Source organism: Odocoileus virginianus, unplaced genomic scaffold, assembly GCF_023699985.2.
Source record: "Odocoileus virginianus isolate 20LAN1187 ecotype Illinois unplaced genomic scaffold, Ovbor_1.2 Unplaced_Scaffold_1, whole genome shotgun sequence".
In the NCBI taxonomy this organism is placed as follows: domain Eukaryota; kingdom Metazoa; phylum Chordata; class Mammalia; order Artiodactyla; family Cervidae; genus Odocoileus; species Odocoileus virginianus.
The window spans coordinates 8,141,847-8,430,204 of NW_027224263.1; the positions used below are offsets into that span (position 1 = coordinate 8,141,847).

At 37.3% G+C, this 288,358-nt stretch overlaps 2 protein-coding genes and 3 non-coding genes across 10 annotated transcripts; 2 read left to right on the forward strand and 3 right to left on the reverse strand.

Moving 5' to 3' along the window:
• Nucleotides 1–15,141: 15,141 nt before the first annotated feature.
• Nucleotides 15,142–137,228, reverse strand: LRCH2 (leucine rich repeats and calponin homology domain containing 2). Of its 6 annotated transcripts, XM_070462237.1 has the most exons (22): nt 136,841–137,224; nt 104,127–104,271; nt 100,012–100,138; nt 95,582–95,687; nt 95,363–95,499; nt 85,888–86,021; nt 70,182–70,269; nt 69,741–69,852; nt 69,204–69,301; nt 69,049–69,107; nt 67,176–67,283; nt 63,204–63,281; nt 61,296–61,361; nt 47,395–47,443; nt 47,201–47,317; nt 38,937–38,981; nt 36,589–36,639; nt 34,285–34,342; nt 33,412–33,524; nt 33,106–33,243; nt 32,877–32,954; nt 15,142–18,212 (listed from the first exon to the last, which is right to left on the reverse strand). In XM_070462237.1, exons 1-22 carry the CDS (start codon nt 137,187–137,189, stop codon nt 18,093–18,095), a joined length of 2,376 nt encoding a protein of 791 aa, XP_070318338.1. In that variant the 5' UTR covers nt 137,190–137,224; the 3' UTR covers nt 15,142–18,092. The 6 variants fall into 6 exon arrangements, with proteins under 6 accessions (XP_070318338.1, XP_070318340.1, XP_070318339.1 ...); XM_070462239.1 differs by lacking the exon at nt 63,204–63,281; XM_070462238.1 differs by lacking the exon at nt 36,589–36,639 and having other exon boundaries at nt 136,841–137,223.
• Nucleotides 36,130–36,258, reverse strand: LOC139033305 (small nucleolar RNA SNORA35). Its single transcript, XR_011485918.1, has one exon. It is a non-coding gene; the product is annotated as a small nucleolar RNA SNORA35 (small nucleolar RNA).
• Nucleotides 137,229–189,524: 52,296 nt separating the features above from the next.
• On the forward strand, nt 189,525–240,147 carry LUZP4 (leucine zipper protein 4). The gene is made up of 8 exons (XM_070462181.1): nt 189,525–189,777; nt 204,655–204,786; nt 206,262–206,830; nt 225,646–226,127; nt 230,107–230,188; nt 233,097–233,149; nt 238,383–238,503; nt 239,659–240,147. The coding sequence occupies exons 1-8, from the start codon at nt 189,525–189,527 to the stop codon at nt 239,731–239,733; spliced, it is 1,767 nt and encodes a 588-aa protein (XP_070318282.1). The 3' UTR covers nt 239,734–240,147.
• Nucleotides 234,723–234,794, forward strand: TRNAC-ACA (transfer RNA cysteine (anticodon ACA)). The gene has a single exon. It is a non-coding gene; the product is annotated as a tRNA-Cys (tRNA).
• A 24,802-nt stretch (nt 240,148–264,949) lies between the features above and the next one.
• On the reverse strand, nt 264,950–265,022 carry TRNAG-UCC (transfer RNA glycine (anticodon UCC)). Its single transcript has one exon. It is a non-coding gene; the product is annotated as a tRNA-Gly (tRNA).
• Nucleotides 265,023–288,358: the final 23,336 nt, after the last annotated feature.

The following is a 288,358-nucleotide window of genomic DNA, read 5'->3' on the forward strand; positions in this document are numbered from 1 at the left end:
GAGGGAAGCAGATATGAAAGTGAGAAGTATGAATATTAGGAGCATGAAGTACACCCATATACAAATGGTGAAGCAAATTCCATTAAGATATAGGCACTCATTACTGAATCTAGAGAGAATTCCACTCTGTAACAGACTTTTAGTTCAGTTGCTCAGTGGTGTCCAACTCTTTGCAACCCTATGGACTGCAGCACACCAGGCTTCCCTGTCCATCACCAACTCCCAGAGCTTGCTCAAACTCATAGTCCATCAAGTCAGTAATGCCATCCAACCATCTCATCCTCTGTCATCCCCTTCACCTGTCTTCAGTCTCTTCCAGCATCAGGGTCTTTCCTAAAGAGTCAGTTCTTCACATCAGGTGGCCAAAGTATTAGAGCTTCAGGTTCAGCATCAGTCTTCCAATGAATATTCAGGACTGATCTCCTTTTAGCAAAATGCAAATACTTGTACTAAGGATAATTTTAGATGCATCCATTATTATCTTAGAGGAAACAGCTGTCAGCAAAGGGCAAGGCCCTATAGGGAGTAAAATCAAGCTAGACAGGAAGGGGATGAAAAAGCAAAAATAAGATAATGGAGGTGGGGAGAGAGTCTGAACAAGGAGAACAGAAGCTATGAAAGAAACATGTTTGTCTGCTTCATAAATTTGATTAGGTCCATCTCCAGACCTTCAAGTTTCCCTTTTTTTCCTGCAGATTTCTCATTCTATACTTCATTTCCTAATCACTGTTCTTTAATTCCTAATCCAGAGAGGATCAATCTAGTAGACTGGAAGATACAGAATCAGTGTGAAATTTCTCGGCACAAATAGAGGAAGTATACAAAATGAAAGCCAAATAATAAACAGGAAAATATGAAGTACAGGCAAACATGTATTATGGCTCTTTTTTCCTCATTAGAATGCTTTAATCTCAGTTTGTTTTCACACCTCAAGTAACATTCACAGTCAAAGTTATATTAGACAATCGTTAGACTAGAAAAAACTAGGACATAGTCCAGAGAAAGAACATTAAATTTATATCTGGGAAGACTGAGTTATAAACTCTGCCCATTACACAACATATCCTAAATTAAACAAAAAGGAAATTGGCAGTGAAACTTCCAAAGAAGGAACTTGCTTTAATGGGGAGTGGGGGGACACCCATGCCTTGAAACTCCTGAGCATTCTAGAAATCTTGAGGTTTTATTTAAAGTTTCATAAATCTACTATTCGCATTTTAAAATATTTTCAAAATTATCAACTTTTTAGAGCTTAAATATTTCTTATTCTACTTTCCTAGAAATATATGATAGACATTTGTATATATGTCATGACCTAAAAAATTCTAATAAAAATAGAGATCTTGTTACTAACGTCTTTTCTACCCTTGTTAAAATACTACATACATTATATTATTCTTGAAAGGCACAGATCATGACCATAATTAAGGAAATGTTCTTTAGAACACAAGTCTTTTTGGATGTTGTTTATTAGTGTGTAGCCAGCTGTGCATGCAGTTTCATGTCATAATGTTAGCTTATTTTCCTTGTTCATTAGTTTTTTCTTCTCTAGGGAATTTATTTTTAGTGTCTATTGAAATCAGAGAGTTCAGTGGAATTGGATATCATAAATAAAAACAGCTTTGTCAGAAAAACAAAGAAGTTCAAGGAAAAGGAAACACTTGATTTGTCTTGATTGGGGCTAATATAGCAAATCCTTAGCTTCTAAAGAACGAGAAACATTTTATCTGCTACTTAAGGTTCAATCTGTGGGTTGATTTTCTCATTTGACTGGGAAATTAAATGGTTCTAGTCACTTCATAAAGCGTTATCAATGAGTAGGTACACAAATCTTTTAAGAACAGGTCTTTCCTAGAATTTTAATTCAAGTTTGTTCAGATATGCCAATGTATAGCCCCAGGGAACAGTTGATTGATTCCTTCCTGGTTATCTTTTAAGTCAAAGGACATATCTTGCAGGCCTACTTGGAACCTGTGTTGTTCACATCACTCCAATTTACTCCCTGTGATCCAAATATGAATATGGAAAAAAAATGGAAGAAAAAAGCTTAGAAAGAGGAAAAAAATCAACAGAAATTACAATAGAAAACTAAAAGTAACTCAAATTCAATATATGTGGAACTTAACTGTAATGTTCCAGATCTGCTTTTCCTACTCCCTTCCTTATATTGGTAAGGGCATCACCATTAATATGATTCAAGTCAGAAAGCCTAGAATATACTTGACTTTCCCTCCAATGCCTATATGTAACTGCTCATCAACTTCTGTTGATTTCACCCTAAAATGTCTCTCATATTAGTCCCTTCCTCTCCTACCCACTGCCACTGAGCTAATCTGTGTCCTCAACATTTCTCACAAAAACCTGTCTCAGATTTCTTGTCAATCTTGTCTCCAAAGGCCCAATATGAATATTCCTTTGCTTAGAAATGTTCCTTAGCATCATTTCTTACAGAATCATGGGTAAATTCCTTAGCATGGAGTTCAGGGTTTTTTACTACCTATCCTAGTCTACCTTTCCAAACTTATCTCCCAGTCATTCATTTACATGCATCTTATATGCTAGCACTCAAGACCTTTTTTCTCACAGCTAAACCATATAATTTCAGGCCTCTACCTTTTTTCCCCTCATGCTTTTTCCCCCCATCACTTTCAGCCACTAATAAACCCTAACTCATCTTGAAAGACTTAATTTTCAAATATCACCTTTGCTCCACAGCTTTCTCTTATCTCCTCCACAGCCTCCGTCTCCACTCTCAGTTCAGTTCAGTTCAGTTCAGTTCAGACACTCAGTCATGTCCGACTCTTTGCGACCCCAGGAATCGCAGCATGCCAGGCCTCCCCGTCCATCACCAACTCCCGGAGTTTACTCAAACTCATGTCCATCGAGTTGGTGATGCCATCCAACCATCTCATCCCCTGTCATTCCCTTCTCCTCCTGCTCCTAATCCCTCCCAGCCTCAGGGTCTTTTCCAATGAGTCAACTCTTTGCATGAGGTGGCCAAAGTATTGTAGTTTCAGTTTCAGCTTCAGTCCTTCCAATGAACACCCAGGACTGATCTCCTTTAGAATGGACTGGTTGGATCTCCTTGCAGTCCAAGGGGCTCTCAAGAGTCTTCTCCAACAACACAGTTCAAAAGCATCAATTTCTCAGCGCTCAGTGTTCTTCACAGTCCAACTCTCACATCCATACATGACCACTGGAAAAACCATAGCCTTCTCTAGGCACACATAGATGATTGCTCCCTCATGTATGTTTCTATAAGCAATTCTCTTACAGTTCTTGTCAATTGATTATCATTTTTTGATTATTTGTATGTACCAATGATGGCTTATTGCCTGTTTTTCACATCCCTGCTTGGTATACATCACCATAGTCTATACCAAATGACCCTATTCACCCACAAGCTGTGGCTGATTAGACCAAAAAGGAAATAGTGCTTTACAATAGACAGGTCTGGTAGTCACACTAACCTAGTGGTCAAGCTTGACCTCAATAATAATGGAATGGCTTGACATGATATGCATCCTAATGTGATGCTGTGAGAATTATACACACTGCTCATGTTATCTTCTCACTAGATATGTTTCACCAGTGGCTCAGACGGTAAAGGAAGATCCCCTGGAGAAGGGAATGGCTACCTACTCCAGTATTCTTGCCTGGAGAATTCCCTGGACAGAGGAGCCTGGCGGGCTATAGTCCATAGCATTCACAAAGAGTCAGACACAACTGAGCGACTAACACACATCATCTTCTCGCTAGAGATGTTTCACCTGAAAGTAATCATAAGGAAAACTTCAAACACATCCAGAATGTAAGACATTCTGCAGAACATCTACTGGACTCTTCCATCCAGAATATCTGGACTCTTCAAAAGAATTAGTGAAATGAAAAAGAGGTAATAGGAGTCTCACATCTACTCTGAATCTTTAGAGCTATGAGTCGGACCCCTTAGAAATTCAAGTCAGAAAATAACTTCCTCCCTTGAATCCAAGACTCAAATCCTCTTAGAAGTGCAATGGACCTACAGCTGTTTGTCAACACCCACTAAAGGAAAAGTCAGGATTTCTTACAACTGTCAAGCAGCTTAATTCACACATCTGTCATTTCTGTATGAACCTAAGTTCATTCAGCTCTCTATTCACCTTCTACCTATTCTTTTCACCTGACTGAATCTACCACTGATCTCTATCTCTTACTTCTCCTTCAAAACCTTCAGAATATTTTAACTGTGCTACAACTAAAGCTTCTTCACTGACTGCAATTTCCTTCTCTAACTTTGATTTGAACAGGTTTATCTCTGGATAATATTTCTCCTGATAGTCAGGTAGAGGCTATTATTTCTCCCATATTCAATTTATCTCTGGGTAAGTGATGGGACCTTAGTCTCTGTCTTCCATAACTTCTACCCCATTTCAGTTGTGCACTTCCATGACAACCCTCTGGACCTTGCAGTCAGTCACCCAGAACTAATTATTTCTGAAATAAATTTGTCACTATACCATTTGAGAATATTTTCAGGATTCTCACCCCTACCAATATCAAGACATCAGTTCTTGAACCATCTCACAGACCCATCTACTTAATCCATATAAACCCTTTGTCTTTGCTTTTCTTTCCTATAAAATTTATATTCCATGTTCTAACACTTCAACCTTCTGTTAATTATCTTCAACTCCCACATTTTGTGGCACCAAACTCCCACTGCCTTCTGGCTTCCATTCTCTCTGGTGAGAAATCAGCTATAAATCTTATTAAGGTTCCTTTGTACATAATCAGTCATTTTTTACTTGCTGTTTTCAAGTTTCTCTTATTTTCTTTTAACACTTTGATCATGATTTGTCTTGGAGTGTATCTCTTTGAGTTTATCCTACTTGGGATTTGTTGAGCTTCTTGGATGGGTAGATTAATGTTTTCATCAAATTTGAGAAGTTTTATGTGTAAGTATGTTTGATGGTGTCCCACAGGTTTCTATTCTTTTTTTTTTTTTCATCTTTTTTTTTTTTGTTCCTCACACTGGATAATCTCAATTATCCTATCTTAAACACATCTGATTATTTCTTCCGCTAGCTCAAATCTGCTTTTGAGACTGACTCTAATGAACTACACTTTTCAACTGTGAAATTTCTATTTGGTTCTGCCTTATAAATTCTCTTTATTGATATTCTCTATTTGGTGAACATCATTTTCATACTTCTTTCAACTCTTGATACATGGTTTCCTTTGATTTTTTGAACATATTCTTTTTTCATTTATTTTTATTAGTTGGAGGCTAATTACTTTACAATTTGTAGTGGTTTTTGCCATACATTGACATGAATCAGCCATGGATTTACATGTGCTCCCCATCCTGATCCCCCCCTCCCACCTCCCTCCCCATCCCATCCCTCTGGGTCTTCCCAGTGCACCAGCCCTGAGCACTTGTCTCATGCATCCAACCTGGGCTGGTGATCTGTTTCACTCTTGATAGTATACTTGTTTCAATGCTATTCTCTCAGAACATCCCACCCTCGCCTTCTCCCACAGAGTCCCAAAGTCTGTTCTGTACATCTGTGCCCATTATACAGAGTGAAGTAAGCCAGAAAGATAAAGACCAATACAGTATACTAACACATATATATGGAGTTTAAAAAAGAGGGTAACGATATGCAAAACAGAAAAAGAGACATAGATGAACATATTTATAATTGCTTATTTGTATTCATTGACTAGTACTGGTATATCAAAATTCAGGGCTTCCTCAGTAGTTTCTACTGACTTCCTCAGTAGAAATTTCCCATTTCTTTGTGTGTCTTGTAATTTTTTGTTGTTGAAAATTGGATGTTTTAAATAATATAATGTGGCAACTCTGGAAATCAGATTTTCCTTCCCCAGGGTGTGTTGTTGATATTTGTTTAGTGTCTTCCCTTAACTAATTCTTCAGAGATTATATTCTTTGCCTTTTGTGGCCACTGAAGCCTCTGTTCAGATAGCTGAGTGGGCAGCTAATGACTGAATAGCAGTTACCTCAACCACCTCAAACTAGTAAGCCTCCTACCTTTTACTGAGGTAGGTTTGTTGACAAATGCCTTCAATACTGGCAGTTTACAATCCCATCTTAGCTTTTATTTCTGGCTTTTGCAGAACTTCAAGGTAAGCCAGATAAGAGATTAAGTCTTCTCAGTTCTTTCTTGGGTATGTGCTCAGACATGCACATATTTATGGCAATCTAGATCCCCAGGGATACATCAGACCTTTTCAAAGATCCTCATGGACATTTCATTCCCCAGATTTTTAAGTTTTTTGCCTGCTGCCTGTTTGTCCCATCTACTGATGCCCCCTGAAGAGACTGTGATGTCAAACAACTGCCTATAATTTTTTTTTTTTTTTTTTTAATGAAAAGTGTCCTAAGAATAGGCTTTGCTCATCAAGCAAGCCCAGAGTCAGGTCAAACAAAAGCCAGTTCTGATAACAAGGATTGCCTATAGAAATAGCAAAAGGTCAAATGTTCTGGGAATGAGGCTCTTTGGGGAGCTCCAAACCCATTCTGTCCCTTTTTATGTATGCAAGGCTGTAGTTATTCACAGCTCACATGGTCCTGAGACTATTGGTTTTCAAGGCTACCCCAGGGCTCACGAAAGGAGAATGGAAACAGGGCAAGTCAAAATTTCATAATGATTACTATTTTACTGAGATTCATTCATTTCTCTTAAATAAATGCTCCTTGGATTGTCACAAGGCTTTAGTAAATTTTCAGAGTTGTGAACAGAGTTAATTTTGACAAATTTTGCTGTTCTCATTTCTTCTATGAAGGAACTGATTTCCAGAGGTCCATACACTACCAATGTGGAAGGGCTTCTCTCATCATCCTTCTATCTTGATTGACTCTTTTTCTCAAACCATTCCTCCTTTTATTTTAAAATATTTTTTTCTTTAATCTTTTAGTTGCTACTATATTTTCTTGTACATGCTTAAAGTCCAAAGTTAAAAAAAAAAAATCTTACCTTATCCTGAAAAGATTAGCATCATAGAATAGTAACTCAACTTACACTTTCCTCTCAAGGTATGTTAAATATGGTCTGGTATTTTATCATATACAGTCTTTTTAGCCATCACTGTTATAATAGTCAATTTTTATTCTGATTTACCCATATGTTTAGCTTTACCCTTATTTATAACTTGTTCTTGAATCTCAGATGATCTCACATCATTTTCTCTCTGCCTAAAGTGCTTCCTTTAAATTTTTCATTAATGTGATTCTATGAGTGGTAAACAATCTTAGTTGCTGTTGTCGTTGAGTCAGTCAGTAATTTCTGACTCATTGGGACCCCATGGACTGCAGCATGCAGACTTTCCCGTCCTTCACCATCTCCCAGTTTGCTCAAACTCATGTCCATTGAGTTGGTGATGCCATCCAACCATCTCATCCTCTGTTGTCCCCTTCTCCTCCTGCCTTCAATCTTTCCCAGCATCAGGGTCTTTTCCAATGAATCAGCTCTTCACATCAGGTGGCCAAAGTATTGGAGCTTCAGCTTCAGCATCAGTCCTTCCAGTGAATATTCAGGGTTGATTTCCTTTATAAATAATTTGTCCTAGTTTTTAAAAACCAGTCTGACTATACAATTCTAGGTTGATAATGATTTTCTAATAGATACTGAGCATATTATTCTACCGTCTTCTAGCTTTCATTGTTGTTTTAGAGAAATAAGTAATCAGCATAATCACTGATAGTTTGTAGCTCATTTCTCTCTTAGTGCTTTGTCTTTTGCTTTTCCTCTGGCATTCTATATTTGTTTGTAAGTTTGGATATCTATTTATTTTGCTTGAGATTTGTTGGTCTCTTTAAGAATTATATTTTTTTTATTCCATTTTGGTAAATTTCAGGTTTCTTCTGTTCAAATATTCCCTCACCTGTTTTCTTTTACCTCTTCTTTTGGAAATTCCATTATAAAGATTAGACCTTCCCCCTTCTATCTTCCATGTGTAAATTTCTCTTTTCCTCACTTTGATGAATTCCAGGTAATTTCTTCTTCATTCTCTTTTCAGCTACCTCTGTGCTCCAAAATCTGTTCACTGAATTTTTTAAATCTAGTGATTATAACTTTATTTCTAGATCATTTTGATAGTTTTAAAAACATCTACTTGGTCTTTTTTATAGTCTTTGGTCCTTTATTCATACTGTCAATTTCCATATTTAATATTTCCAAACACTTTCAAAAATCTTTTATATTCTGTGCTCAGTAATTTCAACATCTAAAGTCTTTTCACTTCTTAGTCTATTTTCTATTATCTGTGCTGAACCCTTGTTTTCTTGTGGTTTGTTTTTGAAATTTGACTGTGAGTTTATATTCTATAGGACTCTGAGAATTTTTCATTGAAGATTCACTCCTCCAGAAGAGAAACTCTTTTGCTTTGTTCAGTTACCTGGAAACATTACCAACCTGAGTACATTTCAATTAAACTCTATGTGAGAGGCTTTTGGAATATACACAAAAAAATTGTGCAATAAGTTACAAGCCCATGCTGGAGATGGTTAATTTGAGGTTTTAAATACTTATGAGAGATATTTTTTTTTCTTTTCCACTTAATGTCAAAGTCAAGCAAGGCAAGTTTCCTTTTACTCCTTATTACACAACCTTTTGAAGTTTAAGCTTTATGCCACATTCTCCTTTTGGAATGCCAACTTTGAAAAATCTCAGATTTTATCTCTTATCCTCAAGTCCCATGCAACTGACAAAACAGAATTTTTTCAGAAAACATCAGGCTAATCTGTAGCTATTGTGCCTTATTATCGGCTCAGCAATGTCTTCAGCAATATATTTATTTTATTTTTGTAGTATGACCTCATAACTATTATTTTATACATACATACATAATATATATGTATATACATATATATATATATATATATATATATATATATATATAATCAAGCACTTTTAAGGAGGAGGATGGTTCTCGTGTTATTTCAGTTATAATAACACAAGAAAAAGACTCTTGATGTACTGTTCTAAACATCTACATCTCATTAAAATATGTGAACTGCACTGATACCAATATTCCAGACAAATTTTTAACTCTTATTTTTGCTTAATAAATATTTTTCATAAATAATTGAAATGAATTAAACTAAGCAAAAGTAGCTTTTCGTGGCATGTCCAAAATATGTGGAAACTAACTACAGGCACCCTGAAACTTTAGAAACACCTACTTACCATTATCTACATGATTTTTAAATCAATCATATCTGTATATCAAGCATTCCTCCACATTTTCATCATAACCAGGAGCCTAGAAACATACAGGTAAATAGATGGAAGTAAGTGAATGAGAATTTCAAAGTATTTTGGTCTAATTTGTCAGTCTGTCTGAGTTTGTTGAAGACTTGGCAGAAACTAAGCTGGTCCAAAATAGGGCTCATTACTAATAATACTGTTAACCAAAAATTGCATCTTCAGTGCTTTCAGGTTCCTGGGCAATGTACAGAGAGATTAGTAGTCAGCTTCCTGTGGCAGTTTATAGAGCAAATTTAATTTATTTTTATGGTTTTTCCTGGCAGGCAAGTCAGGGAAAGTCTTATTTTTAATGTATTTTATTCCTGAAGAAGTTATTTACAAAGCTGCTCATGATTATTTGTGATTAAGAAATGTACCTAGGTCCTTGCTACTCAAAGTCTGTTCCACAGGCTATCAGCAACAACCTCACATAAAAGCTTGTTATAAATGCAAAATCCCAGACTCTTCCCAGACTTACTTGATCGGTTCATTTTAACAAGATTTCCAGGTAATTTGTGTGCACATTAAAGCTGGAGAAGCACTGACCTAGGTGACTCTGATAGGTTTGTAACTGGCTGACAAATTACATTCACAGTGTTGATTGCTATCAATAGTGACCAGACTACCTCATTCATAAAATGCTGAACATCACAATGTATAAAGACTTACATGAAGACATAAATGGTGTATAAAATTTTAGACTGCAGAATCAAAACTCAAAAAAATATTTTGGAAAAGTTTGACAAATAACAAGATAAAATGTATTGAGAAGAAATGTAAAGGTTCAAAAACTAAACTGTACAAATACAAAAGAGGGGACTCTGGTTTAATAGTAGTTCATACATAAAATACCTAAACAAGACTTCCAAAGGTCCTGTCAATGATGGAAAACTAGCAAGATTACTAGCTTTTTTCCCCATTAATTTTCAAGAAACTATACATATAAACATAGACCCAAATAACTAATTTTAAGAAATCCCTGAAAACACCCTGTGAAGGTGTGACAGGGGGCTGAAGTCTGTGCAAAGGTTAGTTGGAGGCAGCAATGAGGGGAACACTTAGAAAAAGAAGAGGTTTATGTTTTGGTTTTGTCTCTAGTCTGCATCTCCTTGAAATACGCATTACACTACAGTAATGAGAGCAGGTGTACATAACCATAAGGCCAGCCAAATAAAATATGAGGTTTAAAAAAATCATTATAAAGAAATATTTATTCTATGAATACAAAGTTGAGTCAACATCAGAAAATCTGTTAATATAAATCTTTGCATAAATAGACTATTGCATTAAATTACAATTGATGCAAAAATATATTTGGTAAGGTTCAACATCTATTTATGATTATTTTTAAAAGTCATGAAAGCTGGGTACTAGATAAATGTTCAAAAACTTATAGAAAATATTATACTTAATGGAATAACATTAGTTATATTTCCATTAAAACCAAAATGAGTACAAAGCAGCCAGCTATCACTGCAGTTTAACATAGTATTGCAGGTCCTGGACAATGTTATAAAAAATACATAAAATATAAAGAAGTTTAGGGATTAGAAGGAAGACCCTAAAACTATCATTATTTGAAAATTATATGATCATTTGCATAGAAGAATGTGTAGAATTAGCAAATCATTAAAACTATGAAGAGTTAAGCAAGTCTTCCAGATACAAAATCAACAGCATTTTCCTATGCCAGCAACAATCAATCAATAGAATTTAAAATATACCATTCACAATTGCATCAAAATTAAAAAAAAAATCTTAGGCATTAACTTAATCAGGAAGGCCTAATGCCTTTACGGAGAAAATTATTAACTCTAATATAGGAAACAGTTGAGCTGAATAGAGATACATTCCATGCTCTTGAATGGGAAGACCTATTGTAAATATATCAATTGTCTCCACAATAATATTTAAATTCAATGTAATCTCAACCAAAATTTCAGCTGATTTTTAAAGAAAGTAAATAAATGTAATAAAAATGTACGCAGTGTAATAAAAGCCCACAAATTGCTATGCCAACCTTAAGAAAGATGAAGTCATAATAACATTTTTACTTTTTAAAAAACTGATCTTTTTGCAACAAATGCAGAACAAAGTACAGTTTATCCCTCTTCTTAAAGCCTTATCTCTCCAGGGTTATAATTTATCAATTTTCTAAATATTTCCAAATTTTCCTTTCTTCTCTCCTTTCTCTCTCCACCTCTCAAAAATGCTCTTTAAAAAACAGAAATGGCTTCCTTTTAACTATTACTTAACTGTCTATTTTCACAAAATTGAAGACTTAATAACTACATAAGAATTTTACAGAAAATAATGAAAAACTTTTGACTGTGAATATATAGATTGGAGCCATCGATGAACTATGCATGGGGCTTCCCTGGTGGTTCAGTGGTAAAAAATTCGCCTGACAACATAGGAGACACAGATTTGATCCCTGGGTTGGAAACATCCCCTGGAGAAGGAAATGGCAACCCACTTCAGTAATTTTGCCTGGAAAATTCCATGGACAGAGGAACCTGGCGGGGTTGCAAAATGTCAGACACGACTTAGCAACTAAACAACAACTGATATAAATCTTACCAACTAATTTTCAAATAACATCAAAAGTACCTAGAAACAAGTACAAAAAATAGTGAAAATTTTCCTGCTACTTTATAATTTGTTTTAAAAAATACTTTTGATTAACATTTTCATAGGCCAAAATTACCAGAGATTCTGAGTAATATTAATGATTTATCTGCAACAGGACCATAAACATAAAAGCATTATATTTAAGCTAATGTGAAATATTCTAAAACACAGAGAAAGATTTCAGAGTTAACTGCTTTAGAAATAAATTATTTTAAAAAATATAAAATTTATTGTACTGGCACAAAGACAGAAATATAGATCAATGGAACAGAATAGAAAGCCCAGAGATAAATCCACGAACCTATGGTCACCTTATCTTCGACAAAGGAGGCAAGGATACACAATGGAAAAAAGACAACCTCTTTGAACAAGTGGTGCTGGGAAAACTGGTCAACCACCTGTAAAAGAATGAAACTAGAACACTTTCTAACACCATACACAAAAATAAACTCAAAATGGATTAAAGATCTAAATGTAAGACCAGAAACTATAAAACTCCTAGAGGAGAACATAGGCAAAACACTCTCCGATATAAATCACAGCAGGATCCTCTATGACCCACATCGCAGAATATTAGAAACAAAAGCAAAAATAAACAAATGGGACCTAATGAAACTTAAAAGCTTTTGCACAATAAAGGAAACTATAAGCAAGGTGAAAAGACAGTCCTCAGATTGGGAGAAAATAATAGGAAATGAAGAAACACACAAAGGATTAAACTCAAAAATATACAAGCAACTCCTCCAGCTCAACTCCAGAAAAATGAATGACCCAATCAAAAAATGGGCCAAAGAACTAAACAGACATTTCTCCAAGGAAGACATACAGATGGCTAAAAGACACATGAAAAGATGCTCAACATCACTCAGTATCAGAGAAATGCAAATCAAAACCACAATGAGGTACCATTACACGCCAGTCAGGATGGCTGCTATCCAAAAGTCTACAAGCAATAAATGCTGGAGAGGGTGTGGAGAAAAGGGAACCCTCTTACACTGTTGGTGGGAATGCAAACTAGTACAGCCACTATGGAAAACAGTGTGGAGATTTCTTAAAAAACTGGAAATAGAACTGCCATATGACCCAGCAATCCCACTTCTGGGCATACACACTGAGGAAACCAGATCTGAAAGAGACACGTGCACCCCAATGTTCATCGCAGCACTGTTTATAATAGCCAGGTCATGGAAGCAACCTAGATGCCCATCAGCAGACGAATGGATGAGGAAGCTGTGGTACATATACACCATGGAATATTACTCAGCCATTAAAAAGAATTCATTTGAATCAGTTCTAATGAGATGGATGAAACTGGAGCCCATTATACAGAGTGAAGTAAGCCAGAAAGATAAAGACCATTACAGTATACTAACACATATATATGGAATTTAGAAAGATGGTAATGATAACCCTATATGCAAAACAGAAAAAGAGACACAGATGTATAGAACAGACTTTTGGACTCTGTAGGAGAAGGCGAGGGTGGGATGTTTCAAGAGAACAGCATCGAAACATGTATATTATCTAGGGTGAAATAGATCACCAGCCCAGGTTGGATGCATGAGACAAGTGCTCGGACCTGGTGCACTGGGAAGACCCAGAGGGATCGGGTGGAGAGGGAGGTGGGAGGGGGGATCGGGATGGGGAATACATGTAAATCCATGGCTGATTCATGTCAATGTATGACAAAAACCACTACAATATTGTAATTAGCCTCCAACTAATTTAAAAAAAAAAGAGTGTACTTCACCACCACAAAAAAAAATATATATATATATATATAAAATTTAATGAAATACATTGCTTTTTACATAGACTATTTTACAAATCTATGGAATGGATTTATCAATTTTCTCCATGAAAATGTAGCATATAATCATTCAAAATAAATATAACTATTTTTTAAAGAAATATGACTGTCAGAACCAACTAGCAGAAATGAATAGTCAATGACAAATGTAGTACTGAGAGGTATAGTTCAAAAATCAAACTTGCAAAAATATGAGCATGAAAAACAATTAAATTTTAGTAGGTGGTAACCTCATTGACATCAGTCTTACAAATGTTTTTGTGGATCTGACTCAAGGGAAACAAAAGTAAAAATAAACAAATGAGACTACATCAAACTAAAAAGCTTCCACACAACAAAGGAAATCATAATCAAAATAAAATGGCAACCTCCTGATGGGGGAAGATATTTGCAAATCACGTATCTGATAAAGGGTTAATATTCAAAATAAATAAAGAACTCATACAACTCAACAATAACAAAAAAAAACTGATTAAAAATATGCATAGGATCTAAATAGACATTTTTCCAAAGACATACAGATGGCCAACAAGTACATGAAAAGATGTTCAACATCACTAATTATTAGGGAAATGCAAATCAAAACCAAAATGAGATGTCACCTGTCTATAAGAATGGCTATTATCAAAAAGGCAAGAAATAATAAGTGTTGGCAAGGATGTGGAGAAAAGGGAACCCTTGTACACTGTTGGTGGTATAGTAAATTGATAGAGCTGCTATGGAAAACAGCAGAGAAATTCCTCAAAAAATTAAGACTAGAACTACCATATGACCCAGCTATTCCACTTCTGGGTATTTATCCAAAGGACACAAAACATTAATTTTAAAAAAATATATGCACCCTTATGTTAACTGTAGCATTATTTACAATAATCAAGATATGGAAATAACCTAAGCATCCACTGATGGATGAATAAAAATATGGTTTATATACACAACATAATCTACTCAGCCATAAAAAAGAATGAAATTCTGCCATTTACACAAGGATGGACCTTGAAGGTATTATGCCAAGTGAAATCTAAAAGAAAATAAAACAAAAACAAACTGATAAGATTTCAAGATCAGATTAGTAGTTTATCAGAGGGTAAGGGGGTGGGGGAAAGGCAATACAGCTGAAGCGGGTAAACTGTATAGTGATGGATGGTAACTAGCTTTGTGATGGTGATCACTTTGTAGTACATGTTTACATTTGAATTATAATGCTGTATACCTAAAGCTTATATAATGAAAAAGAATCATAGCCCTAGGGTATAATTTCAATTACTACTTTATAAATTATACAACATTACTTTGTATTTCTCTGAATTAGAAGTGACTGAGATATCTAAAGAAAGTTTTAGAAAATTCAACTTGCGAACTGAAAAATCTATTTTTTCCATGTATTTACACATGTACATAACACATTTCTTATTTATTTAGGTAGCTACTTGACGCATACTAAGGGAGCACAGTAAAAAAAACTTTATTTCTAACTTTGAATGACAGGAAGCGCAGAGAGTCCCGTACAGGATTAAGATGACATCATTTTGTAAAGATATCCAAAGAAACCATTTTTTTAAAAGAAAACATTGCCTACTAAAAATACCATGATGTACAGAAAATCTAGACTAAACTTACTTTGAATATCCTCTCAAAGTCTATTTTTCCATACTAGAGAACATAGACACAAGATATAAAATACCTATAGAAAATGGATGCTGTGATATTAAGAGAAGAGGTAGAAAGGGAAAAAAGAAATCTCAGACTTTAATTTTTTTGTTCAACTTTATACACAGTTTGCATTGGTAATATACATTTAGTGTTCCATTTATTTTTAAATGCATCAGAAAATCAATCATGATAGATCTGTGACCAATACAAACATTTCTGAATTAAAAAAATTCAGTTAGAAAAGTCAATAAACTAGCACTTCTGTAAAGATAATTATTAAACAAATGGTAATGTGTTTTTACTCCTAACATATCCAACATCACTTCTTTCTTGTGCCATATAGGAATAAAATTTAGCAGGAAGTAAGCTATCTACTGTATGTTTTAGGGCCTAATAAAATATTTTAGTTTGATTACTTAACACTCTTCAAATCACAATCCAATTCAAATAATGATAATCATTCCTTACTCAATAACTGGTGAAGTAAATATATAATAACCATAAAAACTATTTTGAATAAATTTTACACTTACTCAAAAACTACTAAAAGAAATACATCAGAGACTTAGTATAATGTTTGCTTGGGGACTATGCTGTGAAACTGCCAGAGAAGTGTTCCTTTTTGTCACTCAGTAAATAAAACTGCCATGGTATGGACCTCAGATAGACCCATCTTAAACGGAACTTTGCTTTGCAATAAAGAATGTTACAGAGGTTCTGGTGTATTTTCTCTTTAAAGTAATAATTAATTGACAATTAAGTGAAATGCAATAAGGAAATGGCCTATAATTTCACTAATATTTCAATGATACAAAACATGAAAATACTTGTAAAATAATTAACATCTAGATTAATTAACAAGAGGAATTCTACAGCATAACTATGAAAGCAGTATGAATGATTGCTGTAGCTTTTTAATGATCACTTTATTTGTAACACTGTCAAATTTTTACATTAAAAACTAATAACTAAGGTACATATTTGTAATTTCTTACTTTATTACCCAAGTTTTCACTAGAGAGATTTTTGTCAACAACTTTTTTTAGATCCAACTGAAAAATAACTAATTAGCTCAAATATTTAAAGTAATAAATTACCAATAATTTAATTTTTAAAACTTGTAGTCATAAAAAGCTTTAATTCTTTAAAAACTTTGATTTGACCCTTGGGGAATGTAAAGAACACATCTGTTTCCTAAAGCCAAAACTTAATTATATGGCTTCATGCCAACTGATCAAAAAAAGTAGAGTTGCTCTTAAACCAATCCTTATTATATCATTTGGCACAATAGTTTTTACCTTTTATATATATCATCAAAACACCCAGGCCAACATTTCTAATAAGTTGCATCCATATTAAGAGGTAACAAGTGCAAATAATCACATACTTAAGATATGATACTTGCTTGACTACTACAAAAGTAATTATAGTTAAGTTTTTCTATAGGAAACTGAGTTATTCATTACAATAATGTTTTTGAAAAATTCCTGCACTACTACCAATGTAAGTTTATCCATCCTTAAATTAAACAAGAACTTTATATAATAGTATGCTTATGAAAAGATTTATAGAGTGGTCTATATTATTTCATCATGTTAATTGAGGATCAGTTAAGATTTACAGGATCCACAAATGGACATATTTTCTAATAAAAACCTATTCCTCAACTGCTGCTCTCTGAATCTGAATATAACCAAAGGCAGCATACTGATGTAGTAATGTTTCTGAAAGTCAAGACATAAACCCAAACTTTGGCAGTTTTATCAAAATGTCCTTGATAATTAAATACTCTGCTAGTTCTCAAAAACCTTACTGCTTTGTGTAACATTTTCAATACAGAAATAAAATACTCTTCAAATAATACATTTCAAAAGATGATTAAGTTTTGCAAAATTAAATAGCATAAATTAAGCATATTAACATCGTTTTTCTGACAACATGAAATAACCAGTTTAAGAAAACTGCAATGGACTAAATAAACACAAATGTCACAATGTGAGGCACATTTATCCTCACATATTACTGAACTTACAAAATCTACTAAAATATTTTAAAATTCCATTAATACATTAAAAAAATTGCAAAAATGCTTAAGACTATATGAGAGTCATCAATTACACAGGCACTTCACATGTAAACAATCTACAGTACAACTGAAAATATTTTGGCACCAACCTATAATACTAAAAGAATTCAATATAAAGCCAGAGTTCTGTAATTTCTACTCACTTTTTTTTTCTATAAAACTAAGACCAAAGACTGAAGAAATTATGTATAAACTAGAATCACAAGTATATTAAATAACTCAAATATAGAATTAGTTTTAAATTGGTAAAAAAATGATTACCTTGTCCAGATGTTTACCAGTATGCTATGATAAAAAAATTAAATCTAATGTGATTATTAAATTGAAATCACATTTTAAACTTAGTATTAATCTGATTATTGAAAAATAATCAAGATTATTAGCTAACTTAGTAAAAAGAGAATTTGAATTTACCAAAAACTCTTAGTAAATTGAGTTTTTGTAAGAGTTTGTAACTCTTAGTAAATTGAATCTAAGTTTTCCCTCAAAAGAAGTTTGGGCAATTCAAAATTGAATTTTGATGTTTTAACATGATTTTTCTTAAATCTAAGGCTTAAATAATAAAATTATTTTTGACTAGACATCCTTATTCATAAATTTGAGATATCTGAAATCACTTCAAATAAATGAAACTAGACATTTAGGATTTTTAAATGTTACGTCAAGCCGTAGAAAGCTGAGATGCCTTGGTTGTAGGTAATTCAAGAAGAGCCTGAACTGTGACACCAACTTTCACAAGACCTCTTTCTTCCAAAATATGATGAGGCAAACAGAGTCTTTCCTGAAGAAAACAAAACAAATGATATTTAAACATTTGCTTTTTAATAGTACAGCAAAACCTCAGTAAGTCAGAACTGGGTTTTTAAATCATGCTTTTTATAAAACTCTAGGTAAAAATTATACAATTCTAATGAAATAAACTTTAAGATGTCTGCTTCAATAGATTTTTATGGTATAGAATTCTATTTTATGGGCTGTATTTTTATCTGAGGTTGATCTGATCTACACAATAAGAAAATCTTTTTAAGTGAGATGGTGGTGCTAGATGTTCCCTAAGCCCTTGTGCTAGAGCAGAAAGAGCACTATGTTTCCAGCCAAGAGATCTAAGGGCCATATGGAGTACTAAAGGTACTAAAATTCCCTGGGATACTGTTTTTTCATCCTGAAAATGGAACTGTGTGAGAAACAAATAGAAGAATCTATATATGGAAGCATTTTAAGCATTTTGTAACCTGTTCAGTCCTATACAAAACTAGCCACTCTGGTTCCTTCTACCAGTTCTTAGGTTCCATGGTCTGTGATGTGCATAGCACTTCAGTACTTTTTTTGTCGTAAGGTGACTTCCCTCCAGCTTCTAGTGATGTTGTGTTGCTTCTTAGTTTAAATAGTCTAGAATTTGATAAATAACAACTGTCTTCTCTTCTAAGTCATTATATATGTCATTTCTTCACAATTCTATGAGAAAGAGGGTTTAGAGATAACTTTGCATTAGGTTTCATTAGCCTTCAGTGATCCTCTTTTAACATTTTTAATGTTTCCAAGGGTTCTGTCTTCACCCTTTTCTCTTTCTGTACTGTATCCTCTCTTTGGTATTCTCAGTTCAGTTCAGTTCAGTTCAGTCACTCAGTTGTGTCCGACTCTTTGCGACCCCATGAATTGCAGCACGCCAGGCCTCCCTGTCCATCACCAACTCCCGGAGTTTCTCAAACCCTCATCAAAATCACAAGGATTTTAACTGAAGATTTGCATGAATGTGCACAGCATCAAATAAATTTGGTAGCATTTTTTAAAGAAATGATACAATCTACTGCTTCAGTTGGAACACCCACTCATCTCAGGAAAATAAGCTAGTAGTGGATATAGTAGGCAGCAAACAGACCATCTATAGGTCCCATATGGTCCATGATTTGTTTTAGTTGGCTAGCATAGTGTTTTACAAATCTGGAAACATTACTTTTTTTAATCCAGTGTTTCTTGAAACATTGGAAACTTTGGCAAGATAAGGCCCCTAACCCCAAAGAGTAACAACTATATCTTCCATCCTGATAATTTTCAAATCTTTATTTCCTGCCAAAATCTCTCTACTGAGCTCCAGATACAAACGTCAACTTGATACAGCCAAATGATGTCAACAGACATATCAAAATCAATATGTCCACAACAGAACTACTTCCTTACTAAATTAACTTTTCTGTCTGTATTCTATATCTCAGTCAGTAATACACTATTTAGTCTCTCTCAACATAAACCTGGGAATCATAATTGTCTTTCTTCCTTATTCCCATAATTCACTCATCACATACTACTGATACTATACCATTTATCAAAATAGTTCTCCAAACCTATCTTCTCACTCCATTTTCACTGCAACATTTATTGCCCTCCTAATATTTCGCTTGTTTATTCAAAAAATCACCAACATATATCAGAAACTAAAAAAAGTTTCAAATCAATGGCATCAGCTCTCACCTTAGAAACTAGAAAAAGCAGAGCAAATTAAACCAATGGTAAGCAGAAAGAAGGAAATAATGGAGATGAGAGAGGAAACCAATAAATTTAAAAACAGAAAATAATAGTGAAAAAAATCAATAAAACCAACATTAGTTCACTGAATTTTTTTTTTTAATTCACAAAATCCCTAGCTAGACTAATCAGGAAAAAGAGAGAAAAATACACGAATTACCAATATCAGGAATAAAAGAAGTGATGCCCCGAAGAGAGTCTACAAATACTAAAATGATAACAAAGGGGACATTACAAACAACATTATAGCAACAAGTTTGACAAACTAGATGAAAAGGACAAATTCTTTGAAAGACACCATATATCAAAGCTCATACAAGAAGAAATAGAAAATTAAATAGCCTTATATTTATTAAAGAAATTGTAGTTAAAATTTTTCCTAAAAAGAAAACCCCTGCCTAGATGGGTTCAAGGTTCAATAATGAATGTGACTAAATATTTAATGAATAAATAATATTAATTCTATCCATAATATTCAATAAAAGTGAAGAGCAGGGAATACTTCCTAACATGTTCCATGAGGTCAGCATTACCTTGACACCAAAACTAGACAAAAACTTTAAAAGAAAGAAAACTAACGAACAATAACCTTATTGATATAGATGCAAAAGGGCTAAACAAAATTTTAACAAATTGAATCCAACAACATAAAAATAGCAACAACAACAAAATCCATCATGACCAAGTGGAGTTTATCCCAGGAGTCCAGGTTTGAGTTAATACCTGAAAATCGACCAATGTAATTAACAATGCTGTGAAAGAAAAAAAAAGTTAACTCAGTAGATATAGAAAAAGCACTTGACAAAATTCAATATTCATTCCTAGTAAGAACTCTCAGCAAACTAAAATCATGTATCTCATAAGGAATTTGTATCCGGAATATATAAAGAAATAATAAAAGGTGACTAATGCAATTAACAAATAAGCACAGGATTTGAAAAGACATTTCTCCAAAGAATATATACAAATAGTTAACAGGCACACAAAAAGATGACCAACATCATTAGCCATTAAGGAAAAGCTAATCAAAACCACAATGAGACCACTTCAGACCTAGTAGGATGACTAGAATCAAAAAGGTAGACAATAATAATTGGTGAGGATGCAGAGAAATTAGAACCCACATACATTGCTTCTGTGAATGTAAACTGGAAAATAATTTAGCAGTTCTGCAAAAAGATAAACAGTTACCATATAACCCAGCATAGAGCAACCATTTAACCTACCATATAACCTTGTTAACTAAGAGAATTAAAACAAGCATTCAAACAAAAACATGCTCATGAATGTTCACAGTAGCATTATTCATAATAAACAATGAGTGGAAACAGCCCAAATATCCATCAACTGATGGATGGTGAACAAAATGTGGTACATACATACAATGGACTATTACTCAGCCCCCAAAAAATGAAGTACAGTCACACCTCAGAGATATTGAGACTCCAGTTCTAGACCACCAAAATAAAGCAAATATTACCATAAAGTAAGTCACATGAATTTTTGTTTCCTAATGTATATAAAAGTTATATTTATACTATACTGTAGTCTCTTAGTGTGCAATAACAGTACACCTTTTAAAAAAACTTAATTAAAAAATATCTTGTTACTAAAAAATACTAATCATCACCTGACAGTGCAGGGTTGTCACAAAACTTGAATTCATAAAAAATGCTGTATTTGTGATGCACAATAAAGTGAAGTGCAATAAACCTTTGTGTGTCTGTACTGCTTTATGCTACAACATGGATAATAAACCTTGAAAGCATTATGCTAAATGAAAGAAGCCACACACAGAAGACCCCATATCAAATGACATTATTAATATGTAATGTCAAGAATAGGCAAATTCATACAGATAAAAAAGGGGAGGGACTGCTAACAGCTAAGAGGTTTCTTTTGGGGTGATAAAAATATTCTACCCTTGTTAATAGTTTGCTCTCCAATTCTGTGACTATACTAAAAACCATTGAATTAAAGACTTTAAATGGGTGAATTTTATCATATATTAAATATTTTTTTAAAATAAAGACAATGTATGTGCCCAGGCCTAAAAAAAAGATAACTTCAATCCATACCTTTCAACATATATAAAAATTAACTAAAATTTGATTATAGACCTAAATGTAAAAATTAAGACAATAAAAATTCTAGAAATAAATATAGGAGAAAATCTTTGTGACCTTAAGTTATGTAAAGATTTCTTTGGTTTGACACCAAAAATACAATCACTTTTTTTTAAATGACAAATTTTATTACAAAAGATTTAAAATTTCTGCTCTTTGAAAGAGACTATGAGAAGGAAAAGACAAGGCAAAGACTGGGATACAGTATTTGTAAATCATATATTGTATCTGATAAAGGACTTGATCCACACATCTGATAAAGGACTTTATCTATAATTGATAAAGAAATCTCAAACTCAATAAGAAAGCAACTCAAAAGATAGACAAAAGATTGGAACAGACACTTATTAAAGTCATACAAATGGAAAATAAGACCTTGAAAAAATGATCAACATCATTAGTCTTCAGGAAAATGGAAACTAAAACCACACTGACAAACCGTACATACCTATTAAAATGAATAAATTAAAAAAAACACTGACCATACTGAATATTACTGAGGATGTGGAGGAACTGGAACTCTCCTATGCTGCTGACAGGAATGTAAAATGATATAACCACTTTGGAAAAGTTTTATACTCTTAATGTTAAGCATATACCTCCCATATGTTCTAGCTATTCCACTTTCATGTGCCTACACAAAATTAAAGAATGTATATATCCAAACACTGGTACATAAACGTTCATAACAGCCTTATTTATAGTAGCCCCTAAAACTGTAAACAATACAAATGGCCATCAACAAACGGGTCAATGGACTGACAAACTGTGATATATTCATATAATAAGATACTACACAACAATAAAAAGGAATGACTTATTTATACATGCAACAGTGATGAGTCTTAGAATAGCTACACTGAGCAAAAGAAGCCAGAAAAAAATTCATACATATTTTATCATTCCAGTTATATATAACTCCAGATGGAAAATGCAAACTAAACTGTAATAACAGAAAACAGCTTTTAGTGGTTGACTAGAGGATTGCAAAGGGATCAAGGAAACTTTTAGGGGTAATGGACATGTTCATTATCCTGACTATGGTAATGATTTCATGGTATATGCATATGTCAAAATTCATCAATGAATTTTATTGAACTTTATATGAACTTTATTATATGTCAATTATACTTCAATAAAACTGTTAAAAATACAAAAATATCCTAAAAAGTTAAATTTAAAAACTGACTATATATTATCATTTTCAAGTCAGGGAAAACCAAATTGAAGCTAAAAATAAAATCTCTTCTTTCGTTACCAATACCTAGAGAGTTTTGAAAATGAAAGCTGATGAGCCACCCTTATGGTGAGGATTGGTGAGTCACTAACTCTGCCACAGAACAAGCTGGAGAAAGAAGATGACAGCATGCTAAGTAGAACAGTTTTCATAAGACCTTTCCTGTCATTCTCCTTGCCTAATGCACAAAGAAAGTGTCAGGAGTAAGTTAGATTGTCTTTGATTTCATGTAATAGAACAGAAATAGAGAATATTCAAGTTAGAGGGTGGGTTCTGGACTTAGATCACTGGGGTTCATAGTTTGCCTCCACTGTTTACTAAAGGTAAAGTTTTAGTAAAAGTAAAGTTTAGCAAACTTGGACAAGTTTCCTAAGCTCTCTGTGCCTCAGTTTCCTCATCTGTAAAATGTCATTCATTTAATAAATGTTGACTGAAAACCTCTCATCAAAAAACTCTTAAAACAAAAACTGACAAAACAGGAAAATATATATAATGCAATAACATACTTGAAAAATTCCTAATTTTTCTACTTTCTCACTAAGAGATTAAGAGTATAAAAAGAAAGAACTAACATAAAAATGCTTAGGAATTAAAATTTCAAAACATCATGTCAAGCATAGATAAGAAGTAACTAGAGGAGAACTGCATATAGCTTCCAAATTAAACAGTAATTAAACTGATTCTCTCTCTATAAATTATATTTATTCACTTGCAGGAAGAGGTTACAGTAGAATTTGTAAACCAGATTATTATGACACTATTGCAAAGAGAACTTAATAATCACACTATGTAAGTGTATCAAAACAACACATGCTACACTTTAAACTTACAAAATGTTATGTCAATATCATCTCAATAAAATATACTTTAAAAAATAAAAGGAAAAAAAGTACAACTACATTGTGATCTGATAACAATTTCAAGTCCTCTCAACAGTCCATCATGTTGTTAAGTTTATAATGTTATCAAAAAAGCAATATTTTGATTTTTCATTTTCATTATATATTTATATTGCTTTGTTAATTTAATACTATTACAATTATTACATGAAACCTAAGCTAATTTCTACAAATGTCAGAAGAAGTTTATCCAGAGAGGTATTATCATAACATGTTACTAAGATTTCCAAATTGACATTTTGAATAAAGTTTTAAATGTTGTTCACACTGAATGAAAATCTTCCAATCAGAGTCTATTCTTAGATTAATGGAATCCAAATGTCCTCTATCAGGAAAAATAAGAGTAGCAACAGCATCACAATCAACTTGTCATATGACCAGTAACTTATGTTTATTCGATGATGTGCATGATTAGTAAATTTTTCTATATATGTAGCCATTGTATAATTACTTTAAAAGCAGCTTAAAGGTGGAGGAGCCAAGATGGTGGAGGAATAGGACGGGGAGACCACTTTCTCCCCTACAAATTCATCGAAAGAACATTTGAACGCTGAGCAAATTTCACGAAACAACTTCTGATCGCTAACAGGATATCAGGCGCCCAGAAAAGCAGCCCATTGTCTTCAAAGGGAGGTAGGACAAAATATAAAAGATAAAAAGGGAGACAAAAGAGCTACGGATGGTGACCCGTCCCGGGAAGGGAGTCTTAATAGAGGAAGTTTCCAATCACCAGGAAACCCTCGCACTGGCGGGACTGGGGGAAGTTTTCAGCAATCTAACTGGGAGGAAAAATTAAACAAGGCCCACAGATTACGTGCCTAAAAGCAACTCCCAGCAGAAAAGTACCCCAGACGCCCGCACCCGCCAGCAACAAGCGGGGGCGGAACGGAGAGGAGCGGGCGGCATTGCTTAGGGTAAGGACCGGCCCGAAGACCCTGAGAGCAATCGGAGGGAGCTTTTTTTAAACGGTGGGACAAAATTAACCGGCCGGAACACACTGCCTGTGGTTCGCGAAACAAAGGGACTGAGAAAGTCCAGAAAAGAGCCGGCCCGTCCCCGCTGGAGGCAGGAGGCAGGGGGAAGGGGAAAAGGGCAAACTCAGCCCCTGAGAAGCCACCCCCCCCCCCACATTGCAAACAGGCCCCCGGTTCCTATCTAAAGACTTCCTGAGACCCGACTGGCGGCGCGCGCTGGGGTCGCGGAGGGGAAAAGCGCGCCGTACCCGGAGAGAGTGCGCCCAAGCCTCTGGCTGCCTGGGCCGCTCAGGCCAGGAAAGGCACAAAACGCAGGCGCAACCGAATCCGCGCTTTTGTGGAGTACCTGAAAACTGGAACCGCACTCAACGCAGGGCCCGCTCCATATAGAGCAGCAGGGAGCCTGAGCAGTGTAGACGGGGAAAGCACTGACACCCGTGAGCGGGGCAAACCCAGTGTGGCCGGTGAGTGCTAGCCAACGGAGCGGTATCTTGTCTGCAGCGCCCTGCCCTCCCTGTAGCAGGACTAAACTGAACTAGCGAACCTAAATAAGAGATCACCTCCGCCCGCCTGTGTCAGGGCGGAAATTAGACACCGAAGAGAAGCCAAAATAAACAAAGGGAACCGCTTCAGAAAGGACCGGTGCAACAGATTAAAATCCCTGAAGGTAACACCGACTACACCGGAAGGGGCCTATAGATATCTAGAAGTGTAAGCTGGAAAGAGGAGCTATCTGAAATTGAACTGAACCTACACTGACCGCAACAACTCCAGAGGAATTCCTAGATATATATGTATTTTTTTTTTTTAATTTATAAAAAAAAATTTTTTTTTCTTTCAATTTTTTATTTTTTCTCTTTTATTTTCTTTTAAAATTCCCTATTACTGCCCCATTACTCCTCAACTTTCATTTTCATATATTTATATGATTTTTTTAATTAGGAAAAAAAAAATTTTTTTTTCTTTCCTTTTTTTTGAATTTTTTATTTTTTCTCTTTTATTTTCTTTTAAAATTCCCTATTACTCCACCATTGCTCCTCAACTTTCATTTTCATATACTTTTATGATTTTTTTAACTACGAAAAAAAAAGTTTTTTCTTCCCTTTTTTTTTTATTTTTTATTTTTTCTCTTTTATTTTCTTTTAAAATTCCCTATTACTCCCCCATTACTCCTCAACTTTCATTTTCATATATTTTTACGATTTTTTTAATTAGGAAAAAAAAATTTTTTTTTCTTTTTCTTGTTTTTCTCTTCTATTTCCTTTTAAAGTCCTCTAATACTCCTCTATTATTCCTTAATTTTCATTTTCATTTCACTATAACCTTGCCAAAAAAAAAAAAAAAAAAAGAGAGAGAGAGAGAGAAACCCTATTTTTAAACCAAACTTCATATACATTTCTAATTTTTTTGTGTGTTTTTGTTTTTGTTTTTAAATATTGTATTTCAAAGAGTCTAACCTCTACACTAGATTTTTAATCTTTGTTTTTCAGTATGTGATATAAATTTTGGACATTTAAGAATCCAATATTCAGTTCCCATTTCTATTCAGGAGTGTGGTGATTACTCTCCCACTTTTGACTCTCTGTTTTCTACCTCAGAACACCTCTATTTCCTCCTTTCCCCTTCTCTTCCCAATCCAATTCTGTGAATCTTTGTGGGTGTCTGGGCTACAGAGAACACTTTGGGAACAGATAACTGTGTAGATCTGTCTCTCTCCTCTTGAGTCCCCTTTTTCTCCTCCTGCTCACCTCTATCTCCTTCCTCCCTCTCCTATTCTTCATGTAACTCTGTGAATCTCTCTGGTTGTCTCTCACAGTGGAGAATCTTTTCACCATTAACCTAGAAGTTTTATTATCAGTGCTGTATAGTTGGAGAAGTCTTGAGACTATTGGAAGAATAAAACTGAAATCCAGAGGCAGGAGACTTAAGCCCAAAACGTGAGAAAACCAGAAAACTCCTGACTACACGGAACATTAAGGAATAAGAGACCATCCAAAAGCCTCCATGCCTACACTAAAACCAACCACCACCCAAGAGCCAATAAGCTCTAGTACAAGACATACCACACAAATTCTTTAGCAACGCAGGAACATAGACCTGAGTGTCGACATACAGGCTGTCCAAAGTCACACCTAACACAAAGACCCATCGCAAAACTCATTACTGGACACTCCACTGCACTCCAGAGAGAAGAAATCCAATTCTACGCACCAGAACGCTGACACAAGCTTCCCTAACCAGGAAACCTTGACAAACCAATCGTCCAACCCCACCCACTGGGTGAAACCTCCACAATAAAAAGGAACCACAGACCACAAGAATATAGAAAGCCCACTCCAGACACAGCAATCTAAACAAGATGAAAAGGCAGAGAAATACCCAACAGGTAAAGGAACATGGAAAAAGCCCACCAAGTCAAACAAAAGAGGAGGAAATAGGGAATCTACCTGAAAAAGAATTTAGAATAATGATAATAAAAATGATCCAAAATCTTGAAAACAAAATGGAGTTACAAATAAATAGCCTGGAGACAAAGATTGAGAAGATGCAAGAAAGGTTTAACAAGGACCTAGAAGAAATAAAAAAAAGTCAATTAAAAATTAATAATGAAATAAATGAGATCAAAAACACTCTGGAGGGAACCATGAGTAAAATAACAGAGACAGAAGATAGGATAAGTGAGTTAGAAGATAAAATGGTGGAAATAAATGAAGCAGAGAGGAAAAAAGAAAAAAGAATCAAAAGAAATGAGGACAACCTCAGGGACCTCTGGGACAATCTGAAACGCCCCAACATTCGAATCATAGGAGTCCCAGAAGAAGAAGACAAAAAGAAAGGCCATGAGAAGTTACTCGAGGAGATAATAGCTGAAAACTTCCCTAAAATGGAGAAGGAAGTAGCCACCCAAGTCCAAGAAACCCAGAGAGTCCCAAACAGGATAAACCCAAGGCGAAACACCCCAAGACACATATTAATCAAATTAACAAAGATCAAACACAAAGAACAAATATTAAAAGCAGCAAGGGAGAAACAACAAATAACACACAAAGGGATTCCCATAAAGGATAACAGCTGATCTATCAATAGAAACCCTTCAGGCCAGAAGGGAATGGCAGGACATACTTAAAGTAATGAAAGAGAAGAACCTACAACCTAGATTACTCTACCCAGCAAGGATCTCATTCAGATATGAAGGAGAACTCAAAAGCTTTACAGACAAGCAAAAGCTGAGAGAATTCAGCACCACCAAACCAGCTCTTCAACAAATACTAGAGGATCTTCTCTAGACAGGAAACACAGAAAGGTGGTGTAAACATGAACCCCGAACAACAAAATAAATGGCAACGGGACCATACCTATCAATAATTACCTTAAATGTAAATGGGTTGAATGCCCCAACCAAAAGACAAAGGCTGGCTGAATGGATACAAAAGCAAGACCCCTATATATGCTGTCTACAAGAGACCCACCTCAAAACAAGGGACACATACAGACTAAAAGTGAAGGGCTGGAAAAAAATATTCCACGCAAACGGAGACCAAAAGAAAGCAGGAGTCACAATACTCATATCAGATAAAATAGACTTTCAAATAAAGGCTGTGAAAAGAGACAAAGATGGACACTACATAATGATCAAAGGATCAATCCAAGAAGAAGATATAACAATTATAAATATATATGCACCCAACATAGGAGCACCGCAATATGTAAGGCAAACACTAACGAGTATGAAAGAGGAAATTAATAGCAACACAATAATAGTAGGAGACTTTAATACCCCACTCACAACTATGGATAGATCAACTAAACAGAAAATGAAGAAGGAAACACAAACTTTAAAGGACACAATGGACCAGCTAGACCTTATTGACATCTATAGGACATTTCACCCCAAAACAATCAACTTCACCTTTTTCTCAAGTGCACACGGAACCTTCTCCAGAATAGATCACATCCTGGGCCATAAATCTAGTCTTGGTAAATTCAAAAAAATTGAAATCATTCCAGTCATCTTTTCTGACCACAGTGCAATAAGATTAGATCTCAATTACAGGAAAAAAATTATTAAAAATTCAAACATATGGAGGCTAAACAACACGCTTCTGAATAACCAACAAATCATAGAAGAAATCAAAAAAGAAATCAAAACATGCATAGAAATGAATGTAAATGAAAACACAACAACCCAAAACCTATGGGACACTGTAAAAGCAGTGCTAAGGGGAAGATTCATAGCATTACAGGCTTACCTCAAGAAACAAGAAAAAAGTCAAATAAATAACCTAACTCTACACCTAAAGCAACTAGAGAAGGAAGAAATGAAGAACCCCAGGGTTAGTAGAAGGAAAGAAATCTTAAAAATTAGGGCAGAAATAAATGCAAAAGAAACTAAAGAGACCATAGCAAAAATCAACAAAGCTAAAAGCTGGTTTTTTGAAAAAATTAACAAAATTGACAAACCATTAGCAAGACTCAAGAAACAAAGGGAGAAGAACCAAATTAACAAAATTAGAAATGAAAATGGAGAGATCACAACAGACAACACTGAAATACAAAGGATCATAAGAGACTACTACCAGCAGCTCTATGCCAATAAAATGGACAACTTGGAAGAAATGGACAAGTTCTTAGAGAAGTATAACTTTCCAAAACTGAACCAGGAAGAAATAGAAGATCTTAACAAACCCATCACAAGCAAGGAAATCGAAACTGTAATCAGAAATTTTCCAGCAAACAAAAGCCCAGGACCAGATGGCTTCACAGCTGAATTCTACCAAAAATTTAGGGAAGAGCTAACACCTATCTTACTCAAACTCTTCCAGAAAATTGCAGAAGGTAAACTTCCAAACTCATTCTATGAGGCCACCATCACCCTAATTCCAAAACCAGACAAAGATGCCACAAAAAAAGAGAACTACAGGCCAATATCACTGATGAACACAGATGCAAAAATCCTTAACAAAATTCTAGCAAACAGAATCCAACAACATATTAAAAAAATCATACACCATGACCAAGTGGGCTTTATCCCAGGAATGCAAGGATTCTTTAATATCCGCAAATCAATCAATGTAATACACCACATTAACAAATTGAAAGATAAAAACCATATGATTATCTCAATAGATGCAGAAAAAGCCTTTGACAAAATTCAACATCCATTTATGATTAAAACTCTCCAGAAAGCAGGAATAGAAGGAACATACCTCAACATAATAAAAGCTATATATGACAAACCCATAGCAAGCATCACCCTCAATGGTGAAAAATTGAAACCATTTCCCCTGAAATCAGGAACAAGACAAGGGTGCCCACTCTCACCACTACTATTCAACATAGTTTTGGAAGTGTTGGCCACAGCAATCAGGGCAGAAGAAGAAGTAAAAGGAATCCAGATAGGAAAAGAAGAAGTGAAACTCTCTCTGTTTGCAGATGACATGATCCTCTACATAGAAAACCCTAAAGACTCCACCAGAAAATTACTAGAGCTAATCAATGAATACAGTAAAGTGGCAGGATATAAAATTAACACACAGAAATCTCTTGCATTCCTATACACTAACAATGAGAAAACAGAAAGAGAAACTAAGGAAACGATACCATTCACCATTGCAACAAAAAGAATAAAATACTTAGGAGTATATCTACCTAAAGAAACAAAAGACCTATACATAGAAAACTATAAAACACTGATGAAAGAAATCAAAGAGGACACAAACAGATGGAGAAATATACCGTGTTCATGGATTGGAAGAAGCAATATTGTCAAAATGGCTATACTACCCAAAGCAATCTATAGATTCAATGCAATCCCTATCAAACTACCAACAGTATTTTTCACAGAACTAGAACAAATAATTTCACAATTTGTATGGAAATACAAAAAACCTCGAATAGCCAAAGTAACCTTGAGAAAGAAGAATGGAACTGGAGGAATCAACCTGCCTGACTTCAGACTCTACTACAAAGCCACAGTCATCAAGACAGTATGGTACTGGCACAAAGACAGAAATATAGATCAATGGAACAGAATAGAAAGCCCAGAGATAAATCCACAAACCGTATGGTCACCTTATCTTCGACAAAGGAGGCAAGGATATACAATGGAAAAAAGACAACCTCTTTAACAAGTGGTGCTGGGAAAACTGGTCAACCACCTGTAAAAGAATGAAACTAGAACACTTTCTAACACCATACACAAAAATAAACTCAAAATGGATTAACGATCTAAATGTAAGACCAGAAACTATAAAACTCCTAGAGGAGAACATAGGCAAAACACTCTCCGACATAAATCACAGCAGGATCCTCTATGACCCACATCCCAGAATATTAGAAACAAAAGCAAAAATAAACAAATGGGACCTAATGAAACTTAAAAGCTTTTGCACAACAAAGGAAACTATAAGCAAGGTGAAAAGACAGCCCTCAGATTGGGAGAAAATAATAGCAAATGAAGCAACAGACAAAGGATTAATCTCAAAAATATACAAGCAACTCCTCCAGCTCAATTCCAGAAAAATAAATGACCCAATCAAAAAATGGGCCAAAGAAGTAAACAGACATTTCTCCAAGGAAGACATACAGATGGCAAAAAAACACATGAAAAGATGCTCAACATCACTCATTATCAGAGAAATGCAAATCAAAACCACAATGAGGTACCATTACACGCCAGTCAAGATGGCTGCTATCCAAAAGTCTACAAGCAATAAATGCTGGAGAGGGTGTGGAGAAAAGGGAACCCTCTTACACTGTTGGTGGGAATGCAAACTAGTACAGCCACTATGGAAAACAGTGTGGAGATTTCTTAAAAAGCTGGAAATAGATCTGCCATACGACCCAGCAATACCACTTCTAGGCATACACACTGAGGAAACCAGATCCGAAAGACACATGCACCCCAATGTTCATCGCAGCACTGTTTATAATAGCCAGGACATGGAAGCAACCTAGATGCCCATCAGCAGACGAATGGATGAGGAAGCTGTGGTACATATACACCATGGAATATTACTCAGCCATTAAAAAGAATTCATTTGAATCAGTTCTAATGAGATGAGTGAAACTGGAGCCCATTATACAGAGCGAAGTAAGCCAGAAAGATAAAGACCATTACAGTATACTAACACATATATATGGAATTTAGAAAGATGGTAACGATAACCCTATATGCAAAAAAAGAAAAAGAGACTCAGATGTATAGAACAGACTTGTGGACTCTGTGGGAGAAGGCGAGGGTGGGATGTTTCAAGAGAACAGCATCGAAACATGTATATCTAGGGTGAAACAGATCACCAGCCCAGGTTGGATGCATGAGACAAGTGCTCAGGCCTGGTGCACTGGGAAGACCCAGAGGGATGGGGTGGAGAGGGAGGTGGGAGGGGGGACTTGGATGGGGAATACATGTAAATCCATGGCTAATTCATTTCAATGTATGACAAAAACCACTGCAATGTTGTAAAGTAATTAGCCTCCAACTAATAAAAATAAATGGAAAAAAAAAGCAGCTTAAAAATCATTCATTAGACAGCTGTTACATATAAAGCTGGAATTCAATAGAAGGCGAAAAGGAAGGTATTCATTTTCATGTTCAGAAAGCACTATTCATGCCTACTATGAAAAAGCCAGTTTGCACGTAATAAATTCATATTTAAATGATTGTTTTGTTAGAAAAATAATTACCTGTGAGACACCCAACTTTTTACAAGCATCGAGAAAATTTTCTACATTTCTTCGACATTTCGCCATGCTAAGTTTAGGCTGCAAAGTAAGAAAAATAGTATATTTTCAGGTATATTTGTACAAACTTATAAAAACTCAAAATTATATTTATTGAAGTATATTATTTAAAGATTGTTTCAAGCAGTTCTATCTTCCTTTAGAGAACTAACAAACTGTAGCCAAAACTTACCACTGCTGGTGATGGCACATGAATACTAGCTACAGAGCGTGGCCTTATATGATTGGCTAAATGGCAAAGAACAACCCCATCCATCAGTGCAGCTCCTATGTCATCAGGCAAAATTACTTTTAACCTGGATTCAAGATTCTATAAAAGAAATGGGTATAAATCACATTCCATTTAAATATATATATATATAACTAATCATCACATAATCTAAAATTTTAAAGAGTACTGAAAATAAAATATCCTTTTTTAGTTTTCCAAGTTAAACCCATTTCTATAAAGCAGACCTGAAAGGTCAATGTGACTTACATTGCGAAGCTGTCGTATTTGCTCTCGCTCTTCCCGTAGATGTTCCATCTTTCTTCTCATTGTAAAACCTGGATCTGCTGCCCCATATTCCTGGCGAGATGAGCGGCTGAAAGCTATAAAAACAGAAATTGCCTAGCTTATTACAAAGCTAATCGGAAGGATCAACCATCGGCAGGGAAAGAGGCATGATACAAAGAACTAGAACAAAATGACATAAAACACTTTCCTTATTAATGAATTCTAAATATTTTTTACAGAATATAATTGAAACTTACTTATCTGCATAATTGAAAGCAACAGGGAAGACAAGTGTAACAACTGCTACCACCTATACATGTTCTTACTTAAACATATGTTATTAGAAACATGATCCAGGTTAAGAATTATTATTGAACACAAATCAGCCTTTATTATCTTTAAAGAAAAAGGAAATTATTTTTGAAGGTCAATACAGTTATTCAGGAATAAAAACTATAATTCAATACCTTGCCAAGTAACATGGATCCATTTTCTTTTGGGCTTGCCAAATGCGAAAAGATCCCTTTTTAAAACCACAATATAATGGAGTGCTATAATTTCAAACAGTGTTTGGTCTGCTGGCAGAGTGGTCATTCTAATAGCAGTCACAGTAGAGTAGAAATAAGACTGCAGTATATCTAAGGCAAAAAGCTGAGGTTTCAGGAGCTTGAAGGTAAAGAGGAAGAAAGAAATGGGGAACGGGAATTGGAAAGACAAATAAGGTTAAGAGAAAATTACTTTTAGGAGAGGGGAAAGAATCTATGTGTACTTAAAACTAAGGAATCAATCCCATTTAAGCTGAGAAACTAGTTTTGTATATAACCAATAGATTGTATTTTCAGAATATATATTTACCTGATCTAGGCTTCAAGCCAAAGGGACCATGTGAAAAAACATCAGTTCTATCATACTCCTAAAAACAAAAAAAAAAATAAAACCTTTTTTCTTTCAAAATAATCAAAGTAGTTACATCCATTCCAATTTTGAGAAGTATTTATTTTTTTCCATAATTAGTGGGGTAGAGAAAGGTAAATTGCAGTTTAATTCAAATAGATAATGTTTCATTTTTAAAAGGTCTACAAATATTTGCTAATTAACTTCTCTCTTAGTATAAGGGAAATGAAAGTTATTAAAGTGAATCAAATAAACATATACTCTTTTTTTGAATGAAGAACCAGATTAAAGTCTCCTGCAAAATGGAAAAAAGTTTCAATGAAAAGGTAAGTGAAATTAGTGACACTTACTCACTATCTACTATGGACTTGACCCTTAGTGGATAATCTGAGGCAAATATACACATTCAAACTAATAGTGGCTGCAGAGTGATAGATAATAAAGCATTATTTCTTCTATCTGAATTCACATTATTTCAAAGTGCTTTCAAACAGTAGTGCACTGTGTAAAGAAACATGGTATATTTAAAAAATCTGAACTTAGAGTCAGAAATTAGACTAAGTTTTAAGCAAAACATTTAATTTTTCTGTAACTATCCTTTCACCTTTAAAATAGGATGCTGTAAAAATTAACTGAGATAACTAAAAGAAAGCACTTTGCAAATTATAAAATGGAAAGATAATGCAATTTTAATAGCATCTTATTTAATCTGTACAACTGTGAAGTTGTTAGAGTTTGGGCTTCAGTCAGTCCTCTACCATTTACTGACTGAAGTCTTTAGAAAAACTTATCACTCTTGAGCTGTAAAAGGATGAGGATAATATCCAGATCGTGGGACTGCTCTCCAGTTTAAATGTATAGGCAAGCACTTTGTTAATAGTAAAGCACTATACTAATTGTTTTTACCATTTTCCTTTCACAGATGAAACTGAAACAATCAGCATTCCGGTGACTCTCTTAATTTTCTGATTAACATGGGATAAGCAGTTCAAGTTGAACGTCAGTTGAGCTACCCAAATACATGCTCGCCACCTATTCATCCACAAGCCTGTTTGTCTTGATTATTTCAGTTAAAGTATTATGAATTTCCAGACAAAAATTTAATTTATCCAAATGTAAGGAAAATGTGTTATAGAAGCAATATAATTTATTTGAGAAGATTGGCACTGATCCTCTTCTCATTGAGCATAGCTCATAAAATCAGAAAAAATCTAAGTAAATAAGTCATCACCTACATTTGTTATAACTGACTGTAAAAGAAAGGATTTACAAAAGCATGTTACAAAGACTAATTTTAGAATATCCCAATTTAAACTGTTTTGAAAAAGAATGTAAACCAGTTTACCTGCCATATATAAGTAGTTTAGAAACATGTTTATAAAACTAACATCTAAGTCCATCTTAAAGTTTTATAATGCAACTCACCCAAAACAATACACAAACAATTCTGGCTTTTAAAAAAACTAACACCACCTATATAAAATGAAATACTGTCTAATTAACCAAAATTATATTGTGATTTTGGATCATTCAAACATTTAGACAAAGTCCTGAATTCACCAAATAAATAAAAAATCATCTATTTACTAATGCCAGTACACTTTTAGAATACTAAGTAATCTGAAGTAGAAGAGCTATTGTTTAGAATTTTTAAAATTTATCTCATAACATATTAAAAGCAACAGGTTTAACTAAATTAGAAGAGTCATTCAAACCAAAAGAATATTTGGTTGAGATCTCAGAAACTCTTAACTTTCATCTACCCCTTCTCCCCATGCCCCCTCCTTAGGTCTAAGATGCTAGGAAAAGTGTACCCTCTTGTCGATAGGAACAACCCACTACAGGGATGTTTCTCGTGGAAAAAGGAAGTTTTTCTTGCATTGCTTTCAGACCTAATTGGTTATGAGAAAAACCAAAGGCCATTGCACAATGCTGAATGAAGTATTTTTTTCAAATTTAAAATCTGAAAGCTACTCTTGTCATTTATTTCAAAATATGGATGAATTATAAAACATAAAAAATTTATAAAGTGAAATATTTCATGTGATCTATAGGCATTTTTCAATAATTTAAGTGATATTCATTATGAATATTTGTACCAAAATATGGTGTTCTTAGAAGTTTTTGTAGGCTAGTTTTGTACAAATTAACCTACTATGGATTTTTAAATATGGGTGAAAAAACTACATTCAAAAAAGAAAGATGAGGTTAGAGAGAATAGACAAAGAAAACCTATGTAAACACATTTAAAAACAGAACTTGTACCTCAGATGATACTGGCGATTGTGGTGACATATTAGCATTATCACTGCCTTGCTAAAATATAAAAATAAAAACATGAAACATGCAATTAAAATATGAATGATGATTCAGACATGTAAAAGGAAAACTGAAACTACTAAAGGAAGGATCTGGAAAATACCATCCACCACCTTGCCAAAGTGTGGTCTGTAGACCAGTAGCATCAGCATCCTCTGGGAGCTTGTTTGAAATGCAGAATCTCAGGCCCCACCCAAGACCTACTGAATCAGAATCTGTATTTCAGTAAAATCCCCAGGTGATTCATTAGCAATTTAAAGTTTTATAAGTAGTATACACTTACATCAAATATTTTCTTACAAGTTTATTTCCTTTAAATGTCACAAATGAAAAACCTTTCTATATTTCTTAGAAAATAGCCACATTTTAAGATTAATTCCTGATAAGAAATGGCAGCAATATGTTCCAGTGTGAGACAGACACAGGGACGCATGCAAAAATTCCATCACCCCAATAATAACATTTACCTGGAAAATTACGTTTATCTAACATAAGCTTAGAAATGACAAAGAATTGAACTGAATAAAATACTACTAAATGGTTCATGTTTTTTCTTAATGACTACTATTAAACAAATACAAAAATCTTAAAATTTAACCTTGAATATACACACAACATAGAGTATACATTCATCATCAACAAATGATTACTGACTGTATACTATATGTCAGACACTGGTGCTAGACCGGGGGAATATTGAAACTTAGTAAAATATCATCCACTCAAGGATCTCTTAGTCTAGGGGTAAAATAGATTCATTTACAGAAGCAATACAAACGTCTCAGTACAATAATAGAGCATGCATGACATATTATTAGACACAGATAAGGGACACTTGGGGAAATGGTGGTGCTGATAAGTAAAGTTTCCTGAGAAACTAAAAAACTGAGTAGATGTTTAACAATATTCCAAGATGAGAGGACAACAAGGACAAAGGCACAAAAACAATAAATATAAGGATGAATGCAGAAAACCTTGTGCTGTGCTGTGCTTAGTAGGAAACCTTGTAGTTTTGTAATTTTGAAGAGTATGGTGAAAGGAAGGTAAATCATGAATTGAGGCTGATGTGGGAAGCTGAAGCTTGATTAAGAAGAACCCTGAATTTACCTTCTAAGTGATGAGGAGACAAAGGTTTCTAAGCAAGGGAATGGCCTGATCATATTTGTGTCCTTTGAAACAATCATTGGCAGCAGAGAGGAAAATGGATTGGAGAAAAGGAGAAGATCAAGTATGCTATTGCAGTAGTACAGGCCAGAAATGATAAGGGCTTGTGCCAGAGCAGAAATGCAGGTGGGGAATGTATTCAAAATATTTCTGTATCCAAAAAAAAGAGAGTAGGTTTTGGTAACTGATTAGTTATTGAAGCTGCTGCTGCTAAGTCGCTTCAGTCGTGTCCGACTCTGTGCAACCCCATAGACAGCAACCCACCAGGCTCCCCCGTCCCTCAGATTCTCCAGGCAAGAACACTGGAGTGGGTTGCCATTTCCTTCTCCAATGCATGAAAGTGAAAAGTGAAAATGAAGTCGCTCAGTCGTGTCCGACTCTTCACGACCCCATGGACTGCAGCCTACCAGGCTCCTCCATCCATGGGATTTTCCAGGCAAGAGTACTGGAGTGGGGTGCCATTACCTTTTTCAAGATGTTGAAGCATGCAGGACCAAAGTGGATTAAACATAAAAAGGAACAAAGAAAGCATGCAAGCTGAACCTTTAACCTACAGTACAACACACACTTTTTGGGTGATTCCATATCTTAAAATTAAAGGAGTTTTCAGAAGTCCTGCCAAGTATTCAACATCAAATTAATTACCAATCTGTCCAAACAAAAATACATAGTTACTTAAGTATTTATGGTGATGAGACTGTATCATTTTAAAAATGCCAGGCTGTTGTATAAGTTAAAATGATGAGGTAGAAAAATTTACAGTAATGCTCAAACTGTAGAAATCTAATTTTCAATGTTAAAATAGTATACAGAGTTGTGAAAAGAGATTAATAAGTTTCAAAGGAAAAATCTCAATTGACCACCACGCTGATTTAAGAAGATAAAATATGCAAGAATTTTAATTACAGTTTTAATATGAGTGCTAATAAAATTCTAAGACCAAACTACTAGGAACATGTGGAAATTATATAATCAAATTAATAACAGTCTAATCATGCTAATTTTTTATTATTGGAGAAAACCCATGCATTAAATCAATAACAAGATAGATTATATTTTACTCTGATTGAGCCAATTACATATGAAAATAAATGTTTTAAATAATTGCTAATATTACCCTCTTTTCTCACCTCATTGTTTTCATTGCCACTTGAACTCTTCCTTGATGATTTATACTGAAAAATATTTAAAGCACATACTTTATTTTTCCTTGGACATGAATTCTCTAACTAGTAAATTATATATGAGGTTTACTCACATTTTGATACTTTTAAATTATCTAAATTATATGTAAAATGTAAACTGCATGTAAATATCTCTAGATTAAACTGTTTAATTTCATAACCATTTTAAACAGTCCTACTACTTACTAATAGTTAACGCAAATAGTACTTTCTATATGCAAGGCATTGTTCTAAGTACACACATCAAGTAACATTTATTTCCTAAACCAATCTATTTCCCATTCATTCAGGTTTGCTGAGTCTTTTCTTAAATCCTCCTTTTTCTTAATCCACTATACACAAAACATCAGGTCAGTTCTTTCTGAAAAGTCTCTCAGACTTCTGAATTCTCTCAACTATTAAACTATTAGTTTAATAGGCTTTATTACCTCATGCTTAGTCTGCAATCTCATTCAAAATGTCATTCATTTTTAAGAAACCTACTGATTTTAGGTTAAGAAATACTATATCACATGTATATATTGACTATACAATAATAGTAATAGTGATAATAGCTAACACTTATACTAGTGCTTACTATTAATATATACTTGGCACTGACTGAAGTGTGTTATACGTATGGACCCACCCACTTAATCTTAACAACTCTGAGGTAAATACTATTACCTCCATTTTATACAAGGAAGAGAGGTAATATGCTTAATATCACAAATGCTGGAATGTAAAAAAGTGCTTTTACTAGGATCAATAATCAAGGAAATACAGTTTTGACAACCACTAAAGTTCTGATTCCTCGATCACAGAAATTTTCCTGCAAATAGAGGTAGATTGACCTTTTTCAAAACACTAACTCTTCTATTGAAAAAAAAACTAACTTTCCAATTATGTCCAAATTTCTCTGCTGGCAATCAAGGTTCTATTTAATATCCCCCTTTACTTATGCAGCATCATCTTCCATAACTCTTGGAAAAACAGATAACCTACCTGGTAACTCAACCACAAACTGGAGGATGAACAGCATCAAGGATTATAAATATAAGACCTAAATTCCTCTACTGTCTCTCCTGTGGCTTACAAAAACTATCAGTAACTACCAAGGTGTTCTTTGCAGCCAATCCCAGACAAAGCCTCAATACACTTTCAACCCAATGTTCCAGATAGCCATCGAACAGCACTGGCATGTGTGAATAAACCTATTTTCCACCCTTCAGCATGATGTCACTGATGGCACTTGTTCTATTTCAATAAAAGAGTGACACTTGGCGAGTGAACACCAGGACCCCAAGATAGCATCAGTCATACTATTGAAGAAGAAGAAACTCATGGACATCAAAACAGGGGAACTTCCCAAGCTTGTTACTGCTGAAGGATTTCACCTCTAAAGGCACTGTTGAAGAGTTTCAAAAAGGTTACTACAAGCATTACAAGCATGTCACTGGAGTTTCTATGCTTACGTGCTTTTCAGTTACTGCCTTTCTTAAAAGGAACTCAAACATGAGCATTTATGCAAGTACCCACTGAAGAGCACACAGACTGCATTCCTGACCATGACTACCTTTGCCCAACAGCCCTGATCATTGCTGAATCCTTTCATATTTTAATTGGGAATTAATATCTGATAAAAGATGACTAGTAGAAAAACAAACTAAAAATAAAACAATGACAATTTAGTAAATAATAAGCTAATTAAGTCTGGAGAAATACATACAGAAATCTGTATGCAGGTCAAGAAGCAACAGTTAGAACTGGACATGGAACAACAGCAACTGGTTCCAAATCAGGAAAGGAGTACATCAAGGCTGTATATTGTCACCCTGCTTATTTAACTTATATGCAGAGTACATCATACAAAATGCCAGGCTGGATGAAGCACAAGCTGGAATCAAGATTGCCAGGAGAAATATCAATAACCTCAGATATGCAGATGACACCACCCTTATGGCAGAAAGTGAAGAAGAACTAAAGAGTCTCTTGATGAAAGTGAAAAAGTTGGCTTAAAACTCAACATTCAGAAAACTAAGATCATGGCACCTGGTCCCATCACTTCATGGCAAATAGATGGGGAAACAATGGAAACAGTGACAGACTTTATTTTCTTGGGCTCCAAAATCACTGCAGATGGTGACTGCAGCCATGAAATTAAAAGATGCTTGTTCCTTGGAAGAAAAGCTATGACCAACCTAGACAGCATATTAAAAAGCAGAGACATTACTTTGCCAACAAAAGTCTGTCTAGTCAAAGCTATGGTTTTTCCAGTAGTCATGTATGGATGTGAGAGTTGGATCATAAAGAAAGCTGAGCACTGAAGAATTGATGTTTTTGAACTGTGGTGTTGGAGAAGACTCTTGAGAGCCCCTTGGATGGCAAGGAGATCCAACCAGTCAATCCTAAAGGAAATCAGTGCTGAATATTCATTGGAAGGACTGATGCTGAAGCTGAAACTCCAATACTTTGGCCACTGATGCAAAGAACTGACTCACTGAAAAAGACCCTGATGCTGGGAAAGATTGAAGGCAGAAGGAGAAGGGGACAACAGAGGATGAGATGGTTGGATGGCATCACTGACTCGATGGACATGAGTTTGAGTAAGCTCCGGGAGTTGGTGATGGACAGAGGAGTCTGGCGGGCTATAGTCTGTGGGGTTGCAAAGAGTCAGACACGACTGAACGAATAACACACACACACACACACACACACAAGCTAATTAAGTATACACTATGTGGCAAGTACTGTTTTAAGCACTTTACATTATTCATTAAATAATTCATTATTCATTAAATAATTCAGTAGTTATAATAATCCTGTGAAGGAAGATACCAATAGAGTCATTTGAAGATAAAAAAAAGAAGCTCAGCAAGATTAGGTAATTTACCAAATTTTACCAAATTTACCAGTCACTCAATTAGTAAGATATTTAAGTGAGCACTGGAACCAAAGTGGTTTGATTTCTGAGGACAAGGCTCTTAACCACTATGCTATACTCTCATCCCTAAATCCTAAATGATTAGTAGAGATTTTTCAGGAATAAGAAAATGAGCATGCTCAGAAGAAGGAGAGCACAAAGAAAAAAAGTTCAGTCTAGGAAAAAGTCAAAGAGTTGCTAATGAGACTATGTCAGGTAATAGCACTTAGGTAAAGATGGACATGATGTTTGCTTCCTTTTTTTTGGACATGATGCTTTTTAAAAGTCCAAATTTTGTTATTGATAATGGGGAGCCAATAAAGAATTTTAAGCCAGGGATTTCTCTACAAACTGTTAAACGTGAGAAAGCAGAACCATTAAGAAGTTATTATTAACACAACTGCCCATAAAAGAAAGAATATGGGTTCCAACACAAGCAAGGGCAGTAGCTATGGAGAAGAGGTAATGAACTGGAGAAACATGTATAGTTAGCATTCTGGTGAACAAGTAGGTGAGGAGAAAGAGCAAGTTCAAGGAGGACTGAGGTACACAGCTTAGAAAACTGGGTGGGTAATACTGCTATTAACTAAAATAAAGAATAGAGAGGAGGAGCAAGTTCCATGGTGGTGGATTGAGACAGGGAGACACGATGAATTTGAAACACATGGTATCCAATCAATTAGAAACACACATACAGAGACAAGTGAAAAAAAAGGTACGAGATGTAAATTTAGACCCAGGAGAATATGAGACATCTGAAATCATAAGAGCTTCAGAGAGAGTAAGGAAAGAGGATGAGACCCTAAGAGCAAGTAGGAGAAAAATCAGAAGAAAAGTTAGCCAGGAGTATCAAAAAGAAAAAAGAATCAGGGAAGGAAAATGAGGAAGAAACCAAGCAAGGGGTTTTGAGAAGAAAGATGTCTCATCACTGTGAAACGCTGCACTGAATTTTGTTTGCTGTTAGTAGATATGTTACACTCCAGTGAGGCTATTTCAGAGAAGGCAATGGCAACCCACTCCAGTACTCTTGCCTGGAAGATCCCATGGACGGAGGAGCCTGATGGGCTGCAGTCCATGGGGTTGCTAAGAGTTGGACACGACTGAGCGACTTCACTTTCACTTTTCATTTTCATGCATTGGAGAAGGAAATGGCAACCCACTCCAGTGTTCTTGCTTGGAGAATCCCAGGGATGGGCGAGCCTGGTGGGCTGCCGTCTATGGGGCTGCACAGGGCCGGATATGACTGAAGTGACTTAGCAGCAGCAGTGAGACTATTTTAATGGAGAAATGGAAGTAAAAGCTGCATTGCATTGAGTTAAGTGAAGTGAAAGTCACTCAGTCATGTCCGACTCTTTGACCCCCATGGACTGTAGCCTGCCAGGCTCCTCTGTCCATGGAATTCTCCAGGCAAGAATACTGAAGTGGGTTGCCATTCCCTTCTCCAGGGGATCTTCCCAACCCAGGGATCGAACCCAGGTCTCCTGCACTGCAGGCAGATTCTTTATCATCTGAGCCACCAGGGAAGTCCAAGAATACTGGAGTGGGTAGCCTATCCCTTCTCCCAGGGATCTTCCCGACCCAGGGATCAAACCGGGGTCTTCTGCATTGCAGGTGGATTCTTTACCAGCTGAGCTACCAGGAAAGCCCACAGTGAGTTAAGGAGTGATCAAAAACTACAGATCTAGAAAAGCCAAGTTTGGTCCCAGAAGAAAGCAAAGAAACAAGGCAACAGCTGAAAAGGGAATCAGGGATAATGGTAGAGGTCTGAGCATATTTATAAGATGGAAGGTAAAGAGACAGGACATAGAAGAGTAAGCAGATAATTGATAAAGCAAAGAAACAGAGGATGATGCAGTCAAAAACTCGATGAGACTTGCATTATTGTTACTCAATTACTATTCTAATTTAAAATATCCATTATACACAAAAACTTAGAAAGATACTTGTTTTGCATTACTGTACATATTTAAAGATCCTAAAACCCAAATCTGAATATATACATAGATTTAAAATATTCTGTAAGTCCAAATTCTTACTAATTCACCTCAGCTGTCCTCAATTAATATTAGTTTGAAAAACTGAAGTTTCATTAATTCTAAATTAAAATACTATGCAATAAAGGCCTATTTAAGAAACACAAAGATCAGTTCGTTCATCTCTGAAGCTCATATTAACTTCACAGGAAAGACAGTATTTGTGCACAAACTGACTCAGAACAAATCAACTCATTTCACAAGCTCAGCTGGCTTCCCTATTCTGTTATACAGCTAAACACAGTCAGAGAAAATACACGAAAATATTTTCCTTCAGGTTAAGCCTAATTAAAGTATCATACTATATTTACAAAATTAAATAGGTATTCTAAGAGTCATAATGCTTTATCACAAAAGTAATCATATACATTTGAGGATAAATATATATATATGGCATTTAAATAAATAAAATAATCTTTAAAACTAATTTAGCACAGTTATCTAGTGTTTTTAACTTTATTTAGAAAAGAATCATCAAATGCATTTAGAAATTTGTATTGTCATTCCTACAAGAAATGAAAGCAACTAATTTACATTGAACATTATCAACAAAAGGTTAGATTTTCATACTTTGTTTATATACTAATAAATTTCTCTAAGATTTTTTTTAAAGTAATGTATTTTCTGGAATACCTTTACTTTGAGAAACGCGGTGATTTATTTCAGCAACAATGACATTAAATTTTATTTACTAGAATAGTAGTCTAAACAAGGGTGGCCAAGAGTCTAAAAGAGTTAACATAACTCTCCTACAATGATATACTTACTCATATAGTTTGACCTAAATTATCTTCTTACTCACATCATCTGGCCAATTATGTTGAAACATTTTTTTAATTTTGTTTCAGGGGCTTACCTGAAAAACATACCTCCCCAAACCAGTCCTAGCAACTAAGAAACCAGAGAGCTAGAGTTTATACACACACACACATTTTCAATAAATCTCCTAAATAACAGCACCATGAATAATTTACCATGGGACACAAACAAATACTGTGGTTCAGTCATTTATATGTGCTGGGGTAAAGTTACACAAAAGTTCTATGTTTCATTACAAAGCAAAGTTAAAGGAGCCATCACTGAGTGAGCTTAGTGATAATTTGATATGTATCTCTAGAGTAGTATACATTAACTGTATATCCAAATTAAATTCAATATTGTATCTTATGAATAAGCCTTTTGACTCCTGAGGGGTAAGTGATTAAAAGATATTTTCTTTTTGAAAGAAAGATACTTCACAGAAATTGATGATATTTTAATCATGAAAACATTGGCAAATCTGAATAACACTTTGGACTTCACTTAGTAGTATCTCAATTTTACAGTTTTTTTAACATCTTAGGAAAAAATTGTTGACATTCAATTTTTTACAGTGTCCTAACACTGACATCTTCTGACTATTGAGGAGAACTACATATCTGCTTAAAACATTTCCCAGTTGAAGCTTATCTTTGCACCTATTTATTAACTATAGTAAAAATTCACATTTGTTGAATGATGATTATGGACTCTTCAAATATTATCTCATTTGATCCCTTAGCAACTTATAAAATGGTAACATTATGGAAGGTATATTTAAGCCATAGAAAACAAAATATTAAACAACAAATTATTCTAATTAAATCAAACAACTATTTTTTAAGGTTCACTGAGGCTTCTATTAAGATTTTTATTGAGAGTTTTATTTTAGTTACAATAAATTAAAAAAAACCAAAAGTGTTCATTTGGTATTAGGCTATCCACAGTAGATCAACAGGCAGCACAGCATAGGCTCTGGGTTCAATGAACTCAGACGTTTATTACCCTAAGTGACCTGGAGCATATTACTTAGCCTCTCTGTGCCTTAATTTGCCCATCTATAAAGTAAACATGGTAATAAACGTACTTACTCATAGGGTTGTTATAAAGATTAAATGAATTGATATTTGTAAAGTAAGTACTTAGAACAGTGCCTGGCACTTACTAACTGTCATATATAAGTATTTTGACAAACAGAATCTGTATGCTTTTACTATACTAATAGATCAAATAAAAATCAAATCTTTTATTAGTTAAAAATATTAAAATTTATACCACATCATCAGTTATTCATTAAGTTTTATCTGTTAACAAATTTCCTTTAGTGCCTTTGTTCAAATTCCATAAACAAAAAGAGGGAATTTTAAATTAATAAATGCCAGAATGTAAATATAACTGCAGATTTGTAAAGGGTATTGACCAGGGTTCTAACTAGAATGTCTTTCCCCTTTTATTTTTCTTTCTTCATTTCTTTTATTTCTTCATTATCTCTCATATTGACCAGGTAACATGAGGCTCATTAAAAGGATCCAGTAATTATTTGTTGATGACGTAAACTTACACAGACTAAGACATATAACATTTTTGTTTGGGGCATATACTACTACTTCCAAATATATGTTACACATCCACAAAAAGAAAACTGATCAATGTGCATAGAGATCCACTTTCATCAAACTGATAACAGCATGAAATAAGAACTATGTACTTATATATGTATTTATTATTAGACAAAATTAGGTTTAGGGAAACAGAAAAAGTCCACAAAGACAACAAAATTTGCTGAATAGAGCAGGAACTTCTTTTCACTGTTCATTTGAATCAGAAATTCCAATAACAAATTCAAGAGTACTCCAATTCTAATGACTGGTCACTACAAATATAGCAGACCTGAATCACAAATAGACAAAAAATATTATAATGTTTAGGAAGGTGTACACAATGAAATTTCATTAAAATTCTGCTAACTAGAAATTTGAGATAATTCAGATGGCCCGAGCCTTTAATTGAGCCAAGACAAACACCATCCTAAGAAATATATTAAGGTAATAAGAAAATGGGGGAGAAGCTTTTTAGAATTATGTAAATAGCATTTATTTATACTGAAACAGTTAAATGCTAATTGTGAAAATTTGTCAACTCTTTATTGAAACAAACTCAAAGACCTTTTTGGGGCAATTCTTTTAAAACATTATTACATATTGCTACAACAAGCAGTGTAGTAAACATTCATACTTCTTGTAAAGTATCTGGCAAATCACAATTCACACTGATCTACTCTTAATTATTTTGAATTGTTGAAATTTTATGGAAATAACTGGATCATATAATTATCCCACATACATGTAGGAAATCAAGATAAAATAACACATCTTCTATATTTAGCTAGAGAGTTATATTCTGTCATACTAATGTAAAAAAATGGATAAAATCAAAACTAATAATTACAAAGTACATTTTATAACTGAATAAAGTACCTTGAAATATTCTTTTCTAATTTGTTTGCTCCGCCTCCTTTCTTCACTCTGCCAGATTATAGGGTGAGATTCTGGCCATTGCTGCTCATCTGTTTGATCCTTTTGATTTTCTAAGGTCTGTAACAAGATAATTTCTTTTAACGAAATAAATGAGAAAAAAAATTAGATATAACAGCAATTTAATTTCTTCTTACCTGCCATATGAGGGGTGATAAGGGTGAATTAACTTCATCTGCTGAGACACTAAAAAATTAAAAATGTCTTAATACTTAAAATATTTAGAATTACTCTTATTATACATTATTAACATTATAAAGTTATCATTTTTTTCTTTTTACCAGAAATCTTAAGAATTTACCCATGCCTATGCTTTGAACTAATAACATAAAACTTTTACAAAACATATTCAATTCCAAATAACTTATGATCCTTTGAAAAACATCAAAATGCATTTATTATTTAATAACACCCTACACATTGAGCTACTCTAAGGACTTTTGAACCCAAAAGAAATGTAGTATCTAGTCAAAAAATATTATAGATATTTATTATATTAATTCATTACCAAAGACTAAAAAAAATACAATTACTTTAGACGATCTGCTTGAAACTTCAAGTGACCTAACATAATTGAAGTTCCAAAATAATATATGCTATGTGATAGGAAAGATAAAGATAAATTAAGACTTCAAATTTTCAAATTTCATGAAAACAATAAACACACAAATTTGAGAAGCACAATGAACTTCAAGCAAAAAAAAATGAATACTACAATAAGATACATCACAATTAAATTTAAAACAAATGATAAAAATAAAATGTAAAAAGCAGACAGAGAAAAAAATACACATTAGGTTCAGGGAACTGACAAGAGAGTTCTCACAGGAAACAGCACAATCCAGAAGACAAGGGAAAAACCTCTTTAAGGTACCAAAAGAAAACAAAATTATCAAATGAGAATTTTATACTAGCAAAGATATCTTTCAAAAATGAAAGTGAGGGAGGAGCCAAGATGGCGGAGGAATAGGACGGGGAGACCACTTTCTCCCCTACAAATTCATCGCAAGAACATTTGAACGCTGAGCAAATTTCACGAAACAACTTCTGATCGCTAAGAGGACATCAGGCGCCCAGAAAAGCAGCCCATTGTCTTCGAAGGGAGGTAGGACAAAATATAAAAGATAAAAAGGGAGACAAAAGAGCTACAGACGGTGACCCGTCCCGGGAAGGGAGTCTTAATAGAGGAAGTTTCCAATCACCAGGAAACCCTCGCACTGGCGGGACTGGGGGAAGTTTTCAGCAATCTAACTGGGAGGAAAAATTAAATAAGGCCCACAGATTACATGCCTAAAAGCAACTCCCAGCAGAAAAGTACCCCAGACGCCTGCACCCGCCAGCAACAAGCGGGGGCAGAACGGAGAGGAGCGGGCGGCATTGCTTAGGGTAAGGACCGGCCCAAAGACCCTGAGAGCAATCGGAGGGAGCTTTCTTTAAACGGTGGGACAAAATTAACCAGCCGGAACACACTGCCTGCAGTTCGCAAAACAAAGGGACTGAGAAAGTCCAGAAAAGAGCCGGCCCGTCCCCGCTGGAGGTAGGAGGCAGGGGGGAGGGGAAAAGGGCAAACTCAGCCCCTGAGAAGCCACCCCCTCCCACACTGCAAACAGGCCCCCGGTTCCTATCTAAAGACTTAATGAGACCCGACTGGCGGTGCGCGCTGGGGTCGCAGAGGAGAAAAACACGCCGTACCCGGAGACTGCGCCCAAGCCTCTGGCTGCCTGGGCCGCTCGACGCGGAGGGAAAAGGCGCGCCACATCCGTGGAGAGTGTGCCCAAGCCTCTGGCTGCCTGGGCTGCTCGACGTGGAGGGAAAAGGCGCGCTGCACCCTGGCTGCCCGAACCGCTCAGGCCGGGAAAGGCACAAAACGCAGGCGCAACCGAATCCGCGCTTTTGTGGAGTACCCGAAAACTGCAACCGCACTCAACGCAGGGCCCGCTCCATATAGAGCAGCCGGGAGCCTGAGCAGTGTAGACGGGGAAAGCACTGACACCCGTGAGCGGGGCAAACCCAGGGTGGCCGGTGAGTGCTAGCCACACGGAGCGGTATCTGTCTGCAGCGCCCCGCCCTCCCCGTAGCAGGACTAAACTGAACTAGCGAACCTAAATAAGAGATTACCTCCGCCCGCCTGTGTCAGGGCGGAAATTAGAGACCGAAGAGAAACCAAAATAAACAAAGGGAACCGCTTCAGAAAGGACCGGTGCAACAGATTAAAATCCCTGAAGGCAACACCGACTACACCGGAAGGAGCCTATAGATATCTAGAAGTGTAAGAAGGAAAGAGGAGCTATCTGAAATTGAACTGAACCTACACTGACCGAAACAACTCCAGAGGAATTCCTAGATATATATGTATCTTTTTTTTAATTTATTAAAAAAAATTTTTTCTTTTTTTTTATTTTTTCTCTTTTATTTTCTTTTAAAATTCCCTATTACTCCCCCATTACTCCTCAACTTTCATTTTCATATATTTATATGATTTTTTTAATTAGGAAAAAAAAATTTTTTTTTCTTCTTTCCTTTTTTTTTATTTTTTCTCTTTTATTTTCTTTTAAAACTCCCTATTACTCCCCCATTACTCCTCATCTTTCATTTTCATATATTTTTACGTTTTTTTTTAATTAGAAAAAAATTTTTTTTCTTTCCTTTTATTTTTTATTCTCTTATTTTCTTTTAAAACTCCCTATTACTCCCCCATTACTCCTCATCTTTCATTTTCATATATTTTTACGTTTTTTTTTTATTAGGAAAAAAAATTTTCTTTACTTTTTTTTTAAATTTTTTATTTTTTCTCTTTTATTTTCTTTTAAAATTCCCTATTACTCCCCCATTACTCCTCATCTTTCATTTTCATATATTTTTACTTTCTTTTAATTAGGAAAAAAATTTTTTTTCTTTTTCTTGTTTTTCTCTTCTATTTCCTTTTAAAGTCCTCTAATACTCCTCTATTATTCCTTAATTTTCATTTTCATTTCACTATAACCTTGCCAAAAAACAAAAAAGAGAGAGAGAGAGAAACCCTATTTTTAAACCAAACTTCATATACATTTCTAAATTTTTTTGTGTGTTTTTGTTTTTGTTTTTAAATATTGTATTTCAATGAGTCTAACCTCTACACTAGATTTTTAATCTTTGTTTTTCAGTATGTGATATAAATTTTGGACACTTAAGAATCCAATATTCAGTTCCCATTTCTATTCAGGAGTGTGGTGATTACTCTCCCACTTTTGACTCTCTGTTTTCTACCTCAGAACACCTCTATTTCCTCCTTTCCCCTTCTCTTCCCAATCCAATTCTGTGAATCTTTGTGGGTGTCTGGGCTACAGAGAACACTTTGGGAACAGATAACTGTGTAGATCTGTCTCTCTCCTCTTGAGTCCCCTTTTTCTCCTCCTGCTCACCTCTATCTCCTTCCTCCCTCTCCTATTCTTCATGTAACTCTGTGAATCTCTCTGGTTGTCTCTCACAGTGGAGAATCTTTTCACCATTAACCTAGATAGTTTTATTATCAGTGCTGTATAGTTGGAGAAGTCTTGAGACTATTGGAAGAATAAAACTGAAATCCAGAGGCAGGAGACTTAAGCCCAAAACGTGAGAAAACCAGAAAACTCCTGACTACACGGAACATTAAGGAATAAGAGACCATCCAAAAGCCTCCATGCCTACACTAAAACCAACCACCACCCAAGAGCCAGTAAACTCTAGTACAAGACATACCACGCAAATTCTTTAGCAACGCAGGAACATAGACCTGAGTGTCAACACACAGGCTGTCCAAAGTCACACCTAACACAAAGACCCATCGCAAAACTCATTACTGGACACTCCACTGCACTCCAGAGAGAAGAAATCCAATTCCACGCACCAGAACGCTGACACAAGCTTCCCTAACCAGGAAACCTTGACAAACCAATCGTCCAACCCCACCCACTGGGTGAAACCTCCACAATAAAAAGGAACCACAGACCACAAGAATATAGAAAGCCCACTCCAGACACAGCAACCTAAACAAGATGAAAAGGCAGAGAAATACCCAACAGGTAAAGGAACATGGAAAAAGCCCACCAAGTCAAACAAAAGAGGAGGAAATAGGGAATCTACCTGAAAAAGAATTTAGAATAATGATAATAAAAATGATCCAAAATCTTGAAAACAAAATGGAGTTAAAAATAAATAGCCTGGAGACAAAGATTGAGAAGATGCAAGAAAGGTTTAACAAGGACCTAGAAGAAATAAAAAAAAGTCAATTAAAAATTAATGAAATAAATGAGATCAAAAACACTCTGGAGGGAACCATGAGTAGAATAACAGAGACAGAAGATAGGATAAGTGAGTTAGAAGATAAAATGGTGGAAATAAATGAAGCAGAGAGGAAAAAAGAAAAAAAGAATCAAAAGAAATGAGGACAACCTCAGGGACCTCTGGGACAATGTGAAATGCCCCAACATTCGAATCATAGGAGTTCCAGAAGAAGAAGACAAAAAGAAAGGCCATGAGAAGTTACTCGAGGAGATAATAGCTAAAAACTTCCCTAAACTGGGGAAAGAAGTAGCCACCCAAGTCCAGGAAACCCAGAGAGTCCCAAACAGGATAAACCCAAGGCGAAACACCCCAAGACACATATTAATCAAATTAACAAAGATCAAACACAAAGAACAAATATTAAAAGCAGCAAGGGAGAAACAACAAATAACACACAAAGGGATTCCCATAAGGATAACAGCTGATCTATCAATAGAAACCCTTCAGGCCAGAAGGGAATGGCAGGACATACTTAAAGTAATGAAAGAGAAGAACCTACAACCTAGATTACTCTACCCAGCAAGGATCTCATTCAGATATGAAGGAGAACTCAAAAGCTTTACAGACAAGCAAAAGCTGAGAGAATTCAGCACCACCAAACCAGCTCTTCAACAAATACTAAAGGATCTTCTCTAGACAGGAAACACAGAAAGGTGGTATAAACGTGAACCCCAAACAACAAAATAAATGGCAACGGGACCATACCTATCAATAATTACCTTAAATGTAAATGGGTTGAATGCCCCAACCAAAAGACAAAGGCTGGCTGAATGGATACAAAAGCAAGACCCCTATATATGCTGTCTACAAGGGACCCACCTCAAAGCAAGGGACACATACAGACTAAAAGTGAAGGGCTGGAAAAAAATATTCCACGCAAACGGAGACCAAAAGAAAGCAGGAGTCGCAATACTCATATCAGATAAAATAGACTTTCAAATAAAGGCTGTGAAAAGAGACAAAGATGGACACTACATAATGATCAAAGGATCAATCCAAGAAGAAGATATAACAATTATATATGCACCCAACATAGGAGCACCGCAATATGTAAGGCAAACACTAACGAGTATGAAAGAGGAAATTAATAGCAACACAATAATAGTAGGAGACTTTAATACCCCACTCACAACTATGGATAGATCAACTAAACAGAAAATGAACAAGGAAACACAAACTTTAAAGGACACAATGGACCAGCTAGACCTTATTGACATCTATAGGACATTTCACCCCAAAACAATCAACTTCACCTTTTTCTCAAGTGCACACGGAACCTTCTCCAGAATAGATCACATCCTGGGCCATAAATCTAGTCTTGGTAAATTCAAAAAAATTGAAATCATTCCAGTCATCTTTTCTGACCACAGTGCAGTAAGATTAGATCTCAATTACAGGAAAAAAATTATTAAAAATTCAAACATATGGAGGCTAAACAACACGCTTCTGAATAACCAACAAATCATAGAAGAAATCAAAAAAGAAATCAAAACATGCATAGAAATGAATGTAAATGAAAACACAACAACCCAAAACCTATGGGACACTGTAAAAGCAGTGCTAAGGGGAAGGTTCATAGCATTACTCAAGAAACAAGAAAAAAGTCAAATAAATACCCTAACTCTACACCTAAAGCAACTAGAGAAGGAAGAAATGAAGAACCCCAGGGTTAGTAGAAGGAAAGAAATCTTAAAAAGTTAGGGCAGAAATAAATGCAAAAGAAACTAAAGAGACCATAGCAAAAATCAACAAAGCTAAAAGCTGGTTTTTTGAAAAAATTAACAAAATTGACAAACCATTAGCAAGACTCATTAAGAAACAAAGGGAGAAGAACCAAATTAACAAAATTAGAAATGAAAATGGAGAGATCACAACAGACAACACTGAAATACAAAGGATCATAAGAGACTACTACCAGCAGCTCTATGCCAATAAAATGGACAACTTGGAAGAAATGGACAAGTTCTTAGAGAAGTATAACTTTCCAAAACTGAACCAGGAAGAAATAGAAGATCTTAACAAACCCATCACAAGCAAGGAAATCGAAACTGTCATCAGAAATTTTCCAGCAAACAAAAGCCCAGGACCAGATGGCTTCACAGCTGAATTCTACCAAAAATTCAGGCAAGAGCTAACACCTATCTTACTCAAACTCTTCCAGAAAACTGCAGAAGAAGGTAAACTTCCAAACTCATTCTATGAGGCCACCATCACCCTAATTCCAAAACCAGACAAAGATGCCACAAAAAAAGAAAACTACAGGCCAATATCACTGATGAACACAGATGCAAAAATCCTTAACAAAATTCTAGCAAACAGAATCCAGCAACATATTAAAAAAAATCATACACCATGACCAAGTGGGCTTTATCCCAGGAATGCAAAGATTCTTTAATATCCACAAATCAATCAATGTAATACACCACATTAACAAATTGAAAGATAAAAACCATATGATTATCTCAATAGATGCAGAAAAAGCCTTTGACAAAATTCAACATCCATTTATGATTAAAACTCTCCAGAAAGCAGGAATAGAAGGAACATACCTCAACATAATAAAAGCTATATATGACAAACCCACAGCAAGCATCACCCTCAATGGTGAAAAATTGAAACCATTTCCCCTGAAATCAGGAACAAGACAAGGGTGCCCACTCTCACCACTACTATTCAACATAGTTTTGGAAGTGTTGGCCACAGCAATCAGGGCAGAAGAAGAAGTAAAAGGAATCCAGATAGGAAAAGAAGAAGTGAAACTCTCTCTGTTTGCAGATGACATGATCCTCTACATGTCCTTTAGAAAACCCTAAAGACTCCACCAGAAAATTACTAGAGCTAATCAATGAATACAGTAAAGTGGCAGGATATAAAATTAACACACAGAAATCTCTTGCATTCCTATACACTAACAATGAGAAAACAGAAAGAGAAACTAAGGAAACGATACCATTCACCATTGCAACAAAAAGAATAAAATACTTAGGAGTATATCTACCTAAAGAAACAAAAGACCTATACATAGAAAACTATAAAACACTGATGAAAGAAATCAAAGAGGACACAAACAGATGGAGAAATATACCGTGTTCATGGATTGGAAGAAGCAATATTGTCAAAATGGCTATACTACCCAAAGCAATCTATAGATTCAATGCAATCCCTATCAAACTACCAACGGTATTTTTCACAGAACTAGAACAAATAATTTCACAATTTGTATGGAAATACAAAAAACCTCGAATAGCCAAAGTAACCTTGAGAAAGAAGAATGGAACTGGAGGAATCAACCTGCCTGACTTCAGACTCTACTACAAAGCCACAGTCATCAAGACAGTATGGTACTGGCACAAAGACAGAAATATAGATCAATGGAACAGAATAGAAAGCCCAGAGATAAATCCACAAACCTATGGTCACCTTATCTTCGACAAAGGAGGCAAGGATATACAATGGAAAAAAGACAACCTCTTTAACAAGTGGTGCTGGGAAAACTGGTCAACCACCTGTAAAAGAATGAAACTAGAACACTTTCTAACACCATACACAAAAATAAACTCAAAATGGATTAAAGATCTAAATGTAAGACCAGAAACTATAAAACTCCTAGAGGAGAACATAGGCAAAACACTCTCCGACATAAATCACAGCAGGATCCTCTATGACCCACATCCCAGAATTTCAGAAACAAAAGCAAAAAATAAACAAATGGGACCTAATGAAACTTAAAAGCTTTTGCACAACAAAGGAAACTATAAGCAAGGTGAAAAGACAGCCCTCAGATTGGGAGAAAATAATAGCAAATGAAGCAACAGACAAAGGATTAATCTCAAAAATATACAAGCAACTCCTGCAGCTCAATTCCAGAAAAATAAATGATCCAATCAAAAAGTGGGCCAAAGAACTAAACAGACATTTTTCCAAGGAAGACATACGGATGGCTAAAAAACACATGAAAAGATGCTCAACATCACTCATTATCAGAGAAATGCAAATCAAAACCACAATGAGGTACCATTACACGCCAGTCAGGATGGCTGCTATCCAAAAGTCTACAAGGAATAAATGCTGGAGAGGGTGTGGAGAAAAGGGAACCCTCTTACACTGTTGGTGGGAATGCAAACTAGTACAGCCGCTATGGAAAACAGTGTGGAGATTTCTTAAAAAACTGGAAATAGAACTGCCATATGACCCAGCAATACCACTTCTAGGCATACACACTGAGGAAACCAGATCCGAAAGAGACACGTGCACCCCAATGTTCATCGCAGCACTGTTTATAATTGCCAGGACATGGAAGCAACCTAGATGCCCATCAGCAGACGAATGGATGAGGAAGCTGTGGTACATATACACCATGGAATATTACTCAGCCATTAAAAAGAATTCATTTGAATCAGTTCTAATGAGATGAGTGAAACTGGAGCCCATTATACAGAGCGAAGTAAGCCAGAAAGATAAAGACCATTACAGTATACTAACACATATATATGGAATTTAGAAAGATGGTAACGATAACCCTATATGCAAAAAAAGAAAAAGAGACTCAGATATATAGAACAGACTTGTGGACTCTGTGGGAGAAGGCGAGGGTGGGATGTTTCAAGAGAACAGCATTGAAACATGTATATCTAGGGTGAAACAGATCACCAGCCCAGGTTGGATGCATGAGACAAGTGCTCAGGCCTGGTGCACTGGGAAGACCCAGAGGGATGGGGTGGAGAGGGAGGTGGGAGGGGGGACCGGGATGGGGAATACATGTAAATCCATGGCTAATTCATTTCAATGTATGACAAAAACCACTGCAATGTTGTAAAGTAATTAGACTCCAACTAATAAAAATAAATGGAAAAGATTAAAAAAAATGAAAGTGAAATACTTTTTTTTGGCCACACCACATGGCTTATGGGATCTTAATTCCCTGCCCAGGGGTTGAACCCAGCACCACAGCAGTGAAAGCACCAAGTTCTAACTACCGGGCAACCAGGGAATTGGCAAGACTTTTTTAAACATTACAGAAACTGAAGGATTCAACATCAGCAGACCAGCAGTAAAAGTAATGTGAAAATAGTTCTTTCAGATAGAAGGAAAATGATATACACGGAAATACAGAGCTACACAAAGGAACTAAGGCTACTGGAGATGGTAACTAATGGGGTAAAGATAGAAGACATTATTCTGATTATTTAAATCTCTTTAAAGAAACAATTGACTATTTAAAGCAGGAATAATAACAATATGTAATATGTTAACACAGATGTAAAACGTATGGCAACAATACTGCAAAGGCCAGAAGGGAAAAAATAGAACTATACTCTTGTTCTTATCCAATATACATAATGGCATAATAGTACTTAAAGGTAGACTGTGATAAATTAAATATACTTTAAACCCTAAAACAATCACTAACATAACAACTAATTATGTCTAATAAGCCCACAATGGAGATAAATAGGAATTTTAAAATATAATTCAAAAGACAGGAGAAAAAGAGGAAAGATATCTAAAAATAATGCATAAGACAAAAAGTAAACACCTAATAATACAGTAGACTTAAATCCATTAATACCAGTAGTTTCAATTAAATATTAAAAATCTTAACGTTGCAATTAAAAGTCAGATTGTCAGATTTGATAGAAAAGAAAGATACTACCATATGCTAACAACAAGAAACTGCCTTTCTCCATAAAGACACAAATAGGTTAAATATAAAAGGAAGAAGAAAGATATATCAAGTAAACACTAAAAAAGAAACTAAACTAGAAGAAAGCTGAGGTGACTATATAATATCAGGGAAGTATACCTCAGAGCAAAGAATATAAACAGGGGACTTCCCTGGCAGTCCAATGGTTAAGAGTCTGCACCTCTTGAAGGGGGCATGGGTTTAGTCCCTCATTGAGGAACTAAGACCCTGTACACCACACACAAAAAAGCCACCCTAACCAGGAATATTTAAAAAGTCATTTTATAATGACAAAGATTTAAATCCAACAAAAGGACATTATAATCCTAAACATTTATGTATTTAATAACAGCTTTAGAATATATGAAGGAAAAATGAAAAAACTTTAAAGAGAAAGACAAATCCACAGTATTGGAAATTTCAAATAGTCTCCTCTTACTAATTGATAAAAACAACACTGTAATGCACCCAAGTGGTGGTGGGGCGGTGAAGACAAACAATGAACAAATAAAGAAGTCTGAGATATAAATAATGAAGTACTGAGAATGTCAGATGGTAAAAAAGTATACATTTACAATGTCAGACAGTACTAAGTTCTGTGGAGAAAAGTAAAGCAGGGTATGCGAAAAGGGAAGAAGGAATGGGGAAGGGATGCTGTTTTATCTAAGTTGTCCAGGGAATATCTTGCTGAAGAAATGAAAGTTGAGCAGAAACATAAACACAAGGGAATAAGCCATAACGTTTTCTGAGAAGAAATCATTCCAATCGAGGCAAAAGCTTTGAGGGGGTGGGAAACTTGGTGTATTGAGTCAACAAGGAGGCCAGTATAACTAGAGAAGACCTAACAAGCAGGAAGAACAAGGCAAGAGGAACGCAGTAGGGAGCCAAATAATGCAGAGGTTCACAAGTCCTTAAAGGACCCTAGTTTTTATTCTGAATGAAATGGGAGATCATTAGAAAATTCTGAAGAACGACATGATGTAACTTACATTTTAAAAATACCAATCTGATTCTTCTTCTTCTTCTTTTTTTTTATTGAAAACAGACTAGAGAAAAGCAAGGGTGGAAAGGAGACTTAGTAGAAGGCTGCTATAACTGAAGTAAGCAATTTCTAGGGCTGGGGTGGTAGGTGTGGAGGTGGTAAGATATGATCAGATTCTGAGCATATTTTGAAGGTAGAGTCAACAGGATTTGCTAAAGGATTAGTTATGGGATGTGAAAGAAAGTGACAAGTTACAGATGACTCTGAGGTCTTTGAGCTGAGCAAGTATTAATAGAAGGATGGAGTTAACATTTTCTGAAATGGGGACAATGCAAGAAGAGTTAAGTTTTGAGGAACAGAGAGAATGATTAAAAGTACAATTTGGGAAGGTTAAGTCTCATATGCATCATACATCCTAGCAGAGCTGTTGAGTACGTAACAGGCAATACAACTCTGCTGTGTGTGTGTGTGTGTATGTATATACATACATATGTACACAGAAATACACATGCACATGCAAATGTTCATACATATATATAGAAAACTGGTTTAAAGGGGAAAATATCAAAATATTAAGACTTGTCATCTCTGGGGAGTAGGATAATAGATGATTTTTTTTCTTTATGATAAAATTTTCCGATTTTTAAACAATAAAACTACATTATTCTTATAAACAGAAAAAAAACTAAAATTTTGTTTTGTGTTTAAAGAAGAAATTAGATGACTGTTCTGAAAATGAGAAAAGTGAAAGTAAGAGTTCTGTAAAGAAAAGGCCAAGATTGAATATCACCATTTTGAAGTTTGGGTAATTGGGGCTTTCTCAAGAGAATGTTAGGAACCTGGTGAGGAAGCTTAAGATAGAAATGAAAGAAACTGACAATATATGGCAAAAACTACTACAATATTGTAGTAATTAGCCTCCAATGAAAATAAATTTAAAAAAGAAAGAAACTGAGAAGGAAGGTAATAACAGAAATTTCAAGGACAAAAAACATGTAAGATAAAGAATCAGTATTCACAAAGGGAGAGAGCGGGTTAAATCCAGTTTAATGCAGGAGATACAGGAGATGAGGGTTCAACCCCTGGGTCAGGAAGATCCCCTGGAAGAGGAAATGGCAATCCATTCCAGTATTCTTGCCTGGAGAATCCCATGGACAGAGGAGCCTGGTGGGCTACAATCCATGGGGTCACAAAGAGCTGGACATGACTGAGTGACTGAGCACACACATGCACACAAATGAAATTTGAGACAGAATGTTTCTAGACTTGGGTATAAAAAGTTATCTTATGCTTGAACTGAATTCTAAAAGCCTAAGTGAAAAACGGAAGAAGAAGGGGCAATCTCAGTAGAAACATCAGGACATAGAACACAGAGATGTGAAATCATGTTGGAATAAAGGAAGGAGTACTATGGTTCCTAGCTGTAAAAGGTGCCAGTGCAAGAGTACACAGGCTGAGGCTTTCAAGCTAGGCAGAAACTCACTTCAACCTTGTGGGTTAAGCCAAACATTTTAAGCTTTATCCTAAAAGTTAGAAAAAGAAGATTAATAACTTGGAAACACATAGTCAGGCCTGTACTTTAGAACCATCACTCTTATACCATTAGCACAGAAAACAAATTTAAAGGTAGGCCAAACTTGAGAAACGAGGTATGGCTGCAAACTGTTGCAGTAGTCCAGGTAGAAAAGACAGGGCCTGAGCCAACATAACTGCAACAGGAATGGAGAGGTTGAGACAGATGCAAATAATGTTAAGAAGCTAAAGTTTTCTGTGACTGACTGGATTGGGAAGAATGTGTAAGAGAAAGCAATTTCCAATGATTCCAAAGTTGACTATACACACAGTGGCACATTCACTCAAGGTGCACTATACAGGAGACAAAATAGATTTGGGAAAAGTAAGTCCAGTTTGGATTGTAAGGTAGTTTGGAAAAGACATCAATGAAAGGTATGCATCTGGAGAAAGCGAGCTGTTCTTATTTCCATATATTAAAAGTTGGGGTTCTAAAGTCAGACATCCTGGCTTTAAATTCTCACTATATCATTTACTAGCGTGTGACCCTGAATAGCTATGGTAATTTCTGAGCCTTAGTTTCTCACCTATAAAATGAGGATATAATAGCAACAACTTCATAAGTTATTATGAGGATTAGATGAGATCATACAGCTAAAGCACTAAGAATAGTATACATACAACAACCATTCAACAAACGTTAATTCTCTCTGTGTGTTATTTGTACCCACAGCCTAGCCTTTGACTTTTATATTCCCATAGGAATAACTCAGAAGTTGAGTTTGGTGCAAATTTTCAAACCACCAAAAAGAATAAATAGAAACTTTCAAGGCCTTCCAGTTCTCTGGAATTCATATACCTGGATTTAGACTATGCATTCATATAGAAGAATTGAATAAAACCTAATTAAAAAGAAATTAAAAAGTGAACTATAACATAGAGAACAAATACAATCAATGATAAACACATTATTCCTGACCATAATAGTAATAAAATAAATGTCTGCTAAATGGATAAACATTGAGAGCAAGAGGAGAAGAAGGTGAGAGGATGAGGTGGTTGGATGGCATCATCAACACAATGGACATGAGTCTGAGCAAACTCAGGAAGATAGTGAAGGACAGGAAAGCCTGGTGTACTGCAGTTCATAGCATTGTAAAGAGTTGGACATGACTTAGCGACTGAACAACAACAAATGGATAAATGATTCTGTCATCAAAACAAAATGCAGGTGAGAGCACAAATAGTTTAAATCAGCATTCTTGCATTTGTTTACATCAAAAGTAAATTTAACTTGTGTTGTATAATACATTAAAAAAAACATTTAAAAGCCATATTCTTTAAATTATCTCATATTAAATTGATATCAATTATTCTATTAACTTGTGTTGTATAATACATTAAAAAATGTTTAAAAAGCCATATTTCTTCTTTAAATTATCTCATTATATTAAATTGATATCAATTATTCTATTAAAGCCTACATAAAGGAACATTACTGTCAAAGGATCAGCTCTCATTATATAATATTAACCATAAGAACTAAGATATTTTTATACCTCTTTTCGCATTCCATAGTTTGTTTTGGCTTGTTTCTTATGACATAAGTTGAATGATTAAGAATCCTAGAAGTAAATCAGCACATTAATTCCATAATATATTAAAGAGAATAGTGTATATACATGATATAAAAATGTCGATAATAAACTGCATCTGGTCCATGAAGATCTTTGCTAGAAAACAATATTTAAATATTATTTAGATCAGATGCCCATATAAGCTCACTGGCTATTATGAAGGAATGAAGCTCACCAATTCTTCCATGCATTTTCTTTTATAAACCCTTTCTCGAGGCTTGGATATTTTCCAGCCATGTTATTTTCCTGTGCATATCTAACTTTTAGCTGAGACAGGAGATAAAGAGATGCAGACTGTGTATGTATCATCATAACTGATTTCATTTCTCCCAGCATAGCAAATGATAGGGCCATGTCAATATAATAAACAATCATTTTGCCAAATAATAAACCTTAATTCCAAATGCAAAGCCAGTGCTAAAGTTCAATTCTTTAAAAAAATCCACAAGTCTATAAAACTTTTAATAACAGAATGAAACAATATATTTGAAGAAAATCAAAAAAAGAAAGAAAAATAAAGTGATAAACCATTACATGAGAGAACCATTTGTTCATAATTTTATATAATTCTAAGTATTGATCTCAAAGTCAAAAGCAATGAATAATAAACTATCTTTAATATAAGTAACTAATATATTTGAGTTCTTAATATTTATCTATTTACTACAGGTATAAATGTTAATTTTCAATTTTAAAGTTTAGTTTTATAAGGAGTAGAATATCTACCTTTTATTCAAAATAATATAATCAGATGTCAACTACCAAAAGAATACACAGGAGAATTTCAAATTAAAGATACATATTGACTATTAAAATATATAATGAAATAAATATAAGTTGGTAATTCCAGAAAGATGGTTTCATAAAGAAACCAATTTCCATTACCCCAGTTTTTCTCACTAGCTAAGATCTAGTAGAGCCTCAACAGGAGGAAGCTACAGTGAGAGGCAAACAACAAGTATCACACACAAAGCAGTGTAGCTTTGCACCAAGTAATTTCTAGATTACTGACACCTTTATTCTTTGTGTCGACAGGCACTAAAATTGTATTGAATCCCCAAATGCAGAGGAATTTAGATAATAAAATATCTAAGAACATCAGGAAAAAATACATCATTAAAGAGTAATTATTTAAAAAGGAAGTGAATCCTAAGAATTCTCTTCACATGGAAAAATATTTTTCCTGTTTCTTTAGTTTTGTGTATGAGATGATGGATGTTCACCAAACTGCTTATGATAATGATTTCATGATTTATGGAAGTCAAATCATTATACTGAACACCTTATACAAGACTGTATGTTAATGATATCTCGATAAAACTGAAAGAGTAAAAAATTGATTTAAAAAGGAGATGTATCCGTTTTAGCACTGCAAAGTATCCTGGGGGAGGGGGAGGGTCAGAATTATTCCTTTGGAAGGGGGCATCAAACTACAATGCCCTCCACTGCAGTAAATTCGGAATTCTCCCCAAACTACACACACTAGTGTTGTGACTATTGATGTGCATGTGCATTGTTGTGACATGTGATGTGCATGAGTCACGTTAGAGGAGAAAGAAAAATGTTGAGCTCTACTTACTGATAAAATATACTTTATATACTTGAAAATTCTCTGAAAAATTTTACTGTGTACATTGATATTTAATGTTTTACTGTGTGATACTCGGAGTCAAAATAAATGTCTATTTTATCTAAATATCTATTCCAGATTATTAAAACATTTCCCTAATCCAGGTACCAGTACTGAATTTTAGGTAAAAAGGTATATATATAATTCAGCTGCATCAACCTGGCCACTTAATACTTAAGGCGTCCACAAACTCTAGATACCTTGATGCACGTCCTGCTGCTCTGGTCCTCTGGAAGAATTTTTCACTGAATGATGCTCTATAACATAAAGGCCTCCGTCTGTATTCATATTTCACGTACATCAACCAAACCAAAAGATGGAAGAAGTAAGATGTTTTGGGAGAGGATAGGGAAGTCATTAGTAAAGCAAGCAGAAAAGAAAGAATGGATAGATTTTAAGGGTTGAGAGAACTACCTAGTTAGTTATAACAAGCTAGAAGTTAACATGATGCTCCTCAAATTAAGAGTTCATATGATCAGAAAAAGAAAAAAATCACATGAAAAAGTAATGTAATAATTTCTATAATTCAAAACTAAAATAATAAACTGCTCAAAATCTGATTTTGCTTTATGTGATCCTTAATTAATTATACTTTGATATAACTTTTCATAATTACTTTTTAAAATTTAGCTATATTACATAGTACTCAGAAGTACATCTTTCCACAGTAAGTAAAAACTCTCAGGATACACGTAAAAGCAAATCAAATAATTATTAAAAATAAATATGTATTAGAAAATACTACAGAATAAGCTAACAGAAATGAACATGCTATGGGAACCAATCAACTGAAGCTATTCATTGTAAAATTCTTCATATAATCTTTTCTTTAGCATGAAAATCAAATTTTAAGCCAGCTAAACATTTACTTAATAAGCCACATAGTAAGAAAATCAGTATAAGAAAGAGCAGTAGCCACTTCTCTAATACTAAGATACACAAGTAGAGTTGGTGAAAATTTGAAGAATTGGTTAAATAATTTACAGAGCAATATTATTTTAAGATAATAGTTTTTTATTTAACTTCCAAAATTATAGTAAAAATAAAATTACAATTTGTGGAATAGCTATTTTAATATAGACAAGGTCACTGACTCAAGGGGACTTCAATACACTCAAATAAAGTAAAAATAATTCAATCTTTTAAGAAAGAGGATAAAGATTAGCTTTAAAAAATTTAACAATAAACTGTCAATACAAAGTAGTTTAATATATGCATCTCAATTAGACAAAGAAGGGCAGTCTTCTAAATAACTAGGCTTTAGACTCTGAACACTTATGATTTATCTATTTGATGGTTTACTTGGTGATCTCTTTTCCCACCCTTTTTGCTTATTAATTCTGTGCAATATTCTCTTGTTATTTTCCTAGGATAGTTTCATCCACCAAGTACTAGTATAAACCTTATTAAAGAATTACATATATTTTTTAAAAAATAGTGTGAACTAAAGTGGCAAAGCTGCTCTAAGAAAATCATCACTGAATTCAACATAAGCTGTTTTTAAATTCCTTCTAATTTTGAAGAACAATGTCTGGCTTCTTTTAGATTTAGCTGAGAGTTAACACTGAATTTACTTTCCACTAATAGCTAGCTAAAGAACAGCTAAATAGTAAGCATACAGTCAAAGTAGAAATCCTAAGTGGTACTTTTTGCTATACAAGAATAATCTTGCCCCAGATAAATTATTTTAAATCAAGACTAACAATAAATAGACAAAGACACTGCAATGATTATCTTAAAACTTAACAAGAAATATTACAACTTCTGGTTGATTTGCAATTTCAAATAGCATTTCAGATTCTTCATTTAATAAAGCTAGAATCTAAAACAATACACTGTGAAAGGAGAAATCTACAACCAGAGAAGGTATAAAAACTCAAATCCTCTAAGGAATATATTCTTTTAAAAGATTACTTTTGACTTTTAGACTCACTCAAATTTATGTGTTGTAACAGTAAACAACAATTTTAATTATCTAAATCTAAGAAATATAAGCAATAGCAGGATATTTTAGAAGGAAGGATGATATGATTTAACGGAGAAAATAATAGATTCAGCATAAGAAAATTCTGAGCCCAGTTTAAGTTTAGCCACGAACAGAATAGGCTAGGGATCTAAATTGTCTATAGATTACACATTTTAAAAGTAAAATGTACTCCTTACTTTATGACCAGATATCACAAAATTTTAATGCCTTCAAAAATTAAACATAGTTATTATAATGTTAATGTCACTGATTATTAATCCAAAAAACTCTTATAAATATATGAAAAATATATAAATTTATATGCACTAACATCTGAAAAGGAGAATGGAGAGACAGTTCAGAGAAAGAAATTAATTTTGCATAAATTTTAAAAATGACAAAAATTATGTAGAGGGAACATAACTAAATTAATGGTTCCTACTAGCTTTAAATTTGATCTCATTTTCAAGTAATTAACCAGTAACGGTATTAACGAATACCTACTACGTACAAGGCAGAGCTAGGTACTGCTTTGTACTTATTACAAACTATCAAAAAGCAAGACCTATGAAACATCATTTGATGTATTTAGGTTGAAAGAGTAATTTAAGTCAGAGGGATAGATGTAAAACTAATACAACAATAGGAGAAAACTGAAAATATAGAAATGATATATATGGCTATAATAAATTCTAAAATTATACACTCAAATGCAATTCTGGACATGAGGGAAATACATATTGTTGTGGGTTCTTATAAAATCAATATTATCTGTTCATAATGATAAATGCAATTTTTTCACCTGCCAGGTAGGGGAGGTAGAAACTTAACTATTTTTTAAGCTACATAGAGCAGGTGGTGGCTTGCTTCATCCAACCTCTTAAACCAATGGGGCCATCAATACTTTAATTATACTGAAGGGGGAAAACACATACAACCTCATAAGTAGTCAATTTTAAAAAAGGCCCATTAGAAATGAATCACAGGAAATATTAGAAGATAAGCTTCAAAAAGGATGACAGAAAAGCGTGACAGAAAGTTATGACAGAAGAAAAAATGTCAATTGGGAATGAGGATACATTAGATATAGAAGGGATAAAGATATTTTCTAATATGGTTTTTAATTCTATAAATGTAGTAGCAGTGCAAAAAGAGATACTTAGTGGTTATTTTACAAACTATTATAGGGCAATATACTTTTTACTAATTGATGTAATTATTCTCACAGGTCAAAGCTATATTTGTGAAGCATACTTATTCTCTTGTTTAGCAATAAAAAAAAAAATCAACCTTGTCAAATACTCTGGAAAAAAAAAAAAGAAACTATTATAGTGGTCCCTAATACCACACATCAGTCATTGAATAAGTTTTAATAGTAATTATTTTTCAAAACATCTTTAAGTAAATGCCAACATACTTTTTTAAACATTCTGAAACATGGTCCTGTGATCCATAAACATTTATCACTTTGAATATGTAAAAAACATAGTCGTTATCCAAATTAAATGCACCAAAATTATTCTTTTAATTTTCTCAAAACAAACAAAAAAAAATCTCAGTTCTGCTTTATTATTTCGATATTATTAATATAAATGTAGCACTCTCAGTACATGAAGATGGCAATAACAGCCAACCCTCAGCAGCACGCAGAACCTTCTCTGTATAAAAAATGGACTTGCACTGATTTTATACTCATTAACACAAGGTCCTCCTCATTGCCAATAACATGCATTTGGAGAAAGCCTAGACAGAGAGAGAAATGCTCCTTGACCAAGACACAGACTAAAGTGAATCTGTGACTCTCAAACTGTCACACTGATCTAATCAGTGATTATATAATTCAATTTTAAGGAGTTTACACATATCCTGAGTAACTCAAAATCAGATAAAAAGCACACTATATACTTGTGACATGTACTTGGAAAAAATGCTTATAACATATCATGCTATTGTGAGCTAAGATGAATATCAATTATTATTATTTAGCACAAAGGAATAAAAAAGATATTGAAGCAATAAACAGAATGACTATATGAGTATAAAGTATTCTGTTAATTATATATGTAATTTTATATTTTTTTCTAAGTATTTCCTATTGCCTTTTAGTAGATGGTCTTCTTGTTTACTGTTTATTTGACAATCTTTAAATATCAGATTTAATGATTATAAAATTTGCCCATTTAAATCTCATTACTGAAAAAAATACCTGTTCTTCTGCTCTTGCTGCAATAACTGAACAGCTATTTTCCTCAAATCAGTTACTTCCTTCAAACCATCATCCTCTTCCTCAGCAAGTAATTGTTCTTTCCCAAGTCTGAAAGGTAACATAAACATGATTATCCAAAAAGTAAGGCAGATGATATTTTATGTTAGCTTTCAGATGTAGAAACCATTTTTCATTTTAATAGCACATGAAATGTTCTTGTATTTAAAATGTTAAAATAAGAAATAAAGAATATTGAAGGAATATACAAACATATTAATATCTATCCTCTCAATAAGAAATGTCGCATACTGGTTATATTAATATAATTAATGGCTAACAAAGTAAACTGCATTACTATTTTGTAATTTCTGAAATGTGAAATAGCCATAGTAATTTAACAATGCGTATTCTCCATCTTGAGTGTAATAAGGACCACAGAGCTCTATTTGGCCTATCTTTAGAAATAGATAGAAAATGTTATGAAAATTTTTCATTTTATCAAACCACTCTGCTTTTATCAGTTCATTTATTTTGATTTTTAAAATCTCTGTGTAAAATGTTTAAGTAGTGAAAATGCAAAATAGATTCAGATAAGATTGGCAAATTTGCAAAAAATATTCATTAAAATATATGTATCTTTTTTGTCATTTAAAAAGAACAAAGAAATTTTAAAATTGTTCTCTAAACTCTAGTAATTTTATCCCAAAGGCATTTCATTTAAAAAATGGTGTCAGCGACTTCCCTGGCAGTCCAGTGGTTAAAACTCTGCATTTTCACTGAAGAGGACACAGATTCGATCCCTGGTGGGGAAACTAAGATCATGCATGCTGCATGGAAAGGTAAGTAGGCAAGTAAGTAAGTAAATAAATAAATAATGGTATCAAACCTAAGACTCTGTATCTTTACCATATCTTGCATGCTACTGGAGTCTCTCAAGGTAAGACAACTGTCCTCATACGATAACATGAGAAAGTAAGAGAAAAATGAAACACAGAGAGTAAAAAAGCACTGTAACCTCCTTATGGGGCACCAGAGATGATTAATTAATGACTATTAAAAAGTTACCAATGAGGTCATTTGAGGGAAGCACAATACAGAGAAAAGAGAAAAACTTGGGGATCAGAGAGCTAGACTCACACCCAAGGTTCTAGTGGACACTAGCTAAGTGGTTTTAGACAAGAAACTTTATAGTCTTCCAGCTTCACCTTCCTTATCTGTAAAAATGTGGACAATATCGACCCTGTAGGATTTTGAGAAGATTAAGTAAGAAACATAGGAAAGCATGTAGCACAGATCCTGGTAGATGGTAGGTATTCAACAAATACTCTTTCCTTTCTGAAAAAAATGTGGTAGGTCAATTTCTATCATTTCATAAGACAAAGGATACATAAAAGATCCAAAGTAAATTATTTTAATAAAACAGAGAAGTAAATACCCTTAAAATTACCATACCCAGTCTTATGTAATGTAAAGTTTATTAAATCAAGAGTCAGAACACCTCAGTTTGAGACATTTGAAACTCCAGGTCTCAGTTTCCTAATTGGTCAAATTATAGCAATACCATCTGTTTTAAAGAACAGCTAGATAGCTCAAATGAGGCAATGTATGGGAAAGTATAATTTTCTTCAGTAATAGTAATGGGGACATTATAATTACTTATGGAGAAAAACAGTGTACATACTACATTCAACTTATATGTTTACTATAATTTTCAGCTTCATTGAGGAAAGCAGACAGATGAAATATTCACAAATTAACTATCTGAACTTAACAAGTAAATGAACAAAGAATTTATTCACTTAAGCAGAAATATCTAATGATATTTCAAGTATTAATAAGCAGTACTTCAATTTGCAAATTCATGTGTGCTTACCTTTTTTCATCTCCCAATTCTTCATTTTTCTGAGATTTTTCAGGACCTTTCTCTTTTCCCTTATATAAAAGAAAGTTATCATTTTAAATTGCATGGTTCACTTTTGTGAGATTAAGGAGAACGTGTTATTGATATTTGTTCAAAGTTTTCTTTACCTTAAGGAAAGCAACAAATGATCCAATATGTGCATCTCCTCGTTCAGGAACTACTACATCATCTGTGTTGGCGTCAGTAAAATCATACACCTCCTGGTCTAAGTATAGATTAATACTTATTAGAAAATATGAATAGTAAACAGTGTGCTCTCTCACTGCAGTGCTTAGAAAAAAGTATATTTTTCTCAATAAAAGAGTTGATCAAAGATGCTATAACTTGGGGGCTTCCCAGGTGGTGCTAGTGGTAAAGAACCCACCTGCCAATGTAGGAGATGTAAGAGATGCAGGTTCGATCCCTGGGTCAGGAAGGTCCCCTGGAGGAGGGCATGGCAACCCACTCCAGTATTCTTGCCTGGAGAATCCCACAGACAGAGGAGCTTTACAGGCTAAGGTCCATAGGTTGCAGAGTCGAACACGACTGCAGCAACTTAGCAAGCACGCGCACACTATTATTTTTAAAGCCCACTTTTAAAAAATATTCATTTTTAAAAAGGGCTATATACATGACATAAAAACAGCAGACACCTTATGAATTACCTTTTTGAGAATCAGGTTTACTTCCTACTGAGTGACTGTCATTTCTGGATGTCTGCTCTCTATTTGATTCTGACACTTGAGAATGAAGGCTAATTGTGTCGTCATCTGATGGCTGAATGCAATAAGTAAAAAGTAAAAATGAAGCATTTTACACATATGATAAAGATTAAGTTGCTTTAATTCCATATATGAAGTACAGAACACCTGATTTAAATCTCCAGTTTTAAAACCAAAAATTAATATGAGTTTTACTGTTTTGCTTTTAAAACTGTACAAGTCTTTTTTTTAACTTGAGGTCATAAAATGCAATGCTGATCATATTTTTAAGCAAAACAAATGAAATGTGTGCAAGTGCCTATCTACTTCAAAGCTCTAGTAAAAATTTTTTGCTTTTCTAATAAAATTTTAAAATAAAATAGTTCAGTAATAGAAAAGACTCACTTCTGTTGTAGACAATCGTTTCTCTCCATTATCACTTCCAATTCCAGAGTCAGGACCATGATTTTTATTTGGATAAAAATCTTCCATACTATGGAAATACAAATTCTAAGGGCAGTTAAGGTTTTCTTCTTAAATAGGCAATACATAATTGACCTAAAATTTCGCTAGATAATATAGAATATATACTTTTGATATGTAAGATCCTTAAAAAATATGAGGGGAAAAATATCAGATCAGATAAAACACTTTATCCATGTCCTTCATGTAATATTTTCACATGCTCTGTCGCAAAATAGGTTAACAATAGCCTTGACAATAGCCTATTATTTCTCCTGAGAGATTCAGAAAAGCAGATAGTCCTGCTAGAAAATCATCTTAATAAAGATCTATTTTTCTTATGAGTTTATCAACTTTCTCCATATAATGCTGGAATGTTTTTTAACCTTAATACAACCATGTCTTCATTATCTCTAAAAATATATTTAGCTTCATAAATAAGAACCATTAAGTAATTAAGAGAAAAAAGGCCAAAAAATGCCAGCATTGAATAAGCAATTGTTTTGGTGTGAGGAAAGAGCTGTCCTTGCAAATTTCTGAATTACAGTATGTTACTCAGGCTGCAAAATAGTTTTCACTTGAATTTGCAAATTTACCATATACTCTACATTGACCACTCTATACTCTATGGTATAGAGTATGACCATACATATGCCAAGAATCGGGCTAATTTTTTTTAAGTATTTTATTTTAAGTATTTATTTTAAGTATATAATACTTCACATTCCTTGTGAAAACTCTAGCAGGTTATTGGTGCTTTCTCATTTTACAGAAAAGGAAACAGGCCAGGAAGGGTTGAAAAAATGGCCCAATGACATACAACTTGCAAATGGCAGTCTAAGTTTTAACCCAAAATTATCTAACACTGAAGTCCCTGATCTCCTATATTTCTTCCCTAAATACTGATTTTATACTTTTCAGGAGTATATCAACAAACTTAGGGAAGCAATTACCAATGGTTAAGGCACAATGCTGAACACCTGAGATGAGATGCATTTTAATATGTTTGCTTTCAAAGCGATCTCAGCCCAGAGGGGGAGTATGCTTATCTGTTCTGAAGGATATAACAAAGGTAAATGGGGCTTCCCAGATGGTTTAGTGGTAAAGAATCCACCTGCCATGCAGGAGATGAGGGATTTGATCCCTGGGTCAGGAAGATCCCCTGGAGAAGGAAATGGTAACCCACTCCAGTATTCTTGCCTGGGAAATCACATGGACAGAGGAGCCTGGCAGGCTACAGTCCATGGGGTCGCAAAAGAGTCAGACACAACTTGCCAAATCAATAGCAAGAACAAACGTAAATATAAATTTTTCCTTGGGAAGGTGAGGAAAGGCTTCACCCAAGAAAGCAGCATTTGAGATTAATCTTGAAGGATGAAAGACAACAACTGCTAGCATTTGCCGAGTGCCTACACTGTGTTAGACACTATGCCAGGTGCACCTCATATTTTATAATGAAATTGTACAACTTATGCATTATTATTTCTTCTTACAAATGAAGAAATAAAGCTAATAAAAGTTAACTTCCCAAGGCGAAATATTATGACATTTACTGAGTATCATTTACTGAACTAGTTGCCAGACACAAATTTAATTCTCAAAACAAGCTTATGAAGTATGTATTGTTAACATTTTAAATAAAGAAACAGGCTCAGAAAAATTAAATAACTTGCATAGGCCAAGTAGGAATTATGAGGTTAAACCATAATTAGAACCAAAATCCATCTGACTCCACAGCCCAATAAAACTGGAAAAGGTCAGTTTTCATTCCAATCCCTAAGAAAGGCAATCCCAAAGAATGCTCAAACTACCGCACAATTGCACTCATCTCACACGCTAGTAAGGTAATGCTCAAAATTCTCCAAGTCAGGCTTCAGCAATACATGAACTGAGAACTTCCAGATGTTCAAGCTGGCTTTAGAAAAGGCAGAGGAACCACAGATCAAATTGCCAATATCCACTGGATCATCGAAAAAGCAAGAGTTCCAGAAAAACATCTATTTCTGCTTTATTGACTATGCCAAAGCCCTTCGACTGTGTGGATCACAATAAACTGTGGAAAATTCTGAAGGAGATGGGAATACCAGACTACCTGACCTGCCTCTTGAGAAACCTGTATGCAGGTCAGGAAGCAACAGTCAGAACTGGACATGGGAAGATGGAGGAGGAATAGGACGGGGAGACCACTTTCTCCCCTACAAATTCATCGAAAGAACATTTGAACGCTGAGCAAACTCCACAAAACAATTTCTAATCACTAGCAGAGGACATCAGGCGCCCAGAAATGCAGCACATTGTCTTCGAAAGGAGGTAGGACAAAATATAAAGATAAAAAGAGAGACAAAAGAGCTAGGGACGGAGACCCGTCCTGGGAAGGGAGTCGTAATAGAGGAAGTTTCCAAACACCAGGAAACCCTCTCACTGGCGGGTCTGGGGGAAGTTTTTGAATCTCAGAGGGCAACCTAACTGGGAGGAAAAATAAATAAAACCCACAGATTACATGCCTAAAAGCAACTCCCAGCAGAAAAGTACCCCAGATGCTTGCATCCGCCACCAGCAAGTGGGGGCGGAACGGAGAGGAGCGGGCGGCATTGCTTAGGGTAAGGACCGGGCCTGAATGCCCTGAGGGCAATCGGAGGGAGCTAACATGAGATAGCAACTTAAACTGTGGGATAGCAAGAGAGAGAGAGAAAATTAACCGGCGAAAAGCACGCTAACCGAACACACTGCCGGCCCATTGGCAGAACAAAAGAAAGACTGAGCAATTCCAGAGAAGAGCTAGCCGGCGGCGGACCAGCCCATCCCCTGCCGGAGGCAGGAGGCAGAGGGGAGGGGAAAGGGACAAACTCGGCCCCAGAGACGGCATCCCCTCTGCCGTCTGCAAACAGGCTCCCAGTTTCTAACCAAAGACATCCTGAGATTCTGGATGGTTGACATCTGCCAGGAGGGTCGTGGCTAGAGGCCAGCTCCCCAGAACAGACACAAGCCACACCCAACCTGCACACACGCACGGAAACTGAGGCTGGGACCACGGAGGGGATAAGGCGCACTGCACCTAGGGAGAGTGCGCTCGTCAAGCTCCTGGCTGCCTGAGCTGCTCGGGCCGGGGAAGGCACAAAACGCAGGCCCAACCGAGTCTGCGCTTTTGTGGAGTACCCGAAAACTGGAACAGCACGCAACGCAGGGCCCGCTCCCTATAGAGCAGCCTGGAGCCTGAGCAGTGTAGACGGGGAAAGCACACACGACCGCCACGAGCGGGGGCAAACCCACTGGCCTAAGACTGTGCGTGCTCCCCACACACGCCAGTGATATCTGTCTGCAGCTCCCCTCCCTCCCCGCAGCACGACTGAATAAGCAAACCTAAGCAAGAGACCACCTCCGCCCGCTTGCGTCAGGGCAGAAATTAGATACTGAAGAGACCTGCAAACAGAAGCCAAATAAACAAAGGGAACTGCTCCAGAAGTGACTGCTGCAACAGATTGAAATCCCTGTAGTTAACACCAACTACACCTGAAGGGGCCTACAGATATTAAGAAGTGTAAGCTGGAACAAGGAGCTATTTGAAACTGAACTGACTCCACACTGCCCATAAGAGCTCCAGAGAAATTCCTAGATATATGTATACTGTTTTTTTTTTTTAATTAAAAAAATTTTTTTTCTTTTTAGTTTTTTCTTTAATTTTTTAATTTTCTTTTAAAATTCCCTATTACTCCTCTATTACTCCTTAATTTTCATTTTCATTCTCATATATTTTTACTATTTTTTTAATTAAAAATTTTTTTTTTTTTTTTTTTTTTTTTCTTTTATTTTCTTTTAAAGTCCTCTATTACTCCTTAATTTTCATTTTCATTTCACTATAACCTTGCAAAAAAAAAAAAAAGACCCTATTTTTAAAGCAAACTTCATATATATTTCTTTAATTTTTTTGTGTTTTTGTTTTTAATATTGTATTTTTAAGAGTCTAACCTCTACTCTAGATTTTTAAACTTTGTTTTTCAGTATTTGATATCAATTTTGGATGTTTAAGAAATCCAGTATTCAGTACCCAGTACTGAGTACCCAGTACTCAGGAGTGTGATGATTACTCTCTCCCCCTTTTGACTCGCCTTTTTCTCCCCCAGATCACCTCTATTTCCTCCCTCCCCCTTCTCTTCTCAGTCCAATTCTGTGAATCTCTGTGGGTGTTCTGGGCTACGGAGAACACTTAGGGAACAGAGTACTGCATAGATCTGTCTCTCTCCTCTTAAGTCCCCCTTTTTCTCCTCCTGCTCATCTCTATCTACTTCCTCCCTCTCCTCTTCTTCATGTAACTCTGTGAACCTCTCTGGGTGTCCCTCACTGTGGAGAATCTTTTCACCATTAACCTAGAAGTTTTATTATCAGTGCTGTATAGTTGGAGAAGCCTTGAGGCTACTGGAAGAATAAGACTGAAAGCCAGAGGCAGGAGACTTAAGCCCAAAACACGAGAACACCAGAGGACTCCTGACTAGAGGGAACATTAAGTAATAAGAGATCATCCAAAAGCCTCCATACCTACACTGAAACCAACCACCACCCAAGAGCCAATAAGTTCCAAGCAAGTCATACCACGCAAATTATTCAGCAACGCAGGAACATAGCCCTTAGGGTCAACATACAGGCTGCCCCAAGTCACACCAAACACACAGACCCATCTCAAAACTCACTACTGGACACTCCACTGCACTCCATAGAGAAGAAATCCAGTTCTACACACCAGAACACTGATGCAATCTTCCCTAACCAAGAAACCTTGACAAGCCAATCATCCAACAACACCCACTGGGAGAAACCTCCACAATAAAAAGGAACCACAGATGACCAGAATACAAAAAGGCCACTCCAAACACAGAAATCTAAATAAGATGAAAAGGCAGAGAAATACCCAACAGGAAAAGGAACATGAAAAATGCACACCAAGCCAAACAAAAGAGGAGGAGATACGGAAAATACCTGAAAAAGAATTTAGAATAATGATAATAAAAATGATTCAAAATCTTGAAAACAAAATGGAGTTACAGATAAATAGCCTGGAGACAAGGATTGAGAAGATGCAAGAAATGTTTAACAAGGACCTAGAAGAAATAAAAAAGAGTCAATTAAAAATGAATAATGCAATAAATGAGATCAAAAACACTCTGGAGGGAACCAACAGTAGAATAACGGAGGCAGAAGATAGGATAAGTGAGGTAGAAGATAAAATGGTGGAAATAAATGAAGCAGAGAGGAAAAAAAAAAGAATCAAAAGAAATGAGGACAACTTCAGGGACCTCTGGGAAAATGTGAAATGCCCCAACATCCGAATCATAGGAATCCCAGAAGAAGAAGACAAAAAGAAAGGCCATGAGAAAATACTCGAGGAGATAATAGCTGAAAACTTCCCTAAAATGGGGAAGGAAATGCTCACACTAGTCCAAGAAAACCAGAGAGTCCCAAACAGGATAAACCCAAGGTGAAACACCCCAAGACACATATTAATCAAATTAATAAAGATCAAACACAAAGAAGAAATATTAAAAGCAGCAAGGGAGAAACAACAAATAACACACAAAGGGATTCCCATAAGGATAACAGCTGATCTATCAATAGAAACTCTTCAGGCCAGAAGGGAATGGCAGGACATAAAGTAATGAAAGAGAATAACCTACAACCCAGATTACTATACCCAGCAAGGATCTCATTCAGATATGAAGAATTCAAAAGCTTTACAGACAAGCAAAAGCTGAGAGAATTCAGCACCACCAAACCAGCTCTTCAACAAATGCTAAAGGATCTTCTCTAGACAGAAAACACAGAAAGGTTGTATAAACGCGAACCCAAAACAACAAAGTAAATGGCAACGGGACCATACCTATCAATAATTACCTTAAATGTAAATGGGTTGAATGCCCCAACCAAAAGACAAAGACTGGCTGAATGGATACAAAAACAAGACCCCTATATATGCTGTCTACAAGAGACCCACCTCAAAACAAGGGACACACACAGACTGAAAGTGAAGGGCTGGAAAAAAATATTTCACGCAAATGGAGACCAAAAGAAAGCAGGAGTCGCAATACTCATATCAGATAAAATAGACTTTCAAATAAAGGCTGTGAAAAGAGACAAAGAAGGATACTACATAATGATCAAAGGATCAATCCAAGAAGAAGATATGACAATTATAAATATATATGCACCCAACATAGGAGCACTGCAATATGTAAGGCAAATGCTAACGAGTATGAAAGGGGAAATTAACAATAACACAATAATAGTGGGAGACTTTAATACCCCACTCACACCTATGGATAGATCAACTAAACAGAAAATTAACAAGGAAACACAAACTTTAAATGACACAATGGACCAGCTAGACCTAATTGATATCTATAGGACATTTCACCCCAAAACAATCAATTTCACCTTTTTCTCAAGTGCACACAGAACCTTCTCCAGAATAGATCACATCCTGGGCATAAATCTAGCTTTGGTAAATTAAAAAAAACTGAAATGATTCCAGTCATCTTTTCTGACCACAATGCAGTAAGACTAGATTTCAATTGCAGGAAAAAAACTATTAAAAATTCCAACATATGGAGGCTAAATAACACGCTTCTGAATAACCAATAAATCATAGAAGAAATTAAAAAAGAAATCAAAATATGCATAGAAACGAATGAAAATGAAAACACAACAACCCAAAACCTATGGGACACTGTAAAAGCAGTGGTAAGGGGAAGATGCATAGCATTACAGGCTTACCTCGAAAAACAAGAAAAAAGTCGAATAAACAACCTAGCTCTACACCTAAAGCAACTAGAGAAGGAAGAAATGAAAAACTCCAGGGTTAGTAGAAGGAAAGAAATCTTAAAAATTAGGGCAGAAATTAATGCAAAACAAAAGAGACCATAGCAAAAATCAACAAAGCTAAAAGCTGGTTTTTTGAAAAGATAGACAAAATTGACAAACCGTTAGCCAGACTCATCAAGAAACAAAGGGAGAAGAAACAAATCAACAAAATTAGAAATGAAAATGGAGAGATCACAACAGACAACACTGAAATACAAAGGCTCACAAGAGACTACTACCAGCAGCTCTATGCCAATAAAATGGACAACTTGGAAGAAACAGACAAATTCTTAGAAAAGTATAACTTTCCAAAACTGAACCAGAAAGAAATAGAAGATCTTAACAGACCCATCACAAGCAAGGAAATCGAAACTGTAATCAGAAATCTTCCAGCAAACAAAAGCCCAGGACCAGATGGCTTAACAGCTGAATTCTACCAAAAATTTAGAGAAGAGCTAACACCTATCTTACTCAAACTCTTCCATAAAATTGCAGAAGAAGGCAAACTTCCAAACTCATTCTATGAGGCCACCATCACCCTAATTCCAAAACCAGACAAAGATGCCACAAAAAAAGAAAACTACAGGCCAATATCACTGATGAACATAGATGCAAAAATCCTTAACAAAATTCTAGCAAACAGAATCCAACAACATATTAAAAAGATCATACATCATGACCATGTGGGCTGTATTTCTAGGAATGCAAGGATTCTTTAATATCTGCAAATGAATCAATGTAATACACCACATTAACAAATTGAAAGATAAAAATCATATGATCATCTCAATAGATGCAGAAAAAGCTTTTGATGAAATTCAACATCCATTTATGATAAAAACTCTCCAGAAAGCAAGAATAGAAGGAACATACCTCAACATAATAAAAGCTATATATGACAAACCCACAGCAAACATTATCCTCAATGGTGGAAAAATTGAAAGCATTTCCCCTAAAATCAGGAACAAGATAAGGGTGCCCACTCTCACCACTACTATTCAACATAGTTTTGGAAGTTTTGGCCACAGCAATCAGAGCAGAAAAAGAAGTAAAAGGAATCCAGATAGGAAAAGAAGAAGTGAAACTCACACTATTTGCAGATGACATGCTCCTCTACATAGAAAACCCTAAAGACTCTACCAGAAAATTACTAGAGCTAATCAATGAATATAACTTGCATGATATAAAATTAACACACAGAAATCCCTTGCATTCCTATACACTAACAATGAGAAAACAGAAAGAGAAATTAAGGAAACAATACCATTCACCATTGCAACAAAAAGAATATAATACTTAGGAGTATATCTACCTAAAGAAACAAAAGACCTATACATAGAAAACTATAAAACACTGATGAAAGAAATCAAAGAGGACACAAACAGATGGAGAACTATACCATGCTCATGGATTGGAAGAATCAATATTGTGAAAATGAAAATTCTATCCAAAGCAATATAGATTCAATGCAATCCCTATCAAGCTACCAATGGTATTTTTCACAGAACTAGAACAAATAATTTCACAATTTGTATGGAAATACAAAAAACCTTGAATAGCCAAAGCAATCTTGAGAAAGAAGAATGGAACTGGAGGAATCAACCTGCCTGACTTCAGGCTCTACTACAAAGCCACAGTCATCAAGACAGTATGGTACTGGCACAAAGACAGAAATATAGATCAATGGAACAAAATAGAAAGCCCAGAGATAAATCCACGTACCTACGGACACCTTATCTTCAACAAAGGAGGCAAGAATATACAATGGAAAAAAGACAACCTCTTTAACAAGTGGTGCTGAGAAACCGGTCAATCACTTGTAAAAGAATGAAACTAGAACACTTTCTAACACCATCCACAAAAATAAACTCAAAATGGATTAGAGATCTAAATGTAAGACCAGAAACTATAAAACTCCTAGAGGAGAACATAGGCAAAACACTCTCCGACATAAATCACAGCAAGATCCTCTATGACCCACCTCCCAGAATATTGGAAATAAAAGCAAAAATAAACAAATGGGACCTAATGAAACTTAAAAGCTTTTGTACAACAAAGGAAACTATAAGCAAGGTGAAAAGACAGCCCTCAGATTGAGAGAAAATAATAGCAAATGGAGAAACAAAGGATTAATTTCAAAAATATACACGCAACTCGTGCAGCTCAATTTCAGAAAAATAAATGACCCAATAAAAAAATTGGCCAAAGATCTAAACAGATATTTCTCCAAAGAAGACATACAGATGGCTGACAAACACATGAAAAGATGGTCAACATCACTCATGATCAGAGAGACTCAAATCAAAACGTCAATGAGGTGACATTACACGCCAGTCAGAATGGCTGCTATCCAAAAGTCTACAAGCAATAAATGCTGGAGAGGGTGTGGAGACAAGGGAACCCTCTTACACTGTTGGTGGGAATATAAACTAGTACAGCCACTATGGAGAACAGTGTGGAGATTCCTTAAAAAAATGGAAATAGAACTGCCATATGACCCAGCAATACTACTCCTGGGCATACACACTGAGGAAACCAGATCTGAAAGAGACACGTGTACCCCAATGTTCATCGCAGCACTGTTTATAATAGCCAGGACATGGAAGCAACCTAGATGCCCATCAGCAGACAAATGGATAAGAAAGCTGTGGTACATATACACTATGGAATATTACTCAGCCATTAAAAAGAATTCATTTGAACCAGTTCTAACGAGATGGATGAAACTGGAGCCCATTATACAGAGTGACGTAAGCCAGAAAGATAAAGACCAATACAGTATACTAGCGGCATATATATGGAATTTAAAAAGATGGTAACAATAACCCTATATGCAAAACAGAAAAAGAGACACAGATGTATAGAACAGACTTTTGGACTCTGTGGGAGAAGGCGAGGGTGGGATGTTCTGAGAGAATAGCATTGAAACAAGTATACTATCAAGGTTGAAACAGATCACCAGCCCAGGCTGGATGCAGGAGACAAGTGCTCAGGGCTGGTGCACTGGGAAGACCCAGAGGGATGGGGTGGGGAGGGAGGCGGGAGGGGGGATTGGGATAGGGAATACATGTAAATCCATGGCTGATTCATGTCAATGTATGGCAAAAACTACTACAATATTGTAAAGTAATGAGCCTCCAATGAATAAAAATAAATGGAAAAAATAAGTAAATAAAATAAATCACATGTGCTAAAAAAAAAAAAAGAAAAAGAACTGGACATGGAACAGCAGACTGGTTCCAAATAGGAAAAGGAGTACGTCAAGGCTGTATATTCTCACCCTGCTTATTTAACTTATATGCAGAGTACATCATGAGAAATGCTGGGCTGGAAGAAGCACAAGCTAGAATCAAGATTGCCAGGAGAAATATCAATAACCTCAGATATGCAGATGACACCACCCTTATGGTAGAAAGTGAAGAGGAACTAAAAAGCCTCTTGATGAAGGTGAAAGTGAAGAGTGAAAAAGTTGGCTTAAAGCTTAGCATTCAGAAAACTAAGATCATGGCATCTGGTCCCATCACCTCATGGGAAATAGAGGGGGAGACATTGGAAACAGTGTCAGACTTTATTTTTGGGGGCTCCAAAATCCTTGCAGATGGTGACTGCAGCCATGAAATTAAAAGACATTTACTCCTTGGAAGGAAAGTTATGACCAATCTAGAGAGCATATTAAAAAGCAGAGACATCACTTTGCCAACAAAGGTCCGTCTGCTCAAGACTATGGTTTTTCCAGTGGTCATCTGTGGATGTGAGAGTTGGACTGTGAAGAAAGCTGAGCACCGAAAAATTGATGCTTTTGAATTGTGGTGTTGGAGAAGACTCTTGAGAGTCCCTTGGACTGCAAGGAGATCCAACCAGTCCATCCTGAAGGAGATAAGTCCTGGGTGTTCATTGGAAGGACTGATGTTGAAGCTGAAACTCCAGTACTTTGGCCACCTCATGCGAAGAGTTGACTTGTTGGAAAAGACCCTGATGCTGGGAGGGATTGGGGGCAGGAGGAGAAGGGGACGACAGAAGATGAGATGGCTGGATGGCATCACCAACTCGATGGGCATGAGTTTGAGTAAACTCTGGGAGTTGGTGATGGACAGGGAGGCCTGGCGTGCTGCAATTCATGGGGTTGCAAAGAGTCGGACATGACTGAGCAACTGAACTGAACTGATACTATACTAAGATACATTCGTGTGTTTGAAACAGATGACAATGATAATAATAAGCTATTTGTTGACGAATTAATAAGACATTGTGATAAATACTCTATATGCATTATTTCATTCAATCCTGACAACATCCGTATGATTGTTTTCCTTTTTACATACAAGAAAGCTAAAAACCAGAGATAATATATGACACAAGGACATATAGTTATTAAGAGTTGGAGAAGACCTTCATGAGGATATTATGTCTGACTCCAAAAGCTGAAGATAAGTATAACTACTGCAATGCCCATATAGAATAAAGAGTTTAAAAAATATCAAGGAAAGATATTCTAAGTAGTAAGAACCATATAACCAAGAACCTGAGAGAGAAACTAGAAAGTACATACAAGAACTTTCTATGTAATTCAATACCAGCTCTGTGTGAGAGATAAGCACTCCCAAGAGCCACAAATAAACTCTTTTGATCTGCTCTGTCCAATACAGTAGCCACTAGTCATCCTTGCCAACTGAGCATTTGTAATGTAACTAGTCCAAATTGAGACATGCTATAAATGTAAAATACACACTAAATTTCAAAGATTTACAAGAAAGTGAAATAACTCACTAGTTTTTTATGTGTAATTATATATTGAAATTTCAATGATGTAGAAGCTTTATACCGTCAGCAAAAATAAGACAGGGGCCTGATTGTGGCTCAGATCATGACCTGCTTATTGCCAAATTCAGACTTAAAATGAAGAAAGTAAGGAAAACCAGAAGACCATTCAGGTATGACCTAAATCAAATCCCTTACGATTATACAGTGGAAGTGACAAATAGATCCAAGGGATTAGATCTGATAGAGTGCCTGAAGAACTATGGACAGAGGTTCATGACACTGTACAGGAGGCAGTGATCAAGACCATCTCCAAGAAAAAGAAATGCAAAAAGGCAAAATGGTTGTCTGAAGAGACCTTACAAATAGCTGAGAAAAGAAGAAAAGCTAAAGGCAAAGGAGAAAAGGAAAGATATACCATCTGAATGCAGAGTTCCAAAGAATAGCAAGGAGAGATAAGAAAGCCTTCCTCCGTGATCGATGCAAAGAAATAGAGGAAAACAGTAGAATGGGAAATACTAGAGATCTCTTCAAGAAAAATGAGAGATACCAAGGGAACATTTCATGCAAAGATGGGCACAATAAAGGACAGAAATGTTAAGGACCTAACAGAAGCAGAAGATGTTAAGAAAAGGTGGCAAGACACAGAAGAACTATACAAAAAAATCTCGGTGACCCAGATAACCACGATGGTGTGATCACTCACCTACATCCAGACATCCTGCAATGCAAAGTCAAGTGAGCTTTAGGAAGCATCACTACAAACAAAGCTAGTGAAGGGGATGGGATTCCAGCTAAGCCATTTCAAATCCTAAAAGAGGATGCTGTGAAAGTGCTGCACTCAATATGCCAGCAAATTTGGAAAACTCAGCAGTGGCCACAGGACTGGAAAAGGTCAGTTTTCATTCCAATCCCAAAGAAAGGCAATGCCAAAGACTGTTCAAACTACTGCACAATTGCACTCATCTCACACGCTAGCAAAGTAATGCTCAAAATTCTCCAAGCCAGGCTTCAACAGTATATGAACCAAGAACTTCCAGATGTTCAAGCTGGATTTAGAAAAGGCAGAGGAACCAGAGATCAAATTGCTAACATCCACTGGATCATAGAAAAAGCAAGAGAGTTCCAGAAAAACATTTACTTCTGCTTTACTGACTATGCCAAAGCCTTTGACTATGTGGATCACAACAAACTCTGGAAAATTCTTAAAGAGATGGGAATACCAGAACACCTGACCTGCCTCCTGAGAAATGTGTATGCAGGTCAGGAAGCAACAGTTAGAACTGGACATGAAACAACGGACTGGTTCCAAATCGGGAAAGGAGTACATCAAGGCTCTATATTGTCACCCTGCATATTTCACTCATATATAGAGTTCATCACGCAAAATGCCGGGCTGGATGAAACACAAGCTGGAATCAAGATTGCTGGGAGAAATATCAATAGCTTCAGATATGCAGACGACACCACCGTTATGGCAGAAAGTGAAAAGGAACTGAAGAGTCTCTTGAGGAAAGTGAAAGAGGAGAGTGAAAAAGTTGGCTTAAAACTCATCATTCAAAAAACTAAAATCATGGCATCTGGTCCCATAACTTCATGGCAAATAGATGGGGAGACAATGGAAACAGACTTTATTTTCAGACTTTATTTTCTTGGGCTCCAAAATCACTGCAGATGGTGACTGCAGCCATGAAATTAAAAGACACTTGCTCCTTAGAAGAAAAGCTATGACAAACCTAGACAGCATATTAAAAAGAGACATATAAAAAATAGTTACTTCACTGACAAGGTCTATCTAGTCAAAGCTATGGTTTTTCCAGTAGTCATGTATGGATGTGAGTTAGACCATAAAGAAAGCTGAGTGCTGAAAAATTGATGCTTTTGAACTGTGGTGTTGGAGAAGACTCTTGAGAGTCCTTGGACTGCAAGGAGATCAAACCAGTCCATCCTAAAGGAAATCAGTTCTGAATATTCACTGAAAGGACTGATGCTGAAACTGAAGTTCCAATACTTTGGCCACCTGCTGAGAAGAACTGACTCATTGGAAAAGACCCTGATGCTGGGAAGACTGAAGGCAAGAGAAGGGGATGACAGAGGATGAGATGGTTGGATGGCATCACCAACTTGATGATAATGAGTTTGAGCAAGCTCCAGGAGTTGGTGATGGACAGGGAAACCTGGCATGCTGCAGTCCATGGGGTCACAGAGTTGGACACAACTGAGCAACTGAACTGAACTGACATATTGAAATAACATTTTTAATATATTTGGTAATGTAACATGCATTATTAAAATTAATTAATTATTTTTTAAATGGGTTACAATAACATTTAAAAATTACTAATGTGGCTCCTATTGCCTTTCTATTGGATGGCACTGCTAGACACCATCTTCCAAATCTATCTGAATTCTTTCCACTCCTTTTCATCTCTACTGCAATAACCCTATTCTGGACCCCTTGATCTTTTGGTAGTACCACAACACCCTAAGTATTCCCTGTGTTTTTACTTGTTTGCTTCCAATGTATTCTCTCTATAAGAGCCAAAATAGTTTCTTTAAAAATAATTTAATCATGTTATCCTCCTGTTGATAAATTGTCCAATGACGTCCCACTGTACTTTAAATAAAATTCAAACTTCTTACCACAGCCTCCAAAGCCCCCATATAACTTCAGCCCTGACTAACTTTCCAAAGTCAACTTGTACCACAGTGCTGGTCTCCTCTCAGTTTTTTTTAACATACCAAGTTTCTTCCTAACTTAAGACCTTTGCACATGCCATTATTTCTACCTGAAATGCTCTTTCCCTCACTCTTTCCACAGCTAGCTTTTCTCCTTTCAGGTCTTGACTTAAGACCTTCCCAAAGAGACACTCCCCAACCACACTGCTGAAACATGTTTCTTCCCTTAGTCACCACAATTTGAAATTATGTGTGTGTGTCTGTGTTCTTGTTTTATTTAACAACTAACTCCCCCACTAGAATGTGAGCTCCATGAGGGCCGCGGACAATATGTAATTCAACAAACCCTGAATCTACTGGTAGGCACTCAACTTAAATGAATAAATGACCAATATAATGAATGTCACTACTAAAGTAATTTTGAAATAAATATAAAAGCATACTAATAGAGATTAGTATATGAATTAATTCTAATTTTTGTAGAATTGTTTGGTCTACTATCATTTATAATATTAAGCAAACTAATCTTTGGCAACTAAATGTAATGCTCAGATGCTTAATTATTCTAAGGCAACAAAAATATTTAAGAAAAATCTTATTTTGGATTCAAGAACTTGCACTGTTAACAATACTTATAATATTGGCATTCCACGTAGTCTAAACTATGCCATAAATACGATAACAAATCTTTAAATATTTTAGTCAGGGACAGTCTCCCTTTGTATAGTCTCATCCCACTCCAAATTATTTTCCATACTATTGGATGGAATTATGTTTTCATAAAATCTTTCAGACCAATCGACATCTCAAGAGGATGAATTAAAAACAAAATATCAAATCTAACATTTCAAAATCTTTTGAGGAAAAAATACCAATATCAAACAGAATATCAATGATAAATCATCCCTGATCCATATAGAAATGAATAAAAAATATCCATATAGAAATGCACCAAGAAAATGGAGGTGAAAGGTAACCACAAATGTCTTACTCTTCCACTAACTTCAGTTCAAAGTCAAATTCTACTTATTACAAATGTACAGCACAGTGATCACAGAACATTAACAGTTGTCAAGTGCCGAGAAATTAGTTCTTCTGTACTAGAATGTCAGAAAGTACATTTTACTTTACATTTTACTACTAAAGGCTTTAATAATAAATTTTTTGAGAAAACTCCAAATTTATTCTACTATCAGAGGTTCACTCTATGATGGTGATATTTCACTTCAGCTAATTATTGATTTTAACACTGGAGCAATCATCCTAAGTATATTCAGTTCACTCAAGATAAACAAATATCATCTATATATAGAGAGAAGTCACCATCGTCATAAAATTAGAATATTACAGAATATTACATTACCTGTCTGTGAGAGGTTGGGAGGGCATTCTTTTACTCAATGATGGAAGATCCAGAGAATCTGGTTTCTTATCCATTCTGCAACATGCTTGGATATTTAAGTATTTAAATATGTGTACTTTACCTTTTAAACATATCTGTCAATAAATAATAGAGTAAGATTATAGTTCCAAATATAAAGTCATTTACCAATTTATTAATAAATTTTAATAACTTCAAATTACTCTGAGATATAACAATCATGATAGATACTTTACATATCTAAATACTTCATACTTTGGACACTAGGTGAAAAAATCTGACAGCACTGACAATAACTAAAACTATTGTGGTCTCTGTTCTTATTAGAAAAAACTAAGTCAATTTTTCTGTATTTCCCTGAACTATTTTGTTAAAAGCACAATGTACAAACCGCTAAACAATATAAAATTTATAATTCATAAAAGTTGCCTTCACTAGAAAAAATGCTGCTGCTGCTGCTGCTGCTGCTAAGTCGCATCAATCATGTCCAACTCTGTGTGACCCAAGACGGCAGCCCACCAGGCTCCCCCGTCCCTGGGATTCTCCAGGCAAGAATACTGGAGTGGGTTGCCATTTCCTTCTCCAGTGCATGAAAGTGAAAAATGAAAGTGAAGTCGCTCAGTCGTGTCCGACTCCTCATGACCCCATGGACTGTAGCCCACCAGGCTCCTCCGTCCATGGGATTTCCCAGGCAAGAGTACTGGAGTGGGTTGCCATTGCCTTCTCCAGAAAAAATGAAAAGAAATATATTCATTGTAGTGGTAAGAACAGAAGAAAAATAAAAAAACAACCCATGTAATTCTTTAAAGTAACCTCATCAGAACCACTAAGTCTAAACACTGCAAGAAAGTTAATCAAATGAATGCAAATACAGGATAAATTTGTTGAAAGGTGTGATGGTAAGCCACTTAAAATAAAACAAAACAAATTTTTAAATGGTCAATTCAACTAATATAATATCCAGGAAAATTATTTTCATTGGTAATAAAGAAAAAGAATAATGAGGGGGAAAATACTGTGTGAAAGAAAGTATTTTATATAAAAAGATAGACTAATGAGCAGTAGGGAAACAATAAGTTGGCTTTACAAAGGATAACTGCAGTCACCATAAATGTTATCAAATAAATATTTCTCAAAATTTAGAATAGAAAATGTTGTTTTATGGAGGCACATAACCTAGCAACACACAGAAACAATCAATAAAGAAAAAAATAGAAATAGCACATTAAAACGTAATTATCATTCCAGGTAGAAAGAAGAAACGGTTCTTAGATAAATCTAATAGATACCAGATCTGACCTGACCATTGAAAAATTTCATTTAAAAGGAAAATGTAAACCATTTGTGCTTTAGAATATAAATATATTACCAATTAAAATGTATCCTATTATCCATCCAAATTTGTAAAAATTATCTATTTCCAAATTAAATGCTGATAAATTACTTTTGTAAATTTAATTTATATAATCATAATTCACATAGTTTTAAAATTAAAGAGAATTATAAAACAGCTAACAAAAAATTAAGCCCCTCTTCCACTCCTTTCAATTTCTAAGACCCAGTCCCCACATTTAACTCTTTCAGTTGGTTTCTGCTTTTTACCTTCATATTTATAAATAACATGGTTCTAGTGGTATTTTTTATTTTTCAATTATAGATTTTATTTATCAAGGTCTTACTAAGGAACATGAGGACTTAGATTTCTTGTGTTATCACTACCACTGACATACCAGATAGATGGGCCCCAGGCTGAACAGCTGAAATCTGTCCCCTGTGGACAGATACTTCAAGATAAAGATAACGGCAGGAACAAGGAGGAGCTGAGTTCTGCTTGAACTTGGATAGAAGATAAAGAGACCACATATTTCTCATTCTTAAGGTCAAAGAGGCTTCTCTGACTACACATGTGCAGAAAGGTTCCTCAGTAGATCAGAGAAGGGAGGGGGCACCAGACCATAATATGCTCTTCTTCCCAGAAGCCCTTGCCTTGGAATCCATCTTGGCTAAGAGATGCACACACACACACACAGGGGAGGACCCTGAGTTAAACCAAATAGGAATTCAGAGCCAGGCAAAAGCAAGATGACTGGCCAAAGGAGACTTGGAAAAAGTGCCCTATATGAATGATTTAGGGCTGGTGTGCGCCTCCTCACTGGTGGGGGGGGGGGAGCAGGGCGGGGGTGCTCGGGGTCTGCCACACACACTTTCTCTCCAGGTATGTATCTCTGCCTTGCTTCTGTCTTAACTAAACAAACTGTTTCTCTGTGTGCTCTCCAACTTGTGTGTGTTAGTCACTGAGTTGTGTCCAACTCTTTGCAACCCCATGGACTGCACCCCACCGGGCTCTTCTGTCCATGGACTTGTCCAGGCAAGAATATTGGAGTGGGTTGCCATACCCTTCTCCAGGGGATCTTCCCCACCCAGGAATCGAACCTGGGTCTCCTGCATTGCAGGCAGATTCTTTATCGTCTGAGCCACCAGGGAAGTGCTATGTCTCTAATAAAAAACTATGTATCTGTTTTTCCAGTTTTTGCCTCCTTGAAACATTCTTACTTTCAAACAAGGGCAAGAGCCAGGGAAATTTTGCTTCTAGCCTCTAGACAGAGGTTCAATTCCTAGACAGGGAACTAAGATGTTGCTTCAAGCCACTGCTCACTGCCATCTGCATGAGATCACCACCACTATCACATATAATCAAACCACCATATTCACATCACCAATCCCTATCAACTCATATAAACATACTTCCTTCCTCTTCAGAAGCATAACATAATGGTTGGAACATGAAATCTGGAGTTAAGATTGCCTTGGTTTGAAACCAGGCTCCCCACATGCTAGTCATGTGACTTTGGACATGACAGGAAACAGCTACAGCTCTGTTTTCTCTTATATAAAATGAAGTATAATGACAGTATCTATTTTATAGGGTTGCTGTAAGAAATGAGTGAATGCATGTAAATCATTTTCAATACAGTGCTTAGAGCATGGTAAGTGCCATATAAATCTTTGATATTATTACATCTATGTCACAATTTTTCATTATATCAAAATCTTGTATTTACAACAATATGACTAAGAAAGCAGTCACAGATGGACCACAGAGGTTAGATTCATTTCCTAAGTTTTTATTTTTCCTAAAGCGACTACTTGTCCCATTTTTCTACTTTGTTTAATTTTCTGATGTGAAGAACTGACTCATTGGAAAAGACCCTGATGCTGGGAAAGACTGAAGGCAGGAGGAGAAGAGGATGAGATGGTTGGATGGCATCACCGACTCAATGGACATGAGTTTGAGTAAGCTCCGGGAGTTGGTGATGGACAGGGAAGCCTGGTGTGCTGCAGCCCATGGGGTCGCAGAGTCGGACATGACTGAGCAACTGAGCTGAACTGTTAATTTTCTGTGTGCCTACTACTAATTCATTCCTGACTCTGACAGAAGGGCAAAATGTCTCTCCATATTGATAAATACATCAAGTCAGCTATCAACTTCTTTATTGTTTTTCTATTTTCTTTTGGGAGACAACCCTTTCCCCACCAAACTGATTGGTTGCTAGACTCTAGGTCCATGCATATCAACTTCTTTATTGTTTTTCTATTTTCTTTTGGGAGACAACCCTTTCCCCACCAAACTGATTGGTTGCTAGACTCTAGGTCCATGCATACCAGTCTGTCTTAGACATGAAGAATTCTTCTTAATTTGTTCCTTCATTTTGATATAGTACACCCTCTACCGGCTTTCTAGTCAAGTGTGCAGGAGAGCTAAAATTTCTGAGATCTATCTTACAATTGACTGATAGTTTGACTTTACAAATTTGAGAATATTCCTTCAGTCACTGAAGGCATCATTCTAACATCTTCTAGTTCCCCATGCTGCTGCTAAGAAGTCATTCTGATTACCACCGCTATGAATGTGACCCATTTTGTCTTCATGGAAGCCTTTCAGTCTCTGCTTTCATGTTAGAAATTATTTCTACAATGTCTAGTGATCCATGGATGTCTGTTCATTTTCAAAAGAAAAATGATAAGAAGTCAAATGGAAGCTCTGTGTAAGAAGGAGAAGTTTATCAATGATCAGCCCGTGTCTAGAGAACAGATTGTGACTGTACACTGCTTCAGGGGACTGCCAATGATCAGTATACCTACAGGTCTTTTCTCATAGTTCAATCAGTCTACCAAGAGAGAAATCATCCATCCTAAGTCACACGAGAGACACTGTAAGCATTCTGGGAGCCAAGCAAGAGAAGTCTACTGACACTCCCAACATTCAGTATATATGCATTCAGTATTGTCAATATGGGATCTCATTCGTGCCCATAGCTGTACCTGCAGCCCCTAACTCTGGTTGAGTCTCTCTAGAGCTGTGCTATCCAATATAGTAATCACTAGCCACATGTGGCTATTTAATCTAAATGAAACTAAAAATGAAATAATTCAATCACACTATATACTTTCAAGTGCTCAATAGCCACTTGTGGCTACCATATAGGACAGTACAAATATAGAACATTTCCATCATTACAGCAAGTTCAAATAGAGAGCACTGCTCTAAAGAGTAAACTCCAGGCTTATGCTGAGGGAAGGAATGATACTCATTTCGCTGATGAGCTGAGGAAGAGAATCTGAAAGAATTCACCTACTCCTCAGAGTAAACCCGAGGTTTCTGCAAAGGCAAGGGAGGGGAAGTCATGTAGCTGCAAACCTAAGGGCAAAATCAGTGCAAATTTAGGCCTGTATTGTTGAATATATAAACAACTAGTCATGTAAAATTATTGAAATTTCAATTAATAAAAATAAAATTAAAGTGAAAATTTTGTTCCTTAGTCACACTAGCCATATATCAAGTACTCAATAGTAATAGAAGAAAACAACAGAATGGGAAAGGCTAGAGATCTCTTCAAGAAAATGAGAGATACCAAGGGAACATTTCATGTAAAGATGGGCACAATAAAGGACAGAAATGGTAAGGACCTAACAGAAGCAGAAGATATTAAGAAAAGGTGGCAAGAATATACAAAAGAACTATACAAAAAAGATCTTAGTGACCCAGATAACCACGATAGTGTGAACGTTCACTCACCTACAGCCAGACATCCTGCAATGCAAAGTCAAGTGGGCCTTAGGAAGCATCACTACAAACAAAGCTAGTGAAGGTGATGGGATTCCAGCTGAGCCATTTCAAATCCTAAAAGATGATGCTGTGAAAGTGCTGCACTCAATATGCCAGCAAATTTGGAAAACTCAGCAGTGGCCACAGGACTGGAAGAGGTCAGTTTTCATTCCAATCCCAAAGAAAGGCAAAGCCAAAGAATGTTCCAACTACTGCACAATTGCACTCATCTCACACGCTAGCAAAGTAATGCTCAAAATTCTCCAAGCTAGGCTTCAACAGTACATGAACTGTGAACTTCCAGATGTTCAAGCTGGATTTAGAAAAGGCAGAGGAACCAGAGATCAAATTGCCAACATCCATTGGATCATAGAAAAAGCAAGAGAATTCCAGAAAAACATCTACTTCTGCTTCATTGACTATGCTAAAGCCTTTGACTGTGTGGATCACAACAAACTGTGAAAATTCTTAAAGAGATGGGAATACCCAGACCACCTGACCTGTCTCCTGACAAACTTCTATGCAGGTCAAGAAGCAAGTTAGAAACGGACATGAAAGAGTGAACTGGTTCCAAATTGAGAAAGGAATACATCAAGGCTGTATATTGTCACCCTGCATATTTCACTTATATATGGAGTACATCATACAAAATGCTGGGCTGGATAAAGCACAAGCTGGAATCAAGATTGCCAGGAGAAATTATCAATAACCTCAGACATGCAGAAGACACCATCATTATGGCAGAAAGCGAAAAGGAACTGAAGAGCCTCTTGAGGAAAGTGAAAGAGAAGAGTAAAAAAGCTGGCTTAAAACTCAACATTCAAAAAACTAAAATCATGGCATCCAGTCCCATCACTTCATGGCAAATAGATGGGAAAACAATGGAAACAGTGACAGAATTTATTTTCTTGGGTTCCAAAATCCCTGCAGATGGTGACTGCAGCCGTGAAATTAAGATACTTGCTCCCTGGAATAAAAGCTATGACATACCTAGACAGCATATTGCAGAGAAGGCAATGGCACCCCACTCTAGTACTCTTGCCTGGAAAATCCCATGGATGGAAGAGCCTGGTGGGCTGCAATCCATGGGGTCGCTACGAGTCAGACACGACTGAGCGACTTCACTTTCACTTTTCACTTTCATGCACTGGAGAAGGACATGGGAACCCACTGCAGTGTCCTTGCCTGGAGAATCCCAGGGACGAGGGAGCCTGGTGGGCTGCCTTCTATGGGATCACACAGAGTCGGACATGACTAAAGCAACTTAGCAGCAGTAGCAGCAGACAGCATATTGAAAAGGAGAGACATTACTTTACTGACAAATGTCCGTCTAGTCAAAGCTACGGTTTTTCTAGTAATCATGTGTAAATGTGAGAGTTGGACCATAAAGAAGTTCAGTTCAGTTCATTTCAGTTCAGTCAGTCATGTCCAACTCTTTGCAACCCCATTGACCACAGCACGCCAAGCTTCCCTGTCCTTCACTGTCTCCCGGAGCTTGCTCAAACTCATGTCCACTGAGTCGGTGATGTCATCCAACCATATCATCCTCTGTCGTCCCCTTCTCCTCCTGCCCTCAATCTTTCCCAGCATCAGGGTCTTTCCAAACGAGTCAGCTCTTCCCATGAGGTAGCCAAAGTATTGGCGTTTCAGCTTCAACATCAGTCCTTCCAATGAATATTCAGGACTGATTTCCTTTGGGATTGACTGGTTGGATCTCCTTGCAGTCCAAGGGACTCTCAAGAGTCTCTCCAACACCACAGTTCAAAAGCATCAATTCTTCGGCACTCAGCTTTCTTTATAGTCCAACTCTCACATCCATACATGACTACTGGAAAAACCATAGCCTTGACTAGACAGACCTTTGTGGACAAACTAATGTCTCTGTTTTTTAATATGCTGTCTATTTTGGTCATAACTTTCCTTCCAAGGAGCAAACGTCTTTTAATTTCATGGCTGCAATCACCATCTGCAGTGATTTTAGAGCCCCCCAAAATAAAGTCAGCCACTGTTTCCACTGTTTCCCCATCTATTTCCCATGAAGTGATGGGACCGGATGCCATGATCTTAGTTTTCTGAATGTTGAGTTCTAAGCCAACTTTTTCACTCTCCTCTTTCACTTTCATCAAGAGGCTCTTTAGTTCTTCACTTTCTGCCATAAGGGTGATGTCATCTGCATATCTGAGGTTATTGATATTTCTCCCAGCAATCTTGATTCCAGCTTGTGCTTCATCCAGCCCAGCGTTTCTCATGATGTACTCTGCATATAAGTTAAATAAGCAGGTGACAATATACAGCCTTGATATACTCCTTTCCCGATTTGGAACCAGTCTGTTGTTCCATGTCCAGTTCTAACTGTTGCTTCCTGACCTGCATACAGATTTCTCAAGAGGCAGGTCAGGTGGTCTGGTATTCCCATCTCTTTCAGAATTTTCCACAGTTTGTTGTGATCCACACAGTCAAAGGCTTTGGCATAGTCAATAAAGCAGAAGTAGATGTTTTTCTGGAACTCTCTTGCTTTTTCTATGATCCAATGGATGTTGGCAATTTGATCTCTGGTTCCTCTACCTTTTCTAAATCCAGCTTGGACATCTGGAAGTTCACGGCATAAAGAAGGCTGAGTGCCAAAGAACTGATGCTTTTGAACTGTGGTGTTGGAGAAGACTCTTGAGAGTCCCTTGGATGACAAGGAGATCAAACCAGTCAATCCTAAAGGAAATCAATCCTGAATATTCATTGGAAGGACTGATGCTGAAGCTGAAGCTCCTATACATGGCTACCTGATGTGAAAGGTGAACTCATCGGAAAAGACCCTGATGCTTGGAAAGATTAAAGGCAGGAGAAGTAGACAACAGAGGATGAGATGCTTGGATGGCATCACCAACTCAATGGACTTGAGTTTGAGCAAGCTCTGGGAGATGGTGAAAGACAGTGAAGCCTGGCATGCTGCAGTCCATGGGGTCACAAAGGGTCTGACATGACTAAGCGAATGAACGATAGTAGTGGACATCACAAATTATACAATATTTCCATTATTTAGAAAGTTCTATTCAATAGCAGAGCCTTAGATATTCTACAGACCTTCATGTTTTCAGTCTTTCATCCCTGTATTTAGTTACATGTTTCATTCAATAATCACCAAAGAAACACCCGGGCCATTCCCAAATTTAACACAGTAAAATCAACTTGCTTCTTGTTGCCTTCTCCCATAGCAGACACAGGTTTTGGGTTTCCCCATCCTGCTATGGTAGCTTCTACCAGGACTCCAGCCAGCTTTTAGTATTAGAATTTAGAAAAAAAGACACTCACTTGCAATGAGTAGAATGCACCTTTGTAGGAAAAGAGAAAAAAACAAAAGCACTCTTCTGGATGTATACAAACCCAGCGCCAGGGCATATAGCTTGGAAATAGAGTACAGACTGGCATTTCACTACCATGTGCCTCCAAAATCAGATACTCTTGTGCAGTGTAAGTGGAGATCCTAGTTACCACTATTTCACCTATTTTCCATTTTCCAAAATTCTGTTGCCATCTCTCCCCTGCTGTCCTCTTCTCTCTCAATCTTTGTCTTCATGGGTTTATAGTTTAGTGTACTCCTTTATTATCATTTTAGTGGATTCCACATGAATTTAATTCTCAAACTAAAAGTCAAACCAGTCAGTCCTAAAGGAAATCAACCCTGAATATTCACTGGAAGGACTGATACTGAAGCTGAAGCTCCAATACTTTGGCCACCTGATGCGAAGAGCCAATTCATTGGAAAAGACCCTGGATGCTGGGAAAGATTGAAGGCAGGAGGAGAAGAGGGCAACAGAGGATGAGATGGTTGGATGGCATCACCGATTCAATGGACATGAGTTTGAGCAAACTCTGGGAGACAGTAAGGGACAGGGAAGCTTGGCGTGCTGCAGTCCATGGGGTTGCAAAGTCAGACATGACTGAGTGACTGAACAAAAAAGGTTTTCAACTTGAATCTTTCTGTTATGATTCCACTTTTTGGTGCTAAAAATGTATTCCAATCAATCACACAACAAATCTCAAGTAAATATATATCTGAGTAGGACAGAGGTAGACAGAATCCTTAGTCTATCCTTTTAAAATAACACAAACCACCAGAATTATCACTTCACAAGCAGAAAGTCGGTATCTGGGTTATCCAAATCCTCTTCTCTAGAAACGAAGCTAAACCTCCTACCAAAGTGAAAAAGCCACTTCTCAGAAAAAAACACTTTTGATAGTAGTACCTCAAAAACAAACTGACTCCTAATTCTGATGCTTTTGTATTTACCAGAAACATATGATTCTGAATAAAAATAAAAGAAGCAAGTATCATTATTGTTTTAAATTACAAACCTGTGCTGGTGGTACTTGCAAAGGATTGTTATCCAAAATTATTACTTGTAAATGATGCAGCTTCCTGTAACAAACTGGAATTTCGGTCACTTTATTACAAGAGAAATCCAGCTTGACTAAGGGAAGATCTCCTAATTCTGTTCAGAAACAAAAATTATTTAATTAAATTCTATACAGTTATTCTCTTATTCATGTGAGTAAGAACAGTGAGCATCTTACCATCTGGTAATGCCTGAAGATTATTTCTTCTTATATTTAGCTCTCTAAGTGACTGTAATTTTCCCATTTGTTGGGGAAGAACCTGAATCTCATTGCAGCTAATATCCTAAGGAAAAAAGAAAATAAAATTATAACAAACTAATGGAGAAATAGTGATATATTGCTACTTTTTAACTAAAGCACATGGCTAATAGCTAGCAAGTCACATCCAATGTAATTTCTCTAAATATGGATTATCAGGCAGATTTATATTTATGTTACACCATGAAATCAATCCAGCACAATTAACATAAATTTTTTGTGTAAAAGTGTGAGGTTATAACTTAGTAATACATAAGTCAGCATTTTGAAAATCTCAACTAAAGACCACTCTTACCAACTAAAACCAGAAGGTGCTCTTCATTCACAGGTAAAATGAAAGAGAACTATCAATCACTGGGATAATTTGTCAATTATAGTATTGTTTGGGCTTCCCTGGTGACTCAGACGGTAAAGAATCTGCCTGCAATGAGGGAGATCTGGGTTTGGGTTGGGAAGATCCCCTGGAGGAGCACATGGCAACCCACTCCAGTATTCTTTCCTGGAAAATCCCCATGGACAGAGGAACCTGGTGAGCTACAGTCCATGAGGTCTCAGAGAGTCAGACATGACTGAGCGACTAAGCACAAAAAGTAGTTGTTTTGAGATACCTGGTTGGGCAAGAGGTGAGAAAGACAAGGATTTACAGATGTGAGCTGGAGAATCAAAGACCATGGTCAGAACTGATTTAACAAAACCTGCTTCTATGAGGGATTACAGGCTCAAAATTTGATGGCTCACACCATAACCCAAAGACATTCTAAGAGATCTGGTCAGAACTGCCTCATGGTTACATTAAAATGCAAACCTCGATTTTAAGGTAAACAATACCACATTTCCATAATAATAGAAGAAAGGAAGAGCTTAAGTTATTAAACTGTGCAGTCCTCTCCCCTTTTCTTATTATCATATCAACAGAAAGGGAAGAAGAATCTGCAAGATCTCAAGCAGAAGTCATTCTAGACACACTGCAAATAAAATTCATATTCTACTGCAACTGCCCACAATTTCCAACTTTGACTGGAAATGACATTTAGCTTGGAAGGAAAGGCGTGGCACATACATGTATTGTTTTATCAAAAGTAAAAAAGGCAGGAGGGTAAATTCAAAAGAAGAATATTGTTGTTATTTAGTCACTGAGTCATGTCTGACTTTTTTGGGACCCCATGGACTGTAGCCTGCCAGGTTCTCCTGTCCATGGGATTTCCCAGGCAAGAATACTGGAATGGATAGCCATCCCCTTCTCCAGGGGATCTTTCCAACCCAGAGATCAAACCCTCATTGCCTGCATTGGCAAGTGGATTCTTTACCCTGAGTCACTGGGGAAGCCCCTAAAGAATATTAAATAATATCTAATCATCTAACCTATAGATTTAAAAATGTATCTACATGCCTCTTTCAAATGTATCTACATGCCATCTTCATTCAACAACAACTATTTATCAAATATGAACTATTTGCCAGGCACTGTTCTAGGTGCTGGGGACGTATCAATGAATAAAACAAACAAAAAGTCCTGCCCTCAGAGCTCCTTATGGATACTACATTATAGCAAAAGGAGTAGATTACACAATATGCTAGAAATGCTATGGAGGCAAAAAACAGAGCAGGGTAAAAGAAAATGGTAGTGCTAATAATATTGGGGAAGGATAGGAATTTAGATTGTTTCATAGTTAATATTTGAGCACTATTATCAGAAGTGAGAGTATGAGCCATGTGAATACAAAAGAAAGGAATATTCCAGACAGAAGGAACAATAAATGTAAAGGCTCTTAAGCAAAGCATATGTAACATGTACTAAGAACAGCAATGAATCCAGTGTAGCTAGAGAAAAGTGGGCAAGGGGAAGACTAGGATGGAGGGGAAAGTTTTGGCTTTTACTCAGAAATGTGGCCAGGTACCAGAAACTTTTAAACAGAGGTATGACAAAATCTAACTTATGTTTTGACAAAGATCACCTTAGCTATTGTATTGAGGATAGTCCAAATGATGGATAAAAAAAACTTCAGAAAAACATCCATTAAAGTAGATACTATGGCTCCCTCCCAAAGGTGCCTAATACTGAAGATTTCCATACAAAAAAATTAATAAAAATAAAAATTTGACAGGCAGCTGCCACTTCATAGAAGAAACAAACCCAGCACAAGATACTGAACTACTCACCAACGGGTACTCTACAAAATACTCAGCTGGGATTTGAAGGCCTGAGACTATTTCCTAGATCTAATGACAGACTTCACTATAGCCTGCTATGACATTTCTAGGATATACTGTCCTGGGAAAACATTCCAGTGACAGGTAATATCCACAAATTAATTCTGTGATGTAAATTGCCAATCAAAAAAATAAAAAATAAAATTATCAATTAGCCACCCTAATGCAACCTATCCATTGTTACTGATTTTGAAAGTTGAAAGCACAATAATTCTACAGTGCTAGTAAAATAATGATTAATATGTTTTCATATTCTATTTAAATAAAAATACTACACTAAATCTCAAAATCCTAAATATTTTTGAAATTTCATTTATCCAAAAACTATCTCATGTAATATAATTTAAAACATAGGGTCAAAAACTGAATTAAAAAGAAAGAAAAAAGAAATTACAGAGCCAAAGAATCTCTTTTTAAAAATATTTATTTATTTGGCTGCATCCAGTCTTATTTGCAGACACAGGATCATGCAGGATCGTCCCTTACAGCGCTCCGGCTCTCTAGTGGCAAGTGGGCTTAGTTGCTCAATGGCATGTGGGATCTTAGTTCCCTGATCAAGGATGGAACCTGCATCCCTTGCATTGCAAGGTGATTTCTTAACCAATGGACCATCAGGGAAGTCCCAGAGTCATAGAATCTTAAGGAGAATGTACATAAAATCTTTAAAAACATTAACAGTGTGCATGTCAAAGAAAGTAATGAACCCCTTGTATTATGAATTTGTTAGATCACATCTGGCATCTTCTGTTCACTTCTGAGTGTTACATTAAAAGAGACTATAATAAAAGGGAGCATTTTCAGGATAGAAATAGCTAAAAATAAAAGGCGATAAAGAATAGAAATATAGAAACTAAAAAAAGGAATAAAGGTAATAAAAATATTTAAGCCACAGAAAAACAGGTCTTAGAGTTTGGTAAAATGGAGAGGACACACACAACAAATTATAAATATTTGAAGGGAAGAAAAGTTATCATTATCTATACTTCTTCACATGATAGTCTCAAGACCAATGGATAAAAGTGATAGGGCATGTATCTTAGTTCAAAATGAGAAAGTTAACAAAATTTTGCAAAAGAGAAATAGGGCTGCCTCAGATACACAAACACAAAGATTTGTCAACCACTGAAAATATACAACTAGATGTGTCAGGGATTCCTGCATTAGGAAGTGGTTTTATCTGATTACTTACAAGATTTCTTACAATATTAAAATTCTGTGGTTCTATAACATAACAAGACTAAACTCAAGGAAGTTTCCTTGCCATTACAACTGCATATGCTTATGAATTTTAAAAAAGGCATTCCTGAAATTTCTGTTCATTACATTCTATTTGTACATTAATTTCCCATTATAAGCTAGTACATAAGTTCTCCAAGAAAATTTTTCTCCCTCCACACATAAAAAATCATATTTATGAACACTTGAAAAAAAATCTATGTATTGGAAAAGCATTACTCAAGATAAAGTAGAAACTAAAAAATAAACATCATGTTATATTGTGTAAGGTAGAAGTAACAGAAAGATGTGAAAATAACTCACTGTTTTGAAGATTTGATTATGTTTCTCTGAGTTCATTGTCCTATAATAGCTAAAATGATATGTTCAAAGTAATTACTTTAAATTACTCCTATATTTCTACAATCAATTATATATAAAGGCCTCTTTCCATTTATCTTCATTCCAAAAGTGTTATAAAGTTACATGGGGATATAGAAGAAGGTCATTTTATTAATTCTACTGCATGTAGGCATGTACTCTCTTATCTCCTCTCTCTGAAGCCTTCACTGAAGTCCTGTAAAACCTTAAAAAAAATAACCTTACCTTTTCCTGATCTAAGAACTTTATTGTCCACAAAAAGGATAGACAATTGCTTAGTTGTCTGAAACTATTTTTTAAGATTTGTAAGCAAGTCTTCTGATCTCACTAGGACTAAGGAACAACCACGGTTTTTATTGTAGTTGTGAGCTAAAATCAGACATGAGCAAGGGTATCTTGAAATATCACTAAAGAGAACTTAGGCATACACCAAGTTTTTTTTTTTTTAATTAGAGTGAAATTCCATAAAGGAATTAATCTCCCGAAATATAAAGATATGTGTTATGCACATTACATACAATCAATACAACTATTTTACTCACCAATTCCATTAAATCTTTTAACTTCCCGATTTCTTCTGGAATGGATACCAGTTTATTATTACTGAGGACCAAAACTTTAAGGGGAAGATCGAATAGGTATTTTGGCAATGTTGATAAAAGATTTCGACTGAAAAGAATAAGAAAGTCTCATTATGAGAAATAAGTCTGAAATGAAGGATGTTGAAAAAGAACAAATCACTTCAAAAGTAAGAATTTTTCACTAAATAACAACTATTATTTAACTAATGCTTACTTTGTAACAGACTAATATATTTACATGCACTGTCTCATTAAATCCTCATATTAACCTAAAAAGACAGGTGGTATTATCTGCATTATACAAATAAAATTAAAGGTTAAATTTGGTTAAGTCACTTGCCCAGGCACAAGTCTGCACTGTGACCTGTAATATTGTCCTACACATCATCAGCTCTCCAAACTCAAGAATTTTTCTGAGCTAGAGAAAATTCTAACTCAGAATTCTCAGAATTCTTCCAAGCTAAAGAATTGCCAGAACCTTGCTCTCTGGTATAATTTCACTATATTCAATACCTCCACACCTCTCACTATGGGAAGGCTCCAAGGATAAATTTGCATGCACTGTGTTCAAATTTATGACAGAATGAATAGAATTATACCTTTAAAAATATGTAGTAACCTTAACCCATTCTCTTTTGTTGCAGGTTTATGGTAGAACAGTCTATTAGCACCTTCATTTCAGCTCATAGTTGATATTCCTGTCTCTGCAGATATATTTAAATATAAGGACAACTAACACGTGTTACTATGTAGCAGGCCATGTTCACAGCACCTCACATGAATTAACTTGACTAATCCTCACAACAACCCACTTCAGGAAGATAGATACTATCATCATGCCCATTTTACAGATGAAGAAAAAGTCTAAGAGATTAACTGCTCAAAGTCACAAAGCTGGTAAGTGAGAGAACCAGGATTCAAATCCAGGCGATTTGACTTTGTGTCCCTTACCCTCAAACTAATTTTGGCCAAATGTGCATGCCAATGTAGGCTGACCCAAACTATCCCTGCTGTAGACTAAATGTTTGTGTTCTCCCCACTCAAAACTATAATGTTGAAGTCTAATCCCCAATGTGATGGCACATGGAGGTGGGGCTTTTGGGAGGTGATTAGTGGCCTTAAAAAGAGACCCCAGAGAGCTCCCTTTCTCTTTACTCCATGTAAGGACTCAGCTAGAAGAGAGTCATCTATATAAATCAGGAAACTGGTCTTCACCAGACACTGAATCGGCTGGCACTTTGATCTTGAACATTTCAGCCCTCAAAACTATGAAAAATAAATTTCTGTTGTTTATAATCACCCAGTCTACGGTATTCTGTTATAGTGCCATGAATGGACTAAGACAATCCTACTACCAAAGTATATATAAAGTGTACCACTACATTTACATACTATCATCATTCATTAGCAATTTGCTATTATCTTCCTTGCTTTTCAAAGTGATATTTATAGGCTGTGCATAGCATTTTGTATAACTACACAGCAATAAAACTCCAGTGTTACCCCAAGAGAGGGACTTCAAGCCCTTTTGCCCCATTCAAATAGATGGAGAAACAGTGGAAACAGTGGCTGACTTTATTTTTATGGGCTCCAAAATCACTGCAGATGGTGACTGCAGCCATGAAATTAAAAGACGCTTACTCCTTGGAAGGAAAGTTATGACCAACCTGGACAGCATATTAAAAAGCAGAGACATTACTTTGCCAACAAAGGTCCGTCTAGTCAAAGCTATGGGTTTTTCCAGTGGTCATGTATGGATGTGAGAGTTGGACTATAAAGAAAGCTGAATGCTGAAGAATTGATGCTTTTGAACTGTGGTGTTGGAGAAGACTCTTGAGAGTCCCTTGGACTGCAAGGAGATCCAACCAGTCCATCCTAAAGGAGATCAGTCCTGGGTGTTCATTGGAAGGACTGATGCTGAAGCTGAAACTCCAATACTTTGGCCACCTCATGCAAAGAGTTGACTCATTGGAAAAGACCCTGATGCTGGGAGGGATTGGGGGCAGGAGGAGAAGGGGACGACAGAGGATGAGATGGTTGGATGGCATCACCAACTCAATGGACATGGGTTTGGGTGGACTCCGGGAGTTGGTGATGGACAGGGAGGCCTGGTGTGCTGCAGTTCATGGGGTTGCAAAGAGTCAGACACGACTGAGCAACTGAACTGACCGATACCTTCAAAGGATGTCCAGAAACACTAGACTGGTTTAATCACATGGCACAGACTTCAATAAAAAAGGCTAATGCCCCAAGACCAGAAATCCTAGCCAGACTGTTGGAATGCCAAATATGCTAGGTGTTTGTCACAGCTCTTGCACTTTAAGGATCAAGTACAATCCTTGGGAAAGTAACCTTTGGAGCACAAAGGGTCTTCCTGAGGATTCTACTGAAAAGAAGCATAGTATACAGGAAGAAAGAATAAGCTAAAAATTATCTTACAAGTTTCTCAAAATCTTTTCACCAAAATAAAAAATAAATAAATAGGAAAAAGAATGGCACATACAAACTCAATCTAATCTCCCTCATACCAAGAAAGTTTAAAAATTGGTTTCTTTTCTTTCCTTAAGAAGCAGGTTTATTGAGTTAGCAGTCAGCTCTCTATTTCTTTATACTTAGTTAATAATCATAAATCTTCACTTTTGACACATGCTTTAGAGATAGCCAAAGAAAGCCAGTCATTAGAACAAGTGTTATTTTAATATAGTGAGTTTAAAACATTTTGTGTCTGTAAACAAAAATTACAAGTCAACTTTCAGAGATCAAAATGGAAAAGAATCACAAAAAGTTTTAGTAAAACTATTCTAAGACGTACCATAAATGTTAATGTATAAATTCAATTCAATTTTTGACAAATTGCTTTTTCCATAAAAGAACAAAATAAAATGATAATAAAGACAAAAAATTTAAAAATACCTCACTTTCCTCAAACCATTCCCAAGCCAGGCCAAGGAGATTATGTACCCAGTTAGAGAAAGGAGCAACCCAAATGACCAATATCTATGGAAGGAAATTACTCTCACACATTTTAAGGTTAAAATGGTTTCAGTTAAAGTAATATGTACTGCCAGGTGACACCACTGAGGGAGATATACATAATAAATATCACATAGAAAGGAATATTATCATTTACATATGTTAATTCTATTTACTACTTCCCTATTTGAGAATTTAGACAAGTAACTTCATTAAGGAAGTTTTCCCTTATAATTCAAAACATAAAACAAAAATAAGAATAAGATTCTGAAATTAAGTCACAATATACCAGTTTCCATTCACTGTCACTCATTTGGTAGGGATATTTTTTTCTTATACTTATTCAATGTTCAGTCTATTATAAAAACAGCATAAAGCTAAGAATGAGAGTTCTACAGCCATACTGCTGCTTTGATTAGAATCTTGGCTCCACCAGTTGCAGTATGTGTAATTTTGAGCAAATAGTTAACCTCTGTGCTTCAGTTTCCTCATCTGCAGTGCAGGGATAATAACCACATTATCTGAAAATGTTGTGAAGATGAGATGAGGTAATACGGGTAAAGTATTTTTAACACTGCTTGGCACACGGTAAGAACTTATTATTAACATCAACTATTATCTACGCCTAACCTTCCAATAATCCCATCCCAATCTATCCATCCTTGAGGTAGCAATAAGAAGTCACAAGAGTGAAAAACATAACTCAAGAACTGTTTATTTATAATGTTCCACTTTAATTGGGGATGCTAATAAATAAACCTGTGTTGTGGTGCTATGATTTCAACAAAATATTTCTGGTCTAAAGCCATGGTACTCAAAGTGACCTAAGGACCAGCAGGCATGGGCAGTACCAGAGAGTTAGAAATGCTGGCCTATGAAATCAGAATCTGCATCTGGTTCCTGTGGGCACTGAAGTTTGAGAAGCACTGCTCTCAAGAACAAGACCAAAAACCTATAAAGTAATATGGACATATAGAAAATACAAATAAGATACTGTAGAGACATAGGTTACATAGCCAAACCAATTACATTCCTTTGCAACTAAAACAAATTATAACTGTATTAAAAAAACAAAATTTATTCCCCCCAAATTGTTTTCTTACCTAATGTTAAGGTATGTTAACATCTGAAGGTTTTTAATGGCTTCAGGAATGATTTTGATGCAATTATGATATAAATTTAATGTTTCAAGAGGTGCAAATAACCAGACCTCAGAAGGAATTTCTGTAAAACGATTTCTTGAAAGATCTGAAAAATAAAAGTAATGTCCGCATGTCAAACATACACCTATATTTGTGGTAATTAACAGAACTATTTACACACTTGCTGAATCACTGAGAATCCAACCAACTATTCAAAATACTGACCTTGACCTTTTGCCTTAAGGCAAAAAATATATAGAAATATATACAAGGAAAGTCTGTTCATTAATAAACTGCACTTGATATACTTCAATATCTTTAAATATTATCTTTTAAAATACCAATGAAGAATTCTGATATTTAAAAACATGAATAAAACCATCCCTGATCCCACATCCCCCTCTACCCACCTCTTCCTCCTTTACAGCAAAACTTAAATAAATTTACAACATAATTATATTTAATACTTACCATGGACTTTTCAACCAATTATAATTTGCCTTCTATTCATTTTTATATTTACCAAGGTCACTAATAGCCTCCATATCAACCACCACTCATCCATTTGGAAATACTCCTTTTCCCTTGGCCTGGAAAACTACACTTCTGGATCATTTCCTATTAGCTCCCTGGCTGCTAGTAAGTCTCTTGCTAGATTCTCCTCTACCCATACTGTGAATGTTTTTGTTCCTAAGGACTCTGATATAAGGTACTCTTTCCTTAAGACATACTCTATTAGATGATTTAATCCAAAACTAGGGTTACTATTCATATACTGACAATTTCAAATTAAATACATGTTTGAACACTTATGTGCTAATCTTTAGGACTTCCCCTTCGTATCTCTCAGGTACCTCAAATTCTGCAAGTGCAAAATCTTAACTGAAGATCTTCCACGTATCTGTTTCTCTCACTTTAGATAATGTCACCAACATTCTCCTCATGAGCTGCTCAAGCCAGAAACTTGGCATTTACACTTGATTCCTTCCTCTCCTAAACTATTTCAAGTACAAACAAATAATTCTATTCACTTAAGTTTTCACATGCACACACACACAAAAACAGAATTATTATAACTATTATACATCTATTGATATTTTGTTAAATGAAATTTTGAAAAATACTTAGGATATCTTGTGGCAGGTTGGAAAAAAATACGCTAAAAGAGTTTCTCAACCAAAGTATTATTGACTTTTTGCTTGTATAGCTATTTGTTGTATGGAGCTATCATGGGCATTGTAGGATATTTAGCAGCATCCCTAACATCTATCTACTAGATGCCAGGTAACACCCTCTAGTCATGGTAGTCAAAAAACATCCCATGGAATATAAACCATCCTACCCCTGTTGAGAATTTCTGCCTGAACAATTATCAAATTAGCTATCTTACCATAGGAATATACTTTGCTAAGGGCTTCCCAGGTGGTGCTAGTGGTAGAGAACCCACCTGCCAATGCAGGAGACTTAAGAGATGCAAGTTTGAACCCTGGGTGGGAAGATTCCCTGGAGAAGGAAATGGCAACCCACTTCAGTGCTCTTGCCTGGAGAATCCCATGGACAGAAGAGCCTGGAGGGCTACAGTCCACAGGGTCACAAAGAGTCAACATGACTGAAGCAACTTAGCACGCACGCACACACACATACTTTGCTAACACTATTTCATTATACTTATTTGGTTAAAAACATAAGACTATCATTTACCTTTATCAAGAAAAACATCTGTGCAGTTAGGGAGTTTGGAATCAACATGTACACGCTGATGCTGCTGCTGCTAAGTCGCTTCAGTTGTGTCCGACCCTGTGCAACCCCATAGACAGCAGCCCACCAGGCTCCTCTGTCCCTGGGATTCTCCAGGCAAGAACACTAGAGTGGGTTGCCATTTCCTTCTCCAATGCATGAAAGTGAAAAGTGAAAGTGAAGTCGCTCAGTCATGTCCAACTCTTAGCGACCCCATGGACTGTAGCCTACCAGGCTCCTCCGTCCATGGGATTTTCCAGGCAAGAGTACTGGAGTGGGTTGCCATTTCCTTCTCCACTACTATAGTTTAAATGGTTAACCAACAAGGACCTACTGTAGAGCACAGAGAACCTTGCTCAATGTTATGTAGCAGAAAGATATGAGGGGAGTTTGGGGAAGAATGGATACATGTATATGTATGGCTGAGTCCCTTTACTGTCCACCTGAAACTATCATAACATTGTTAACTAGCTATGCTGCTGCTAAGTCACTTCAGTCGTGTCCGACTCTGTGTGATCCCACAGATGGCAGCCCACCAGGCTCCCCCATCCCTGGGATTCTCCAGGCAAGAACACTGGAATGGGTTGCCATTTCCTTCTCCAATGTGTGAAAGTGAAAAGTGAAAGTGAAGTTGCTCAGTTGTGTCCGACTCTTAGCAACCCCATGGACCGCAGCCTACCAGGCTCCTCCATCCATGGGATTTTCCAGGCAAGAGTATTGGAGTGGGGTGCCATTGCCTTCTCCAGTTAACTGGCTATACTCCAATATAAAATAAAAAGTTAAAAAAAGAACATCTATGGTGTATCTTAGGCCACTGTACCTCATTTAGCATCTGGTCTACCCACATAAGAACAGCTTCCTACCAACGCTAAAATTCCTCACTCTGAGGGATGAGACCTATTTATTTAGCAGTAAAATAATTTGCTATTAAGAATATCAATATACATGTATGTTTTTATGCATGTGTGTATACATGCACACACTCATTCACCTAATGCAAAATTCTGTAACTGGCTTAAGAAAATATTAGTTATGATTATATAAAAGTTAATTTGGATTCTTTTTCTTCTCACCAAAAGACTCTGAATAACTAAATAAAAGGACAGATAGAATTATTAGAAATCAAAATCTGAACCTCAAATAGAAGTTTTCAATTTACTGGCTCACCTCCTCTAGATACCCAGGCATCATGTAGTTCTATTGAGGGGGAAAAATTTAAGACTTCTTTTTTCTAGTTTAGAATATTTCTTTTACATTTGACTTTTACCTCTTATCATTGTAACTTCAGAATTCTAGGAGTTGAAAATTACTGCTTACAGTTAATTTGAAATCCTAAAAACAAATTCTGCCCAGTTTGTTTTTCTGTATAATATTTAGTAAGTACTCATAAATAATACAGTGGCCCTAGACTTAGATGATGGTAGCTTGCATGGAGATGGCAAGAATAAGGATAAAAAATAGAATTTGAAATGTATTTTGATATTAGTACTTATAGTAATTGGGCAAGTAATTGTCTATGCGGGATAAATAAGAGACAGTAATCAAGAATGGAACCCAGAAAAGACTGGGAGGAGAACAAGATGGCAGAGAAGTAGGAGAGAAGGGCTTGCAGAACACCAGCTGAGAGCTGACAGGAGTACCTGATCACCAGAAAAGAATATACAGAGACAATCAAAACTCAGTAGGATGAAGGAACTAGGGGGAAAAACAGGAGTATTAGTAGGACTGGACCTGCCCTCGGTGGGTGGGGGAACTGAAGCAGGGGTCCTGATCCCCACATCAGGGCAATTGTCTGGGTCAGAGGAGAAACATTTAAGGCTGAGAGTGAAGCAGCTGATCTGTGGCAGCCTAAATGGAATGAGAATCAGACAGTCCTTGCCACAGCCATACATACCCCGGACAGGGACGCAGGTCCCCTAGAAGGCGCAGCAGCTGGGAGCTGGAGTTTAGGGATTGTGGAGCAATCCCAGGGTGAGGGCTGCTGTTGACTGCAGAGAGATGGATCAAGGGGATGTGAGGGAGGAGACTGTGGTGGGAAATGCCTGTGGAGGAAAGCCAGGCAGCCATGGAAGCAAGGCGATACTGCTGAGTCATGCATAGGGGGTGGAGCCATCACCACAGCCTCTCTCTCCCCACAGGCCAGCATCGGCAGCTGAACAATAGAGAGCCTGGCCCATCAAGCGCCTGATGCACCGAACAACAGAGAAGGACCCCAGGCAAGGGAGCCCTCTAAGTGCCTGAACAGGTGGAGCTATGGAGAAAGACTAGCCAAAGAGGCCTTCTGATCACCAGCTACAAGAGGCTGAAAAAAAGACTCTGATAGGGCCATAACTCCTGTGGTGGAGGCAGTCTGTGTCCCTGCACACTTGGCACCGCCAGGGTCCCTGCAAGCCAAGCAGCTGTGCCACCTTCATGCTCAACCCTCACTGGGGCAGACCCAAGTCCTCCAGGGCAGCCTCAGGAGCAAACCCCAGTGGACGACCCACATGCAGAGGTAGAAATAAAACCACAATTGAAACCCAGAGGCAGTGTGGCTAAGGAAGAAGACCCAAAACCTTCCCACCAGCTGTACAAGCTGCAGATTAAATCCACATGATCAACTAGGCAGACTCTGTGTCTATGGAATATATAAAAGGACATTGAGAGCTCCCACAAAAGAAAATGCACTAGTTCTGATAGCTGTGGACATTGGAGGCAAGAACACACAGGAGTAGGACCAGATTAGAGTCTGAGCTGCCCCCACAGCAGACCCAGAGACCAAAACAGTGCTGGAGGGCATCCTAGGTAGGCGAGGTGGACTATGACTCCCAGCAAGGGAAAGGACCTGACAGCAGTGACTCAAGAAAAACATTTATTCTTCTTATGTTTTGACTTGTTCTGTAGTTTCTTTTGGATTTTTTTTTCTTTCCTTTTTTCCCCTCTGTTGTAGTTGCTGATTTTATTAGCACTATGAAATATCTTCTTAAGCTTTTGAGATTTTTTTTTTTTTTTCAATCACACTTTTTATTGTTGTTATAAACTTCTACCTCTACATTGGCCTTTTACAGCTCTGTGGAGTTTTCTTTCTTCTTTTCTCTTTTTTTTTAATTTTAATTTTTAATTTTTTAAACCTATTATTTTTTTCTACATTTATTCCTTTGTTTGCTTTTCCTACTGTTCCTTTCCCCTTGCAGTTAATTTTATATATATATATATGTTTATATTCTTTATCTATCTCTATTTAACTTTGCATATCTATTCTTTCTTTCTTTTTTCTCACCATATTTGTTAGTTTTGCTTTCATTGCTTTATTCCCCAGTTGGCACCTTGCTTTAGTTTTGTTTTCCAGTTTGTGCTTTAGTTAGTTTTGTTCTTAACTGGTGGATATCATTTTTGGTTTCCTTTGTTTGTGGGGTCAATCTATTGTACCTTATTTTTGTTGGACTATTTTGATTTTGCTTATGGATGTATATGTGCATATTTCACTACTCTTTTGCATGATTTTATAACTGCCATTTGTCTGGGGTTCATCTTTGGTTTCTCATTTTTGGGTATTTGTTTTAATCTCACTTAATGCCATAACAAACCACCTGTGGAATCTCTGTTCCTGGCCAGAGATCAAGCCCTGAGCCTTTGGAGTGGGAGTGCTGACTCCAAGACCCTAGACTACCAGAGAACTCCTAACCCTAGGGAGTATCAAATAGTGAGAACTCCCACAAAGGAAACCACTTGAATACAAGACCTGGCATCACCCAACTACCAGTAGCACCCTGTGCTACTACTCATCCAAAAAACAAACAAGACAAAAATACAAACCCAATCATCAGCAGACAGGATTATCACCTCACTCAGTCCTGCCCATCAAGAAAAATAATAAACTCAGCACAAATCTCATGCTACACGAAGCCTACACAAACCACTGGACAAACCTTAGACAGGCAGAAACCAAAAAGAAGAAAGAATTCAACTGAAGCCTGGGAAAAGGAGACCTCAAACACAGTAAGTTTTTTAAAAAATAATGAAAAGGCAGAGAAATACTGTGCAAATGAAGGAACAAACTAGAAACACAAAAGTCCAAATAAATGAAGAAGAAATAGGCAAACTATCTGAAAAATAATTCAGAATAATGATAGTAAAGACAATCAAAAACCTAGAAAATAGAATGAAGAAAATGAAAGAATCAATTAACAAAGACCTAGAAGAATTAAAGAGTAAACATACAGAGACAAACATAATTATTGAAACTAAAATTACTCTAGCAGGAATCAATAGCAGAATATCTGAAGCAGAAGAAAAGATCAGTGAGCTGGAAGATAAAATGGTGGAAATAACTGCTAAAGAGCAGAATACAGTAAAAAGAAAGAAAAGAACTGAAGACAGACTCAGAGACCACTGGGACAATATTAAACATACCAACATTTGAATTACTGGGGTCCCGTTAAAAAAAGAGAAAAAGAAAGGGTATGACAAAATTTTTGAACAGGTTACACTGATCTTTCTACAGAAAGATGGGCAGCCCAGAAGGGAATGGCAGGATATAATTAAAGTACTGAAAGGGAAAAATCTACAACCAAGACTACTGTACCCAGCAAGGATCTCATTCAAAATTGATAGAAAAATTAAAAAGTTTTTCAGATAAGCAAAAGTTAAGAGAATTCAGTACCACCAAATCAGCTTTACAACAAATGATAAACGGACTTATGTAGTCAGGAAATACAAGAAAAGATCTACAAAAACAAACTCCAAACAATTAAGAAAATGGAAATAGGAACATATATATCAATAATTAAATGTAAATGGATTACATGCTCCAACCAAAAGACACAGACTGGCTGAATGGATACAAAAACAAGACCCATATACATGCTGTCTACAAGAAACCCACTTCAGACCTAAAGACACATATAGACTGAAAGTGAGAGGATGGAAAAATATATTCCATACAAATGGAAAGCAAAAGAAAGCTGGAGTAGCAATCCTCATATCAGAAAAAATAGACCTTAAAATAAAGAATATTACAAGAGATAAGGAAGGACGCTACATAATGATCAAGGGATCAATCCAAGAGGAAGACATAACAATTGTAAATATCTATGCACCCAACATAGGAGTACCTCAATACACAAGACAAACACTAACAGACATAAAAGGAGAAACTGACAGTAACACAATAATAGTAGGAGACTTTAACACCCCACTCATACCAATGGACAGATCATCAAAACAGAAAATTAATAAGGAAACACAGTTTTAAATGATACATTGGATGAGATGGATCTCACTGATATCTTCAGGACATTCCATCCAAATGCACCTTCTTCTCAAGTGCACATGGAACACTCTCCAGGATAGACTACATCTTGGGTCACAAATCAAACCTCAGTAAATTTAAGAAAACTGAAATTGTATCAAGCATCTTTTCCGACCACAATGCTATGAGACTAGATATCAATTACAAGGAAAAAAACTGTAAAAAACACAAACACATGGAGATTAAATAATACATTTCTAAATAACAAACAGGTTACTGAGGAAATCAAAAGGGAAATCAAAAATTCCTAGAAACAAATGACAATGAAAACACGACAGCTCGAAACCTATGGTATGCAGCAAAAGCAGTTCTAAGAGGGGAGTTTGTAGCAATACAACCCTACCTCAAAAAATAAGAAAAACATTGAACAGAAAAAAAACCCTAAGATTAGCAGAAGCAAAGAAATCATAAATATCTGAGCCGAAATAAATGAAAAAGAAATAAAGGAAAAATTAGTAAAGATTATTAATTAGTAAAGATTTACTAATTATTAAGTAGTGAAGATTAATAAAACTAAAAGCTGTTTCTTTGAGAAGATAAACAAAATTGACAAACCTTTAGCCAGACTCATCAAGAAAAAAAGAAGAATCAAATCAACAAAATTAGAAATGAAAAAGGAGAGGTTACAACAGACAATGCAGAAATACAAAGGATTATAAGAGACTATTATGAACAACTATATGGCAATAAAATGGATAACCTGGAAGAAACAGACAGATTCTTAGAAAAGTTCAATCTTCCAAGACTGAACCAGGAAGAAATAGAAATTATGAACAACCCAATTACAAGCACTGAAATCAAAACTGTGATCAAAAATCTCCCAAAAAACAAAAGCCCAGGACCAGATGGCTTCACAGGTGAATTCTATCAAACATTTAGAGAAGAGCTAATGCCTATCCTTCTAAAACTCTTTCAAAAAATTGCAGAGGAAGGAACACTTCTAAACTCATTCTACAAGGCCACCATCACCCTGATACCAAAACCAGACAAAGACAGCACAAAAAAAGAAATCTACAGGCCAATATCACTGATGAACATAGATTCAAAAATCCTCAACAAAATTCTAGCAAACAGAATTCAACAACACATTAAAAAGTTCACCATTAAAAAGCTACACCATGATCAAGTTGGGTTTATCCCAGGGATGCAAGGATTCTTCAACATATGCAAATCATTCAATGTGATACACCATATTAACAAATTGAAAGATAAAAACCATATGATAATCTCAGTAGATGCAGAAAAAGCCTTTGACAAAATCCAGCACCCACTTATAGTTAAAACTCTTAAAAAAATGGGCACAGAAGGAACCTACCTCAACATAGTAAAGGCCATATATAAACCAAAAGCAAATATTCTCAATGGTGCAAAACAGAAAGCATTCCCCCTAAGATCAGAAACAAGACAAGGGTGTCTACTCTAACCACTATCATTCTACATAATTTTGGATGTCCTAGCTACAGCAATCAGAGAAGAAAAAGAAATAAAAGGAATCCAGATCAGAAAAGAAGTAAAGTTCTCACTGTTTGCAGATGACATGATACTATACATAGAAAACCCTAAAGATACTATCAGAAAATTACTAGAGCTAATCAGTGAATTTAGCAAAGTCACAGGATACAAAATCAATACACAGAAATCACTTGCATTTCTATACACTAACAATGAAAAATCAGAAAGAGAAATTAAGGAATCAATCCATTCACCACTGCAACAAAAAGAATAAAATATCTAGGAATAAACCTACCTAAGGAGACAAAAGAACTGCATACAGAAAATTATAAGACACTGATGAAAGAAATCAAAGATGACATAAACAGATGGAGAGATATTCCATGTTCCTGGGTAGGAAGAATCAATATTGTGAAAATGACTATAACTACCAAATGCAATCTACAGATTCAATGTGATCCCTATCAAATTACCAAGAACTAGAACAAAAAATTTCACAATTCATATGGAAACACAAAAAACCCTGAATAGCCAAAGCAGTCTTTTTTTTTCATTTATTTATATTAGTTGGAGGCTAATTATTTTACAATATTGTAGTGGTTTTTGCCATACATTGATATGAATCAGCCATGGATTTACATGTGTTCCCCATCCTGAAACCCCCCTCCCACCTCCCTCCCCATCCCATCCCTCTGGGTCATCCTAGTGCACCAGCCCTGAGCACTTGTCTCATGCATCAAACCTGGACTGGTGATCTGTTTCACAATTGATAATATACATGTTTCAATGCTATTCTCTCAGATCATCCCACCCTCGCCTTCTCCCATAGAGTCCAAAATCTGTTCTATACATCTGTGTCTCTTTTTCTGTCTTGCATATAGGGTTATTGTTACCATCAAAGCAGTCTTGAAAAAGAAGAATGGAGTTGGAGGAATCAACCTTCCTGACTTCAGACTATACTACAAAGCTACAGTCATCAAGACAGTATGGTACTGGCACAAAAACAGAAATATAAACCAATGGAACAAGATAGAAAGCCCAGAAATAAACCCACCACACCTATGGGTACCTTATTTTTGACAGAGAAGGCAAGAATATACAATGGGGCAAAGATAGCCTCTTCAATAAGTGGTGCTGGGAAAACTGGACAGCTACATGCAAAAGAATGAAATTAGAACACTAACATCATACACAAAAATAAACTCAAAATGTATTAAAGACCTAAATGTAAGACCAGAAACTATAAAACTCTTAGAGGAAAACATAGGCAGAACACTTGATGCATAAATCAAAGCAAGATCCTCTAAGACCCACCTCCTAGAGAATGTAAATAAAAACAAAAGTAAACAAGTGGGACCTGATTAAACTTAAAAGCTTTTGCACAGCAAAGGAAACTATAAGCAAGATGAAAAGACAATCCTCAGAATGGGAGAAAATAACAGCAAATGAAACAACTGACAAAGAATTAATTTCCAAAATATACAAGCAGCTCATACAACTCAATACCAGAAAAACAAACAACCCAATCAAAAAGTGGGAAAAAGACCTAAACAGACATTTCTCCAAAGAAGACATACAGATGGCTAACAAACACATGAAAAGATGCTCAATATCACTCATTATTAGAGAAATGCAAATCAAAACTACAATGAGGTATCACCTCACTGGTCAGAATGGCCATCATCAAAAAGTCTACAAACAATAAATGCTGGAGAGGGTATGGAGAAAAGGGAACCCTCTTGCACTGTTGGTGGGAATGCAAATTGATACAGCCACTATGGAAGATGGTATGGAGATTCCTTAAAAAACTAAGAATAAAACCACCATATGACCCAGCAATCCCACTCCTAGGCATATACCCTGAGGAAACCAAATTGAAAAAGACACATGTACCCCAATGTTCATTGCAGCACTATTTACATATTTACAACAGCTAGAACATGGAAGCAACCTAGATGTCCATCGACAGATGAATGGATAAAGAAGTTGTGGTACATATACACAATGAAATATTACTCAGCCATAAAAAGGAACACATTTGAGTCAGTTCTAATGAGGTAGATGAACCTATCTATCTTAAAAGGATAGATCTCATGATATGGATTCACCACAATATAAAGGAGTATTTTTCAAAATAGGTAGATCTGTTATACAGAGTGAAGTAAGTCAGAAAGAGAAAGATAAATATTGTATACTAATGCATATATACAGAATCTAGAAAGATGGTACTGAAGAATTTATTTGCAGGGCAGCAATGGAGAAACAGACATAGAGAACAGACTTATGGACATGGGGAGAGGGGAGGAGAGGGTGAGATGTATGGAAAAAATAACATGGAAACTTACATTACCATATGTAAAATAGCCAACAGGAATTTGCTGTATGTCTCAGGGAACTCAAACAGGGGCTCTGTATCAACCTAGAGGGGTGGGATGGGGAGGGAGATGGGAGGGAGGTTCAAAGAGGGAGGGGATATATGTATACCTATGGCTGATTCATGTTGAGGTTTGACAGAAAACAACAAAATTCTGTAAAGCAATTATTCTTCAATTAAAAAATAAATATTTTTTTTAAAGAATGGAATTGAGAATTCTGGCTTAGGCAACTAAATGATGCTACTTAACAGAAAAGTGAGAGGTGGAACAGGATTTTTATTCTTATTTTTGCTATACAGCTTTGTTTTGCTTTTCAAAGAAGAGGATAGAATCAAGGGTTCAATTTTACATTTGTACAGAGATATCTGAAAGATAACCAATAAGGGATTGTGAAATGGCCAGTTAATCAGATCATTCTGGATCTCATACATGAGGTCTGGGATGGATACATAAAACTGAAAGTTGTGGGAATATGGTTAGTACTATAAAATCATAGAAATGGAAGACATCACCTAAAATCAGAGTAGTAAGTCAAAAGGAAATTCAAGACTGGGCCATCCAGAAGACAAATGTTTATAAGTTAAGCAGAGAAAAAAAAGAGCAAGCAGAGGAGACTAAAAATAATAGTCAAGAAAAAATACAAGAACCATAAAAAAGAGAACATTCAAAGAAGCAACTGGAGAAAAAGCAAAAATAGCAGTATTAATAACCAATGATTTTAATAATTTAAATAATATCAAAGTATTATTTTAATAATTTATATATTCATTATTGTGTGATGCTTTATCTTCCTTCCCCTCCAAAAACAAGACTCAGTTAAATCACAAAGTAATATTATGAGTTCCCTTGGGAAATTTAAATAAATTTTCATTCATAAACTATTTTCTGAATGAGCTAGTACATTTATTTAGTAAACACCACTTAAAATTACAATTATTTTTCAGGTATAATTGAGTAAAGCAAATAAAGCATAATAAAGTCAAAATTAATATTCAAGCCTCTTAAGAAAATCTTGTTCTAGGCTTTTTCAGATATTTTTTTTTCTTTTTTGTTTTGTTTTATTTTAGGGGGCTCATTGCATTATTTATTTGTTTACTTGTTAATTACAGTATAGGTGATTTAGGCTTTTCCAATATTTTAAATCTGTATAAACATGTTTTTTAAGAATGGGGTAAACAGAATACCAGTGCCAAAAGAAAAATGCAACCACAGAGGCAAAGGTAGCCAATAACACAAAACAATCTGTATTTTAATTTCTTGATCTATCTCACACTAACAGCATCTCGTATTTTCCTTCAAAAAAATAAAAATTAACTTTTACATAGATATAATGGATAAAATTTAACCTCTGATTTAATTTTTTTATCTTGTGATATACAATTAAATAAGATTTTATGACATTAAAATCATTTAATGAACACATGCACTAAGGCAACTAGAATAATATAAAGAAAGAACAGAACAGAATTTTGGACTCTGTGGGAGAAGGCGACGGTGGGATGTTTAGAGAGAACATCAAAACATGTATATTATCTAGGGTAAAACAGATCACCAGCCCAGGCTGGATGCATGAGACAAGTGCTCGGGCCTGGTGCACTGAGAAAACCCAGAAGAATCGGGTGGAGAGGGAAGTGGGAGGGGGGATCTGGGGAATACATGTAAACCCATGGTTGATTCATGTCAATGTATGACAAAAACCATTACAATATTGTAAAGTAATTAGCCTCCAACTAATAAAAATAAATGAAAAAAAAGAACATATTATACTCAAGAAATACATGCAAAATTGGTATTTTATTTAATATGGTTCCATCTAAAGATGGAAAACAAACTTTTAATTTCTTCCTGATGGTGAGATTCATTTCACAACAGCTTTAAAGTCTACCTTCTTAGGGGACAAGTAAGACTTAGGAAAAGACAATTGTAAAAATGTTTCACCTTCCCCCCCCACACACAAGAAAAGAAATTAAAGTCTGCTCTTTATCTTCCTGTAGTGAGCTGAATGGTGGCCCTCAAAGATATCAGGTCCTAATAATTCCTGGAACCTGTCAATGTTAGCTTATATGGTAAAATTTTTTGGCAGATATAATTAAGTGTCTTGCAATGGAGATTATCCTGCATCATCCAGATGGGCGCTAAATGCCATCGCACATATCTGTATAAGAGGACGCAGAGGGAAACGAGAGACACATTGAGGAAAAGGCCATATGAAGATGGAGGCAGACACTGGAGTGATGAGGTCATGTAATGACTGCAGTTACCAGACACTGGAAGAGGTGAGGACTGGATTCTCTCGAGTCTCCAAAGGGTTTGTAGCCCTGCTGAAACCTTGATTTTAGCTTCAAAAGACTTATTTTGGACTTCTGGTCTCAAGAACTATAAGAGAGTAAATTTCTGTTGTTTCTCCAAACCACCATGTTTATGGGTCATTTGTTACAGCAGCCACAGGAAGCAAACACATTTCTCAAAAATTGTTTATCAGAATTAATGAGAAAATGCCTGCAAAAATATTTTTAATTAAATAGCTGTACTTTTTTTTTCTTAAGTAGTAAGGTGATAACTCAATTAATTAGTATCCTTGAGGATAAAAACCTGTATCACCAGTGAACTAGGTTTCATCTTAGTTTTTATTATAAATCATATCAAGCAGTATTGGCAATAACTCAACAGTAGACAGACTGTGTACTGTTCCCAGCCTTCCTTCAAACTGCTCCTTGTAAAACTGCTCAGAGCCTGTTAGAGATGTTAATAGTTAAATAACCTGACCTGATCTAAATTATGTTCTGTATCACTCAAGTTTCAGAGGTCAAAAAAGCAAGAGAAAGGAGAAAAGGAGTCAGATGGAATGGAAATCTGTTTGCTGCCTCCCAAGCTGCAGCCACAAGAGCCACAGATGGGGCCATCTGTCACTGAGTACAATTCTTGGCCCATTGGCTATCATTTCTGCCAAGGTATAGAAAATTTTCAGAAAGTATACTATTATACTATACTAATTTCAGTTTTGTCTTATTCACTGTATAAAAGGCTGTGTGACTTTTGTCACAAATTGTTAAAATAAACTAAGATACACGAGTCTTCTCTGGGTGATATTTAATAGTACAGACTGCTATAGTTCCTCTTATTTAAAAAAAAAAAACTAGATCATCTCTGAAAAACTGTCACATTTTCACCTATGGAAAAATGTCTAACAAATGATGGGTGTTGTTAGAACACAGGCTCATCATCAACAGAGATAGAGAATTTTCTGCTTAAAGAAATATGACAGTTAAGTAGAGAAATAATTTGAAATCAGAACTGTAAATTCACATCAACAATAACCTAAGTGGAACTAAAGCAAATACCTCATACACACACTTGCGTGCATGAAGACAAACATGCACCTTCCATATATGGTAGATCTGAAGGCTATAGGCTTTGCACAATTATTTCTAATCTTCAGAACAACCTTATGAGGTAGCCACTAACCCTCATTACACACATGAATCAAAGACATATTGAATGGCATGTCTAATGTTAAAAAACAACTAGTAATAATTGACAGCACAGAGGTTCCCAACTCAGATGTGACTTCAAAGTCCATGTTCTAAGTGTGCTCGTCCATTCCTCCAATACATTATGCATTGTGACTTCCTGTCCCAGATTTCAAATATTCTGTTCCATTGGAACCCCAAAGTAGAGTCAAAGAAATTATAAATCTCCTAACTACATTCATATCCTAGGTTTCTTCTTGCAATAGGAAGCGGAACAAAAATGTTACTTCAAGCCCCAATTTTTAGTTAAGAAAATAATGAACATTATAAAACTTTCAGCTGTTCCCACTTTAGCATTTCAGAACTGCTTAGTCTGAGCCAACACACAGCTTTCTTAGCTCCTTAAAAGAAAGGATCCTTATTAATTTTTCAATACTTTAACCAACTCAATTAACAAGGATTAAAGAAAATTAAACAAGTTTCTTCAAAAGGTTTGTAACATCTTATAGGCAAAACCATTCTGTTGAGTACTTGTCAAGAACTCTAAAGGATCTGAGACTTCAACCTACTTGTCAGCCAAAAAGCTAGCCTAACACAGTTTAATGGGTGCTGGCAGAAGGCATGAAACCCCTGTGTGAGTCAAAGGACTTAATTACTCACAGCACAGCAAGTGGCATGACCAGCATATCTGGAGCAGTTCCTCTTGCTCCCCAAATCTCACAGGGGCAACATATATGGGTATAAATGGATACCTGCACATACAACACACCACATTACAGAAGAGGAACTCCAAATTAAGGGAACTCAAATCTTTTATAATAGACAGTACACACGCCTGCACTGTGTTCAAAAGGAAACATTATTTTTCTTGATAATAAGCATAACTGTCCTTTGCTCTCGAGACAGAAATTATCTCATTCTTCCAAAAGATGGTCCTGAACAAAGGGCTGTTAGTGCTTCACTACCAAGATGTGTAAAAACATGAGACCCATTGAATATTATCTCCCAACTCTACCATGTACATTCCTTATTGACCAGAGATTAGAAGTTGCAGCCTCACCACAGAAAATATACAAGGTACAATAAATATCATAAGCACCAAATTCTCTACAGTTCTGCAGTCAGAGTCTGAGACAGAGGCAGGCAAATCCTCATTCTCGCCTTCCAAGTCTCATTCTTATTTCCCAGGCAGCATCCTAACTTGAATCATAACCTGTGTCACTCATTCAAAATTCCATAAGGACTGAATCAGGTACTACATGTTAGGGTAGGTTAAAAGCCAAGCAGATATCACCTCTAAGAAATTCTAATTATTGTTCCCTCCTAGCACCAAATATTATCAGCTCAGATTATAACACTTTGGTGAAAGGAACTATGCAAACAAACAAACAAAAAAAAATTACTCCCACTTAGTTTGACTAAAATTGTGATTTGTACAAACGTGTTGTGATGGGACCAATACTTCATCATCCTTAGGGTTTATCTCACAGTATACAGAAGTCCTATAGACTGAAAAATGATGTATAACTGGTATTTAGTAGATGAACACTAGACTGTATCTGAACTATATTCTAATTCTACTCATGATTACCTATAAAAGATTGTCCAAATCACTTAATTACTGCTCCTCACTACCTCAGAGCTACTAGAAATGAGTAAACGTTCTTAAATCCCTAGAGCAAATAAGTAAAAGAAACAAAAGGAAAATTATCAATTTGCAGCCAGTGATGTATAATGTTCATAAAGGTACAAAATAAAATGCTGAAAACTATTATATTCAGTTCTTATTTACATGAAAAATATATGCTAGAACTATATGTCTTTAGGAAAGTGCATAAAATCAACTAACTTAAATACTTATTTCCAAACACGAAAATGAAAAAAAATAAATTTTCTGTGCTTTTCAGTAATTGGTGTAAATAAAATCTGATTAATATGCTCTAAAATACTAATTCTTCCTTATCTATTTTCTCATCTAAAAGAAATGTTAGGAGTAGAAACAAAAGCAACAAGAAAACAGGAGGTACCACAGCTGTTTGTCGATAAAAGAATGGAGAATATCTTTGATGTATCAGACTCTGATATTGGAACCTGATGGGAAATGACAACCCCATGGCTCTGGCATCTGCTTTCAACAGACGCCCTCAGCAAAGACAGGTGATTTCTCGATTCAGTATTCCCTAAAAGGGTATTGTGCTGTCATTCAGAACAAGATAATGAAAAATCAGTCCATAGTTCCTGCTGCTGCTAAGTCGCTTCAGTCGTGTCCGACTCTGTGTGACCCCATAGATGGCAGCCCACCAGACTCCCTCCATCCCTGGGATTCTCCAGGCAAGAACACTGGAGTGGGTTGCCATTTCCTTCTCCAATGCATGAAAGTGAAAAGCGAAAGTGAAGTCGCTCAGTCATGTCTGACTCTTTGCGACCCCATGGACTGCAGCCTACCAGGCTCCTCCATCCATGGGATTTTCCAGGCAAGAGTACTGGAGTGGGGTGCCATTGCCTTCTCAGCTATAGCACTGAAGCCTTATTGAATAAGATGCACAGCTCAAGAATTTCTAAACTGCTTCATGATGAGTTAAAGTATTAACCATAAGTACAGTGGAGAGAAAAAAGTGATGTAGATATTCAAAAAAGTGAATAAAAATACAGTTATGAGAAACAATAACAAGCAGACCTCAGTGACCTGCAGCAACCAATAATGGAAGACTCCTTTTGAGCACAGGCACTTTGAAGAACAAGGGTGCAAACAAAAACAGATGCTGCAAGAAGAAACCACAGCTGCTAACCAGAGGACAGATTACATGCATGCTCAGTGAGAAAAGGACTTTGAGTCATACAACTACTAAGCCATGTGGAAAGACAAGACTATTTTTTAAGGGGGGAAGGGGAAGCTCTATGCACAGCTGTCTGTAGAAAATTCTACATATTGTTTCAATTTCACAAAAAAATAATGCAGTATAATGACATTGAAACATCAAAGTGATGTTTGAGAATGGCACTCTACTTCAGCCCCTATAAAATTTATTATACTATAAATTTGGCATTTTGAACTCATGTTGTATTATTTATTAAGTGGTTCTCGAAAACTTTTTATTTTCAAAAGACAAATGTTATAGCCTCATCACATAACTTTTACTAAAATAAGTTTCAGATGGAAGAAAAAGATAAACATAAAAATGAACCATAAAAAACTGGAAAAACATTTTAGTGAACGGTCACTCAATTCTAGAATTGGGGATGGACTTTCAAAGCATCAAATGAAGAAATAATTCACAAATGAAAAGATTTCTAGATTTAGCTACATAAGTTTTACATAAAGAAAACTACAGTCTATCAAAGAGCAAAATGAGAGACTTCTCTGGTGGTCCAGTGGCTAAGACTCTGTGTTCCCAATGCAGGGGCCTGGGTTCAATCCCTGGTCAGGGAACTAGATCCCACATGCACCAACTGGGAGTTCACAAGCCACAACAAAAGTCTCGCATGCTGAAACTAACAGTTCATATGCTGCAATTAAAGATCCCCCATGCCGCCAATGAAAATCGAAGATTCAGAATGCTGCAAATAAGACCCGGTGCAGCGAAATAAATTTAAAAAAAAATTTTTTTAAGCAAAATAATACTAAGAGTTCATACATAAAGCCTAGGCCAAGGACATAAATAGACTCAAAAATAAAAATTATCAATGACCAAGATGTATGTGAAAATACATTCAACCTCACTGTTAATCAAAAGAAGAATAAAGAATAAGACACTATGATTTGCCCATCATTTTAAAGGTTCTCAAAGATATTACAGAGGCTTCCCTGGTAGCTCAGCTGCTAAAGAATCTGCCTGCAATGCAGGAGACTCCAGTTCGATTCCTGGGTTGGGAAGATCCCCTGGAGAAACGATAGGCTACCCACTCCAAACCCCAGCTGGGTTGGTAGAGCTGTCACAGCCAGAATCCCAAGTGGCGGCCACCAAGATCTGCAGGGTGAGGAGGAACCAGTCTGGCTTAAGTAACTGATGACAAGTGTGTGACCCATGCTTAGGGAATGTGTCTAAAAGCTGCGGGTCCCCCTAGTGTCTAGAATCTGCTGGCCCCCTGACAACCTTCAGATGTGTAAATGAGCACAAGAATCAAAGAGTAGAAGGATGTGCGCTCATCTTCTCCTGTGAGAACTCCAAAACTGCAACTTGCTGCTGAACAACCATTGACAGGAGAATGCTGGATCCCACCAAAAAGATACCTCATGTCCAAGGGCAAAGGAGAAGCCCCAACAAGATGGTAGGAGGGGCAAAATCGTGTTTAGAATCAAACCCCATACCCGCCAGAGACGCTCAGAGGGCTCAAAAAAAACCTTGTGCACACCAGGACTACAGAGACTGAGCCAGACCTGTCTGAGTGTTTGAGTGTCTCCTGCAGAGGCAGGGGTCAGCAGTGGCCTGCTGTGGGGACAGGGGCTCTGGCTGCAGCAGACCTGGGTCATGCAGCATGTGGCATAAGCCCTCTTGGAGGAGGTCACCATTAGCCCACCACAGAGCCACCAAGCAGATGACCCACAAACTGCAGAACAATTATACCAAAGAAATTCTTGCACTGTTAAGAAAGTTCTAGGACCCACAACAGATTTCCCAACCTGGGGATCCAGCAAAGGGACTGAGAACCCTCAGGGAATTTGACTTTGAAGGCCAGTGGGATTTGATTACAGAACTTCCACAGGACTGGGGAAACAGACTCTTGGAGGGCACAAACAAAACCTTGTGTGCACCAGGAGCCAGGAGAAAGGAGCAGTGTCCCCACAAGAGACTGAGTCAGACTTGCCTGTGAGTGTCCAGGAGTGGAGGCATGGGTCAACAGTTTGGCCTCAGGCCAAACAACAGGGAGGGAACACAGCCCCACCCATCAACAGAAAATTGGATTAAAGATTTACTGAGCATGGCCCTGCCCATCAGAACAAGACCCAGTTTCCCCCACAGTCAGTCTCTCCCATCAGGAAGCTTCCATAAACCTCTTATCCTTATCCATCAGAGGGCAGACAGAATGAAAACCACAATCACAGAAAACTAACCAAACTGATCACATGGACCACAGCCTTGTCTAACTCAATGAAACTATGAGCCATGCCATGTAGGGCCACCCAAGACAGACAGGTCATGGTGGAGAGTTCTGACAAAACATGGGATGCTGGAAAACGGAATGGCAAATCACTTCGGTATTCTTGCCATGAACAGTATGAAAAGGCAAAAAGATATGACACTGAAAGATGAACTCCCAGGTCAGTAGGTGCCCAATATGCTACTGGAGAAGAGTGGAGAAATAACTCCAGAAAGATAAAGAGATGGAATCAAAGCAAAAACAACACCCACCCAGTTGTGGATGTGACTGGTGATGGAAGTAAACTCCAGTGTTTTACTTCCAGAACAATACTGGAAAGAACAATACTGCATAGGAACCTGGAATGTTAGGTTCATGAATCAAGGTAAATTGGAAGTGGTCAAAAAGGAGATGGCAAGAGTGAACATCGACATTTTAGGAATCAGTGAACTAAAATAGACTGGAATGGGCGAATTTAACTCAGATGACCACTACTTTCACACTACTGTGTGAAAGAATACCTTAGAAGAAATGGCACAGTCCTCATAGTCAACAAAAGAATTCGAAATGCAGTACTTGGGTGCAGTCTCAAAAACGACAGAATGATCTCTGTTCGTTTCCAAGGCAAACCATTCAATATCACAGTAATCCAAGTCTATGCCCCAACCACTAATGCCGAAGAAGCTGAAGTTGAATGGTTCTATGAAGACCTACAAGACTTTCTAGAACTAACACCAAAAAAAAGATGTCCTTTTCATCATAGGGGACTGGAATGCAAAAGTAGGAAGTCAAGAGATACCTGGAATAACACGCAAGTTTGGCCTCAGAGTACCAAATGAAGCAGGCCAGAGGCTAACACAGTTTTGCCAAGAGAACGCACTAGTCATAGCAAACACCCTCTTCCAACAATACAAGAGCCAACTCTACACAGGGACATCACCAGATGGTCAGTACCAAAACTGACCAATTATATTCTTTGCAAGTGAAGACAGAGAAGACATATACAGTGAGCCAAAACAAGACCTGGAACTGACTATCGCTCAGATCATTAAGTAAAATTCAGGCTCAAACTGAAGAATGTAGGGAAAACCACTAAGCCATTCATTATAACCTAAATCAAATCCCTTATGATTATACAGTGGAGGTGACAAATAGATTCAAGGGACTAGATCTGGTAGACAGAGTGCCTGAAGAACTATGGATGGAGGTTCATAACATTGTACAGGAGGTGGTGACCAAAACCATCCCCAAGAAAAAGAAATGCAAGAAGGCAAAGTGGTTGTCTGAGGAGGCCTTACAAATAGCTGAGAAAAGAAGAGAAGTGAAAGGCAAAGGAGAAAGGGAAAGATATACTCAACTGAATGCAGAGTTCCAGAGAATGGGAAAAACTAGAGATCTCTTTAAGAAAACTGGAGTTACCAAGGGAACATTTCAAACAAAGATAGGCACAATAAAGGAATAAAAGAGCAACGATGGAACAGAAGCAGAAGAAATTAAGAAAAAGTGGCAAGAATACATAGAACTGCACAAAAAAAAGCTCTTAATGACCCAGTTAACCACGATGTGGTCAATCACTTACAGCCAGATATCCTAGCATGTGAAGTCAAGTGGGTCTTGAGAAGCATTACAACAAAGGTGATGTAATTCAATTCATTACAAAGGACTGATGCTGAAGCTGAAGTTTCAATACTTTGGCTACCTGATGCAAAGAACTGACTCATTGGAAAAGACCCTAATGCTGGGAAAGACTGAAGGTAGGAGAAGAAGGGGACAACAGAGGATGAGATGGTCAGATGGCATCACTTACTCAATGGACATGAGCTTGAGAAAACTCCGGAAGTTAGTGATGGACAGAGAAGGCTGGCGTGCTGCAGTCTATGGGGTCCCAAAGAGTCAGACACAACTGAGCAACTGAACTGAACTGAACAACGAACAAAGCTAGTGAAGGTGATGGAATTCCAGCTAAGCTATTTCAAATCTTAAAATATGATGCTGTTAGATAGCTGCATTCATTATGCCAGCAAATTTGGAAAACTTAGCAGTGGCCACAGGACTGGAAAAGATCAGTTTTCATTCCAATCCCAAAGAAGGGCAATGCCAAAGAATGTTCAAATTACTGTACAACTGCACTCATTTCACATGCCAGCAAGATTATGCTCAAAATCCTTCAAGCTAGGCTTCAGCAGTACATGAACCAAGAATTCCAGATGTACAAGCTGGATTTAGGAAAGGCAGAGGAACCAGAGGTCAAATTGCCAACATATGCTGATCATAGAAAAAGTAAGGGAATTCCTTAAAAACAAATGGGACCTAATTAAACTTAAAAGCTTTTTCACAAGGAAGGAAACTATAAGCAAGTAGAAGACACAGCCTTCAGAATGGGAGAAAATAATATCAAATGAAGCAACTGACAAAGAATTAATCTCAAAAATATACAAGCAACAACTCCTGCAGCTCAATTCCAGAAAAATAAGCAACCCAATCAAAAAATGGGCCAAAGAACTAAACAGACATTTCTCCAAAGAAGAAACACAAACGGCTAACAAACACATGAAAAACTGCTCAGCATCATTCATTATCAGAGTTGCTGCTGCTGCTAAGTCACATCAGTTGTGTCCAACTCTATGCGACCCCACAGATGGCAGCCCACCAGGCTCCCCCGTCCCTGGGATTCTCCAGGCAAGAATACTGGAGTGTATTGCCATTTCCTTCTCCAGAGAAATGCAAATCAAAACCACAATGAGGTACCATCTCACGCTGATCAGAACAGCTGCTATCAAAAAGTCTACAAACAGTAAATGCTGGAGAGGGTGTGGAGAAAAAGGAACCCTCTTACACTGTTGGTGGGAATGCAAACTAGTACAACCACTATGGAGAACAGTGTGGAGATTCCTTAAAAAACTGGAAATAGAACTGCCATACAACCCAGCAATCCCACTGCTGGGCATACACACCGAGGAAACCAGAACTGAAAGAGACACATGTACCCCAATGTTCATCACAGCACCATTTACAATAGCCAGGACATGGAAGCAACCTAGATGTCCATCAGCAGACAAATGGATAAGAAAGCTGTGGTACGTATACACAATAGAATATTACTCAGCCATTAAAAAGAATGCATTTGAATCAGTTCTAATGAGGTGGATGAAACTGGAGCCTATTATACAGAGCAAAGTAAGTCAGAAAGAAAAACACCAATACAGTATATTAACACATATATATGGAATTTAGAAAGATGGTAATGATGACCCTATATGCAAGACAGCAAAAGAGACACAGATATAAAGAACAGACTGTTGGACTCTGTGGGAGAAGGTGAGGGTGGGATGATTTGAGAGAATAACATTGAAACATGTATATTATCATATGTGAAATAGATCGCCAGTCCAGGTTCAGTGCATGAGGCAGGGTTCTTAGGGCTGGTGCACTGGGATGACCCTGAAGGATAGGATGGGGAGGCAGGTGGGAAGGAGGGTCAGGATGGGGAACACATGTACACCCATGGCTGATTCATGTGAATATATGGCAAAAACCACCACAATGTTGTAAAGTAATTAGCCTCCAATTAAAATTAAAAAATAAATTAAAAAACAAAACATCTACTTCTGCTTTATTCACTATGCTAAATTCCTTGACTGTGTGGATCACAACAAATTGTGGAATATTCTTAAAGAGATAGGCATACCAAAGCACCTTACCTGCCTCCTGAGGTAGGTATGCAGGTCAAGAAGCAACAGTTAGAACTGGACATGGAACAAAACTGGTTCAAAATTGGGAAAGGAGTATGTCAAGGCTATATATTGTCACCCTGCTTATTTAACTTATACACAGAGTACATCATGTGAAATGCTGGGCTGGATGAAGCACAAGCTGGAATCAAGATAGATGGGAGAAATATCAACAACCTCAGATATGCAGATGACACCACTTTAATGGCAGAAAGTGAAGAGGAACTAAAGAGCCTCTTGATGAAGGTGAAAGAGGAGAGTGAAAAAGCTGGCTTAAAACTCAACATTCAAAAAACTAAGATCATGGCATCTGGTCCCATCACTTCATGGCAAATAGATGGGGAAAATGTGGAAACAGTGTCAGATTTCATTTTCTTGGGCTCCAAAATCAATGCAGATGGTGACTGCAGCCATGAAATTAAAAGACGCTTGCTCCTTGGAAGAATAGCTATGTCAAACCTAGACAGTGTTTTTAAGAAGCAGGGATATCACTTTGCCAATAAAGGTCTGCAGAGTCATAGCTTTATGGTCATGTATTGATGTGAGAGTTGGACCATAAAGAAGGCTGAGTGGTGAAGAATTGACACTTTCGAACTGTGGTGCTGGGGAAGACTCTTGAGTCCCTTGAACTGCAAGAAGATTAAACCAGTCAATCCTAAAGGAAATCAACCCTGACTATTCATTGGAAGGACTGATGCTGAAGCTGAAGTTCCAATACTTTGGCCACCTGATGCAACAGGCTGACTCATTGGAAAAGACTGGTATTGGGCAAGATTGAAGGCCAGGAGGAGAAGGGGACAACAGAGGATGAGATGGTTGGATGGCATCACCAATTCAATGGACATGAGTTTAAGCAAACTCCAGGAAATGGTGAAGGACAGGGAAGCCTGGCATGCTGCAGTCCATGGGGTCAAAGAGTCAGACACAATTTGGCGACTGAACAACAACAAATATTATTATATAACCCAGCTATTTCATTCACAAGTATACACGCAAGAAATTCTTGCATATGAGAAAGAGTGCTCAGGCTACAGTATGAAGAACTAATTGGACTTGAAGCAACTGAATGTGAAGCAGAGAAATCATTTCAGAAAAACTGCTTATAGGGTCAGTTAAAGGTGAGAAGAGGAGGACATAAACAACAACAACAACTGACACAGATTAGACAGGAATGAAACAGAGCTATTCAAAGAGATATGATCAAGAGTCCTTAAGTTCCAACCATATATAGAGGGTGAAGGAAGGTTAAGAGTCAAGAATAATTCCCAAGTTTCTGGTCTGCGAGACTAGGGGTCCTAGGGTCAATACAAAAGTTGATTTTTTTTTGACATTTTGAGTTTCAAGAGACTCTGGGATGTCAATATTCATGTAGTATCCTCTTTTTTTAAAAAAATGGGCTTCCCAGGTGGCACGGTGGTAAAGAACCCACCTGCCAATGCAGGAGATGCAGGAGACATGGGTTTGATCCCTGGGTTGGGAAGATCCCCTGGAGGAGGAAATGGCAACCCACTCCAGTATTCTTGCCTGCGGGAAAATTCCATGGACAGAGGAGACTGGTGGGCTATAGTCCATGGGGTCACAAAGAGTTGGATCCTCTTTTTATGATTAAGTATAAAATCTGATCCTTTCCCCTTCAAAGCCTATCCTATAATCAATGTCACTACTCCCTCTTCAAATTTGCACACTGCTTTGTTTTCCCTTATGACATTCATCTTACTCTAGCCAAGCAGTGCTCAGTCTTGGCACCATTGACATTTTAGACCTGGAAAGTCTTTGTTGTGTGTGCAGTCCTGTTCATTTTAAGATCCTTAGCAGCACCTGTCTTCAACCCACTAGATATCAGTAGCATCCCCAAGTTATGACAATCAAAATTGTTTCCAAAAACCAGTGAAGTTGCTCAGTTGTGTCTGACTCTTTGCGATCCCATGGACTGTAGCCTACCAGGCTCCTCCATCCATGGAATTTTCCAGGCAAGAGTACTGGAATGGGTTGCCATTTCCTTCTCCAGGGGATCTTCCCAACCCAGGGATCAAACCTAGATCTTCTGCATTGCAGGCAGACGCTTCACCATCTGAGCTACCAGGGAAGCCCCAACATTACCAAATATCTCTTGGGGGCAAGTTCCCCATTCCTTAAAACCATGATCTAGCCTATATAATAGATACATGAATACTTAATTTATACCACCACTTTAAATCATAAATTCCCTAAAGGTAGTAACTTTACCATCTTGTCCATTTATATAAAATAGATATGACAAATGTATTCTTACATACTCATCAAGGTAGATTAAGGAGATAGTTATCTATGTTTGATTTACTATTTTTAATTTATAAATATCTTTAAAAGTAATTGATTTCCCATTGACACAGGCATCTCCAACCAATTAGCTAAAGTACTAATGATTTATATATTGGAATTATATTTTTAAGAGGGTAAAATTTCTATGCTGCACATTCTGGAGTCTCTTAGGGACATAATCATTTAACGAAGTCGTTTTTGAATCAAATCCAAATTCACAAATGTTCTAGAATTGGTTAGTCTCCATACAGTTCAAATAAAAGTTATACACAGTCATTTTATTTCTGTCTCTTGTCCCCTTAAATCCCTAATATTATGCATAAAATTTCACCAAAAGAAGCATAATTAAACACCAATCCATGCCTCAAATTATAAGAGTACACAGATAAACAATGTCCAGAAATAGGTAAGACTTTACTTTCCTATTTGGAAAAAGAAACTTAAAAAAAAATTTTTATCAAAATATATATTAGACAATATCTATTGTTTAACTATCCATTACAGTCTACTGACTGGTAGTCTATAAGTGGAATGCTTCAATTTATAATTTATTTGAAACAGTAGAAATGTAGATTAAAAGTTAGACCTTTAGCAGACTGAATACACTAGTTTAAAATGAAACTAAACACAAACTTAAATTATTGTTATAAAACTCACTTGTACAGTTTTATTTTATTACATTAAATGGTTCCCTGGAGTATAAGATAGTTTTTTTTTTCTATAAAAGGCAAACGAGGGGAAAAAAAGGGAAGCAGAGAAAACTTTCTGAAACTTTTCAGAGAACTGATTGTAAGAGCATTACAATGCTTAAAGAACTACCTAAATACACACAAAGTATAGAGAAAAGTAAAAGATTTCCCCTTCTAAATTGTTCATGATGATGAACAGTCTCTGTACAATGGGGGTGGGCATCATACAGTTTAAGTATCCCTTAGAGTGTACTGTTGGGATGGGCTAGGAGAATGATATACCCTTTCGCAAAGTGTGACTGTGTGCCTTGGAACTTAAATACCACCTCCCAGGAAATCAATATGCTCTAAGTCTTCAATTACTTTTATTTGTGAAAGGTGTCCTGAACATCACTTCTCATGCTGTCAGTGAGGTTCTGGATCTTGTATATCTTTATGCTTTTAATGATAAATAAATACTTCAGAGTTTATGTCACAAACAATCTAAATCAAAATATTAAATTTTAGACTTTAAGCCAGTGTCTCTATAATCTCAATTCTAAAATATTCCAATCAACCACTTCTGTTCTTTTACCTGTCATGCAGTATATATGGTAATTTTTTTCATGGTAAGCTCATATTTTTCAATTTCAACTAATCTAGCTGCGTATCACACAGTCCTAATTCTAAACTGTGGCTTATTCTCCATAATGACTCCTTAAAGCATTTTGCTCTATTGAGTACCTATTCCTATGCTTGAAAAATTGTTTTCCCAGATGACATAACATTAAAATTTAAGACATTATTGTCCCCAGGGATCAACATTCCCTCCGGTCCACCTTAGCAAAAGTCAGGGAACTAGGTAACCCCTCCCTTCCATTGCTAACGACTCTCCACCCAATCCATGAAGATCCTCCCTCCCCATCTTGTATTTTAACACTGAACTCTCCACCAATTCCCTCCTCTCAGCCTCCAAATATGTTTGAGAAAATACAGAGTGAACTTTCAGTTAACATCTGCCCTTAATATGCAATGCCATTCTCAACTCCATATGGGTGTAATTTCTCCCCTGAAAGTCTGCAATTGTCCCTTTCTGCTTAATCCTAACCAACCCCGGCATGCATGGAGTCGCAAACAGTCGGACACGACTTAGCAAGTGAACTGAACTGAAGCTGGTCCCATAGTGATCATTTAACTAAAGATTCAGCAAGAGTTAACTTTATAGGAAATTCTCTCAAACTAACTTAACTCCCCAAAAAATTAAGCCTTATGCCACAGTTCCGTATAACTTATTTGTATAGTTTATTAAAATATATATTTTTTAATATTGCTACATCTCTTTTCTAATAATTACATATATTACTGTACACAAGCACCTATTTTATAAACCTTTAGAGGATCCCGTTTCCAGAGTTAGAGTTTAATAAAAGCTTGCTTAATGTACCTATTGTAAAACCAATACCATGAAGACAAGCTATGCAAATACTATGCACAAAACAAAACACACTGCACCATAAACAGGAACTATATAATCTATGAAGCTAAATAAGCATTCATCTTTCAGATTAAATCACCTATTTATTAGCACAGTGTTTATTAATAGCTTTGTTATAAGAAAAGAAAGTGTTGCAATAGAAATAACACTGGAATAGTGTTAGATTTGGAAAATCTAGACTCTGACCCACACTCTACCATATACTAGCCATTTAACTTCGGGCAAATCACTTAACCTCTCTCAACAACAAAGGCTAATTACTATGCACTCTACAAAGCCCACAGGGTTATTATTAGGATACAAAAGGGTAATATACATGAAAGTGCTTAGAATTTACAAGGAGCTGTATAAATGATATGATTTTAATGACAAACATAACTCTGATTTAATAACATTTTTTTGTTTGTGTGTGTGTTTTTTATTTACCATGGGTTTGGGTTTTTTTTTTTAACATTTTAAAATGTGAACTTGCAAAAGAAAGAAATTAAGGGGCAACTATTTATGCTCTAGAAGAATTCATCACTGAATAAAATACTGCAAGGTTTAGCAACTCAAATTCAATCTGAACCAATTAAAATATGAGTCAACCAACAAAAATGTCCTTCATATTCAATTTTTCAGCAAGATATTTATTACATAAAGCAAGGCAGATATTTGACTCTGGCCACAAAATCACAAGCTTATTCCACTGAATGCACTAAGATGGCCTTCACCTATGTAACAAAATCAGAGGCTGCAAAGTTTAAGTGGCTCCATTTTACAAGCAGATACAATGCACCATGCTCCACAGTTGAAGAGGTGAACCAGCACATGTAGGAAATACTAGAGTTGACTCCAGGTTTACAGGAAAACATGTGATTCACCAGGACACAGCACAGTCTGATATATGTAAAGAATTCCTAAATCTGTTTCACAGACCTATTGTTTATGGACATAAAGAAGTATGAAGAAGCAGAGGGGGCAGCTGCAAACAGACTGAGACTTATTTGTAGTACTGCTGACAGTCAAATAGGAGAAGTTTCCAAATTTGTTTGCATAGCCATTACCCATTATCATTTTTAAACTCCCTTAAAGTCAACAAGTATCACAGTATCCAGATAGACTAAAAAGTTCTCTGCAATTTCCCTTTGTCTTGCCAAGTCTACCCACAGACCAGCAAAGATAAGGCATTACAGACAGAGTTAGCTACCTTCCTGAAACTTTCTGACCCCTGATTTCATGTTTTTATATGCGTGAGGATTTTAATTAAGAAGTATCTGGAAGGCATACCAACTCAAAAAAGGTCCTGAGCACAAACCACCAAATGGAGAATCAAGTAAATTGGCAAATTCTCCCTTTTAAATGTTAATCGCCTTGAAAGGCTTCCATAATTAGTTATTAGCAGTTGAGCTCCATCCCAGCAAAGAAAGGGGAGTGAGGCTGAAGAGGGGAAAAGAAATAAGGAGGGCAGCAAGAGGAAGGGGACAGGTGAAGAAGAACAGACACCAGAAATGCAAAGAGAAATAAAAAAGATACCGAAGATAAAATTTGCCATCAGCTACATATAATCCACATTCCCTCACAGGAAGACTATTAATAGAGAAAATAAGATTTTGCTGCTACATATTTTAGAGTCAGTATTTTAACACAAATTTATCCAACAATGTTAAATGTAAAACAGTTATTCAAGGGAACTGGAGAAACTATAGTTTCCTGGTAAGTTCCTAGTCACTACAGACATAATATGATGAAAAAAAATGAGTCTGCTTCACACAAGTCTATCAGAAAGAGCACTGAACTAGAACGTGAACATTTGGTTCTGATCTCTGTACTAGAACTTGAACATTTAGTTCCTTCCTAGCTTTGGTTTTGACCTTCTTGACAATTAGCTTTAGGTTAGTTACCAAACTTTTATCAATGTTCTCATTCACTCAAACAATAAATATTTCTTAAATGTCTAAAAAATTCTAGAGTTTCCCAACCCTGACTGCACAGAAGAATCACCTGGGAATACTTACACACACACACACACACACACACACACACACACCCCCCCTCTCTTTGTCCTTAAGACTCTGATTTAATTGGTCTGGGGTGGGGCCTGGGCATAGATTAAACAACAACAACAAAAAAAAACTCCCTTGCTATCTTAAAATGCAGGCAAGGTGGAAAACCACACGTCTATTTCATCTTTTACGTACATGGTAAGGAACAGCAAACAATGTGAAGAGCCATCTCCCTTCCTTTAAATGAATCAATTTCCCCTTCTAATCCAATTTTGTTTTAACCTAGATTCTCACCACCTCACACCTAGATTAACAAATAGCTTCCTACCTATTTTCCCTTCTTCCAGTCTCTTCCCAACTCAATAAACCACTGCTGCTGCTAAGTCACTTCAGTCGTGTCCAACTCTGTGCAACTCCATAGACGGCAGCCCACCAGGCTCCCCCACCCCTGGGATTCTCCAGGCAAGAACACTGGAGTGGGTTGCCATTTCCTTCTCCAATGCATGAAAGTGAAAAGTGAAAGTGAAGTCGCTCAGTCGTGTCCGACTCTTAGCAATCCCATGGACTGCAGCCTACCAGGCTCCTCCATCCATGGGATTTTCCAGGCAAGAGTACTGGAGTGGGGTGCCATTGCAATAAACCACTGCTGTCTAACTAATCAATTTGGTACTGAAACATTATTCCACTGAGAGTCAATTTAAGTGTAACAATAACAACAAACAGAACTGTTTTCATTGAGCAGAGACTATATTGCATACACATATTTATATGTTTGTATATATACAGGTATGTACATATAATCTCAAACATGCTCTATTTTTCTTCAATTCCATTTATATATAATGGATACTAGTCTCTTTACATACAAGATTATTGCCCCTAACTAGTTGTGGTTGAATTTGGTCAAAAATGAATGGCAAATGAATCACCCATAGATTTCTAATTTAATTCTCACGTGTTCCCACAAGGAACACCCATTCAATTTTTTTTTAAAAAGTAAAATGAGGTGGAATTATCTCAAAAAGTTCTCTGTTACTGTAGACATTGATAAAATTTATGATGAATGAGTTTTACCAAAAATAAATATAGTTCTGGTTTGTGTTAAAACTTGCCTCAGAAAACAAACTGAAGCCTTAAAAGCAAATGGTTATAATCACATAAGATTACATTCATGTTTATGAAAAATAATATTAAGTACAATATAAGCAGTATATAATGAGAAAGCTAAAGAAGTGTATTACTTATTCCCTGCCCTTAAGCAGCTTTCCATCTTCCCAGGGAAAGCAAAACATAAAAAAGAAAATAAAGCCAGCACTAGCATGTAAAGTGGTAAAGACATTAAGTACCACGGGAATTCAAAGAAACAGAAGACTGCCCTGGACTAAGGGAGTTGGAGACAGCATCTTAGAAAAGCTGGGGCTTGAACAAAATTAAATAGGTGGAGAAAAGGAAATCTCATGAACATGGATCTTCTACAAAGATGAGGCAGAAATTCATAAACTATGTGGAACTGGGAGCTGACCTAGTTGGAACAGAGGGTTCTATGTAGGAGCATATGCGGACTTAAGGTTGCAAGAATAAACTGGAGCCAGACAGAGAAAGGCCAGAAAGCCAACCTAGGATGCTTCAACTTTGCGCTATAGATAGATAAATCTTTTATAGCTAACAACAAGCAAAACAACAAATCCCTATAATGATGCAGTCTGAAACCATTTTTCTTGAAGCCTTTGAAGAACATACCAAGTAGTACAATGTCTTGCCAATATATCATGAATATGTGAACATACTGTTTAGGAAATCTGTTCAGAGTGAAAGAGTAAATACTCAAATATGCTTTCCAACATACAAAATCATTGATGGTTCTTAGGATAACTCCTAAGAGAATAACTGGATAGAAGGCTTCAATTTTAGGTTCTCTTCCTCTGCCAACCCTCATCCAAACACACATCTTGATTTAATATCTAGAAACACAATACAATGAAATAGTGTTATTCTGAAAATAAGAGATCTTTTATTACCTCCCATTATGAGTGAATTTACTTACTACATTGCTTCAAAATCACTAAATTTATTAAGATCACTTTGTCCATGATTTCTTTCAGCAAAGCAGATGAAAATAGATACAAAAACAACAAATTTGAAGATTATGAAAAGTGAAAAGTCCTTCATCAAATCAAAACACACATAAAATAATCAGCATTGACTTATAAGGCAGAGGGAAGACTGTTCATAACAAAAAATGCCATCCACAACAAAGAGTACCAGAGAGTATATGAAGAACATTACAATAGCCAATTTCTCACCCAAAATGATAAGCCATTAACCCACAACTCCAAAAAGAATGGAGTTAATTTTGATTCTCAAAAATGCCCTTACAATTTTTGGTTACATCTGTAAAGAAAATTAAGACTCCATCACAACTCAAAACAAGGAATCTTTCCCTTAGTAAAGCAGACACGTAAGTGATTGATGATTTAATTTGCCGTGGCAACAAATACTAATTTAAGCACCACTACCTCAACACCAGGAAAATGACAAATCTCAGCATTTAAAGGCAGACGTGACAAGAAGGCAAGACTATTTTAGGATGATTAAAACACCCACAAAATAAGAACACAGAAAAAAAAAACATGGCAATACTGCTGCTGCACTAGGAAAAGGGATATACCATTCTTACAGGCACGCATGGCTCTAAAGAATATGTATAGATTATGGTCTTCTGTATTGCCTTTTTTTCCCTCCAGGAAAGACCCAGAACATCCACGAGAGTTGGAAGAAGTGCATTCAGGAAGGTGTCAATGCCTCCCTCCCCACCCCTTTAGTGGGGTAACTCGCTTTAACAATAATGCTCTTTCACTCCTCACATGCCACCCGGTTTCCACAGACCCTTCAATCAGCATTCCCGCCCACCCCCCTCCACTTCCCTGCTCTGCCCCTCACATTCAGAACTGGCTGCTCCGACTCAGTCTCGCCGCCCCCGCGCGCCCGCCCAGACCAGCAGAGTGCAACAACGCAGCCACGCAGCCACCCAGAAACCCACTGCCCCCACCTCCTCCTGGCCCGGCTGCCCCTCCCCCTCCCCGTCCTGTCACCTGCTTGGGTGGTGTCCGTCAGGTCGTAGCCGCTGCCCGGGAAGTCTCGGAGCTTCCTACCGCTGAGGCTCAGGATGCCGGAGTTGCCCGCCTCCTCCAGGGCCCGGTCCAGGCTCCTCACGGTGTGTTGAGGCTGCAGGCTCCCCGGGTTCCACTGCGGCCCGTTGGGGAACGGCTGACCGAAAAGAGTCGGTACCGGGATGGGCACCACCAGGGTCCCGCCGCCGCCGCCGCCTCCCGCTCCGGCTCCGCCACCTCCCCCTCCGGCCCCACCACCGCCACCGCTACTTCCACCTCCACCACAACCGCCGCCCCCACTGTTACCACCACCTCCCTGACTCGCCGCCATGTTCCTGGGAGAGAGAATAGCCCCCGACAATACTCTGAGCCTGTGCCGCGAGTGTAGGGGGTTCTTAGGACGCATGCGCAGGCTGGGGGCGGGAGGTGGGGGGTGCGAGGTAGAGGGTGGGAAGGAACCACGGGGCGGGCTGGGAGGAGGTGTTGGGTATTGAAGAGACGCTGTTCAAATGTGCAGAATGCTTGCTTTAAGAAATGTGCTATCAGAGGAAGGATGCTAAATCCCGGTTCCGCTGCTTTGGGTACCAAAATCTTGCGAAGCGACACCAGCTTAACTCTAGGTCGTCAGGGATATGACCCTAGATCTCTAAGTTGCTTCACCTTTTGAGATCTGCAAAACAAAAGTAAATATATTAGAGATGAAAGAGATTCGTTTCAGAATATTTTGAAGCGGCATTTAGAAGGACTATCAGCTACCTGATTGAAACGCTTACTGCAAATGCCTCAGGAATCCTTTAGCAGTGGTAACGCAGAGAGAAACTTTGGGGAAGAATATGGGTGCAGAATTGTGTTTTAAGCCTACATGAATTTTGCCGTAATTTAGAATTCCAAAATAAGAAAAGCCTTTTTAAATGTTTTCAAGGAAGCCTCTCATTTCAGTGTGTGTGGGTCTCAGCCAAACTGCTGCCTTCCAAAACTTGGAAAAGTTCTCTACATTCTGTTCTGTAACTCTTTGAAGTGCTGCCAAGGTCTCCAAAATATCTCGAGTTTCTTCTCATCATGTCAGTATGGCTGATGGAAAACTCTGATCATCAAACAACCTTAAAGTTTTGTTTTGTTTTGTTTTTATACAGGCTTTAGTTTTAGGTAGAATTCTGAAGATTTAACTCTGTGGATCGGAAGCTAATCAATCTTGGATTTTAGGAGTTCATTCTTGGAACCTGAAGCCAACCATTCAGGTAGGTCACTGCCATCCCTCCACTCCCACTCAGAGTTGGTGGGAGAAATGGTGCAAGAAATCACATTTGCCACATGCATGACCCACAGAAGGAACAGTACTGAAAATCAGACCTCCACAATGAATTAGGAAGCAAAATCAAATTATTTATACTCACTGGTGTCAAAAAAGAACGTTCTACCTTATATCTCATCTTTCTTACATCGCAAATCAAATTAGGTATTAATTGAGAATTCCCAGAATCAAGAAGGGTGGAAAGGGAAACTAGATGCATTAGACAGAGATAAGATTATGAAAGGAACATTTAATAACTAGGCAATGAAAAAATTAGTGATTATTTAAAACAATGTGTTGGACTCCAAGAAAAGTATGTCCTCAGGATAGCTGTCGAGAGAAGGCATTGTACAACCAAATTTAAGAACAAAAGTAATCTTTCAAAGAATTTAAAAGATAGTCTAAGTAGAAAAAACAGAAAGCCTACAAGGTAGGCTAGATACATGAAAATCAGGCAAAATAACACATTCTGAAGCTCTTTGACAAAGAGTTTTGAACAAAATATGCAGTCTTTATTGAATAAAGCACTGGCCAACTACAAATACGATTTGTATTCAAGAGAACCAAGCAAATTGGTAGTTACTCAACATTTATAAATAATATAGAGAAGAAGAGGCAGAGCCCAAAGCTCCAAATTCTTCTATTAGAGATCAAGATTATTGGGATAGACTACAGGATGTTCTTATCAGCCTATAAATAAATCGAAAGTGAGATGTTTTATCTCTGGATCTAGAAGACAGTGAACTTGGGGGTGAACTAGACAGAACTATAATATGAATTTTTGTTAAAATCCTGATCAGGATGCAGGAAAAATCCAAGGGAGTCTCTGCAGCTTGTTTCCTGAAAACATCAGGATTTAACATCGGCTAAATACTAAACTCAGGGGAGAAGAACCAGTGAAATGTTGAGTATCATCAAGACATATCAGAGGGGCTTCCCTGGTGTCTCAGCAGTAAAGAATCTGCCTGCAATGCAGGAGACGTGGGTTCGATCCCTGGGTCAGGAAGATCGCCTGGAGGAGGGCATGGCAACCCACTCCAGTTAGGATTTTTAAAACATTTTTTAAAAGACATATATTAGAAACCCCGAAAATATTAATTTACATCATACTGAACTATTCCACAGCTGCTGCTGGAATGTGATGTGAAGTTCCGCTCACTCCACTCTCAGCCTAAGTCCTGAATTAAAGAAAGCTCTAAGAAGTACACCTAAAATAATTAGAGAAATGAGAGAAGGAGAAATTTACTTGGCCTTCATCTCTCTAGTAACCTGATCTTCAGTCCCTTCCAAAATCCGTGTTCTGGCATGGAGCCTTCAGAGGACTGAGTATACTTTAACTTATTTTAGCATAATCTATAGAACACTATATATGACATCCCTGATCCTCCTTCCCCTGACATCTTTTTTTTTCTTTTTCAGGCCTAGCCACGCAGCTTTCTGGATGGGATCTTAGTTCCCCCATCAGGGATCAAACCCTGGTTCCCTGGCAGTGAAAGCACTGAGTCCAAACTACTAGACCACCAGGTAATTCCCCCTTTGCGCTGCTTTAACCAATCCTAACAAATTCATTAATCCCAAAGTTAATATTTCTTAACTCAAAAGGGATTTGGAGAAATATAGAACAATTACTATTACTTAAAAGAGACTATTATATAACTAATCTTTAATGGTGATGTCAATAAGCACTATTATGTTCTTAGTTAGAATCCCTGCTATGATGCTTACAAGATGCAAGATAGACAAGTCATTTAAGCTCTCAAAGTCTCAGATTTCTTGTCTATAAACCAAGGATCATAAAATTATTAGCTATCTCAGAAGACTGTAGTGAGGATTACATGAGGTATTTACACAAAGCACATATATTATAATGGTTGTTACCTTTTTTTATGTTTACTTTGCCTGTAGAACACTGAGCAAAGTGAATGATGAATTATCAGCACAGCAGTTCTTAAATTCCTCTGTACTACTGTGCTACCAGCATTAATAGACCTTTTCCTCTGTGTTGCTCTTGAAGTTACATCCTTACTGATTCACCCCAGGTTTCTGCCTCTCCTAACTTTTGTGTTTTCACTATATGATCCAGTAACTTGATTCCAATTCTTGCTTACTTTCTGTAATGCAATCCCAGGTTTTTGACCTCTGTGTTCCTAGTATGTTAAGCTGATATCATGAAATCCATTTAAGTATCTGTTCCAAATCCTCCTTTAAAATATATCTTAAATGTTTTTGCTTTATGTAAACAACACAGGGGTTCTCAAGGCAAGAATACTGAAGTGGTTTGCCATTCCCTTCTCCAGTGGACCACATTTTGTCAGAACTCTCCACCATGACCTGTCTGTCTTGGGTGGCCCTACATGGCATGGCTCATAGTTTCATTGAGTTAGACAAGGCTGTGGTCCATGTGATCAGTTTGGTTAGTTTTCTGTGATTGTGGTTTTCATTCTGTCTGCCCTCTGATGGATAAGGATAAGAGGCTTATGGAAGCTTCCTGATGGGAGAGACTGACTGTGGGGGAAACTGGGTCTTGTTCTGATGGGTGGGGCATTGCCATAAATCTTTAATCCAATTTTCTGTTGATGGGTGGGGCTGTGTTCCCTCCCTGTTATTTGACCTGAGGCCAAACTATGGTGGAGATAATGAAGAACTGACTCATTGGAAAAGACCCTGATGCTGGGAAAGATTGAAGGCAGGAGAAGAAGGGGACCACAGAGGATGAGATGGTTGGATGGCATCACAGACTCAATGGACATGAGTTTGAGTAAGCTCTGGGAGTTGGTGATGGACAGGGAAGCCTGGCATGCCACAGTCCATGGGGTCACAGAGTCGGACATGACTGAGTGAACTGAAGCAACAAAAGTCTATTAAAAAATCTTGAAGAGTTTCTTATTAGTGTATAAAATATAGATTGCTGAAGTTTTTCTTAGTTTAGCTTGGCCAGAAGAAAGTAAATAAAATATCATATTAAATTATTCAGACTCTTATGTCCAATTAGAAAATATAAGGTTGAGAAATATTTTTTAGTCTTCTTTGGTATTACATCTGAAAGTCTCCTCTTTATAGGTAAACATGGAAACAAGCCATATGCCTTTTGGGCAATCTTGTATAATTATCTTCCTCTGCTGGCAGTATATGAGAGAAAATGATGAAATAGGGCCTTTTCAAGCGAAATCTAAATTCCTAAAAGGAAGACCTAAGCAACTGTCATGTTACCTCTAAGCAGGCTATACATGTGTAAGGGAAAAAATAAAAGATGTTAATGACATTTCAGTAAAGCCTGTTAAAAGAATTGGGCTTCCCAGGTGGCTCAGATGGTAAGGAAATCACCTGCCAATGCAAGAAGACTTGGGTTTGACCCCTAGTTCGGGAAGATACCCTGGAGAAGGAAATGGCAACTCATTGCAATATTCTTGCCTGGAGAACCCCAGAGACAGAGGAGGCTATGGTCCATGGGGTCGCAAAGAGTCAGACACAACTTAGCAACTGAAGAACAACAACATTAAAAGAATTACAATATCAAGATAGATTAAAACCCCAGGAGAAAAGATAAATCCCAAAAAGGTTTAGATTCTGTATTTACTTAAACAGAATGAAATAGAAATATTGGACCAAAATCTGTGTATAAAATAAAGGTTGGAATGAAATGATGAAGAATCAAGTTGGGCATCTACCAAAGTCTAATTATATTTGTTTACCTTAAATTTTGCTTCAAATCCTCATCACTATATATGGCAAAGTGTGTCTGTTAGAGGTTTATGGAGTTTTGTTTCTTTCTCTAAATCAAATAACATATGAAATAAATCTCTGTGGGACTGTGACTGAAGTAACTCCAGGCCTGGAGGCAGTGTCCCTAAATTATAAGTTGTTTTTTTTAAAAAAATTTATGATGCAATTTCTCTAAAAGGCTGAATCTGTTAACCTGAAGCTCTCAAGTAATAACTGGGTCACACATGACCCTAAAATCCAGTGCTTCTCTCTATGTGGCAACAAGACTATTTCTTCTGAACCATGGTCACGATCATGACCCCAGTTAGCCTGTTGGTGCGCTGTCAGAAAGAAGGGTCAAAGCTCTGTTCCCTCAATAAAAGAGTGTGTTATGAAATATTGCAGGATATTTTAGATGTGTTTTGTTTTGGTGCGGCAGTCAGAAATTTCAGCCTTCACTTGTAAGTTTAGGTTGGCAATGCTGACCCTTAAGAAGACACTTCTGCTCAAGTACTTTGTCTACAATTATGGTATTATTCTACAAAGTAGGAGAAAATATATTGGTTCTGATAACCTCGTTTCACACTTCCAGGCTTTAATAAGTGTATTGATGTAGGAAACTAACATACTTTGCCACTCTTTTGTGGTTTCAAAAATCTCTTTTCTAAAACAGCTAGCCATAGTCATTAAATAATGGAGTAGATAATTCTAAGGTACTAATTAGTAAAGTGTTAGGTTATCCTTGATGACTTCATCCCCTTCTTCCATTTTGTATTTCTTAAACTCTCCTTAATAAAATCTTCATCTTAAATATCTCTACTTAGAATAAATTATATTTTTTCTGGGACACATACTTAAAGTTTCAGAGGACTTTAAAATTTCCTGAGCTGGTTGTGATTTCTCCTACTGGTCATAGACAATAGACTTTTGATAAGCTGGCAAAAGCAAAGATATAAATGCACCGTACTGTTTGACTACTAGCATCATATCCACTGCCACAACCTTAACTCAAGTCACTATTTTCTCTGGACTACTACAGTTGCTTCCTAATTGACTTTTCTGCTTACACCCTTCTACCACTTAATAATTGTGTGGCCTTGGGCAAGAACCTTAGTTTCTTCATGTCTTCATTTTCATATAAAAATTGGAATGATAATACTACCTACCTTATAGGGATATTATGAGGATTAAATTACTTAATACATGTCTATATGGTGAGAACTTTAGCTAGTATCATTGTCATTATTGTTATCATTAAAATATTCCACTGGCTAATAATACCTAGCAGTGAAAGGTAAATTATCTCTCTTAATTTCACAAGAGTCTTATGCAGTGGACATTATTATTATCCCCATTTTACATGTGAGGAAACTACCCTCCAGAGAAATAAAGTAACTAGTTCAAGGTCTCAGTTGAGAAGTGGCATAGCAAAAAGTTGAATAGAAACATACCTGACTGCTAAACTGAGGCTCTTAACCACTGTAACTTCTGGCAGTAATCTGTTGATATTTGCCTTGTATCTTTTCTCAGTCCAAAAATTCTTAGCTGTTTAACTCCTTCCAAACTATCTCCATAAAACAGTTGCTAAGTGCTGCCTAGTTAACTTATATAAAATCATTAAGTTTATTCATTAACAACTTTCATCAAGTTTCAAATCAACCTTTCTTTTGTTTAACTGAAATATAATTTATGTTTCAAGTGTACAACAAAGTGACTGAGTTTTATATATATATATATATGCTAAGTCTCTTCAATCATGTCCAACTCTTTGCAACCATATGGACTATAGCCCGTTAGGCTTCTCTGTCAGATTCTTTTCCATTATGGGTTATTACAAGATATTGAATATAGTTCCTTGTGCTATACAGTAGGTCCTTGTTGTTTATCTATTTTATATATAGTAGTGTGTATATGTTAATTCCAAACTCCTAATTTATCCCTCCCTCCACCTTTCCCCTTTTGGTAACCATAAAGTTTTGTTTTTTGTTTTTTTTTTCTGTGAGTCTATTTCTGTTTTGTAAATAAGTTCATTTGTATCATTTTTTTAGATTCCACATATAAGTGATATCATATGATATTTGTCTTTCTCTGACTTACTTCACTTAGTATGATAATCTCTAGGTCCATCCATGTTGCTGCAAATGGCATTATTTCATTCTTTTAAAAGACTAAGATTCCATTATACACACATGCACACACATATACATACATACACACACACACACACACCACATCTTTACTCATTCATCTGTCAATGGATATTTATATTGCTTCCATGTCTTAGCTATTGTAAATAGTGCTGCTGTGAACATTGGGGTACATGTATCTTTTTAAATTATAGTTTTGCCCAGGAGTGGGATTACTGATCATATGGTAACTAACTCTATTTTAGTTTTTTAGGGAACCTCCATACTGTTTTCTATAGTGGCTGTACCAATTTACATTCCCACCAAACAGTGTAGAAAGTTTCCCTTTTCTCAACACCGTCTCCAGCATTTACTATTTGTAGACTTTTTGATGATGGCCAATTTACTTTTCTATATGGGCTTCTATTGACTGGCTTCTTTTTCAAAATGCCATAAACCAAATTATTATAACAACCTTTTTAAAGATTTTTCTCTCATTATGAAAATTTTTTCATAATCCTAATTCATAAAGACAGCCAAAAGGATTTATTTAGTGATAAGTTTTTAACGTATTTAATTCCAGGCTTTCCTATTAACACAAACCTTTATTTTATTTATAAATATTTACACAACTTATTTATTTTATGAAATTATTTAAGTACTTTTATTATTACACATTCCTTACAAATATTATAAGTATATACTATATATTGTATAGTACTCTATATTATATAACCATATACCACTTGATATGTATATCTGCTGTGGGATAGCTAGCTTCCTACCAATATTCCTTTATTATATATAAGCTTTATATTAATATTATTATTAATAAAGATTTTTTCTTATTATTCCTTTATGTTAGATTCCAAGAAATTCAGTTATTCAATCATAGAGTAGAAGTACTTTAATCCTCTTAATAAACATTGCCAAGTTATTTCCAAAAGGCTTGTACCAATTTACATTGTCAATAGCAATATAAGCAAGAAAAAAATTTTTTGGCTGCACCACATGGCTTGTGGGATCTTAGTTCCCAGACCAAGGACTGAACTCGTGCCCTCAGTAGTGACAGTACAGAGTCCTAACCACTAGACCACCAGGGAATTTTTTAAGTAAGAATATCTTTGCCAGTATTGGAAATATTCAGTTTTTAAGTATCTTTACTATATTATATATGACACAGAAAAAAAATGTTAGTTTTTCTGCTTTAAGGACAAAACTTAGCCTCTCACCTGAAACCATCAAAAATTTGGACAATGTATATAGAACGATGATTTTCAAAATACTGAGTATCAGTCAACAAAAACAGTAATACTGGTATGAGACACAAAAGAAGTAAGGCCTGCAAATGCCCAATCTTATTGTTTTGAGTGAGTTTCCAGAAACTTCTTCAGCTGGAAAAAAAGGGGATCTATGAAAAACCTACAGCTAACAAAAAACCTAATAGTGGAAATGTGTGTGAGTGCGTGCTCAGTCGTGTCCAGACTCTTTGCAACCCCCTGGACTGTAGCCCACCGTGCTTTGCGGTCCATGAGATTCTCCAGGCAAGAATACTGGAGTGGGTTGCCATTCCCTTCTCTGAGAGATCTTCCCAACCCAGGGATCGAACCTGCTTCTCTTATTGTCTCCTGCATTGGCAGGCAGATTCTTGACCACTGAGCTGTGATTGCAAAAGACTGAATGCTTTGTCTCTAAGATCAGGAACAAGACAAGGGTGTTCAAGGGTGTCCAATTGATGAATACTGTACTAAAGTTTCCAGGTGGAGTAAGAAAGCAAGAGAGAAAGAAGGGAAGAAGGTAGAGAAAAGAGCGAAGGGAGGGTAAGAGGATGGAAGGGAAGTGGGAAAGGAAAGAAGGAAGGGAAGGAGGCAGGCATCCAGATTGGAAAGGAGTCTTTATTCACAGAGAACATGATCATCTATTTAGAAAATAAATGGAATCTATAATAAGGCTACAAGAACAAATAAGTGAGTTTGGCAAAGGTAAAGGATATAAACTCTGACAAAGATGTGAAAGACCTGCACACTGAATACTACAGACCATGGCTAAAGGAAATTAAATAAGACATAAATAAATAAATAGAGAGATATATCATCTTCATGAATTAGAAGACAATATTACTATGATGCCAGTTCTCTCCAAAGTCTCAGCAGGCCTTTTTTAGGAGAAGCTGACAAGCTAATTTTAAAATTCATATGAAAATGCAAAAAATCTAGAATAGTGGAAACAATTTGGAAAAAGGAAACAAAGTTGGAAGACTAAGACTATGAAAATGCAAGACTTACTACAAAGCTACACTAAGCTAGTGTTGTACTGGTATAAATATAGATACATAAATCAATTGCACAGAATAGAAAGCCCCAAAATAATCTCTTGTTTATGGGCAAATGATTTTTGACAAAGGTGTAAAGACAAGTCAGTAGGAAAAAGACAGTTTCAGCAAATACTGCTAGCACAATTGAATATCCATATGCAAAAAAGACAAAGTTGGATCCATATTTCACAGCACATCTAAAAATTTACCAGTAATCCATCATAGACTTATATAAAATCGAAAAGTTAAAACAAAGGAGAAAATATTTGTGGCCTTGATTTAGACAAAAACTTCTCAAATATAACACCAATAGCACAATCCATAAAAGAAACAATTAATAAATTGGACTTCATCAGCAATATAAACTTCTGCTCTTTGAAAGACATTGTTCAAAGAATAAAAAAACACACAGAATGAGAGAAAATATTTTCAAAACATACATAAGATAAAGACTCGTAATTATTCTATGTACATAACTCTCCAGAGTAATGAGAATCATAAGTAATATTAAGACAACAAACATCCCAATAAATAAATGAGCCAAAGATTTGAACACTTCACCAAAGAAAATATCTGGATGGCAAACAAGCACATGAAAAGGTGCTCAACATCATTACTCATTACTGAATGAAAAATAAAACTATGAGATATTGCTATACCTCTATTAGAATTACTAATATTAAAAGCATTAACCATATGAAATGTTAACAAGGAGGTGGAGAAACTGGAACCCTTATACTCTGCTGTTGGAAATGTAGAAGGGTAAAACCACTTTGGAAACAGTATGGCAATTTCTTAAAATGTTTAACAAACATCTACCCTATGGTTCAGGTGGTCCACTCCTAGGTATTTACTCAAGAGAAATGAAAGCTCACATACATACAAAGATTTACACATGAATGTTAAGAGTATTTGTCTGGAATAGTCAAAAACTGTTAGTCAATAGTCAAAAACTGAAGACAACTTAAATGTATATCAATAGAAGAATGGACAAACAAATTGGATTATTTCCATACAGTGGAATACCTTTCAGTAATAGACAGGAATGAACTATTAATACAACATAACAATGCAAATGAATTTCAAAATAAATACGCTGAATGAAAAAAGCCAGAAAAAAAGAGTACATAATGTATGATTCCCTTTACATAAAACTCAACAAATGCTAACTAATCTCTATAGACAGAAAGCAGACTAGTGGTTTTCTGGAGGAATGTAGAGGTTGGGAGCATGGGCAGAGAAATCACAAAAGAGCATCAAAAAATTCTTGGGGGTAATAGGAATATTCACATCTTAATCATGGTAATGGTTGCATGGGTATGTATACATGCCCCAAATTATCAAATTTACACTTTCCATGTGTGCAATTTATTTGATGTCAATTATACCTCTAGAAAAATGTTAAAATTGACAAATTATTCATTTCAAAATGAACATGGAAAAGATTTTTTTAAGATTAAAATTTCAATAAAAGTAAAGTTAATACAAAAAATATTTAAATGTTTTAATAGCATTTAATATAAATTGACCAAAGAATTAAATTAGGTGAGTTTAGCTTATTCTTTTTTAAATTTTTATTTTTAATTGGAAGATAATTGCTTTACAGTGCTGTGTTGGTTTATGCCATACAACAACATGAGTTTACTCTCAATATGCTTTCTTGACAAAAATAATGAAATGTAATTCTGAATTAAATATTTGTATATAATTAGGAAATGAATATGTCCTTAGAGTCCAAATATCTACTGTATCAAAATGGCCCAAAATATTTGAATAAAAATGGTTTAGCTCCAATTGAGATAATTGAGACAATCGTCAATTATATCCCTTGGATGAGTTTGCAGTGTAGTTGTAGAAGCAAGACTTGCATGTAATAAATAATTAAATAATAATTAAATGATAAAGTATGTGATTCCATTTATAATGGTACTGGGAAATCAGAGAATTCAGTTAAGGAAATATTTATGGAGGAACTTGATCTGAATCTTGAAGAGTGATGGCCTAGACAGAGCAGAAGGGATATGACACCTCAGGAAAGGGCAAACACAGAAATAAGCATGTGGTGTTTTAGGAACAGTATTGAACATGGCCTGACCAGAGCAAAGGGGACATATTGGGGAGAATGGAAAATAAGCTTACATAAGTAAGATGGAACTGGATTATGGTTGGTCTTGAAGTTAGAAAGAGCTGATTAGATTGGATTCATTAGATAAACTTCTCAGAGGATCTGGCATCATTATGCTCGATGAGTTTAGGCAGAAAGAAACTGGAGTGGGGGAAATTAATTGTGATGTTAGACTAAGTTATTGGTATTAGAGAAATGTTTAGGAGACAAATTTAAGGGAGGTTTCACAGGAAGACTCAACAGGATTTGGAGATGCACTAGATATTTATTCCCTAGTTCTATTCCTTGTTTCCTTAACATTTAATTGATATTTAGTGTTAATTTAACATTTATATCTCCTTTCACATCTATATTCAAGAATAATTACAGTCACATTTATGTAATCTAAACCTGGGATCTTTTCTCTTCTTATTCAAGCATAATATATCATCTAATTATTCTTGATTAATTTATTCAGTATTAAGAATTCTGAGTTCAGTTTCATTGATGTGCTTTGTATAATTATATTCTATTATAACCTTATTGTGTAATCTGATACACTGTTTATTCTGATTTTTTTCTTACACAAGATTCATTTTCCAATGTATATATCAACCTTTATCTTAAAAAAGTTAATATTTTAAACTTAATTCTCTGTGATTCAGTATAAATCACTAACAATTTACCTTTTATTCTAGTTACTTCTTGCTGTTCTTGTACATTCTGAACTGATATCATTATCAATTGCATTCCATATGGTCTTTTGGACTCTTCTTTTGCAAAATATTTCTGGCACAGAAAGCTCCTTTTGCTGTGTGTGTGTGAGATTGTTTACAGGATATTTGTGTCTTGCGAGAAAGGAAAAAGAGACAGTTGGCAAAGCCTGTCTCCCTCATACTAACCCTAACTTTCTTTATTCCCACTGTACAATTTAGCCTAGAGCAGCCTAAAACATGTGAGTTATTAACCCTCAACAGACTAAGCAACAATCTCCAGTAAATGGTTACCTTAAAAGCTGAGCAGAATATTTTTTGAAAATAACACTTTCAGAAGAAATTTTCAACAAATATCTTCTCTGAAATAATCTTTTTTGATGCTACATCACACCATCCCATTACTCTTTTTCTATTGCCACCACATTAACCCTTTTGACCTCAAGGTCAAACTCAGTCTTGGATCAAAACAAAAGAGCAACAACAACAAAACTCTTACTAAATAGTCTCAAACTCAAATCCATCCCCTTCCTGCCATTCTCAATAGACCCTAGTCATCTCTCTCTTGGACTATTACACCAGCTTCCTACCTAGTGTCCCTGCTTCTGGTCTTGCCTCTCAATTCAGTTCAGTCACTCAGTCATGTCCGACTCTTTGCAACCCCATGGACTGCAGCACCCCAGGCCTCCCAGTCCATCCTGAAATCCAGAGTTCACCCAAACTCATGTCCATTGAGTCAGTGATGCCATCCAGTCATCTCATCCTCTGTCGTCCCCTTCTCCTCCTGCCCTCAATCTTTCCCAGCATCAGGGTCTTTTCAAATGAGTCAGCTCTTCGCATCAGGTGGCCAAAATATTGGAGTTTCAGCTTCAGCATCAGTCCTTCCAATGAACACTCAGGACTGATCTCCTTTAGGATGGACTGGTTGGATCTCCTTGCAGTCCAAGGGACTCTCAAAAGTCTTCTCCAACACCACAGTTCAAAAGCATCAATTCTTTGGTGCTCAGCTTTCTTCACAATCCAACTCTCACATCCATACATGACTGCTGGAAAAACCATAGCTTTAACTAGACAGACCTTTGTTGGCAAAGTAATGTCTCTGCTTTTTAATATGCTGTCTAGGTTGGTCATAACTTTTCTTCCAAGGAGCAAGCGTCTTTTAATTTCATGGCTGCAGTCACCATCTGCGGTGATTTTGGAGCCCCCAAAATAAAGTCAGCCACTATTTCCACTGTTTCCCCATCTATTTGCCATGAAGTGATGGGACCGGATGCCATGATCTTTGTTTTCTGAATATTGAGCTTTAAGCCAACTTTTTCACTCTTCTCTTTCACTTTCATCAAGAGGCTCTTTAGTTCTTCTTCACTTTCTGCCATAAGAGTGGTGTCATCTGCATATCTGAGGTTATTGATATTTCTCCCAGCAATCTTGATTCCAGCTTGTGCTTCATCCAGCCCAGTGTTTCTCATAATGTACTCTGCATATAAGTTAAATAAGCAGGGTGACAATATACAGCTTTGACATACTCCTTTTCCTGTTTGGAACCAGTCTGTTGTTCCATGTCCAGTTCTAACTGTTGCTTCCTGACCTGCATACAGATTTCTCAAGAGGCAGGTCAGGTGGTCTGGTATTCCCATCTCTTTCAGAATTTTCCACAGTTTGTCATGATCCACACAGTCAAAAGCTTTGGCATAGTCAATAAAGCAGAAATAGATGTTTTTCCTCTGGTCCTACCTATTTCCACATTGCTGCCAGAGTGACTTATCAAAAATGGTCACTTGCCACCTTCCTTATTTGCTACAAAAGAAGGTCCAATTCCTTTTGTATGGCATATAGGGCCTTTCATGATTTGGTTCCTGCCTATTTCTCCAGTCTCACCTCACCATTCAGATGCTTCTTACTTTATGCTCTAGTCTAGCCATACTAAATCACTTATATTTCCTGCCACACACCATGCTGTTCCTCTTGACGTAAATGACCTCCCCAAACTCTTTCCTCTGAGTAACTCCTACTCATCCTTCAGGATTCAGTTTAGGCATCACTTTTCCAAAAAGCCTTTCTTCAACTTCTCATCAGTTGACTTCCCTCCAGTTCACTGCATTCTCAAAACACTCTGTGTGTAGCTCTATCATATTTGTTATTACACATTATCACTTTTGATCTTGTTTCCTTTCTCTCAGATGTGAACTCCTAAAAGGCAGCAGTCAAATTTGTACTTGTGTTCTGGAACGTAGTATAACTCTAAAATATTTGTTCCAGAATAGAAAAATGCAAAATAAGTCTTAGGATAAACACCTTATATTTTGACCCTAACCCATTTTGAGGCACACATATATGTGTATGAGAATCAAAGTCATTTAATCCTAACATCCACAATAGAATGATCTTTTTTTTCCTCAGACTCATGTTCAAAGCTTGCCTCTCTCCACATCATAGCTGGAATCCACTCTTTATTCTTGTATTTAGCACAAAGTTGCCATTTTCCAAAGCTTTGTTATTTGCAAGCCTGGCTCCCTTGTTAGACTCATAAGGCACTAACAACCAATGTTTGTCAGTGTGACTGCCCCCTGTCCCTGGCAATTTCTGGGAGCCTCAGACTCCAGCCTTGTGAGCAACTAAATTCCACTGCTTACTGCCTTAAGGCCAAATCTAAGAAAGGTTTTCTAGCTCATAAATTTTTCCTGCTGTTTGGAGTAGAGGGCACAGAGCCTGAGTGTCGTAACAGAAAGTGCTAATCTGTACATGGGGTGTATTGAAGCATGTAAAGCCAATTTGTAACAGTCTATGACATTTTTATAAGGTTAAAAGCATCTTGCCAGACCTATTCAAATTGTATACATGTGGGAGAATTGTGCTTATAGCTATTTTTAGAGTTTTAGATCATCTTCCACAAATATGCCAAGGTACCCTCAGTAGTCTATTAGAGATCAAAATTATTTCCAAAGATGTGTGCCAAGGTCCAACTTCTTCTGATGTGGCAGGACTGATTATAGGATGCTGATTCTTGTTGTAAGTTAAGTAGGTCTACTAGCTTTCTAATAAGGAGCTAAACAGATTGCTTATCTGTGAACTTCAGAGAATCAGTAGGTAATAGTGAGCACCAGCTCTTATACATGGCTGGCAGTAGGAAATCTAATGGGCAGTGGGAGAAGGAAACTTCAGTCTTCGAGGAGTCTGTGTGTCCCGTTTGGTGGAATACTATACATCACTACCCCTCTTCAGGATATACTTTCGTCTACTGTCATCTCATCCCATTCCCTCTTTCCTCTTTTCTGTGACTTTGGGTAATCCATTCCCTGTAATTCATTCCTGCTTTTTCAAGTTTTAGTTAACAACAGAATCACAGTCAATAATGTGACACCTCTACTGAAAATTGGTGACACAATTGTGTACAATTTCAATTAAAGGTACGTGAATCAGGTTAAAAGAGACTATCTTCACTTTACTTTTTGTTCATCAAAATACAACTGGATATTTGGTTCTAGCATGAGAGCTACACTTAAAGAGAATAAACAAAAATATCCAGGGAGTTTGACAATCAAGTGTTACAAATATCATTTATTGTGAAAAAATTTTAATTTATTTTCCTGGGCAGTGTTTCTTGATGAGTAGTTTGTCTGCATCAAAATTATCTGGGATGCTTGTTAAATTTTCATATTCCTAAGATCCATCCCAGACCTGCCCAATCAGTGTCTCTGGGAAATGGACTAGGTGATCTAGATTCTTAACAAGCCCTCTAGACAATTATTTTGCATATTAAAGCTTGACAACTAATGATTTACGAAGTACATCATAATGGCTTTCAACTATTTGTAAGGGTTTTTATATGGAAAAAGGAAAATATTAAATTTGAATTGCTCAAGAAAGGAAAAGCATAGTTTTGTGTTGTTTAAGAAGGTAGAACTTAAACTACGGATGAAGGCTATAGCAGAGAAGTTCAAATATGAGGAAGATACTTTTAAAGCAATTAGGCATAGCCATCAATAGAAGTAGCAACTGTCTTGCAAAATACTGAACTTTTACTCCTGGAAATGTTCATATATAGAGGATAGAGAGTTCTCTTTAAGGGATGATGTAGTAGGAATTCTTACATTGAGTAGGAAGTTGAGCAAACTGACTTCTTGAGTCTCTTCTAACTTATATGTTTGATAAATTTATACAAAATGCTTTGAATCATTAAAATTATGTCAAGGCCTCCAAAGCTGATATTCCTGGTCTCTTTGATCTTTCCTTCATTTAGCATTCATTTATAAGCAATTACTATGTGCTGAACATTATGCTACATTGTAGAGATACAATGGTCAACAGGCAGCAACATTCCTGTCTTTGTGGAATTTATACTGTCCTGAGTAAAGGGTAAAAGTACAGTTATAGAGTGACTCGGTAGTAAAGAACCTGCCTGCCAATGCCAGAGATGCAGGAGACATGGGTTTGATCCCTGGGTCAGGAAGATCCCCTGGAGGAGAACATGGCATTATGTTCCAGTATTCTTGCCTGGAAAATTCCATGGACAGAGAAACCTGGTGGGCTACAGTCCATGGGTTCACAAAGAGTCAGACATGACTGAAGCGACTGAGCACACATTCACAGTTATAGAATAATAAGTGGTGTGGTGGAGGAAATGTAAGGTACTAAGGGGACGTAGAGAAAGGGCACCTAACTCAACTTGGGAGTCAGGGAAAGCTTTCTGGAGGAAATACTATCTAAGCTGATAATTCAACCATTAGCAGGAGTTAGCATAGCAAGGGAAGGAAGAGCTTGTGCAAAGGGCAGGAGGTAATAGACAGCATGCTCAATCAAGAAAATGAAGGTAATTCAGAATGGCTAGAGCAGGGCTTCCCTTGTGGCTCAGTTGGTAAAGAATCCACCTGCAATGCAGGAGACCTGGGTTCGATCCCTGGGTTGGGAAGATCCCCTGGAGAAGGGAAAGGCTACCCACTCCAGTATTCTGGCCTAGAGAATTCCATGGACTGTATAGTTCATGGGGTCACAAAGAGTCAGACATGACTGAGTGACTTGTACTTCAGAGCACAAGTGCCACAAGATACAAAATGACTGAAATGGTACATACAGTGTTCACACTCTCTGGGCCACATAGATTATCATAAAATTTTGGCTTTTACCCCAAAGGCAATGTGGAACCATTGAAGAGTTCTAATATAAGAAATAATATGAACAAATATTCGGTATACAAAAAACCCATTCCTTAGTACACAGAATAGCCTCTTGCTCTGTCTTTCAGCACCAGTGTTCTGGAAACTTACCCACTTATCTAGGGTCCAACTAGCTTTGATCTCTTGCACACAGTTTCCTGTGACTACCACCTGCTTTCTGAGTGCTACTTCACAGCCATCATAATATAAAGTAGAAAATAAATATGTGGTTGTGGATCCACACTAACTGATCTTAAGCTAGGTATACAACCTTTCTAAGACTTGGTAAGTGGTTTATCACCACAAGATCATAAGCTCCATGAGGAAAAAAAGTCTGGTTCACTATGCTATCCCTAGAACCTGGGACATCTTTATTACTTAGTTAATATTTGTTGACTGAACAATGAATCCACAAAATGGGGACTCTGGCGCATACTTACTGCACTGCTGTGGTTAGTATTAAAAGTGATAGTTACATAGTGAGTATAATGCCTAGAACATAGTGACGTTCCACAAATAGGGCTGTCATTATTATCATGATGCCTTGTTGCTCTTGGCTCTAGAGCACCACTTTATCTCCCTATTCTATTTATAATTTACAGCTGTGGCTGGATACCAGTGACCCTGACTTTTCACCTCCTTCGTATGAGATTGCCGGTTGCCTCAATATTTGTTAATAATTTCTACATTCTCTCTATTTCTGTAATTGTGATTCTGATTTCACCCAAACCAGAAAGATTATTAAAAGTGTCATTTAATGTATAAACCCCTTCACTGTTCACCTGAAACTACCACAGCATTGTTAATGGCTATGCCCCAATACAAAATAAAAAGTTTAAATAAAGAAGAAAAGGTACCTGCACCCATTAGTAATCACTCCCTTTTCTCCCCAATCTCTAATCTACTTTCTATTGCAATGGGTTTGTCTAGTCTAGACATTTTAAGTAAAGGGAACCATAAAAAAAAAGTCATTTAAAAATTCTAATGTATTGAAATTAATGCTGAAACTGTATAATTAAGAGTATTAAAATATATTATTTATAAGCTTCATAATAATAATCTCTGAAATTAGAGTTGTATAATATAATTAAAAATAAAAGGAAGATGAGTCAGTCAAAAAAAGGGAGCATAGTACAGAATTTCATAAAAGAAAACCCTATCAACTAATATAAAAACTGATGCAGTACAACTTTGTTTTCAGCTGCTTTTATATATTAGACACCCTCAAATTCTTAGAGGGCAAAAGCAGGTGATTTGGAAATAGTGATGATGTGAAATGAACTAGGGAAAGATAAATTTGGTGAATTGTTCTGTCAGCCCTGAGGCAGGGAATGAATCTGTTTACCAGCTGTCTGCCTATCTTTCTAAAGTATCTGCTGGTACATTAATGCCATAGAAATGAAAACAAACAGTAGTCTTGCCAATATAGGTGAAATTCTGAACAAGTGACCTAAATAAAGGTAACTGATATGGTAAGAGAAAGAATAATGCTACATAACACTTTGCTGAATTTTATATTTTAAAGGCCTTAATCTCTAAAAGAGAACTAGAGTGATTCATAGAGATTGAATTTAAATCTTTGTAGGTTTAATAATCGGGCTTCCCAGGTGGCTCAGTGGGTAAAGAATCTGCCTGCAATGCAGGAGATGCAGGAGATGTGGGTTTGATCCCTGGGTCGGGAAGATCCCCTGGAGGAGGGCATGGCAACCCACTCCAGTATTCTTGCCTGGAGAATCCCATGGACAGAGGAGCCTGGTGGGCTACAGTCCATGGGATCACAAAGAGTCATGACTGAGCAACTAACACTCAGTCACAGAGTGTCACAGGATCACAGAATCAGAAAGGACTAAAGCAACTGAGCACACACACACTCAGGTCTGATGGTAATAAAAATTTTAGTTCGTCCAAAGATGAAAATTATTAAATGACTAGACTGAGGAAAAGACATACATTTGTGTCAGCACCTTGGTTAGCTCAACATCACTGATCAGCTTTAGAACACTATTATAGAAGCAAAACTGTAATACATAATATAAATTTACTTAAATGTTTGAAAAATAATTGATAGCATATGAAAATATTCAGTTATTGTATAGTAAGTAAAGAGCCAATCCTATTTTGTCCTAACTTATTCCATTACGTTTAAATAAATTTTTAGAAAGCAAAATACTTGTTACGCTAAAAATAATAGCATTAAGATATTCTGTCCTCAATATATCATACCTCTTCAGAGATTAGGCTTCAGAAGTCTATCCAGTCTATTATATTATGAATCCCTATCAAAGAAGATCCTGTAAAGAAATGAATAGATTTTAAATTCATGATTTTAGAGTATACATAGCAACACTCACAAAATTACAACAATCAGAATGCATGCAGGTTTACACTTACCAAATGAAAGGGTATACGAAGAAATAAGTCTCTCTCTCCAAGATTTAATAGGTCTCCCTGTGGAGGAGACACGCTGAGCAAATCTCTCCTTTCTTTATCTGCCAGTCCAATGTTAAATACAGGCCTTATTGTCTCAGATAACTAACATTTAGGAAATTATCATGTGTCTTCACTGTAAGGCCTTTCACAAAGTTAACATATGAACTGAGACAGAATGCAGAGGAGAATGAAACAAAAATGTGTAGCTGAAATGCTGTCAGAAAATCTCTGAAAAATTAAGGCTAAGTCTCATTTATTTGTGACAGAACCAGTTCTGGAAGACTGAAGATACCTGAAATACATTAAAGAGCTGTTTTTCTATCCATCTGATTTGGCAGTGGAGTGCCTCTTAGTGTCCATGGTAACTCCCATAGAGTGGTTTGGAAATTCATCATTAAAAGGCTTACACATTAAAATATAATGGATCAGCCATAGTACTTAGGTAATGCTCAGTTTCTGAACTTCAAAACAAGTTTAAACCATCCTATACCTTTAGGAACATATTATCAAAGCAATTGATATATTAAAAATTACCCAATTTTTAAAATCCACATCAATATAATTTTTCAAGTACTACAAATTATAGCTAGTGATTATAGTACAGAAAAGATAAAAACATGACAGGCTTTGGAAATCTGAAACAGTCTCACAAAATATAAATAGCATATATAAACTATAATCATAGAAATATTAATAAAGGAATACTGGAAAATACTTCTATTGATGTCCTTAAATGGCCATTTTGTTTTGCATTCTTTGTTTTAGAGGAATATAAAATGGTTGTATTTTTAACTTCGAAACTTCTAACATTTTTTTGGTTATCCTTTCAGCATTAAAAAGCTAAACTGAGGCAAGACAGGATTTAATATAGTGAATTGAAACTAAAGAAATCTGTCTTGGTTCCTACTTAAAATCCTTCCTTGGCAAGTTTCATAGTACAAATTGAGAAATTGGTTAAATGCATGGAAATACTTCATTGGCCTGCTTGAAAGCAACTGACCTTTACTCAGCCTGTTAATCAGTTAGTGAAGTCAGTGAGACATGACTAATCCCAGAGGAAGAGCTTTTGAATATACCTTAGTGTGTGGGTAAGACCTGGCGGAAACGCAGGGTGTATTTAGCTAAAATTAAGAATTTGAAAGTCTTAACCCTTCAGTGGTTTGAAATGCATTATATACATTAAAAAAGTCTCCAAGTGAACTGTACTCAATCAAAAGAACTATAGGCTCCAAATACAATATACCCCCAATATTTTTGGATAAGGTCAGGAATGTTGTGGTCTGTTGGGAAAGTTAAAATAAAACTAAATGGATAAGATTAATCACCTGGAAAAATAGTCTCAGGAAAATAGCCCACGTATGAAATGACTTATGAGCATTTTGACATTTGGACAGAAGTTTCCTAAGTCAGAGCACCCCCTTTAAAAGAAGGTGTCAACTTTAAATATAACAATCAACTATAATTAAGGCTTTTTAAACATTTCTTTCATGAGGAAATTTGAATGGAAGAGAAGTCTTGATGATTGATAAAGAGATATATTAAAGTGGGCTTCCCAGGAGGCTCAGTGGTAAAGAATCTGCCTGCCAATGCAAGAGCTGCAGGAGACATGGGTTCAATCCCCTGGGTCAGGAAGATCCCCTGGCATGGCATGCAAAAAAAAATCCCCTGGCATGACAACCCACTCCAGTGTTCTTTCCTGAAGAATCCCATGGACAGAGGAGCCTGGTTGGTTACAGTCCATGGGGTCTCGAAAAGTCCAACATGACAGCACACACACCCTTCAAAGTAAGGTACACAAAGTATAACAATTTGTCCATTTCCTTAGTGCCATGCAATTGAGAAGACTAAAGAAAGATTCTGTTCTTTTTGACAGCTCCATCCCTATAGAAAGAGTGGATGTATCTAATTATCATAATTGGATTACAGTAACCTATTAAGATAATTTGGTCCCTCGTACTTCTTTTATACCGAAGACTTTTATTTAGCATGTTTTTCATTGTGAACATTGCCCCTCAAGTCCCTGATAAGTAGACTCTGTGTGCACTATGACTCTCCACCCTGCTACCATGTATAGAATCCTGTAAGATACAGCCTTAGCAGCCAACTAGACTCTTTTTGTGCCTTCTTATGTAGAACATGGGCTTCCCGATGGCTCAGATGGTAAAGAATTCACCTGCCAATGCAGGAGACCCGGCTTTGATCCCTGGGTGGGGAAGATCCCCTGGAGATGGGAATGGCAACCCACTCCAGTATTCTTGCCTGGAGAGTTCCATGGACAGAGACTACCAGTCCATGAGGCTGCAAAGAGTTGGACATGACTGAGCAACTCACACACACACACACACACATACATATATATATATAAAAACAAATGTGTTATGCAAACCCAATAGAATATTATTCAGCCATAAAAATGAAAGAAATTCTAACACAACAACATGGATGGACATGGAGGACATTATGCTAAGTGAATAAGCCAGACACAGAAAGATAAATATTGTATGGTGTCACTTATATGTGGAATGTGAAAAAGTTGAACTCAGAGAATCAGAGAGTAGAACAGTGGTTACCAGTGGCTAGAGTGTGGGAGTTATGAGTAGATATCAGTCAAAGGGTACAAACTTCCAGTTACAAAATGAATAATTTCTGGAGATTTAATGCACAGTGTGGTGATTATAGTTAACAATACTCTACTGCATACCAAAAATTTGCTAAGACAGTAGATCTTAAGTGAAGTGATGGATGTGTTAATTAATGTCATTTTGGTAATCATTTCATGATGTACATGTATATCAAATCATCATGTTGCACATATTTTAAAAAATCACAAGTATAACCTAAATATATACCATTTTTATTTGTCAATCATACTTTAATAAGGTTATAAAAATTAAATAAATGGATCTTACATTTTGCTTACATTTTACATTTACTTACATTTTATATACTGCTTTTAGAAAAATCAATAATATATATAAACAATGACACCAAAATCAGAAATTAAGGAATCAATAAATTATTTTAAAAAATGTTTTTTATAAATTCCTAGTTTATTTATTATTGATAATAAATTACTCTGATAGCTTTCAAATGTGAATCAGTTATAGACAACTTTTTAGAAATGTTTCTAATATTTAAAATGAGGGATAACTTAAAAATATGTAGAACATTTGACAATCTTGTTATCTTCATTTCTCTCACACTCCACATCCAATTTTGCTCCTTCAAAATATACTCCAAATCCAACCACTTTACATTGTAGTGTTCCAAATGACCATCATCTATCACCTGCATAATGGATCTCCCTACTTCCCACTTCCCCACTAATCTGCTTTCTGTTTCCATAGGTTTACACTTCATATAAATGGACTCAAACAATATGTGACCTTTTGTGGCTGAATTCTTTTTGACTTGTTTTCAGGGTTCATCCATGTTGTAGCATGTATCAATACTTCATTCCTTTTCATAGCTGAATAATATTCCATTGATGGCTATACCACATTTAGTTCATCCATTTATCAATTGAGAGACATTTTGGTTGTTTTGACTTTTGACTGTCATGAATAATGCTATGAATGTTTTTGTACAAGTGTTTGTGTGAACATAGTGGTTTTTATTTTCTTGGGTGTATATCTAGGATTGCTGGCTCATATAGTAACTCAATACTTAGCCTTTTGAGGAACTACCAGACTGTTTTCCAAAGTGACAGCCCCATTTTACATTCCCACCAGTCATGTATGAGGGGTCCAGGTTCTCCACATCTTCTGCAGCACTTGTTATCGCCTGTCTTTTTTACTTTAACCATTCTAGTGTATGTGATGTGGTATCTCGTGGTTTTGATTTGCATTTCCCTGATGGCTGATGATGTTGAGCATCTTTTCATGTGCTTTTGGGCCATTTCTGACCATTCTATTTAATATTACTACTTCCCAAAACACACAACTTCTTATCTCCCTTCATATTTTTTTCTCCATAGCACTTATCACTTACACTATTCATTTTACTTACTTATTTTGTATATGATCCATCTTCCCTCACTAGAATGTAAGTTCCATGAGGGCAGGGATTTTTTGTGTTCTTTATTCACTGTTGTATTCACACAATGTAGAACAGTATCTTTTTCAATATGTATTTATTGAATAAGTGAATGAATGAATGAAGCATATGAGATGATGCTTCTTTCTAGGAGCATTTCTTTCCATATATATTAATATTGAAATAACATACTCTGGATTCTTCTTTCCCTCTATAACTAAGCATTATTCTTAAGCATATTCCTGAAAGGTATCCAGAAGTTTTCAGGAACACCAGACATAGCAACTTGATTGCTTTTAGGCATTGACCATGCGGAACATCTAAAAACTGTGAACTGTAATGAATTCAGTTCACATACTTGCTTGTGATGACAATCCAAAATGCTGACTTCTGCCTTTATGGAACTGAGTGGTCCTGTATTTTGCCTTCCTATATTAATAATAACAAATAAATGTGCAATTGTAGCTTTACAACTGTATCATCCAAGGGAATCTATGCCGATTGTGCCCTTATTCCTAAGTGTACACACCCAGAGAACTTGCTCTCTATTATTTTCCAATACAGAGCAATAGAGAGGTACTAAGAGCTGAATTTCTGTTCATGGGGTGCAGTTCTATCACTGATTAATTTTTTTTCTTATATCACTGAAAACCCTGGTATACATACTGTGGTTGTGTATGTGTATACAGGCTTTCCATTTTGTCACATATTTTAAAATGAGTATTCAGTTCAGAGACTAGTCAAATTCTACATGTAGAGTTAAATAGACTCCAAATCCTCCCACATGAACTAAACTAAGGTAGTGAGATGTAGCAGAACAAGCCACCCCAAAATATGCCTCTTTAGCATATGGATTATTTTGAGCTAATTATTTTGAGAGGCAGCAGACACAGAAGAAGCTCTGAAAACAGAGAAGTTACTCTTTCATAAGGGACATTTACATTTATAGAGTAAATGTCCACTTGTATTTGGTTCCCTTTCTGTACCAGGAAGAGAAGAAAAACTCTAAATCAGAAGAGAACCTTATCAATGGACAAGATACCTACTTAAATCTGCATAACAAACCTTACCCTTATTTACTGTGCTTTTCCTGGCCACCTCCCATAACTGGTTCCCCACTTCCAGCATCTTTATTCTGTTTTTAACTAAAGATGGAATTTACTTAAGGTGATGGCTTGGGCCATCTTGGGGAGTTAGTTTTCCTGAATATCTCCCATGTATACATGAAGTATGCATGTTAATAAAGTTCTGTCTGTTTTTCTTTTGTTAATCTGTCTTTTGTTACATGTGTATGTGTGGTGGGGAGTAGTTTAGTCGCTAAGTCGCATTCAACTCTTTATGACCCCATGGACTGTAGCCTACTAGGCTCCTCTGTCCATGGGATTTCCCAAGCAAGAATACTGGAGTGGGTTGCCATTCTCTCTCCAGGGGATCTTCCTGACCCAGGGATGGAACCTGAGTCTCCTGCATTGCAGGTGGTTTCCTGCATTGAAGGCCGATTCTTTATAGACTGAGCCACCTACGGGTCTCATCCAAGAACTAGGAAAGGTAGAGGGAACATTATTTTTCCCTCCCCTATAGTAGATAGGAGATGGCAACCCACTTCAGTATTCTTGTCTGGAAAATCCCATGGACAGAAGAGCCTGGTGGGCTACAGTCCATAAGGTCACAAAAGAGTCAGACACAACTTAGCGACTAAACAATAATACAACAGTAGCTGTAAACAGTCCACCAGCTTTTAGGGGAAAGGGAAGCCTGTAGGAAACGTTTGCAGGCAAGGGGAGTTAGTAGTAGTTTGCTGTTTCCTAGTGACAGTATCCTCATTTATTAGTTAGGTAGCACTACCACCAAAGTATGTGCACAAAGAACATTACACATGCTACTGCAGAATTATGAGTCATGAAAGTAAAGCAATAGCAACATTTGGAAAGCAAGTATTGACTCTTATCAAAACCAAAACATAAGCCCAAGGGTCCTTACAGTTAAATCAAAAGGCTAAAGGTGAATGTATTGATTTGATATACTTTGAAGATACTGCAGTTCCTTTATTTCTTACTTGTTTCTGTGTTTTGGAAAACAAAAACTGGAAGTTGCTGCTGCATCTATTTTAAGATATCAGTTTGGTACACAAGGCAGCAATTATGACAACATTAGTATTAAAAATCAGAAAAAATGGTAAATGCTACTTAAAGCACTTGAGTGTGAATGTATTTTCAGTGTAATGTTTAAAGAAGAAATAATTGAAAGTAAGAAGATAAATGATAATTGTGTTATTATATAATATTTTCTACAACAGTAGAGAAACCAAAAAATGTTCCCTCCTACTCATTTGCGGAAGGTTCTTAACAGGAAACCCATATATTCCTATGAATATTTCAGAGTTGCCAAATATGCAAAACTATAAAACAAATAATGCTTCACTGAGCTTATGAAAGTAGATAATTTATCTGAATATCTGAATGCAGGAGAGTAATAGACAGGATTCAGCCCAGAAAATAAAGCAGTAACATTGATGAGGAGTGTAGATCTCTCACTGAATGCATTCTTTTCCCCCTCAAAATATAAGCTATTTGATATTACAGTTGAAACTATGGCAGAACTGAAAAATGGAGTTTTTCTACTAAAAAAACATGTTTCTTTGAATTTTATGGGAATGAAACTTTTAAAATATCATGTTTAAAAGATGGCTTCAGGGATAGATACTAAATTATGAAACCTGAACCAAATTATCAGGGAATAAGGATGTCTTGACCAAACTGATTTTCTTATGATAAATTCACTTTTGTTCAATTTTTTTGTTGAATAAGGATATTCTAAAGAATATTAATAAAACAAAATTCAATTAAATTAGATTAATGAAAATCAAAACAATTTTTTTTAATGCTTGAACATGTGGTACATTTTTGGATTATCATTTGAAAAAATAATCACTCTCCAGTAGTCTAGATACAGAACGTGAATTTGAGTGTTTGTTTACTTGTGTTGTCAACAAATAGAGAAAAAAATCCTCAAACAGGAGATATATTGTGAAGTTTCCTTTTTTATGAAAATGCAAAATAACTTAATCATTTGGAAATTATAATCAAGTAGATAATGGAAATGTAAGATTTTACATATATACAGAAAGCGGTTTGGTAGAAATTTGAATATTTGATACTTAGATATTTTTATCCTTTTTTCACTTTCCAAATTCAGTTTTGTGTGTTTTCTGCATGCAGCTATGACAGAAGCTATGTGCCCTGGCCCCAGCTCTGCGTGTTGGTGCAGATCAGGCTACATGCCGAGTGCTAAACAATTCACCAGCTGTGTATCAGAGTGTGAGCACAGGGGGCTCTGCCACAAACTACTCCTATTCAGTTCATGGGAAAGATGAGAGACCAAAAAAAAAAAAAAAGACAAGAAACATATTTTTCTGAGCTCTACTTTTTTAGGAAGGGCCTCAATTACAACTTTTCTCTATGTCTGAGCTTAAATAATGGAACTCATGAACCTGTGATCTTAATGAGAAAAAAAGGCTAGGAGTTGGGGAGGAGAGGCACTGTGTTCAATGTAGTGAAAAGAGAAAAGAAGCAAAGACAATAGCTTTAAACAGTAGAGAACATGTGAAGCATGTTGCTCATGAAAAACCTTACCACTACTTTGTGAAGATTTGTGAATTAATCTAGCAAACATAATTTTGAAAGGGATATTTTTAATGCCACAGAATAAAATACAAGATATAAGAAAGGGAACACGCTTAATTGATTATTAGATGAATTTCATTTTTTGGATGCATTTACTATCACCTCCCATTTATTTGAGGGTCATATTTCAAAATGGTAGCAAGATGATGCTGTGAAAATGCTGCACTCAGTATGCCAGCAAATTTAGAAAACTCAGTAGTGGCCACAGGACTGGAAAGGTCAATTTTAATTCCAATCCCAAAGAAAGGCAATGTCAAAGATGCTCAAACTACTGCACAATTGCACTCATCTCACACGCTAGTAAAGTAATGCTCAAAATTCTCCAAGCCAGGCTTCAACAGTACGTGAACTGTGAACTTCCAAATGTTCAAGCTGGATTTAGAAAAGACAGAGGAACCAGAGATCAAAATTGCCAACATCCACTGGATCATGAAAAAGCAAGAGAGTTCCAGAAAAGCATCTAGTTCTGCTTTATTGACTATGCCAAAGCCCTTGACTGTGTAGATCACAACAAACTGTGGAAAATTCTGAAAGAGATGGGAATACTAGACTGCCTGACCTGCCTCTTGAGAAACCTATATGCAAGTCAGGAAGCAACAGTTAGAACTGGACATGGAACAAAAGACTGGTTTCAAATCGGGAAAGGAGTATGTCAAGGCTGTATATTGTCACCCTGCTATTTAACATATGCAGAGTACATCATGAGAAACGCTGGACTGGATGAAGCACAAGCTGGAATCAAGATTGCTGGGAGAAATATCAATAACCTCAGTTAGGCAGATGACACTACCATTATGGCAGAAAATGAAGAAAGAACTGAAGAGCTGCTTGATGAAAGTGAAAGAGGAGAGTGAAAAAGTTGGCTTAAAACTCAACATTCAGAAACTAAGATCATGGCATCCGGTCCCCATTACTTCATGGCAAATAGATGGGGAAACAGTGGAAACAGTGGCTGACTTTATTTGGGGGGCTCCAAAATCACTGCAGATGGTGACTGCAGCCATGAAATTAAAAGACGCTTGCTCCTTGGAAGAAAAGTTATGACCAACCTAGATAGCATATTAAAAAGCAGAGACATTACTTTGCCAACAAAGGTCTGTCTAGTCAAAGCTATGGTTTTTCCAGCAGTCATGTATGGATGTGAGAGTTGGACTATAAAGAAAGCTGAGTGCCAAAGGAGTGCCAAAGAACTGATGCTTTTGAACTGTGGTGTTGGAGAAGACTCTTGAGAGTCCCTTGGACTGCAAGGAGATCCAACCAGTCCATCCTAAAGGAGATCAGTCCTGAATATTCATTGGAAGGACTGATATTGAAGCTGAAACTCCAATACTTTGGCCACCTGATGTGAAGAACTGACTCATTTGAAAAGACCCTGATGCTGGGAAAGATTGAAGGCAGGAGGAGAAGGGGGACGACAGACAGAGGATGAGATGGTTGGATGGCATCACCAACTCAATGGACATGAGTTTGAGTAAACTCTGGGAGTTGGTGATGGACAGGGAGGCCTGGTGTGCTGCAGTCCATGGGATCACAAAGAGTCAGACATGACTGAGCGACTGAACTGAACTGAAGCAAGATTATCACACTAAATTGAAACTTATTGGCTAACTTTTCAAAGTTTTCAATGATATAAGTATGTTTTTACAATTAAAAAATAAAAATAAAATATCCCTCCACCTTATTCTCACAAGGTTACCTTGACAGGCAGTGTAATGTGACTCTGGAAACTAGTTTTCTAGTCTTATTCTGCCAATTCCCTCTTAGCTGTGTGCTTTGAGACAAAGAGCTAACCTCTCTGAAGCTAGGTTTCTTTGTCTTTAAAATGACAGGGTTACGTTGGACTGTCTTCAGGGCTCTATTTCCTTTTTGCTGTTGTTGTTGCTGTTTTCTGCACCATGCAGCTTCTGGGATCTTAGTTCCTCACCCAGGGGTTGAACTCAGGCCCTCAGCAGTGAACATACTGCCTAACCTAATTCTAACCACTGGATAGCTAGGGAAATCCCTCTTTTCCCCTTTAATAATCCTGTACCTTTTTAAGATTATTATTCCTATTTCTAAGCTGGGCCTATTTGGTATAGAATGAAAGACAGACTCGGAAGAAAAGGAAGTAGAAAATGAAAATCAATTTAGGCAAGGAAAAAAAAACTGTAGGCTTGAATTATCCAAGTATACATAAGAGATAAATAATTTCTTGAACTTCTGTTTGTAGCATACAATTGTATTATTATGTAATGCAGTTAAGACCTGGTGCACTAGGAAGACCCAGAGGGATCGGGTAGAGAGGGAGGTAGGAGGGGGGATCGGGATGGGGAATACCTGTAAATCCATGGCTAATTCATGTCAATGTATGACAAAAACCACTACAATATCAATATTGTAAAGTAATCAGCCTCCAACTAATAAAAATAAATGAAAAAATAATAATATTCGGAATGCCTCCATTTTGAGGAAGACTAATTTTAAATCTTTTACTAAAAGGTCACTTCTTTTACAAGTACAAAACATTGTTAAAAAAAACATTTAAATAGCAAATGTGATATTTATCAGTAGCACCATTTGAGGCAGAATTGCTTTCCTGTGTTCCTAGCCCAAAGGCGTTTTCAAAGTCATACCTGTGATGATACATCCATACTCTTCAGTTGTGATATTTAGTTATCACCATGGGATACACTTTTCTGGTATTTTGGTATAAAAGACATTATGACATTGAAACACAAGTTAATGTTTTACTTGACTTGAATTCCAGGGTATAAAAATATGCTTTTTTGCTATCATGAAAATAGGTAATGCCAAAAAGGATAAATTAAATAAATTATTTTTTTCTGAAGATTCAGACTGAAGATCATAAAAAACACATCTGATTGAAACAATAGTAACCATATTAAATTGTCTTTGAGAGTTTAATAATTTTCTTTTTTTAAGAATAGAGAAAAATAACTTATAAATATCCTCCTAGGGAATGTTATTTTCTACAAATTCAATTTTAAAATCTATAGTTTTTCAATACAATTCAGATTAAACAAAATGAAATATAGCATAACCTCATACAATGTAAATAAACTCTATTTCAATTAAAAAATAGCATAATCTCTGAAATCTTATTTTTGCTATTGTGCACCTGAAATATGCCATTATGTCAATTAGAAAAATAATCCTCAGTTCAGTTCAGTCGCTCAGTCATGTCCAACTTTTTGTGACCCCATGAACTGCAGCACGCCAGGCCTCCCTGTCCATCACCAACTCCCGGAGTCCACCCAAACCCATGTCCATTGAGTCGGTGATGCCATCCAACCATCTCATTCTCTGTCGTCCCCTTCTCCTCCTGCCCTCAATCTTTCCCAGCATCAGGGTCTTTTCAAATGAGTCAGCTCTTGGCATCAGGTGGCCAAAGTATTGGAGTTTCAACTTCAACATCAGTCCTTCCAATGAACACCCAGGACTGATCTCCTTTAGGATGGACTGGTTGGATCTCCTTGCAGTCCAAGGGACTCTCAAGAGTCTTCTCCAACACCACAGTTCAAAAGCATCAATTCTTCAGTGCTCAGCTTTCTTTATAGTCCAACTCTCACATCCACACATGACCACTGGAAAAACCATAGCCTTGACTAGATGGACCTTTGTTGACAAAGTAATGTCTCTGCTTTTTAATATGCTGTCTAGGTTGGTCATAGCTTTCCTTCCAAGGAGTAAGCGTCTTTTAATTTCATGGCTGCAGTCACCATCTGCAGTGATCGGTGGCACAAAAAATGGCATTACACATGTTGACCAAGAAAGTTATGTTTAAGAAATAGTACTGACAGTAAATGTGCTACACCTCAATGTTAGAACTAATTTACAAAGGGACCATTTTTTAAGTTTGTATTTGTAACCAGTGGAATTCAGGACACACTACCCTAAAATATGGCACCTTGGCTTATTGAATATTTTAAACTGAAGGAGAAAACAGCAGAAGCAGGAAGGACACTGAATTCTCCCCGACTCCTCCCTGTTATGGCCCCTCCCCTGAAACAAGTCATAAAACCCTCATACAAGATTGTGTCATCCCTACATCCAGAGGAAAGGACCCATTCTTTTCTCCAAAGAGAAAGGGATGCCAAGAAGAATCCTAACAAGCAGACCTTGCTAAGTTTCCCCTACTTTGCTTCAATTATCTGCTGTTGAATTAATTAAACAGAGGCCATTAGACTGAGGTGGCTCTAGTGCCATGGCATTCTACATAAGAAAATTAAAATCCAAGCCTCTGAATGCCTCAAGGTTACAAAATCAAAAATGCTAAAAACAACCACAAATAGCCAGTCAAGTTTTAGGCTACAGCAAATCAAAGACTTTCTTTTCATTCTCTCTTATAAATCTTTTCCTTAGCTCATGTTGCTGGAGTGCCCCTAGTCACTTCAGGTTCAGTGTTGCCAGATTTGAATGGGTAAATGCTCAAAAAACTCTTAACATGTTTAATATGCCTCAGTTTCTCTTTTAACATCTCTTGCTCCTTAATCTATCATATCTCTCCATGACTGTCCAGTCCTCATTGAAACTGGCATAAAACACTCAGGTCTAAATGTTTATTTGGGTCTTTATTTCCTTATGGAAGCTCCCATGTCACATAAAACTTATATTAAATAAATTGGTATGCTTTACTTCTGTTTATTTGTCTTTGTCAGTTTAACTTTTGGACCCAACCAGGGATCCTAAGAGGGTCATGGAAAACTTTTCCTGACCTGGGCAACTTTATTTTCTTCATTTTATAGTTTTCTATGTATTTATTTATGACAAGAATTTTTCTTTTTCTAACCCTATTTTAAATATTCAACCATGGAAAATATTTGTATATTTTGTGGAAAATTAGATATATTTTGTAAAAATCCTCAAGAACAAATAAAAATTGTATACTAATTAGTAGAAAAATAATATTATTGTATTTTTTGTATGCTAGACACTGTGCCATGTATTTTACATATATTCTCTAAAGTGAAAGATGATTTACTTGCTAAGGGTTTATGTTATGTACAATAGATATTTTAAATGTTAAATAAAATAAATTTTAAAACTAGATATGCAAAACATTTTCCACCTGCAAATTACTGAAATCTGCATTACTGCATACTAGTAGAAAAATCTTTGTAGTTTTACTGCATACCAGGAGAAAAATAATATCATCGATTGTATTATCAGACATTAGTTTAAAATAATTCTATTGAGTTGGAAAATGGTTACTTAGAAAATAAAGGAGCTTTTTTACAAATGGCCAAAAGGCACAGGGTATGCTCAATCATCAGGGGAATGCAAATCAAAACTACAGTGAGATATCACCTTACAATCAGCAGGATGTTACTATCAAAAGCAAGCAAACAGAAAATAACAAGTATTGGTGAGGTTGTGGAGAAATTGGAACCTTTATGCACTGGTGGCAGGATTGTAAAATGGTGCATCTACTAGGAAAACTGTATGAACTTTTCCCAAAAAATTAAAAATAGAACTACCATATAATCCAGCAATCCTACTTCTGGGTATATATCCAAAAGAATTAAAAGCAGAGTCTCAATGAAATATTTGCACACCCATGCATCATAGCACTTTTAATAAGAGCCAAGAAGTGGAAGCAACCCAAATGTCCATCAACAGTTAAATGGATAAACAAAATGTGGTAACATCTTATGAAAAACCCAAAGGGACTTTTTGGCCTACCCAATACATACAATGGATTATCATTCTGCCTTAAAAAAGGGAGGAAATCCTATCACATGCTGCAACATGGATGAACCTTGAGGACATTTTCTAAGGGAAATAAGCCAGTCACAAAAAGACAAATATTGTATGACTCCACTTATATGAGGTACCTAGAGTAGTCAAATTCATAGAGACAGAAAGTAGAAAGGTGATAACCAGGGAGGGGAGAAAGGGAAAAAGGGAGTTGCGTAATGGGCATAGAGTTTTGGATTTGCAGGGTGAAAAAAGTCTGAAAATCTATTGCATAACAATGTGAATACTTTTAACACTATTGAGCTGTGTACTTAAAAATGCTTAAAATGGTAAATTTTATGTTATTTGTTTTCCTATGATGATAATTAATTAAATGGTTTACATTTCTAAATCAATGTTTTTATAACCTCTTTTATTAGACAATGAAATATAGAGTTATCTCTAACATCTTATTTTTGCTTTTCCATGTAAGGTATATGCCAGTAAATCAACTATATTTCAACTTTTTAAAAAGGATACACCAGGACTTCCCTGGTGGTCCAGTGGCTAAGACACACACTCCCAATGCAGGGGCCCAGGTTTGATCCCTGATCAGGAAACTAGATCCCATATGCCACAACTAAGACTTGATGTGACTAAATAAATAAATAAAATTTTTAAAATATTTTTTAAAAAGGATATGTCATCATGTAAATCTTTGAACAGTTATCCTGGCTAGAAAAAGAAAGCATTGCACATTTAAATTAATGCATATATAAGTAAACTAGTTGAAAATTATAAAGATCTGGTGATCTGATAAGAAGATAATTGTGATTTTCAGTCTGAATGTTGTATAAAGACTATGTAATAAAGGTAAAGATTAGTTCAAATCCAAATAGTTTCTAATGTGTATCAAGAAATCACAGACTATAGATCAAAATCTTATCACTTCTCATATAAGTGATGTACATGTGAGAAGGTGATACTGAAGGAAGGGGGTAAGAAATGGGGAACATAGTATTAGTTTCCATCATTCTATAGACAATTAAATGAATATAAAAGGACTCCCAGTAATGTGATAGATCACCTGTTAACCTATTTTGAAGCAAAAAGATAATATATGCATCAAAAAACATAAGAATATTAAATGTTAGCAAGTGTTTTTAAAAGTAGATACCATTAGGTGGTAGAAAGGATTGTTTTTAAAAATTATGAGTAATATATCTTTCTCATATAAATATATACATATGTTACTTTGTCAGTTTTAAAATGTTTATGATGGGGGAGGACACTTTAGGAATTTGGGATTAACATATACACACTACTATATATAAAATAGATAAACAACAAGGACCTACTATATAGCACAGGGAACTATACTCAGTATTTTGTAATAACCTATAAGGGAAAAAATCTGAAACATAATATATTTGCTGTACACCTAAAACTAACACAACATTGTAAATCAACTATACTTCAATAGAAAGTAATTTTGGGGGGCCACATCATGTGGCCTGTGGGATCTTATTTCCCTGACCTGGGATCAAACCCTTGCCCCCTGCATTAGTCATATAAAGTCTTAACCCCTGTATCGCCAGGGAAGTCCCCAAAAATAAATTTAAAAATATAGAAAAATAGAATGTACATGATAATGTTCCTTTATAAAATCAGAAACACTGAGTTATTTTTAGAGATACATTTGCCCTATTAAATCTTCCCTACCAAAACCCATCTATGCCTTAAAAAACAAATATTGTTGTTCAGTCACCAAGTCATGTCCAACTCTTTGCAATCCCATGGACTGCAGCATGCCAGGACTCCCTGGAGTTTGCCCAAGTTTATGTTCATTGCATCAGTGATGCCATCCAACCATTTTGTCCTCTGTCACCCTCTTCTCCTCCTGCCTTCAATCCTTCCTAGCATCAGGGTCTCTTCTAATGAGTCGACTGCTTGCATCAGGTAGCCAAAAACAGATATGTTGATATATAATTCACATACCATAAAATTCACCCATTTAAAGTGTGAAAGTGAAGTCACTCAGTTGTGTCCAACTCTTTGTGACTCCATGGACTGTAGCCCACCAGGCTTCTCCATCCATGGGGTTTTCCAGGCAAGAATACTGGAGTGGGTTGCCATTTCCTTCTTCAGGGGATCTTCCCCACCCAGGGATCTTCTGCATTGAAGGCAGACGCTTTACCCTCTGAGCCACCAGGGAAGTCCTCTATACATTATATCTATTATTGAAAGTATAGCATTGAGATTTCCAACTATTATTTGTTGAACTATTTGTCACTTCAGTCCTGTTGGTTTTTGTTTCATGTTTTTGGGTCTCTGTTGTTAGGTGCATATGTGTTTTTCTCTACACTTTTTTCTCTACACTTTCATAGCTGAAGAGAGAGTATTTATTCCATCCTCTGTGATTCCACAGCACATTGCTCATTGGTCTATCACTTTTCACAATTCACTGTCATTTTTATTATTTTTGTACCTGTCTCTCTCTCTACTGTGTCTCAGCTATCTGCATGGTAGAATTTAGTAAAGTACAAGAGAGAAAATAAGTAGTGAATAAATGAATGAACTAATCCTCTTGTTTTGTGCTTAGCTTCAAAGGTATTGCTGTGCTTAGCATTTTGAATTAAAGGTAGTGATCAAATCCAACTCCAAAAAATGCAACTAACACTTGAAAATGTCAAATTGAATTTGGTTAAAATTCCTTCCTCAAATTTCTTTATACTTTTCAGTATATGTAATGTGCAATTCAGTTGTGTGGGGAAAAGTTAGCATAACTATAAAAGTTGGGTTCTATTCTTTTGTAACTTCTACTTCTATATGTTTACATAAATTATTTCATTTCTCTTGTTTTCCTGAGTTTAAATATCCCCACCACTATTGCCCATACAGTTTTTTCAGTAGTCATGTATGAATGTGAGAGTTGGACTATTAAGAAAGCTGAGCACCAAAGAATTGATTCTTTTGAACTGTGGTGTTAGAGAAGACTTGAGAGTCCCTTGGAGATCCAGCCAGTCCATCATAAAGGAAATCAGTCCTGAATATTCATTGGAAGGACTGATGCTAAAGCTGAAACTCCAATACTTTGGCCACCTGATGCAAAGAACTGACTCACTGGAAAAGACCCTGATGCTGGGAAAGATTGAAGGCAGGAGGAGAAGGGGACAACAGAGGATGAGATGTTGGATGGCATCACTGACTCGATGGACATGAGTTTGAGTAAGCTCCAGGAGTTGGTGATGGACAGGGAAGCCTGGCGTGCTGCAGTCCATGGGGTCGCAAAGAATCGGACATGATTGAACGACTGAACGACTGAACTTATACTGATTGCCCTCAGTGGAATGCCAGAAGTTAGAAACTGGAATGGAAAAAAAAAAAAAAACCTATAGTAGTAGTAAATGTTTGCCCCATTTATTTCTATTATATTTGCTATCTACCATTAATCCAGGTTTGTAACCTAGAATTGCAACATAGCAGGAAATAATATGATTTACTTTCTAGGAAAACATTCATTGTGCAATTTTGAAAAATATGAGCATGAACTTTGATAAAAGCTTAAAGAATTTACTGTAATAACTATATTATTCTCTTTAAAAGCAATCCTCTTCTTATGTGATTGTATACTCACCTACCTAAATATTTGAAAACCTACTAGTCTACCTGATATGTAGCAAAAAAGAGTACTTATGAGAAAATATTTAAAAAAAAAATCTAACAGTATAATTTTTATTTATTTATTTATTTATTTATTTTTCCATTTATTTTTATTAGTTGGAGGCTAATTACTTTACATCATTACAGTAGTTTTTGTCATACATTGAAATGAATTAGCCATGGATTTACATGTATTCCCCATCCCGGTCCCCCCTTCCACCTCCCTCTCCACCCGATCCCTCTGGGTCTTCCCAGTGCACCAGGCCCGAGCACTTGTCTCATGCACCCAACCTGGGCTGGTGATCTGTTTCACCCTAGATAATATACATGTTTCAAATGCTGTTCTCTTGAAACATCCCACCCTCGACTTCTCCCAGAGTCCACAAGTATGTTCTATACATCTGAGTCTCTTTTTCTGTTTTGCATATAGGGTTATCGTTACCATCTTTCTAAATTCCATATATATGTGTTAGTATACTGTAATGGTCTTTATCTTTCTGGCTTACTTCGCTCTGTATAATGGGCTCCAGTTTCATCCATCTCATTAGAACTGATTCAAATGAATTCTTTTTAATGGCTGAGTAATATTCCATGGTGTATATGTACCACAGCTTCCTCATCCATTCGTCTGCTGATGGGCATCTAGGTTGCTTCCATGTCCTGGCAATTATAAACAGTGCTGCGATGAACATTGGGGTGCACGTGTCTCTTTCAGATCTGGTTTCCTTGGTGTGTATGCCCAGAAGTGGGATTGCTGGGTCATATGGCAGTTCTATTTCCAGCTTTTTAAGAAATCTCCACACTGTTTTCCATAGTGGCTGTACTAATTTGCATTCCCACCAACAGTGTAAGAGGGTTCCCTTTTCTCCACACCCTCTCCAGCATTTATTGCTTGTAGACTTTTGGATAGCAGCCATCCTGACTGGCGTATAATGGTACCTCATTGTGGTTTTGATTTGCATTTCTCTGATAATGAGTGATGTTGAGCATCTTTTCATGTGTTTGTTAGCCATCTGTATGTCTTCCTTGGAGAAATGTCTGTTTAGTTCCAGAAATAATAGCCTTTAAATAAAAATGATGCCCAAATCTTGGCTTTCTGTGTACTGATGCTGAACAGAAATACGGAGACAAGAGTTATGGAGGAGAAAGAGTGACAATTCTTTGCCAGGCAAAAAGAGAACATAGCAGACTAGTGCCTTTGAGAACTAGTGCCCGTCTCCCTGAGGAATAGTGTTAGTCACTGAGTCATGATCAACTCTTTGTGATCCCATGAACTGTATCCCATTGGGCTCCTATGTTCATGGGGTTCTTCAGGCAAGAATACTGGAGTGGGTTGCTATTCTTTTCTCCAGGGTGTCTTCCCAACCCAGGGGTTGAACCCAAACCCAGGGATCAAACCCAGGTTTCCTGCATTGTGGGCAGATTCTTTACCACCTGAATCAGGGAAGCTCTGGGAAATAAGGAGAGGTCTATTATACAGGGCTCCTGGTTGGTGGGGGGGCGGGGAGTAGGTGATAAAGATCTAGGCAGTGATATGCTTGCATTCTTCTGATGGGTTGGTAGTGAGGTAAGTAGGAAATCAGCATCCTTAACCTTCAGATCCAACTGGCCTGGGGTCTACATTCTTGCATGCAGCATACCATTGTTAATCATTAACTTTTCCTACCTAGGTCAGATATTGTGTATATCCACTAATGGAGGAAACAGGACCCTGCCCCAAGGCTACTCTTAACTGTTTCTCCCAGGTCTCACATCTACTCCCTTCCCTAATTAACGGTTTCTTGAATTTGCCCAATGGAACTCAGGGAAGGTCATGAAGTCTGAATGAAGGCCATTTCCTGTAATCAAAGAAATAGGGTCTCAGAAATTCTTTGTGCCCAGGAGCCCCACGGGGCTCAAAAATTTCCTCAGAAACCTTATGTTTGAAACATATGTACAAACATAACTTCTACAAGATCATAATCTATATATTTTCTTGCAGAAAATTCAGCAACTAAGCTCAAAGAAATCATCCCAACAAAGCAAGATGTTTGTGAAACTGAGAAGGACCCTGTGGAGCCCTCCCTGGTACAAATCCTTTCCTTGTCCCCCATTTCTTGTTTGTAGGAAATAGGCTTCATTCAGCCTCCTTGACCTTCCTGAGTTCCAAAGGGCAGATTCAAACACTTGCTAATCAGGGAAGGAAGGGGGATGCAGAACAAAGAGGGGAAATAATAATGAAGCCTTAGGGTAGGTCATGGTTCTTCCTCAAGGACTAAGCATAACAATATCTTTGAACAGAAGCCCCAGTTCAGGTGGAGGATGGCAAGAGTCCTAGCGCACTTCATTATTGCCTCACCACCAAATCACATACCCTGCAGCGCCCCCCCACCCCAATTTTGCCTATAAAATTTCTCCCTGAAAACTATCAGGGAGTTTAGGGTTTTTGAGCAGGGTCCACCTGATGTTGCTTGGCTTTGCAATAAACTTTTCTCTGCTCCAAAACTTTGACATTTCTGTTTGTTTGGCCTCACTGTGCAACAACACACACTAACTTATGTTCAGTAACATTTGAATTTTGCTCTATTAAAGCACACGATTTAAAAATCAATTAATGTAATCCACCACATCAACATGCTATGGAAGAAAAATAACATGATCATATCAGTAGATGATAAATAAAAACCTCTCATAAAATGGTTTTGAAAAATATAGGTAAAATGATCCCACAAACTATCAAATGCTAGGGCTATAGTGATAATTACAAAATTAAGGATATATTCCTGAGGTTAAGTAGCAATAATCTTAGACAGATATTTAAAACTATGCATGTAAAGATATTTTTTTAGTTACACAAGCAACCCCTTATAAATCTTGGGCTAAGGGAAGCAAGAAATTACACTAGATAGATGGATGGATTGATATAGATATAAACATATGTTAGAGAGCTGTTGACAAATTTGGGCTCCAAAATCACTGCAGATGGTGATTGCAGCCATGAAATTAAAAGATGCTTGCTCCTTGAAAGAAAAGCTATGACCTAGATGGTATATTAAAAAGCAGAGACATTACTTTGCCAACAAAGATCCGTCTAGTCAAAGCTATGGTTTTTCCAGTAGTCATGTATGGATGTGATGAGGAAAAGTTAAAATTTTACATAACCTCCTTCTCCTTCTGCCTCTGTAACTCAGCTTGCCCCTTGCAAAGTCTAGATCATGTAGGTCACGTAGTCTCAGAAAGTGGGACTTGCAATACTAGGAACTGGAGTTTATCTCACTCACCCTTGTCCTGCTCTTTGCAATCACCCAGCCCCTGCAAACCTGCTTAATCATGCCTGTCCAGGCCAGGCATCCCCCTCCCCATCTTGACTGCTGTCCCCACATGCACAAAACCCCTTAGTTTAAACCAGCCTATTAACAGCTAGTGTTGCCCACTACAGTCTGTCTATAAAAACTCTGTAATCCCTTTGTTCGGGGCTCAGAGCTTGGAGTGTTAACTCCTCTGGGCCCACCAGCATAATAAACCTGAGTTCTCCAACTCTCCGAGTGTGGTGCTTGGTTTCTTGAGTACTGGTTTCTGCAACAGTGAGTTTGCACTATAAAGAAAGCTGAGCGCCAAAGATGCTTTTGAACTGTGGTGTTGGAGAAGACTCTTAAGAGTCCCTTGGATTGCAAGGAGATCCAACCAGTCAATCCTAAAGGAAATCAGTCTTGAATATTCATTGGAAGGACTGATGCTGAAGCTGAAACTCCAATACTTTGGCCACCTGATGCAAAGAACTGACTCATTGGAAAAGACCCTGATGCTGGGAAAGATTGAAGGCAGGAGGAGAAGGGGATGACAGAGGATGAGATGGTTGGATGGCATCACTTTGAGTAAACTCCAGGAGTTGGTGATGGACAGGGAAGCCTGGCATGCTGAAGTCCATGGGGTCACAAAAAGTTGGACATGACTGAGCAACTGAACTGACTGACTGGGTAGTTGACGGACTAGCCAGGGATTCTAAAGAACCAGACTCAAGAAAAATGGCAGGAATCAAGTGTAGACAAAGAATATCACCTGCCGTTTCAGTCAGCAAAGGATGTTTCAGCCATAAAGCCATCAGCTGTTGCAGCCGCCCCCCAACTCAGTGGTACACCTTGAAGGGAATCCAGGATGGAGAAAAACAGGATACTCACTGTAGATAGTTAAAATGTATATCAAAGGGACAATTTCAATGAGCCGAGACTTGCATCTTCCCATACATAGAAAATCATTAACTTGAGAAATCTGTTTTTTTGTGATTAGCAGTAATCTTTTTTTATAAGTATAGATGGGTGTTCAAAATGCTTTAACCTCAGATAGTGTCTGTTTTATGGCCACGTCATGTGGTCTATTCAGATTTTTTATTTCTTTTAAAGTCAGTTGCGGTATTTTGTGTCCAGGAGTTTGTCCATTTCATCTGAATTGTCTAAGCTGTTGGTATAAAGTTGTTCAAAACATTGCCTTATAATCCTTAACATTTTTATAGATCAGTAGTAATGTCCCTCTTTTAATTTTTGGTTCTGGTAATCTATTTTTTTTTTTTTGTCCATGTTGTACAGTTTGCAGGATCTTAGTTGCCCAACTGGGGCTTGAATCCAGGACCACGGCAGTGAAAGCACTGATTCCTAACTACTGGACCACCAGGGAATTCCCAGCAGTAATCTTTCGATGTTCGACTACATGTGGGTTTTTTTTTTTCAGCAAATACTCTTGTATAGCCTGCCTCCTCCCTTACCTCTTTGAAATAGTCCCTCACAACTATATGAGAGGCATCCTTCCTGAGCTATAGTCCTCAGTAATGTCCTGAATAAAATATAATTCTCAGCATTTAGGTTGTGCGTTTTTTTCCAATCAACACAACAGAGGTTAGAAAATCAGAAATGTGACTAAAATTATACCTGAAACTTAATCTAATGAGGCCACCACTGCCATACACTGATACTGAAATTTGCACCACTGCTATTGCTGCCCGCAGAAACTGGCTACTGTGGCTTAGCTTCCATGTGCAGAATAGACATAATAAACCAGGCCAGAAGAAAGATCAGTTAGGAAGCTATTTCAATGTAAACTACAAATTGGCACTTGCCATCAGTGTTTTGTCATCTACCTCTGAAATGGACCCTATGGTCCTTACCAACCTCACCCCCTCAACCATGTCTTCTGCCTGCCTTTTGCCTGTGGAAAACTTTAATCAAAGAATAAGTTTAATCAGAGAAGTGAAAAATGCAGAAACAAAGGAAAACAGTCAAAGGAGACTAAATAATAATAATATAGTCATTAGGCACTGTCAAGGGCCTTTAGCTCTTTCTCAAGGACTATAGATAATATTCTGAGTCACATCCTGTGAAATGTCTTATAAATACCAAAACACCAGGTAGAGAAGTTAACTATATGATGACCAGACTGTACCCAGGACATGAGCTGCCACAATTTGAAAACAGACCCCAAAGAAATGGGAACAAGTACATCCTGGAATTGAAGATTAACTGTACCTAGAACAACCAAAATGATGCTAGTCAGGCCATTGATGGCCAATTTGAAGATTACTATGCTGTTTCTGCATGTAATCCACCCCTCCGACTCTGTCTATAAAAGCTCTCACCCCCTGCTTGTTGTGGGGAGAGTCCACCTTTGGACAGATATCCACCACCATCCAACCTGGCCTGTTTATTGGCTTTTGAGTGGAGAGCAGAAGGACCCACCACACTCCTTCAGTAACACCTCTACAAGGATGAAATCATATGCTGCTGCAGCTGCAGCTGCTGACCTTCAACACCCCCTGAAAGGAGTTCAGGGTGGAGAGCAGAAATGAGGCACTCTGTGCTCTGGAAAAACTGGCAGAACAGGTCTTCAGATAGTTAGATATTTTCAGGAGCTGATTTTATGAGCCCAATTCTTGCATCTCCTCATATCTAGAAAAGCACTAAAATCCTTCATGGTGACATCTGCTCCTCACAACTAGCAGAAACCTTCTGCAAAAAATAGTGCTTGATTGCATGTACTCCACCTTTACCAATATCACATATATACTGACCTTCTCCCCTACACCTCTTTGGAGCAGTTCCTCAGAGCTATCTGAAATGCTGTTTCCTGAGCTTTAGTCTTCATTTTGCCTCATATAAAGCTTAACTTGAAACTTTCACATTGTGCATTGTTTTTAAAGTTGGCAACGCTACCATGTCTTTCAGGCTCCATTATCTCTTGCTACAAACAAGGAATTTGGAACCATTAAGAAATTTTTTAAAATGTTAAAATATAGACTGTCTATCTCTTTTTCTGGGTCACATCTATTAGAGGGATACCAGTGTGATACTTCTAGAACCCCAATGTCCCCAATGTCTTAAAGACTTACTGGAATTTTTTTTTTTTTTCTTGATGGTGGTGCTGGTGGTGTCTTGATTTGTTTTTGTTTTTAAAATTCCAGTTCCTCCTTTCTCTAGGTTTTAGATTGAATTTAGTAAAAATTGGGCTAGGAGACAACTTGAGAGAGACTGCTCATAAAATTACTTTGCATAAAAATTGCTTCTCTCATGTGACAAACAAGGAAGCTATTTAATAAGTCTGGCCTTGCATAACTTTTGTCTGCTTCCATTCAGATAAGCATAGGTTCAAACTGAGTCCCCTGTTTTAATACATAAAGTCTAACCCACAGTTTCAAATGTTTCTTCAAATCAATTGTAGAGCAATTGGGTATATTTTAATCAAGGACCTTTTAGTTTGAAATAATAGAAGCCTATTTCAACTAGGTTAAAAAAAAAGGAAGATTTATTAGAAGAATCTAGTGGAAGTCAACAGTATGAAATGTAGTTTATACCCCAAGAAGATTGGAACTGTTTAACTTAATTGATAAATTAAGAGTATTTGACACAGTTGATCACATTTAACTCCTTGAAATGCTTTCTTCACTTGAATCCTATGACACCACACTTCCCCGGGTTTTCTACTACCTTACTAACTGCTCCAATTCTGTTTTCCTTTTTTGGTGCCTTCTTATCTCCCTGACAAGAGAGCATGGAAACCCACTCCAGTGTTCTTGCCTGGAGAACCCCATGGACAGGGGAGCTGAAGGGCTGCAGTCCAAGGGGTCACAAAGAGTCAGCCATGACTGAAGCAAGTTAGCACACATGCACATCTCCTTGACCTGTAAGCCATTGGTGTTCAAACTTTAGCATACATCAGAGTCACTTGGAAGACTTATTAAAATACAATTTGCTGTGCTCCAACCCCAGAGATTCTGATTCAGTGGCTCAGGAATATGGTAGGAAAATTCACATTTCTAATAAGTTCCCAGGTGTTACTGATATTGCTGGTCTAGGAACTATATTATGAGAACAACTACTTTGAACTTTGGAGACAGAACCCAGTTCTTAGACAATTTCTCTATTTATATGCACTGATTCAGTGATCCTTAAATCATGCGACTCAGACTGGGACTTGAAACCACTCGGCCAGGTCTCAAACCCAGTGAAAACCCAGATTGGGACATGAACCTATGATCTTTTAACTGAGATCACACTTGGTCTCAGGACTTAATGAAGCTCAGGTTCTTGATGTCTTATTGCAGAAAGAATTCAGTGAGAGACAAAGTGATAAGTAAGAAGTGGATTTATTTAGAGAGAAACACCTTTCCACCAACCTGGCCTGTTTATTGGCTTTTGAGTGGAGAGTAGCTGGACAGAGTATGGGCCATGTCAGAAGGCAAGAGTGGCCTCAAAATACTATGTGGTTTGTTTTTATAGGCTGGATAATTTGATAGGCTGAGTGGGAGGATTATTCTAACAAAATATTTTGGGGAAGAGGTGAAGATTTCCAGGAATTGAGTCACTGCCCACTTATTGGTCTTTAATGGTCACCCTTGGAACTGTCATAGTGCTGGTGGATGTGTCACTTAGCTTATGCTAATGTATTCCAATGAGTGTATGATGAGGCTCAAGGTCTACTGGAAGGCAAATATTCTACCATCTTGGACCTAGTTGATTCTAACCAGTTTTCATCATATCCTATGGCTATGCCATTCTTTTAAAGGCTGTGCCTTGCCCCTTCCCTCCTGTTCTAATTTCATCTAGTCTTATGATTTTCAAAAGTAGATATACACTGATGTCTTCCAAATTTGATTCTCTAGCTCAGACTTCTCCACTGAAAGTTTGTATAATTGACTACTTGATATCTCTACTCAAATACACAATAGTAATCAGAAACTTAATTTTTCAAGGCCAAATTCTTTAAAAAATGTTTTATTGAAGTATAGTTGATTAGTTAGGGAAACACTGACTGAAGCAGCCTACCCTGACCAGGTACCATAGTAACCATTTGTGTGAGTTATTTTATGACAGGAGGTCCTGGTAAGGAACACAGAACTAACAAGCCACCACCAACTGGAAGAATTTGGGAAAGGTCAAAAAGAGGCCTACATGTCCTACCAACCTCCCAGAATCCTCCTCACTGGAATCCATCTTGGCTGAGTGATGCGTGTACTGCCAGGAAGGACCCTGGAGTAGAGTGATTGACCAGAGACAACCAGGAATATAATCCCATTACCATCAAATTTGAAACAGCATGCCACGTAGCAGAGCAGTTCTCCTGGGGTTCCTTACCTTGCTGCTCTCCACTTAGTACCCCTTCCTAATAAAGTCTCTAGCTTTGTCAGTACATGTCTTTCCTTGAAAAATTAATTTCTGAGTGTTCAACAGGAGCCCATTCTCAGGCCTGGAAGGGGTCCACCTTCCTGTAACAGATTTACGATGTTATATTAGTTACTGCTGAACACAAAGTGACTCAGATATACATACATTCTTTTTCTGTGCTATACAGTAGGACCTTGTTATTTATCCATTCTATATATACCAGTTTGTATCTGCTAATTCCAAACTGCCAATCCTTCCTTCCTGCACCCCAACCCCCAACCCAAGACTAAATCCTAATCTTACTGAAACCAAGCAACATCCTGTGGGGGCCTTCTTGGGCCTGAAAGTTTTACTGCATCCCAGTTCTTATATGCAGGAAAAAGGCTTCTGCCTCCCGGACCTTTCTGAATATCAAAGGGTAGATTCAAACAGTTGCTAACCAGGAAAATAAGGGAATGAAGAAACAATGGAGGAACAATCAAGAAACAATAGTGCAGCAATTAAAGCAGTGTCCTGTTTCCTTCTCAAGTGGTATTCCTAACATTATCTTTGTCATTTTTCTGAGTGGGAGGGGAACAAAGGCCCCCACCCAGTTGTAGGATGGTAACTTCAGACTGAGCACAGCATTCCTACAACACTGCCCTGGTATCTCTCCATCAACCAATCAGAAGAAAGTCACACACTCTGCAGCCATCATTCCAAATTTTGCCTAAAAAACTTTTTCCTGAAAACCATCCAAGAGTTCGGGGGTTTTGAGCATGAACAATCCCCATTCTCCTTGCTTGGCCCTTCAATAAGCCTTTTTCTGTTCCAAATTCTGATGTTTTGCTTTGACCTGCATACAAACTTACATTTGGTAACATTAACTCACAAACCCAGCTCCTCCCTGTTTGGCCCCATTTCAGTAAATGGCAACTCCATTCTTCTATTTTGTTCAACACAAAAGTTTTGAAGTCATTCTTGACAATGTGCCTTCTATCACACTCTATATGCAGTCCATCTGCATATCCTGTGAGATCTACCTTTAAATTACATCCAGAATCTTCATCACCACATCTCATCACCTCTACTACTACCATCTTAATTCAAGCCATCATCATTTCTTGCCTGGATTTTTGATGTCAACTACAAATTGGCACTTAGCTTGGGCACTTGCCATCTACTTCTATGGTGATTAAATCATGTGCTGCTACAGCTGTTGACCTTCCACACCCACTGAAGGGAGTTCAAGTGGAGAACAGAAATGAGGCACTCTGTGCTCTGGAAAAACTGGCAGAACAGGTCTTCAGATAGATATTTTCAGGAGCTGATTTTATGAGCCCAATTCTTGCATCTCCTCATATCTAAAAAGCACTAAAATCCTTCATGGTGACATCTGCTCCTCATGACTAGCAGAAACCTTCTGCAAAAATATGTGCTTGATTGCATGTACTCCCCCTTCACCAAAATCACATATATACTGATCTTTCCCCCTACCTCTTTGGATCAATTTCTCAGAGCTATCTGAGATGCTGTCTCCCAGGCTATAGTCCTCACTTGCCCCAAATAAAACTTAACTTGAAACTCCTATATTTTGCAATTTCTGAAGTTGGCAATATCAAGAAAATGAGTCCAGAGGAAATGGAAAAAAATATTATGATTATGTATGGCAGCTAACTGGATTGTTTGTGATTACATTATGAAAGAACCCCTCCCCTGGAAATATTAAAGGAAAAATTTTTCAGGAAGCTGGATATATTTTAAAAATATATGGAAATAGAAACCATTGAAATTTGAGTTATTGTTATTGTTAACTCTTATTAATACCCACAGGCTGAAGGTGAAGTCTAAGAAAGTTTGTGTAATACATAGGAAATTTTTCATTCATTAAGATTTTGCCTTATACATTTATTTCTTCTCTTACTCAAGATTTATTATTCCAGTCATATTCTTAATTCCCTTTTTTCTGTCTTCTCTATGAAACGTGTCTATTGATGATTTCCTATTGTCTTCACTATTTTGAATGCCTTTCTTTTCCCTAACTCCTTTTCCCATAGCCTATAAACATGTTTAAATATTTTCCATTAAAAAGAAACTATCTTACTTTGTGGAAGTAGTTGTTAAAACAATGGGTTGGAGTTTAGCACCAGTATTTACTAGCTATGTGTCCTTGGGCAAAATTTTAAAGGCCTCTGTACCATTCCCTTACCTGTAAAAATGAAATAATACTAGTTCTCACTTTGTGAGATTATTATGAGAGTTAAAGGGTGACTAATAAAGCTCTTAGAACAGTGCTTGACAGATAGTAAATGCTATATGTGTTTACTAAATAAAACTTAGTTAATTAATTAATCCTCAATTTATGGTTTGTTAGAACTCTGCTGACACAGAATAAGGAAATGGCAACCCACTCTAGTATTCTTGCCTGGAGAATCCCATGGACAGAGGACCCTGGTGAGCTACAGTTCATAGGGTCGCAAAGAGTCAGAAACAACTGAGCTACTAACACACATAGAACTCTGCTGAAGGTTAAAAAAAAAACAAAACTCTTAATTACTAAATTTAATGTATTATTTACTTCTTCACTAATTTGATCTTCCAGCAATGCTTGACCCAGTTCAGTTCAGTTCAGTCACTCAGTTGTGTCTGACTCTTTGCAACCCCATGGACTGCAGCATGTCAGGCCTCCCTGTCCATCACCAACTCCCAGAGTTTACTCAAACTCATGTCCACTGAGTCGGTGATGCCATCCAACCATCTCATCCTCTGTCGTCCCCTTCTCTTCCTGCCTTCAATCTTTCCCAGCATCAGGGTCTTTTCAAATGAGTCAGTTCTTTGCATCAGGTGGCCAAAGTATTGGAGTTTCAGCTTCAGCATCAGTCCTTCCAATGAATATTCAGGACTGATTTCCTTTAGGATTGACTGGTTGGATCTCCTTGCAGTCCAAGGGAACTCTCAAGAGTCTTCTCCAACACCACAGTTCAAAAGCATCAATTCTTCAGCCCTCAGCTTTCTTTATAGTCCAACTCTCACATCCATACATGACTACTGGAAAAACCATAGCTTTGACTAGATGGACCTTTGTCAGCAAAGTAATGTCTCTGCTTTTTAATATGCTATCTAGGTTGGTCATAACTTTTCTTCCAAAGAGTAAGCATCTTTTAATTTCATGGCTGCAGTCATCATCTGCAGTGATTTTGAGCCCAAGAAAATAAAGTCTGTCACTGTTTGTGAGGAGATACCCCACGTCCAAGGGCAGAGAAGCCCCAGCAAGATGGTAGGAGGGGTGAAATCGCATTTAGAATCAAACCCCATACCCACCAGAGACACTCAGAGGGCTCAAACAAACCTTGTGCACACCAGGACCCAGAGACCCCACAGAGACTGAGACAGAACTGTGTTTGAGTGTCTCCTGTGGAGGTACAGGTCAGCAGTGGACTGCTGCAGGAGGCAGGGGCTCTGGGTGCAGCAGACCTGGGTATGGCATAAGCCCTCTTGGAGGAGGTCACCATTAACCCCACCATAGAGCTGCCAGAACTTACACAGGACTGGGAAACAAACTCTTGGCAGGCACAAACAGAACCTTGTGTGCACCAGGACCAGGAGAAAGGAGCAGTGACTCCACAAAAGACTGGCCCAGATTTCCCTGGGATTGTCCAGGAGTCTCCTACAGAGGCATGGGTCAGCGGTGGCCTGCTGCAGGGCTGGGGCACTGAGTGTAGCAGTGCCTGCATGGGATCTTTTGAAGGAGGTCACCATTATCTTCATTACCTCCACCATAGTTTGGCCCCAGGTAAATAACAGGGAGGGAACACAGCCCCACCCATCAACAGAAAATTGGATTAAAGATTTACTGAACATGGCCCTGCCCATCAGAACAAGACCCAATTTCCCCCTCAGTCAGTCTCTCCCATCAGGAAGCTTCCATAAGCCTCTTCCTTCTCCTTCTCCATCAGAGGGCAGACAGACTGAAAACCACAATCACAGAAAACTAACCAATCTGATCACATGGACCACAGCCTTGTCTAACTCAATGAAACTATGAGCCATGCTGTGTAGGGCCACCCAAGATGGACAGGTCATGGTGGAGAGTTCTGACAAAACGTGGTCCACTGGAGAAGGGAATGGCAAACCACTTCAGTATTCTTGCCTTGAGAACCCCATGAACAGTATGAAAAGGCAAAAAAGATAGGACACTTGACCCAGTGGAGTACTAAATTCTTCTTGGAATTCTCCGTTTATTTCCTCAACACCACTTTCCTGGTTTTTCCTATAACTCTCTGATACTTTCTATTCGATTTCTTTTGTAATTTCCATTGGGTTCTGTCTTTAATCCTCTTCCCTTATTGCTCTATAACTCAAATATGATAGGAAAAAATTGTTTCAAATCTTTCACATAATAAAAAATGTCCCTCCATAATCTAATCTCTGCTAATTTCTTCAGATCCATCTTTCAGTACATCACCACAATGAATGGCTTGCACTTTCCAGAGTGTGCTGGTAGTGCTGATTCCTCTGCCAAGCAATATCCTTCCCAACCCTACAATTATTCCTTAATTTTCAAGTCTTAATTAATTTTTTGATATATTAAGTGAATTTTCTCCTTTAAGTCATATATATATATATATATATACATATATATGTTTTGTAGCTACCAGTGTCCCCAGAGCACAATGCTGTGAGGAGCTCAATATTTGTTGTATAGACTGAATTATAGCACTTAAATTAATATTTTGCATGTATTTATTTTTCACAAGCAACTGTATATGTCTTTAGAAAAAGATTAGCTTATTGGGACATCCCTGGTGGTCCAGCAGTTAAGACTCTGCACTTGCACTTTAGGTGCACAAGTTCAATCCCCTCTCTTCGGTCAGGAGTTCCTCAATGCCACGAAGTGTTGCAAAAGGAAAAAAAAAAAGAGAGAGAGAGAGAGAGACTGACTTACAGTCTTCAGAACTCTGGCCATAAGCACTCAATTACCTTTTAAAATCTCTTCAGACATTTATGTTGTGATTTCTGTAACAACTGGAACAAATTTTCAGCTCTTAAAAATTATTAATTTGCTTTTTATTTCCCCTGAAGAACCAGTTAGTTGCACGGGATTCCACTAACATTTAGAAGTGGTGTATACAGAGCTTTATTAGGCAATAAGTGTGACATTTCCATTTTTCTTAAGAGAAGTCATGAACAAACATTTAGGGAAGTCACAAAAAAGTATATGTTACTATATACCTCTGACAGTGAAAGCTGCTCAGTTGTGTCTGACTCTTTGCAACCCCATGGACTATATAGTCCATGGAATTCTCCATGCCAGAATACTGGAGTGGGTAGCCTTTCCCTTCTCTGGGGGATATTCCCAACCCAGAGATAGAACCCAGGTCTCCCGCATTGTGGGTGGATTTACCTGCTAAGCCACCAGGGAAGCCCACTGGATGAGTCTTAACTGATAGATTTATGGTAATTCTTTGAATTTGAGAGAAACAGAACCAGTCCATCACGAATGTAACACTGTATTCTACAGAAATGCCAGCTGCAAAGAGGAGGAATGGTGTTCTTCTGAGAGCTATAAAAAACAAGGATCAAGCAGTCTGTTTCACACGGACACACACACACATACATACATACAATGTAGCCAACTGAGTATGCACAGGAGAAGAAGCAATTTTTAGAAAGAGCGGGAAAGAAATGGGCCAATCTTCCTCTTTTGTTTTTTTTTTTCTTGGTGAGCCAAGTTTCTGATTGGAGGAGACCTGGGAGAGTAGATGCCAAGCTCCACCCGCTGGGTCTTAGGGACGCAAAGCGACAGTGATTGGAGGACGAGTTTTGTCGGAACCCGAGTGAACAGTACAGGGGGCTCCATGCTAGTTCGGAGTGTGTCGCAGTCACGCTGAGGCGACAGCTTCTATTTCCAAACGAATATTTTCTGGAAAGGAGATGACAGACACCGACAAAGAGGGAAAGATGGACGTTCTAGATATGTCTCTAGGTATGTATCAATAGATCCCGGTTGTGAAGGGCAGGTTGGAAGCCTGGCTGTGAGGCACGCCCTCAGACAGGGAGGCTTTCCCCTAGCTAGCGCCCACCGCCGTGAGAAAAAAAAGAGCGATCCGAACCCCCACCCCCACCCCCAGGCCCTTGCCTTTCCTGTCTGTTCCCATTTTCCCGCTTCTCCAGCCCTGGCCTCTTAGATGGAAAACTGGCCAAAGCTGACAGAAATTGCGTAGGGATTGCTGGAAGGGGTCTGATGTGGAAAATAAAAAGCCGGCTATATCCATATATTATATCATTCAAGGACTTCCCTGGTGGCTCAGACGGTAAAGTCAAAGTGTCTGTCTACAATGCGGGAGACCTGGGTTCGGTCCCTGGGTCGGGAAGATTCCCTGGAGAAGGAAACGGCAACCCACTCCAGTATTCTTGCCTAGAAAATCCCATGGACGGAGGAGCTTGGTGCAGGCTACTGTCCATGGGGTTGCAAAGAGTCGGGCATGACTGAGCGACTTCCTTTCCCCTATCATTCAAAGGAATGGTAGCAAGTTACCTTTTTCACACTCATGTGCAGTTAGTCACCCTTGCTCTTCACAGTCCCAGCGCGTGTCACAAAGGGTGAAGTAACAAGCCTAAGGCTAGTTTTTGAGGAGTGGTGGTCCGGCAGCCAGACTGGGCAAAGGGATGGTTTATTTGGTTGCCTGTTTTTTTGATTGATACCTGTTCGGTCTAGACCGCCCTTCACTTCTGCTGGTGCCCTCCAGTCTCTCGCGGCTTCCCTAGTTGCTAATTTGGTAGGGTCCTCCTGTAATGCAGGAGACCCCAGTTCAATTCCTGGGTCGGGAAGATCCCCTGGAGAGGGGAAAGGCTACCCACTCCAGTATTCTGACCTGGAGAATTCCATGGACTGTATAATCCTGGGTAAAGTGTCAGACACGACTGAGTGACTTTCACTTTCACTTTTCCAGTCTCTCACCTCGGACCTCTACTGTCTCACAGCCACTTAAAAATTGGAGGTGAGAGGGGGAGGGAGGGAGGACGGACTGCATAAGTGAAGCAGGGGGAAGGGGGGCGAGAGGTGGTGGTGAGGCAGCACAGAGCAGAGGAAGGGAAAACCTTAGTCATGGCGGGGAGCAGAAGGAGCAACAAAACATCAGCGACTTTAGAAAAGAGAAGTAGAGGAACATGGCAGAGAGGTCTAACTGGATGTGGATGCGAGGAGCAAGGAGGAACGAACCTGGGGATGGGAAGAACAGTAAGAAGAGCTTTCATCTCAGAAATGAGAGTGGGCGAGCAAAGCAGGGAGGGCAGAACTTTGAAATGGAAGGGCACAGAGCAAGGAGGGCTGATATTATAAGTGAAGAGAGAGAGGAAGGACAGACATCAGAATTGAGGAGGAAGGAGCATCTAGACCTAAAATATGAGACAAGGAGCAATAGTAAGGGCAATCATTAGAAGTGGAGAGAAAAAAGCGGAGAGAGAGAGGAAAAACAAAACAAAACAAAACATAACAGTGGGAAGAGCCAGAGCCAGGAGCAAAGACCTTAGGAAAGAGAGGAAGTGCAAGTGGGGAGAGCAGACCTCAGAAATGAGCAGAGCATTGCAGCCAGGGAGGGCCTCAGAAATGGTAGGGAGCAGGTGGAGTAAACCATAGAAATGAGGGTAAGAGACCAGAGCAGGGAGGGTGGACTTTTGAAAATGAAAGTGGACTCTCTTTTTAGTGTTGAGCTGTAAGAGTTCTTTATGTTGTGGACACTGGAACCTTCTCAGATATATGATTTAAAAATATTTTCTCCTATTTTGTGGTTGTTTTTTCATTTTCTTGACTATCCTTTGAAGCACAAAAGTTTTTAATTTTGACGAAGTACAATTTATTTTTTTTCTTCTGTTGCTCATGCTTTGCTATCATATCTAAGAAATTATGGTAAAGAGTTTTCTAGTTTCCACTTTGATTCATATTTTATACTCACATCATTGATTCATATTGAGTTAAATTTTTGCAGATAGTGTGAAGTAGAATCTAACTTCTCTTAAATTCTTTTGCCTGTGAATATCCAGTTGTTGCAACATCATTTGTCATAAAAACTATTCTTTCTCCTATTAAATGGTCTTTCTTAACTTCATTTTTGGATAGTTCATTGCTTTCCTAACTTCATTTTTGGGTAGTTCATTGCTAGGGTATAAAAACATAATTTATTGCTACCCAATAAATTATTGGGTAAATCTTCATCATTTCTTATTGTGGTGTGCAGGAGCTATCCTTCATTGTGGTGCACAGGCTTCTCATTGTGGTGACTTCTCTTGCTGATCACAGGGTCTAGGCATTCAGATGGATTTCAGTAACTGCAGCATGTGGGCTCAGTAGTTGCAGCTCCCAGGCTCTAAGGCAGGAGTTTAGTAGCTGTGGCACAGGCGCTTAGTTACTCTGTGTCATATGGAATCTTCTCAGACCAGGGATTAAACCAGTGTCCCTTGCTTTGCAAATGAATTCTTAACCACTGGGCCACCAGGGAAGCCCCAGGCAAAACTTTTGGTTAGTCATTTAAGGCCCTACTAGTTTGAAGCCAGAAAAATACATCATAAAGAGCAAATATATGTTGTTTCTATGAAAGTGTAAAGTGAAAGTGTTAGTCACTCAGTCGTTTCCAACTCTTTGCGACCCCATGGACTGTAGCTGGTGAGAAATCTATGCTTTTCCAATAAATTTCCCCATGCTTTTATTAAAGTGAAAAGATTACTTTTAACAATATATATCTTTGGATAGCTACACATATTCATTAGAAAAGCAATTTTATATTATTTGTATATTACATATATAATTTTATATTATTTATGGGGGCTTCTCTGGTGGCTCAGATGGTAAAAAAATCTGCCTGCAATGTGGAAGACTCAGGTTCCATCCTTGGTTGGGAAGATCCCTGGAGAAGAGAATGGTTACCCACTCCAGTATTCTTTTCTGGAGAATTCCATGGACAGAGGAGCCTGGCGGGCTACAGTCCATGGGGTCTCAAAGAGTCAGACATGACTGAAAAGCTATTTTATATTATTTGTATAATACATATATGATTTCATATTATTTATACACATATAAATATATAATTTACATTGAATGCACAGATTTTACTTCCATTGTAATCAAATAGGAAAAGGCTCTACAAATTTATTTTCTTTTTTTTTTGTCACTAGTAAACATTCTCAAAAGGCATTATAAGTGTTTTTTCAAGAAATAAAAGGCAAAAGTAAGACCAAAATTGGAACTGGCAACAGCAAGAACTTACTGGGAACTGCACCCACCTTGTTCATCACTTCTATCTAAATGAGACTAAGGCAAATGGTTCAGTAGTTAGAAAAAGAGGAACCCTTTTTGCTTGTTAGATATTTTATATCATAGATCCATAAATGTTTATAAGGTATCCACTCTGTATTAAGCACTATCTAGACACTTGGTGTACTGATAAATAAACATGGTTTCATCTCAAGTATTTAATAATGTGGTTGGAGAGGCAGATAAATAAATACATGCAGTTATATGTAGTTTTAAGTGTTCCCAAAGTATTACGTGTTGTCAGAGTCTCTGAGAAATTGAGAGGAACCTTAGATCACTTACATTTTTTGAGGTTTCTGATATTTTAACTATTTAAAAAATGACAAAACAATGTTTACAAAAATTGGGGTAGATTTTAAATGTTTATAAATAATAAAATAGTGCTTTCAACGTATTCTAAAACACCAGACAGTATAGTTAGGCTTTTCACAAGAAAATCAATTCTTTAATTTTAATAAAAATTTAATTATTCATATGGCATCTCAAGCAGCATGATCTATTTCAAACAGTATGTATGAGGAATGTTGTTTCTTCAACCCTGATAGTATACTTCTGAGACTAAGTATATCTCACTTAGATCAGGAATTCAAATTTGAGGCTCTTTGGTGAGTCCTGGACCAAATGGTTCTCCTTGGGAGACTGGATTCTCCAGATGGATTCAGTGGAGAATGTCATCACATGGAGTAGCAAGAACAAAGCACCATGTCTCTGTAATGATATATCTTGAGAACTGAGGCAAAGGATGCCATCTTCATAACCTCACAGACTATGTTGAAAGGATCCTTACACATCTTACCCAGGCTCAAAAACATTTGTTTTCTCTTCTTTATGGACAGGCTGAGCAGCAATTGAATCTCATCTCTAAATCATAGCTGATAAGATATATATTTTTTAATTTTAAAAATAATTTTATTCATTTATTTTTTGGCTGTGATGAGTCTTCATTGCTGTGTGGGTTTTTCTCTGGTTGCAGTGTGCAGGGGCTACTCTCTAGCTGTGGTGCTTGGGCTTCTCATTGCGTTAGTTTCTCTTGTTGCTGAGCAAAGGCTCTAGGGCACATGGGCTTCAGTATTTGCAGCACATAGGCTCAGCAGTTGTGGCACATCTGGCTTAGTTGCTCTGAGGCATGTGGGATCTTCCTAGGACCAGGGATTGAACCCATGTCTCTTGTGTTGGCAGGTGGATTCTTTACCACTGAGCCTTCAGAGAAGTCCTGATAAAATCTTTGATTTCTAGCTGTTTATGTTATTGCAGTTCCGTTGCAGTGTAACAAATCAAATGGTGGTCTCTAGACTTACCAAATCCAAGGATTAAAAGTATGTATAATGTCACTTCGGAGAAGGAAATGGCAACCCACTCCAGTACTCTTGCCTGGAAAATCCCATAGATGGAGGAGCCTGGTAGGCTACAGTCCATGGGGTTGTGAAGAGTCAGACATGACTGAGCAACTTCACTTTCCCTTTTCACTTTCATGCATTGGAGAAGGAAATGGCAACCCACTCCAGTGTTCTTGCCTGGAGAATCCCAGGGACGGGGGAGCCTGGTGGACTGCCGTCTACGGGGTCGCACAGAGTTAGACATGACTGATGCCACTTAGCAACAGCAGCAGCCTAATGTCACTTAAAAAAAAAAAAACCTGCAATACATCCAAGGGTGTAAATAATTGAAAGTTTTGAAAGTAATTAAGTTTTTAAAATAATTTTTTATTCTCTTCTGCTTTATTAAGATATAATTGACCTATACCACTGTGTAAGTTTAAGGTGATGTACAATGTGATGATTTGATTTGCATATGTATTGTGAAATGTTTACCTCGGTAAGAAAAAGTAATTAAGGTTTTAAATAAGTTTGTAAATGACCATTATGTGTAAAAAATCAAGACTGGTGGTGTTTCTCAGTTTTTTTTTTTTTCTGCTGTGAAACCATCTATTCATCTTGGCCTGCTTAACATACACCTGTATACTCAGAAGATAGAAACCTCAAAATAGAAAAATGAAGTACATTTTAAAGACCATATGCACACACATGAGAAACTTTTTAGCGTCAATAATATTAAATGCTAATTCAAGTATTTATTAAATATCCACTATGTATCTAAGAGAATTTCTATGAAACAGAAATACTTCTTACATTATACTTTTTTCCTTCAATTTTCTAATGTTATTGGTAGAATTTTAGAGCTAGAAGGGACTATAGAGACTCTTGTTTCTGAACAGTCAAATAAGGAAGTGTCTAGAAAGAGAAAGGAATGTCATTGCTAAACTCATTTCACATAGGCAATACCTGAAGTCTTTTTTTTAGTTCTCATGGTACATTTTTATGTTGGGGCCATGCATAGTTTTTCCTAATACCTTTTTTTTCCAATTATATTTCAATGTAGACATTTGTGAATTTAATATGGAATATTGGTGAAATCCCAAATACTAGGCTTATTTTCAGAAAACCTAGCACAGAAACATAGAATGGGAGTTCAAGATTATGGACCTGGGGTGTTTTTCTTTTCTCCCTTTGAATCTGGAGCACCTTCATGATTACAATTTCCTACTCACTTGACTTACATCATACTTGACATTTTAAATACTGACACTAGAACTTACATTAGTTTAGATGGGTACTATGCCATATAGTGGAGAAGGCAATGGCAATCCCACTCCAGTACACTTGCCTGGAAAATCCCATGGACGGAGGAGCCTGGTAGGCTGCAGTTCATGGGGTCGCTAAGAGTCAGACACAACTGAGTGACTTCACTTTCACTTTTCACTTTCATGCATTGGAGAAGGAAATGGCAACCCACTCCAGTGTTCTTCCTGGAGAATCCCAGGGACGGGGGAGCCTGGTGGGCTGCCATCTATGGGGTTGCACACGGACATGACTGAAGCGACTTAGCAGCAGCAGCAGCAGTATGCCATACAGGCTTTTCTTGAGGTGACCACACCATATCAGTGTTTTAAGTGCAAAGAGAAATGGAATAGCCAACACTTGGCAAGAGGTGAGATAAAAGATCTGTATTATAAAGATCTTATTGTAAAATAAGTAACAAACATACTTGCTTTTAAGGATTGAATGTTATATTGAATGCATGCATCTTGCATGTTTTCTTTGACTTTCCTTCTTTTGTGGTCTGGGCAGCTATGCAGTATTTGCTAAAACAATTTCCCTTGTTTTAGAAAATGAGGAGAATTTCTAAAAACAGTCAAATGAAATAAAGATTATTAGATAACAGAAAGTATAGTTTCCTTCCAAATAGCTCTGCAGGGATAATATAAATTCTCTCTCTACTTAAAAAGCATTGATCAATTTCCTGATTTCATGTGATACCTAGAATAATACCAAGCACATAGATGCTCTCAGAAACTGCTTGTTATTTGGTAGATTGACATGGCACTGTGCTAGATATTGTATGGAATACTCCCCTTGGTCCCTGTCCATAATCCTTACTACTTAGCTTCTGACATTCAAGGCTTTTCATCATCCACCTTATCTGTCTGACCTTTCTCCCATAACTATCTGGCACCAGTCTTCCATTCTAGCCAAACTGAACTTCTCCTTGAAATATATTATATTAATTCCTGGCTCCAAGGCTTTTTTTGTTTCTCTTTCATGGACTGCTGTGATCTTTCACCTCTTCAAACCCTATCCCTTTTACCCACCTCTGCTATAAGGATTTAGCCGTTTTTCCAGTACACAGTAGTCTGTCTTTTGTCTGCAATCTTGGAACATTTAGTGCCTGTGTTATTCACTTGATTCTTAATCATATACAGGCAATTCCCAACTGGTAAATGTGTTGTTATGTTCCAATACCTCATTTATACACCAGTTGTTGGGTGCATAAAGAATTGTATTCATAGAAACAATATTTTAAAGAGTGGACAGGTTTCTAGGACAATGCACTAGAGTCTATATGGCTCACTGATACTTGGATTGAAACAACCATTTATAGTAATATTTTATGCAAAAATGAATTTCAGGGTCAAGCAGGATTCTAGGAAAATATCTCCCCTGCCATATTTCTAAGAATATCTCTCTTTGGATTCCTCCTCTTTCTCAACTGGACCTCATTTCCTTGGTTACCTGGGGAGGTCTTTCATAACTGATCATTGAGTGAGAATACGTGGGCTCTGGGATTGTGCTTATGTTTGGAAGAGGATGAGTAGAAGAAAGCGAGGCTGTGGAGGTCTCTGTAGTCAGTGTTCCCAATGGGTCTGAGGTGGATAGGAACTTCTTGTTTTCCTTTTCCTTTTTTCCTGACATCACTTTACTATAATCTTTTATTTCTTCATGCTTGCATTATTGTTGATCCTTCTGTCTACTGCAAAATAATTCATCTTCCTTTTTATAGTCTCACTTTATTCTGCAATTTATTGTGAATCACAAATTGATTTGTCCCCAAACCAACAATTTAATAATCTCCCTCTTCTGCTCTTTGAAGATTCTCCATTGCTCACAGCAGTTGTTTGCAATCTTGGCTAAACATCAGAGTTACTTGGAGGACTTTTTTGGAAAATCACAAATATTTGAAACTTACTATGGCCCTACCAAGTCATAGTCTTGGATAGGGGCTCTGTATTTTAAAATAAGTCTCTCCAGGTGATTCTGATGCTCAGCCAGGGTAGAGAACCACTGACCTATAGGATAAAATTTAAAAATCTTAGCTTGACTGTTTGGACCAGCCCAACAACGAACTGACTTGAGGGAGTGGCGCCACAGAAGAGTAAGGAAAAATGAGACTTAAATAAAGTGGGGATCAGGAAACTGATGCCATTCACAGGCAAAAGCCCAGATCCTAATCCTTGCATGCCTTTTATTGTTAACTTCTACTTCCTTGTTTGTGCTCTAGAGATATCTGTTCTTTACAATCTCAGATCGGGGATAAAGATATACAATGCACAGTCCTCAATGTCAAACCTTCAGGCCTTTCATGACTTTGTTTAGCCCTTGGCTAGTGACGCCCTTTCTCAGCAACTCCCTCAAGGCTCTGGTTATGGGAACAGTCACTAATGGTTTTCCATCAGTCACATCAGTACTTCAACATCTTGTTTTCAAGATGTCTTTCCACGATGTACTTTTTACTGCTCCCAGCCCTTCGCCTGGGGGTGATGAGAAAGTCATTCTTATTTTTCAAAGAAGCCCTGTTAATTATAGTACAGGCCTGTGCATAGCATATTCCCTACACTGGACTTTCAAAACCCTTCATGTTCGGGAGAGTTGTGTTCTAATCCCAGTTCTGGCAATAGTTAACCTTGGGTATATCACTTGGCCCTCTCTGGGCCTCAGTTTTCTCATTTGTAAAACAAGGGATTGGTACTTTCCTACTTAATGTTTCCATTCTAGATTTGGGGTGATTCTAGGCTTCTTTCTACCTTTATATTTTATCTAGTGGTACATTTTAGTCTTATTTCACGAAAGGTGATTTAGGAGGCCATTGAAATTAAACAAATGTGTGAACAATTATTTACAAGGCAAAAATATACCAGTGACACCCCTTTCATCTTTTAGACAGAGTTTCATTTACCTATGTTACAGACTGTAGGGACAGATTTCTGCTGACTGTTGTGTAGCTTGTTTTTCTGCACTCTACTTTGGTGTCCTTATATCTTCCCTTGCACAAGTGATCCCTTTCTACAATTGATGTGAAATTCAATTTTAGGATAAATATAACAAATATGGGAAAATACCAAAGAGAAAATTGAATTTTCTATTAGTTAAATGAATTTTATATAGCAACTGTGGGTGTAGTCATTAAACCTGAACCCATATTACGGGGCTGCTGATGTTTTAAAGAGAAGCCAGTACTATCACTTATGAGTCTAAATTAGGTGAAAGCAGTGCTCATTTTAAAGAAAATTTAAATGTCAACACTAGAACAAAATCTTTTTTAAAGTCTAGAGCAGTGAATGACCTTAGAGTATGGCTAAATAAGTGAGAAAATAATCTATTTTCTGACTCAGAGAGTCTCCTTATTGTAGATTTGAATGGATACCAGAGCATATTTCTACCTTCTCTCTTCTAGAACAATTATTGTGAATCAAAATATCTTGATGCTGTTGGCAAGGTAGCAGATATGAAACTTATACTGATTTGTTGAATGTGAACTTTGACAATCTCTATAAAACCCATTTGGGAATGACATTTTTATGAGAATCTCATCTTGTATGAAATGTACCATGTTTTGCTGTCTGCAATACTACCACTATTCACTACTCTTTCTCTGATGTTTGTTCATTCAAATTATTAGGGAGTTATATCTGGATTGAGCCAAATTGAGATGGGAAAATGCTTCCATCCAATAATATATTCATTCAAAAGGAAAAGATTTGAAAAATCCTATGGGATTAATGTGGTACTGTCAGGGTGACACTGAAACTGAAGTCTTTATAATGTTATGTGTAAGTTGAACTAATGGAGAAGGATTTGATTTTAGGGAAGAGGACTCTAGGCATTTGTGAAGCATTCTATATATTCCACTCATGAGTTTAAAAGGATTGTGTGACTTGCAGGGTAGTTTGATTCAAAGTTCAAATGGCTTAAGTTCTTTTGGGCAAATAAAGCCACAGATAGGATTTAAAGCCATGCTATAGTTTTCCTGTATAGCACTGTGGTTCAGAACAAGCCTGATAACAGTTGCATACCAAATCTTAGACTGACCGAATCAAGGGGACAGGGCAAAATGGGAGCTTGAATACTGGGTTAAAGGTTGCTATTGCACTAATTTAATGCTAAACTTGACTTTGTGCAATTAATTACAAATAGATTTGAAAGGAAAATGCTATTTTAGTAGGAATACCACATTCAAATGAATGGTCACTAGCCTCGTTGCTGCTGTTTTAATTCTCTGGATAGCTGAGCTCTTGAAGGAGGAAGTGTAGTATAGTAGCAAGGATCTTGGCCTTAGAAGCTGTCCCAGCTTGTTAACATATTAATTTTCTGCCCTCAAGTAAGTCATAAAATCTTCCTGAGCCTGTTTTCTTCTTCTTCTTCTTCTTCTTCTTCTTTTTTTTTTTTTGTTTGCTATGCTGCCCATAGCCTGTGGGAATTTAGTTCTCCAACCAGGGATTGAATCCAGGCCCTTAGCAGTGAGAGCATGGAGTCCTAACCACTGGACCACTAGGAAACCTCTGTTTTCTTCTTTAAAAATGAGAATAATCTCTACTGGCCTCTAAGGGTGAAGGTATGGTACCTAGCATATATCAAACACTTAATAAATGTTTGTTCGTGTGTTAAATCTTATTTACTGAGAGTCTCATATGTGCCAAGTACTGTGTCAAGAGCTTTTATGTGGAAATACTCTGTAAACTTTAAAGTATTATTCAGTTTAAAGGTGTTATTTATTTATTTTACATTTAAAAATTTTTTGGCTGTGTTGCATAGATTGCTAGATCTCAGTTCCCCAACTAGGGATAAACCCAGATCACTGCAGTGAAAGCCCAGAATCCTAAGCACTAGGCCACCAGGGAACTCCCTTAAAGGTGTTATTATTAATCCTCATGGTTTACTCATTCAGCCATCCATGTCATGAAACATTAAATAAATATATCTCAACTGTAGCTATAGGTCTACGTGAGCCTTGAGAAATTGTCTCTTTTTTTCTAATCCTTATGTGATTCTAAAATAGAACTTGACATAACGTTTGGTCACTCTGAGGACAGGAAAAGTTTAAAGTCGCTGCAAGTTGTGTTTGAGTGCCATAAGGCAGAGCACACCTTAATGTGAAAGCACTTACTTCATTGTAAAAGATACCGGCTCTTCATTTTCTCCTCTCTGGAAATTTTGCTTTTCTATATGGGAAGTCACCCATTTCATTGGGTCCCTGTAGACTGGATACTGGTTGTTTCAGAGTTGAGGAGGGAGAAGGGTTGGAGATCCAAACAATGTTCTATGGCGTCCTGTAAGATGTTCTGATAGTACACTCCCTTTTATAGTTGACCGTTGAACAACACGGATTTGAACTATGTGAGTCTATTTTGTTGACTAGGAAAAAAAGCACAACTTAAAAGTTGAGAATTATGTTTTATTTATCAGACTTTCTGAGGACTTAAGTCCTGAAGATAGCCTCTCAGATAGCTCTGAGGGACTGCTCCAAAGAGGTAAGGGAGGAGCCAGGATATATAGAAAAACCAGGTAGTCAGAACTTCAAAAGATAACTGTTAGTCTGAGAGAACCACACATCTCAAGTTAATGAACTTAGTGCTTTTCTATATGTGCATGCATGCTCAGTCACTTCAGTTGTGTCTGACTCTGTGTGACCCCATGGACTGTAGCCTGCCAGGCTCCTCTGTCCATGGAATTCTCCAGGCAAGAGTACTGGAGTGGGTTGCCATTCCTTTCTTCAGGGGATCTTCCCAACCCAGGGATCAAAACCATGTGTCTCTGCATTGGAAGGCAGGTTCTTTACTAGCGCCACCTGGGAAGCCCATTTCTGTGTGTGTAAAGATGCAAGAGTCAGGATTCATTGAAATCATTTCTTTGATATGCATCTTAACTATCTAGGGCCAGTATCCTATGCTTTTTCTATCCTGTATTCCCTCAGGGTATATGGGTGGGGGCTACAGTAGCTGATGTCTTGGTGACAGCAACATCCTTTGTTTACTGATACGGCTAGCAACATTCTTTGTTCATACCTTATACCCAGATTTGTTTTAATAGTAAATGCCATAGTCTACACCATCTCTGGTTGATTGAACCCACAGGTCCGGAACTGCAAATACAAAGGAACCATGGATACTGAGGAACCATGTACAGGGAGGGATGGCTATAAATTTTATGTAGATTTTCAACTGCAGGGACAGTCAGCACTCCAAGCCTTATGTTGTTGAAGGGTCAACTGTATTGTAATGAGAAAAAAGTCTACAGAAATTCGTACAGATTTTAAATGTAAATTACAGGAGAAATAACAGAGGAAAAATTAAGAAACTGGAATACATAAAAAATAAAAGGAACAAAATTAATGACTATGTCTGCAGGAGATGTTACAGCCAATGGCTGCTGAGAGGCATAAAGAACAAACGCTTAAAATAGGATTGTCAAGAAATGATACTCAATTGATTATTGGGCTTTACCTTGATTTTTACTTTTGGAGATGTCAATCATTTCAAAGAAAATTAGAATCAGATTTGTGGAGACCTAAGTCAGGACTAATACTAAGCAGAATGATAAAGGAGTGGTATCCAACTGTTTCCTCTATGCACCCTTCTCGACTCCCTCTCTTTCTGCTAGTTTTTCTGTTGTTTTTTAGTCATTAACTCATATCTGACTCTTTTAGACCTCATGGACTGTTGCCTACCAGGGATTTCCCAGGCAAGATTACTGGAGTGGGTTGCCATTTCCTTCTCCAGGGGATCTTCCCAACCCAGGGATCAAACCTGCATCTCCTGCATTGGCAGACAGATTCTTTACCACTGAGCCACCTGGGAAACTCTAGTTTCTCTAGGTCCTTCCAAATGCCTAGCTTGTGCTTATTTCTGAGGATATCTTGACCTAAGTAAGCTTTCATCTACTGATAGAACATCCAACCTTTAGAGCTTTCCATCCCAGACTGTTAGGAGAGATATTTTAGAGTAGGTTGAACCTGTCTCTCATCCTTCAAATAACGCCATGTAAATGCTCTTCACACGAGTGCATAAGAACATGCCTGACTGATCTTGGTGAGGCAGCAGTGAGTGGTGGCATGAAGTGAGATTTTAATTCCCTGCCCAGGAATTGAAACTGGGTAGCCTGGATGTGGGGTTGCAAAGAGTCGGACACGACTGAATGATTGAACTGAACTGAACTGAACTGAACTGAGCCTGGATGAAAACCAGGAATCCTAGCCACCAGACAGCAAGGGCTAGAGGCTAGAAGCTATTTTCCTCTGACTCTCCCCAGTGAAAAATGCATCTCTCACAGAAGTAAAAATTGTAAATGCAGGTACAAAGTTTGTTATTAGAGACATAGCACAACAAGTGGGAGAGCACACAGAGAAGCAGTTTGTTTAGTTAAGACAGAAGCAAGGCAGAGATGCATACCTGGGGAGAAAGAGTGTGGGTGTCCTCCTAGTGAGGAGGAGCACATTAAAGAGGTGGTTAAGTCACTTTTATAGGACAGTTCTTCTGGTCTTTGTCTTCCTTCTGCCAACTATCCTGCTTTTCCCTCCTCACTAATTTGTTTCAGGATCTTTACCCTAGGTGTGCACACCTTTCAGCCAAGATGGGTCTTGATATAAAGGCATCTGGGAGAAGCAAGGCTCATTAGGGTCTGGCATCATCCCCTGACTTTTGACCCCCCAAGGAGCCTTTCTGTACATGTGCAATTTTTCCCCCGCCACAAGGAAGAAAAATATATGGCCTCTTGATACTTTACTCACAATTTAGCCCTTCTCTTTTCCTACCATGCCTATTATCTTAAGGTATCCACAGGAGACAAAGTCTGGCTAATTTACCCTGTTTCTGTTGTTACTTCCATTTTGGAGGGCAAACAGGAGGCTGATTGTAAATGCCTAACCTGGAGCCCACCTAACTCCTGTCTCAGGAAATGCAAACAGAAGGCTAGTGGTAATTATCCAGCCTGAAGTCCACATTTTTCCTGCCACAAGATATGTAAGCAGGTGGCCAGTTGTAAATGCTTAGCCTGGGGCCCATTTGTCTTCTATTTCATGACTGCAAACTAAAGTTTGAATGCCTTCTCAGTTCAGTTCAGTTCAGTCGTTCAGTTGTGTCTGACTCTTTGCGACCCCATGAACTGCAGCATGCCAGGCCTCCCTCTCCATCACCAACTCCCAGAGTTTACTCAAACTCATGTCCATCGAGTCGGTGATACCATCCAGTCATCTCATCCTCTGTCGTCCCCTTCTCCTCCTGCCCCCAATCCCTCCCAGCATCAGGGTCTTTTCCAGTGAGTCAACTCTTCGCATAAGGTGGCCAAAGTATTAGAGTTTCAGCTTCAGCGTCAGTCCTTCCAATGAACACCCAGGACTGATCTCCTTTAGGATGGACTGGTTGGATCTCCTTGCAGTCCAAGGGACTCTCAAGAGTCTTCTCCAACACCAGAGTTCAAAAGCATCAATTCTTCAGTGCTCAGCTTTCTTCACAGTCTGACTCTCACATCCATACATGACCACTGGAAAAACCATAGCCTTGACTAGATGGACCTTTGTTGGCAAAGTAATGTCTCTGCTTTTTTATTTTTTTCCCAATTATTTTTATTAGTTGGAGGCTAATTACTTTACAATATTGTAGTGGTTTTTGCCATACATTGGCATGAATCAGCCATGGATTTACATGTGTTCCCCATCCTGAAACCCCCTCCCACCTCCCTCCCCATCCCACCCCCCTGGGTCATCCCAATCGCCAGTCCAGGTTGGATGCATGTCTCTGCTTTTTAATATGCTATCTAGGTTGGTCATAACTTTCCTTCCAAGGAGTAAGCATCTTTTAATTTCATGGCTTCAATCCCCACCTGCAGTGATTTTGGAGCCCCAAAAAATAAAGTCTGACACTGCTTCCACTATTTCCCCATCTATTTCCCATGCAATGATGGAACCAGATGCCATGATCTTAGTTTTCTGAATGTTGAGCTTTAAGCCAACTTTTTCACTCTCCTCTTTCACTTTCATCAAGAGGCTTTTTAGTTCCTCTTCACTTTCTGCCAGTAAGGTAAGGGTAGTGTCATCTGCATATCTGAGGTTATTGATATTTCTCCCGACAATCTTGATTCCAGCTTGTGCTTCTTCCAGCCCAGGGTTTCTCATGATATACTCTGCATATAAGTTAAATAAGCAGAGTGACAATATACAGCCTTGTCGTACTCCTTTTTCTATTGGAAACCAGTCTGTTGTTCCATGTCCAGTTCTAACTGTTGCTTCCTGACCTGCATACAGGTTTCTCAAGAGGCAGGTCAGGTGGTCTGGTATTCCCATCTCTTTCAGAATTTTCCACAGTTTATTGTGGTCCACACAGTCAAAGGCTTTGGCATAGTCAATAAAGCAGAAATAGATGTTTTTCTGGAACTCTCTTGCTTTTTTGATAATCCAGTGGATGTTGGCAATTTGATCTCTGGTTCCTCTGCCTTTTCTAAAACCAGCTTGAATATCTGGAAGTTCACAGTTCACGTATTGCTGAAGCCTGGCTTGGAGAATTTTAAGCATTCCTTTATTAGCGTGTCAGATGAGTCCAAACGTGCGGTACTTTGAGCATTCTTTGGGATTGCCTTTCTTGGGATTGGAATGAAAACTGACTTTTTCCAGTCCTGTGGCCACTGCTGAGTTTTCCAAATTTGCTGGCATATTGAGTGCAGCACTTTCACAGCATCATCTTTCACAATTTGAAATAGCTCAACTAGAATTCCATCACCTCCACTAGCTTTGTTCATAGTGATGCTTTCTAAGGCCCACCTGACTTCACATTTCAGGATGTCTGGCTCTAGGTGAGTGATCACACCATCATGATTATCTGGGTCATGAAGATCTTTTTTGTACAGTTCTTCTGTGTATTCTGAATGCCTTCTACTACTACACTAATCTTGGTTCCTGACTTTGGTATCTCCTATCAGTGTCCATTGCCCTTGTTTCCTCTCTTACTTTACAAGAAAATAAATGCAACTAATTATTTAGGTGTTACATATAGTCTTACATAAGTGTCATCTTACATATAGGGATGATGCTATTGCTGTATGTTTCCCTGAAACTAAAATAACTTAGTAAAATCATTTATCTAAATGATTTCCCCCTTAAGCTACTTTATGGTGAGAGTATTTTTTTTTTCATAAATGAAGTTACTATAAATCTGTTTAACAGGAACTTTTCTCTTTTCCAGGAAACAAATCCTAAAATATCTGCATTCTTTGATCTTTGTTATGGTTTTATAAGTGCATTATTATTATAGTGTTATTTTTCAGGGCTACCCTTTTTTAAAAGTATTCTGAAATATATTGCGGTAACAATATAGATTATGCTCTTGAGACCCATTGCTGTGATTCAGCTTTTTCAATTGTCTTTATTTTTTTCTGTTTTCAAATACAGATAACATTATAATCCTTAGAAAGATAGGAGATACAAGCACCGAAGAAGAAAAGAATGGGACACAGAAAGAGCAAAAAAATAGCTCATTTTCAAGAGTGCAATCAAATGCTCATAAGCATCACCAGCAGAGAGGTAAATTTTACAGAAAAATCATACATGGTTAAAAAAAAGTCTGAAATATTTCTGAGTAACTGGATAAGCAAATTCACAAACTTGGAATGTGTTTTAAAATTGCATGTTGCTAGTCTAATCTTTCTTGGAAATGCATGCCTACAGGATGGTATAACTTCATGCCATAGCAAATGAAAAAAAAAAATTATATGAATTACTTCCTTAAGGGAGAGAAGGATAAGAATGAGAAATATTTTATACTTGTTCACAAGCCTGTCTGGATGGTCCAATTTTACTTTAAGGAGGCAATACAGGAGGGTTAAGAGTATGGTTAATAACCTGAGCATCATTGTATCTACATTTTGAAAAAATAAATGTTGTAGGCAACGAGAGCACAGAACAAAGACAGCCCTTTGTATCCATAATTACGTTGGTCAGTGCAATGTAAGCATTTTAATATGAATGTGTTAGGCATTGCCATAGTAGAGAAGTCTTTGCAACCATTAAGGATCTCCATAGTCTAGTGCACAGGTTGGAACCATCTTGACATTGTACATACTCTGAACCTCTTCCAGCTGCCTACCCAGCTTCATTATAGTTCTTGTTTAAATCCTTCAGTGGCTTAGCAGGTTCTGACAAAAGGAGGGATGGTGGTTATTATGGGGCAAAGCTGCTAAGAGTGGTGGGAGGGCAATAATCTCACGTTTCCAACTAAACATAAAATAGAACTTTGTGAGCCTTTTGGATATCTATATTCTTTGATCATTCCTTAAGCTGTCTTTACACCCAAATCAAAGCAATGATTGAGGCAAATATTCACAGGATTAATACAAGACAGACAGCTTCGTTCCATCTCTCTTTTTTTCTATTAGAATATCCTTTTAAATAAAAGAGTTTATTGATTTTTGGCTGTTCTGGGTTTTTGTTGCTGTTCTTGGACTTTCTCTAGTTGTGGCAAGTGAGGGCAACTCTCTAGTTGTGGTGCCTGGGTGTCTCATTGCTGTAGCTTCTCTTTGTTGTGGAGCATGGGCTCTAGGACACACAGGTTTTAGTAGTTGCCACATGTGGGCTCAGGAGTTATGGCACACAGGCTTAGTTGTTTGGCAGCATGTGGAATCTTCCCAAACCAGGGATTGAACCCATATCCCCTGCATTGGAAGGCAGATTCTTAACCATTGGACCACCAGAGAACTCCTCTGTTAAAGTATTCTTTCAATTAATTTCAAATAACATGTCCCAACTTTGGTGGCATATGAAACCAAATTTCAGGTACTGTATACAGAGAAGACTGCTGTATTAAGATACACATAGAAACAGTATGGTAAAGACTGTTCTAGAGTTCACTGAGACTCTCAGATGGTATCATACTAATGAAATATCAAAAGCTTTGCATATATGGGTGTATAGCTTTAAGACAATAAGATCACAGGTAATTCTTTCTGAAAGATATGTTGAATTTACTGACTGAAAATACAGAAAATAATTCTTTTTTGAAGGACATTCAGGAAACAACGTTGAAGAAAGAAATGACAAAAAACCAAACAACGTTGAGGAAAGAAATGACAAAGAAACAAACAACATCAAGAAAAGAAATGACAAAAAGCGAAACAACATTGAGGAAAGAAATGAGAAAGAAACAAACAACATCAAGAAAAGAAATGACAAAAAACCAAACAACGTTGAGGAAAGAAATGAGAAAGAAACAAACAACATCAAGAAAAGAAATGACAAAAAGCCAAACAACGTTGAGGAAAGAAATGACAAAGAAACAAACAACATCAAGAAAAGAAATGACAAAAAGCCAAACAACGTTGAGGAAAGAAATGAGAAAGAAACAAACAACATCAAGAAAAGAAATTACAAAAAACCAAACAACTTTGAGGAAAGAAATGACAAAGAAATAAACAACATCAAGAAAAGAAATGACAAAAAACCAAACATTGAGAAAAGAAATGACAAAAAGCCAAACAATGTTGAGGAAAGAAAGGATAAAAAACCAAACCAAGAACCTTTTGGATTGAAGTTTGGACAAAGCCCTTTAAACAAGCAAGCTTTAATGAAGCAGGTAAATGCATATTAAGAATTAACCAATATAAAGGCCCTCAATTTAATGTATTCCTTAATATTAAGAATTATTTTAAATTCTACTAAGAGTGGGGATTGTTTCTTAATATTCCCCCATGCAGTCTTGAACATAATTTAAATTCAGTATTTGCTAATTGATTTTTCCTCTGTAACTATTTCCTTTCATTCAAAAATGTTTTGCTATTTTCAATCACTGCTAGAAATTTTGAATTTATAAAATGCCAAAATCAATGATTGGTTTCATTATTTTTCTTGTATAATCATTCTCATTTTTGTCCTCATATAGTAAGCCTTTGATCTTAAGTTTTAGTATAAAAACAATTTTAGTAAATGTGTAAATGAATTGTAAAACTAGAAGTCAGGTGACATAGTGCATGACATAAACTCTAGAACCAACAGATAGAACTTACTATAGCTGTACATCTTATGGTAGCAAATTCATCACCTCTAAACTTGTATAGATGAGCCAGTCACTGGACAGAAATTTGAGAGGTGTTCATATCCAGATTTCATAAGTTAACACTGATGCTATGGTTTCAACTTGGTTTATAAAGTGTTATGTGGTCATTTAGTTAAAAATGGTGGTCCTGGGAGCTTAAATCATTTTTGCTAAATTATATAAATGAAAATTTGGGGGGAGGAGAACATGTTGCATTTTCAAATATTTAGAGGATTCATTTAGCAAGTATTAAATATTTTTAAAATTTATTTATTTTTAATTGAAGGATAATTGCTTTACAATATTGTGTTGGTTTCTGCCATACATCAACATGAATCAGCCATAGGTATACATATGTCCCCTCCCTCTTGAACCTCCCTCCCACCTCCCACCCCATCCCACCCCTCTAGGTTGTCACAGAGCACCAATTTGAGCTCCCTGAGTCATAGAGCAAATTTCCACTGGCTATTTTACATTTGGCAGTGTATATGTTTCCATGCTACTCTCTTCATGTGTCCACCCTCTCCTTCCCCCTGTGTCCACAAGCCTGTTCTCTATGTCTGCATCTCCATTGCTGCCCTGCAAATAGGTTCATCAGTACCATCTTTCTAGATTCCATATATATGTGTTAATATACAATATTTGTTTTTCTTTTTCTGACTTACTTCACTCTGTATAATAGGCTCTAGGTTCATCCACCTCATTAGAACTGACTCAAATTTGTTCTTTTTTATGGCTGAGTAATATTCCATTGTATATATATACCACAGCTTCTTTATCCATTCATCTGTCTATGGACATCTAAGTTGCTTCCATTCCCTGAAAGTGAAAGTTGCTCAGTTGTGTCCGACTCTTTATGAACCCATGGACTGTAAAATCCATGGAATTCTCTAGGCCAGAATATTGGAATGGATAGCCAGTCTTTCCCTTCTCCAGGGGATCTTCCCAACCCAGGGACTGAACCCAGGTCTCCCGCATTGCAGTCAGACTCTTTACCAGCTGAACCACAAGGGAAATATCCATGCCCTAGCTATTGTAAATAGTGCTTCAATGAACATTGGGGTGCATGTGTCTTTTTCAGTTATGGTTTTAACCTCACACTGGTGAATGACAATCACCAAAAAATCTACAAACAGTAAATGCTGGAGAGGGTGTGGAGAAAAGGGAACCCTCTTGCACTGTTTGTGGGAATGTAAATTGATACAGCTACTATTGAGAAGAGCATGAAAGTGAAAGTTGCTCAGTCGTGTCTGACTCTTTGCAACCCCATGGACTATACAGTCCATGGAATTCTCCAGGCCAGAATACTGGAGTGGGTAGCCTTTCCCTTCTCCAGGGGATCTTCCCAACCCAGGGATTGAACCCAGGTCTCCCACATTGCAGGCAGATTCTTTACCAGCTGAGCCACAAGGGAAGCCCAAGAATACTGGAGTGGGTAGCCTATCCCTTCTCCAGCAGATCTTCCCAACCCAGGAATTGAACCTGGTCTCCTGCACTGTAGGCAGATTCTTTACCAACTGAGCTATCAGGGAAGTCTGGAGAAGAGTATGGAGATGCCTTAAAAAACTAGGAATAAAAGTACCATATGACACTACCAATCCCTCTACTGGGCATTTACCCTGAGCAACTATTAATTAAATGCCTATTCTAGGCACTATACAAGGTATCAGAATAGCCCTGCTTCAAACATTATATGTGGTGGTAGGAAAGAAGGATAAGAAAGAAATTTAATGCCAGGCAGTTAGCAGTACATGTTCTAATAGAGTATAAGCTATATATTGTGGGGATGCAACAATCCATTTTAATTAGGCAGACTTATGAAAGTTTGATGGAGGAGATGACATTTAATCTATAAGGTGAGAAGGATTTTGATAAAGTTTGGAAAGAAGGACATGAGATTATAGTCTGAAATGCATAAATGAACTAAGAATAGTGTAAAATAGTATTTTCAAATTGAAGTCATCTATTTCTCATACTTTTGAGACTTTTGAGATTGTCATAGCTGGACTCATTGGAAAAAAAGTACTTTGCAATAAAGAACTATATTAAAATTTAGGCACAATTATTCTATTAATAAATTGAGTAACAATTATAGTTCTCAATCAAACTTTGAAATCCCAATAAGCCAGTTTTGTATTTCACAAGATTTAATCTTAATATTGGTAAAACACAACTGTATTTATTCAGCACAATTTTTTTGGACAGTTTCTGTTGTTTATAAGGACAATTTCTGTTGTTTTTGCTTGTTTCTGTTGTTTTCTAAAGGTTGAAATCTATGCTATCCAATTGGATGAAATTATAATTTTTATATAAACATTTGTAAAAAGACTACAAGTTCCTTTCGAAAGATACTTGGGGGCATATACATCTTTAGGAGATAGATCTCTATCCTTCCTGCTGACCCACTGTGTTCCCAATACTAGTCACTTAGAAAAGGAAAGTGGTACATGTACATTTCACCCAATCTCCTTATTTATGTTTTATAGTAGAAAATCTGGAGAGTGATTATGACTTTATGCATTAGAAAAACAATAGATTAATCATATTTTTATTTTACTGAAGTTTTATTGAATATTATTCTTTATGCCAATACCTCCTCTGCCTTTTAACAATTGTTTTCAGGTTCTGATAGTTATACTAAAATGTCACAATGTTAGATCTAGGGCTTTTTTTTTTGACCTAGCAGTATTTGCTAGTGAAAAGCTTTATTTCTTAGCATGGTCTATATGACTTTGTCCACTTATATTTTTGTAGTATCATAGAAATTTGTCAAAGGTTTCATTATTTCCATTTTACTGATTCACTCCATTGCCTTTTTTATTTAAAAAAGTGAAAAGGTAGGAAGACTGAGTTCTTTCCAGGTCAATTTACTAACAGTATTAAGCCTACGTTCTGTTTTCTTTATAGCTACCTATCCTGTCACTTGCCTTTCTTGCTAGAATTGTGTTAGTTTATATGGAAGAGTTTATTACAAGTTATTTTTTAACTGAAGTATAGTTGATTTACAATACTGTGTTAGTTGGTAGTTTCTTTTTAATGATCCTGAACAGATGGAGAATATAAATAGTATGATTTTGAACACTATCCTATGGTTCTAAGGATTTGTGAAACAAAAGATTATTAACTATTCTGTCTCTCAGCTATATAGTTACAGAATCTGTTGTTTTTTAGCTAAAACATAGATCCAGAAAATGATAGTAGAGCATTAACTTGCAATATATTCAAATCCACAGAACAACTGATTTACCATATTTAAAACACTTTATTAAAGTTTTACATGCATAATATTCTTTATGCAAATGACATGAGACCTTAAAGATTTATACATACTAGCTCAAAAAATCAGTTAGTCTTTATTTTTATTTTAATTTTTCCAATTTTCTTTTCTTTTTTTTTCCTCTTATTTTCTTTTTCCATTTATTTTTATTAGTTGGAGGCTAATTACTTTACAACATTGCAGTGGTTTTTGTCATACATTGAAATGAATTAGCCATGGATTTACATGTATTCCCCATCCCGGTCCCCCCTCCCACCTCCCTCTCCACCCGATCCCTCTGGGTATTCCCAGTGCACCAGGCCTGAGCACTTGTCTCATGCATCCAACCTGGGCTGGTGATCTGTTTCACCATAGATAATATACATGTTTCGATGCTGTTCTCTTGAAACATCCCACCCTCGCCTTCTCCCAGAGTCCACAAGTCTGTTCTATACATCTGAGCCTCTTTTTCTGTTTTGAATATAGGGTTATCATTACCATCTTTCTAAATTCCATATATATGTGTTAGTATACTGTAATGGTCTTTATCTTTCTGGCTTACTTCACTCTGTATAATGGGCTCCAGTTTCATCCATCTCATTAGAACTGATTCAAATGAATTCTTTTTAATGGCTGAGTAATATTCCATGGTGTATATGTACCACAGCTTCCTCATCCATTTGTCTGCTGATAGGCATCTAGGTTGCTTCCATGTCCTGGCTATTATAAACAGTGCTGTGATGAACATTGGGGTGCACGTGTCTCTTTCAGATCTGGTTTCCTCGGTGTGTATGCCCAGAAGTGGTATTGCTGGGTCATATGGCAGATCTATTTCCAGCTTTTTAAGAAATCTCCACACTGTTTTCCATAGTGGCTGTACTAGTTTGCATTCCCACCAACAGTGTAAGAGGGTTCCCTTTTCTCCACACCCTCTCCAGCATTTATTGCTTGTAGACTTTTGGATAGCAGCCATCCTGACTGGCGTGTAATGGTACCTCATTGTGGTTTTGATTTGCATTTCTCTGATAATGAGTGATGTTGAGCATCTTTTCATGTGTTTTTTTTGCCATCTGTATGTCTTCCTTGGAGAAATGTCTGTTTGGTTCTTTGGCCCATTTTTTGATTGGGTCATTTATTTTTCTGGAGTTGAGCTGGAGGAGTTGCTTGTATATTTTTGAGATTAATCCTTTGTCTGTTGCTTCATTTGCTATTATTTTCTCCCAATCTGAGGGCTGTCTTTTCACCATTGCTTATAGTTTCCTTTGTTGTGCAAAAGCTTTTAAGTTTCATTAGGTCCCATTTGTTTATTTTTGCTTTTGTTTCTAAAATTCTGGGAGGTGGGTCATAGAGGATCCTGCTGTGATTTATGTTGGAGAGTGTTTTGCCTATGTTCTCCTCTAGGAGTTTTATAGTTTCTGGTCTTACATTTAGATCTTTAATCCATTTTGAGTTTATTTTTGTATATGGTGTTAGAAAGTGTTCTAGTTTCATTCTTTTACAGGTGGTTGACCAGTTTTCCCAGCACCACTTGTTAAAGAGGTTGTCTTTTTTCCATTGTATATCCTTGCCTCCTTTGTCAAAGATAAGGTGACCATAGGTTCGTGGATTTATCTCTGGGCTTTCTATTCTGTTCCATTGATCTATATTTCTGCTTTGTGCCAGTACCACACTGTCTTGATGACTGTGGCTTTGTAGTATAGTCTGAAGTCAGGCAGGTTGATTCCTCCAGTTCCATTCTTTTCTCAAGGTTACTTTGGCTATTCGAGGTTTTCTGTATTTCCATACAAATTGTGAAATTATTTGTTCTAGTTCTGTGAAAAATACCATCGGTAGTTTGATAGGGATTGCATTGAATCTATAGATTGCTTTGGGTAGTATAGCCATTTAGACAATATTGATTCTTCCAATCCATGAACACGGTATATTTCTCCATCTGTTTTTGTCCTCTTTGATTTCTTTCATCAGTGTTTTATAGTTTTCTATGTATAGGTCTTTTGTTTCTTTAGGTAGATATACTCCTAAGTATTTTATTCTTTTTGTTGCAATGGTGAATGGTATTGTTTCCTTAATTTCTCTTTCTGTTTTCTCATTGTTAGTGTATAGGAATGCAAGAGATTTCTGTGTGTTAATTTTATATCCTGCAACTTTACTGTATTTGTTGATTAGCTCTAGTAATTTTCTGGTAGAGTCTTTAGGGTTTTCTATGTAGAGGATCATGTCATCTGCAAACAGAGAGAGTTTCACTTCTTCTTTTCCTATCTGGATTCCTTTTACTTCTTTTTCTGTCCTGATTGCTGTGGCCAACACTTCCAAAACTGTGTTGAATAGTAGTGGTGACAGTGGGCACTCTTGTCTTGTTCCTGATTTCAGGGGAAATGCTTTCAATTTTTCACCATTGAGGATAATGCTTGCTGTGGTTTTGTCATACACAGCTTTTATTATGTTGAGGTATGTTCCTTCTATTCCTGCTTTCTGGAGAGTTTTAATCAGAAATGGATGTTGAATTTTGTGAAAGGCTTTCTCTGCATCTATTGAGATAATCATATGGTTTTTATCTTTCAATTTGTTAATGTGGTGTATTACATTGATTGATTTGCGGATATTAAAGAATCCTTGCATTCCTGGGATAAAGCCCACTTGGTCATGGTGTATGATTTTTTTAATATGTTGTTGGATTCTGTTTGCTAGAATTTTGTTAAGGATTTTTGCATCTATGTTCATCAGTGATATTGGCCTGTAGTTTTTTTCTCTTTTTTGTGGCATCTTTGTCTGGTTTTGGAATTAGGGTGATGGTGGCCTCATAGAATGAGTTTGGAAGTTTACCTTCTTCTGCAATTTTCTGGAAGAGTTTGAATAAGATAGGTGTTAGCTCTTCTCTAAATTTTTGGTAGAATTCAGCTGTGAAGCCATCTGGTCCTGGGCTTTTGTTTGTTGGAAGATTTCTGATTACAGTTTCGATTTCCATGCTTGTGATGGGTCTGTTAAGATTTTCTATTTCTTCCTGGTTCAGTTTTGGAAAGTTATACTTTTCTAAGAACTTGTCCATTTCTTCCAAGTTGTCCATTTTATTGGCATAGAGCTGCTGGTAGTAGTCTCATGATCCTTTGTATTTCAGTGTTGTCTGTTGTGATCTCTCCATTTTCATTTCTAATTTTGTTAATTTGGTTCTTCTCCCTTTGTTTCTTAATGAGTCTTGCTAATGGTTTGTCAATTTTGTTAATTTTTTCAAAAAACCAGCTTTTAGCTTTGTTGATTTTTGCTGTGGTCTCTTTAGTTTCTTTTGCATTTATTTCTGCCCTAATTTTTAAAATTTCTTTCCTTCTACTAACCCTTCATTTCTTCCTTCTCTAGTTGCTTTAGGTGTAGAGTTAGGTTATTTATTTGACTTTTTTCTTGTTTCTTGAGGTAGGCCTGTAATGCTATGAATCTTCCCCTTAGCACTGCTTTTACAGTGTCCCATAGGTTTTGGGTTGTTGTGCTTTCATTTTCATTCATTTCTATGCATATTTTGATTTCTTTTTTGATTTCTTCTATGATTTGTTGGTTATTCAGAAGCGTGTTGTTTAGCCTCCATATGTTTGAATTTTTAATAATTTTTTTCCTGTAATTGAGATCTAATCTTACTGCACTGTGGTCAGAAAAGATGACTGGAATGATTTCAATTTTTTTGAATTTACCAAGACTAGATTTATGGTCCAGGATGTGATCTATTCTGGAGAAGGTTCCGTGTGCACTTGAGAAAAAGGTGAAGTTGATTGTTTTGGGGTCAAACATCCTACAGATGTCAGTTAGGTCTAGCTGGTCCATTGTGTCCTTTAAAGTTTGTGTTTCCTTGTTCATTTTCTGTTTAGTTGATCTATCTATAGTTGTGAGTGGGGTATTAAAGTCTCCCACTATTATTGTGTTACTATTAATTTCCTCTTTCATACTCGTTAGCATTTGCCTTACATATTGCAGTGCTCCTATGTTGGGTGCATATATAATTGTTATATCTTCTTCTTGGATTGATCCTTTGATCATTATGTAGTGTCCTTCTTTGTCTCTTTTCACAGCCTTTATTTGAAAGTCTATTTTATCTGATATGAGTATTGCGACTCCTGCTTTCTTTTGGTCTCCATTTGCGTGAAATATTTTTTTCCAGCCCTTCACTTTTAGTCTGTATGTGTCCCTTGTTTTGAGGTGGGTCTCTTGTAGACGGCATATATAGGGGTCTTGCTTTTGTATCCATTCAGCCAGCCTTTGTCTTTTGGTTGGGGCATTCAACCCATTTACATTTAAGGTAATTATTGATAGGTATGGTCCCGTTGCCATTTATTTTGTTGTTTGGGGTTCACGTTTATACCACCTTTCTGTGTTTCCTGTCTAGAGAAGATCCTTTAGTATTTGTTGAAGAGCTGGTTTGGTGGTGCTGAATTCTCTCAGCTTTTGCTTGTCTGTAAAGCTTTTGAGTTCTCCTTCATATCTGAATGACATCCTTGCTGGGTAGAGTAATCTAGGTTTTAGGTTATTCTCTTTCATTACTTTAAGTATGTCCTGTCATTCCCTTCTGGCCTGAAGGGTTTCTATTGATAGATCAGCTGTTATCCTTATGGGAATCCCTTTGTGTGTTATTTGTTGTTTCTCCCTTGCTGCTTTTAATATTTGTTCTTTGTGTTTGATCTTTGTTAATTTGATTAATATGTGTCTTGGGGTGTTTCGCCTTGGGTTTATCCTGTTTGGGACTCTCTGGGTTTCTTGGACTTGGGTGGCTATTTCCTTCCCCATTTTAGGGAAGTTTTCAGCTATTATCTCCTCGAGTAACTTCTCATGGCCTTTCTCTTTGTCTTCTTCTTCTGGGACTCCTATGATTCGAATGTTGGGGCATTTCACATTGTCCCAGAGGTCCCTGAGGTTGTCCTCATTTCTTTTGATTCTTTTTTCTTTTTTCCTCTCTGCTTCATTTATTTCCATCATTTTATCTTCTAACTCACTTATCCTATCTTCTGTGTCTGTTATTCTACTCATGGTTCCCTCCAGAGTGTTTTTGATCTCATTTATTTCATTATTAATTTTTAATCGACTTTTTTTTATTTCTTCTAGTTCCTTGTTAAACTTTTCTTGCATCTTCTCAATCTTTGTCTCCAGGCTATTTATTTGTAACTCCATTTTGTTTTCAAGATTTTGGATCATTTTTATTATCATTATTCTAAATTCTTTTTCAGGTAGATTCCCTATTTCCTCCTCTTTTGTTTGACTTGGTGGGCATTTTTCATGTTCCTTTACCTGTTGGGTAGTTAGTCATTAAAAGTAGGAGCAGTGGAATTAAAAAAAAAAGGAGTTATCCATATAAATGGCCTTGATGAAATATCATTATGATGTTTTTATTTTAAATTAATTTATTTGTTTTAATTGGAGGCTAATTAATTTACAATATTGTGGTGGTTTTTGCCATACATTGACATGAATCAGCCATGGGTGCACATATTTCCCCCCCTATCCTGAACACCCCTCCCACCACCCTTCCCACCTCAACCCTCTGGGTTGTCCCAGAGCACTAGCTTTGAGTGCCCTGCTTCATGCATTGAACTTGCACTGGTCATCTATTTTACACATGGTAATATACATGTTTCAATGCTATTCTCTCAAATCATCTCACCCTCGGCTTCTCCCACATAGTTCAAAAGTCTGTTCTTTACATATTGTGTCTCTTTTGCTGTCTTGCATATAGGGTCATCATTACCATCTTTCTAAATTCCATATATATGCATTCAATATACTGTATTGGTGTTTCTTTTTCTGACTTACTTCACTCTGTATAATAGGCTCCAGTTTCATCCACCTCATTAGAACTGACTCAAATGTGTTCTTTTTTTTTTTATAGCTGAGTAATATTCCATTGTGTATATGTACCACAACTTCCTTATCCATTTGTCTGCCAATGGACATCTAGGTTGCTTCCATGTCCTGGCTATTGTAAACAGTGCTGCAGTGAACATTGGGGTACATGTATCTCTTTCAATTCTGGTTTCCTCAATGTGTATTCCCAGCAGCGGGGTTGCTGGGTCGTATAGCAGTTCTATTTCCAGTTTTTTAGGGAATCTCCATGCTGTTCTCCTTAGTGGGTTTACTAGTTTGCATTCCCACCAACAGTTTAAGAGGGTTCCTTTTTCTCCGCACCCTCTCCAGCATTTATTGTTTGTAGACTTTTTGATGGCAGCCATTCTGAGTGATGTAAGATGGTACCTCACTGTGGCTTTGATTTGATTTTCTCTGATAATAAGTGATGTTGAGCATCTTCATGTGTTTGTTAGCTATCTGTATGTCTTCTTTGGAGAAATGTCTGTTTAGTTCTTTGGCCCACTTTTTTATTTTTATTTTTACTTTTCTGGCATTGAGCTGTATGAGTTGCTTGTATATATTGGGAATTAATTCTTTGTCAGTTGTTTCACTTGCTATTATTTTCTCCCATTCTGAAGGCTGCCTTTTCACCTTGCTTATAGTTTCCTTCATTGTGCAAAAGCTTTTAAGTTTAATTATGTCCCATTTGTTTATTTTTGTTTTTATTCCCATTACTCTGGGAGGTGGGTCACATAGGATCTTGCTATGATTTATGTCCGAGAGTGTTCTATGCTTTCTTCTAAGAGTTTTATAGCTTCTGGTCTTACATTTAGATCCTTAATCCATTTTGAGGGTTTTTTTTTTTTGTGTGTGTGTGTATGGTGTTAGAAAGTGTTCCAGTTTCATTGTTTTACAGATGGTTGACCAGTTTTCCCAGCACCACTTGTTAAAGATATTATCTTTTCTCCATTGTATATGTTTGCCTCCTTGGTCAGAGATAAGGTATCCGTAGGTGCAAGGATTTATTCTGGGTTTTCTATTTTGTTCTATTGATCTATAATTCTGTTTTTGTGCCAGTACCATACTATTTTGATGACTGTAGCTTTGTAGTATAGTCTGAAGTCAGGCAGGTTGATTCTTCCAGCTCCACTTCTTTCTCAAAATTGTTCTGTCTATTCTAGATCCTTTGTGTTTCCATACAAATTGTGAAATCATTTCTTCTAGGTCTGTGAAAAACACTTTTGGTAGTTTGATAAGGATTGTGTTGAATCTATAGATTGCTTTGGGTAGTACCTCATTTTCACTATATTGATTCTTCCAATCTAAGAACATGGTATATTTCTCCATCTATTTGTGTCATCTTTGATTTCTTTCATCAGTGTTTTATAGTTTTCTATATATAGGTCTTTTGTTTCTTTAGGTAAATTTATTCCTAAGTATTTTATTCTTTTCATTGCAGTGGTGAATGGAACTGTTTCCTTAATTTCCTTTCTGTTTTCTTATTGTTCAGTTCAGTTCAGTCACTCAGTCGTGTCCGACTCTTTGTGACCCCATGAATTGCAGCATGCCAGGCCTCCCTGTCCATCACAAACTCCCAGAGTTTACTCAAACTCATGTCCATCGAGTCGGTGATGCCATCCAGCCATCTCATCCTCTGTCGTCCCTTTCTCCTCCTGCCCCCAATCCCTCCCAGCATCAGGAGCTTTTCCAATGAGCCAACTCTTTACATGACGTGGCCAAAATATTGGAGTTTCAGCTTCAGCATCAGTCCTTCCAATGATCCAGGACTGATCTCCTTTAGGATGGACGGGTTGGATCTCCTTGCAGTCCAAGGGACTCTCAAGAGTCTTCTCTAACACCACAGTTCAAAAGCATCAATTTTTCGGTGCTCAGCTTTCTTCACAGTCCAACTCTCACATCCATAAATGACCACTGGAAAAACCATAGCCTTGACTAGACGGACCTTTGTTGGCAACATAATGTCTCTGCTTTTTAATATGCTATCTAGGTTGGTCATAGCTTTCCTTCCAAGGAGTAAGCGTCTTTTAATTTCATGGCTGCAATCACCATCTGCAGTAATTTTGGAGCCCAAAAAAGTAAAGTCTGACACTATTTCCACTGTTTCCCCATCTATTTCCCATGAGGTGATGGGACCAGATGCCATGATCTTAGTTTTCTGAATGTTGAGCTTTAAGCCAACTTTTTCACTCTCCTCTTTCACTTTCATCAAGAGGCTTTTTAGTTCCTCTTCACTTTCTGCCATAAGTTTGGTGTCATCTGCATATCTGAGATTATTGATATTTCTCCCGACAATCTTGATTCCAGCCTGTGCTTCTTCCAGCCCACCGTTTCTCATGATGTACTCTGATATAAGTTAAATAAGCAGGGTGACAATATACAGCCTTGTCATACTCCTTTTCCTATTTGGAACCAGTCTGTTGTTCCATGTCCAATTCTAACTGTTGCTTCCTGACCTGCATATAGGTTTCTCAAGAGGTGGGTCAGGTGGTCTGGTATTCTCATCTCTTTCAGAATTTTCTACAGTTTATTGTGGTCCACACAGTCAAAGGCTTTGGCATAGTCAATAAAGCAGAAATAGATGTTTTTCTGGAACTCTCTTGCTTTTTTGATAATCCAGTGGATGTTGGCAATTTGATCTCTGGTTCCTCTGCCTTTTCTAAAACCAGCTTGAATATCTGGAAGTTCATGATTCATGTATTGCTGAAGCCTGGCTTGGAGAATTTTGAGCATTACTTTACTAGCGTGTGAGATGAGTGCAATTGTGCGGTAGTTTGAGCATTCTTTGGGATTGCCTTTCTTAGGGATTGGAATGAAAACTGACCTTTTCCAGTCCTGTGGCCAGTGCTGAGTTTTCCAAATTTGCTGGCATATTGAGTGCAGCACTTTCACAGCATCATCTTTCACAATTTGAAATAGCTCAACTGGAATTACACCACCTCCACTAGCTTTGTTCATAATGATGCTTCCTAAGGCCCACCTGACTTCACATTTCAGGATGTCTGGCTCTAGGTGAGTGACCACACCATCGTGATTATCTGGGTTGTGAAGATCTTTTTTGTATAGTCCTTCTGTTTGTATTCGTGCCCCCTCTTCTTAATATCTTCTGCTTCTGTTAGGTCCATACAATTTCTGTCCTTTATCGAACCCATCTTTGCATGAAATGTTCCCTTGGTGTCTCTAATTTTCTTGAAGAGATGTCTAGTCTTTTTTGTTTTTGGAAAACACTCTGTTGTTTTCCTCTATTTCTTTGCATTGATTGCTGAGGAAGGCTTTTTTTTATCTCTTCTTGCTATTCTTTGGAACTCTGCATTCAAATGGGAATATCTTTCCTTTTCTCCTTTGCTTTTTGCTTCTCTTCTTTTCACAGCTATTTGTAAGGCCTCCTCAGACAACCATTTTGCCTTTATTTGTATTTCTTTTCCATGGGGATGATCTTGATCCCTGTCTCCTGTACAGTGTCACAAACCTCCATCCATAGTTCATCAGGCACTCTATCAGATCTAGTCCCTTAAATCTATTTCTCACTTCCACTGCATAGTCATAAGGGATTTGATTTAGATAATACATAAATGGTCTAGTGGTTTTCCCTACTTTCTTCTATTTAAGTCTGAATTTCACAATAAGGTGTTCATGATCTGAGCCACAGTCAGCTCCCAGTCTTGTTTTGCTGACTGTATAGAGCTTCTCCATCTTTGGCTGCAAAGAATATAATCAGTCTTGTTTCGGTGTTGATGATCTAGTGATGTCCATGTGTAGAGCCTTCTCTTGTGTTGTTTGAAGAGGGTGTTTGCTATGACCAGTGCGTTTTCTTGGCAAAACTCTATTAGCCTTTGACCTGCTTTATTCTTTTCTCCAAGGCCAAATTTACCTTTTACTCCGCGTGTGTCTTGACTTCCTACTTTTGCATTCCAGTCCCCTATAATGAAAAGGACGTCTTTTTTGGGTGTTAGTTCTAAAAGGTCTTGTAGGTCTTCATAGAACCGTTCAACTTCAGCTTCTTCAGCATTACTGGTTGGGGCATAGGCTTGGATTACTGTGATATTGAATGGCTTGCCTTGGAACCTAACAGAGATCTGTCATTTTTGAGATTGCATCCAAGTACTGCATTTCAGACTCTTTTGTTGACCATAATGGCTACTCCATTTCTTCTAAGAGATTCCTGCCGACAGTAGTGGATATAATTGTCATCTGAGTTAAATTCACCCATTCCAGTCCATTTTAGTTCACTGATACCTAGAATGTCGACATTCACTCTTGCCCTCTCCTGTTTTACCACTTCCAGTTTGCCTTGATTTATGGACCTAACATCCCAGGTTCCTATTCAATATTGCTCTTTACAGCTTTGGACTTTGCTTCTATTACCAGTCACCTCCACAACTGGGTGCTGTTTTTGCATTGGCTCCATCCCTTCATTCTTTCTGGAATTATTTCTCCACTGATCTCCAGTAGCATATTGGGCACCTACCGACCTGGGGAGTTCCTCTTTCAGTATCCTATCATTTTGCCTTTTCATACTGTTCATTGGGTTCTCAAGGCAAGAATACTGAAGTGGTTTGCCATTCCCTTCTCCAGTGGACCACATTCTGTCAGACCTCTCTGCCATGACCCATCCGTCTTGGGTGACCCACATGGCATGGCTTAGTTTCATTGAGTTAGACAAGACTGTGGTCTGTGTGATCAGATTGGCTAGTTTTCTGTGATTATGGTTTCAATGTGTCTGCCCTTTGATGCCCTCTCGCAACACCTACTGTCTTATTTGAGTTTCTCTTACTGGGACGTGGGGTATCTCTTCATGGCTGCTCCAGCAAAGCATAGCCGCTGCTCCTGTTAGTGTATAGGAATGCAAGGGATTTCTGTGTGTTAATTTTATATCCTGCAACCTTACTATTTTCACTGATAAGCTCCAGAAACTTTCTGGTTGTGTCTTTAGGGTTTTCTATGTAAAGGATCATGTCATTTGCAAACAGTGAGAGTTTTACTTCTTCTTTTCCAATCTAGATTCCTTTTATTTCTTTTTCTTCTCTGATTGCTGTGGCTAGGACTTCCAAAACTATGTTGAATAGTAGTGGTGAGAGTGGGCACCCTTGTCTTGTTCCTGGTTTTAGAGGAAATGCTTTCAATTTTTTGCCATTGAGGATAATGTTTGTTGGGGATTCTTTGTGTATAGCTTTTATTATCTTGAGGTATGTTCCTTCTATGCCTGCTTTCTGGAGAGCTTTTTTTTTTTTTTTAATCATAATTGGGTATTGAATTTTGTCAAAAGGTTTTCTCTGCATCTATTGAGATAATCATATGGTTTTTTTTTTATTTTTTTATTTATTTTTATTTTTTCCTTGTTCAGGTATTTTATTTCAATTTATGACAGCGACATTTAGTGGTTCTGAGATGGCTTATGGAGAAGTACCCCACACTCCCTGAAGAAAAAACCAGTCTGTGCCATCCAACAACACACAGCTGGTTCAGGGAGTGTCCCCACCTAGCATGATCAAAGGACATTCCAGGAGCCCTGGGGCAGGCCCTGTCCCCCCGCGCCAAGCCTCAGAGTTGGCATGCTTGGGGAAAGCTGCCAGCCACTTGGTAGACCACTAGGTTCTCTGTTTTTAACCTTTCAGTTTGTTAATATGGTGTATCACATTGATTGATTTGCATATATTGAAGAATCTTTGCATCCCTGGGATAAAGCCCAGTTGGTCATGATGTACGATCTTTTTAATATGTTGTTGGATTCTGTTTGCTAGAATTTTGTTGAGGATTTTTGCGTCTATGTTCACAAGGGATATTGGACTTTAGTTTTATTTTTTTTGTGGCATATTTTTCTGGTTTTGGCAGTACAGTGATGGTGGCCTCATAGAATGAGCTTGGAAGTTTACCTCCTTCTGCAATTTTCTGGAAGAGTTTGAGTAGGCTAGGTATTAGCTCTTCTCTAAATTTTTGGTAGAATTCACCTGCGAAGCCAATTGGTCCTGGGCTTTTATTTGTTTGAAGATTTTTCATTACAGTTTCAATTTCCCTGCTTGTGATGGGTCTTTTAAGATTTTCTATTTATTCCTGGTTAAGTTTTGGAAAGTTATACTTTTCTAAGAATTTGTCCATTTCTTCCAAGTTGTCCATTTTATTGGCATATAATTGCTCATAGTAGTCTCTTACCATCTTTTGTATTTCTGTGTTGTCTGTTGTGATTTCTCCATTTTCATTTCTAATTTTATTGATTTGATTCTTCTCCCTTTTTTCTTGATTAGTCTGGCTAATGGTTTGTCTATTTTATTTACCTTCTCAAAGAACCAGCTTTTAGTTTTGTTGATTTTTGCTATAGTCTCCTTCATTTCTTTTTCATTTATTTCTGCTCTGATTTTTATGATTTCTTTCCTTCTACTAACTTTGGGGTTCTTCTTCTTCTTTCTAGTTGCTTTAAGGTGTAAAGTTAGGTTGTTTATTTGATGTTTCTCTTGTTTCTTGAGGTAGGCTTGTATTGCTATGAACCTCCCTCTTAGCACTGCTTTTACTGAATCCCATAGGTTTTGGGTTGTCATGTTTTCATTTTCATTTGTTTCTATGCATATTTTGATTTCCTTTTTGATTTCTTCCATGATCTGTTGGTATTTAGAAGTGTGTTGTTTAGCCTCCATGTGTTTGTATTTTTAATAGATTTTTTTTCTGTATTTGACATCTAACCTTATCGTATTGTGTTCAGAGAGATGCTTGAAAGGATTTCAATTTTTTTTTTAATTTACCAAGGCTAGATTTATGGCCGAGGATGTGATCTATCCTAGAGAAAGTTCCGTGTGCATTTGAGAAAAAGGTGAACTCAAATCCATTGTTTTATGGTGAAATGCCCTATAGATATCAACTGGGTCTAACTGGTACATTGTTTCATTTAAAGCTTGTGTTTCCTTGCTAATTTTCTGTTTGGTTGATCTATCCATAGGTGTGAGTGGGGTATTAAAATCCCCCACTATTATTGTGTTACTGTTAATTTCCCCTTTCATACTTGTTAGCATTTGCCTTACATATTGAGGTGCTCCTATGTTGGGTGCATATATATTTATAATTGTTATATCTTCTTCTTGGATTGATCCCTTGATCATTATGTGGTGTCCTTCTTTGTCTCTTATCACAGTGTTTATTTCAAAGTCTATTTTATCTGATATGAGTATTGCTACTCCTGCTTTCTTTTGGTCTCTATTTGCATGAAATATCTTTTTCCAGCCCTTCACTTTCAGTCTATATGTGTCCCTAGGTTTGAGGTGGGTCTCTTGTAGACAGCATATATAGGGGTCTTGTTTTTGTATCCATTCAGCCAGTCTTTGTCTTTTGGTTGGAGCATTTAACCCATTTACATTTAAGGTAATTATTGATAAGTATGATCCTGCTATCATTTACTTTGTTGTTTGGGGTTTATTTTTATAAGCCTTGTCTGTGTTTCCTGTCTAGAAATGATCCTTTAGCATTTGTTGAAGAGCTGGTTTGGTGGTGCTGAATTCTCTGTTGTCTATAAAGCATTTGATTTCTTCTTCATTATCTGAATGAGATCCTTGTTGGGTAGAGTAATCTTGGTTGTAGGTTTTTCTCTTTCATCACTTTAAGTATGTCTTGCCATTCCCTTCTGGCCTGAAGAGTTTCTATTGAAAGATCAGCTGTTATCCTTATGGGGATCCCCTTGTGTGTTATTTGTTGCTTTCCCCTTGCTGCTTTTAATATTTGCTCTTTTTAACTTGTTAGTTTGATTAATATGTGTCTTGGGGTGTTTCACCTTGGGTTTATCCTGTTTGGGACTCTCTGGGTTTCTTGGACTTGGGTGGCTATTTCCTTCCCCATTTTAGGGAAGTTTTTGACTATTATCTCCTCAAGTATTTTTCATGTCCTTTTTTTTTTTTTTTTTTTTTTTTTTTTGTCTTCTTCTGATACTCCTATGATTCGAATGTTGGGGCATTTAACATTGTCCCAGAGGTCTCTGAGGTTGTCCTCATTTCTTTTAATTCTTTTTTCTTTTTTCATCTCTGCTTCATTTATTTCCACCATTCTATCTTCCACCTCACTTATCCTCTCTTCTGCCTCAGTTATTCTACTGTTGTTCCCTCCAGAGTGCTTTTAATCTCAGTTATTGCATTGTTCATTATTGATTGACTCTTCTTTATTTCTTCTAGGTCCTTGTTAAACATTTCTTGCATCTTCTCAATCCTTGTCTCTAGTCTATTTATCTGTAACTCCATTTTGTTTTCAAGATTTTGGATCATCTTTACTATCATTATTCTGAATTCTTTTTCAGGTAGACTCCCTATCTCCTCCTCTTTTGTTTGGTTTGGTGGGATTTTTATCATGTTCCTTCACCAGCTGAATATTTCTCTGCCTTTTCATTTTATTTATGTTGCTGTGTTTGGGGTGCCCTTTCTGCAGGCTGGAAGTTCATGGTTCCTCTTAATTGTGGAGTCTATTCCTTGTGGGTGGGGTTGAACTGGTGGCTTGTCAAGGTTTCCTGGTCGGGATAATGTGAGTCTGTCTTCTGGTTGGTGGAGCTGGATCTATTCTCTCTGGAGTGCAGTGAAGTGTCTGGTAGTGAGTTTTGGGGTGTCTATGGCTTTGGCATGGCTTTTAGCAGCCCATCTTTTAATGTTCAGGATTATGTTCCTGTTTTGCTGGAGAATTGGCATGGTATGTCTTGCACAGGAACTTGTTGTCTCCTGGGTGGAGCTTGATTTCAGTGTAGATATGGAGACCTTTGGGTGAACTCTAATATTAGATTTCCCTGGAGTCAGAAATTCTATGACGTTCTCAAGTTTTGGAATTAAGCCTCCTGCCTCTGGCTTTTCAGTCCTTCTCTTACAGTAGCCTCAATCTTCTCCATCCATACAGCACAGAAGATAAAACATCTAGGTTAATGGTGAAACAATTCTCCACAGTCCTGAATACCCAGAGATTAACAGAGTTATGTAGAGAAGAGAAGGAGAAAGGAGATAGAGGTGACCTGGAGGAGAAAAGGGAGAGTCAAACAGGAGAGAGCAATCAAGCCAGTAATCAAATCCCTCCTTTTGAAGAGATTGGGCTGCCTTTCTGGGTGCCTGGTGTCCTCCACCAGCATTCAGAAGTTGTTTTGTGGAAGCTGCTCAACATTCAAATGATCTTTTGATGAATTTGTGGGGGAGAAAGTGGTCTCCCTATCCTATTCCTCCTCCATCTTGGGACAGCCCCCAAAATATCATTATGATTTAATGAGCTCAGTGGAGTATATGCTTTATTCATTTTTCAGAATTGCGGTTCTTTTCAGGACAAGTGCAATGACAAGTCTAAGGCCCAAGCAGAGATGAATCAAAGCCATTCAGAGGGGTACCAACATCGATCAGAAGGATTTCAACGACAATCAGAAGAAAATCGACACTATTCAGAGAGATTTCGAGGCCAAGAAAAGAGATCTCGTGGTCGAGAAGAGAGACCTCATGGCCATACAGAAAGATCTCGTAGCCAATCATGGAGATATCATGATCAAAGAGAGAGGCCTTGTGGCCAAGTAGAGAGATCTTGTTACTATACAGAAAGAGCTTATGGCCAATCAGAGAGATCTCATTACCACTCCGAGAGATTCCATGTTCATGCAAAGAGATCACATGACCATTCAATGAGATCTAAAGTCCTATCAAAGATATCTTATGGCCGAATAGGAAGATTTCATGGTCAATCAGAGAGACTTCATGACCAATCTGGGAGATATCAAAAATACTCACCAGCAGAAACTGAGCCTGAATTTGACAGGTAAAAAAATAATGAATACTTAACTATTAATGTATTGAGTGATGTGGAAAAGTAAAGGGATGCTTTATATATGTATATTTTAGTAGCTTAATATGTATTTTTGAAACACACATTTAATTGGGACAAAGATATTAATACAATAGAGGTGATATATACATGGCATCAATATTCTTTCAACTTGCTGATGCCCTCTAGCTATCATCCAGTTTCCCAATTACCCTAATTAAGTTGCTCTGTCTAGGTCAGCTTTCCTGGAAGAGCCCCACTGTACTCAGTCTTTCCCCACAATAAAAATATATTGACTTAGTGTCACATTCCCTTTAAACTTTCCAACCTGCTAGGCTAGCTGATCTAACAATAAACTATGCTACATTGATAATATATAATCTCTGATAATGAATTTCTGTTTCCATCCTCCACCTCCTTTCTAAAGAGTCTTCATAGACTCCTCAGCAGACAAATAATAGGTGTATCTTTGAGCAGCTGAACTTTTCTGTTTTCCACAGATCAGACCATAGGAGAGGATGCTAGTTTATGCCTAGATGCAACCCTAACCTAAATGTATTTTAAATATTGCATATATTCACTATTGTTTAATGAAACTGTCTACCCTAACAAAAGAACCAAAGATAAATTTAATCATATCTCAGATTGTTTGTTTTAAAAACCTCAAAACATTTTATTGTGATTGGCTAGGTAACTGAGTAAAATAATTATTTTTAGTTTAAATTTCTCAGTGATTTCCTTCAGTTTGCATTGCTTATAAATGTCTAGTCAAATATTTTAGCTCATATTAACTGCATAGAATTGCATATTTCAGCTAAAAATTATTTCCAAAATGTATATGTGGGTTGTTATATATATAGACAATGTCTGATGTAGGCACTGCTTTGATGCTAAAGGCCCCACCCTTCTTATATTATCAGTATACAAATAATTTACTATAAAAATTTAAATATATTTAACACTGATAAACAATTCATGTTTCTGCATTTATCAGGGATTTTCATGTTTTGCTTCATTTTACACATCAATTTTTGTTTGTCAAGTGGCATAACAATTCCACTAAGGCACTGAAATTCCACTACTGTTTTCTAGTTACATATGCCTGTCATTTTACAAGTGCACTTTAAAATATGATGAACAAGTCTGTCAAGTTTTTCTCCTTTATCTTCTATTATAATTTTTTTGTATCCTTAGCTTAAGTAAGTAATTCTTTCTTGGTTAAAGTTATCAAATGTAGAACTCTTACTAAAGAACACATAGAGTGCAAAAATTAAAGTGCTTTTATAATTGATCCCTTGGAGATTAATTCTTCTACTCCATAACTTTCCATTCTAATATATATATATACATATACATATATATATATATATAGTTGTAAAATATATATATATAGTTATTATATATATATTGGTTGGAAAGTTTAAAGGGAAATAAAGATGTAAATAAGATGTGAATTTGTATTTTTAATAACCCCAAGATACCTGATAACAATTTCAGCTTTTGCCCCTTTTTCCTGATTTGGTAATTATATATCCATAGTCAGATGAGTTCCTTGGCTGGAATAACATGTATGAAGCTTAACATAATAAAATCTGTTTTCCATAACTCCCTCTGAGTAGCCTACAAGAAATGAGTGGCAAAATCTGCTTATCTTTACATTAGCTGGGCTGTCTCTTATGAAAGGGTTTCTAAACACAGACAATAGCTTCAGAGGAAATGAAGTGCTTAGTTTTAGAGTGTTTGCCATTTAAACTCTAATAATAGAGTGATATCTCATTATCATGCCATCATTCCAAGTAATTATTGAAATAGGTTTAAAATCTGATTATAATTGACAAATCAAATCTTTTGGGTCTAAAATTACTAATATGCTGTATATACAACATCTCTAAAAAACAGAGGTCTTTTCAGTACTGGTTATTTGATTTCCCAACTCTTAAATTTTCCCTAGACCTGTTTTTTACCCAGTTGTTAGTATTTTTTATTTTTTGGAAGATGTTGATGAGAATCTGGTCTGTGTTTGTCTAAGGAATTTCTAATAGAGTACAAGTAGCATCAGTGAGTGGAAGGCAGTGTAGGAATACTAAGATGTGGCTTCATGTCCCAACTCTGTCACTTAACTATACAGCATTGCACAAATTACTTAATATTTCTGAGTCTTAATTTCCTAATATGAGAAAGGAGAAATTTGGACTACATGACTAAAGATATATACCAACTGAAAACATCTTGTGAGTTCATGAAAATGAATTTTATTTTTTCATTTTATAAAAATTGTGCTAAAAAACACATAGCATAAAATTTACTATCTTAACCCCTTTTAACTGTATATCTTAGTAGTGTGAAGTATATTTACAATGTTCTCAGACAGATCTCCAGAACTTTTTCATTTCACAGAACTGAAACTCTACACCCATTACACAGTAAAACCACTTTGCCTCCTCCCCACGGCTAGTGATAACAATTATTCTTCTTTCTGTTTCTACAAATTTGACTACTTTAGATACCGCCTGTAAGTGGAATTAGGCATTATTTATTTTTTGGTGCCTGGCTTATTTCACTTAACATAATATCCTTGAGGTTCATTTATGATGTAGCATGTGATATGATTTCCTTCGTTTTTAAGGCTGTGTGTGTGTGTTAGTTGCTCAGTCATGTCCAACTCTGCCAACTCCATGAACTGTAGCCCACCAGGCTCCTCTGTCCATAGAATTCTCCAGGCAAGAATACTGGAGTGGGTTGCCATTTCCTTCTCCAGGGGATCTTCCTGACCCAGGGATTGAACCTGGGTCTTCTACATTGCAGACGGAAGTTTACCATCTGAGCTACTAGGGAAGCCCAATTTTAAGGCTAAATGATATTCCATTGTGTATATATACCACATTTTGTTTATCCATTTATCTGTTGATGGACATTTGGGTTGCTTCTACCTCTTCAAATAAGCTCTCTGCAGCCCCCCTTTTCAGATTTTCATAATACATACATTAGTAATGTCTCATAAGTCCTTTATGCTCTCTTCATTTTTCTTTATTTTAGCTCCTATGCCTTGATTTTAAATGACCTGTCTTCAAGTTTGCACATTCTTTTTTATGCCTAATTCAGTTCTGTAAGCTTAAGAGGAGGGACACAAATGGGTATACTAAATGCCATGGATATTCTTACCCCATTCACTGAAACCTCTTCTTGGTTTTATAATGGCCTGGATACTGTAGCTTCTCAACTGGTCTCTAGAATTCTCACAGAGGTACTCTAGTCTACATATTGTTTTAACTTGAAGTCTTTCTCTGTCAAAGAAAGAGGGCCTGTAGCTTCCTAATCCACCACTGTCTTAGTCTGCTAGTGCTGTCATAACAAAATACCAGAGTGGGAAGCTTAAACAACAGGAATTTATTTCTCACACATCTCTAAGTTGGAAGTCTGAGATCAGGGCGGGGCTCTAGTAAGAGCTTTCTTCCTTACTTGTAGGTGGCCACCTTCTTTCTGTGTTCTCACATGGTCTTTTCCCCTTTTTATAAAGACACTAATCCCATTGTGGAGATCCTATGCTCATTACCTCATCTAAGCCTAATTCCTTCCCAAAAGCCCTACCTCCAGATACCATCACATTGAGGGTTGGGGCTTTAACAATGAACTTGGGGGTGGGGAGGTGGGAAACAAAAACATTCAGTCCATAATAGCCATCTTACTGACATCATTCCTGAAACAAATTTTTAAATAAAAAATTCAATCATGCCTGTTTAACTTATCATATGTTTAACTCATGTTTAACATGTAGTAAGTAATAAATCACAAGCTAAAAATCACTTATCAAAACACTACACTGGATTTTAATTGTCTCTAATGTTCAGTCTTAAATCAAATGTTTAAATATGTATAAAAAATAATACTGCTTGAAGATATACATTCCCAATAATAATTTATTTCAAAATAAATGATTGCTTTTTAAAGTATTATCATTTATGATTCATATTAGGATTTTTACAATGAAAAGAAGGAATGAATACTTACAAAAGCAGATGCAGCAAAGAAGTGATTCAAGGAACATGAATCGAAATGTAAGTATCAGCATTTTCAAATTTATGGCAGAGAAACTGTGGATTTACAGATTTTCATTTGAATAGGCTTTCTTTCTGCAGCCTTTGTTGGCATCTACTTATACTGATGATTACTTTCGTACATTTTAAAACTTGTTTATGATATTGACCTTGTAGGTTGTCATGATGATTAACTGAAATATATGCAAAACATTTTAGACTAGAAACTAGATTGTAGTAAGCATTCTTTTTTTTTTTTTTTGGACCCTGAACACACAGACTTTATTCACTAAAAGAGGAATAATTGATGCAGGTTAAATATTTGTTGAATGTAAGCATTTCTGTCTTTTTTTTTTATTAGTTGGAGGCTAATTACTTTACAATATTGTAGTGGGTTTTGTCATACATTGACATGAATCAGCCATGGATTTACATGTGTTGTAGTAAGCATTCTATACATGGGAGTTATTTTATCATCACTATGATAATTATATAAAATTATCCATTAAAATCACTAAATGTCCATTATGGCAATATTAATATGAGAACCTTAAAAGTTCTTGCATTCTAATTAATTTTATGTGATTCAGATTATGTATATATATAAAATATTTATACACATATGTATGTACACACATATACATGTATGTATACACACTCATTCATTATTGAAGGCATTTTCAATGTGAAGTGAGAAATCCCCACTAGAATATGGGGCAAATATGAATATTCTTTAAATAGGAACAAAACCTCACAGTGGTCCCCAGTCTTTTTGGCACCAGGGACCAGTTTCATGGAAGACAATTTTTCCACAGACTGGGAGTGGGATGGTTTGGGGATGATTCAAGTGCATTACATTTATTGTGCACTTTATTTCTATTATTACATCAGCTCCACCTCAGATCATCAGGCATTAGATCCCAGAGGTTGGGGACCCCTGCAATCTAACAGGCTTCCAGATAGAGTTAAAACCTCACAAGCGTTTCTATTTTCCATTCATTTCTTGAATCTGACCTCAGTTCCTACCATTTCATTAAATTTTATTCTCAAAAATTTATTACTTCCTTGTTGTCAAATTCAATGGCCTTTTCTTAGTCCCCTTCTTCCTCTACTTCTTACTGTATTAATTTATTCATTATGCAGTCATTGGGCTCTATTTGCTAGAAATGTGCTATGTACTTGAGAAAGAATCTTTAAGAAAGTAAAAAGGAAAGGAAGGAAGGGAGAGAGAGAGTGAGAGGTGGAGGGAGGAAAAGAGACAGAGAAGCATAGCATAAACATATAGAGGTATGCCCAAGGTACTATGGCAGCATAGGGAAAAGGATCTCAAACCAGCTAGGGAGGTCAGGGAGCATCCTAGAGTAGATAGTGTTTGAGTTGAGTCCCAGAGACTGAGTAGGAGTAAGCAAAGCAGAAAAGGTAGAAAAGGTACTCCTGTCAGAGGAAACATCAAGTGTAACGGTATAGGAGTGAAAGAAAACATGGCATATTTGGTAAACTTCAATTTACTTAGTTTGGCCAGAGTGCAGTGATTTTTAAACCAAGATTTTGTTGAAACTAGGGATTCTTTCACTTTAAAAATTAGTTTGAAAGCCACTGAGTTCAAGTATAAAGTATGTGGGCAGAACTGTTGAGGGGTGAGAGTGGAGAGGTAGAGTCAGGAACCTGATCATGGAACATGAGCCATGCTAGAGTAGAGATCCTATATAGAGGGCAATGCAGAACTATTGAAAGAAAGGAAATGGCATTGACTAAGTTATTTTAGGAATGATCACATTAAGCTAATATCCCTTTCTTCCAATAGTTTTTGTTAATTCCTGCCCTTTTTTCCCCTATATTTCCATGGCTTCTATTCTCACTTCTCCAACTTTGGCTTCACTACCACCTAGGTAAGTGCTTTGATAATCTGTTGCAATTGCTACTGGCTTATATATAAATTACACCTCCATTCTATTGGCATTCTTATCTTTCCTAAGTTTTTGGCAAGGACCCTGTTAACTAGTGTTGCCCATAGAGTATAAGGTGAGGGTATGTAAGGGTTTATTTATCTCATGGAGTCACTACAATTAGACACACATGCATCTTGAATTCAAGGTTGCTTTCAGTAGCATGTTACTTGTAAACATTAATATATGCTTCCAACCTAAACATGAACTTTCTAACAAAAAAATATTTGCTCTGAAAACATTAACTTTTAAGAATATCTCCATGTGTTATCCTGCTTTTATAATCTACTGGCTCTACAGATTTCTTGGCTACTATATTACTTGTAAGTCTTTTAATACCAAATCCACCTGCAAACTGTAACTGTGATTGGACTTCATATAAAAAAATGCTGGACCACCAAACACCAGCTCCATATAACTGGATGCACTGAAACCAGTTAGTTGAGTATTGAACAAAAAAATCCTAACTTTTACTTGAAATGTCTGATTGGAGTATAAGTGAGACTTTCTAAAATTAAGTTATTAAGGTAATACAGCTCTCCATCTTACTTAGCTATCTTGAATACAGTCAAGTTCTCAGGTCTGTTATATAAAGATTATGAGGATACCTTTGTGGATTTTATTTACCATCACTGCCTTTTCCCTTGATTCAGACAAGTATCCAGGCCATATTTAGATCTTGAGAGTTTTCTTCTGGGTCACTACTAGCTATAAGGCCTTGAGAAAGTAATTTAATTTTTCTGAATCCCTGTTTCCTTATTTATTATGTAAGGAGGTTGGACTGCTTGATCTTTAAGGGTACAGTCTTTAACACTCTTGCATTCATGAATGGGGGGGCGGAATCTGAAATTGAATGTTAGACTGAGGACCAGGCAAAGAGAATATTGTTACTGAAATGTCAGTCAATTTAAAGTATAGAAAATAAGCACCTGTGCTGAGTAAGGAAGGCTTTTGTATGACTGGTTTTAACCTTTCCCATTTAGATATCACCGGAAAATGATCACCTGTCCTATGAAAAGTTTAAAAGACATGAAAGGTAATTGCAGACAGACATCTCTACTACTAACTTTAATTAGTTTTAGGAGAAAAAAATGAAACAAAAATGAGTATAACTTCTAGTAGGGGCCTCTAGAATCTGATTCTGAACAATCCATAACAATTTTTATAAACAATCCTACTGTAGAATCAGAAAATTCTGGCTCTATTTTATGTTTATATTTGAGATTCCCATGCGTCATTTTCCTATGGTGAGTATAAATGTCTTGATGTATCCTTTCTACTTAAAACATGCAAGAATTGTCACCTGGAAGAATTCAGTACCATTCCTCATGTTCATCTTAAGATTAAAATCCTTCTGTTCTTTAATAATAATATATATTAAGTAAATTTCAGTATTCCAAATGATCTTAGTTTTAATCATGGAGGACTTCACCCAATGATGATTATCAGAAGCATTTGTGTATCTTTTCAGAACTAGAGCATGAAAGGTAAGAATGCTTTTACATTCCCTTTAAAATGGGTCTTACCAAAGGCATCGGTGGTAGGGTTGAAAGAGCTGCAGACATAGAAGCAGATTAATAACAATAGCTAACATTTCCTGAGTACCTGTCATGTGCCAGGCACTGTGTTAAGCATTTTACACTTGTAATTTAATTTAATCTCCGGCAATCCTGTAAAGTAGCTATGAACATTTCCATATTACAGATGAATAAAATAAGCTCAACAGAGCATATTAATTTTCTCAAAGTCATACAACTAACAATATAATTCAAAATTTGAATATATGTTCAAATTTGGCTTGTGTGGCTACAAAACCAGTGGGCTTTCTCTTCTACCATACTGCCTCTCTATAGGTACAAGTAAAGATAAGGTTAAATTCTTTAAAAGCCTAGAATATTAGTTTCCTACTGCTGCTTAAATGAATTATGGCAAACAGCAGATTAAAACAGTAGCCACTTATTATCTCACAGTTCTGCAGTTTAGATATCCAGCTGCGTTTGGCTTGTTTTCCACCTAGGGTCTTAGGGAGGGGAAAACAAGGTTCTGGCCCTGGGTTGCTCTCTTATCTCCAGGCTCTGGGGAAGAATCTGCTTCCAAGTTTATTCTAGTTGTTGGGGAAATTTAGTTCCTTGAGGTTGTGGGGATGACATTTCTGTTTTCTTGCTACTATCCGCCAGTAGCCTCTTTGTTTCTAGTGTGTGCATGCTAAGTCCTTTCAGTCATGTCTGACTCTTTGTGACCCTATGGACTGTAGCCCATCAGGCTCCTCTGTCTGTGGGATTCTCCAGGCAAGAATGCTGGAGTGGATTGCCATGCCCCCCTCCAGGGGATCTTCCCAATCCAGGGATCGAACCCGAGTCTCTTATGTCTCTTGCATTGGCAGGTGGGTTCTTTACCATTAGTGCCACCTGGAAAGCGAGATAGCCTGAATTCCCTTTCATGTGGGGCACCCTCCGTCTTTAAACCATCAACAGCATGTCATGTTCAGTTCATTCCTTGAATTATTCTGACTTCCTCTTTTACCTCTTCTTTTGTTTCTGTTAGGTGATTAAATTAAGCCAACCCAGATAATCTAGTATAATTTACCTAAAGTCAATTTATTAGTAACTTCCCTGGTGGCTCAGATGGTAAAGCATCTACCTACAATGCAGGAGACCCAGGTTCGATCCCTGGGTTGGGAAGATCCTCTGGAAAAGGAAATGGCAACCCACTCCAGTACTCTTGCCTGGAAAATCCCATGGACAGAGGAGCATGGTAGGCCCATAGGGTTGCAAAGAGTCGGACATGACTGAGCGACTTCACTTTCACAAATTATAAGATCTCTTTTGTCAGATAAGGTAATATATTCATGGATGTTATATAATACTCACAGTCCTGAGAAAACTCTTTAAGGGCCATTTTTAGAATTCTCCCTACCACATCCAGAATATTACAGTTACCTGCTTTTTTTTTTTCCATTTATTTTTATTAGTTGGAGGCTAATTACTTTACATCATTACAGTAGTTTTTGTCATACATTGAAATGAATTAGCCATGGATTTACATGTATTCCCCATCCCGGTCCCCCCTCCCACCTCCCTCTCCACCCAATCCCTCTGGGTCTTCCCAGTGCACCAGGCCCGAGCACTTGTCTCATGTACCCAACCTGGGCTGGTGATCTGTTTCACCATAGATAATATACATGTTTCAATGCTGTTCTCTCGAAACATCCCACCCTCGCCTTCTCCCAGAGTCCACAAGTCTGTTCTATACATCTGAGTCTCTTTTTCTGTTTTGCATATAGGGTTATCGTTACCATCTTTCTAAAGTCCATATATATGTGTTAGTATACTGTAATGGTCTTTATCTTTCTGGCTTACTTCGCTCTGTATAATCGGCTCCAGTTTCATCCATCTCATTAGAACTGATTCAAATGAATTCTTTTTAATGGCTGAGTAATGCTCTCCGACATAAATCACAGCAGGATCCTCTATGACCCACATCCCAGAATTTTAGAAATAAAAGCAAAAATAAACAAATGGGACCTAATGAAACTTAAAAGCTTTTGCACAACAAAGGAAACTATAAGCAAGGTGAAAAGACAGCCCTCAGATTGGGAGAAAGTAATAGCAAACGAAGCAACAGACAAAGGATTAATCTCAAAGATATACAAGCAACTCCTCCAGCTCAACTCCAGAAAAATAACATGATCCAATCAAAAAATGGGCCAAAGAACTCAACAGACATTTCTCCAAGGAAGACATACAGATGGCTAACAAACACATGAAAAGATGCTCAACATCACTCATTATCAGAGAAATGCAAATCAAAACCACAATGAGGTACCATTATACGCCAGTCAGGATGGCTGCTATCCAAAAGTCTACAAGCAATAAATGCTGGAGAGGGTGTGGAGAAAAGGGAACCCTCTTACACTGTTCGTGGGAATGCAAACTAGTACAGCCACTATGGAAAACAGTGTGGAGATTTCTTAAAAAGCTGGAAATAGAACTGCCATATGACCCAGCAATCCCACTTCTGGGCATACACACCAAGGAAACCAGATCTGAAAGAGACACGTGCACCCCAATGTTCATCGCAGCACTGTTTATAATAGCCAGGACATGGAAGCAGCCCAGATGCCCATCAGCAGACGAATGGATGAGGAAGCTGTGGTACATATACACCATGGAATATTACTCAGTTACCTGCTTTTTAAATTAAGAATGCAGGGCTTCCCTGGTGGCTCAGTGGTTAAGAATCCACCTGCTAATGCAGGAGATGTGGGTTTGATTCCTGATCTGGGAAGATCCCACATGCTATGGAGGAACTAGGCCTGTGCTCTAGAACCTGGGAGCTGCAACTACTGAACCCACGTCATTGAGAGTCTGTGCTCCATAACAAAAGAAGCCACTGAGATGAGAAGCTTGCTCACTGCAACTAGAGAGTTGGCCTAGCTTGCTGCAACTAGAGAATGCCTCTGTGTTGTAACCAAGACCCAGCACAGCCAAAAATAAATAAATAAATAAAAATTTAAAAATAAAAAATGCAATGTATTTTGTTTAATAAGCCAAAATAAATTTATACATTCTATGATATATTATCAAAAAAATAAAATGATAGAGAAATTATGGCTAAAAGTTAATTAAGAAAACAATAGTTATTTGATTACTCAAAGCACTCTCTTCTTTCCAAGTCAAACATTGTTTTTGGTCCAGTTGGGTCCTAGTAGGAGCAGTATTTATAACTAGGAAAAAAAAGTAACAATGAAAAAATACTTGACTTATTTCAAGTTATAAATTATAGCAACTTAGCTGACACTATCAAGATAACCATATAGCATTTGGGCTTTTGTTCTCTACCTCTGATAGAATATGACTATATGCTATGGTTTGAATGCTTGTGTCTCTCCAAAATTCACATGTGATGGTGTTAGAAGGTAGGGCCTTTGGGAGGTGACTAAATTGTAAGAGTGGAGCCAATGGGACAAGTGCCTTTATAAAAGAGACCCCAGAAAGCTCCCTTGCCCACTCCACTCTGTGAGGACACAGCTAGAAGTTGGCAGTCTGCAATCTGGAAGAGGGCATGCATTAGAATATGACCATGCTGGCACCTTGATCTTGGATTTCCAAGCTCCAGAGCTGTGAGGAACAAATTTCTGTTGTTTATAACCCGGCCAGTCTGTCAATTTTGGGACATCAGCCCAAACAGACTAAGACATTAAATGTGGCAAACATTGCTCCTTGAACTATTCAGCCATCCATTTAAAACATTTCTGTATTGTTTATTTACATCAACAGCTGTTATAATAATACACAGCAAAAACTAGGCCCAGTAGCAACCATTTAGGAGAGGATATCCCTGCAACATGGCAGAATGAAAGTTTTCAATAGCCATGCTGCTTTTTGTATTAAAGTCTTATGTATCTATATGCTCCAGCTCTTTTTTTGTTTGGTAACAACTCTATTGAGATCTAATTTTCATACTATAAAGTTCACCCATCTAAATAAACAATTCAGTGGCTTTTAGTATATTGTTTGTGTGTTCTCAGTGGCTTAGTTGTGTCCCAGTCTTTGCAACACTATGGACTACAGCTCACCAGACTTCTCTGTCCATGACATTTTCCAGGCAAGAATACTGGAATGGGTTGCCATTTCCTTCTCCAGAGGATAGTCCCAACCGAGGGACTGAACCCACATCTCCTGTATTTCATGTATTGGCAGGTGGAGTCTTCACCTCTCACCCACCTGGGAAGCCCTTTTAGTATACTAACAGAGTTGTATCACCATCACTGTAATCTAATTTTAGAACATTTTAATTAACTCCAAAAGAAACACTTTGTAGCCATTTGTAGTTTCTTCCCCTTTACTCCCTTCCCTTGCCCACCCCCAGCCCCCAGACCAAGCTAACTACTAATCCATTTTCTCTATATATGGAGACACTGGCTACTTCTGTTCCAAATACCTATAGGCATGACCATACCTTAATAATAGTAAAACTTCTTTGGCATTTAAACAGCAGAAAAACTCATCTAGTGGTTTTGAAGTGACAATACGAAAAAGGTTAGATTAATGCCTACATATGATCCTCTTGAATGCCATACTCCCAGATTCAGTACTTGTAATCTTAATACTACTGAAAAGAACCTTGAAGATTCTTGAATATACCTTCTTAATTTTATAACTGGTGAAAATGAGACCTAGAGAAGTTAAATTGAATGGCTCAACATTACTCATCTAATTAATGGCTATCAAATAGATTTTAACTGAAACATTATGCTTAATTGACAGACTCAAGAGGCATGAGATTAAAAGTTTACCCCTAACAACTACATATGCTACAACCAAGTATTCTCAGCACCAGCCCAAAGGAATACACCTGGATTACAACTTCCCAGCAATTGGTAATCAGGTAAATATAATAAAATTGTATGATAATGCTTTTCATGAAATGGTAAAAAAAAAATTCATGTCTATTTTAGGTGTATACAAGGGTATCTTTTATGAATAGAAAAAAAATGTAGTTAACCAGAGCCTATTTGGAGTCCCTAATACACAAGAAACTTCTTCCCTATATTTCGCCCCTGTGAAAGACACAGAGGTCTATGAAATAAGCCAATCTCAATTACTTATTTTTAAAATGAACTTCAAGTTAAACATGGATTTAGTTCAATGTACTATATATTTACATCTGTGGTGGCCTTCAGTCTCAACATGGTTCTCACTTGCCAAGAAGGCAACCATGTTTATGAGACTATGTACTAAGGCAAAATAATGTACTAATGTATTTTTAATGATTTTCACATTGGGGATTGAAATCAAAAGAACAATTTGCTAACCTTCAGTTAGCAACAGGTTTAACTAACCAGAACACCCTATTCCACACACATTCAGAATTTTTTCTGCATAGAAATATATGGCCTAAAAGTGGAAAATATGCAGTATAGAGTAATGAATATATCCCACTCAGGCCTCAGTGCTGTATCAATCTTGTTTCTGATTTAGGTTTTAGGGTGGTGTTGAAAAGGATATTTCTTGAAGATTGAGAAAGAAACTTGGGTTCAGGGGCAGTCTATATAAGGATTAAACTAGAAATTAAGTCTTGGGAGATTTCTGAGATATCTGATTGTAGACTAATAACACCAACTGGAAATCACTTGGGCATAGGGGTATCTTCACAAGGCAGATTACCAAATTCCTGGGCATAGTTAAGGCATTTAATCACTTCATAGAAGTAAATCTGATCCTCATTCCACTATGGGCACTTACCCACTTACTCTGTGGGTTAATAGTATGCTTTCTTTCCTATGACTTCAATGAAAGCTTTTTGATGCCACTATTTAGCCTGTAAGAACCAAGAGGTAGTCTCAATGATATACCATAGATCAAACTACTTCCTGCTTCTGGGATTACAGAGAAGAGCTCTATGCAGTTTCTTCAGTTCACTTTTCTTCCTATCACTCACAGCCTTCTCCAACCATCCCTGTCTACCTTTAGTAACCAAGTTTCATGAGTGTTTTGTAAGATTGTTAACCTTCTGAGGTCATAGCTTTTCTCTCCTTCGCAGACTAAGCTTTCACTCAATGAGAGATTTTCTAAGCTGATGAAGAAAAACCCAGGATCAGCCAGTTTTGAAGACTAAAATGATTTTTCCTATTGAAAGTTTGCTGTTAACAGATATTGTTGTGAATTTTATGCAAGAGCACATATATTTTCTTTCAATATTTAACTTTTTATTGCTTTTGTTAATGTATCTTTCCTTAGGTGTAGGCTTTGATGTGAGTGATCTGTTAAAACTGTTTACTAAAGAAAAAATGTTTAACTTTGTTTACATAAAAGAACAGAAAAGTGAACAATGACGGTGATTTAGAATGAGAGATTCTAGGAAAACAGCTATGTTTTCAGAATTACATATCTTTTTGACATTAGAGAATTTCTTTCTTTGGTTTGATTTGTTCTTTGAACTCTAGAACACATAGATGAATCCTAAGTAGACTATATTGACAATAGAATAAGGTAATTGATATCTTCTGTAACTAAATAGTCTGTGCCTCAAAGTCAGTAGACAGAATTCTATTCTTTAATTATTAGAATGCTAAATTTGTATCTGAGTTTTTACTTTTTTTTCTTAGGAATTCATGTTTTTACTTTTGACATGAATTTATATTAATGTTAAACTCTTCTACTGTCATTGTTTTGTGAATACATTAAGTTAATAAAATTTAAAAAGAAATGTGACTTTTTTTTCCTGTCCATTGATACTTGAGGTCCAAAGTAATAATGATCTTGATACAGATTATTAAAGAGTTAATTTTAACGTCATCTGTTCAAAGTGTAACGTGAACCTCAGCCTTCCAGCTAAGCCTGTTGTTAAAGTACACTGAGAAATCCATTTGCAATTATTTGGTAAGCACCATGCTGGTGGTTTTTAGCTTAATTTCATAATGTCTGTCCTTGTATTTAACAGTTGTTTGTGCAGAGAAAAATGGAATTCAGTATGGAAATATATAAGTTGAGTTCTAATTTGGATCATTTAAAGCATCGCATTCTAAACCAAATTAACAGATGGTAAAGATTCTTTTACTAATGGTATTATGCTGAGAAACAAAACAGACATCACTTTGATTTAAGGTGTGTAGATCATGGGACTTCCCTGGTAGCTCAGTGGTAAAGAATCCTCCTGCCAATGCAGGAGACACAGGTTTGATCTCTGGTCTGGGAAGATCTCCTGGAGAAGGAAATGACAACCCACTCCAGTATTCTTGTGTAGAAAATCCCATGGACAGAGGAGCTTGGCAGGGCACAGTCCATGGGATTGCAAAAAGTCAGACACAATTTAGCAACTAAATGCAACTTTGCTGTAGCAAAGTGCAAAAGCTGCAAATTCCTAATTTTGAATATAGAGAATGACAATCTATAAGCTTTGTAATTTGCATCAAGTGGAAAGAGAATGTTTCTTCTGATCACAACAGCAATACATGTTCATTGAAGAAATTTTAGAAAACACAAAATGCCAAGACACACATGTAACAGCTCTAATATCTACCTCCATATTTCTTTTCTTGACTCTACGATTTCCTCCACAGCAAAGCTTTCCACAGTGTCTATTCAGTTCAGTTTCTAGACATTTAGGCTGTTTCTAGTTTGAATTTTTATAAATTAAACTTGTGATGAGCATCCATGTAACTATATCTTTGCAATATATCCCAGTTGTTTCCATATGATCATTTTCTAGAAGTATAATTGCTAAACAAAATGGTACTTATTATAATTAGAATATTTAGAATGTTACACATATTGATAAGTTACTGTATAGAATATGTACAGAATATGAAAAGCCTTGTCTTCTCATACCCTTACCAGCAGAGAATATGGGATAGATATATACTGTTTTCACTCTCTTGCTTAATGATAGATAATAATGGGTTAATAGAACAGTGTAAGTTAGTGAACCTAGCAATATTTTCCAAGCACCAAATGGTCTCTTTTCTATATTAAACAGCAGTTTTTAAACTCACAACTCTTTGCCTCTCTCCCTCAAATAACATTGAAGTACAGGAACATAAACAACCAGTTTGATCAGTGCTAAGAGATAAACACTCCAGCTATTAGTCAGTGCATGTACAAAGAAACAGGTTGACTGAATTTTCCATTTTTGCTCTATTTGGCACCAACCATAGTATTAATTTTTGAAGTGAGGTTCTCTCACCAGCTGAGCATCAGCATCACCTAGCAACTAGAAAATTTTGAAACCTCACCCCAGACCTACCATATCAGAAACTCTGGATGTGGGCCCCAGCAATCTGTGATACATGCTAAAGTTTGAGGTTGTACAGTATACCACTTCTTACTGGTAACTAAAATCCCTACCCAAGAACCGGTTAAATTATAGAGCCTACCCCATCTCCCTCTTTCCATCTGTTTTAGTCTTTTTGCTTCTTACTCTTGCCCCTCTCCTACATCTCCACTCTAATACTCTATTCAGCATTTAATAGTAGATGTCAAGGACCTTCTGCTTGGCTACATCTGCTGCGCTCTATTGATTCAGCCACCTTCACGTGATCTTAGGTTTCCTAGAGACAGAGCATGGGATGTAGCAAATGATTACACTCTATTTATTGGTTGAGAAGTGGTGAATAAGGTAGAGCTAGAAGCAGCAGAGCTGACATTTGAATTCATACTCTTAACCTCTTTAGTATTCATGTCTTTGCTTCAAAATTGTTGTCTCTTTTGGGATATGTGGTGACTCAGACAGTAAAGAATCTGCCTGCAATGCAGAGACCCAGGTTCCATCTCTGGGTTGGGAAGATCCCCTGGAGAAGGGAATGGCTACCCACTTCAGTATTCTTGCCTGGAGAATTCCATGGACAGAGGAGCCTGGTGGGTTACAGTCCATGGGGTCGCAAAGAGTCAGACACAACTGAATGACTAACACTTGCTTACTGTCCCTACTCTGCTGACTATGGGTTCCATTCTTCAAACTGCAGCTCTATTATGTTTCAGTGGGCTTAAATGAGGGACAACAATACAAAGCTGTCTATACATGATTTCACCTCTTTGTGATTTGATCCCTGGCTATGCTCTTATCTTTGGAGAAGGAAATAACCCACTCCAGTATTCTTGCCTGGAAAATCCCATGGACTGAGGATCCTGGTAGGCTACAGTCCATGGGGTTGCAAAGAGTTGGACAGGACTGAACGACTTCACTTCACTTATGCTCTTATTTTACCTTCTTCCAGTTTTCTTCTCCCACACACTTTTCCAGCCACACTCACTTCCTTGTTATGCCTCTAGCAGTGTAGGTATGCTCCTCTTCAGAGCATTTGCATTTGCCTTTCCATCAGTCTAAAAGACTCTTCCTCCTAGACATTTGTGTGGCTTCCTCCTCTGGTCATTTAGGTTTCTGTTCAAATGTCACTTCTTCTACCACCTCAGAGGGACCTTCCATGACTACCTTATCTAAGATATCACTGCAATCACTCTGTCTCCTTATTATTGCTTTCTTTTTCTTCACACAATTTAACATTATCTAACATTTAATTAGATCTCCATTTGTTAATTCTTACCCTACCCTTAAACGGAAATACAGGGCTCTGGGTGCAATAGAGCTGGGTATGGCATAAACCCTCTTGGAGGAGGTCACCATTAACCCCACCATAGAGCCACCAGAACTTACACGGGACTGGGGAAACAGACTCTTGGAGGGCACAAACAGAAACTTGTGTGCACCAGGACCCAGGAGAAAGGAGCTGTGACCCCACAAGAGACTGACCCAGACTTGCCCATGAGTGTCCAGGAGTCTCTGGCAGAGGCATGGGTCAGCAGTGGCCTGCTGCAGGGTTGGGGGCACTGAGTGTAGCAGTGTGTGCATGGGACCTTTTGAAGGAGGTCCCATTATCTTCATTACCTCCACCATAGTTTGGCCTCAGGTCAAATAACAGGAGGGAACACAGCCCCGCCCTTCAACAGAAAATTGGATTAAAGATTTACTGAGCATGGCCCCACCCATCAGAACAAGACCCAGTTTCCCCCTTGGTCAGTCTCTCCCATCAGGAAGCTTCCATAAGCCTCTTACCCTTCTCCATCAGAAGGCAGACAGACTGAAAACCACAGTCACAGAAAACTAATCAAACTGATCACATGGACCACAGCCTTGTCTAACTCAATGAAACTATGAGCCATGCCATGTAGGGCCACCCAAGATGAGACGGGTCATGGTGGAGAGTTCTGACAAAACGTGGTCCACTGGAGAAGGGAATGGCAAACCACTTCAGTATTCTTGCCTTGAGAACCCCATGAACAGTATGAAAAGGCAAAAAGATAGGACACTGAAAGATGAACTCCCTAGGTCAGTAGGTGCCCAGTATGCTACTGGAGATCAGTGGAGAACTAACTCCAGAAAGAATGAAGAGACAGAGCCAAAGCAAAAACAACACCCAGTTGTGGATGTGACTGGTGATGGAAGTAAAGTCCAATGCTATAAAGAGCAATATTGCATAGGAACCTGGAATGTTAGGTCCATGAATCAAGGCAAATTGGAAGTGGTCAAACAGGAGATGGCAAGAGTGAATGTCAACATTTTAGGAATCAGCAAACTAAAATGGACTGGAATGGGTGAATTTAACTCAGATGACCATTATATCTACTACTGTGGGCAAGAATCCCTTAGAAGAAATGGAGTAGCCATCATAGTCAACAAAAGAGTCTGAAATGCAGTACTTGGATGCAACCTCATAAATGACAGAATGATCTCTGTTCATTTCCAAGGCAAACCAATCAGTATTACAGTAATCCAAGTCTATGCACTGACCAGTAATGCTGAAGAAGCTGAAGTGGAATGGTTCTATGAAGAACTACAAGAACATCTAAAACTAATACCCAAAAAAGTTGTGTTTTTCATTATAGGGGAGTGGAATGCAAAAGCAGGAAGTCAAGAAATACTTGTAACAGGCAAATTTGTCCTTGGAGTACAGGATGAAGCAGGGCAAAGGCTAATAGAGTTTTGCCAAGAGAACAACTGGTGATAGCAAACACCCTCTTCAAACAAAACAAGAGAAGATTCTATACATGGACATCACCAGGTTGTCAATACCGAAATCAGACTGGTTATATTCTTTGCAGCCAAAGATGGAGAAACTCTATATAGTCAGCAAAAACAAGACCAGGAGTTGACTGTGGCTCAGATCATGAACTCCTTATTGTCAAATTTCAGACTTAAATTGAAGAAAGTAGGGAAAACCACTAGACCATTCAGGTATGATCTAAATCAAATCCCTTACAGTGGAAGTGACAAATAGATTCAAGGGATTAGATCTGATAGACAGAGTGCCTGAAGAACTATGGACGGAGGTTTGTGACATTGTACAGGAGGCAGGGATCAAGACCATCCCCAAGAAAAAGAAATGCACGAAAGCAAAATGGCTGTCTGAGGAGACCTTACAAAGAGCTACAAAAAGAAGAGAAGTGAAAGGCAAAGGAGAAAAGGAAAGATATACCCATTTGAACACAGAGTTCCAAAGAATAGCAAGGAGAGATAAGAAAGCCTTCCTCAGTGATCAATGCAAAGAAATAGAGGAAAGCAGTAGAATGGGAAAGACTAGAGATCTCTTCAAGAAATTAGAGATACCAAAGAGAACATTTCATACAAAGATGGGCACAATAAAGGACAGAAATGATATGGACCTAACAGACACAGAAGATATTAAGAAGAAGTGGCAAGAATACACAGAAAAACTATTCAAAAAAGATTTTCACAACCCAGATAATCATGATGGTGTGATCACTCACCTAGAGCCAGACATCCTGCAGTGCAAAGTCAGTGGGCTTTAGAAAGCATCACTAGGAACAAAGCTAGTGGAGGTGATGGAATTCCAATTGAGCTATTTCAAATCCTAAAAGATGATGCTGTGAAAGTGCTGCACTCAATATGCCAGCAAATTTGGAAAACTCAGCAGTGGCCACAGGACTGGAAAAAGTCAGTTTTCATTCCAATCCCAAAGAAAGGCAATGCCAAAGAATGCTCAAACTACTGCACAATTGCACTCATCTCACACACTAGCAAAGTAATGCTCAAAATTCTCCAAGCCAGGCTTCAGCAATACATGAACTGTGAACTTCCAGATGTTCAAGCTGGTTTTAGAAAAGGCAGAGGAACCAGAGATCAAATTGCCAACATCCGTTGGATCACTGAAAAAGCAAGAGAGTTCCAGGAAAAGCATCTACTTCTGCTTTATTGACTATGCCAAAGCCTTTGACTCTGTAGATTACAACAAACTGTGGAACATTCTTAAAGAGATGGGAATACCAGACCACCTGATCTGCCTCCTGAGAAATGTGTGTGCAGGTCAAGAAGCAACATTTAGAACTGGTCATTGAACAACAGATTGGTTCCAAATTGGGAAAGGAGTACATCAAGGCTATATATTGTCACCCTGCTTATTTAACTTATATGCAGAGTACATCATTGAAATGCCAGGCTGGATGAAGCACAAGCTGGAATCAAGATTGCCAGGAGAAATATCAATAACCTCAGATATGCAGATGACACCACATTTATGGCAGAAAGTGAAGAACTAAAGAGCCTCTTGATGAAGTTGAAAGAGAAGAGTGAAAAAGTTGGCCTAAAGCTCAACATTGAGAAAACTAAGATCATGGCATCTGGTCCCATTACTTCATGGCAAATAGATGGGGAAACAGTGGAAACAGTGACAGACTTTATTTTGGGGGGCTCCAAAATCACTGCAGATGGTGATTGCAGCCATGAAATTAAAAGATGCTTGCTCCTTGGAAGAAAAGTTATGACCAACCTAGACAGCATATTAAAAAGCAGAGACATTATTTTGCCAACAAAAGTCCATCTAGTCAAAGCTATGGTTTTTTCCAGTAGTCATGTATGGATTGGACAGTTGGACTTTAAAGAAAGCTGAGCGCCAAAGAATTGATGCTTTTGAACTGTGATGTTCGAGAAGACTCTTGAGTCCCTTGAAGGGAGATCCAACCAGTCCATTCTAAAGGAAATCAGTCCTGAGTATACATTGGAAGGACTGATGCTGAAGCTGAAACTCCAATACTTTGGCCACCTGATGTGAAGAACTGACTCATTGGAAAAGACCCTAGTGCTGGGAAAGATTGAAGGCAGGAGGAGAAGGGGATGACAGAGGATGAGATGGTTGGATGGCATCACCGACTCAGTGGACATGAGTTTGAGTAAACTCCAGGAGTTGGTGATAGACAGGGATGCCTGGTGTGCTGCCGTCCATGGGGTCACAAAGAGTCAGACATGACTGAGAGACTGAACTGAACTGAACTGAACCCTTAAACAGAAATACAAGGGACAAGGCAAGGATTTTCTCTCTACTCCCCCCCACCAAACTCTTTTATCTACAGTGCCTAATAAGGTACCTGGTATAGAGAAAGTGCTAATAAATATTTGTTGGAGGAATGTCAGGATCATGGAGAAAAAATGAATTTTGAATGAAAATCAGTCTAGTACAAAAAAATGCATTAAACTATTTTGGCAAAAATGTGTTATTGGGAACTACAGGAAATTGCTGTTTTCCTACATTTACTTTTCAAGATTTTATAAATTTTCTAAAATAATCACATTTTACCTATATAAGAAAAAAAAGACATTGTGAATAAAATAATAAGTCACAAAAGTATTTAAGTTGTTTTTGGTTTGTATATATGGTGTCTATAGTTGTGCCGGGGTTTTTTTTTGTTGTTTGTAAATCTGGCAGAAAAATTTCCTTGCTCCAGCAGCATGTTGCCCCCTCAAGCAGTAGATGGCAGCATTCAACCTGTAAAAAACAAATAGCCTTTCACTAACTTGTAAACCCCACAGAAAGAGAGAAAGGAAGAAGCGGGAAGGGAGGGAGGGAAAGATGGAGGCACCTTAATGGTTAAAGTTCTGTAGTGTTTGGATACTTCAGAAAATGAAAACTTGTTTGAAGCTGGGAACATTTTATCCTTACAGCACAGTGTCCCAGTTTAATTCAGACAGATGATATCTTCAGGCTGTTTAAACAACTAATCTTGAAAGTCCACTAGTAAAGAGGAATGATGGCATATTTTTACATTTCCCAGAATCACATTTGGTAGCTGTAGTCAAGACCAACCTTCTGTGGCAGCTGCTTTCAAAGAGTAATTTTAATACTTCTGCACTATTATTTTCCCATTCCTGCACCCTAACTTTTGTTGTTATTTACTTGCTCAGTTGTGTCTCACTCTTTGGAGGTGGTGGCCCACTCCAGTATTCTTGCCTGGAGAATCCCAGGGATGGGAGCCTGGTGGGCTGCCGTCTATGGGGTCACACAGAGTTGGACACAACTGATGTGACTTAGCAGCAGCAGCAGCAGAGAAATTTGAATAGTCACAGAATTTTAATGTTATAAAGTGATAAAATCTAGTTTTTTTCTTTGTTGGAGAAAGAAATCTGAGATTAAGGGCTTAAACAACTTCCCCCCCACCCCCACCCCCCATCCACCCATGACCAGTGGTGGAGCTGAGTGAAACTAGGCCTAGGCCCCAACCTTCAGCCCACTGTATTTTTTATGTTTGCTTGTGTTTTGCAGTATCATACTGCTTCTCTTTAAGAATATATATACCAAATCCTTTTTATTCTTGTCATCCGATATAGATCTTTCCCATCCTGTGAGATACAAGTTAAATCTCACCCCTCTGTAAAAAGTCTTCCCTCAATCAAACTCAGGATAGACGTGCCCAGTGACTCAGTAGCATAACCCCTAGATATCATAGTATTCTTAATTAAGCACCATAAATGCTACTGTATTTTAAATTAGTATAGTTAAATACATCAATTTAAGGGAGATAAGTTTTCAGTGGAGTGAATGTGAACTAAATTTTGTGTGTAATGCATTGGTAAAAGATTTTCATTGTTTGATTTCACTTGAAACACTAATGCTTTGTACCTGTATTGTGTGACTTCCCTTGGGTAGCCAATTAAAAGTGATGAGAAATCAGGAGGCTCAGAATCTGGTCATAACTTTAGTTGCTAACTGGGTATATAATTTTTGAGCTACCTTAACCCTATGAATCAATTGAAAAATGGGGATGATATACCTGTTGATAAACAATCTCTATAGATTCTATTTTCTTTTCTCTGCTCTCTTCTACAGTACCACTTCCCTAGTTCAACACATTTATCATCCTTGGTCTATGATGCTCTAACCACTCAAATTATGGCCTGCAGCCAAGCAACAGCTTGCTAGAAATGCAGAATCTTGGGCTATACTCCAAATCTATTAAATTCTCCAAAAAGAATTTGCATTTTAACCAGATCTTTAGGTACTCACATGTACATTAAAAATTGAGAAGCATAACCTAAACTAATTACAGCCTTTTAACTAGTTTCTCTGTCTCAACTGTGGCTCCTTCCAATCCACCTCTGCATTCCACCTAGGAAGGTCTTTTCAATAGGCGAAGCTGGTTATAGTACTTCTCTATTTTAAATTCCTCCCTATTATGAAATAGCAATATGGAAAGAGCACAAGCATGTCTTACTTGAACCACCTATGAGTTTTGTGATTTTTGACAAATAATCCAAACTTCTCTTGGTCTCAGTTTCTTTCATTCATAAAATGACAGTAAAAATGTCTAACCTCATAGGGTCAGGATGAGGATTAAATTAGTATTTATATGCAGAAATTTTACAGATGAAAATGTGATGTCTGTGATATAGTTCTGAATAGTCCATGGCAGTGGGGAGGATGTGGATGGGGATACAAATGAAACAAGACCAGAGTGGCAGATTGTGTCTTCAAAGTATGACTGCAACAATATCTCCTATTACATGTGTTCTTCTGCAATGTATCCTTGACACCTCTCCACTTTAAGATGAGAGCCTAAACAAACACTTGTTGGATCTTGAAAACATTATGCTAAGTGAAAGAAGCCAGACACAAAATGTTACTGAAAAACTATACAGGCATATTCATAGTTGCATTATTCATAATAACCAAAAAGTGGGGGAAAAAACACTCAAATGTCCATCAACGGATGAATGAATAAGCAAAATGTGTGTTATACCCACACAATGGAATATTATTCATCCATGAAAAGGAATGAATGACTTGAAAGAAGCCAGACACAAAAGGTCACATGTATGACTTATCTGAAATACCCAGAATAGGTAAAAAAATATAGAAAGAGAAAGCGTACTGGTGGTTGCCAGAGGCAACCTTTAAGAGATTGAACCTAATTCTAGTTGCCTTGAATCTTAGCACTTACAGTCTTATAACTCGCTGATAACCAATGTGGCAGAAGTGATGCTCTGTGACTTCTAAGGTGATATCAGAAGAAGTCATGGACCTTTCACCTAGTTCCTTTGAGAAACTTGCTCAGGGAGAAACCAGCAAGAAGGCTGACTACCCTGAGATCACCATACCAGAAAGACTACATTTACATACTCTAGTCCGCACTCCAGCTCATCTCAGCCTTCCAGCCATTCCTATCAAGCCAACAAACATAGGAGTGAAGCTGTCTTGGGCCCTCTGTACCAGCAAATCCACCAACTGAGGGACCTCAGTAGGTGCTATAAAGGGTAGAATTGCCCTGCCCAAATTCCTGGCCCCCACAACCCATGGGATATAATAAAATGGTTGTTTTATGCCACTAAGTGTAGAGGGAAGACTTTTATGCAGCAACAGATAACAAGAACAATTGGCATGAGCTGATAATTGTTGAAGCTGGGTAATGGATACATGGAAGTTCATTATATCAATCTCTCTACTTCTGTTTTTCATAACAAAGCTTTTTATTTTTAAAAAAAATGTATAAAGTACTCAGCTCAAAGTTGGTCATCAATCAATATTAGTTATTTGTTTTTGCCTCACCATGCTGCATGTGGGATCCTAGTTCCCCAACCAAGGATTGAATCCATGCCCCCTGCAGTGGAAGCATGGAACCCTAACCACTGGACCACTGGGGAAGTCCAATAATAGTTATTATTTTTGTGAATGGAAGTAGTCAACAAATGATAGCTGTTATTGTGAATGGAAAAACATTGAAATTGGTTAGTTACAGCACTTAGGGTCCTCTCTCCTGCTGACTTCTTCAAGCTTTGCTGCTACTGCTGCTGCTGCTGCTAAGTCGCTTCAGTTGTATCCGACTCTGTGTGACCCCATAGACGGCAGCCCACCAGGCTCCTCTGTCTCTGGGATTCTCCAGGCAAGAACACTGGAGTGGGTTGCCATTTCCTTCTCCAATGCATGAAAGTGAAAAGTGAAAGTGAAGTCACCCAGTCATGTCCGACTCGTAGCGACCCCATGGACTGCAGCCCACCAGGCTCCTCCGTCCATGGGATTTTCCAAGCAAGAGTACTGGAGTGGGGTGCCACAGCCTTCTCCATCTTCATGCCATTCCCTCATTAACTCAATTCACTCCCATATGCTCTAGAAATTACCAAAATACTTATAGTTCCTAGAATGTGGTGTGCTAATTTATCCCTACAAGATACTGTCTATGTTGCTTTCTGTTTTGAGGGATATTTACCCATCATGGTTTCCTTATAATCTTTCAACATTCAGCTTAAGTATAACCCCATCAGGGGAGCTTTTTCTGACACAGATGTAGAATTTGTTCCTCCTGTTGTTAGGCTCCTAAATACTTTTTCCAAGGCATCAGCACTAGTTTACTATGCTTATGTGCGTATTTGTCTGTTTCCCTTTCCCAGAATATGAACTCTTTCCCACTGTGCTGTGTGGGATTCAGCAGATGAACATGCCAAAATCTCACCTTCTTGAAACTTATGGTACAAGTAGGGAAGCCAGACAATAAACAAGTAAATCTATAATTAAATTGTGATAAGTCTAATGATGGATACAAGCAGGATATGACAATAGTGGGTGAAAAAAAGCAAACTCCTCTCAGATAAATATAACATTTGTGTTGAGACTAGAAACATGAGTAGGAGTTACCCTTATTCACAAGCCAAGGCCTAGCCTAAGGCCTGGCACATAGTAGAATGAATTTTCTGTGTTCTGTGTTCTAGCTCACACGTTTCTTGTGAGAATCACATGGGATAACATTGGCAAAAGTTCACCAGAGAGTATAAAGTGCAACAAAATGCAACTTCACTACAAATTATATCCTAAGGGATAGGAAGTGCTCTTAGAATTCACTCTTTTATTAGAGTGAGACTCAGAAAACTTCTGCAGACAAGCAAGTTCTTCCCTGGCCAAGTGTATCCAGCCATACGATCTTCTCCACAAACATAATTTTCTCATTCTGTTTGAATCATCAGCATGGCCTTTAATAAGATACAGGAGGGAGTAGACACATGGCTTGTGTGGGCGTAGATTTGGATGAAGTCCTATGGCAGGAAGGGAGCCAGCTCTAGTACATTGACTGGACGATCAAACTGGATGACTTTCAAGAGTGGAGGAGGATGCTCAAGAGAGTGGCAAGTGGGGAAGATGATTAAAAATAGTAATTTTAACAACATATATACCCCTCACTGATTCTGTGTTTAAGTGTTTGAATTCTTCCCCTTTCTTTACCTCTCTGACCTATAATTGCCCGAATATTTCCTGTTTTCAGTGAGACCAGGGGAAAATTAATATATATTTGTCTACTAGGGCTTCCCTGGTGGCTCAGTTTGTAAAGAATCCACCTGTAATACGGGAGACGGCTTGCAACAAAAAAGACCAGTGTTCAATCCCTGGGTCGGGAAGATACTCTGGAGAAGGAAAATGGCAACCCACTCCAGTATTCTTGCCCAGAGAATTCCATGGACAGAGGAGCCTGGTGGGCTATAGTCCATGGGGTCACAAAGAGTCAGATACTACTGAGTGACTAACACTTTCACGCTACCTTTTCTGATTTAATAATTTTATTTGGGCTCCTTATTTGATATTACTGTTTTAAAGTCTTAATGTTTTGGTGCAATAAATTATATACCCCAATGATTTGAAATTTATATTTCTGTAGTATCCTGGTGGCTATTCTAACTATCCTAAGGAACATTGGGAGACATCTTGAGAAGCTGCAATACAGTACAAGTATGTTCACCTGAATAGTCTTGAGGAAAAGTTCCCTTTGTGATGTAAAAAATGTTGATATCTCTTGGAAAAGAGCCAAGTTCAGACATGGGATGTGCATTAGTTTAAAAAGATTAACAGAGGTGGAAATTATTCACAAATGAGTAATTAAAATAGTTCTTAATACTATCACTTAATACCTGAGGAAGAAAGAAGAATGAGAAGAAATAACGAATAAAATGTGGTTGTGTGGAAATGATTTGGAAAAGAACTAATTAGTAAGTCAACTGATTGACCAGTGCATGCAAAGTCAAAGAAAGACCTATTGCATACCCAATACTGAGATGGGCTGGACACTACCAGCTCCCCTTATAAAGCTATTGCCACTAGTCCTGTCATCTTTGCCTGCTACTCAAGTGGAGGTAGGCCTAAGTTCAAAAAAGGAGCCCCCTTCACTTGGTTACTGTATGTGTTGTCTCTGCATTAAGTATCTCCAGCAGTCTCCAGGGACAAGATGCTCTGACTTCAGATAACTATAGCTCTGGCAAGGAATATTTAGGCAGTAGAGATTGTTCCATTAGGAACATGACAAAATCTCTTAGAGCTTCCATTGTGTCTTTATTTTGATTTTATACCATTAAATTATACTGTAATATAAAATATATACAGTAAGTTGTTTCTCTGAATAGATCTCCTGACCAAAGAGATAACCTATGGAGAAAACAGGCAGTTCACATTTGGATTTTGGTGCAGTTCAGATTTGGAATGGTATAAGCCAGTTATCTGGACTCAGTCATCCTTGAGTAAGATGACTCTCAAAGTTTTGGATCCACAAGAGCTGAGAGGGAAGACACTTGACCTTTGAGAGCAAATTTCCTCTTCTCCCACTCCAGATGGACTAGAATGACTGTCCATAAAGCCTCTGTCCAGATCTGCCTTTCTCTCCCTTATACCACTGCCAACAGGTCCTACTTCTGTTCTTCTACCACAGCCCAGCAATCTTTATTTTGCACCCCAGATTGGTTTTTGGAATTGACTCTAATAGAAATCTTTCAACCAGGATAGTCTGTTCAATATTCTGTTGTGCCTAATAACTGTAGGAATTACTGTCCAGTGGGCTGCTCTTTATAGTGACTGTTAAAGTGTTGTTCACTGTCTTTTATTGTTAAAATGCTGAGAACCCACTGTATAGTATTTTACTGTTCTTACACAGTAATAGAAAATGGCTCCAGTGTATATTTTTATGTTTCCTTCTTGAAAATTAAAAACTCAGACATCAGGAATTCCCTTGAAGCTACTTTGAAACCACACTAGAAATCAAGGAAGAGAAAGGAAAGAATTAGTTTGGACTTGGCAGAACCACAGCCACACTCATGGGTGTTCCTTGCCAGGATTTACATGTACAATTCTGTAGATTTAGGCAAAAAGTCAGGTTACAATACTGCATAGACAAGTTCTCCAGTGACCCATTAAATCATCCTTTGAGAATCTGTCAATTTGGATGTGGTTTCTTTTCATGCCCCAAGACAGAGCTGAAGCAATGCTATCTTCTGCAAACTCAATGTATTCGGAAGAATACGGGACCTTCTGCATGTTCACATAGCAAGTGCAAAGGAAAAGGAAGCATTGTGTTTTTTCTTCTAAAGCATCCTGTTTCACAGCTGAGGAACATGTTGTAGTATGAGAGAAGTACAGAATCACTGCAACTGTTCAGACTGGCTTCTTTTCTCAGCATGGTCACACTATCTTCTCTGGAAAGGAAAGCCTACATTCCATACCAGGCCACAGGTGAGGTTTTGAGGGCCAGGGATTTGTTTCTCTCCCTTGCCATCCTTGTCACTCAGGTTTTTACCATTCAAGAGGAATAAAAGATAGATTGAGAGATCCTGAGTGGGCCAAAAGTCTGACAAATAACCAGATATTTTCATAAAATGAAGTTTGGTAATTGCCAATTTAGCCTGGTTCTGCTTCCAGCTGGTTTCATTTTCAGCTGACTGGCCCAAGTAACTGTTGAGATCATTAAAGCATCTAAGGGCTGAGGTGAGAGGAGTTTGATTTTCCATTTCCTACTCACTTGGGTAACTGTTTCCTCCTAAGCAAGGAGCTAATTAAGACATCATCACTGCTTTTTTTTTTTAAATGGAGGAAATAGATTTTTTAAACTGTTTGTTAAATATAAGGACCTTTTAGCATACAGTGAATCTTTAAAATATCTAGTATTTAAATAGAGCCAAGACTAAGGAGAAAAAAGGATGTGGGGTTTCTAGAGTCACAGAGGCTTTGGCATATTATATGATTATTTATTAGTTATTGAGCACTTGCTATGGGCAAGCCACTGAATTAACCATTCTACATCATTTATTAATCATTGCAACAACTCTATGAAGTAGCTACAGTTATTATCCCCATTTTGCAAATGGGGAAACTGAAGCTTACAGAGGTTACCCAAGCCCAAAGATAGGAAGTGGTCGAACTAGGTGTCTTACTTTAAAAAGTTGTCTTCTTAATCACTGTGCTACACAGTACATGAGGGGTGTTGACTTGAATACCTTCAGGGCCTTAAAAACATTAATAGTTAACACCATTATTGAGGGCTTACCATATGCTAGGCCCTCTTCTACACTCTCTATATGTATCAACTCATATTTATCCTCTAACTCTCACAACTCCCAAATGAAGGTACTATTATTTTACAGATAAGAAAAGTAAGGCACAGAGAACTAGATTTCTTACATTCAAAAAACTGATAAGTGATGTAGCCTGGGCTACACATTTTGCCAAAGACCATCCTCTTAGTCACTATGCTGTATTGAAAGTAATATGTTCATTTCTGAATGAGACAGCCCAGTCCACTTTGAGGATCAGCTTTCTTTGTTAGAAAGTTGGACCTGTAGCTCTAGGGAACTTCTCAGAAGCAAACAGTAGAGTTCAGGAGTCCAACCTTTGGCCGAGGCACTTGCTCAATTCCTTCCCCAAGTACATGTCCCCATTACCCTTTAACCTGCATCCTTGAGCAACTGATACATAGAGAGTTCAGTAATGCCACATCTCAGGTGTGCCTTTAATGTCTGCTGAGTCTGCTAGCACACTATGTTTTTCATTTGATCTAAAAAAGATCTAATGAGAGATCATTTCCCGATAATACATTGTCTGCTTTCAACATCACTAGGAAAGCACTTTGCTACAAACAATCCCTATTTTGGTATAATTGCCTTTGAAAAGGGGGGCAGAAAAGGCAGCAGAAACTCGTCAGAGTTTGGGTCTGATTTCCTGAGGTGTTCCATTTCAGAAGAGGCCCCTGACAACAGGCAGAGAATAAAAACAAGTGTGGTCTGGGGCAGACAGTGTTTTTCAAACAGTTGGCTAAATCTCTCCTGGCAGCCGGGAAGCAGCTGAATCATCAAACGCTAGGCCTCTAACGAGAGGGAGGCTGGGCTGTATTGAAGTGCATTCCAGACTGCCTGTGAAACCCAGAGCTGCTGCTGCTTCACCAGTGCTGGCACTCTTCCAAGGCGCTGGTGTGGCTGAACTCATCAAATCCTGATTTCATCTCTTCTCTCTTTCCTCCTTTTTGTGATTTCCTACACAGTGTTCCCCTGCCTTTGGATGAAATATTTGAATGACTTTTGGGGTCACCTCAGGTACAGCCTCCGCTCTGCAAGCTAAAGTTAATGAAATCCATTTCCTGGTCGGAAAGTCAAAATAGCAGAGAAGAAAGTCACTGAGATGGAGCACTCAGGGAATGGATGAGATTGGGCAAACATTCTTTTCCAAAAGGCAGGAATGACCTAGGCATTCAGAAATTGAAAGCCAGATGTTTGGACAAAACCTTAGATCCAATTTGAATCTTAGAAGTGTTGAAATCATTTATGAAATCCTTGGACTAAAACTTCAGAGAGTGGAGGGTAAGGAAGGGGGCCTAAGTAGGGTAATTCATCTTGAAAATAAATAGATCACCCATTCATATCAGAAACAAAACAAATGTTTGGACTCCCTACACAGGAAGAATGAACAATATTTACTGTGTCTTTTAAGATGACAGATACATACCATTCTGAGCCTAATTATGAATGATTACAAAGATATCTTCTTTGTTTCTCCATCTCTGCAAATATGCAGATAATTTAATTTAATTACATTTTCCCCTAATAACTAAGGGGTAAGATCTAGTGACTTATTGACAGTGCCAAGTTGGGTACTGATCAGAACCTGGAGCTGACCTCAACCTGCTGAGATAGGTTTTTTAACCTAAAGGAGTGCTTTGGAAGGGAGGAGACTTCTTTGCTGTTAGCAGTAAACTGAGAACACGTGAGTAAGGGGGAGGTGGTGAGTTGGAAAGAACCTTGAAATTCCACAATACTATAATCCATTGTCTGGACTCTGATGGGAAAAAGAAACTGAATTCTCCTCCCCTCAGTTCTTGCCAAGAGCATTCCATCTCCAATGTGTTCTCCCTGACCCCACCCCTAATAATAATAATGTGTGTTATTTTTCTGAAACTCCAAAGAACTCTCACACACATTTATATTTGATCTATACAACTTGGAGAGGATGTAAAGGAGAGATGTCCTTTTATACAGATGAGAGCACTGAGCCCCAAAGAAATTAATTGTGTGCTCAAAGTCACACAAGGATGTTAGATGCAGAGCCAGGTCCACTAGGACATCAGGGCCTGAGGCTATTAACTACTTTTATACACCAAACCATGCTGGTTTGGAGTACTGGTTCTCAAATTTTCAGGTCCATCAGAATCACCTGGGAAGCATTTCACAAATGCAGATTTATAGACTTTACTGTCAGAAGTAAAGTAGGTCTGGATATGTGTCCAGAATCTGCATTTTTAACAAGGTTGCAGATGTTTCTAATATAAGTGGTCTTTGGGCCATACCTCAAATGACAATGAATCCATAAGCCCTGAGCTGTTCAGAGATTTGGCTTCCCTGGTGGCTCAGATGGTAAAGAATCCACCTGCAATGCAGAAGACCCAGGTTCCATCTCTGGGTCAGGAAGATCTCCTGGAGGAAAGTATGGCAACACACTCCAGTATCCTTGCCTGGAGAATCCCATGGACAGAGGAGCCTGGCTGGCTACAGTCCATGGGGTCACAAAGAGTTGGACACGACTGAGTGACTAACACTTCACTTCAAATGACAGTGAATCCATAAGCCCTGAGTTGTTCAGATATTTAATTTAAAACTCTATAGATAATCTTTTTTTAAAAATTAATTATCATTTTTGGCTGTGAGGGCTCTTCATTGCTGCATGGGCTTTTATCTAGTTGTGGCGATTGGGGGCTACCCTCTAGTTGCAATACACTGGCTTCTTTTGTTGCAGAACATAGGTTCTAGGTGTATGGGCTTCAGTAGTTATGACTCCCAGGCTCAATAGCTGTGGTGCATGGGCTAGGGTTCTGTGGTATATGGGATCTTCTCAGATCAGGGATCAAACCCTTGTCTGCTGCACTGGCAGGCAGATTCTTTACCACTGGGCCTCCAGGGAAGTCCTCTATATATTTATCTTTTAATTAAAAGTTCACATAGGAATGGAAGAAAACTAAGAGGGACATTGTTAAGAGGATCATGAAAGGAGGGCTAGAAGAGAGTAGAGGTTGTCTTTGGCAAAGGACGCTTGCTCCACCAACTGTCTCCCTCCAAAGTCCCTTTTCCACATGAAGGTTGAGTCAAACATCAAAGGAATCCTTGAAGATAAGGATATCTTGGAAACTGATCCCTGAGACATGTGGCCAATGGCTAAAGAAAGAGACTTTGCAAACATGGCATAGGAGCGACTCTAGGTAAATAGAACAGATGTACATGAGCTCCAGGTGTTTGTTATTAATAGCACAACTGGTAGGTTCTTTACTCTGGAATCAAATTGCCTGCATTTGAATCCTCCCTCTTCCAATTATTAGCTGTGTAACCTTAGGAAAGGGGGATTCCCAGGTAGCTCAGTTGTAAAGAATCTGCCTGCCAGTGCAGGAGACACAGGTTCAATCCCTGGGTCAGGAAGATCCTCTGGAGGAGGGAATGGCAACCCACTCTAGTATTCTTGCCTGGAGAATCCTATGGACAGAGGAGCCTGGTGGGCTATGGTCCATGTAGTGGCAAGGAGTTGGACATGACTGAGCACACATGCAGACAACCTTGGGAAAGTCACATAACCTTTCCATGGTTTAGTTTCCTCATTGATAAAATGGATATGAAGTTACCATATATTTCATAGTGTTGTTGTAAAGATTAAATGAAAGAACACATGTACACCACTTAGAACAGTGCTGGCATCTAATTACAGTTTTCCTAAGTCATCATTGAACTGCAATTAATAAAGATTGGCTTGTGCCTAGAATCAGTTATTCCAGTGATTTTCATGTGTGCCTATGCCTATGAAGAGCCATAGATGGCACTATTGTGGCAGTCTGCTAAGTTCCTTCTCCAGACTAAAAGATGAATCCTGATGAGATATGGGTCTTCAAGTGGCAGCACCACAGGGCAAAGAGACATTTGATCACTAAAGAAAATACTTTTTCTCTTAAAAATTATTCAGTGGAATTTAATATAAATCTGGTCAGTGGCAGTAATAGCAAAGCACACATTCAAAACACTGTGGTGCAATGCAATTATTCCTCTTGTAACTTATTCATCATGATTATGAAGATGATGGAAGGGCACTGAGGCTCCTCTAAGAGGATAAGGATGGTCTTTGGGGACATAGCCTCAGTCAGCTGCCCAGCATGGCCTGGTGGCTGGTTATAGGTGTATGGGCTATTCCTATATGAGCTTTTAATTAAAAATCCAGAGACTGGCTTTCCAGAATTTGCTTATGGGTAGTGTTTTGGGATTTTGGCAGTTGGTAGCCTTATGGGAAGAGCTTCCCTGATGCCTCAACAGTAAAGAATCTGCCTGCCAATGCAGGAGATGCAGGGCAGATTCAATCCTAGGGTGGGGAAGATTCCCTGGGGGAGGAAATGGCAACCTGCTCAAGTATTCTTGCCTGGAAAATCCTGTGACAGATGAGGCTGGCGGGCTATAGTCCATGGGGACACGACTTATCAAGTAAACAACAACAACCACAAGATTTATGGGAAGTGTATTAGATGTCTGGAGACCCCAGGGTATAGGGGTGTGTGTGGGTTGGAGAGAAGACGGAGAAATAGAGAGAGAGGTTGGAGAAAAGAGAACTTGACAAAGACAGAGGGCAATGATATGAATATGCTTTGGGTGAGAGTGGGGGCTATGGATGAAAAGCAAGAGAAGAGAATTTTTGAGAGGGGATGGTGGGAGACAGGGAAGATCTAGCACTGTGTCCAGAATCTAGAAGCTTCTGAAGCACATCATGTCTCACAGGAAAAGCAGTGTCACCCTAGCCTGAGTCAGTGCAGTTACCAGCAGCTTTGTTCTCTGCTGTCTGTATGGTCACTCACAGTCACAGGAACATCTACTTCCATGCCCCCAAGTCATTTCATGGTATGTTCATCTGTACCTCTGCTGTCTGATGGACAGACAGCCCACAAGGCATCAGAGTACCAACAAGTAGCTTAGGTCGAAGTGCAAGGGAAACATTGGCAAATATAAGATACATTTGTAAGTGTCTGGTACCAATTATAGCCAGTTAGCACTTAAACATTCAAGAGGCTAGGAGCAGCAGTATCAATATGGAGGTCCAGAGGCTTGTGTCTTTGATGAGGTGCATATGTGCATCTAAAGAACACACTTGCACATAGAAATCTTTCAGCAACTGGCTTCTTTCATGAAACTAATGTAAGAAGGAGAAGTCCATTCCTGGAGTTCTCTTTCAACAGGTTCAGTTACATAGTGCAAACTGTTCACAGATCAGACCATTTATTCCCAAGTGAGCGTCTGTTTGGCCTGGACCCAAGGCCTGCTAGGCTACAGGATGATGGTGGCTGCAGGAGCAGCTTTGGCTACTGTGCTTTTCATGCACACGAGGCTCCCACATTTTACCCTTGGAATTGGATGGTCCCTTGCAGAATATATTGAATTTGAAGGATTTGTTTTTCATGTATTTTGCAGCCTCCAAAAACACCCAAGGCTTTTATTATAATCATAGCTCAGTTGAACTTTGACTAGATTTTATACAGACCGAGTTCAGTTTAATCACTTACACAGAAGGATATTGTGAAATATGTTTTCATTCTGATTATTTTGCACCTAACTGGGAGACAACTACCAAATAAAAAGACTTTCAGGATTTTTCTACTACACTATAAAGTCTCTTTAATTCTTTGAAAGATGTACCGTTTGAATGAATTAAAGCCAGGGTTTTCAGGAGGCCAGAAAAGAAGGCTTGAATTAATGGAAATTAATAGTTTTGCTTTTTGGAGACAAACCAAATAGGCAGAACTATTTATCCAGAGCCAGGTTCTTACAAATACATAGTGAAACAAAGAATATAGGTGTATCCTTTCGTACTTCATGGTAATACAATGCGGTAACAAAGAATATAGGTATATCCTTTCGTACTTCATGGTAATACAACTGCGGTAACAGTGATATACACTGTTTTTAAAATAATCTTCAGCAAGTTACAGGCAACAGTATGGTTTGGAAAAGTAAATCATCTATGCCTTGTGTCCAGGATGTACGATTCAGAAATCCTGATTTTATATGCTGGCATGAAGATATGTACAGGCCCTGATTTATAGAACTTTAAAAAAAATGTGGTGAGGCTTGAGCTCTACAAAACTTTCCTTATACCCCCGAAGTTGAGTGAAATGTCCACTGATATATTTCTGTGTACTTACCTGTTTAGATATCTGTCATTCATAATGCATTGTAAGGTCCTTGAGAGCAGAGACTGTAGTCTGCTCATATGTAAAACACCACTACCAACATAAAGTAGGCATTAAATAAATATTTGTTAAATGGTTGATGGAAGTCAGGCAGTGGGGCAAATGAAAATTGGGCAGGGAAATGGCCTAAAGTGAACATTAAAACATTGTGCACTTTCTAGTCTGTTCTCCATGATTTGCATAAAAAAAAATTTGGGCTCCTGAAGCTGAGCCCATCTGTATGGCAGGGCCAGGTTTATGTAATATGACTAAAGAGCCTATCTTGCTAAATTTCTCTCTCCTAAACTTCATCATTTTATTCTATCCTCTTGCCTGAAATCTCAGGATAATAAGGTGCCTTTTGTAAAGTTCATGAATCTTGGAGGACCTTCTTGGTGATCAGTCTTTCATATCCTAGTATGAAATTGTTGGATCAGTTGCTCTACTCTTAACACCCAACTGAGATTAGCACTGAGGAAAAAAGAATTTTAAAGAGGTGGGAGGATGAGAGATGGTGCCAGACTGAAAGGGAAGTGTGTTGGATGGTGGAGATATACAGTCTAGGTAGCTCACTGCAGATCCAGGTCCTAAGTTATGTAGGGGCTGGAAGTGAATCATATGTATAGATGCAGAAAAGAATTTGGTGACAGAGTCAAATTTAGAATCAAATTGTAGATGATAAGAGTTAGGATTCTTACCTAGGATACCTTTAATGCCAACAGGGTGTGGAGCTATACAAAGGTTAAATGACTTTCCCAAGGTCACATAACTATTTCTTCGTCAAGTTAGAAATAAAATCAACAGAACTTTAATCTTTTCACCATACCAACAATTAAATTCAGTTTGAGTGCTCATTAAGCATTTATTACATACTCTGCACTATGCTACACACACAGCTTGGGGTTCAAGTTCCACTTAACGATATTTTACCACTATGAAGTCTTCCATTTTCCTTTCTGGTAATAAGGACTTCTTACTGTGAAAGCCAAAATACATGAGCAACTTTCCTAATTTGTGCTGGGACTTTGGAATTTAGAGATAATGAATGAAAGTCTGCCTTACAGGAGATTCAAACCAACCAGGGTAACAAATTTAATAAAGCCAGTTATAAGGAACTAACTCCTCTCTTTGGAATCAGCTTAAATATCTCCCTCTCCAGATCTACGTAGTCACCAAATCATGTAGATTCCAATTTCATAGTGTCTCCTAGATTTGCTCTTTACTTATACAGCCTTCATTTGCATCGTAGTCTGCCTTCTCATCACCTCTCATATGGATTATTACAATAATCTCTAAATTGATATTCTTATACCTATTTTCTCTTGTCCTTCCATTAATGCACACCTATGTCAGATTAATATTCCTATAACATTACTTTATGTACACACATCACAAATCTGGTCAAAAGCATTTAATGTTCCCCACTGACCAAGATTAAAGGCCAAATTTTATTTATTTTTCTTTTCATTTATTTTTATTAGTTGGAGGCTAATTACTTTACAATATTGTGGTGGTTTTTGCCATACATTGACATGAATCAGCCATGGATTTACATGTGTTCTCCATCCCAATCCTCCCTCCCCATCCCATCCCTCTGGGTCTTCCCAGTGCACCAGCCCTGAGCACTTGTCTCATGCATCCAACCTGGGCTGGTGATCTGTTTCACCTTTGATAGTATACTTGTTTCAATGCTATTCTCTCAGAACATGCCACCCTTGTCTTCTCCCACAGAGTCCCAAAGTCTGTTCTGTACATCTGTGTCTCTTTTTCTGTTTTGCATATAGGGTTATCATTACCATCTTTTAAAATTCCATATATATGCGTTAGTATACTGTATTGGTCTTTATTTTTCTGGCTTACTTCACTCTGTATAATGGGCTCCAGTTTCATCCATCTCATTAGAACTGATTCAAATACATTCTTTTTAATGGCTGAGTAATATTCCATGGTGTATATGTACCACAGCTTCCTTATCCATTCATCTGCTGATGGGCATCTAGGTTGCTTCCATGTCCTGGCTATTATAAACAGTGCTGTGATGAACATTGGGGTACACATGTCTCTTTCAGTTCTGGTTTCCTCGGTGTGTATGCCCAGGAGTGGTATTGCTGGGTCATATGGCAGTTCTATTTCCAGCTTTTTAAGGAATCTCCACACTGTTCTCCATAGTGGCTGTACTAGTTTGCATTCCCACCAACAGTGTAAGAGGGTTCCTAAAGGCCAAATTTTAATACTGACTTCACAGTCACGCCATTTATCCTCCTTTGTAGTCATCTGTTTATGGACATGCCTTGTTCCTGACACTAGATTGTAAAGTCATAAGGGCAGGGACTCTAGCTTCTTGTCTTTCAACTCCTATATTCTAGCACAGATTAGGCACTCCCTAAATGTTTCTTATTGATGATAATCACTTCCTATTATACTAAAATGTTATCACTTAATGTTCATAATCAAACTTACAGAAGACTTCTCTGCATTTGCTAAAGGCATTTGTAATTTGTTATTTGATTTAATCTTTGTAGCCATTAATTTTCAGAATACTATTTATTATTATCTATAGTTTCAAACACATTCACATAGAGTTAAGTCAAGCTTTGGCAGAGACTGACCAAATTCTTTAGTATGTACCCCAAACACCTACACTGTTATGATTTGACTAGCCTTTCAGTGTTTAAGCTTAAATCTGTCTTATCACTACTAAATATACAACCCATCCTGGCCAAGAATACTAAGAGGAACAAATAACTCTCCCTTATCTTTGTGCTTGTTCTTTGTGCTGGTTCCCACAGTGGGTATATTCCCAATGGATCCATTGGGAGTCAACAGGAGTTTTAGCTGAAGGCAAATGATGGATTATGCTCACTCAGAGAAATTCCATACTCATTTTTAACCAGCTGGGAAACAAGATGTCAAGGAATAACGATTGACTTAGCAATCAGAATAACAGGGTTCTAGATCTGGTTTTGCTGGCCACTAACAGTATGGTCTTAAAGTCATATAAACACTCGCTGTGAATCTATTTGCACATCTATCAAACAAAGGAGTGGTGGATTTGATTCAGTCATTTTACAGAACTTTGGTGGTTGTTGAATACATGATAAGCATGGTACAAGGCACTTTAAGGAATAGAAACATGAACCAGACATGAGTTTCTGTCCTTGAGAAGATTATAAATCTAGAAAGCAAAGTTATGTGCCCAAAGGATTGAAATACAAGGTAAATAGGCATAAGAACTGTGAAATAGATACAGATAAAGAATGCAATGATATTTCAGATCCCTTCAGCTTAATATGATTTACAATTAATTTTTCATAGAGGAAATATTTCCCTTCCCAAAACAGAGATATTGTGATTATTTATTAAAGTGTTTCCTGCACAACGTGCATTGCCTCCTACATCTTTGGGAAAGTTAGGAGAGCCCAACTGAATGATTTTGACCTTAATCACAAGGAACTGGAAAAAGAATATTTTACAGAAAGTGTTAATAGTCTTTAACAAGTCAGCAAAACAAAACAACAGGAACTTTTAAAATTAGATGCTTTTTTTTCTCTTGGCCGCCTGTGGGATCTTAGTTCCCTGACCAGGGATTGAACCCATGCCCCCTGCAGTGGAAGTGCAGAGTCTTAACCACTGGACCACCAGAGAAGTCCTAGAGGCATTTTTAAAAGTAACTTTTTAATAAAAGAATGTTAAGACAAAAATCAAATCACACATGACTGAGTCTCTGCTATATTTCTAGTCCTCCTCAAGAGGTGGTAGAAGTTAAAAATGAAACTCAGTGTATGGTGCCCCTCCTCATGTGGGTAGGGAGATAAGACTAATTATACAGAGGATGATTTTTAAACAGTCTGATGTAAAATTACATAGTACAAACTTAATAGCATAGTAGGTATGAGAAGAGAAACATTGCGATGGTGGAACAATCTGTCTTTAGAATAGTCATATCTGAGTTTAAAGCCTTTTCTACCACTTACTTGTTTTGTGACCATGAGCTTATTGCTTAAGTTCCTGTTGGAACTCAGTTTCCTCAACAGCACAATGAGTATGATTGTAGAACATGCTATGCAGTTTTGTTGTGAAGATTAAATGAGCTAATGAATGTAAAGCACCAAACACAGTATCTGGCCCATAGAGATACTTAATGGCTGTTTGTTGGATGTGATAATAAAGATGGCTTGAAATACCTGAGGAAGAAATTCAGCCCAATAAAGATGTTTATAGATGGAAGAGAAGAGGGAGTAGGAAAATACATAAATGAAATCTGGTTATAATTTTGACCTATAAGGAAAAAATCAAAAGAGAAGGATATGGATTATCTTATATACTTCCACAATACATATATGTGTGTGTTAGTCACTCAGCCATGTCCAACTTTTTGCGATGCCATGGTCTGTCCATGGAATTCTCTAGGTTACTGGAGTGGGTAGCCATTCCCTTCTCCAGGGGATCTTTCCCTGACCCAGGGATTGAACCCGGGTCTCCGGCATTGCAGGCAGATTCTTTACCATCTGCACTACTTGGGAAGCCAATGTCTAGTGATAATTAACAATCTAGTACTTGTCTGGTTGGCATGTCTCTTCTCAACTTAGTCATTAAACTCATCAGTGAATTGTTAACTATAATAGCCCTATTGAAATTTGGCTCATGGATCATCAGAGTAAATGCAAACACAACTTGCTAAAACTCAACACATTTTCTTTTGATCTGTTAACAACTCCAAATTAGTAAAACTTTGAGGAATACTTCCAAGTATACTCTTTGTCATAGCAACGTTTCTAAAATTGTTGAAACTGGGTAAAGTGTCTGACCAGCCTTGCACCTTTTTCCTTTTTACACAGTCAATATCATGATGACTGGCAGACCAAAAATAGTTTGGTGCTTTAGGATGAAATGTCTTATTAGAAACAGAAGATACAAATCATCAGAAATAAAATGTGGAAGCAAGAGGCTTATCCACCGAGTTCAGTTTTCAAGGAAGAAAATAGAGTACATTATTGACAATAGTTGTTTTCTAAGTTTGATATGAACTATAGATATACTGTTTTCTCTGAAGCATAAGGAAACAGCAGTCTCATGGTCTTTGACACACTAGAGATACTGTGGAAACATCCCATCCTACTTTGATTCATGAACTCTGGGTAAGGAAAATTAATTTGGAAAAAACCAAACTCCCTCTATTTAACTTTCCAGTGATATTGGACTCACTTTGTGTGTACCATTACTTGACTTTGAGCAGAGGTAACCGTACTCTCTTCCTACGGCCTTGCATGATTAGAAAAACTCACAACAGCACTTGGCCTCTAGGTTGTCTTAGCCTGACCCAGGCAATCACCCCTGGGCATATTTCCAGGGGTTAAGAAAAAGCTTTTTTTGAGAAATTGATGACATTTTGTATCAAGGAGGGGGAAAAAAACATAAAAGCATTTGCAGAGACTGAACATGTTAGAATCAAGTTCTTTTCAGAAAGTTCATCTTTCTGTACACAGCCAGTAATTCTAAGAAGAGAACCTCATTTCCCTACCCTCTGTAACTGAAAGACTTCTCTCTATCGTGAAAAGAGATTATTCCCCGAAGGGTGCATTCTCTGTTAAAAGAAGAGGCATAATAGTTTTTGAAATCAATTGTTTGTAATTTCCAAAGTTGATCAAGAGTCAGGCAGCAATTTTAGGGTTTAGTAATCCAAGTGTCCTTAAATAGACTTGAGGCCTGGAGCCACAACCAAGAAGTATGTCATGATCCTGTGGGGGACAAACCCATTATTTCCTCCAAAAGATTTTTAAAGAAACTGTAAAAATAGTCAAGTATGTTTTACGATAAAAAGAATGAGATATTTTGAATAAACAAGTAATAGGATACAGGCACACAAAAATATAATCAAACTGTAATTTTTAAAAATGTCCTCCCACCAAAGTGTAACATTAATAGGTATTTTTCACAATTAAAGATTTTAAGATCTTGTCTTTCCATCTGGATATGGTTTTAACATGAAACTATGGTAGATGAAATGGATAATTCAGGTTGCAAGTCTATGAATTTTATATTCCTTTCCAACTGCGTGTTGTTTCCCTCCCAAGATACCGTCTCTGAGGTTTGCCAATTACAACAGTGTGACTATTTTGAAAGAATGTTCATTTGAGTTCCCAGCAAAAATAATTTCAAGGAGACGCTGCCATTCAAAACATTCACAAATGAACTCCATACTTCATTACCTCAATTGCAGGCACAAATATAAAGGCGCTATGACTTTTTCATTCAAAATATGTTTTTGACTGAAACAAACAGAAAAAGCATGCTTTCTGTTAGAAAATAGATGCCTCAGGAAGTGTTAAGGTAGACTGCCTCTACTGTGAACATGAACTTGACAGCTGTGTTCTGTTACTGACAATGACATTTTGTTCCCTATGGAACCTATTTTACTACCTCTAACCATTTTATAACTGTTAAGGTTTATAGGCTATATTATATCTGTGCCCATGACAAACCACTGAAGATAAAATGTGCAGAGGAAAGAGAATGTGGTTTATTGGATGCTAAACTAAACTGAAAGTCAGCAGACTTCGGTTCTATTTCTGGCTTTTCTTTGGACAAATCATACCTTCCTTGACCTTGAGCAAGTCATTTACTATCACTCTACCCCAGATGGTGCAATTAGACCTCATTTTAAGAAAACTCCAATACAACAATTTTCCATGTCATAATGTATAAAGTAGGGAATAAATGTAAAATATATTAATTGGAGAACTGCTCATTTGAAGTGCTTCAAAGCTCCCTACCTAACAGTACCATCAAAAGTATGGCTAAAACAAACTCCAGAAGAGCACTGGAAATACACAACTCCTATGGCCTCAAGTGAGATCTGATGGGCAGTTATGATGAGAAAAAGGGAAACCCAGGAGAAAGATTTGGCACATTTCTTTTCTTGGGGATGGTCTTGATCCCTGCCTCCTGTACAATGTCACAAACCTCCATCCCATAGTTCTTCAGGCACTCTATCAGATCTAATCCCTTGAATCTATTTCTCACTTCCACTGTATAATTGTAAGGGATTTGATTTAGGTCATACCTGAATGGTCTAGTGGTTTTCCCTACTTTCTTCAATTTAAGTCTGAATTTTGCAATAAGAGTTCATGATCTGAGCCACAGTCAGCTCCCAGTCTTGTTTTTGCTGACTGTATAGAGCTTCTCATCTTTGGCTGCAAAGAATATAATCAATCTGATTTCGGTATTGACCATCTGGTGATGTCCGTGTGTAGAGTCTTCTCTTGTGTTGTTTGAAGAGGGTGTTTGCTATGACCAGTGCATTCTCTTGGCAGAACTCTATTAGCCTTTGCCCTGCTTCATTCTGTACTCCAAGGCCAAATTTGCCTATTATTCCAGGTATTTCTTGACTTCCTATTTTTGCATTCTAGTCCCCTATAATGAAAAGTACATTTTTGGGGGGTGTTAGTTCTAGAAGGTCTTGTAGGTCTTCATAGAACCATACCACTGCAGCTTCTAAGTGTTACTGGTCGGGGAATAGACTTGGATTGCTATGATATTGAGTGGTTTGTGTTGGAAATGAACAGGGATCATTCTCTCGTTTTTGAGATTGCATCCAAGTACTGCATTTTGGACTTTCATTGAGTATGATGGCTACTCCATTTCTTCTAAGGGATTCTTGTGCGCAGTAGTAGCCATAATGGTCATCTGAGTTAAATTCATCCATTCCAATCCATTTTAGTTCGTAGATTCCTAAAATGTCGACATTCACTCTTGCCATCTCCTTTTGACCACTTCCAATTTGCCTTGATTCATGGATCTAGCATTCCAATGCAATATTGCTCTTTACAGCATCGGACTTTACTTCCATCACCAGTCACATCCACAACTGGGTGTTGTTTTTGCTTTGGCTCTGTCTCTTCATTCTTTCTGGAGTTATTTCTCCACTGATCTCCAGTAGCATATTGGGCACCTACCAACCTGGGGAATTTCATCTTTCAGTGTCCTATCTTTTTTCCTTTTCATACTGTTCATGGGGTTCTCAAGGCAAGAATGCTGAAGTGGTTTGCCATTCCCTTCTCCAGTGGACCACGTTTTGTCAGAACTCTCCACCATGACCTGTCCATCTTGGGTGGCCCTACATGGCATGGCTCATAGTTTCACTGAGTTAGACAAGGCTGTGGTCCATGTGATCACATCATGTGAATATTTCACGCAAAGATGGGCACAAAAAAGGACAGAAATGGTATGGACCTAACAGAAGCAGAAGATATTAAAAAGAGGTGGCAAGAATACACAGAAAAACTATACAACAAAGTTCATCACAACCCAGATAAACACAATGGTGTGCTCACTAAACCTAGAACCAGACATCCTGGAGTGCAAAGTCAAATGGGCCTTAGGAAGCATCACTACAAACAAAGCTAGTGGAGATGATGGAATTCCAGCTGAGCTATTTAAAATCCTAAAAGATGATGCTGTGAAAGTGCTAGCACTCAATATGCCAGCAAATTTGGAAAACTCAGCAGTGGCCACAGGACTGGAAAAGGTCAGTTTTCATTCCAATCCCTAAGAAAGGCAATCCCAAAGAATGCTCAAACTACCGCACAATTGCACTCATCTCACATGCTAGTAAAGTAATGCTAAACATGCTCTAAGGCAGGCTTCAGCAATACATGAACCGTGAACTTCTAGATGTTCAAGCTGGTTTTAGAAAAGGCAGAGAAACCAGAGATCAAATTGCCAACATCCACTGGATCATCTAAAAAGCAAGAGTTCCAGAAAAAATATCTATTTCTGTTTTATTGACTATGCCAAAGCCTTTGACTGTGTGGATCACAACAAACTGTGGAAAATTCTGAAAGAGATGGGAATGCCAGACCACCTGACCCACCTCTTGAGAAACCTATATGCAGGTCAGGAAGCAACAGTTAGACCTGGACATGGAACAACAGACTGGTTCCAAATAGGAAAAGGAGTACGTCAGGACTGTATATTGTCACCCTGCTTATTTAACTCATATGCAGAGTACATCATGAAAAACGCTGGGCTGGAAGAAGCATAAGCTGCAATCAAGATTGCTGGGAGAAATATCAATTACCTCAGATATGCAGATGACACCACCCTTAAGGCAGAGAGTGAAGAGGAACTAAAAAGCCTCTTGATGAAAGTGAAAGAGGAGAGTGAAAAAGTTGGCTTAAAGCTCAACATTCAGAAAACTAAGATCATGGCATCTGGTCCCATCACTTCATGGGAAATAGATGGGGAAACAGTGGAAGCAGTGTCAGACTTTATTTTTCTGGGCTCCAAAATCACTGCAGATGGTGATTGCAGCCATGAAATTAAAAGACGCTTACTCCTTGGAAGGAAAGTTATGACCAACCTAGATAGCATATTAAAAAGCAGAGACATTACTTCGTCAACAAAGGTCCATCTGAGCGACTAAACTGAACTGACTGCAACTATAAATTAAGTTGCTCTTTTTTTTCCAAGTCTCAGGATATAGTTTTTTTTTCAAGGTTACTCTAAGGGAAAAAAGGAACAAAAACAAAAATCCAGGAATGCATTTACTTTATATATTGAAGAATAGTTGGAGCAGATTGTTTCTATTTTATTTCATCACCTCAACAGAACTGAGCATAATAATAATATAGAATTAGAGAATTTTGGAGCTAGAAGGAACATTAGAAATAACTCAGTCATTTTATAGCATGTAATCTATATAGCATGTAAACATGGTGCATAAAAAAAAAAGTGAGTTGCCCAAGATAAAAATTTAGTAAATACTGACACTATAAGTCAAATATTCTGAATCTCATTACAGTGATAAATATTGTATTTCATAGATTTAACATCATATGACCTGGAAAGTTCCTAGAAGTAGTACCATTTGAATTTTCCTTCTTTCTATAAGAAATTCAACTGCTAAATATGAACTAGTTACCAAGACCAAAATTGACTTTGGTTTGATGTTCCCCAGTTCTCATTTTGGCTTTGATTTTTTTCTACAAGTATGGCATATGTTATTAATTATTATGATTGTTATTATTAGTTTCAGAAGGATGAAAGGAGGAAAAAATATTGAAAGGTTGAAATGTGTTAACCAATGAAGTCACAGTATCTTCTACAGAAAAGTTTGAATAGGGAAGAAAATTTCTGATGGTTTATTTTCCTGCCTTAAGATAGCCAGCAAGATTCGCCTGTCTAAAGCAATCTTCTACAAATCTATGACATTGCAAGGGCCACTGTCAGCACATACAATACTTCTGACAAATTACAAAGTGTTACTTCCTGTAGGCGGACGAATTGAGAAAAAGTGTCCCCTCTTAGTGAATGGATGAAATGCAAAACATCAAAGCTTCTGGAAGTGCCTGTGCTAGGGGATTTTCCTGCCTCCTGCCCATCCACCCAACACTTTTGTGCAGGGTGTACCCTCAAGCAAAACCATGGGCACTATTCTGTCCATTCCAAATGCTGTCACTTCTGTCTGCATCTTCTTTTTCAGTAATAAGTAAGAACTCAGCTGTGGAAAACACAGTCTTGATTTTCCTTGGCATGACTTCAATATCAACAAAGACAGGAGCCCTTAGTCTCTGTAGTATCCTAGCAATAAACATGAACTTGTACATTTTAAACACACTGACCTATTCTGGTACATTTACAGGCTGCCCTGCCCACCTTTTCGATCCAGCCAAATCCCACTGATGTTTTCTTAAGGCCTCTTCTTCTCTTCCAAGCAGTATTTGCTGACTCATTCCAATTCTCGTTGATATTTCTTCCTTACATCCCTTAAGATTTGTTGTCTGTTGAGAATTTGGAATGGATTAATACGGCATTGAATGGCCTTTGGTGAGAGGAACCAGTAATGCTTAGATTACCAGGCTGTATGGAAATGTCAATGGCATTTCTGTAGGAGTGGTTTCAGGTCAAGGCAAAAGTCAGTCTGTAGACTATTTGGCAGCTCTGTACATGGAATAAGGTAGATTTCTAAGTAAGTAAGAAAGCAAGTGCCCGGCTGCCTGATGCACCTAGTACCAGCACATGCTGCTCATATTCCCACTTTCTTGGCCTGTAGTACCGATGCCCACTCAGTCTGTGTTCTGAAAATGGGAGATCCATCCTTCCACAAAGCAATGATTAATAATAATTGAAAGAGTACCTCCTGAGTAATGGAGATTTTACCATGTCCATTACATTCAACGTGAAAACCTTCTATGGCCAGTTTAAAAATGTGGGAAAAAAAATCAAGAAAGCTTGTTATTCAATTGCTCAGTTGTGTTCAACTCTTTGCAACCCCATGGACTGCAGCACGCCAGGCTTCTCTGTCCTTCACCAACTCCTGGAGCTTGTTCAAACTCATGTCCATTGAATCAGTGATGCCATTCAACCATCTCATCCTCTGTTGTCCCCTTCTCCTCCTGCCTTCAATCTTTCCCAGTATCAGGGTCTTTTCCAATGAGTCAGCTCTTCGCATCAGGTGGCCAAAGTACTGGAGGCTTCAGCTTCAGCATCAGTCCTTCCAATGAACATTCAGGACTGATTTCCTTTAGGATAGATCTTTAGGATTTCCTTTAGGTTGGATCTCCTAGCAGTCCAAGGGATGCTCAAGAGTCTTCTCCAACACAATTGTTCAAAAGCATCAGTTCTTTGGTGCTCAGCTTTCTTTATGGTCCAACTCTCACATCCATACATGACTACTAGAAAAACCATAGCTTTGACTAGACAGACCTTTGTTGGCAAAGTAATGTCTCTGCTTTTTAATATGCTGTCTAGGTTGGTCATAGCTTTTCTTCCAAGGAGCAAGTGTCTTTTAATTTCATGGCTGCAGTTACCATCTGCAGCCTAAGAAAATAAAGTCTGTCACTGTTTCCATTGTTTCCCCATCAATTTGCCATGAAGTGATGGGACTGGATGCCATAATCTTCGTTTTTTGAATGTTGAGTTTTAAACCAGCTTTTTCACTCTTCTCTTTCAGCTTCATCAAGAGGCTCTTTAGTTTCCTTCTTCACTTTCTGCCATAAGGTTGGTGTCATCTCCAAGAAAGCTACTAAATTATTAACTGGAATAGTAATAAAGAAAATTTATTTCAGTAATGTAGCTGATTCTCTATAACACTTGCCACCGGATGCCCCCTTTCCTGAAACTGGCTCTTGTTTGAGTTAAAAAGACATGAGCAATTTCAAGTCTACCTTTTCATCTTCAAACAGAAAAGCAGCTGAACAGGGCGTGGGAGGAATAACAGGAATTGATGTGACTCCTGTTGATATCTTATCAAATATGTATGTATAAGTGTTTATTCTTTTTCTACTGGCTTGTGATGCTAATAACTTTTACTTTTGAGGTTGCTTGGAATAAAGCTTGATTTTCTGTCAAAAAACAAAACAATCCCCCAAAAGGGAGGGAGCCAAAAGGCCATTTTACTTCTCTTTCTATTCTAAAACCCATTCTGAATCTTAACAGTCCAATTAAAAAAAGGTCAAAGATGCTAATGAAATAATAGGATAAAAATGCATATTCATAAGCTCCAAAGCCTATATAGGTGTGCATATGTGGTGTGTCTGGGGTGATGTTGGTGTACAATTCCTAGATGAGAATGCCTTAAGGTTCTTCTTATCTAGTCATATGCAACTGAACAGAGCACAATAAGAGTGACAGATGGACCATACTTGTTCAAAGCAGCTCCTATATTCTTTTTTTTTTTTTAAGGTTTTTTCCTCTTTTATTGGAGTATAGTTGATTAACAGTGTGTTAGTTTCAGGTGTACAGCAGAGTGATTCAGTTATACATATACATGTATCTATTCTTTTTCAAATTCTTTTCCCATTTAGGTTATTACAGAGTATTGAGCAGAGTTCCCCATGTACTATACAGTAGGTCCTTATTTATTTATTGGCTGTGCTAGGTCTTGCACCATGCGGGCTTCTCTAGTTGTGGCATGAAGGCTTAGTTGAACTGTATCATGGGGGATCTTAGTTCCCTGACCAGAGATTGAACCTTGTGTCCCCTGAATTGGAAGGTGGGTTCTTTACCATTGGACCATCCTGGGAGTCCCTATCTGTTTTAAATATAGCAGTGCATACATGTCCATCCCAAACTCCCAATCTATCCTTCCCCCACCCCCCTATGCTCTTATGGATGGGAAAGAGCCCACTTCACACTAGTTGCTCTATTCACGATCAGAGAAAGAAAGCCCTGAAGGCCAATATTATCTGGGGGCCATTTGATTATATTCAATGTAATAATTCAAAGTAATTATATTCAGTCAGAAACTTAGGATGGTCTCTAATTATTTTATAAATGTTTATTGTGAATCTCCAGAAAGATTATAAACTCACTGAGAGCCAAGTCAATAACCATGCTGCTTCTATTTCCTAAAGGTCTTCAACGAAGACACATAGTAAGCACTCAGTCAATTGTTTGTATGATTATATGTAAAAACAAATCCTTATTTTTGAAACTCAGTATAACCTGGTTTTACAGATATGAGGACAATGGCATAATATTACATTCAAAGAAGGTAGAAAAGACTTAAGAACTGGTAAAAGAATTTAAACTGTCAAAAGAAGGTCCACTGGATGAAAAAAGCATACCCTCAAACCTAATTATAGGCTAGGCTCTGTGAGTTAATGACATTTCTTTATAAGATATGCGATTTTTTTTTCCCTCTCTGGAAGCAACCCACATTCAGGAATTGAGACGAACATCAATAGAACAAAAGCTGTAGCTCAGCTGTTTGGAGGAAATCAATTCAAACAACTCATAATTTGCTGGGTGACACATCATGAAACATTAAGCTAAGTGGCAGCACCTGGCTTCAGAAGCGTGCTCTCTAGGACAGCTACCAATTTATTCACGCTGAAAAGGACAGTCTCCCCCTCCCCAGCCCTTTCATGTAAAGCTTATAAAGCAAAGTGATGATGATATCAAAGGGTTCTTACAAAAAGAGCTTCCCAACAGACAGTTATATCTTTGTCAGGTTATTTTGTGCAAGAAATGCCATTAATTCACTTTCTCAAAGAGTGAACAATGAACTATACTAAGGAAATGCTTTGGGACCAGAATTTGTGAGGTTCAGTATGGGAAGGAGGTATGCAGAATGGTAAGATATACATAGAATAGAGGTCTGGTTCTCAACCTGGGGAGGTTCCAGTGAACATGTTTTCATTAGTAACTGGGATTAGAGAAAGGAAGCACAAGCCTCTCTGTACCTTCAAGATAGCAGGTAGAGAAATGGGAACTGGTTCATTATGATTGGTTACTTGCTGTCCTAGAAAAGTCAATGAAAGTGGAGTTAATAGAAGGGAAAAGGGGGAGAAAGCTGACCTTGGGTTGACTGAAGATGATGGTCAGTAGTTAGTGCTGATGCAAGGTGCTGAGTGTCATGGAGAAACATTGGGGAGTAGTCACCACATCTTTGGCCATAAGTCTATATTGAATGAAGACACTACATGGCTAGTTTGAGATAGTTAAGATGGGGGATATAGAAGAAACGTAGCCACTTCCCTCAAAAAGTATATCATCTAATGGAGAGAAGAAAAAGTGACCATTGCCTGTTTACTATATGTCAAATAGTGCTTTTCCTGTTATCTTACAATGTAATCCCCACAACATCCCACTGAAGTGAGCACTCCATTGTACAGATGAGAAGACTGAGGTTAAAAAAAATGGCACACCAAAGAACTAAACAGACACTTCTCCAAAGAAGACATACAGATGGCTAACAAACACATGAAAAGATGCTCAACATCACTCATTGTCAGAAAAATGCAAATCAAAACCACAATGAGGTACCATTACACGCCAGTAAGGATGACTGCTATCCAAAAGTCTACAAGCAATAAATGCTGGAGAGGGTGTGGAGACAAGGGAACCCTCTTACACTGTTGGTGGGAATGCAAACTCATACAGTGGCTATGGAGAACAGTGTGGAGATTTCTTAAAAAACTGGAAATAGAACTGCCATATGACCCAGCAATACCACTCCTGGGCATACACACCGAGGGAAACCAGATCTGAAAGAGACACGTGCACCCCAATGTTCATTGCAGCACTGTTTATAATAGCCAGGACATGGAAGCAACCTAGATGCCCATCAGCAGACAAATGGATAAGGAAGCTGTGGTACATATACACCATGGAATATTACTCAGCCATTAAAAAGAATACATTTGAATCAGTTCTAATGAGATGGATGAAACTGGAGCCCATTATACAGAGTGAAATAAGCCAGAAAGATAAAGACCATTACAGTATACTAACACATATATATGGAATTTAGAAAGATGGTAATGATAACACTATATGCAAAACAGAAAAAGAGGCACAGATGTACAGAACAGACTTTTGGATGCTGTGGGAGAAGGCGAGGGTGGGATGTTTTGAGAGAACAGCATCAAAACATGTATATTATCTATGGTGAAACAGATCACCAGCCCAGGTTGGGTGCATGAGACAAGTGCTCGGGCCTGGTGCACTGGGAAGACCCAGAGGGATTGGGTAGAGAGGGAGGTGGGAGGGGGGGATCGGGATGGGGAATACATGTAAATCCATGGCTGATTCATGTCAATGTATAACAAAAACCACTACAATATTGTAAAGTAATTAGCCTCCAACTAATAAAAATAAATGAAACAAAAAGTGGCACACATTGAATGCAAATGAGTGCAAAATCATTCATCCAGTAAGTGCCAGAGCCAAGATGTGGCCTGTGCTCTTCCTCTAGAGTCTATACATTTAATCACTAAAGTAGAAAAGTGAAAGTGAAGTAGTTCATTTGTGTCCGACTCTTTGCGACCCCCTGGACTATAGCCTACCAGGCTCCTCCATCCATGGGATTTTCCAGGCAAGAATACTGGAGTGGGTTGCCATTTCCTTCTCCAGGAGATCTTCCCAACCCAGGGATTGAACCTGGATCTCCCGCATTGTAGGCAGACGCTTTACTGTCTGAGCCACCAGGGAAGATAGATCACCACTAAAGTAGAGCCAACTCTAAAATGGGGATTAAAAGGTCAACCACAGAGTTGTGAGGAAAATAAATGAGTGAACATATGACGCACTGCTATATTTAAAATGGATAGCCAACAAGGAGGGAACTCTGCTCAATACTCTGTAATAACCTATATGGGAAAAGAATCTGAAAAAGAATAGATACATGTATATGTATAACTGAATCACTTTGCTGTACATATGAAACTAATACAACATTGTTAATCAACTATATTCCAATAAAATTTTTTTTAAAAGAAAAGAATCTGAAAAAAAGAATGGATATATGTACATGTATAACTGAAACACTGCTGTACACCTGCAACTATCACAACATTGTTAATCAACTATACTCCAAAATGAAGTAAAAAGTTTTTAAAAATGAGTTAACTTATGAAAACAAAAAGAGTGCCTGACATGGAGCCAATGTTCAAAAATGGTCAGTTATAAAAAAAAAATTTCAGTTATCATCATCTTTACTGTCAGTAGTGTTTTCCTACCTCTTAATGCAGGAATCCTTTTTACAACATCCTTGACAGGTAGTTCCTGGCTCTTGATTTATTATGCATCTCCCCAGGGGCAGGAAGCTCAGTACTTGAGCAAGATGCTTCATTGTGCAAAAGCTCTTTTTGTTTACAAAGATTTCCTTTGATCAGCTGAAATAAACCTTCCTATAACTTTTGACCACTGGTCTTACTTCTGCTGTTCATACTAATACAGAATAAATTGGCACCCTCTTCCACTTGACATGACAAATTAAATGTGACAGGAAATAGAGAATTACTTAAGATTTTTGAGCTGGAGTAAAACATAAAGAAAGGCAAGTTTAAGGAAGATGTGTTTGATGAGAATAAGTAGAAGTGAATTGGAAAGCAATGAGAATGGAGGGTAGGAGGCCAGGGAGAAGGATGTGATGGTGATCCGGGTCATATGGACCAAGAAAACAGCAATGACAGTGAGGATGGAGAAGCTGCACAGATAAAGGAAATCTTTCATGGGGAAATCAGATAGGGCTTGGGGACAGACCAGATACGGGGAGGAGGGTAAATAAATCTCATTGATGACCCTGTTCAGAGGAGCCAAGTTTTTGTCTGTTTGTTTGGGGATGGGGTGCATTTGGTGGGAAATTGGTGAATTTGACTTGTTATTGTTGCTCAGTTGCCAAGTCATGTTCAACTCGTCACGACCCCATGGACACACACCAGGAATTTGGCTTATAGTTGACAATTGAATAAGCCCCCAAAATCCACTACTTAGAGATAGTTGATTGGTAAGAGATACTAATCTTAACATCATCAGTCAGAAGGGTCAAATAGGTTAAACAAACTATTGATTCAGGGCTTCAGATGGGAAGGTGAGAACCTGAATATGGTCAAATAGGTAGGTATGGTCCTGTTTGAAACTCGGAAGGACCTGGAATTCTGAAGCCTCTAACTGCCCTTCCTCTCTGCTGTCCCTTTGTCTTCTTTTGATGGTGTCTCTTCCTACCACTTAGGTCTTCCATACCCTTATCTCCCTCCATTTGCCTTCCTATTAATATTGTGATGAAGGTAAAACAAACTTTAGTGGGTCAAGGTGGTCATGTGGCAAGAACATAAACTAGGAGTCAAGAAACCTGGGTTCATCTCAGCTCTCCCACTCCTCCTTCTGAATCCCAAGAGGGCACTAAAGGCCCCTACAGCTCAGAAAATCAACATGGGTCCAACCTGTATTTTCTGAACACAGCCCTATTTCATTGGCTCAGTGCCATGAACCTGTTTCCAGATTCACCATTCACCCTAAGGTGAAAAGACACCCCAGCTTAGTGTGTCCTGCTGAAATGAAAGGAGTAGATACTGTGTTGAATGGATAATCCAGAATTAATAGTCTTTGGTCTTAGAATGCAGTCTGATAGAGATATGCAAATACATGCCTACTAATACAGGAGAGTTGGTGATGGACAAGGAAGCCTGGCATGCTGCAGTCCATGGGGTCACAAAGAGTTGGACATGACTGAGCGACTGAACTGAACTAAATACAGGTGACCCTTGAACAATGCTGGTAGGGGTCTGAGCCTCCAATGAGTGGGAAAATCTACATATAGTTTATAGTCACACAGTATCTGTGGTTCCTCCATAACTGACATTTCACATCCGCTGAACTGTGGTATTTACTATTGAAAAAAAATCTGCATATAAGTGGACTCTCACAGTTCAAAGCCGTGTGGTTCAATGGTCAACTGTAGAAGGACTTTCACTCTCTCTTGAACTCAGCTTTAATGGTTCATTGGTGGAAAACTGGCAAAGATATGTTGGGGGAAGACTACAGATTCAGTGAATAGACATCTCACACCAAAAACCTAGACTTACTGTTTGTTGTATAGTTTATGTGCAGATATGTAGATAAGTATACAAAATCTGGAGAGTTATATACAGAACAGTTAGTAGCAGTTCCATCTGGGGTAGAGAATAAGATCAGAATGAAGGGACTCACACATTATTCTAGATTGCTCAGTGTGTGAATTTTTACAGTGAGAATGTTGTTGTTTAGTTGCTCAGTTATGTCCAATTTTTTTTTGTGATCCCATGGACTGTAGCTCGCCAGGCTTCTCTGTTCATGGGATTTCCCAGGCAAGAATACTTGAGTGAGTTGCCATTTCCTTCTCCAATGAGAATATAGTCCTGCATTAACTTGTTTAACATAAAAACAATAAAAATGCCTTTCATTTTTATAAAAAAGATGGAATACTGGAATGGGTAGCCTATCCCTTCTCCAGCGGATCTTCCCAGCCCAGGGGAAGATCCTGAGTATTGCAGGTGGATTCTTTACCAACTAAGCTATCAGGGAAGTCGTATTGCAGGTGGATTCTTTACCAACTAAGCTATCAGGGAAGTCCTTAAAAAAAGACAATAGTTTATTAATCCAAGAAACTGTCTCCTCTCTTGTCCCAGTATCACCAGTCTCTCTAGGCTCGCAGTCACCTAAGAAACAAAATGAAGAAAAATGATGTACACTGCTGCTGTATTTAAAATGGATAACCAACAAGACCTACTGTATAGCACAGGGAACTCTGCTCAATGTTATGTGGCAGCCTGGAGGGGAGGGGAGTTTGGGGGAGAATGGATACATGTATATGTAATGACTGAGTTCCCTCACTGTCCACCTGAAACTATTACTACATTGTTAACCAGCTACACTCCAATATAAAGTAACAAGTTTAAAAAAGAAAGTCTCCGTTTGCGTGGAATATTTTTTTCCAGCCCTTCACTTTTAGTCTGTATGTGTCCCTTGCTTTGAGGTGGGTCTCTTGTAGACAGCATATACAGGGGTCTTGCTTTTGTATCCATTCAGCCAGCCTTTGTCTTTTGGTTGGGGCATTCAACCCATTTACATTTAAGGTAATTATTGATAATGCTGGAGAGGGTGTGGAGAAAAGGGAACCCTCTTACACTGTTGGTGGGAATGCAAATTAGTACAGCCGCTATGGAAAACAGTGTGGAGATTCCTTAAAAAGCTGGAAATAGATCTGCCATATGACCCAGCAATACCACTTCTAGGCATACACACTGAGGAAACCAGATCCGAAAGAGACACGTGCACCCCAATGTTCATCACAGCACTGTTTATAATAGCCAGGACATGGAAGCAACCTAGATGCCCATCAGCAGACGAATGGATGAGGAAGCTGTGGTACATATACACCATGGAATATTACTCAGCCATTAAAAAGAATTCATTTGAATCAGTTCTAATGAGATGGATGAAACTGAAGCCCATTATACAGAGCAAAGTAAGCCAGAAAGATAAAGACCATTACAGTATACTAACACATATATATGGAATTTAGAAAGATGGTAATGATAACACTATATGCAAAACAGAAAAAGAGACTCAGATGTATAGAACAGACTTGTGGATTCTGTGGGAGAAGGCGAGGGTGGGATGTTTCAAGAGAACAGTATTGAAACATGTATATTATCTAGGGTGAAACAGATCACCAGCTCAGGTTGGATGCATGAGACAAGTGCTCAGGCCTGGTGCACTGAGAAGACCCAGAGGGATCGGGTGGAGAGGGAGGTGGGAGGGGGGACCGGGATGGGGAATACATGTAAATCCATGGCTAATTCATTTTAATGTATGACAAAAACCACTGCAATGTTGTAAAGTAATTAGCCTCCAACTAATAAAAATAAATGGAAAAAAAACCTTAAAAAAAAAAAATAAAGTAAAAACGATGTTTAAGAATAATATGAAGAAGAAATGGAGTGTTTCAAATGGCCTCAGGAAGTCTGACTGGTGGGCTACCGTCCCTGAAGGTTAATCAAGCTGTGTGTCAGGCAGTAAATGCGAGGGGCCTCTTTAACCTCCTCCTACCATTTGACAAGTAAACAATAGAAACTGTGGCTGGTGTGAGTTCACTGCAGAGGTGGGGAGTTCTTCAGAGCAGTAATGACAATGTCCTGCCTCCCTAGATCTGGTACATTTCAGAAGTTGCTGACGTGTTGATGCCTGCTAAAACATGATGTGGGAAGAAGAATGAATGTGGGCAAGCTTGGCTAGCCACTCAGAGGGAAATGATCTCATTTCTCCTGCTGGGCATCCCCCAGTTGATGGTAAATGGAATAAGACAGGGTAGCATTTAAATTCCATCATTATGGCTTTTTTTCTTCAAAGCCACAAGTTTACAGATGATGGCTTCTATTGTCTCTTGAACTCTTTATTTGTAGCTGTAGCCAGAAAAGGAGAAAGATTCAGAAACACTGTCTTGGCCACAATTTCATTCTCCTGCTTCTCTTTGGGGATAATCCCATTATTATTATTATTATTTGAATGTACGGGGGTGGCCTTTGGCACTTGCTATGGTCTTATGTGCTGGCTGGCTGGTTGGAAGTCATGAATATTGGAGTCTTTAATCCATAATCTCTCCCAGTGCAATTTGTCTATGAGATTCCTTTCCTGTCCTGCCAGAGGGTAGTAGAGTTATAATTCATGATCCTGTGATCTTCAACATGGCTTCTGGCATACTCAGTAAGTTCTTTGTTCTTTTAGGACAGAACTGTCACTCATCACTAAACAGCCCTTCATTTTTTTCCCGAACACTGATTCTTAGAATCATAGATTTTCAGGGATGGAAGGAAGCCGAGAGGTTGTCTAATCCAACCCTTTACTAGTTAACTCCAGGCAGTGCCTAAGCATGGCACATAACTTCACGTTGATGAAATGAAAAGGGTTATTTGTGAAGGTCAGAGAGGGAACACCTCCATAAGGACTCCAAAAGAGATGTGTGTGCTAAAAAGTATGATGTAGGGGAAAGACATATTTAATAGCATCTTCATTTTTGTGAAATGAACCAGGTATGAACCCTAATTCAAAACTGAGGACCTCCTAATAATGTAATAATAGTGAAAATAATAATGATGATAATTAAAAGTAAGAACAGTTAAAATCAACTAAGATTTTTCTGAACCCTGGTGTGGAGCTGTGGAGCTAAGTTATTCATAAAAATTATATAATCATCAAATCACTCTTTTGAGTCTCATGCATGCAGTCATGTCTGCATTGCTTCAGTTGTGTCTGACTCTTGCGACCCCATGGACTGTAGCCCACCAGGCTCCTGTGTCCATGGGATTTTCCAGGCAAGAATATTGAAGTGGGTTGCCATTTCCTCCTCCAGGGGATCTTCCCAATCCAGGGACTGAACCCATGTCTCTTATGTCTCCTGCACTGGCAGGCAGGTTCTTTACCACTAGCACCACCTGGGAAGCCTTTTCAGTATCATATTACCTTCCATTTTACAGATGAGGAAACTAGGGCTTAAGGAAGGTCAGAGTGGTTTGCCTAAGGTTGTATGCCTATCAAGTGGCAGAACTAATATTGGAGCCTTGGAATTAGTCTTTATCACCAGGCCATCCTACCCTATTATTGTTAAAAGATAGTTACTATAGAAAATAGTCATCTCCCAGATTTGTCCCCAGCTGCCTGGTTAGGGAGGGAATTTGTTTCATGATCTTTTCTCTAGACCCCCTGAGATCCTTCTCAGTTTATAAATCTACACTTGAGCTAAAGCAGAAATATTACTTGTTTCTCTCCCTTCACACAGAGGATGTTTTGGTTTCAGCCAAAAGCAGGATAAATGCTTCCCTGAGCTTCAGTTATCCTATTGGTGCATTTGGAGCAGGTCATGTGATTAAAAGAAAGATAATAGCCTATGGTTCTGGACAGCTGGTCTTAGAGGAGTTCAAACTCTATTCTGGAAGGGTGGGATGGGGTGGGATGTGGGGTGGAGGTTTAATAGGGAGGGGACATAGATATACCTATGACTGATTCATGTTGATGTTTGGCAGAAACCAACACAATACTGTAAACTAATTATCCTCCAATTAAAAATAAATAAATCTAATTGTATAAAGAAAAAAACCCTTATTCTGATCCAAACAATAAGGATCTTTCATACAAGCTTTCTGCCTGGCTCCTCAAACATCCACAAATCTATCACATGGAATGAAGTTTTGTGCTCAAATATCTTAAGGATATATTTTTCTATTAAAGTGCATCTTCCTTTGGATACCAAAATTTTTAAAGCTTGAATTCTGTGCTGTGAGTAAACAGCAAAGAGGGTAAGGATACCACAGAAAGAAATAACCAGAATCATATGTAAAAGGGGCCCACTCTTTTGTTTCCCATTCATACTTTTACCAAATGCTCTCCCACATTGTTGCTTCACAACATCCTTATGAAGCAGGCAAGACATATTTTATTTTCCTAATTTGGGGAGAAAGAAAGCTGAGACACAGAGTTTAAGAGGATCACTCAAACTTATGTGGCAAAATTATGAAAAGACAGGATTAATATCCAGCAATCTTTTTATTTAGTTCTATCCACATCAAATAGTTTTATACTGATGGATATCATGTTTACAGTGTTTTAGTATTATGAAATATTCCTAGAAATTTTATCATCTTCCTTTGGCCTTAAAGATCTTAATGTTAATAATGTCCTTATCAGAGAAGAAAAATAAACAAAAGGAATCCAGATTGGAAAAGAATAAGTAAAACACGCATTGTTTGAGGATGACATGATCCTCTACATAGAAAACCCTAAAGACACCACCAAGAAATTACTAGAGCCAATCAATGAATATAGTAAATTTGCAGGATATAAAATTAACACACAGAAATCCCTTGCATTCCTATACACTAACAATGAGAAAAAAGAAAGGGAAATTAAGGAAACAATTCCATTCACCATTGCAACAAAATAGAATAAAATACTTAGGAATAAATGTACCAAAAGAAACAAAAGACCTATATATCTAAATATAAACTATAAAACACTGATGAAAGAAATCAAAGGTGACACAAATAGATGGAGAAATATACCACGTTCAGGCCTCGGAAGAATCAATATAGTGAAAATGAATATACCATCCAAAGTAATCTATAGATTCAAGCTACCAATGCTATTTTTCAGAGAACTAGAACAAATAATTTCACAGTCTGTATGGAAAAGCAAAAAACTTCGAATAGCCAAAGCAATCTTGAGAAAGAAGAATGGAACTGGAGGAATCAACCTGCCTGACTTCAGGCTATACTACAAAGTTACAGTCATCAAGACAGTATGGTACTGGCACAAAGACAGAAATATAGATCAATGGAACAAAATAGAAAGCCCAGAGACAAATCCACGCACCTATAGACACCTTATCTTTAACAACGGAAACAAGAATATACAATGGAGAAAAGACAATCTCTTTAACAAGTGGTGCTGGGAAAACTGGTCAATCACTTGTAAAAGAATGAAACCAGAACACTTTCTAACACCATACACAAAAATAAACTCAAAATGGATTAAAGATATAAATGTAAGACCAGAAACTATAAAACTCCTAGAGAAAACATTGGCAAAACACTCTCTGATGTAAATCATAGCAGGATCCTCTATGACCCACCTCCCAGAGTAATGGAAATAAAAGCAAAAATACACAAATGGGACCTAGTTAAAATTAAAAGCTTTTGCACAGCTAAGGAAACTATAAGCAAGGTGAAAAGACAGCCTTCAGAATGGGAGACAATAATAGCAAACAAAGCACCTGACAAAGAATTAATCTCAAAAATATGCAAGCAGCTCCTGCAGCTCAATTCCAGAAAAATAAGCGACCCAATTAAAAAAATGGGCCAAAGAACTAAACAGACATTTCTCCAAAGAAGACATACAGATGGCTAACAAACACATGAAAAGATGCTCAACATCACTCATTATCAGAGAAATGCAAATTAAAACCACAATGAGATACCATCTCACGCCAGTCAGAATGGCTGCTATCCAAAATGTCTCCAAACAATAAATGCTGGAGAGGGTGCGGAGAAAAAGGAACCCTCTTGCACTGTTGGTGGGAATGCAAACTAGTACAGCCACTATGGAGAACAGCATGGAGATTCCTTAAAAACCTGGAAATAGAACTGCCATACGACCCAGCAATCCCACTGCTGGGCATACACACCGAGGAAACCAGAATTGAAAGAGACACATGTACCCCAAGTGTTCATCACAGCACTCATTTACAATAGCCAGGACATGGAAGCAACCTAGATGTCCATCAGCAGACAAAATGTATAAGAAAGCTGTGGTACATATACACAATGGAATATTACTCAGCTCTTAAAAAAAATACGTTTGAATCAGTTCTAATGAGGTGGATGAAACTGGAGCCTATTATACAGAGTGAAGTAAGTCAGAAAGAAAAACACCAATACAGTATATTAATGCATATATATGGAATTTAGAAAGATGATAATGATGACCCTATATGCAAGATACCAAAAGAGACACAGATGTAAAGAACAGACTTTTGGACTCTGTGGGAGAAGGCAAGGGTGGGATGATTTGAGAGAATAGCATTGAAACATGTATATTATCATATGTGAAATAGATCACCAGTCCAGGTTTGATGCATGAGACAGGGTGCTCAGGGCTGGTGCACTGGGATGACCCTGAGGGATGGGATGGGGAGGGAGGTGGGAGGGGGGTTCAGGATGGGGAACACATGTACACCCATGGCTGATTCATGTGAATGTATGGCAAAAACCACCACAATATTGTAAAGTAATTAGCCTCCAATTAAAAAAAAAAGGTACTGTCCTTGCTGGGTTTTTTTTAATAATTTTTAAAATTTTACTTTATTATTTATTTTTGGCTCTGCTGGGTCTTTGTTTCTGCATGCAGGCTTTCTCTTGTTAGAGCAAGAAGAGGTTACTTTCTAGTTGCAGTGCAGGCTTCTCATTGTGGTGGCTTCTCCTGTTGCAGAGCACAGGCTCTAGGTGTGTGGGCTTCAGTAGTTGTGGCACACAGGCTTAGTTGCCCCATGGCATGTGGAATCTTCCCAGACCAGGGATTGAACCCATGTCCCTTGCATTGGCAGGCAGATTCTTAACCACTGGACTACCAAGGAAGTCTTGTCTTTGCTTTTTAATTTTCTTGGGAAATCAGTCAAAGCATTAATATATGACATCTGTGGCAAAATTTCCTATATCTAATTTTTGAAGAGTCAATACACGGTCCCTGTCCACCCTAAAGATTATTGCAGCAATAATTTTTAATGTTTGCCCATATGATTGGTTGCACAGTTGGGGAGAAGAGGGACAAATAACACTAACTGAATATCAACTACATGCTGGATACTTTATGTACAGTGTCTCGTTTAAAGCTCTCAGTAGTGGAAAAGGAAAATATCACTATTGTCCCACTTTACATTTAAGAAATTTACTCTTAGAGATGTTAAATAACATGGCCAAAGTCCCACAAATGTCAAATTATGAAGCTAGGACTCAAACTGGTGTAGTCTGATCCCAAAGTCCAGATTTTTAAATAACTGCACACTGCTTCCTAGTAACTGAAGCTGTCCGGTGTGCTGTGCTTAGTTGCTCAGTCATGTCTGACTCTTTGCGACCCCATGGACTGCAGCCACCAGGCTCCTCTGTCCATGGGGATTCTCCAGGCAAGAATACTGGAGTGGGTTGCCATGCCCTCCTCCAGGGATCTTTCCCAACCCAGGGATCAAACCCAGGTCTCCCACATTGCAGGCGGATTCTTTACCATCTGAACCACCAGGGAAGCCCAAGAATACTGGAGTGGGTAGCCTATCCCTTCTCCAGGGGATCTTCCTGACCCAGGAATTGAACCTGGGTCTCCTGTATTGCAGGCAGATTCTTTATCAGCTGAGCTACCAGGGAAGCCCATAACTGAAGCAACATAGATACTAATAACTCATCTAAAGTGTTTATTATCTACCAACCACTATGCTAACTTTGCCTTCTTTACCACATTAATTATTAAAACCTGTGAAGCAGGCATTAATATTATCCTCATATTACAGATGAGGGGGAAATGTGGTAACTATTCAGTCGTGTCCAACTCTTTGTGACCCCATGGATTGTAGCCTGCCAGACTCCTCTGTTCATGGAATTCTCCAGGCAAGAATACTGGAGTGTCCTTTCTCCAGGGAACAGACTAATAATGTTCATTTGTCACACAGCTCATAAGGGAAGGAACCAGAATAATTACTATACAACCTCTAGGTTTTCTGTGTGCCATTCAGACAACATAGCTCAGGAAATATGAAAAAGCAGTTAAGAACCATTTTGCAGCAATAATTTGAGTTGGAATGTATATGCAAAGTCACATATCAAAAACTCATGGCCCATGAGAAACATTACTCTTTCATTCTCAAGATTACTGACTGGTTATAGGGGGATGGGGGCATTTTTGATATATTAAGAAGCCCTTGGTGAAGACAGAAGCCATTAATTGTCAGTAAGGTTAAGAACAGAAGTGTCAACTGGGGTAGTTTATTAATTTGTTGGCTGTGATGACAGCCAGTTCATGAACTTGAGCCCTGACATATATAATCTTCTGTATTCTGTACTTGTTTTGGAAATTTTATAGATGAAAAAAACTAAAATAATGATGCAATGAATTGCTATGTAATGATACATGAGCTATGTTGTCAAAATACATGACAGGCAAAGTACATGCAGACAGGG

Coding starts and splice junctions, on each gene's coding strand:
- LRCH2 (XM_070462237.1), bottom strand. CDS start 137,189: ATGGCGGCGAGTCAGGGAGGTGGTGGTAACAGTGGGGGCGGCGGTTGT. Junction 47,318..47,394: donor TATCACCCCTCATATGGCAG/GTAAGAAGAAAT, acceptor ATCTTGTTACAG/ACCTTAGAAAATCAAAAGGA. Junction 33,525..34,284: donor TGGCTTGAAGCCTAGATCAG/GTAAATATATAT, acceptor CTGTTTTTATAG/CTTTCAGCCGCTCATCTCGC.
- LUZP4 (XM_070462181.1), top strand. CDS start 189,525: ATGGCAGAGAGGTCTAACTGGATGTGGATGCGAGGAGCAAGGAGGAAC. Junction 189,778..204,654: donor ATATGAGACAAGGAGCAATA/GTAAGGGCAATC, acceptor TTTCAAATACAG/ATAACATTATAATCCTTAGA. Junction 206,831..225,645: donor AGCAAGCTTTAATGAAGCAG/GTAAATGCATAT, acceptor GGTTCTTTTCAG/GACAAGTGCAATGACAAGTC.